This window comes from Sminthopsis crassicaudata, chromosome 3, assembly GCF_048593235.1.
Source record: "Sminthopsis crassicaudata isolate SCR6 chromosome 3, ASM4859323v1, whole genome shotgun sequence".
NCBI lineage: Eukaryota > Metazoa > Chordata > Mammalia > Dasyuromorphia > Dasyuridae > Sminthopsis > Sminthopsis crassicaudata.
This window is the reverse complement of record NC_133619.1, coordinates 512,401,344-512,655,806: the sequence shown is the minus strand read 5'-3', so window position 1 is coordinate 512,655,806 and position 254,463 is coordinate 512,401,344. Positions and strand designations below refer to the sequence as shown.

At 37.9% G+C, this 254,463-nt stretch overlaps 3 protein-coding genes and 2 long non-coding RNA genes across 6 annotated transcripts; 2 read left to right on the top strand and 3 right to left on the bottom strand.

Annotated features, from left to right (window-relative positions):
- Nucleotides 1-28,995: 28,995 nt before the first annotated feature.
- NEU3 (neuraminidase 3) lies at nucleotides 28,996-37,588 on the bottom strand. 2 transcript variants are annotated; one of them, XM_074304074.1, is made up of 3 exons: nucleotides 37,128-37,588; nucleotides 35,260-35,465; nucleotides 28,996-33,592 (listed from the first exon to the last, which is right to left on the bottom strand). In XM_074304074.1, the coding sequence occupies exons 2-3, from the start codon at nucleotides 35,458-35,460 to the stop codon at nucleotides 32,546-32,548; spliced, it is 1,248 nt and encodes a 415-aa protein (XP_074160175.1). In that variant the 5' UTR covers nucleotides 35,461-35,465; nucleotides 37,128-37,588; the 3' UTR covers nucleotides 28,996-32,545. The 2 variants fall into 2 exon arrangements, with proteins under 2 accessions (XP_074160175.1, XP_074160174.1); XM_074304073.1 differs by having other exon boundaries at nucleotides 35,260-35,481; nucleotides 37,128-37,584.
- A 2,180-nt stretch (nucleotides 37,589-39,768) lies between these two features.
- Nucleotides 39,769-63,920, bottom strand: SPCS2 (signal peptidase complex subunit 2). The gene is made up of 5 exons (XM_074304075.1): nucleotides 63,660-63,920; nucleotides 52,473-52,556; nucleotides 49,139-49,299; nucleotides 48,077-48,211; nucleotides 39,769-40,869 (listed from the first exon to the last, which is right to left on the bottom strand). Exons 1-5 carry the CDS (start codon nucleotides 63,918-63,920, stop codon nucleotides 40,683-40,685), a joined length of 828 nt encoding a protein of 275 aa, XP_074160176.1. The 3' UTR covers nucleotides 39,769-40,682.
- Nucleotide 63,921: 1 nt separating this feature from the next.
- XRRA1 (X-ray radiation resistance associated 1) lies at nucleotides 63,922-207,162 on the top strand. The gene is given in 22 exon segments (XM_074304072.1): nucleotides 63,922-64,143; nucleotides 65,711-65,801; nucleotides 80,847-81,023; nucleotides 84,342-84,397; nucleotides 97,877-97,986; nucleotides 108,746-108,936; nucleotides 141,587-141,658; nucleotides 145,238-145,310; nucleotides 158,839-158,936; nucleotides 169,831-169,964; nucleotides 178,321-178,449; nucleotides 180,224-180,248; nucleotides 180,250-180,460; nucleotides 181,986-182,026; nucleotides 186,081-186,206; nucleotides 187,230-187,323; nucleotides 193,611-193,729; nucleotides 200,243-200,494; nucleotides 201,718-201,907; nucleotides 205,283-205,398; nucleotides 205,812-205,917; nucleotides 206,626-207,162. Coding segments are annotated over 19 exon segments (2,400 nt in total). The 5' UTR covers nucleotides 63,922-64,143; nucleotides 65,711-65,801; nucleotides 80,847-81,023; the 3' UTR covers nucleotides 206,883-207,162.
- On the bottom strand, nucleotides 133,192-152,601 carry LOC141563256 (uncharacterized). The gene is made up of 3 exons (XR_012488378.1): nucleotides 152,443-152,601; nucleotides 134,856-135,040; nucleotides 133,192-133,342 (listed from the first exon to the last, which is right to left on the bottom strand). It is a non-coding gene; the product is annotated as an uncharacterized LOC141563256 (long non-coding RNA).
- A 30,022-nt stretch (nucleotides 207,163-237,184) lies between the features above and the next one.
- LOC141563252 (uncharacterized) lies at nucleotides 237,185-243,533 on the top strand. Its single transcript, XR_012488377.1, has 3 exons — nucleotides 237,185-237,670; nucleotides 241,311-241,758; nucleotides 242,237-243,533. It is a non-coding gene; the product is annotated as an uncharacterized LOC141563252 (long non-coding RNA).
- The last annotated feature ends 10,930 nt before the right edge of the window (nucleotides 243,534-254,463 follow it).

Genomic DNA, 254,463 nt, shown 5'->3' with positions numbered 1-254,463 from the left:
AGCCCATCTGTATTCCAAAGACAAATAAAGGAATTGTCAATGATTTTAGGAGGATTAACAGGACATGGATGGGTAAATAGTTTCTGTAATTTTTTTTTTCTTGACCATTAAATGGCCTCTTAGCCTCTGTAAAATCAGTCTCCTTTCTTTGAGCACTCAGGGAACAGACCCCCTGCTTCTCCTGAGATTCTAATAAAACTTCCACTCTTCACTTTGAGAGATCTCTGAGTAGTCATTTTGGTCAGAGGTCGCACTGTCCCACACAGTTTCTTACAGAACAATAATATTCCATATCATTCAAATACCATAATGTATTCAGCCATTCTCCAGCTGATGGGCTTCCACTCACTTTCCAGTTTCTGGCCACTACAAAGAGAGCTGCCACAAACATTTTTTGCACATGTGGGTCCCTTTCCCTCCTCTAAGATCTCTTTGGGATACAAGCCCCTGGATCACAGGGGTATGCACAGTCTGATGGCCCTTTGGGCATAGTTCCAGACTGACTGCTTGTTTTTTTGAACTAGTATCCTCTAATATGGCTCATTTTGAAGTTGAGTTGAACTCTTGAAAACCTTGCCAAAAGAGTTCTTCTGACAGTTTCTAAGCCTTGATGCAGTAGAAAGAACACTGGAAAGAAAAGCTTCATTATAGGTCAGTAGAAAATGGACTAGAAGTAGGGAGAAACTTGAGGTAAAGATACTAACAGTAATAATCTAAGTTTGAGGTAATGAGGGAGGATGCAATGCAAGAGAATAAGAAGTTTTCTGTCAGTCCACTCATTCATTCCACAAGCCCTGATCTATCACTTGTTATATACAAAGCACTGTCTAAAGTCCTATGAGAGAAAGAAAGTTTAAATAAGGCTTGGTCTTGGCTCATGGGGCATGGAGACTGTGGCACAGACATGAATACATTGATGTAAGAGTGTGTGTATGTGTGTGTGTATGTATGTTTATATATATGTATATGTGTATATGTGGGGGAGGGTGTAAAGAATTTAATTTCTCTTTCTCCAGCTTGGTTTATGTAATCAGAAGGGTAACTCATGCTGAAAACTGGTCATTGTCTTGGAGAGGAAAAAAAAAAAGGAATAAACATTAACATCTCGATATGCACCAGACATATTATATACTAATATGCTAATCATATTAGATACATTATCATATTTTATTGAAAGTTTAAATGACACTATGGTAGTTAAAACTGTACAATTTATAGAACTGCATTACCTAACATAGCTTCTCAAAAAAAAAAAGGAAGGCATTTGGTCTTATTGTGACACCTCAATAAATATATGCTAATTTTGTTAAATAAAATAAATAATATTTTTTAACCAGCAAAATGATGGATGCTCTTTTGAATTTATAAATAGAGTAGATAGCTGCTTAGATTGATAGCAAAATGATGACTTCAAGCTGAAGAGATGGGACATTAGAATGGAATAAGTGTACTACATCATGTTATTTTTCCAGTGGTTATAAGACATGGATATTTGGTCAGACGTAAGAAAAAAGACATCGAATTTTGAATATTTTAAATAGTATTTTATTCCCCCCAATTACATATAAAAGCAACTTTTAACATTCTTTTATTTTAAGTTTTGAATTCCAAATTCTATACTTTCCTCCCTCCCCTCATCCTTCCCTGAGAAGGTAAACAATCTGATACAGGTTGTGTATGTGCAATCACATACAACAGATTTAATTATTGAAAACAGTTCATCTGTTTGAAAACTCTTAATAATTTTCAGCATATCAATCCAAATGTGTGCTACAAAAATCAAGAATTAGTTTACTTTAGATGAATTCAAAAGAACAAAATATCCTGGTGGTAAACAGAACAATGAGTCATATCAATCCATTTGAAGCAATTAGAGAGCAAAGTACCAAAAATTCAGATGCTTTCATAAAAGATGACCAGCTCAGTATAAACAATGGAATAAAAAAGTATCTTTTGTTTAACTATATCTTGGCAAAAGAATTTTGTGTATATTAACAAATTGTAAGAAATGCAGTTTTGGCATATAAAAAAATGAACTTTAGAAAGTTACCTTTGAGAAATAAAAATAGGACACAAGAATGGAGATTATCCTATGTCCTCAATCAGTAAAAATTAACTCATTCTTGTGTCACTACCAGTTGATACAGGAACATTATTGTTAAGATAACAAAAAAACCTATCATTTGTTGTAAATATGAATTACCTGACTGTGTATATGTTATGGTCATAAGAAGGAGAGGGTAACTGATAGGCCTCAAAACCATTGGTGGGTTAGGTGGATGACTATCCTATATATGTGAAGACTTCCCCCAATGGAAGGGGAAAGTGACAACAATTTGTCTAATGGTCATTAAAGCGGTTGCAGAAGGCACTGTGTTAGAGCTTGGTCAGACATTGGATATATCAAGGTTATTCACTACATTCCAGGCCACTGCAGATTGTCTTGGCTTTTGTCTTACCACTGCTTTGTGCAACTCTGCCTCATTTAAATTTAATTCATGTTCAAATCCATGATGTCAGTGGTTCTTTTTGAAAACAAAGGACAAAGGCTTATTATTTGGGTCAGAGAAAGCTGATGTCCATGCTAGTGTTAAAAACTGAAAGAACCTGTGGTCCAGGTTTGTTCCTAAGGCATGAAATATTACAATGTTGTGATGAGGAAAAATCTAAATCCTTTGTTCATGAAATACTGGACAAATCTGAGATCAAATTAGATTGGAGAATCTTAATGGAAATTATTAATGAAGAGCCTTAAGCATTATCTGAAAAATTAATCTAAGTTGTAGAAAAAGTTATGTCCTAACTACCTTCCATCTAGGGTAGGGGCAGAGGGAAGGAGGGGCAAAGTTGGAACAGAAGGTTCTGCAAGGGTCAATGTTGAAAAATTACCCATGCATAAGTTTTGTAAATGAAAAGCTATAATAAAAAAAGAAAAGAAAATCATTTCCCAATATGATCAGGAATTCAAGTGGTGTATTAGTAGAAACTATGTGGAAGCAGAATTAACTCTCCAGATTCTCTTCCAAACAACTTTAAATAATGCTTTAAAGCAAATTCTGCGGCATGAAATCAATACAAGGACGAGATGAAACAATTTTCTAACAATATTACCAATAAAAGACATCCTCGAAATTCACCAGAAAAGGTCTGTTTTTCCTCGGGGGCGGGGACAGACAGATCAGGGACAGATTGAAGACAGGCAGCAGCAGCAGCACAGCAGGCAGAGTAAGGCAGGCAGCTCACACTGAGTGGATCAGAGTGGGGTGGGGTGTGATCTCAGCCATTTCTGTGGAGAGAGCTTTACCACAGTGTGGCTACTGTGCCCTGGCAGCAAGCCAGTAGATCAGCAGAGAAACTGTAAACATGGGGGAAAGACCATAACCCCAAAAAGCTAGCATCTCTTGGGACCTGGCCATCCCCACCCGGAGTGTCTCAACATGCTCTCAGAGTCTCAGAATGCAGAGGCAGCGCAGCCATTGCTGTCCTGCCTTGCTGCTGCTCCCTGCAGTCTGTAGAGGGAAGCTTGGTAATACCATCCAGCCCCACCCCCCAAAAAAAGCAGACCATTTGTTTTTTTTTGTTAGTTTGTTTTCTTTGATTATTCTTTGACAAAATGAGCAAAAAATTAAAATGTATTCTAACCATTGATAGCTTCTATATGGATAGAAAGCAGACTTTAAACCCTGAGGAGACTAAAAACAGACTCTCCCCAGAAGAATCCCCAAAAGGAGGATATGGTCTGCTCCTCAATAGACAAAACAGTCATAGAAGAAATCAAAAAGGCTCTCACAAGAGAGGTGGAAGAGAAATGGGAAAAGGAAAGGGAAGCTTGGCAAGAGAGTCTGGATAAGTCATCCCACGCATTTAAAGACAGAGTAGATAAAGAAATCAAATCCTTGAAAAACAAAATTAGTGAGTTGGAAAAAGAAAATAACTCCCTAAAAAATAAAATTGGTGAAATGAAAAAAAATTCCATAGAACAAAACAACTCACTTAAAAACTCAATTAGACGATTAGAAAAGGATATAAGAAAAGTGAATGAAGAAAATACTTCATTGAAAATCAGAATCAAACAAATAGAATTGAATGACTCGAGGAGACACCAAGAATCAGTCAAGGAAAACCAAAAAAGTGAAACAATGGGGAAAAAAGTCAAATAAATTCTTGGGAAAACAACAGACCTGCAAAATAGATCCAGGAGAGACAATCTGAAAATAATTTCACTCCCTGAAAAATATGATGAAAAAAAAGAGCCTGGACACTATTTTCCAGGAAATTATCAAAGAGAACTAACTGCCCAGAAGATATAGAAATAGAGGGTAAAATAGATATTGAAAGAATTCATCAATCACCTACTGAAAGGGACCCTAAAATCAAAACTCCAAGAAATATTGTGGCTAAATTCCAGAACTATCAGACCAAGGAAAAAATACTACAAGCAGCTAGAAAAAATTCAAATACAGAGGAGCCACAATAAGGATTACCCAGGATCTAGCAGAGTCCACATTAAAGGATCGAAGGACCTGGAATTTGATATTCTGAAAGATTAAGGAACTTAGTATGCAGCCAAAAATAACTTACCCAGCCAAAATGAGCATTTTTTTCAGGGAAGAAGATGGACATTCAATGAAATAGGTGAATTTCATACATTTCTGATGAAAAACCGGAACTAAACAAAAAGTTTGATCTCCAAATATAGGACTCAAGAAAAACCTAAAAAGATTAAAAGAAATATTGGGAACTATATTTCTGTTATAAAGATATATAAAGAACACATGTATAATTTGTTCTAGAAAGTAGAGGTGGAAAGGAAATTGTACCAGAAAAAGGGTAAAGTGGGGATACTACATCTCAAGAAGAGGTAAAGGAAACCTATTATATTTGAGAAAAAGATTGGAGGGGGATGAACATAGTATATCTTATTCTCATCAGAATTGGCTTAGAGAGAAAAATATTTAACATATTAGATATATGGTGAAACTTCTCCCACCTCACTGAAAAGTGGGAGGGGAAAAGTGAAAAAAAAATAATTACCAACAAATTACCAAAAATTGCCAGGAAAGGTCTGTTTTTGCTCATGGGCAGGGACAGTCAAATTGGGTGCAGACTGAGGGCAGGCAGTAAGAGGATGGAAGGGAATACAGAAATTGTGAGAAAAAGGAGTAAGATAGGGGGAGGAATTTTAAGGTGGGGAGAGGTAAGAAGCAAATGGTGCTCACAAAATTAATACTGGGGAGGGAAGGAAGGAGGAAGGAAAGAAGAAAAGCATAAGCAGGGGTTAACAAGATGGCAAGTAATACAGAATTAGTAATTTTAACCATAAATGTGATTGGAGTAAACTCCTCCATAAAGAGGAAGCAGTTAGCAGACTGGATTAAAAGCCAGAATCCTATAATATGTTGTTTACAAGAAACACACTTGAAGCAGGGCAACACATACAGAGTAAAAATAAAAGGTTGGAGCAGAATCTACTATGCTTCAGGTGAAATAAAAAAAAGTAGGGGTAGACATCCTGATCTCAGATTAAACAAAAAAATTGATCTAATTAACAGAGATAAGGAAGGGCACTATATCTTGATAAAGGATAGCATAGATAATGAAGCAATATCAATATTAAACATATGCATCGAGTGGTATAGCAACTAAATTCTTAAAATAGAGAGCTGCAAAAAGAAATAGACAGCAAAAATATAATAGTGGGAGATCTCAACCCATCTTAGAAAAAGAAATAGAACAAGCTATTAATCAACTCCCTAAGAAAAAATCCCCAGGACTAGATGGATTTACATGTGAATTCTACCAAACATTTAAAGAACAATTAACTCCAATGCTATATAAACTATTTGAAAAAAGAGGGATTGAAGGAGTCCTACCAAATTCCATTTATGATACAGACATGGTATTAATACTTAAACCAGGTAGGTTGAAAACAGAGAAAGAAAATTATAGACCAATCTCCCTCATGAATCTTAAATAAAATATTAGCAATAAGATTAAAGAAAAGCATCCCTAGGATAATACACTATGACTAAGTAGGATTTATACCAGGAATGCAGTCTTGAGCGCTAACTGCAGGGCTGGTTCAATATTAGAAAAACTATTAGCATAATTGTCTATCAATAACCAAATTAACAGAAACCATGAGATCACCTCAATAGATGCAAAAAAAGCATTTGATAAAATCCAAGATCCATTCCTATTAAAAACACTAAAGAGTATAGGAATAAATGGACTTTTCCTTAAAATAGACAGTAGCATCTATTTAAAACCATCAGCAAGCATCATATGTAATGGGGATAAACTGGAATCTTTCCCAGTAAGATCAGGAGTGAAACAAAGTTGCCCACTATCACCGTTATTATTCAATATTGTATTAGAAAAGCTAACCTCGGCAATAAAAGTTGAGAAAGAGATTAAAGGAATTAGAGCAGTTAATGAGGAAACCAAATTATCAATCACTCTTTGCAGATGATATGATGGTATACTTAGAGAACCCAGAGATTCTACTAAAAAGCTATTAGAAATAATTCACAACTTTAGCAAAGTTGCAAGATACAAAATAAATCCACATAAATATTCAGCATTTTTATACATCAACAACAAAATCCAACAGCAAAAAATACAAAGAGAAATTCCATTCAGAATAACTGTCAATAGCATAAAATATTTGGGAATCTATCTACAAAAGTCAGGAATTATATGAGCAAAATTACAAAACACTTTCCACACAAATAAAGTCAGATTTAAATAATTGGAAAAATATTAAGTGCTCTTGGAGAGGGCGAGCAAATATAATAAAGATGACAATACTCCCTAAACTAATCTATTTGTTTAGTGCTATACCAATCAGACTCCCAAGAAACTATTTTAATGACCTAGAAAAAAATAACAACAAAATTCATCTGGAAGAACAAAAGGTTGAGAATTTCCAGGGAATTAATGAAAAAAAAAAATCAAATGAAGGTGGCTTAGCTGTGCCTGATCTAAAACTATATTATAAAGCAGCAGTCACCAAAACCTTTTGGTATTGGCTAAGAAACAGATTAGTTGATTAGTGGAATAGATTAAGTTCACAGGACAAAATAGTCAATAACTATAGCACTCTAGTGTTTGACAAACCCAAATATCCCAACTTTTGTGATAAGAATTAATTATTTGACAAAAATTGCTGGGAAAATTTGAAATTAGTATGGCAGAAATTAGGCATGGACCCACACTTAACACTGTACATCAAGATAAGATCAAAATGGATCCATAATTTAGGCATAAAGAATGAGATTATAAATAAATAAAAGGAACAGAGGATAGTTTACCTCTCAGACTTGTGGAGGAGGAAGGAATTTGTGACCATAGAAGAACTAGAGATCATTATTGATCACAAAATAGAAAATTTTGATTACATAAAATTAAAAAGCCTTTTTACAAACAAAACTAAAGCAAACAAGATTAGAAGGGAAGCAACAAACTGGGAAAACATTTTTACAGTCAAAGGTTCTTATAAAGGCCTCATTTCTAAAATATATAAAGAATTGACTCTAATTTATAAGAAATCAAGCCATTCTCCAATTGATAAATGGTCAAAGGCTATGAATAATTTTCAAATGATAAAATTGAAACTATTTCCACTCATATGAGTGTTCCAAATCACTATTGATCAGAGAAATGCAAATTACACTAAGATACCACTACACACCTGTCAGATTGGCTAAGATGACAGGAAAAAATAATGATGAATGTTGGAGGGGATGCGAGAAAACTGGGACACTAATGCCTTGTTGGTGGAATTGTGAATGAATCCAACCATTCTGGAGAACAATCTGGAATTATGCCAAAAAGTTATCAAACTGTGCGCATCCTTTGAAACAGCAGTGTTACTGCTGGGCTTATATGTCAAAGAGATATTAAAGAAGGGAAAGGGACCTGTATGTGCCAAAATGTTAGTGGCAGCTTTTTTGTAGTGGCTAGAAACTGGAAATTGAAGGGATGCCCATCAATTGGAGAATGGTTGGGTAAATTGTGGTATATGAATGTTATGGAATATTATTGTTGTATAAGTAATGACCAGCAGGATGAATACAGAGAGGCTTGGAGAGACTTACATGAATTAATGCTGAGTGAAATGAGCAGAACCAGGAGATCATTATACACTTCAACAGCAATTCTGTATGAGGATGTATTCTGACGGAAGTGGATATCTTTGACAAAGAGAAGATCTAATTTAGTTCCAATTGATCAATGATGGTCAGAATCAGCTACACCCAAAGTAGGAACACTGGGAAATGAGTGTGAACTGTTTGCATTTTTGTTTTTCTTCCCAGGTTATTTTTACCTTCTGAATCCAATTCTTCTTGTACAACAAGAAAACTGTATGGTTCTGCACACATATATTGTATCTATAACATATTTAACATGTATAAGACTGCCTGCCGTCTAGGGAAGGGGGTGGAAGGAGGGAAGAGAAAAGTCAGAACAGAAGTGAGTGCAAGGGATAGTGTTGTAAAAAATTACTCAAGCATATGTTATGTCAATAAAAAATTATAATAATAAAAAACAGAATAGGCCAATGTTAAAAAAGGAAATAAGCTGAAGAGAATGTCCTAAAAATTAAATTGGCCAAATGGGAAAAAGAAGTACAAAAATTCACTGAAGAAAACAAAAACTACCTAAAAATTAGAATTAGACAAGTGGAATCCAATGAGTCCATGAGACATCAAGAAACAATGAAATCATAACAAAAGAATGAAAAAAATAAAAGAAAATGTGAGATATCTTATTGGAAGAACAATTGACCTGCAGAATAGATGAGAGAAAATAATTTAAGAATTATTGGACTACCTGAAAGTCATGATGGGGGGAAAAGCCTGGACAAAAAATTTCAAGATATTATCAAGAACCAAAGGATATTCTAGAACCAGAGGATAAAATAGAAATTGAAAGAACCTACCTCTTTCGATTTCAATTTCAACCTGACCTCCTGAAGGAGAACCCAAAATTAAAACTAGAAAGTAACAATTCAAATATCATGGGACCAGCTAGAATTAGGCAGGATCTAAAAACTTCTACTTTAAATGATTGTAGAGCTTGTAATATGATATTCCAGAAGGCAAAGGAGCTAGGATTACAACCAAGAATCACCTACTCAACAAAACTGAATATAATCCTTCCTGGGGGAAAAATGGATACTTAATGAAATTGAAGGCTTTAAAGCATTTCTGATAAACAGACCAGAACTAAATAGAAAATTTGACATTTAAACATGAGACTCAAGAGAAGCAGAAAAAGTCATTATGAGTAATGCAGTAAAGTTTAACTGTTTATATACTACTTGGGAAGGGAATATTTGTAACTACTAAAAAAATTTTCTTCATTGGGGATATTGAGAAGCAGTATGTATAGACAGAGGACAAGGATATGAATTGACTATAATGGAATGATATTTAAAAGATAAGTGAAAGGATAAAAAAGATGAATAAACTGGGAGAAGAGAAAAGAGAGGATGAAAAGTAAATTCTCTCACATAAAAGAATCAAAAGAGCTTTTACAATGGATGGGAAGATGGGAGATATGAATAACACTTGAATTTTACTTTCATCAGAATTAGCTCAAAGAAGTAATAACATACTTACTCACTTGCATATAGAAATTTATGTAACCTGTAGGGAAAATAAGATAAGAGGATTAGAAATGTAATGAAACTGTTAGGAGGGTAGTTTGAAAAAAGTAGTAGTCAAAAGCAAACCACTTTTGAGGATAGATAGGGTAAAAGGAGAGAGAGAGAATAAGATAAACAGAATGGATAATAGGATGGAGGGAAATACATAGTAATCACATCAACTGTGAAAAAAATTTTTATAGAAAGTTTGTCCAATAAAGGTCTCATTTTTCAATATATAGAGGGCTGAGTCAAATTTATAAAAAATAAGAGTCATTTCCCAAATGATAAATGGTTAAAGTATATGAACAGGCAGTTTTCAGCTAAAATAATCAAAGCTACCTTTAGTCATATGAAAACATGTTCTAAATCACTATTTTTTTTAAAATTAAAGCTTTTTAATTTTCAAAAGAGTTGACAATTCTTCAGCATTAGACCTTGTAAAACACTGTGTTCCAATCCCCCCCTTCCTCCACACCCTCCCCTAGATGGCAAGTAGTTCAATATATGTTAAATATGGTAAAAATGTTAAATTCAATATATGTATGCTTATTTATACAATTATCATACTGCACAAGGAAAAAAAAGAGAAGCAAAGTAAAATAAAAGCAAACAACAATAAAAAGACTGAAAATGCTATGTTGTGAACCACATTCAGTTCCCACAGTCCTTTCTTTAAGTGTAGATGACTCTCTTCATCACTGAACAATTAGAATTGGTTCGAATCATCTCATTGTTGAAGAGAGCCACGTCCATCAGACTTGGTCATCGTATAATTTTGTTGTTGTCATGTATAATGATCTCCTGATTCTGTTCATTTCATTTAGCATCAGTTCATAGAAGTCTCTCCAGGCCAGTCTGAAATCATCCTGCTGGCCATTTCTTACACAACAATAATATTCCATAACAATCATATACCACAATTTATTCAGCCATTCTTCAACTGATGGGCATCCACTCAGTTTCCAGTTTCAATACAAAAAGGGCTGCAACAAACATTTTTACACATGTGGGTCTCTTTCCCTCTTTTAAGATTTCTTTGGGATATAAGCACAGTAGAAACACTGCTGCATCAAAAGGTATGCACAGTTTGATAACTTTTTGAGCACAGTTACAAATTGCTCTCCAGCATGGTTGGATCCATTCACAGTTCCACCAACAATGTATTAGTATCCCACTTTTGCCATATCCCTTCCAAAATCATATGTAGTGGTATCTTAAGAGTTGTCTTAATTTGCATTTCTTTGATCAATAGTGACTGAGAGCATCTTTTCATATGACTAGAAATAGTTTCAATTTCTTCATCAGAAAATTGTTCATATACTTTGATCATTTATCAATTGGAGAATGGCTTGAATTGTTATAAATTTGAGTCAATTCTCTATATATTTTAGAAATAAGGTCTTTATCAGAACTTTTGAATGTAAAAATGTTTTCCCAATTTATTGCTTCCCTTGTCTGCATTAGTTTTGTTTGTACAAAACTTTTTAACTTAATATAATCAAAATTACCTATTTTGTAATCAATAATGATCTCCAGTTCTTCTTTGGTCACAAATTCCTTCCTCCTCCACAGATCTGAAAGGTAACTTATTCTATGTTCTTCTAATTTGTCTATAATATCATTCTTTATGTCTAGATCATGAATCCATTTAGATCTTATCTTGATATATGGTGTTAGATGTGAGTCAATGCCTAGTTTCTGCCATAATAATTTCCAATTTTCCCAGCAGTTTTTGTCAAATAGTGAGTTCTTATGCCAAAAGCTGGGGTCTTTGGGTTTATCAAACACTAGGTTGCTATAGTCATTGACTATTTTTTTTATTTAGAATTTTTTTCCCTCAGTATATATGCATGAGTAATTTTTTTTATAATATTATCCCTTGTATTCATTTTTCCAAATTATCCCCCCCTCCCTCTACTCCCTCCCGATGACAGGCAATCCCATACATTTTACATGTGTTACAATATAACCTAGATACAATATATGTGTGCAAATACCATTTCTTGTTGCACATTAAGTATTAGATTCCAAAGGTATAAGTAACCTGGGTAGATAGACAGTAGTGCTAACAATTTACATTCACTTCCCAGTGTTCCTTCTCTGGGTGTAGTTGTTTCTGTCCATCATTGATCAACTGGAAGTGAGTTGGATCTTCTTTATGTTGAAGATATCCACTTCCATCAGAATACCTCTTCATACAGCATTGAAGTGTACAGAGATCTTCTGGTTCTGTTCATTTCACTCAGCATCAGTTGATGTAAGTCTCTCCAAGCCTCTCTGTATTCCTCCTGCTGGTCATTTCTTACAGAGCAATAATATTCCATAACCTTCATATACCATAATTTACCCAACCATTCTCCAATTGATGGACATCCATTCAACTTCCAGTTTCTAGCTATAACAAAAAGAGCTGCCACAAACATTTTGGCACATACAGGTCCCTTTCCGCTTTTTAGTATTTCTTTGGGATATAAGCCCAGTAGCAGCAATGCTGGGTCAAAGGGTATGCACAGTTTGATAACTTTTTGGGCATAGTTCCAAATTGCTCTCCAGAATGGCTGGATTTTTTCACAACTCCACTAACAAAGTCATTGACTATTTTGTTGTGTGAACCTAACCTATTCCACTTATCAACTATTCTATTTCTTAGCCAGTACCAAATGATGTTGATGACTACTGCTTTAAAATATAGTTTTAGATCAGGTACAGGAAGGCCATCATTTATTTTCATTAATTCCCTTGAAATTCTTGATCTTTTATTCTTCCAGATGAATTGTTATTTTTCTGGGTTAGTATAATAGCTTCTTGGGAGTTTGATTGATATAGCACTAAATAAATAATTAGTTTAGGTAGCATTGTCATCTTTATTATATTTGCTTGACTTATCCAAGAGCACTTGATATTTTTTCAGTTTCTTAGATCTGATTTTATTTGTGTGAAAAGTAGTTTTACTTATATAGTCCCTGACTTTCCCTTGGCAGATAGATTCCCAAATATTTTATACTATCAACTTATTTTAAATGGAATTTCTCTTTTTATCTCTTGCTGTTGGATTTTGTTAGTGAAGTATAAAAATGCTGAGGATTTGCCTGGATTTATTTTGTATCCTGAAACTTTGCTAAAGTTGTGAATTATTTCTAATAGCTTTTTAGTTGATTATCTAGGGTTCTCGAAGTATACATCATATCATCTGCAAAGAGTGATAATTTGGTTTCTTCATTACCTACTCTAATTCCTTTAATCTATTTTTCTTATTGCTGAAGTTAGCGTTTCTAATACAATTTTGAATAGTAATGGTGATAATGGACAAATTATTTCACCCTGATCTTATTAGGAATGGTTCCAGTTTATCCGCATTACATATGATGCTTGCTGATGGTTTTAAATAGATGCTACTGTCTATTTTAAGGAAAAGTCCATTTATTCCTATACTCTTTAGTGTTTGTAATAGGAATGGATGTTGGATTTTATCAAATGCTTTTTTTCTGCATCTATTGAGATAATCATATGGTTTTTGTTAGTTTGGTTATTGATATAGTCAATTATGCTAATAGTTTTTCTAATATTGAACCAGCCCTGCATTCCTGGTATAAATTTTAGTTGGTCATGGTGTATTATCCTATAATCTCTTTGCTAATATTTTCTTTAAGATTTTAGCATCAATATTCAGTAGGGAAATTAGCCTATAATTTTCTTTCTGTATTTTTGTCCTACCTGGTTTAGTTGTCAGTACCATGTCTGTGTCATAAAAGGAGTTTGGTAGGAGTCCTTCTTTCCCTACTTTTTCAAACAGTTTAAATAGTATCAAAGTTAATTGTTCTTTAAATGTTTGGTCCTGAAGATTTTTTTTTAAGGAGTTGATTAATAGCTTGTTCTATTTCTTTTTCTAAAATGGGACTATTTAAGTAATTTATTTCCTCATCTGTTAATCTGGGCAATCTTATTCCATATTTTTGTAAATATTTCTTCAATTGGCATAAAGTTGGGCAAAATAACTCCTAATTATTGTTCTAATTATCTCTTCATTGGTGGAAAGTTCTCCCTTTTCATTTTTGAGACTAATAATTTGATTTTCTTCTTTCATTTTTCTAATCAAATTAACTGAAGATTTATCTATTTTGTTGGTTTTTCCATAAAACCAACTCTTATTTTTATTTATTAATTCAAAAGGTTTATTTTTACTTTCAATTTTATTAATCTCTCCTTTTATTTTTAGAATTTCAAGTTTGGTATTTGATTGGGGGTTTTAAATGTGTTCTTTTTCTAGCTTTTTTAGTTGCAAGCTCAATTCATTGATTTTCTCTTTCTCTATTTTATGCAAAGTGGGAAGAGCTGCACCAGGAGAACATTGAACACAGTAACAGCAATATTTTATAATATTGAACTCAGAATGACTTGGCTTTTCTCAGCAATACAATGATATAAAATAATTCTTAAAGACTTGTGAGGAAAAATACTTTCAAAATACATAAAATATTTAAAAGTACATCTTCAGAGAAAGAACTAACATAATGTGAATGCAGATCAAAACATACTTTTTAAACTTTATTCATTATTATTAATTATGGGAGGAAGGGATGCTTTCTTCCACAATATGACTAATGCAGAAATCTGAACAGGTATAACCTATATCAAAAAGTTTGATTTCTCAATGAGAGGGGGAGAGAAAAGAGAATTAGGAACTCAAAATTTATTTATTTATTTATTTGTTGAAAATACTAATCTTTGATCTATATGTAGTCTCCATGATTCTCTCTTTGGATACAGATGACATTTTCTATACAAAGTCCATTGGAATTGCCTTGAATCACCACACTGTTGAGAAGAAACAAGTCCATCACAGTTGATTATCACATAATCTTGTGGTTACTATATACAGTGTTCTCTTGATTCTGCTTATTTCACTTAGCATCAGTTCATGTACATCTCTGAAATCAGCCCATTAATCATTTCTTATAGAATTATGATATTCCATTACATGCATATACCATAACTTATTCAGCCATTTCCCAATTGATGGGCTCAATGCACGATTTTTTAAAAAAGAAAACTTTTGTAACTAATATTCATAATTATGCAGAACAAACTCCCACATTGGTTGTGTCCAATCATTTTTGCATGTGTCCTTCTGCATCTTGAATCTATCTCCTCTCTATCAGGATGTAGCTGCCATATTTCAACAGCAGTTCTATGGAATCAAAGATGATCATTACACTCTTGAAATTTCCTAGGAGGGGCAGCTAGGTGGCGCAGTGGATAGAGCACCAGCCCTGAATTCAGGAGTTCAAATCTGATCTGAGACACTTAACACTTCCTGGCTGTGTGACCTTGGGCAAGTCACTTAACCCCAGCCTCAGGGGGGGGGGGGAAGAAAAATATTAATTTAAAAATTCAATGTACTTCACAATCAAGAAAAAGAACTAATAACAAAGACAACTGTTATGATAAAACCAAAAGCTGCTTTTTAGAACAGAGGAAAACTCTAGGTCATTTAATTGTATATCAGTACTCCTCAATTATGGGTCATTCTGCCATTTTTATTTCAGTCAAAAGCAAAGAGGAAGTCATGAAGTAATAAGTGGGAGGATTGAATTAAAAAGCAATTCCATTTTCTTTGATTTATTAATCAAATAGAGATAGTAGATTACATCAAAAAACAACTATCATAAGCAGCTTAAGCTAACCAAAAGTTGAATTATTGTCACATAATATTGATAATAAACATCTAGAAACTTAGGAATTGATGGGAAGAATACAAGAAATATTAAACTTAAATTGCCTGACTTAAATGTAATATTCCAGGTAGATATGAAGAGCCAAACATAATTCAATAATGGCAAATATATGAAATATGTGATGTGCTTGTGTGCAGTTCCTTTTTTATGTAGTGTTTTATCCATATATGAAATTATTTACTCATTGCTAAATGTGTCTACATACATGTATTATTGCTGCATTCATGGACATAGAATTTTACGGATTAATTATATATTTGATGGGGCAGCTATAGGTTCAGTGGATAGAGCACTGGCTGTGAAGTGAGGAGGACCTAAATTCAAATCTGACCTCAGATACTTAACATTTCCTAGCCCTAAACTCACCTAAACTCAACTATCTTACCAAAAACAACAACAAAATATATATTTAGCTGTCTATTTGCTGATAATTGTATGTATATATGTGTATACATTGCCATCATATAGATAGATATATTTGTGAATGAAAATGGTTTCTTTTGCCTATATTTTTCTGAAGTGAGAAAAATGTATGCTATAGTGATCTAATATAAAATGTTTTATGGTAGTAAATGGTAGTAATATGTTTTACTCTTGTTTTGTCTTCAAATTTTCAGAGGGCTACAAATACTCACTGAGTATGCTATCTCTTTAAAGCCATTTTCATGAGGAGCAATTGACGGTAAAAGGGCAGAAAACACATTTTTTTCCTCCTATGGCTAAAAGATAATCGTTTACTGTGTATAATTTATCTATCAACATGTGAAACACATTTTTAAAAATTATTTGCTCCTTTCTTGAACTTTGAATCCTGTAAATCATTAAATTTCCTTACTACTACTTTTCTTCTTATATTGTAGCTTCTACTCTCTAATCTCTTCTTAGAAAATATTTTTCTCTCTTGCCCTTCTCATTGCAATATGTATTTATATATATATGTATATTGTGTATTTTTATGTATGTATATGTATATATATTATTCTGTACTTATACTTAATAAAAAGGAGTGTTTCCACTTACAAAATAGAAAATAACAGGATTGTGACACAAAACCATAAATTCTAGATAATTTGCTTTTTCTTCTAAGTATATAATAAATTCAACATGTAGCTTTTAAAGTTGTTCTGCTTGTCTTTCCTTCTATCTCTTCTGTACAATAAAAACTTCAACAACTCTCCTTTTTAGGGGGCAAACTATTTCTGGTTTTCTTACTTGTGTCCTCAATCCTCCCCAAAGCTAGAGGGGGAAAATAAAAGCAAAATCCTTATAACAAAAAAGGAAGGGAGAAAAGGAGGAAAGAAAGAATAAAAGAAGGAAGGAAAGAAAGAAGAAAGGGAGGAAGGAAGGAAAAAAGGAAGGAAGGAGGAAAGGAGGGAGAGAAGGAGAAAAGAAAAAGAGGGAAGAAAGAAAAAAGGAAGAAAGGAAGGAAGGAAAGAGGAAGGGAGAGAGGGAAAGAGGGAGGGAGAGAGGGAGGGACAGAGGGAAGAAGGAAGGAAGGAAGGAAGAGAGGAAGCTATGGAGGCTTTCAGGTAATTGACTTGCCCCTTCAACTAGGCATGGTCCTTAACAGGGGTAGAAAACATGCAAACAAATATATATAAAACAAACAATAGGAAGGTTGGTCTGCTAATTCTCCTTGGAGTTCTCCTCTTTGTAATAAAGGCCCCTTAATCAGACTAGAAAGATTTCAAACAAATAATTTTTCCCAGCCCATATCAGTTGTATTCCTTGACCAGAGTGTATCATTCTTATATTTTAAGACTTGGGCCAGAAATCTATGTCCTTGATCAAATGTTTACTTTCTAAATGTACCATTTTTCTTTTGAAGGCATTACTTTAAGTCCATATCAGTGAAGAATATACCATCTGACCATCCAAAGTCTTTACTTTCTTGCTTAGAACTTCATAACCTTTAACAAAGATTGTTAAGGTCTTCTTGGCAGTGTCATTTGTTCTTAGATGAATCACCAGGAGGAAATAACAACTATAGACTTTTGAAATTCTCACAATTCAAATTTTCTCATAGCACAGCTAGTTTCTCCACCACTCTTGTTGTGCTGGCAGACACTTTGGGATTCTTCAGCAAGGGGTCTCCAGCTACAAACATTTGATACCTCTGATACCTCTGGAAAAAACGTGGGACAGTCATGGAGCAAAAAATTCGCCTTGTGCTATTTGGCCCCGAGGAGCAGAACTAGAGGCAATGGGACAATACTACAGAGAGTCAAATTTCAGCTTACTATAAGGATGAACTTCCTAATAATTAGAGCTCCCTCAGGAGTTTTCTCCTTTGGAGGAAGTAAGTTCCTGTCCCTGTAGTTCTCCAAATGGAAAATAAATTACCCCTCCTAAAGATGTCGGTTAGGGGATTGTGCTTGGGTACAGGTTGGACTAAGATGGAAATAAGCATTTGTTAAGTAACTATTTTGTACCAGGCACTGTGCCAAGCACTTTACAAATATTATCACTTTAATCCTAATAACAACCCTGGGAGGTAAGTGTTATTATTATTTCCATTTTATAATTGAGGAAACTGAGACAAACAGTGGTTAAGTGATTTGCCCAAGTCACACAGCTAGTGTGTCACATCAGAATTCAGATGTTCCTGATTCCAAATCTAGTACTCTATCCAATGTGGCATCTAGCTGTCAACTAGATGGTTTCTTAGACCTCCTAGAACTTTGAGATTCCATGATTCTATAATATTGCTTACCTATGTGCTCATTTTCTTTTTTATTATTATAGCTTTTCATTTACAAGATATTTGCATGGGTAATTTTCCAGCATTAACAAATGCAAAACCTTTTGTTCCAACTTTTCCCCTCTTTCCTTCCACTCCCTCCCCCAGACGGCAGGTTAACCAATACATGTAAAATATGTTAAAGTATAAGTTAAATACAATATATGTATACATGTATGACAATTGTTTTGTTGTACAAAAAGAATCGGACTTTGAAATGGTGTACAATTAGGCTGTGAAGGAAATCCAAAAATGCAGGCAGAAAAAAATAGAGGGATTGGAAATTCTATGTAGTGGTTCACAGTCATCTCCCAGAGTTCTTTCGCTGGGTGTAGCTGGTTCAGTTCATTACTGCTCTACTGGAACTGATGTGGTTCATCTCATTGTTGAAGAGGGCCACTCCATCAGAATTGATCATCATATAGTATTGTTGTTGAAGTGTTTGATCTCTTGGTCCTGCTCATTTCACTTAACATCAATCAGTTCATGTAACTCTCTCCAGGACTCTCTGAAATCCTGTTGGCCATTTCTTACAGAACAATAATTTCCATACTATTCATATACCACAATTTATTCAGACATTCTCCAATTGATGGGCATCCACTCAGTTTCCAGTTTCTAGCCACTACAAAGAGGACTGCCACAAACATTCTTGCACCCTATGTGCTCATTTTCATTATTCCTTGGAATTAAAGAATCTGTTTCTTCCTGGAAGGAGTCCTGAGAAAATCTCCCACCTGTTAACAGTTAGGAGGGATCAAACTAAATCATATAGCAAAGGCTTTTTAACTCTGCAATTGATTTCCAGGAAAACTCCATGCAAAGATTTGCAACCATGTATAACGAGATGCACATAAACACAAGGACAGCATCCACAAATGTGGTTCCTATTTCTTGTCAAGCCAAGAATTCTTATCAAACAAGTTCAACTAATCTTGGCTTCTTATCTAAGTAGTAAGTTTAACAACAACTCCAAAACGCTTGGCTGGATCTCCAGGTTGAGTTACCTAATGCTCTAAACAAAAGACTCACTCCATGTCACATTTCCAGCCTCAGCTCCACTTCAGGAGGAGAGAAGAAATGGAGGAAAGGAATAGGATTCCAGAGGCAGAGAGATACTGCTCAGTTTTCCTAGCTCACAGGTCCTCATGAATTAACTTCAGCTCAGGTACAAGCACACATCTCTTCTAGCCACATCTGGTGGAGAGGAGAGCACTGGCCTGGACTGAGCTCAACTCAATGAACTACTATGGTCTACTATGTAAGAGCCAATGGGCTAAGTACTGAGCATTGTTGTTATTCAATTATGTCTGACTTTTCTAGATCCCCTGGACTATAGCCTATGCCATCTGTGGGGGGTTTTTTGGGGCAGTTTATTAAAGATTTTTATTTTTAAAACATGCATGGATAATTTTTCAACATTGACCTTTTCAGAACCTTGTGTTCTTCCCACCCCTTCCCCTAGATGGCAAGTAATCTAATATATGTTAAACATGTTAATATATGTATATATGTTAAATACAATATATGTATACATATTTATACATTTATCCTACTACACAAGAAAATTCAGATCAAAAAGGAAAAAAATGAGAAAGAAAACAAAATACAAGCAAACAACAACAAAAAGAGTGAAAACAGTATATTGTAATCCATACTCAGTCCCCATAGTCTTCTCTCCGTGTGCTCTCTCCATCACAGAACCATTGGAACTGGCCTGAATCATCTCATTGTTAAAAAGAGCCACATCCATCAGCACTGATCATTGTATAAACTTGTTGTTGCTGTATACAACAATCTCCTAGTTCTATGGAGCAATAATATTCCATAACATTCATATACTATAATTTATTTATTCAGCCATTCTCTAAGAGCATCACTCAATTTGCAGTTTCTTGTGTAGGGTTTTCTTGACAAAGATACTAGAATAATTTGCCATTTCCTTCTCCAGTGAATTAGGGAAAGAAGAAATAAGTGACTTTCTGAGAGTTATATAGCTAGTATCTGAGGATGGATTTGAAGTAAGGTCTTCCTCATCTAGGCTCAGGACTTTATTCACTGAGCCGTCTAGCTGCTTCCTGGAGTCTGAATAAGTGAAAGTTAAATGGGCAATAGATATTGCCTTTGAAAGGACTCCCCATTGGCAAGTTAACAGTCAGAATTAATGTGCTTTCTGCAAAATGCTGACCTGGTCTGAACAGAACAGAAGGCCAGCAACTCATTCCTTTTGCATGAGCTTCCAATACTGAATGAGTTCTTTGAGATAAAAGTCATGTCAACAATCAAGCACTTGAATTTTCAGGTATTAAATCAATGCCAAAAAAGAGGTCATTGGACTTGGGAAAAGTCCAAGGGGTTCAAGGTGATTCCAATATAAGTGTCTTCACCTCTGATGGGCTTGATATGTGTCATCATCATTTCAAATTCAGAGACCCAAGGCTCTGGACAATGTGTAACCCAAACTACTTCTGTATGGTGGAAATATCTTAAAAGGGTACTTCTGGTAGGAAGTGTTTTATTTTTTAAAAAATTTCTCTTTTGAAAAAATTCTCTCCTGATAGGGTAGACTATGAAAAAAGTTCTTAAACTGGTTGTAATTCAAAGATAATTTGTTAAGTTCCCAGGATTTCTAAAAACACCAGAGTTTGTCTTTATTAAATACTTGGGCATAGGGCAAAAATCTGTAATCTACCTGAATGCCATGATTGTTTTCCAGAGGGTCTATAAAGTCTTGATGGACTAGGATGCCATAAAGAATGCTTTTAACTTGTATGGATGGCCAATATGCTATTTCTTGGGTGGCCAATAAAAAGGATGTTAGGATATCTTGTCTCCCTCCCCCCAAGACCTCTTTGTATCACAAGTAACCCAAATGGTCTTCTGGTTTTCACTTCCACAGGATATGAGGTCATCAAAATGATAAGGTGTTTGAGGTGAAGACAAATTCTATATGGTAAATGGATTCATACTCATAGAAATCCCATCGTGGTCTCAGTGATCATATAGGAGGAGAAGAGAGTATCAGAACATGGCAACCATGACAAAGCAAAGCAGCCAAAGGCTCCCTATTGGGCATCTTCTACATTCTGTGCCATTGGGTGGTAAAAGGGGAAGTTGGAGTGGCAGACTCTCTGAGTGTAAAATACTTGGGATGCAAAGTCATGAAACAGTTCATGATTTCAAAGAAGAGAGAGGATGAGAAGGGAGGATGGACATACTTTGGACACAGGCAAAGAAGTAAAATATAACTTAAGATGCCGATTTTCCCTACGTATTTGTGGCATAGAAAGTTTACACTTTGCCTCCTTGTCAGTCTTTCTTTTTCTCTCTTCCTTCTTTCCAAGTCTGTAAGTCTCTAAATCAGTTTATAAATCTCCCCAATATGTATTTAGTGTCTGTTGATCTTGGCAACAAAAACAGATTGACCAAGAAACATAATTTGGACCAATTAGAATTTACTGAGTTTGACAATAGGGGAGTCTCACTGGAAGAGGCAAAATCTCTCTAAATGAATAATAAACAAAGTTTGTATAGGTTTCAGGGAGCAAGAAAGAGGTAAGGGACAGGGGAAAGTCGGTCAAGGTCCCTGTTGCTGGGGCTCAACGATGATCCGGTGCAATAACCCTTTTATCCAATTTCAGGGTTAAGGATTTGTACATAACAGATGCCAGAGGCTAGAGTATTGCTTAGAATAGGTTGCACAACAGGATATCATGTCATGCCCAACTTTGCATCGCAAGAACTAATGGGATTATACAGAATATATGTGTGAACAAAATAGAGTGATTCTCAAAAATGAAGTAACTCCGGATCTACCTGTCCCATCACTTGCAGAGGTGGGAATTATACAAGGTACTTTGATAATGACTAGCAAGAGCTGGGAGATAAAGTGATATGCTTATTCAGGTAGAAGGTAGGAGAAAGGTTACTTTGGTTAGGAACTTTAGAGTATAAAGGAGAACAATATGACATAAGTATAAAAAAGTAGATTACATACAAGCCAGGAACCTTAGTTTTGAGTCCTGACTTTGCCACTCAATGACTGTGTGACCTTAATGACAGCCTCCTTGGCCATCCTATCAAGCAAGGGCTATACCTTCGCTCATTTCCTTTGGCTCACTGGTCAAAGTGGAAGAGTTCGAATAGTCCTTGCTCTTCATTGTTATTTCTACCTCAATTATTCAGTAATCTCTACATTTTTGAGGTTCATACTATTCATTTTTGCCACCCAATCCTGGTAGCTATTGTCTACTGACTTCCAAGTCTCTTCTTCAATGAGTTTAGCATATACCTCACAATTTTTCTCTCCTCCTTGATCCCTGTCCTTAAAGTAGGGAATTTCAACATATATACTGACTCTCCCCCAAACACCACTCAATTTCCTAGCCTATTCATTTCCTGGGACCTAATTCTCCACCCCACCTAAGCTATATACAAAATGGTCTTGATCTTGATCTTGCCATCATCCACAAATCTACCTACCCATCCCTGTGGAGAAGAATTCTGAAGTTCTCTTATCTAGTCAAAATCTATTGACTTTTCACCTCTTCCTTTGCCCTCCCTTTCCAAATTCAACTCTTTGCTAACAGCATGACCTTCAATCCATCATTTCTCTCCCAGGCCATTCCCTTTGTGCTAATTACTCTCCTCTTTCCTCTTTTTCCTTTTGCCACTTGGTAAGCCAATTCAACTCTACACCATTTCATTCTCTTGAGAGGGTCAAATTCGCTTTCCATCTAATTTTGGCTCCATGGATTTATTTTTAATTTCATGTAATCAGTATTATTCATTTTACCTCCCATGATTTTCTCTATCTCTTGTTTGATCATGAATTCTTCCTCCATTCATAGATCTGATCATTTTTTAAAAATATGTTCCCTTAGTTTGCATAAAATATTACCCTTTATAACTAACTCATGTACCCATTTTGGGTATCTTGGGATATGGAGTAGGATGCTGACTTATGCCTAATTTCTTCCAAATTGCTTTCCAGGTTTTTTCAGTAGTTTTTGTTAAACACTAAGCTCTTATCCCATAAATATGAATCTTTGAGTTTATTGAATACTAGATTACTATGATCATTTACTTACATATTGTCCATTCCACTGATCAACCCTTCTATTTCAGTATCATATTGTTATACTGATTACTGGTATTTAGAGTAGTTTGAAATCTAGTACTGCCAGGATGCCTTTGTCCTATTCCTCATCTTTTTTATTGATCATCTTGTTATTTTTCACTTTTTGTTACTGCAGATGAATATTTTTTCCCTAGATCAAAAGAAAACTTTTTTAGTAGTTTAATGAATTAATGAAGTTCTTCAGTTAAGCAACAAATCTGTTCCCTAAGTGTAAAAAAAAAAAAAAAAAAAAAAAAAAGCTATAAAGAGCTTAGTTGAAACAATGCAATAAAGTTTTTGCACTCCTGTATTCCTGGCATAAATTTAACCTGGTCATAGGTTACAATCTTTGTGATCTTTGTGTCTCATTACTATAATCTACTTGGCAGATATTTCTTTTAGTTTTGCATTAATATTCATTAAGTCTTTAGTTTTCGTTCTGATTTTGCTCTGATTGATTTAGGTATCAAAAACAAATTTTGTTATAAGAATTTAATAAGATGCTTTCATTACCTATTTTTTCAAATAGTTTATATTTTATTGATTATATGTTAGTATTAGTACTATATAATAGTATATATTAGCATAAACATTATATGTTATATATTTATTAGAATTATTCTTTAAGTATTTTGGCAGAATTTGCTTATAATCCATCTGGTCAAAGGTTTATTCCTCCTCTTTCCTCTTAGGAAGCTCCTTTGTTGCTTGCTCATTTTCTTTTTCCAAGATAGGATTATTTTAGTATTCAATTTCCTCTTCTGTTAATCTGAACAATTAATATCATCCATTTAATTTAGGTTGTCAGTTTTATTGGTGTATACTTGGACAAAATAGCTCCCAATAATTGTTTTAGTTTTATCTTCTTTAGTTGTGCATTCACCTTTTTCATTTTTCATACTGGTAATTTGGTCTTCTTCTTTTTTAGCTACCTAATAGTGTTTGAATTACCTACTAGTACATGCTATTTTAAATTTTTTGGTCTCTCCTTTGATTTTCAGGATTTCGAATTTGGTCTTTAATTGGGAATTTTAATTTTTTTTCCTCTTTTAGATTTTTTTAGTTTCATGTCCAATTCATTAATCTATTCTTTCTCTCTTTTACCAATATAAGTACTTAGAAAAAAATTTTTTCCCAAGTACCACAAAATTTTGAATGTCTCATTGTTGAAATTAATGAAATTTTTGATTGTTTTTATGATTTGTTCCTTGACCCACTAAGTCTTTGAGATTGGATTATTTAATTTCAAACTAATTTTTAATCTATGTTTCAAAGACCTTTGCATTATGGTCCCAAAAGGGTGAATTTAATATTCCTGTTTTACTGCATTAGATCATAAGTTCTGATGCCCTAATACACTGTAAATTTTTGTGAAAGTGCCATATTGTTGTTTCTCCTAAATTTTCAAAGAGGACAAATGGCATCACAAAGTAATGTCTTGACTAGCACATGAATTGCATTTAAGTGAGGTAGAGTTGTAAAAAGTAATCAATCTCATTATCTCTTTCTGAGATATTGAACTCTAGTGTCAAGACAACTGGTCATGGCCTGGGATGCAGTGCATGACCATGGTATCTTTGATGACTAAGCAAGTTCTAAGCACTCCATTGCACTTTCTTCAGCTACCTTCATGGTCACTGGAACAAACTGGTTTCCTCTAGCCATTCTGCTGAGGAAAGTCTTTACCATGTTTGGAGTAAACATCTCCCTACTTCACTGAGAAATTTAAGGTCTGTCAGTTACCCTAAATTATGCTTTTTTTCATGCTTAAGTTTTTATTCTTGAGTCTTTTGTCTGAAAGTCAAATTTTCTATTCAGTTCTATTCTTTTTATAAGGAATCCTTGAAAATCCTTTGTTTAATTTTTTTTCTTCTGAAAAATTATGCTTATTTTTGCTGGATAGATTTCTCTTGGTTGTAATTCTAGCTCCATTACCTTCCAGAATATTCCAAGCCCTCCATTTCTTTATTGCAGGAGCTACTAAATTTTGTATGATTCTGGCTGCTTTCATTATTTTATCCTTTACCTGATAGCTTTGGAATTTAGCTATAATACTCCCAGGAGTTTTCACTTTTGGATTACTTTTATGAGGTGATTGGCAGATTATTTCAATTTCTATTTTTGCCCTCTTGTTCTATGATACCAGAGTAGTTGTACCTTATTATTTCTTGAAATATGAAGTGAAGGCTTTTTTTAAAATGATTTTTAGATGGTTCAATTATTCTTAAATTCTCTCTCCTTAGTTGCTTTTGTAGAAATATTTCACGTTTTCTTCTATTTCTTCCAGTCTTTTGACTGTTTTTATTGTTTCTTGATGTCTGATAGAGTCATTATCTTCTAGTTGATCAATTCTAATTTTAAGTAATTTTCTTCATTGAGGCTTTGTGCCTTTTTTATCAAGATATTCACCTCTTTTCATAATTTTCACAATTTCCCTTCTACTACTCTTAATGATTTTTAAAATCTGTGTTTTCCTCTTTTTAAAATCTTTTTTCTCTAGCTCTTCTATGAATTGTTGGATGACAGATTGGTAGTGGTGGCTAGCTTGGCTTTCTGTGGCGAGATCTGGGGCTTTCAGTGCTCCCAAGTGAAGTAATCTGGGGAGAGTTCTGGGCCATACCTACTCTGCACCCACTCTCTTATGACAGCAAACCACAAGAACTAGTCTCCACTTTGGCAGTGCAACCACAACTGGCTAAGAGGGGAAGGAGCTTCCAAATGGACCTGGTCCTGTGTCCTGTACTAGCATAGGGGACCCCTGTAATGTCTTCCTGACCCTTACTGTCCTTGGGCACTGAGCATCCCTGCACCATCACCACTGAACCCCCCCCCCCCCGAGACTGCTGCTTCTACTACATCATGCTACTACATTCTACTACATACACACTACATCATCCCCTCTTCCAGCCCTCCAGCCCGTTTCCACAGAGATAATACCAAAGGGCTGTGGAAGGAAACAAACTAAATAATGATATCATTGATGTAGTGCTTTAAGATCTACAATTCATATTCCTTAAGTTGGTGAGTACTAATATATTTTTAAATAGAGCTCGGCTAGACAAGGTAAAAAGCTGAATCTGTTCCTTTGTGGATGCTAGGAAGATTCTTAGCTAGGAACCATCGCAGTAAATTTCAGCCAAATGATTTCAATATCTGTAATAGCCAGAATCCCAATATCTCCAGCGAAAATAGCAGCAAGAAAGCCCCAGTGCCAGAATCAAGGAATGGAGCAGGTCTTTACCAGAACCACTAGCAGCCTGGATGAGATCTGGTGTGTCTTCTGTCTGCTCTGAGGGAGGCTCTGGGCTTTAATTATATTTATCTACCACTCCTGAAATATCTCCAGTCAGGGAATATACTATTCCCTAATTATTCTCATGGAGATAAATAGCCATTGGCTTACTAACCTGTTTATCCCCTTCTTACTAAATGCTGATTACACATAGCAAATAACAAACAAGCCCATTTACCCAAGCAAAACAGGAAGCAGAAACAAGATTAAATGAGTTCTTCAGCCAGGACCGTCAGAGAGAGAATGATCTCCCCCAGGAAAGGTCTAGTCTGAGCAGTCTCTCCAGCTGCAAGGCCAGCTTTCCATAAATGTGACTCCAAAGACTTCAGTCCACCATTCAGAAGTTTACATCTCATCTCTCACTCTCAGGGTCTCCTTGCAGTTTCTCTCTCCAACCAACACCCTATATTTTGCTCAGCATTTTTTTCAACCAACCTGTTGTCAGTCTTCCCTCTGAGTTCACAGTACAGAACTGCCCCTTTTCCAATTTCATCTGGTTAAGAGTGCTACAAATAAATTAACTTTTGTTTGTTTTTGCAATCATAGAAAGAAATCTACTTATTTGACTTATTACATCAATCAAATTAATAGATAACTAATTACTAATATTATTCACTCATCAGCCCTATTCCTCCAAGGTATATACATGAATTTTTCCAAAATAATGGAGCGTGATCAATATTACTCTCAGGAGCAAAAAATAAGTTGTAATGGTAATAAATACAAATCTTAACTTTAAGATCAAATGAATGCAGGGATGGACAGAATAAAATCTTCTACTTTTATTTTTCCCTTCCCCACAAGTGAAGAGATGAAATAGACAGTTCAAACGCATAACAGTTATCAAGGATCTGGGGTATGAGGCTCACCCATGGGCGGCTTCCACTGGCATCCTTCCCAGAGCCCATCAGTTCTTGGAAGGGGAGGGGGGAGTCACTCATCAGCTTTTTATCACCATCATGCACAGCAATAACAAGTGCAATCTCAGCCAAAGTAAATGACAAGGTATATCCCACTAACACTCCACCCATCTTCACACTTCCAAGTGGGTCAGCAAGAAGGATGTTCTATCTCTTTCCTCGTCTCAGCAATCTCCCACAACATCAACAATAACCTGCCTTTATATTGAGTTTTAAGGTTTGCAAGTTGTTTTACAGATATCTCATTTGATCCTCATAATAATCCTGGTAAAAATTCATAGTAAACTCCTGTTACAGGTGAGGAAATCGAGACAGAAAGAGATTAAGTAAGCTGTCCAAAGCCTCACAGTTAATAAGGGTCCAAGACTGGATATGAACTCAGGTTTTCTTGATTCCAGGGCCAGCACTCTAAGACATCATTTATCACCTCTTCTCCCACATGATCTTCACTTAAATAGTCTGACATCTCATCTCCATGGTAATGCTTACAAAACAAATACTATCTATGCGACATTTATGGAAATATATTTAAAATCTTTATCAGTTTCTCTAAAGATTTTAAGAAATTTTATTAAAAATACCAAGAAACAAGAAGTAATTTTAAAATAATGTTGTCCTTCTAAATCCATTGTCAGACTTTTCCTTTTAGGTAAATGAATAGAACAAAAGCTGAGGTCTTTCTTAGAAAATGGATTCGGAATGATAACCAGACTTAACTCTGTTCTTTTAAACTAGATAGTTCTTGGCCAGAATTCAGGAAGTTTAAATTTAACCTCAGACACACACAAAACTTCTATTTGCCTCAGTTTCCTCATCTGTAAAATGGGGATAATATCACTCATCTCCCAGGATCATTGTGAGGCTCAAATGATATTTGTAACATACTTCGCACAGTGCATGACTCATGGAAGGCATTATATAAATGGGAACTTTATTACTTCTACTATTATTATTGAGATGAGGCCTTGCCTTATGCATTTCTGAAAGTGACCTGAAGCTAGGATGCAAGGAGGGGAGGGTCCTCTTCCGTGGAAATAGAGATGACCTCCCCACTGTCTCTTCATTTAGATGCTTCCAAGAGATCTCTGGGAGAAGTCCCATTGATGGCACTTCTAGTTGACCGGTCCAGAGGGCATGGGAGGGTGAGTAGGCTGATCCACAATTCTGAATGTTAACCCAGAATGGCATTGTTACGTATTGATCACCTCTGAAATCTCACATCTAATCCTCTGGAAGGCAGTTTTGGTGAGGTGACACAAGGATTTTGGTTTGGAGTCAGAATATCTGAATCTAAATCCCAGTGAGCAGCACTGGGAATCTGAAAGGAAAGATCAATAGGAAAGTTTCTTAAAGGGGCCACGACCCACTTTAGAGCCAGACTGTAAAAGTTAAGGCATTTAGTTTCTTCTACAGGCAACAGGGAGCCATTGAGGGTGTTTGAGAAGAATGGCATGATCAGAACAGTAGACTAATAATCTCCCAACCTTTTCTTGATATATTGTGGCAAAATTTAAAAAAAAATGGGTCAGTTTAGTAATGCTTAAAGTTTAAATTTTTATTACAGCACATTTTAACTCATACAAGAGAAGGCCTAAAGCAAGGCTCCTTGGCACAGGAACACCAGTGAGGCAGGGGCAAGAAAAGGAAAGAAAAGGAGGTCGGTCAGCGTCCTTCAGTCCACGAAGCAGGAGGCCCGATCAGCCTCTCTGGAGAGGCTGTCCTTATGCAAAGCACCCCCAGCTTCTTCAATTCTGGTCTTCTTTCTAATAATATGGAGAATCGAGGCATTTATTAAGCATCTACCATGTGCCAAGCACTTTACAAATAGTCTCAGTACTTCCTCACAAACCATGCAAGCTAGGTGCTGTTATTACCCCCATTTCACAGGTGAGAAAACTGAGGCAAACAGAAGTTAAGTCACTTGCCCAGTCACAGACACTATGTCTGAGTCTAGATTTGAACTTGGGTCTTTGACTCCAGACCTAGCACTCCACTTTGTGGGCCAGCTGTCTGTCTAAATTAGGTTTGAGTTGAGACTTCTTGGTTTAAAGGAGTATCCCAAACGTCTTAGTTCTGGCTCCAGCTAGACCCAGAACACCAGCATGTGCAGAACTACTTGGAGGGCAAGCCCTGGGGGGTGGGGAAGACCAGAGCTGAAGAGGACCCAAGACACCTTGTATTCCAACCCTTTGCCAAGGCAAGTCTCTTAAGGGTGAAGGTACAGAGTAGATTGTTATCAGTGATATCAGAAAAACAAAGAAATAACGCAAACCCAGACCCCTCTGAGGGCCACCTGTATCCTTAACAAGGCCCTCTTGAAGACTTGCCTTTGGGAGCAGAAGTAACGACTGTAAGCTTCTCGAGGGGCAGAACTGCTGTGATTTTCTGTGCATTCTTAGGAGAGTGTTTGGCACGTGATATCAATAACAAATGTTTGGCTAATTTTTCATGGTGGGGTGTTAAACCAGGGACAAGATGGAAAGGAAGAAGATCCTTTGGGGCAAGGCTCTACTAAGCTAGTAAATTAAGGCCTGATCCACATCCCTCTTAAAAACTACCAATAAAGCTTACTTGGGTCACTGCACCAGGAGCCCAAGTTGTATTGTATCCATTTCTGGTCTGCATGGGTTTGTGAATGGGAAACCCCAGGGTAACATCCCAAGAAACGGCCAAATCCAAGCTGGGATCCCAGCTGTCCCCAGAACCAGGTAAAAGGACTAGATGAGGAACATCATTTAATTGTTGGGTGTAGATCCCAGGCAACAACAGGATTAGAAAGGAGCCAGGACACAGCAACATTACAAAAGAAGGTTATTTGCCAAGTCTTGTCCATAAAGCAGGGTTAGCAGGACTCGTGGCACTGAAAGACAGGCTGGCCGGATTAAGGGTCAAATCCTAGTTCTGAAACCCCTCAGCTGGATTTTCCAACGTGTGAAATGGAGGTGGCGATCCATGCCCTGCCTACCTAGATTTGGAAATGGGGGAAAACTTGAGAGAAGCATGGCAGTCAAAAGGGAGCCAGACATGGATTAAAAAGGTGGGGGTGAGAGTCCTAGACCTGCCACTTCCTCATTTGGAAACTCAAATCCCCTTGTCTGTCAAACGCAATACTTGTCCTAACTCACTGTCATCAGGGGGAGAAAATGAGCAAAAAGCACTTATCAGCACACTCTATGGACAGCAGCACAGAAATCTATTGTCATTGTTATTATCTAACAACTTTCTCAAAGATGGCATTTTCTCAGTCTTTCTTCCTCTTCTCTTCCTTTTCAGTGTCCGATGAAGAACCCGTGATAAGCTGCTGCTGTTGAGTCCTGTCCAACTCTCTGTAACCCCATTTGGAGTTTTCTTGGCAAGGATACCAAAGTGGCTTGCCATTTCCTTCTCCAGATAAATTTTCAGATGGGGAAACCTACCCAGGGTCACACAGCTTGTTAGTGTCTAACACAGCCTTGGAACTCGGGCCTCCCTGACTCCAGGCCTGGCCTTCTATTCCACTTTGCCTCGGCTGTCCTTGATCTGAATTAGTTGTAAAATGGAACTCTCTCCAGAAGTTGCCCTTCTCTCTCAAAGCAACCCTGGCCAAAGGGATGAGGCAGGACGGAGGTCACTGTGATGACATGGTTCCTGCCTTCTCCCCAATTAGGGGAAGAGTTTCTGAGGGAAAAGGAAGCTTGAAAAAAAGCTACAGAGATTAAGAAGGGAACTCAGAGGAGTAAGACAATGGTCTTGGAACATGATTTTTGAGAACAAAGGGAAGTTACAGAATAGGCTCCCTGGGTTTCCTTTACTGATCTTCACAGAAGGGACTTGACTCACTTTAGAGGAAAGGGAGGTCAGGGACTTGCCTGGCAGCTCTCAGCTACAAGTCCCTACCTGAAAAGCCATCCTGTTGTCTCTCCCTCTCTCCCTCCTCATATCCCATTTGTTGCCAAGTCCTGTCAAGCTCTGCCCTGGTCACGCTTCTGGCCCAACACTGCCACGCCCCTGACCAGGCTTCCACCACCTCTCACACACCAATGGTGCTCGAAAGTTCAGGTCTTTCCCCATCCCGGCAGATCCTGCAATCACCCGATAAAACTGACTGTGCTCAAGGGGTTCCAAGCTTTTCCTCTCCGAGGTTCTCCCAGCCTTCCCAAGCTGCTCTCCCGCCACATACTCCAGGAGACTCGCCTCCTTGCTGTTTTTCCACGAGGTGCGCTGTCCCTGACTCTGAACCCTGTCCCCGACTGCCCCAGGTCTGCAATTCTCTCCCTAATTCTGTCATCGTCTTGGTGACATTTTTCCCCCATGAAGCCCCCCAGTCCCACTTCCCACTGGCGCCTTCCTTCTGCGATATCTCCAGCTTACGGTGCCTATGGCTTGTCCAGGCCTGGGGGTGTGTTTCCTGTGAGCTATCTGCAAGCCTTTCCTGACACAGTGCCTGGCCCACAGGAGGGGTGTAAGGCCTCGGGCCCTTCTGTATCTAAACCCTGAGTATGCAGGAGCTCACGGCTGGGGTCCAGGCGCCCGCTTCTCCCTAGCACTTCAGAGTGCAGCTCGCCCGCTCCTTTTCTTCCCACACATCAGTGTTTGCTCCTGTCTATGGCTCGCTGAGGCGAAGAGAGGGCTGCAAAGGGATGGCAGCGCTGACACCCCATGCAGACGCTTCCCACAGTGCCAGAGCTAGGCAACATGCCAGCAGTCCCTTCCACTCCTCGGAGAGGGATGGTACAAGGAGTAAAAGGTGTGAAGCAGGCCGGCCAAGGGAGAAGCAGCTCAAGCTCTGTGGCACTTCTGACTCTCCTCAGAGGCAGCTGGGAAGGGTGGAGCAGAGCCATGCTCCTGGGGTCACAAGACCCTCAGAGACTTAAAACCTACGTTAATGCACTTAACCTGTGGCTTGCCTCAGTTTCCACCAGTAAAATGGGAAGGAGAATAGCAGCAGCTACTGAGTGGGGTTGCTGTGAGGGCCAACTGAGATAATGCGGACAAACATTAAGGCTCATAAAGGCTAGCTATTACTATTACACAGGCCCATCACCTGGAGGAGAGAAGGGCAACTGAGGCTTCCACATCTCTCCCCCAGGGAGCAGGGGCCCAAGCTACTGGACATTTGAGGGTCCTGAGCACTTCTCCCCAGTGTGACTCAGGAGCTCTTGGTCTGTGAACAGAGAGAAGGCGATCTGTTCATACTCATGCTTCTCCCCACACTCAAACAAGCACCCAAACCAGCCTTCCTCGAGGATGGCCAGATCGGAGTAACCGCTGGGCCCCCTGTGGAAGATCCAGGGCTGGGACCACCGAGCAGCCTCCAGAGGAGCCTGGTTGACGTAGATGCCGAGGTTGATCCTATGTCTCCTGCTTGTTGGGTGTGAGTAGACAAGCCAGGAACTTGGAGGTGTGAGGCTCTGCTCTGGTCCAAGGGTGCTGACCAGTGACTTTGGGTGGCTGGAGATGGCCGGGGCTTCTTCTTGCAGAAGGCCCCTCCTGGGCCTGAAGCTCACAACACTTCCTTGGCAACCGTGGGGGGGCTCATGTAGTTCCTGGACGAAGGAAGGTTTCTCAAAGTGCTCCCCCAGGTCTGTGCTGAACGCTTCGGCCCGACACCTGCCAGAAGTCCGGGCACTGCAGTATAACACAGACAGGCCGTTTGAATTCATCACTTCTGCTACCTCACATTCTGTGGTCACCCCCGACTGGAAGAGCTGCCCGTGTTTCCAGGTGGCCCCCAGGTCGTCACTGTAAAACATCAGCGAATGGGACCTGGGTCTGGATCTGAAGAAGGTCCCCAGGCAGTGCCAGCGGGAGAAGTGGTAGGCATAGGCAGGGATGACCAGCCTGTCAGACTGGAGCTGGACCCCGTGGCCAGGCCCCACAGCAAACGTAGCCCAGTGCTCCACCTCCTCTCCAATCACCTCATCGGTCAAGTCCTTGATCGGGCTCCAAGAACGCCCGTGGTCAGAGCTGGAGACAAAGCACAGGCGGGCGGCATTCTTCCCTGAACAAATCTGCCGCTGCTCCGTGACGTGGTTACGCACACAAATAAAAAACAGAAAGACACGCCTGCTCTTCCGCTCCCACACAGGACAGGGGTTCATGGTGCGGAATCCAGGGAGCGTGGCTGACATCAGGGGCTCCGGAGGCCCCCACTAAGAACGGGAGAGAAAACAGAGCATGGAAGAGGGCTGAGAGACAAAGCAAGTGTGCAACAACGTTTGGTGAAACAGTAAAAGTATCGTTTATTTAAGTAAAAACAGACTAACACAAAAAAGCCAAGCCTCTTCCATCTAGAAAGAACAAAGATTAAGAAGCTAGGATAATAAAAGCTTATGTTCATACTATCTCATCCTTACAACAACCCCGCACAGTAAACCGTGTGTGTAGCATTGCAATTGTTAGTTTAGTAACGCTATTATTAATAATGGCTAACTAACACTTCTATAGTGTTGTGAAGGTAAGCACTTGCCCCCAAGTGGTCTCTGAAGTAAACAATCCAAGGACTATTATCCTTACTTTAAGGATTATTATTAAAGAATTCGTATCCTTTGCTTAAGAATGAGGAGGGGTACAGAGAAGCACCCCCTCCCAGAAGGGCTAAATTCCTGATGCCCAATCTAGGGCTCTTCTTGTCAACCATACTGCCTTAAAAACAATGATAACTCACTCTTACATCCAGGGTTCCCAAGGTTGCTTTCCAGGAAGTAACAAATCAAATCAAATCCACTAGCATTTATCAGGCTCCTATTATAATGAGGCACTGAGGATACAAAGCAAGGTAAAGCAAAACAAACAAAAAATCTAGTGTCATGACCATAAAGGTCATGGTTTAATGGGGAAGACAACAAGGCGAACAGCTATGGACAAACAAGACACAGACCAGGAGGGGAAGTCTGAGAGGAAAGGGCCCACATGAAGGGCACTCGGAAAGGCTTCTTGTAGACAGTGGGACTTTTAGCTGGGCCCAGGAGGAAGGCAGAGAGGAGAATTCCAGGAATGGCAGATAGAAAGATGGACAGTTGGGGAACATCAGGCCAGTGTCGCTGGATCGGAGCCCATGGGGTGGGCTTAAATGAAGCCAAGGAAGTCAGGAGGGTGGTCCAGCCTGGGGGTCAGCCAGAGAGGGGGCCTGGAGCTGAGAGTTGGAGTGTCTTGCTTAGGGGACAACCAGGAGGCCAGTGTCACCAGATGGAAGACTGTATTTTGGGGAGTATTTGACGGTGGGGATAAGAAGACTGGAAAGGTGGAAAGGTCCTGGTTATGAGGAGCTTTGAATGCCAAGCAGAACGTTCAGGAAACCACTGAAGTGTACCGAGTACGAGGGGGACGTGGTCGCACTTGGCACTGTAAAAAAGTCACTTTGGCACCTGAATGAAGAATGGACTGAAGTGGGAAGAGACTTGGGACAGACAGACCCAGATCTATTGTGAGTTCTCTAGTGGATTCAGAGCTACAAGCACCTTACATCTAGCTTAAAACGCATCTTTCTTCCACAAAATCTCTCAGATGTGTTCTGTTTCTTGACAGGACGGTGAGAAGAGAGGAAGGGGACTAGAATTCCTTCTTCTATGTGATCTCAGTTTCCAGCATAGGACTCAGACCCAATTCTCTTTGCAAGGTTTAGCGTTTTCTTCCGGTTAGTTAAGGAACAGGGTGGAACGAATGGATGCTCTCTCTAAAGGACCCTTCCCTCCCTACTCCAATATTCTATGCAACTAGGTCCCTCCAAGATCCAACACTCTGTGATCGACAATTCTCTATTTGGGGATCCTAGAGAAAAATTTCCAAGAAGCCTTGCCAAAGCTGAGGGAGTAGTTACCTGCACAGAATGGTCCACCTTCTCCCCTCGTCGTAGCACCAGATACAGAGCATCTGTATCATCCACCGAGGAACGCTTCTCGGCAAAGGCCAGCAATACCCGGGCTGGTGGGATGTAGAGCAGGGCTGGGATCCGGTATGTGATCCCCCCCACTCCTTCCTGACGGAACAAGGTGGTAGTGGAGCAACGTGAGGGTTCCATGGTTCCTGGAAGACAAGGAAGCTGAGAGAGAGAGAGGAGACACACACACAAGAGAGACAGAGAAAGACAGTGGGAGGGAGAGAGAGGGAGGATGAATGTAGGTGGATGAGTAACCACATCAACATGAATACCTCGCTGTTTACTGTTTCTACAGCAGGGGCTGGGGTTTCCGACACCTCCCATCTAATTAGTGTTCGCAGGTGAAGTCGTTATTGCTGTTTGTCCTCATTTTATAGAGGAGGCCCCTCGGGCTCTCATGGTGCAGAAATACAAAGTGCCTTATTTACCCCTGTCCCGCAGGCAGGGAGAGCTTGGACTCAGTCCAAGGCCGCCTACAGCAAATCTAGAGGTCTTTTAACTATCCCAAACAATCACTGAGGATCTGAACTCATCAGGAACTGAGTCCACCAAGCTTTCATTGCTTCAATATCTATTCACTGGGCAATCACGCTCAATGATCGTGAAAGCTTAGACCATAAAACAAATTACTGCCAGAATCTATTGTGGCCATTTTATTTTCTCACTTTATTATTTATTTCCAGCTGGCCGTCGGCCTTACAAAATGTCATTTTAGAAAAATCAGCACGCTAGGAGAATTCTATTAGCCCTGAAGTTTGTCCTGATATTCATCGACGTTTTCTACAAAGACTTCAGCCTCCCAGCAAGAAGTTACCAGTGTGTTCGAAGACCTGGGACGACTGCGAAGTCACTAGACAGCTTGCACAGATTCCTTTCTGCAGCGACACAGCCCAGGCTTTTACCGACACAGAAGTCGGAGCGACTAGCGGCTTGCTTGATTCCTGTGCTCTGATGCTAGTAACATGATCCATCAAGTTAGGACTGTGTTGCCTTGCCCATTACTGACTCCTATGAAAGCCTGAAGTTAACCAAGCCTTCTAGCTCTACTTCACAGGACCCTTTCTCATCATCTCGCTCCCGTCCCTGAACTTGTACAGTTGATATTTTAAACTCAAGTACAGGGCTTTACACTGCCCTTGATCCGATCTTGCATTTTTAGACTATTTTGGATGCTGATTTTATGATCCAATATAGTAGCTGTGCCTCCTGGGCTTGCACCAGCTGACAACTTTAAAAGCAAATGCCCTCACCCAAGTCATAGATAAAAATAACTCTAACTCAAATTCTAGCCTCTCTTCCAACTCTCAACAGTTATGTCTCTGTGTAAGGTCACTTCCTGTTCTGGCATTTTCTCTTCTAATTCATCTCTCAGCTCATAAATTTGGAAGATTCTATTCTTTTCCAAGTGAATTCTAGAGGCTGGCAATTTTCTGAGATGTCCTAGCTCTCAATCTGTGTGTCCTCAAAAGTGAGAAAAGTGAAGGGGAGCAGGAAGAAGAAAGGGGCTGTGACGTCCCCACGTGGACCTGAAGGAAATTCTCAGAAGCTTCTTAAGGGTCCCATCCATCAGCCCAGTGTGCTCAACAGCTGGGAGCCAAGTGGAGAAACAACCTCTCCGGATGAGCGTCCTGTGACCTGTCTCAAGGCAAGAGGAAACTGCCAACGGCAGAAAGAGCACCTAACTTTCTTGAGTTAGAGGGTAGAAGAAAAAAAACCCCAAACTTAAACTCTCTGGCTTCGAATTCCCTACCAAATAAAGTCCTGATTGTTCTTCCTGACAATCAAGGCCTCCACCCGCTTTTACGCACCTCGAGCACGTTCGTCCCCTGCACCTTCACTTCACGCACTCCAGCTTTCTTCGGAACACCATTTTCCCACACCTGTGCCATGGCTCACAATGCTGAATCCAAGTCAGCGCTGCTTCCGTACCCACCGCGAGCGGAGCTAGTCTCGCCGGTGTGGGGCGGGCAGGTGGGCAGAGACGCGCACGGCTCACGGATCTGGCAGGGCATCTGGATGGCCTCGCTCACCGGAGCCCTCGGCACCGGCCTGGGCCCAGGACGGATCCGGAGCGCGCCCTGGGCGGTGGGGAATGCGGCAGACCCCGCGTCCGGACGGACCCAAAGCGGGCCCGGGAAGAGATCCGGAAAGGGGGGGGCGAAGTGGTGAGAGGGGAACCGGCAACAACCAGGAAGAAGAAGAGAGCGGCTCCGGGCTCCGGGCCCCGGGTTTCGGGCCCCGGGCTCCGGGCTCCGGGCTCCGGGCTCCGGGTTTCGGGCTCCGGGCCTCGGGCCTCGGGCTCCGGGCTCCGGGCTCCGGGCCTCGGGCCTCGGGCTCCGGGCTCCGGGCTCCGGGCCTCGGGCCTCGGGCTCCGGGCTCCGGGCTCCGGGCCTCGGGCCTCGGGCTCCGGGATCCGGGCTCCGGGCAGTTCCGGAATCCCGAGCTCCGCGGCTCGGGCAGCTCTTTAAGCCGAGGGTGGAGCATGCGCACGAGAAACAGCGTCCCACGTGATTTCTCGCGGCGGCCGCCCGGGCGGAGAGAGAAAGGCGCGGGGATTTGACTCTGAAAGCGGAATACGTTTTCTCGGCCCCGGGCCGCCTGACAGACGGGCCTGCGAGGTCGCGAGCGAGAGTGGCGGAGAGACCCGGCCGCGGGGTGGGCTCCAGGCCTCGGGACGGGGGAGCCAGGGCCGGGAGACGGTGGCCAATCCCAAGTCTGTGGGTTTTCTGGTCTGACCCGGCGGCTTGGATTAGATCCCAGTGGGCGGCCAGCCCCGAGGCCGCCGCGCTCTCACTTTCTCCGCTGGGCATCCTTCCCGGCCCCAAGCCGGGCTCCAAGGTGCGCGCCCCGACATCCTGGGGCCCAGGGGCCTCCAGCCCTGGAGTCTGCACCTAATCGTCCCCCTTTTATTGATTTGCATAAGCTGTCAGCTCAGGGGTGCGCGCATTTCGTTTTTCGGAAGGCATTTTACACCGTAAGAAACCCAGTGTCAGAGCAGAGCCTGGAACACAGGTCTGTTTGCTAACTCCAGCGTAGTGCTCTTCCTGATGGGAGGTCTGACAAGTGCCCCCACCCCCACTTTTTTTTGGGGGGGTCGAGGGAATTGGGGTGAAGTGACCTGCGCATGGTCACACACCTATTAAGTATTGTGTGTATTAAGTGTGAGGCCAGTTTTGAACTCCGGTCCTCCTGACTTCATGGCCAGTACTCCATCTCACTGCGCCCTCCTCCCCATCCCCACTTCCATAACAAAAGCCCCTGGTCTCATGACTGAACAAGCAGCGGACGCGTAAGGAGGGAGCCCTTTATTTTTTTCCACTCCTGCCCAGTTGAGGGAAGTCTGAGATGCCAGAAAGCGCAAGACTCCAAGGCAGAGATGAGAGGCAGAGGCGACCCCAGAAAGCCATGACCCTTCAAGCAGGTCCAAGGTAGACTTTGTCTTTCATCCTGCTGCAATTCAGCTGACCCCTGCCCTTTGACAGGACGAATGCCCCATCTCCCAGGCATGCCAGATATGTGGAGGCAACCCATCAAGGGTTATCGCCCTGGGCAGAACAGCTAAACCTACTTTAAAGTAAGGCTTGCTGGGTAAATCTACACCGACCAATGGTCAGTCTCTGATATTATAGTTTTGGCTTAAGTCTCTTGATGCTCACTACTCACCAGTGTCCCCCCTGCCCCCAGTCTCTACTAAAGTCTTATTGACGTCCTAGCCTACACAACCAAATTCTAAGCCTGGCAATTCAAGGCCTCCTTCATTCTCTTCCCAGACAATCAAACAGGTTTACTTGCTGCCTTCAAACAGTTCAGGACTCTCTGCCCTTTGAAATTTGTTTATTTTCTGCATCTATCCTGTCTACTGAAATACAATGGTTCCCTCAAGGGCTACTCCCAGAGGCTTTCTCTGAAAACCTCCCCCTCTGCTAGGATGTGAAGGCTCTCATGTGATGTCATCTCTTCTACGGATCATCACACTCACGTCAGTAGTCTTAGGTTTACATCTTACCTTAGACTACTTTGGGAGTCTCCTCAAAAGTAGGGACTGTAGTATGCACATCTGTATTGTACCTAGTGGCATAACTGATGTCCATGTTAAATGAATGGCTTGTCAAAAGCTGTTCCTCAAATTTTCTAGCCCAATTTGCTCATTTTAAAGAAGAAACTCCAGCTCTAAACCTGCATATGAAATATTCTAATCAAACTCCTTTTCCAGATGAGAAAACTCAAGCTCAGATTGACATAGGTCCTCATCCAGCAAAGTGGTCAAACCAGCAGCTGTATCCAGATGCTACTGCTGAAGGTCTAACACTTGTCCTCTCTCTAACCAAGGCCAAGTCTGCCTGGTCTAAATCTTAGGAGCCTCAACTCAGACCTGTTAGTGGACAATTCAAGAAAAGCTCCACACCAGTACAGGCTGACCTTTCTCTGCCATTAAGACACAACACCATGTTTGCATCTCTTCTTTCCTTTTATTGAAAAAAATTCATTTAGAAAATGGCAGTTAATAAGGAACACAGAACAGAAATTAAGAAATGGGAGAAATGGGCAGCAGAGGTAGGGGGAATTAATGAAGGACATAAAGGGAACTAAAAATGCCATTGACTGATTTGACTGGTCAAAAGCATAAAACCTGATATCCAGAAGAAGGATCTCTCTTTCCCCTGGTCTGTTTTAAACAAATTAAAATGGTGGGTATTGTGTATTATTACTTTTTAAAGTCATCCCCCCACACACCCCAATTCAGTCAAATAAATACAAAATTAAAAAGTAGGTATGTGACCTGGAAGCTGTTGTAACACAAAGGTTTTGTCCTAAATCCCTGAAGGAAGCAGGGCCTGGGATAAAATAATAATAATAATAATAATGGACAGATACAACAGTCAGCATTATGGGGAAATAGGTTAAAAAATTTTAAAGGGGCAGATGTGGCAGGAAGTCTCTGCATAGTATAAGCACTGCCAGAGACAAAAGAGGAAGTCTATTGAGCTTCAAGCAAAAATTCCTTCCAACCAAGTCCTTAATAAATCAAGAGTCTTTCAATTCAATCAATCTCAAAGGTCAGAGAGTGACCTTAATGATAGTTTAGAGCAAGGCAGCCATAGAGAATGGGTTTGGCCATGAACTCACTCGCCTGCTCGACACAAGCTTCCTAGTGCCTGGTTCCACTTTAAAAATCCTATTGATCCAGAAGGGACTAGGATTTCATGACAAAACATGAGACATTTTAAACATTTTTTATTTTACTCTATCTGTTTTAGTTTCTGGCTTGTGGGGTGTTTGTTTCAGTTTTGTTTTTGTTGTTTGTTTTGTGTATATGTGTGGTCAGCATGATCCCAGCAGAAAAAAGGCTGCTCCTGGAAAAGTTATTTTGTTTTCTTCTCTGTGGCAAGACTGTCGTGGAGCTTGGAGATCTCCGGTTCATAGGCCTCCATGACCAGCATCCCACTATTGTCGAAAAATTTAGCGATGGACTTAGTGAACTCTGCTTCCCTCTGTTGCTTGGTTTTCCCACTAATGAAGGTCAGCTTCAGGGTGTACTTGTCATCAAATCTGGGTACCAGGACACAACATACAGAATTCAGAGTTGGTAAATACTAATTAATAGGGAATGACATCTACTAAACAACACTCTCTGTTCTGCATATCAAAATGAACCACAACTAACATTTCTATAGGTTTTTTGCAGTTTACAAAGCACTACTTTATCAACAGAGGTAGTTACTGTGGAGCATCCTCACTACGTGAGAAATATTTATTTGAATTACTGAATTTAATGAAGGGGCAGCACAATTAAAAGAACTACATATAGCCATATGTAAATTAGGTAAGGAGTAACTTTTAGTCAGGACCTTGCTTCCAGATGATTTTTCTTTTTGCGATTTTTAAAAAATTAAGGTAAATATTAACATGGAAATGTCAACAAACTAAAAAGAGAAAAGTATATGACTATGAATGTTAGTGAAAAGTATTTTAAAAGAGTATATATTAAATTAACATGAATATAAAACAAAATTGCTCTGATTTGGCAAATAATTTTATATTTTTTCCTTCCTTCCCTCCCTCATTGTTCTCTCTCCTGTCTCCTCTAGAATAGAAGACTTCTCTTTTGTCTTAGTTCTTTTTAACTCGAGTCCCTATCCATTAAAGACTCTACAGTAGTTAGATGGATATAATAAATATTAAAAATCTGTGATTTTCACCAGTACAAAGGCTTTCACACTACTAACCTATCACAATACTTTCATACAAAAAGTTACTTGCATAAAATGGATAGTGGGGAAAACAGGATGGAAAAGTAAACAGAAACACAGATTGTAGAAGGTCTTGAAACTCAGCCTGGACCAAGAAGAGTAAGCATTATCTGTATAAATAGGCATAAACTCAAACCCTTCCCAACAAGATGAGAAATGAAGCAAGGATGTCTATTATCAACATCACCATTCAACATTGTACTAGAAATGTTAGTTCTAACAATAAGACACATTGATGGAGTTGTGAGAAATTGAAGGAATAAAAATAGATAATGAGGAAACAAAATTATCACTCTTTGAAAATGATATGATGGTATATACTTAAGGACTTCTAGAAACTCAACTAAACTACTAGTTAAAATAATAAATTTGAACAAAACTGTAGGAAATAAAACTCATAAATCATAAGCATTTCTATATGCTACCAACAAAAAGGAATAGAAAAATAAATTCTATTTAGAACACCAGACAACATTAAAATTACTTGGGAATTTGCCTACCAAGGGAAATTTAGAGACTATATGAATATAATTACAAGACACTTTTCACACAAATAGAGATACAAATGATTGGAAAAAATATCAGTTACTCATAGGTAGGCCAAGCCAACATCATAAAAAAGAAAATTTTATCTAAGCTAATTTATTTATTCAATGCCATACCAATAAAAGTACCAAAGAATTTATATTTAAAAAAAAACAAAATTCACCTGGACAAACTAAAGATCAAGAATATCAAGGAAATCAATTTTTAAAAAGTGAAGGGAGGAAACCTAGCAACTTGATTTCAAACTGTATTACACAACAGTAATCATCAAAACAATCTGATACTGGATAAGTAACAAAGTTAAACATACAAAAGACAATAAATGATCATAGCCATCAAGTGTTTTATAAGTTCAAAAATGCAAGCTTTTTGGAACAAGAACCTGCTAGCTGGCAGAATTTGTTGGGAAAAGTAGAAGCAGTTTGGCAGAAAATAGGCAGAGACCATCTTACACCATACAACAAGATTAGGTTGTTATGGATAAACAATTTAGACATAAAGGGTAATATCACAAGTATATTAAAAGAGCATGGAAAAATATACCTGTGAAATTTTTAGACAATGGAAGAGTTTAACTAAACAGGATCATGGGAGTTAAACTAAAGAGGATCATGGGAAATAAAAAGGATAATTTTGATTACATAAAATTTCAAAATAATTTTTGCACAAGCAAAAAGTACTGTAGCCAAAAAAAGGCAGTTTTAAAAATAATAAACCAAAACTCTCAACAACATGCAAAAAATGCTCTAAATCAAAGCTTCTTTAAACTTTTTTGACTTATGACCCCATTTCACCTGATAAATTTTTATATGATCCTCACATAAAAGGCATAGAAATCAAATATTTACTAATAATAAATTATTATTTTATGACCTCCCCCATACTCACTTTGTAAGGGTTAAAAAGCCTCTAGAAGCAAGGAATGCAGTTCAAGGCATGTGGGAGGACCTGAGGGATGAGAGGTTCTGAGGCACAGGCGAGTCCTATGTGGAGGTGGGGCACAGCCCCATGAGGCACTGTTTGACTCCAGGTACTACGCCTCCCTCCTTAGTGCTCTCAAAGCCTAGCACACCTCCCTCCTTCTTCTCGGGACAATCCCATTATGCCAGATTCCTAGAAGACCTCCCCCTTCCCCCAGATCTTCAGGAGGGTATAAATATGTGCTATCTAAGAATAAAGTTCTCTTTCGCTTCACCCTTACCTTCTGGTGATCTGTCTCTATAGGATCCGGGTTGGTGCCCGAAGACGGGTAAGTGTGGCCTAGCCATGCCGTTGATGGACGGGCATTAAGAGTAGCTCTAAGGGGAGCTACCAGGTTAGAGTAGTCCATAGGGGTGTAACACACTTATGAGACTTCAGTTTAAGAAGCTGGGCTCTAAATCACCACTGATAAGAGAATTGTAAATTAAAATAACTCTGAGGTACTACCTCACACCATCAGATTGGCTAGCATGAGATAAAAGAAAAATGACAAATGCTAAACTAGGACACGAATGTATTGTGGGTAGTGTTGTGAAATAGTTCAATCATTCTGGAGAACATTCTGAATCCAGCAATAACACTACTTTAACTACTACTACAATATCCCAATGAAATTAAAAAAAAAAAAAGGGGGGGGGGGGCCAATTTGTACAAAAATATTTATAGCAACTCCTTTTGTATTGATAAAGAATTGGAAATTAAGGGGATTCCCATCATTTAAGGAAGAACTAAACAAACTGTAGTATATAATTGTGTTGGAATATTACTATGCTATAAGGTGAGTTGGATGCTTTCAGAAAAACCTGTGAAGACTTCTATGAACTAATGGAAAGCAAAGCGAGCAGAACAGAACACTGTAACTGTAATAGTAATGATCAACTGTGCTACTCAATTAACTACTCTGATCAAGATGATGATCCAAGACAATTCCAAAAGATGCATGATGAAAAATTCTAACTCCAGAGATAGAAATGGTGAGCTAAGTATAGTGAAGCATACTTTTTTTACTTTATTTTTCTCCTTTTGTGTGTGTGTTTTCTTTTGCAACATGACCAAGTTCTGGCTTGATTTTATATATATAATCAATATCAAGTTGCTTGTCTTGTCAAGTTAGGAAGAAGAAAAGAAAAATATTTTTAAAAAATTATTTTACGTGTAATTGGAAAATGTTTAATGAAAATATATTAATGTATAAGAAAGTAAGTCTGAGGAGTTTGGACTTTACCTGTAGGCATGGAGAAGCCAATGAATTGGCTTTCTGAGACCAAGTTATATGATTAGAAAATGAATCTGGTGGTAGTATTCAGGACAGATGAGAGTAGGAAGAGACTAGGTGAGGGTAGACCCTGATTAAAAGACAAGAGGTGATCAGAACCTTGCAAAGACAATGGGAATGAAAAGGAAATTATATTTAACAGATGAAGGAAGAATTAATAAATTTGGCAACTGAGAGGCAAAGCATCAATAAACATTTACTAAGACCTTACTGTCAGGCCCTAAGAATATAAAGAAAATGGAAAATTAGTCTCTGCCCTCAAGAAGACTTCATTATTCTTCAGAGGAAGGAGAAAGGGAATGGGAAGCTGGGGACTAGGACAATATATTCCACAATGTATGTGGGCAAGTTATTTCACCTTTAAGAGCCTGTTTCTTCATTAATAAAATGAGGAAGATTAAACTAGATAGCCTCTAAAGTTTCTTCTAGTAGTTGTAACCATTTTCTATGATTCCATGGTACACACAGGAGACATAGGGAATAGAGGCCTCTCAGTAAGCCTTAGAAAATGCACTAGCAGCTGGGGATACTGGGAAAGGCCACCTGCATAGGATGACTCTTAAAGTGAGTCGAATTACTGAATTGAACTTCTGCACACCATCTTATACTGTGCTCCTACAATCCAGAATGCAGTCCTACACACCATTCAGATTTAGTTCTAAAACTACTTTTTAGGTGCTACTTTCATGGATCACTCCAGTCTGGAATGGTCCTCATATCACCCAACTCTATATTTAATGAAATAGGTAATGTGATATAATTAGAAGAAAATTAGAGTCAGAGGTGAAACCTGGGTTCAAATCCTAGGTCTTTCTACCTAATACTCAATATGACCATAAACACAGTGTTCAAGGAGGACAAGTACTTCTGGTGTGAAAGCTTGCTGAGCCCTTTTCAGGGCTGCTTACCCATCTTTGATATCCACCTTCACCCAGCTCTTACCTGTGGCTCCAAAGAGAAAAGCATACACAGCAACCACATCTTGGCAAAAAATCCAAGCAGACAAGCTAAACCAGGTTGAGGGTAAACAACAGCACTCATCAGTGAGTTAGGGGGATGTCTACCCTAAGCATGTGAAGACTTTCCCCAGAGGAATGGGTGAATGAGAACAATCTATCCTGATGTCCATGGAGGCATATGAAGAAGGCCTAGTAGAGTGCATAGAGCTTAGTCAGATACAGAAGAAGCCAAGAGCATCCACTGCATCCCGGGCCACCCAATGAACTTGCTCCTCCTAAGCATGCAAGCTCCTCCCCCAGGAGTTCACAAGTAAAACTCCCAGTAAAGGCCGGAACTAGAGAATTGTTAAGTACCGACTTAGCACTTAGTAAGAACCTAATATCTCATTATCTTATTAGCACTTAGTAAGAACCTAACAAGCTGTCTTGACTTTTGCTCTGCCACTGGACTTTGATGACTCAGGAAAAGAGAGTGAAGCTGACAGCTCTGTCGTGTTTAAATCCAATTCACACAGGAGTTATCAGACGGTCACCCCCTAATGTTTTTGGTCCTCTTCAAAGGACAAACATTTCCTCCTCCACCTTCCTCACACTCTCCAACAATGGAAATTATAATTAAGCCAACAAAGTTGGCAACTAGGTGGCACACAGTGGATGAAGTGCTAGGCCTAGAGTAAGGAAGACCAGAATTTAAACTGGGCTTCACTACTTGTGTGAAATAGTCTAACTGCCTGAATCTGAGCAACTCACTTAACCTGTGGGCCTCAATTTCCTGAACTGTAAGATGAGGTTAACAATACCACCTCCTTTCCAGGATTGTTGTGAGAATCAAATGGGATATTTGTAAAGCACAGTGCCTGATAAATGGCAGATCTTGTAAAAATACCATCAGCAATGCTTCTAGAATTCTAAGGCATTTTTGAGGGACTGTCCTATAGTTCGCCATACTATCTTTATGAATTCTCATACCAAAAAACTTCCCTGGCCATCATTGCTCTGTGTGTATGATTCTTAAGGGAAGTGACTACGTGTCTTTAATATTTTTATTCCCAGTACTTAGCACAATGCCTGGCACACTGTCTTTAATAAATGCTTTCTTGTTCATTCATCCCATTTCTTTATCTAGGCCTTGGTTTTCTCATCTACAAATTTAAGGAATTAGGATGATTTCTAAAATTCTTTCTGGTTCAAGATCCTATGATCTACCTATGTCTGGTACTTGGGGAAAGTTATCTAGTATTATAAGCTACCTTTCTGTCGATATGTCTTGGTTCCCAAACTAGCTCATCAACATCCAGTCTATATTTTATTCTTCTATGTCCCCCATACTTGTCACAGAATCCTACCTGTAGAAGATGCTCAATGAATGCCTGCTGCTGGAATTGAGTCAACAAATATTGAGCTATGCACAGAATTCTATGCTATGCTAAGTACTGGGGAGGTTAAAAAAAAAGGGGAAGGGAAGAATTTTTTTTCTCAAAGAACTTACAGTCTACTAGTGGAAGAATGATACAGGAAGACAGTATGTAATGAAAATTACACTTAAAAATAGCATGGAAGTCAAAAGATATAAACACTTTTAAAAACAGAAATTATGTACTAAAATTACTATATTACTATGCTACAATGTATTATATCATATATACATTACATAAAAATATAGAACTAGTACAATCACATTCTACATATAATTTCTCTCGCATAGTAATGGTACTATAATTATATATTATACTATAAATACTACAGGAAAGAAAATGTGCTCTAAATCACTAATGCCAAAAGTTAAAACAATTCTGGGGTTTCACCTCTTATTCAAAAAACCCTAATGATCAAAAAATTGAGAAAAATCAATATTAGAGGAAGTGTGGAAAGATATAATGGATAGTTTTTAATCCTATCAGTAAAATTATGAATTATTCTAACTATTCTGGAAAGCAATTTGGAATTATATAAGAGAAGTGGCTAAAATGGCTACTACTTTCTGACCTAAAATACCTGCATGTCATGAGCATTAATTCTAAGATTAAAGTATGAAATTCCAGTATATACCAAACATTTACAGCAGTATTCCTTGTAGTAGCAAAGTACTAGAAAGTGTGTGATGTAGTGGGATAGATGCAAATCAGTAAGGTTCAAATCTTTCCTCAGATGCTTCCTATGTGAAACAAGCTCTCAAAAAAAAACAAGCACTTATTAAATGCTATGGCACTATGCTAAGCATTTTACAAATATTATCTCATTTGATTTTAATAACATTCCAGAAAAGTTGGTGCTATTATCTCCATTTTATAGATGACAAAACAGGAAAAAAAAAAAAAAAAAAAAACAAGTTAAATGAGTTGTCCAGAATTATACAGCTAAATATCTAAGGTTAGATTTGAATTCACATCTTCCTAACTCCAGACTTCATTCCTTTTCATTGCATCACCCTGCTGCCAATGGAGAGAATGAGTCTGTCTTTCATTTACAAAATGGGGATAATACCTAACTCATTGGGTTTTTGTGAAAAAACTTTTTTTTTTTTTGTAAACTTTAAAGGACTACATAAATCTGAGTCTGAAAGAAAAGAAGGTGAGAGGGAGAGAATGAAAGATGGAGAGAAGAGAAGGGAGAAGGGAAGAGAAGGAGGGAATGAAGAGACACAGAGAGAAGGGAGGATGGAGACAGAGAGAACGGCTGGCAGTAAAAACACTTGAAGGAAAACCCATTTCTTTAACGTATAAAAAATTATGAAAGGAGCATACCGTTTAAGACTGGAAGAGAGCTGCCAAACATCATCAGGATCCATTCCTGATGGGTCTTTCCTATGTGCTACAAGGAAAATACTTTTCTCCTTATATGAAGTATAAATGGTCAGAATCCCCATCATGATGAAATAGGTTCAGGATATGTTAAGGAAACAGTAAGTTAGACAAGACAAAACAAAGACATGGAAACCAAAGATCCTCCTGAAACTTTGTCTTCAGAAATGGCTATATTACTGAAAACTAGTCAACCAACTTCTTTGGGTTTATTTCTGAATCTGTCAGACAACATAGGACTCAATAATTTCTAAGGTCTGCTCTAACATCATTTTACAATTTTATAGCAGATTTAACAATTCTTGTCTTCTTGTTCTGTTATTTCACTGGCCTCTTAGCGGAAAAACAAAACAAAACAAAAAAAAAAAAAAGATGGCATTTGAGTAACAGAGAAAGGAATCTGCAAGAGAGGAATCAGGATTAAGAATGGATTAGAAGCTAGGCCATAGAAGGACTGGCTAAGGGATCTCAGTGAAAAAGCCTTAGATTTGGAACCAAATATGAGGCAGCATTTCCAATTAATAACTAGGTGACCTTAGGGAAGCCCACATCCCTTCCAACAAAAGGGATTGAATTTGATGATCTCACAGTCCCTTCCAATTTGGAATCTCCGATCCTACAATGCTAATCTGTCAAAGAAGAACTTATGGCTTCTTCCTAAGATTCCCTACATTAGTCAAGCATGAAACCATTTGTCTGGAGACAAAGTACAAATTTCCAAGCATTTCATAAATTTTAAAAGATGTTCTTCACAACAACCCTATAAATAATCAGAACTATTGTGTCCATTTTACAAATAAGCCAAGTGGTTTGTCCAAGATCTCACTGTTTAGTGACAGAATCAGGACTGGAACCTAGACTTCAACAATCCAAAAGTAAGCTGCCTATAGTTTTCTTTCCTGTTCCTCTCCAGCTTAACTGTTATTCAGACCCCTCCATTCAGGTATGTGGATCAATCAATACATTTGGGAAGGGGGGGAAAAAAGGCAAAGATTAGAAGGATATGAAATGACACATAAGGCAAGGACTGGCTTGGATGCTGGAAAAGGGTGCAGATAGTCCCAGACTAAAGCCACAACGGCAAAGAAACAGGAGATCGTACAGATGATGAGGCGGCCATCAATCAAACCAAAATTCTCCACGTACTTGTACTTTTCTAGAAGAACCTGAAGAGGAAACAAACACGTAAAAAAAATGATCTGGTTAACAGAAATATTTCTTCTTTTCTTATGTGTAATGTAAAATGCTTTTTAACATAATCAATGTTAATGTTAAGGAAAAAGGATGTACAATGTTGAAATAACATATCTTAACCATTCTGGAGAGCAATAATATAAAATAATATAAAACTCAGCTATGCCATTACTGGGACTGTATGCCAAGGAAATCTTAAAAGGAGGAAAAAGGATCCACATGTGCAAAAAATGTTTGTAGCAGCTCTTTTTATGGTAGCAAAGAATTGGAAAATGAGTAGATGACCATCAACTGGGGAATGGCTGAATAAGTTGTAGTATATGAAGATAATGGATTACTATTATTCTATAAAAAATGAACAAGCTGATTTAGAAAAGCCTGGAAAGATATATAAATATATTTAAATTAATAGTTTTTTATTTACCAGATATATGCATGGGTAATTTTACAACACTGACAATTGCCAAACCTTTTGTTCCAATTTTTTCCCTCCTCCCCCCACCTCCAGATGGCAGGTCAACCAATACATGTTAAATATGTTAGAGTATAAGTTAAATACAATATATGTATACATGTATGACAGTTGTTTTGCTGTATAAAAAGAACCAGACTTTGAAATAGTGTACAATTAGCCTGTGAAGGAAATCCAAAATGCAGGCAGACAAAATTAGAGGGATTGGAAATTCTATGTAGTGGTTCATAATCATCTCCTAGAGTTCTTTTGCTGGGTGTAGCTGGTTCAGTTCATTACTGCTCTATTGGAACTGATTTGGTTCATCTCATTGTTGAAAATGGCCACATCCTTCAGAATTGATCATCATATAGTATTGTTGTTGAAGTATATAATGACCTCCTGGTCCTGCTCATTTCACTCAGCATTAGTTCATGCAAGTCTCTCTAGGCCTTTCTGAAATCATCCTGTTTGTCATTTCTTACAGAACAATAATATTCCATAATATTCATATACCACAATTTATTCAGCCAATCTCCAATTGATGGGCAAACACGTAGTTTCCAGTTTCTGGCCATCACAAAGAGAAGCCTGGAAAGATTTACATGAATTGATGCTAAGCAAAACAAGCAGAACCAGAAATACAGTGTACACAATAAAAGCAAGAATGTGCAATGATCAAATATGAAAGATGTGGTTCTTCTCAGTGGTTCAATGATCCAAAGCAATCCCAATGGACTTTGAACAGAAAATGCCATTTGTATCCAGAAAAAGAACTAAGGAGACTGAATGTAAAGCAATACATGTACTTCCATTTTTCTGTTTTTTTATTTTTCCCATAGTTTTTCCCTTTTGCTCTGATTTTTCTCTCCCAATATGATTCATAAAGTAATGTTTTAAAAATAAATAAATTGGGGTATCTAGGTGGCACAGTGGATAGAGCACCAACCCTGAAGTCAGGAGGACCTGAGTTCAAATCTGGTCTCAGACACTTAACACTTCCTAGCTGTGTGACCCTGGAGAAGTTACTTAACCCCAATTGCCTCAGCAAAAAGAGAGAGAGAGAGAGAGAGAGAGAGAGAGAGAGAGAGAGAGAGAGAGAGAGAGAGAGAGAGAGAGAGAGAGAGAGAGAGAGAGATTAAAAATAAATACATTTTGCAACAAGAGAACTGTATAAATATGTATACATATACTGTATTTAAGATATACTTTAACATGTTTAACATGTATGAGACTGCCTGCCATCTACAAGAGGGGGTGGAGGGAAGGAAGGGAAAAGTTGGAACAGAAGTGATTGCAAGGGACAATGATGAAAAATTACCCATGCATATGTTCTGTCAATAAAAAGTTATAACTAACTAAATACATTTATGGGGGGGGAGGGGAAACATATCTTTCGAAGTAATCAGAATCATCAAATTATGAAGACAAGAACTTCCCAAAGTCACCTAATTTAAATTGTTTTAGGATTACTCCACACCAAAGTTGGTAAACTATAAGACCATGAAGCCAAATGTATATGCTTCATGCTTTTATAAGACATAAGAGCTAAGAACCATTTTCACATTTTTAAAATGAAGTTTTTTTGTATTTTATTTTTAAAGGTAAGAACTATTCTTAGCTCGAAAGCCTTACAAAAACATACAGCGGCCTAGGACATAGTTTGCCACCCCCCTTCTCTAAATCATCTATGGCAATTTAAGTGTTACTTAAGAACTTCAGAGCAAGTTCACATATTCTGATGCCAACCTAAAGCAATGTGATTCAGCCATACATGCCGTGATGATGGGAATGAAAATATTAACAATACAATCCTTGCCCTAGATAGATCAGAATCTAAAAACAGAAGGATGGGACATGTACATAAATGTGTATGACACAAGGTATAATGTAAAGGGGCAAAACATTCTGGAAAATTTAGGGAAAAGATTATCTTAAGTTGGGGGACCTACCCAAGGAAAAATATAACACCTCAGATGGAACCATGAAAGAAAAGAATTTCAATAGATGGAAGAGGGTATCTCTTAGTTATGGGAGATAGTTTGCATGAATACACAGTGAAAGAATAGAACAAAATAAAAATTAGGAACAACTTATTTATTCCTGGCTGGAATTTAACAAGTATGAAAAGAGAACAGGGTGAAATAATGCTAGAAAGAAAGAACTGTAGCCAGAGAGTAACTAAAATGCCTATCTAAAAAGGCTTATTTGTACTCTTTTTATTATATCACAGAGTCTTCTAACAGGCTGGTGAAGCCTATGGACTCCTCAGAATCTGTTTTTAAATGCAAAAACATATGTTTATAAAGAAAACCAATTATATTGAAATAGTTACCAAATTATTGTAAAAGCAAGCTGTGTTAGAAAGATTATTTTGGCATCCCTATGTCAAGGATATACTGAAAAGGAGGAAAAGTTGGAACAAAAGGTTTTGCAGGGGTCAACGCTAAAAAATTACCCATGCATATATCTTGTAAATAAAAAGCTATTTTAAAAAATAAAAATAAAAAACCACAAAATTATAAAGGCATAAACTAGGATGACAATTATGGGAGTATAACATTCTTAGACTAATTTGGAAACTCCACTATAAGAAGACAAATCACACACACACACACTCTCTCTCTCTCTCTCTCATTGAAGATAGATTACTGGTTGTCTGTGGACAGATATTTTGAAGGCTTTTAATTTTACCTTTTTGGCAGAATCATCCAAAGAATTTTTCACTGCAGATCCATCCCACTTGTCAATTTTTACAGGTTTATCATCAATCTTCCACTGTAACACAAATTGAAAAGTTTCATATCAAAGGACTTGGTATTCAACTGAAATTAAAATATACCTCCAAGGTGTGTATAGAAGAGCTGCACACATTTAACATATATTGGATTGCTTGCTGTCTGGTGGGGAAGGGAAGAAGAAAAACAGAACATGAGGTTTTACAGGAATGAATATTGAAGGCATCTTTGCACATGTTTTGAAAATTAAAAGTCATTATTAAAAATTAAAAGTATATATATATACATACACACACACACACACACACACACACACACACATATATATATATAATGTTTATTCTTTGCTTATTGATGCTATCTAAACTCTAGGGAATACAGCAGTTTAAAATGAAGTAGAAAAATAGATAATTTTCCAACAGAAAAGTCACTATCAGCACAGCAGTTTAAAATGAAGTAGAAAAATAGACAATTTTCCAACAGAAAAGTCACTATCAGCTCTACCTTCTGATAAAGGGAATAAAAACTTTGCTTTCTAATGCTTACTTGCTATTTCCTGCAACACACAAACACTATACTGTAATATAAGACAGACCAATTTTATTTTTTAAAAATTCAATATTATTTTATTTTCAGTTGAGAATTCCCTGCTTCTCATCTCTCCCTCCCATTGAGAAAGCAAACAACAAAACCACTTCAAATATGTCTTTATATCTCTCAAGCTTAGCACAAAGTCTTGCGCATTGTACTTGCTGAAGTCTGTTTTGAAATATATAATGCCTATATCACACTACACTGATTCCTTTCAGCAATTACACTTCTCCAGTTGGTCTGCTTCAATACTAAAAATGCCATTATATGCAGTAACACTAAATGGCTGGAAAATGCAACATTAGGTTGTACAGCAGGGTAAGAATGAAGTGCTAGAACAGAATAGGAGACAAAGTCAAATAACTCATGACACTTAGAACATTAGCATTGGAAGAGACTGTAGAGATCATTTAAGAAACTCATTTCTTCTTTGACAAAGTTATGAGAACAGTAAGATAGATCAGGGGAAAGCTAAAGACACAGACTATGTAGATTCCAGCAGTCTTTCATATTCTCCTTGGGATCAAGAGAGAAAAATATGAATTGGATGATAACAGCCGAATTAAGAACCAGTTTTAACCCAGGAAGAATCATTAAGGTCAACTTTTATGACAGTCTCCAGTGAAGTGCCCAAAGGGGCTGAACTTATACTTGTATAGTTTATAGGTAAAAGTCAGATGAAGATATACAGGCATATGTATTAATTGTGCAAATGAAAGAGACAGCTAACCCATAGTAAGACAGTCAGGTTTCAAAAAAATATCCCAATAACTTAGAAAGATTAGGTGAATATAAGACAAATTAATAAATATATATAACGTCCTATACATAGACTAAGATTAAACTTTGTAAGTAGGGGGAAGAAGAGCTAGTTAAAGATTTGTGTAAAAAAGCTACGAGGATTTTAAGGGACCACAAGCTAACTACATATAAAATGTGACCTGCCAGCCAAAAAACCTGTAACCTTACTTTGAGTTCACAGAGGCACTGTGTCCATAATTAATAATAATTTAAATAGCACTTTGAGATCTGCAAAGCCCCTGACTAATACATCATTTACTTTCACAATAACCCTAGGATGCAGGTATTATTATTAGCTCTATTTTACAGATGAGGAAATTAAGGCAAACAGACAGAAGACCACCCTGTCTTGTCAAGGGTCATTTAGCTAGTATATCTGAGTCCATATTTGAACTCCGTCTCTTTGATTCCAATATTCTCCTTGCTTGGAGTACTCTATTCAGTTGCGGTTTTGCTATATATTTTAGGGAGGACACTACAGCCCAGATTGATTGAGGGAACAGATGTTTAGCCAGGAGAAGAGAAAGCCTAAGAGACAAATAAATGATAATTAACCTCAAGTATTTGAAATCACTTGTAAGAGGAATTATACTTCTTGTTCTTGTTCCCAGAAGGGAAAATTGCAAGCAATGGGTAGAAATTAGAGACAGAAGTGTTTCTACTGGGTTTATATCCCAAAGAGATCTTAAAGGAGGGAAAGGAACCCTCATATTTAAAAGTGTTTGTGGCAGCCTTTTTTGAAATGGCTAAAAACTGGAAACTGAATGGTTGCCCATCAATTGGAGAACAGCGGAATAAATTATGGTATATGAATGTTATGGAATATCATTATTCTCTAAGAAATGACCAACAGGATGATTTCAGAGAGGCCTGGAGAGACTTATATGAATTGATAAAATGAGCAGAACCAGGAGATCATTATACACGGCAACAAGATTATATGATGACCAGTTCTGATGGACATGGCTCTCTTCAACAATGAAATAATTCAAACTAGTTCCAACTGTTCAGTGATGAAGAGAACCATCTACACCCAGAGAGGGCTGTGGGAACTGAGTGTGGTTCACAACACAGCATTTTCACTCTTTGCTGCTGTTTGCTTACATTTTATTTTGCTGCTTTTTTCCCCCTTGTGCAGCACGATAATTGTATAAATATGTACGCATATATGGGATTTAACATATGTTGGACTACTTGCCATTTAGGGGAAGGCTGGAGGAAGGAGAAGAAATTGGAACACAGGGTTTTGCAAGGGCTAATGTTGAAGAATTGTCTACACATTTTGAAAAATAAAAAGCTTTAATTAAAAAAAAAAAAAGAAAAGAAAAATTAGAGACAGAGTTCAATTCAATATAAGGAAAACATTCTTAACAATTAGCTGCTCAAAAGTGAAATGGGTTGTTAATAGAGGTGATAAAAGTTCTCCCACTCCAGAAAGCTTCTCTCAGAGGTCACAAAAGCAACCACAGGAAGTTGGAGAGAAACTTCTTGACCAAGAGTAATTTAGACAAGGTGAGCAATTAGGTCATTTTCAACTCTTGAGTCTCTGCAGTTCAGTGCCTCTGACTGACAGCAACCATAGGAAGTTGGAGAGAAACTTCTTGACCAAGAGTAATTTAGACAAGGTGAGCAATTAGGTCATTTTCAACTCTTGAGTCTCTGCAGTTCAGTGCCTCTGAATGACAGCAAGAAACTGAGACTCAGAAAAACAAAGAAACTTGCTCAAAAACACAGAGAGGGGGGCAAGAGGACCTAAGTTCACATCTGGCCTTAGATACTTATTATGTGACCCTGGGCAAGTCATTTAGCCTCAATTGCCTGGCAGAATAAAAAACACACAGGGAATTAGCAATGAAATCAAACCTAGAATCCTAGGGCCTGATAATCCTCTGGAGTAATGAAATCTTGGACCTCTGAGGTTATCTAGTCCAACCTCAACCACAAATGTTAATTCTATCTACAAGTCATCCAAATTCCATTCAAAGACTTTTCTTGACAGGAAAAATAAACTTGGTCTTTCTACAATTGGTTTTCCTAAACTACCTATTTTTCTTTTTTTTAATTAATTTTATAATTATAACATTTTTTTGACAGTACATATGCATAGGTAATTTTTTACAACATTATCCCTTGTACTCCCTTCTGTTTCGAATTTTTCCCCTCCTTCCCTCCACCCCCTCCCCTAGATGGCAGGCATTCCCATATATATTAAATATGTTATAGTATATCCTAGGTAAAATATATATGTGCAGAACCGAATTTTGTTGTTGTTGTTGTTGTTGCAAAGGAAGAATTGGATTCGGAAGGTAAAAATAATCTGGGGAGAAAAACAAAAAATGCTCACAGTTTACACTTATTCCCCAGTGTTCCTTTTCTGGGTGTAGCTGATTCTGTCCATCACTGATCAATTGGAATTGGATTAGCTCTTCTCTATGTTGAATCAGAATACATCCTCATAGCATATCATTGTTAAAGTGTATAATGATCTATAATGAACTAGGGTTCTGCTCGTTTCACTCAGCATCAGTTGATGTCTCTCCAAGCCTCTCTGTATTCCTCTTGTTGGTCTTTTCTTACAGAGCAATAATATTCCATAACATTCATATACCATAATTTACCCAACCATTCTCCAATTGATGGGCATCCATTCGTTTTCCAGTTTCTAGCCATTACAAAAAGGAACTACCTATTTTTCAAATATCTCCAACCAAGAAAATATAACATGGCATATTTCCAACAAATACAGCCCCTCTTCTGCTCCATCAACTATCCTACTCTGTACCCAAGCTTCTGATGCAACCTGCTTGTGTGATCCATCACTGGACACCTGAGTGAGACTCTAACTGGCAGAAAAAATGTCCCTCTGCATTGGCAAGGGAAGAAGCTTTTACACTAATGAAATTACGGTCCCATCAAAAAACAAAATAAAGCAAAGGCTCAGCACTACAGGCGATGTTTTTTGTTGTTTGTTTTTTAAAGAGAAAATAAATGACTGATGGCTGCTGTTGAGAAGTTTACAATCTAACTGAGGAGAAAAATAACTATACTGTTAAAGTAAAAAGAGTACTGGCTCAGACTTCTCCCACTTATTCAATGAATCATCTTGGCAAGTCACCTCATCTTTCTGAGAGGAGCTTTGGTTTTCCCCTCTGTGAGTGAGGACTGATACTACTTCCATTTTCTTCCTTACAGGGCAAGTATAAAAAAAGTGTTTTTGTTAACTTTAAAGTGCTACATAATGGTATGAAATTACTAGTTAAGCTCCTATAATAACCACTCACATTTACAAAACACGTTCCTTCCAACAACCTTGCCATTATTAATAATCCTTTGACAAAGAAGAAAAAAGATTCCTGGAGTTAAAAAGTTTGCCCAGAATCATCTAGCCAATAACAATCAGATCTGAGATCCAACTTCTGCTCTGAATTACAGAATTCCTTCCCATCTGCTACACTGACATCTTCTTTGAAAATAAGTGTGCTGAACTCTATTACTTGGGGTCCTTTCAAGCCTTGACTTGTTCTACCTTAAAACTTGTATTTCCCTTTCTTACCACTACCAAGTTCAGCAACCTTAAGAGACACTTAACCTTAACAGAAAGCCACTTTAGGGCAAGATCTTCTGACTTCTCTATTCTACCACATTCTATTTATCTTACAATCTTTAAGTAGCCTGAATTGACTTAAATTCAGTTCTTCAGAACAGAAAGTGACATCTGCAAATTTGCACCCCTTGTGATAGTCTATCAACTAAAAATACTTTAAATATCTATGATAACAGAGAATCCTATCTCTTTAGACATCAAAGCCTCTTTTCACATCTTAGTTTAGGAGTTGCTGTGGTCAGAAAAATACAACTTAGCAGCCAACTCCCTGGCAATCTCTATAGTTGGGCTGGACCTCAGATACTGGACTAGTTCACTAAGAGACCAATATTCAAAGCCTTCCAAACTAGGCAAGACCTGTCAGTCACAGTCAAAGTCGCACTGGCACACTATATAATGAGCCAAAAGTTATCTCCATACTACAAGGAAGTTTCAATAGGACTAAACTAAGCTACAACAAAACTCTGTGCAAGGGGTGGCTTTACAAGATCCTCTAGTCCAGGAATTCTTATTATTATTGTCTCAGACTCTGTTAACAATGTTGTGAAACCTATGGCTCCCTTAGCATTTTTAAATGCATAAAATAAGTGGAACTACACAGAAAACCACAAACTGTAAAAAATGTAATTTGTTTTCCATTCAAGTTCATGGGACTTCTGAAATCTATCCATCAGTAGAGAAGATCAGCCCTAAGCTCTCTTATCTCCCTTGATACTACTTCACTTAATGATCTCATCAGCTGTCAGGGATTTAATTACCATCTCTAGGTTGATGATTTCTCAAATCTACCTATCCAGGTCTAAGGTCCCTGCTGACCTCCAATCTCACATCTCCAAATGCTCTCAGACTTCTGAAATCAGATGTCTAGTAGCAGACATCTTAAATTCCATATCTAAAACAAGATTCATTAATTTTTCTCTCTAAATCTTTCCCCTATCTGCAAACTTTTCTATTACTGTGAAGGGGGCACCATCCTCTGTTTTCTAGACTCACAAGACAGTATCATTCTCATCTCATTCACACCCACTTCCCATATTTTCAATCTGTCTAAGGGCTGTCAATTTTATTTTTGCACCATCTTAATATGCTTCTCTTCTGACATTGCTAGCAAGCTGGTCCAGGCCCCCTCAGCTCATGACTGGACTATTACAGTAATCTGGCTAATGGTCTGCTTACCTTGTCTCTCTGCATTCCAATACACTCTCCAGTCAGTCACTGGATTTTCCTAAAGCTCTTATCTATCTTTCCCTACCTCAATAAACTCCAATGGCTCCCAATTGTCTCCAGAATCAACAACAAAATCTTTGCTACCTTTCCAGCTACCAGTGGTGAATTGCCAGGTTGTGTGTGTGTGTGTGTGTGTGTGTGTGTGTGTGTGTGTGTGTGTATTTAATCTTGGTTATAGATTAGAATAATCACAAAATAAATGGTGAGATATTTAAGAAAATAGCATTTTTTGAAAAAAACACAAGTTCACCAAACTCTTTTGCTTATAAAATCACTCCTGATTCTAGCACTGATATTTGTCTCTATAGGATAAGCCAATCACATTTTCCATAAGTAGAAGAGAATAACAAAGTCTTCTGTGGATCCACGTAAATTGTAAATATTAACTCCCTGCTTAACTAATTTCAATGTTATAAAGTTACATGAAAATTCATTTGATAATGCTTTGCTAACTTATAGTTGGTAAAATTTGAATCCAGGTCTTCCTGACTCCCAGTCTAGCACTCTACACCATAGCTAACTCTTTAAAAATTGTAATAGCTAATATTTACATAGTATTTTAAGGCTTGGAAAGCACTTTACACAGTTTCTTTTGATCATCACAACCCTGGGAAGTAGGTGCTATCGTTCCTATTTTACAAATGAGGAAATTAAACCCCAGCCGGGTTTAAGTGACTTCCTTGTCTGCAAATGTCTGAGGCAGGCCGTAACAACCAGGCCTGCAGTCTATCTACTGCATAACCTAGTTTTCTCAGCTCTGAGGTTCCCTCAAGAGTTAGTGACATCAATTTTCTTCAACTCAGTTTACTGATTTGTAAAATAAAAGGACCCAATTGTTCCTAAGGTCCCTTTCTAGTGCTATCAGTTACCCTTAAGGTATACAGACAAAGCAATGTACCTAGAACATATCATGTGCATTTCTTGGGGAATCTCCCTCATCATCTAAGTCTTATCCTTTTCCCAATATACAGCACAAATCCCCCATACTCTGTGAAGCCTTTCTCAACCACCAGGAACTCAAAGAACCAAAGAATGTTAGAACTTGATTGGCTCTGGGAATTAATTTCTCCAGTATCTTTATTTTTTGGATGAAAAAAAATGAAACAAAAATAGCAAGTCAGTTGTCTAAGTCCAAAAAGCAAGTTAGTGTTGAGAGCTGAGTCTAGAACCTAGTGATTCTTGTGGAGTCTGGCAAAGAGTTTTTGGATTTGAAGTCTGAGGCCAAAGCTCCAATTAAAACTCTATTTATTCTTTATATAAGCTACTTACTCTTCCTGAGCCTCAGTTTCCTCATCTGTAGAAGAGACATGGACTAGAAGAGCTCTAAAAATCTAGACCGAGGCTCTTTAATCACCAAATTATAGAAATGAAAAGGAACTCAGAGGTTACTTAGCCCAATCCCATAAAGGACAAATCCAATAAATGGTTATTCCACTTGAAAATCTTTACTCAGGGCACTCACTTTGAGCTGTTCCTTAAAAGACATTCTCCCTTAAACATTCTGAAACTTTTAAAAATATCTCCATGAAAACACATACTAATATATGTGTATGTATGTGTACATGTGAAGTATTAATCCCATACTCTCCTAGCTTTCTGGGTATGTACATATATGCATGTGCGTACATATATAAGGTTTTCTATTTTAATTTCTTTTTGACAATAGGAAACTTTTATATACTTCTGAATATTCTCTTTTTGAGATTTTCATGACACTGCTCTTTCCTGGTTCTCCTCCTGCCTGACCATTTCTCAGCCTCTTAACTTCTTAACTGTGGTATACTCCAAGGTTCTATCATGGATCTTTTACTCTCTTTCTTCAGTCTATTCCTTGGTGAGCTCATCAGCTTTAACAGGTTCAATTGTTGTTTGTCCCTCGTTCTCGAGGAGGACTATGACATCAGGGAAGTGATGCCATGACATGCACTGTATTGGATTTAAGTGAGGGAGGGCTGGGCAAGGTCACATGTCTCACTTTGTCCTCCAGAGCCATTTGGGTCCAGTGGCCAGATATACAGATCAGGATGACTGGAGATGGATGGAATGGAAGATCCTGACTTTTTTTAAGCTAAGGTCTTCAACAGGTCTGAGTATGACTGAGACCACATCTATTCAATGATTAAAACTAGGTAGCATTTGAGGCGAAGAATCTCCTCTTTAGCCTAGTCCCCCAAAATCTAAATAAATAAATAAATGAAAGAATTTTAATCTGGGAGGGGAAGACTCTCAGGGTTTCTAGTCAAAGCAGAAATGACAGCTATTTACATTCAATCTGAGTCAATCAGGACCCAAACAATGACCAAGTGGGATGTGGTTTAGAATCTATTGGTGGACAATTAGAATCAGACTGCTTTGGGTTTAAGGTTTGGTCCTAAATAAAGAAATCAAGACAATAAACCCAAGATATCTTGAGAGAGTTTAGAGGTACAAAAAAAGAAAAAAATGCTTTTAAGAGCAGCTATAGAAAAGGATGTGATACCCTATATGGACAGAGGGACAAAGAGAGGTGGGGAGAGAGAGGGAGAGAAAGAGGAAGGAGGGGACAAAGGGAAAGGTGGAGAGGAAGAAAGGAAAGAAATGAATGAATTATTTCTATGTAGATGACTCAGAAATCTTTACCCTGCCTTCATTTTTCTCCTGAGCTCCACTACTATAATACCAATTGCTTTCAACAAGATATCCTGTAAAAATTTCAAAACCCACATTTTCAAAACAGTACTCACCATTATTTCTCCATTTTTGACCCTCTGGATAACATTTTCAAGTCACTCTGTTACACCTTAATCCTCTTCTCCTTTCCATCCCTCACCTCACATCAAACCAGTTTCCAATATCTCTGCAACATCTTTCGCACTTCCTCTTCCTCACAGCCAATTCTCCACTTCTGGCCCGGATCACCCCTCACGCTGCACCTGCCTTCTCTCCTAATGCATTTCCTAGCCTCTGGCTCCTCCCCGCTCCACACGTGGCTAAAGTGATTTTCCCTAGAGGACAGGTATGACCAGGGCACTCCTTTATTTAAATGTCACTAGTCCCCTATGATTTCTAGGACCAAAAATGAATTTCTTTTTGGTTTCTAAAATTCACGATCTGGCCCCGATTCACCTCTCCAAACAGGTTGCCCACTATTCCATTTACATCCTCTGGTCCTACCCCACCCGCCTTCTTCTTCACATACACACTCCCAAATTCATTTCTGGGACTTTACTCTGGTTGTCCTTTATGCCTAGAGAACATTCCTTCCTTGCCTCTTTTAAGTTCTTATTTCCTTCAAGTCTCAGGGGACTTTACTTTCTGACCTCCGAGGCCTTTAATGACTGGCTCCCACCACTCGAGTCACTAGTACATTCCCCTATGTTGTACATACTTACACATGTACCCCGTTGCTTTCCTCTGTAGAATGTTCTGGAGGACAAAGTCTTTATCTTTTGTCTTTACTAAACACTATCAAACACTTGCCTGAGCTTCACTTCACTTCACTATTGCCTATAGCATTGAATAAATAATTGATGACTAATAACGAGGGAACCAGTCTGATTGAAAGACAGGATATGTGTTGGGGAGACAGTCTCTAGGTATAGGCTGTCAGACATGTGGTAAGGAGATTCTTTAATTTAAAAAGAAAGATGAACCCCCAAATCTTAAGGGTTGGTGTGGCTTGGGTAGGACACAAGCTCCGGACCACCGCAGCCCACTGCATGCACAGGCGGCCTGCTCTCCTCCGGCCACGCTTCCCGAGACACGTTAGCGCACCTACAGAGAAGGCCGCAGTGACTGAAGTTACTGACACCTGCTTGGGGGAGCCCCTACGCCACTGGCAGGACACAGGGGTCCGCTCCAGACTTCCATGACTTCCAGACCATCCCATAAACTGCAAAAGCGGCTCCGAGGAGGAAGCCCCGCGCGGTCTGAGCTCGGAGAGCACTAGTCCCAGCGTGCGTCGCCCTGCTACCGGGGAAGGTGTCAGGGAGGCGTTCTGAGACCAGCCCACGGCGGCTCCGCAGAAGCAGGACGGGCCCTCAGAGAGGGGAACGATAATGAACGAGGAGAGGGTAAGGGTCAAGAGGAGAGTGAAGAGAAGCCCCGGGGGGTGGGGGGGAACACACGGGCTGGGGAAGGGACGGCAGCGGGGGAGGAAAGGAGAGGCCCAGAAGAGCGGAGGACTGGAGAGTCAGGAGGACAGGAGGCGGCGGCGCGGGCAGGAAGCAGAAAGAAGAGAAAGCTGGGCAGGGGACAGGGAGCAAAAGAGGAAGGAGGCGGGAGCCGGGCCTGGGGGTGAGAGAGCAGCGGAGGCGGGGAGAGCCCAGGTGTGGGGAAGAGGAGACGAAGTGGGGGTGAGGGGCAAAGACGAGGGGCGGGAGGAAGCACGGGTGGGGGAGGAGAGGCAGAAGATAGAGGAGGTGAAGTTTAGAGAGAGCTTGGGGGAGGAGACCGGGTGCAGAAAAGCAAGAGGGGAAGAAGGCAGGGTTCAGGGGTAAGGGGAGGGGGCCCAGGGCGCAGGAGAAGGAGGGAGAGCGTGGGGAGAGCGGAGGAGGAGAGCACGGGGGAGGCAGAAGAGAAGAGGACAAATAGGGAGGGGGTGAGAGAAGGGCCGCAGAGGGATGGAGAAAGGGAGAGCAGCAGATGGGCGCGGAGAGCAGGGGCAGAGGAGGGGACGGGCCGCGGGGAAGAGGACAGGAGGAGCTGGAGAGCAAGGGGAACAGCCAGAAGGAGCGGAAGGAGGGAGGCAGCGGGGGCTGGGGGCGGCGCAGAGAGAGCGGGGTCAGAAAGGGAGGCGGGTGGGAAAGGACACGGCCGCGGGCCCCCAGGAGAGGAGGAGGAGGAGGAGGAGGAGGAAGGGCAGGGGACCCGGCGGAAAAAGCGAGGTCAGAGGTCCCAGCTACTACGGCCAGGCTTAGCCTCCAGGCCCGGGCTTCTCACCTTCTCCAACAACCCGCTCTTGTTGCTGCCGCCTCGGCCTGGGGACTGAGACGGCGGGGTCGATGTCCCAGTCGCAGAAGCCACCACGGGCAGCGGAGTAGCCCCAGCCGCGGCCGCCGCAGCCATCTTGTCTCTCTCTCTCCCTCCTCTCCTACTTGTCTCCAGCCCATTGGCTGACGCCGACGCCCCGCGCGGGGGCCGACGGGATCCGTAGTTCGCTCGACCGCCGGATATCGTCAGCGGAAGCTGGCCGCGCGGCATCTTGGGATTTGTAGTCTCGTTCAGACTCGATCTCCGGTTGCTGGAGACTAGGCCCCGTGGCGTCTTGGTTGCTAAGGGGCGAGGAAGGGAATGGCGCCGCCGACAAGCAAGCCCGGTCCCGGCCGGGGCCCCGGCTCCGGCCACGGAGGAGAAAAAAGCGACTGAACCACTGTACTTCTCCTTCCCGGGAGCGTGGTAGGAGGAGGAGACGCTGCCGGGTCAGGTGCGACTTGAAAGTTTTGGGAACTCGAGGTGGGGAGGGAGTTTGGAAAGGGGAATGTGAGGGAGGGGAAGCGGACGGGGAGGCGATGGCCCGGAACCGCGTCTGTAAGCTTGACTGCTCCGGCCCGGGGCCCCTGTGTCTCACACTTCCCAGGTAGTCACAGTAGCGTTAGACCCACCTTTGCCGTAGCGTAGGCTGTGACCGGCCCCCCTCTTTTGGGCAATCCTGTCACCTGGTACTGCCTGGCATTCAAAACCCTCGCCCTCCCCCCCACCTTTCCAGTGTTCTTACACCGCAGTCCCCCCTCCCCTTACAGGGTCTCCAGTGACTTCCCGTCCCCTACTCCCTAACTTCCCCTGGCTGTCCCCGATGTTTGCGGCGCCCCTCATCTCCTCCCCCAGTTCCTTCGGGTCCCAGTTAACGGGTCACCTTCTATCCAAAATCTTTTCTCCTCCCCCTCCCCCCAGGGCCTTCACTTCTCACGGACACTATCGGTATGTACCTACAGTTACACCATTGGGAGGCGGCTCCCTGAAAGAGGGGACTCTGGTTTTCCCTCTTCTTATAGCAAGCTTAACTCAGTGCCTGGAGCGTAGTGATTTAAAAGTGTACCAAGTGCTAGCCACGCTGTGGGACGGCCAGCTGCTATCCCCAGCCATCCCGATCCAAAACTGCCCTGAGGACTTACGGGGAAAATGCTGCCCCCGTCCGAAAAAGAACTGTGTCTGAGTACGGACTGAAGCCTTCCTTTTTAAACTATTTTTCTCAAAGGTTTTTTTCGTGGGGGAGGGGGTGGGGGAAGATCTATGACTTCTTTTGCAACATAGCTTTTATAGAAATGTTTTTCATAACCTCACATGTACCTTCTCAACGGGGATAGGGTAGGGAAGGAGGAAAGGAGAGAATCTGGAACTCATAAAGTTTGGAAAACAAATGTTAAAAATTGTTTTACATGGAACTGGCAAGAACAAAATATTGAATAAGTGGGGGAAAAACAAACCTAACCTTGATCATGTAGTTTTTTAAAAAGAAAAAAGAAAATATTTCTTGACTGACTGGCAGATTGAGTGTCCTGGGTACACATCAGAATGTTAACTATCTTTTGTTAATCACCTAGAGTACACAATTAGTGCAAGATAAAGATTTTTACTGAAATAGTGAGAAAAACATCTGCCACCATCAATGCGCATACACTCCCACAAATACAGAGGTCCGGAGGAAAGATTGAAGAGGGCCACAAATAGTGGCCAAGGCCTCTTAGGACTCTCTGAGAGACGCTGTAGGAAGGAAGGGGCATGACCCCTTGTGACATTCTCCAACTACTGTTCTTGGGGTGCTACATCTCTTTTGAGCTGCTTTGCTGCAACTCTCCTACATGGAGGATAAAGCTCTGAGGCTTCGCCATAGTGTCCATAATCTCCAGCTCGGCACTCATCTGAAATCCTGGCCTAGGCTATTTCTATGTACTTTCAGAAAGAACTGGCATCCATAAGCAAGAGTCTCAGCTCTGACACCTACCATCTGCCGAGTAAGATCCCATCTCCAACCACTCAACTTTTTCCTACAGGATATTGCCACGCGTGTCTGCTATAAAAGAACAACAGTGATATAGGAAGATATCCTAGAAACTGTAGTTTCCCAGAGGCAAAAAGAAAAAGGTAAAAAAAACAAAGTCAGCTGAATCTTTCCCCCAGAAACAACTTTTTCTTTTTAGAGGACATCAGGCAAGGAATTGAAAATTCAGGGGGTGCCCATTAATTGAAGAATGGCTGAACAACTTGTGGTTGTGATTATGATGAAATACTAATGTGCTATAAGAAATGATGAGCAGAAAATTATATTATAAAGCAACGGTTACCAAAACCATTTGGTATTGGCTAAGAAATAAATTAGTTGATCAGTGGAATAGATTAGGTTCAAAGGAAAAAACAGCCAATAACTTCAATAATCTAGTGTTTGACAAACCCAAAGACCCCAGCTGACAAAAATTGCTGGGAAAATTGGAAATTAGTATTGCAGAAAATAGGCATTGATCCACACTTAACACCGTACACCAAGATAAAGTCAAAATGGGTTCATGAACTAGGCATAAAGAATGAGATTATAAATAAATTAGTTTACTTCTCAGACCTGTGGAGGAGGAAGGAATTCATAACCAAAGAAGAACTAGAGATCATTACTGATCACAAAATAGAAAAATTTAATTATATCAATTTAAAAAGTTTTTATACAAACAAAACTAATGCAGACAAGATTAGAAGGGAAATAATAAACTGGGAAAACATTGTTATAGTCAAAGGTTCAGATAAAGGCCTCATTTCCAAAATATACAGAGAATTGACTCTAATTTATAAGAAATCAAACCATTCTTCAATTGATAAATGGTCAAAGGATATGAACAGACAATTTTCAGATGAAGAAATTAAAATTATTTTTAGCCATATGAAAAGATGCTCCAAGTCATTATTAATCAGAGAAATGCAAATTAAGACAACTCTGAGATACCACTACACACCTGTCAGATTGGCTAGAATGACAGGGAAAGATAATGCACAACGTTGGAGGGGATGTGGGAAAACAGGGATACTGATACATTGTTGGTGGAGTTGTGAATACATCCAGCCATTCTGGAGAGTGATTTGGAACTATGCTCAAAAAGTTATCAGACTGTGCATACCCTTTGACCCAGCAGTGTTACTACTGGGCTTAAATCCCAAAGAGGTTTTAAAGAAGGGAAAGGGACCTGTATGTGCAAGAATGTTTGTGGCAGCCCTCTTTGTAGTGGCTAGAAACTGTAAACTGAATGGATACCCATCAATTGGAGAATGGCTGAATAAATTGTGGTCTATGAATATTATGGAATATTATTGTTTTACAAGAAATGACCAACAGGATGATTTCAGAAAGGCCTGGAAAGACTTACATGAACTGATGCTGAGTGAAATGAGCAGGACCAGGATATCATTATTTACTTCAACAACAATACTATATGATGATCAATTCTGATGGATGAGGCCCTCTCCAACAATAAGATGAGCCAAATCAGCTCCAATAGAGCAGTAATGAACTGAACCAGCTACACCCAGTGAAAGAACTCAGGGAGATGACTATGAACCACTACATAGAATTCCCAATCCCTCTATTTTTGTCTGCCTACATTTTTGACTTCCTTCACAGACTAATTGTACACTATTTCAAAGTCTGATTCTTTTTATACAGCAAAGTAACTTTTTGTATATGTATACATATATTGTATTTAACTTATACTTTAACATATTTAACATGTATTGGTCAACCTGCCCCCTCTGGGGGAAGGAGTGGCGGGAAGGAGGGGAAAAGTTGAAACAAGAAGTTTTGCATTTGTTAATGCTGGAAAATTACCTATGCATAAAATTTTTGTAAAAATAAAAAAATAAAAAGAAATGATGAGCAGGATAGTTTCCCAAAAAACCTGGGAAGACTTATATGAAGACTGTTGCAAAGTGAAGTGAGCAGAACCAGAGAAAGTGGTACATAGTAACAATAATATTGTAACAATGATATACTATGAAAGACTTAAGTATTCTGATGAATACAATGATCCAAAATAATTCCAAAGGACCCCGTGATGAAAAATTCTGTCCATCTTCAGAAAATGAGTGGATGGATTCTGAATGCAGATTGTTTGTATATTGAAGCACATTGTTTTTATTTTTCTTGTCTGTTTTTTGCAACATGGATATAGAAATGTAGAAATGTGATACATGATTTCACATGTATAACTGGCACCATATGTTTGCCTTCTCAATGGGTGGGGGAGGGACTAAAGAGAAAGAAAGAATTTGGAACTCAAATTTTTTAAAAAGTGAATGTTAAAAATAAATAAAGGAGGAAAAAAGGCTGCCAGGGCCAGCTAATCACTAAAAGTTCACTATATACCATAAGTTGTCGTCGTCTTATGATCAATGACCCATAATTCCATTGTATTAAAGAACTTCACATTTTATTGTCAGGTTTTTAAAGATAATTCCTTTATATTCTATTGTTGTATTATTTAGGAAAACTTTTTACACTTCCTTTACACTTATTCTTTGTCATTTATCATCATGTTGTTCAGTCATTTCAGTTGTGTGTGACTTTTCCTGACCCCATTTGGGATTTTCTTGGTAAAGATACTGGAGTGATTTACTATTACCTTCTCCAGTTTATTTTACAGATGAGGAAACTGAGACAAACAAGGTGAAATGACTTTCCTGTGTTCACATAACTAGTAAGTGTCTGAAGCCAGATTTGAACTAGGAAAAAGGGGTCTGTCTACTGCACCACGAAGCTATCTCTGCTTACTACTCTAATAAAGTTTTATTATATATCATTTTATTAAACATTTTTCTATGTCGCACCTTACTATGTTACATATATTATTGTATTAGACAGTGTTCTCTATCACACACTATTATAATGTAATCTTTGTTCCATGTCATATAGATAGCCCCTCTATCACCCACCATTATATTATAGTACAATTGATCAATATTCTCCAACTTTCTCGACTTCAAGACTTCCCATGATTTTATTAGTAACCTCATTTTCACTTTAAAATTGGCAACCACCCACATTCCCCGGTAAGTGTAGTAGAGAAAAATGAGAGGTGTTAGGCCAGTGGCTCACCTTCCCACTGTTGTTCAGCCTAGCACAGCAGTATGGCCAGCTTTTCACTGGGGATTAGTTCAACCACAATCCTGAAAGGAACATTAAAAGATGGCAGGTTTCCCCTTTCCCTTGGGGTTCTCTTAGGGTTCTTCTGACATTGCCACCCCACCCCTTCCTGTCCTACCCAGTGTTGCTTCTCTTCTTGATTACTGTGTTAGGAAAAGTGTATAATAACAGAATTAATGTTTTGTAATAAAGAAAACTATGCAGAAAGTGTATTTTCAGCAATTTCTAGCAAATGATTATGGTTTTTGGTTGTTATAGAAACTTAACCCCCTATTTACCATAAGTTCAATGTGTCTATGTTCATTGGCTTTGTTTTACTTCCAGACCATTTTCTAGACATTTTAGTCACATAAAAGTTGAGGATTGACTATATGTTTCCCATTGTTCCCTTATCTTTTCCCAGTAAAATAACCTTTGATCCATTCCCCCAAAAGAGGGAACCTGGAGCATCAACTCTATTCTACCTCGGGACCTACTTTCCTCTTCACAGGCTCAGGCCCCTTCAGCTTCTTATCCTGCCACTGAACCTTAGAATCCACTTAGTCTTTCCATCTGCCTTACTGCAGAACCATAAGGATCTGTGAGTCTTCCTATTAACCCTTCCATGTGTGTTACTTCCCCCAATTAGAATGTAAGCTTCTTGAAATAAGAAACTTATTTTCTATGTGTTTCTGTTGCACATATTGTATTTGTTCACTCAATAAGTACCTGTTGGGTGCCAGATATGCTGCTACATATGAAATATACAAAAATAAAATAATCTGTTCCTTAAATAGCTTACATGGAGGAATAACAATTACAAACAAACAATCACGAAGTATTAAGAAACTAAATACAGGGGGGATGGGACACTACTAACTGTGGAGGTCAGGATAGCTCCTAAGTAGGAAGCAACTGAGCTTCTGTGTAAGCTAGGGATTTAATAAAGTGAGAATGAGGAGGGAAGACAGTTCAAAGATATTGAAAATAGGAGATAGAAGGTCCTGTATAAAGAAAAACAGTAGGCCAACTTGGCTGATCTTTAGAGTACAAGAGAGGAATAACACATGATAATGCTAGAAACATAGTTTGAAGCCAGGATGTGAAGGATGTTAAATTCCCAAAAGAGAAATTTATATGTTTGCCAAGAATTAATAAGTCATTAATGCACCTGTGGTTTAGGAATATCAGTTTGGAAGCCATGTATTAGTCACTCCCATCACTACCATATGAGTCTTCATCTCAGTTACAGCTGGGCCAGGACCTCAAGGTCCATTATTCTTGCTCCTTAGACAATGATGCTGGACTAGCCACAATACTTCTTATAGATTCCTCTCCTGGACTCCTGGACCTTGGATGGTTCACTCTTTTGATCTTTAAAAATTCACAAAGTCACAACTTTCAATCCTTTCACCTAAAATGAAATAATAAATGAAGCAGTCAAAGAACCTCTTAGCCCTGGATCTCTGGGGCCACAAATCATCTTTGGATGGGAAATAAACTCAAGATTTATCTCTATAACATTGTCTTTCTCTCAGGATGCTGTCTGGCAGAAGGAAATTGGTTGAAGTGATAAAGTCAAACCAAGATAAGAGATCAAGGTCAATTAATGATGCCTTTTGAAGGCACCCAGCCACTCAAAGAGCCTGCCATTCATTGTATGACTAGCCTCCAGGAACTAGGCTCAGAATGTCTTTATATGCTCTGTCATCAAAGCATTTTTATTCTATGTCATTATGACTTTCAGAAACTTACTAGCTGCATGTCCATGTGCAAATAATTTCATGTTTTTTCAGCCTCAGTTGTTTCCCTATCTGTAAAGGGCTGAAACTCTTAAAAAGTGTGCTTGAATCAGACAACCAAGCACTTAAGGCTAATTGCCTATTGGACAATGATTATTAGCATATGTTTGGAATTTTTCTCACAGTTAATGTTGGCTCAATGCTTGGGGTTAAGAGAATTGTAGGTAAGGATTAGGGGGTGGAGTGAGAGAGGCAGAGAACTTCATTTGGCCTCAGGATGAGGAGAAGAAAAAGTGTGGAGATTCTGGACTCTAGAATCAATGAAGGATCCTTGGCAAAACTACTGACAGTTTTGTCCATCTCCTTCACTTCTCCCCCTAAAGGTCAAGGACTTTTGCTTATCCTGACTCTGGCTGATTCTGAGGCCTCCAGGGAGCTAGCCCTGACTTTACACCTATCTGTAAAATAGGGATGATAGCAATACCTACTTTATAGGACTGTTTTGAGGATTAAAACTCAAATAAAATTCTTTGAAGACAACAAAGAGCTGTATAAATCCTTTCTATTAGACTTCATAGCCTCTTTGAAGAAAACACTTGCATGATGGCACCTTGCCTATTCACAGAGATTGGGCTCAGTGGCCACTCCCATTCTAATTGGCCTTGACTTCAGATTTTGCCTCTGATATTTGTTGGCAATGTGATACTCTGGCAGCTCTCTAAGAGTCTTACGTTACAGACCTGCATCCACAGAAGGAGCTTAATTACCAATGAAATAATAGATCTAGCTTCCATTTTCCCTTTATATGTATTCTGTATATACTCATATATGTGTGCATGTACACACATAATAACACATGCATAAATGTGTTACGCTCATACATATGAGTATATATCCATATATGTATATGCATGCTTATATGTGCATGTGTATGTATGTATATGTGTGTGTTGCCCGTCTCATTTTAATGTAACTTCTTTAAGGAGTGTAGAGTTTTCACTGTTTGTTTAATTCTCTATGTTTTTATCTAAAACACCTTTCACAGTCCTTAGCACAGCGTAGATGCCTAAATAAATGCTTCTTGATTGACTGAAAGATGAAAGTAAATTCTCTACACAGAAAAATGTTCTAATAGATTGTTGTCTCTGAGATAGTCTCCAAAGTAATATCATCCCTATTTATGTGTATATGTATATAAATATGTATGTACATATATATATATATTTGTGTGTTCTCAATATGTATCATATTCTAAATATAGTTTGTACTCTTCTAAATAATGTTCTTAGAAAAATCTGATTGTTGCCTTATAATCATGCTTTAATGAGACAAAGACTTGGAAAGTGGTGGAGACAGAGAGATGATTATGAAAACAAATTTATCTTTTTTTGAATTGAAAGAAATATAAGCATGTTTCATTGCAAATATTTTTAAAAGTCATTTTGATAATGAATTTGGTGTGTGTGAATGTATGTGTATATATGCATAGCTATACGTTTATTTTCCTATTAAAAGCATCTCATTTTCAGAATGTATTCATATTCACAATATATATTCAAAACAATACAATATACACCCCTATTTTTAAAAGGAAATCTTGTATATTTGAAGGCGCAATCTGCCAAGATGCATCATTATGTGTGTTAAAAGATTCCAAGTTCATCAGACTCTCAGAATGTATATAAGAAAGGCTTTGGAATAACTAACTTTGTTAACATTTCTTTAACAAATCATTTAATTTTGAGCCTCAACTTCCTAGACTTATAAAGTATTAGGGTTGAAAAGGATCCCATTACATATACTATCAGAACTATAAGGAAATTAAAAGATTACTGAACCTCTGAATTTTATAGATGAAGAAACTGATATTGGAATATCATAAAAAATAACTTGCCTAAGGTCACATAGCAAGGACAGCAAGAACCAGAAACAGTTTTATGAGTTCCCCAGCTCAGTGCTATTGCCTCTATATCTCATTAAATATAATAATACATATGAAAACTGTAAGGAATTGTGAAAATGCCAGGAATTATTATTATCACATTTCATTCATTCAAAAGCATTGTATGGATTGGAATATAAACTATACTTTCTCTCCAAGTGCAGCTGTATAAAATCTAGCTGTGGCTTATAATTGTTATCCTTTTCTAGTGCTTGTCTATATATTTTTGTCTTCTCAAAGAAATTTCATTTTAGAGATGTTGCCAATTTTGGGATTAGTCTATATTTGACCAAACATATAATTTATGTATGTGTACAGAGATAAAATAAGAATGAACAAATTTTTAAAGGATGTAAAGGTTATAGATGATTGATTGGTTCAGTTTCACCAGAGGGAAGGAGATTAATGAGAGATACCATTGGAAGTAGATTGGGAACTGGTTCTGGTTGTTGTGGATCTGAAATGAGATAATGAATGTGAAAGATATATGAAAACTGCAATGATTTGCAGGACTTATGGCAAAACAGTAAAGGAAAATATTCTGGCCAAGTCCAATTATCTTAATCTAAAAAAGAATAAACAATGTGCCAGATATAGTGAAAGAACAGCAGTAACAAAGGCAGAAAGAAAAGAAATTCCTGCAAGGTACTGCTCACAGAAAATGTTATGGAACAACACTAAAAGGTTGTATTCTCGCATCTGTGCTTCACCTCTCCCACTTTGTGCTATTGACGTACTGTGGTAAATGGTAATACTAGATACTGAGTCAAAGTTTGAATCTAGCTAACTTGAGTAGGTAGGATGGAATGGACAGTCTTGAGAGGTCCTGACTGAGCACTTCAGAATTCAATGCATTTATCAGCTCTTCACTACCATTTTCACTCCAGGACATGTGATTAATATTCCTTGCTATGGGCTTCTCACAGAAGTATATCAGTGATTACTAAAAAAAAAAAAAAAAAAAATTGTAATAAATTGTAAGTAAAGACAATGAACCCTAGAGTTCTTCATCATTCAATCTTGGTAAAGTCTCCCGTTAACAATGATCCGACTAGACTTCTCTGCTATTTATGACAAAGTTTGGGAGTTAAGTGCCCATAGGAAGGTGACAAGGAATAGTATAGCAAAGAGATTGAAGATTAAGAAAAGAAAAATTCCCACTAAGATTAAAAAAAATACTGTGGAATATGAAAATCCCAAGATAAAACTACATAGGAAGAAAATTATGCTGCAATAAACCCAGAAAAGAATGTGGAATAGTCACAAGGATTTTGAAAGTGATTGGGAAGCCTAATAAAAGAACCAAAGGAAGAAATGTGAAATAACTATCTGAGAACAAAAGCTTGGCAGCCTTTGTAAAGCAATGAATACTGAAAAAAAAAATAGAGAACTCCAAAGTTCATTTACCATAAGATCATTCATCTAGAACTAGAAGGAACTCTAAAGGTTATTTATTCTCAACTTCACCCATGAGGTACACCAGAAAGAATAAATGACATCCAAGGTCACATACGCTAAGTAAATTTCAGGATTTGAAATCAGGATCTGTGACTCTTACCAAAAACATAAGCATAAAAAAAAATAAACAGAAAATAATGAAATATAAGAGATATCTACCATAAAAAAGATTAACAGAAGATAGGGGTTAGAAAATTAATCTAAGAAGACAAGCTGAAAATCTGTATTGTACTTTAAGAAAAAATTATGAGAGAAAATTGACCACCATTGGAACTAAAAGGCAAAGTGATTATTGATAAAATCCTGAAGTCAAAAGCAGAAGGAAATCCTAGATAAAACTAAGAAATGTATTTGTCAAGATACAAAGCTCTCAAGTCAAAAAAAATAATTGCAGACATTGAGAGAAAGATCACGGGTCAAATAATCATATAGGACTACCTAATAATTACAAAGTTAGGAAACTAAGGAAAGAAAATATTGTAATCTGATCTATTGAAAACTAAAGGAAATTAATTTATAATGAAGAATAATATTTGGCAAAAATTAAATATAATCTTACTAGGGAAAAAGAACTAGTGACTTCTTTAGAAACCTCTTTGAGAACACAGATAAATAGACTTCAAAGACTAAGTCTTTGAAGCAATCAAAAAATAATAAAAAATTTTAAAAAGCTTAATTAAGAAAGATAAACATAGTTTTACAGCTCAAAAAGGCTAAGTGATGATTGAACTGAAAGGGAAAGAAGAGTTGATTTTCTTCCTTTAGAGTACCACTATTTTGAAGAGCCAGTGAGGAAACAAAGAGAGGCATGCTATTTTGTTTATTCAAAATGGGGGAGGGAGGCAAGGGAAAGAAAAGTGAGAAGAAAAAAAGAAAAATTTGCTGTATTGGGGGGGTAATTAGAATACTCCAAGAGATTATTGGGAGGGAGAAGGATAATAGGAAAATTAAGAACCTCATGAAATACATTTTTATCTGATACAGGAAAATAAGGATCTTAGGAACTCTTTTTGGGGGGTAAGAAGATATTTCAAAAGTAGATTAATAAGCATAAAATGGTAGAAATACATTGAAATAAGTGGGGGATAAGACAGGCTAATGCAGTGAAGAATAGGAAAGTGCTACCAGAGACAGAGAATAAAATTTGAAAAGATTTTCTCACATGAAGGGATAGAAGAGAAGAAATATGACATTTGGTACAGGAAAAAAACGTTAACATCTATAACTGTGAATGTGAATGGAATGAACTTACTTATATAATGCATGGAAAAAATGACTTAATTTTTTAAATAAGAAAAACCTTTAAAATATAAAGATTTATAAGAATTAAAATAAGGGAATTGAATAAAATTTATTATGCCTCAGCGGAATCCAAAAAAGCAATATTGATCTTAGGCAAGTCAATAATAAAAATAGTTATGGTGAAGAAAATAAGAAAATTATAGTCTATTTAGAGGGATCATAGCTAATGGAATAATATCAATATTAAAAATATGTACGCCAAATACTATAGGATCTAAGTACTTAAAAGAAAAGCTAAGTGAATTCAAGAAAAACCTAAATTCCATCAATAATGACTGGGTACTTCAGCATTTTTATTTCATACTTAAGGGAATTTAGCAGAAAGGAATGTAGCTAAGAAGTTGATAGAATATTAGAAAAATAGGTATAATAAATCTTTGGTAATGAATGAGAATCTGAAGAAGTACATGATTTGTTTTTGGCTTTTTTTTTTTTTAATGGTGCAGCTTTACAATTTCAAGAATAGTTTTCCAGAAATCAAAACAATTCCTAGCTCCACCATCAGTGTATTACCAAATCTGTCTTCCCAGAGTATCTCCACCATGGAATAGTTCCATGTTTTATCATCTTTGCCATTTTAATGAGTGTGTGAAGTAAAATATTTAATTTATAATTCTCTTATTATTAGGGACTTAGGGAAGTCTTTTATATAATAGTTTATTTTTGTGAAAATATAAAATATCCTATGATAAAAAAGAAAATGCACAAAAACTAAATACTAAGTGATGGAGTGGAGAGAGCTGGCATGAATAAATGGGGAAGAAGGAAAGTTTGTTTTTAAACAAGTAATGTGTATTTTAAAGGGAGCTAAGTTTTTAAAAAGAAGAGAATTCTAGGCAAAGAGACCAAATATTGTACATGATAAACAGCAAATAGGGTAGTTTGGTTGGATAATAGAATGAACAAGGAAACCTGGAAAAATAAGCAGAAGCCAAGTGATGGGGTCTGTATCCATCTGAATGAATGATAGGTAATAAGGAACCACTGAAGGAAACTTCTTGAATAGGGGTGACATATACTCAGAATGTGGCTTTAGGTACCTATGAGGAAGATCAATTGGAAAGAACTGAGTCAAATGCAAAGAGATCAATTAGGAGGGTGCTGAAGTAGTTCTGATGAAAAGTGATGGAAGCCTGGACTAGGGGAAAGCATAATATAAATACAGGCATGGATGCAAGAGATATTGAGAGAGTAGAATCGACAAGCCTTGGCAACAAGTATGGAAAAGGAAATGTGAGAGTAAAGAGCTGAGGCTGACTCTAAAGTTGAGAAACTGGATGTCCATAAAAATGGGAATACTTTTGACAGAAATAGGGAAAAAAGGAGGAGGGGTGGTTTTTGGGAGAAAGATAATGAGTTCTGTTTTGTACATGTTAAATATGAGATTTCCAGGCAAATATATCCAGTAGGTAGTTGGATAAGAGGGAAGATAGGAAAATGTTTATGATGTTGTAAAGATCATAAAATGTAGAACCAAGAGAATAATATAGACAATGACTCAATAAGGCAAATGCAAACAAATGATAGCTGACCTTGAATTAATTGCACTGACCAATTTTAGACCTAGAGAACAGAAGAGGAAACACACATCTCTTCTCTTAGTGGAGATATGGGAGGAAAGCAATAATATAGATTGTTGCATATATCATCAGATGCAGTTGATCTGCCAGTTTTGCTTAACTTTTTGTTACAGGGAGGGTTCAATAATGGTATTATCTAGTCGACAGGCATTTGTTAGGCATTTACTATGTATTAGGCACTCTGCTGAGTCCTGAGATTACAATAAAAAACAAAAACATAATCTTTTTTCAAGTAGCTCACAGTCTAATGGAGAAAAAAATATGTGAACTTCTTTGTACAAAACAGATATTTACAGGATAAATTGAAGATAATTGACAAATTAGAATTAAGGGAGACTGGGATTTTGCAACTTGAAAGAAGTCAGGAGAGCCAGGAGACAGATTTAAGGAAAGAGAGAATTACAGGTAAAAGGAAATATCCGGGAAAAATCATATAGAGTTAGGAGATGGAATTTTTTTTTTTAATGAAGAACAATAAGGAGATCACCGTCATTGGATCATAGAGTATGTGGAAGGGGGAGTAAAGTGTAATAAGACTGGAAATGTAGAAAGGAGCTAGGTTAGGAAGGAAGGAAGGAAATAAGCATTTAATAAGTACTAACTATGTGCCACGCACTGTTATTATCAATTATGTACAATTATTATCTCATTTGATCTTCACAACAACCTTGGAAGCAGGTTCTATATTTTCCACATTTGAGTTGAAAAAAGTGAAGCAAATACAAAGGTTGACTGACTTGTCCAAGAAACACAGCTAGCAAGTGTCTAAGGCTCGATTCGAATTTAAGACTTAACTATGTATTTAGTGCTATATCCACTGCATTGAAGGGCTTTAAAACCAATACAATGATTTTATATTCTGTAGTTAATGAGGAACCACTCAAATTTATCAAGGGACATAGTCAGACCTGCAGTTTAAGATGATAACTTTCATAACTAAGTGGGGGATAGATTTGAGTGGGGAGAAACAAAGCAGGAAGACGAACATGAAGATGAAGATCACAAATCCAGTGTGAGGTGATGAGAACCAGCTTTAGAATGATAACAGTGTCTGAGGACAGAAAGAGATGTTGCAAAGAGAAAAACTGACAGGATTGGGCAATTGTTTGAATATAAGTTCTAAGAAAGAGAAAGAAAGGAAAAAGGGAGAAGAGAGTAATGAAAAGGGGAAGAAAAAGAATAGGAGAAAAGAGAAGAGACAAAAAGATAAAAGAAGAAAAGAGAAGAAAGAGAGGAGAAAGTTTTCCTTCCTGTCATCATGTGTCTGTGAGTACATGTCACTTCTGTAGATGGGAGTTTGTGATTTTGAATGAAAGAACATTCTGAAAGGGAAGTACTCAGTTATGTGTTTGTGAAATCTTGAGTTCTCATCACAGAATTTCTTACCAGTAATTAGAATCAGTAGACGAATCCAGCAGAATTGGTAGCAGTCATTAGCCACCAGAGTTGGGACGCAACCATGAAGTGATCTTATAAGCCAATTCTTGTTTCAGTCAATTCTTATATTGCATGATCTCTTTTTGGTCAAAAGCAAGCCTTGTAGCAAATTATAAAAGGCTTCAGAGTCAACTCTATTCTAGAGTTTAAAAAAAAAATTGTCTAGTCTCTCCCAAAATTGTCTTAGATGATACATTAGAAAAATCCAACTGCAATTTTCATTTTTTTTGGTTCTTTGCTTGCATTTTGTTTTCTTTATCTTTTTTTTTCTTTTTTGATCTGATTTTTTTTCTTGTGTAGCATATTTGTGGAAATATATATAGAAGAATTACACATGCTTAACGTATATTGGATTAATTGCTGTCTAGGAGAAAGGGTGGGCAGAAGGGAGGGAAAATTTTTAGAACACAAGGTTTTGTAAGGTGAATGCTGAAAATTATCCATATATATATATATATATATATATATATATATATATATATATATATATATATATATATATATATATATATATTTAAAATAAAAAGCTTTAATTTAAAAAAAAGGAAAATGTTACTGCACAGGCTTCATGAAGTCTACAAAAACAAAGATATTATTTATGTCCTGAATTTTCCATTTAACTTTTTTACCTTTCTGGACCTACATATGGAGTCTTCTGGAGAACAGGATTACAGTCACTTAAGTAGGGTCATTCTTAGTACTACAAAATCTCACATCTGTAAGAGGGGGCTCTTCAGGCATTTAATTGCCTGGAGCTATATACCTCCACTCAATCACTAATCCATAGATATAAATTTTAAAATCCCAAGATAAGATTTTTTGAATGGGCTACAACAGTTTGGCTGTACTTCTACAAATCACCAAATGTATCATTTAAATATAGAATTGACAATCCGTTAAATTTTTCAAAGCAAATTTTTGTGATTATCTTGTTATTACATTGATTAAATATTTTCCCTTTACCAAAGAGACATCTTATATAACAAATGATATTTTTAAAGAAAAAAAGGAAAACTAACAGAAATTATCTATATATTGAAAAAGTTTAAAAATGTATAGACATATACATAGTATTCCAATCTAATATATCTTCCACTTCTGCAAAGAAATCAGGAAATTTATTTTCTCACATTTTGTCTTTGAAGTGATGCTTATTCTTATAATTCTGCACCATTCACTTTCCTTTGATCAGTGGTAGAGGTTTTTTCTGTATATTGTTTTGTAGGTCTGTTTCACTCTGTATCAGTCCATGTGAGACTTATTTGAATTCATGATATTTCCCTAGGGATAGCTAGATGGCATAGTGGATAGAGCTCTAGCGCTTTGAATCAGAAAGACTCATCTTCATGAGTTCATATCTAGCCTTAGACATTTACTAACTGAGTGACCCCATGGCATGTCACTTAACCTGTTTGCTTCCATTCCTTATCATTAAATTTCTCTGTAGAGGGATATGATAAACTATTCTAGTGTCTTTGCCAAGAAAACCTCAAAATGAAGTCACAGCGGTTGGATGGGATTAAACAACCACAAAAACAGTTTGTTTAGCCATTCCTTAGTTAAAGAGTATCTACTTTTCCCAGATGTGTGCTACTTTAAAAAAAAAAAAAAAGCATTCTTATAAATATTTTGGAGTATATGAGTACTTCTTATCGTTGTCTTTTTTCGGCTTTATTCTTTCAAGAGATACTGATATTTTAGTCACTTTTTTTGTATAATTGAAAATTATTTTCCAAAATGATTGTACCATCTTATAGCTCCATCAACAAAGAATTAGTGTGTCTCTTTCTACATCTCTTCCATTGACGTTTCCTTTTTTTTTTTTTTTTTTTGCCATCTTTACCAATTTGCTGGTTGTGAGATGAAATCTCAGATTTGTTTTGATTTACATTTGTTTTATTAATGATTAGGAACATTCTTTCATGTGATTGTTAATAGTTAATAGTTTTTTGGGGGTAAAGAACTGTTTCTTCATATTTTTTGACTACTTGTCTATTAAGGAATTGCTTTTGGTGACATATGTTTATGTATGTATATATATATGTATATATATACATATATATACACAAATACATATACACAGAGATAGATAATTTGTTAGTTGTTGATATATCTTGGATATAAAATCCATATCTGAGAAATATGATAAAAAATTTTCCCATTCAACTGTTTCACTTCTTAACCCAGATGCATTAATTTTGTTTGTGTAAAGGCTTTTCAATTTCATGTAATTACTTCTGCATATACATGATCAGTAATGATTTCATGAAATTTAAAACTAAACTATTCAAAACCAAACAAGGGATAGAGGTAATTAAAAAGTAATTGCTGTTGTCTCTTGTCTAATTAAGATTGCATCTCCCTGGAGTTGAGGAGGGAGAACATTTCAGATATGGGGGACAGCCAGAAAGAATGCCCAAAACCAAGATATGGCATGTCTTGTTTGTGTAACAGCCAGAAGGCAGTGTCACTTAGATTGAAAAGTGTCAGGGAATAAGGTGTAAAAAGACTGAAAAGTTTTGATAATTATTGCATCCCCTAACACGCACCTTTACCCTTTCTTTTAAGGAGAAATACTTAGTGGAGATGAAGCCTTCTGATCAGGATACAAGTCTTTGACCCATTGCCTTCAAGAGACAGTGTAGCAGAGACTTCCAGGTCATGTTACAAATAAGATGAAGGACTAAACATTTTCTCCAGTCCTCAGGAATTCAAAACTCTCCCAAATAAGAATTATGTGCAAAGGTAAAGTAAATACAGCTGTCTCCATAGGCCAACATACCAAGAAATCTACATCAGAGAAGCATAATCCTCAATCCCAAAAGTGTTCATACTGTGCCCTTCCCTGACCAGCCTGAATGCCCCCTTCCCTAACCAGCCTGAATTTTTTTTAGCAAGCCAGAGCAACTCAACGCATAGGCTTGCACTCTGAGATCTACTCAACAATATTCTTATTGTGGCTATAGTTGATGCTCACATTGAAGAGTGTCTCTTAGTTTGGCATATTTATATCAATTGACTATATGTTTTGGATATTATACTTTTATCATAATCCACAGCACCTGAATGGACATCAGATGCCATTCTGTCTATTTCATTTCATGGACAAAGAAACTAATATCAAAAAAATAAAAAAGAAACTAATATCCAGAGAGCCAATAATTTGTCTGAGATGTGGGATACAAAGATTTTTCCCTAATAATTTTCTGTATTGATTTTGATCATACAAAAACTTTAAAATATTATGTAGTTGAAATTGCCATTTTTTTTCTTTTATGATTCTATATATCCCTTTTTGTTTAAGAATTCCTCCCTGCTATTCACAGCCATAGTGGTGAATGGTATCTCTTTTCATTTTATTATAATTTTTATATGAACTTTTATATTGAAGTCACCTATTCATTTGAAACTTTGTTGTGGCATATAGTATAACTTGCTGGTCTAAGCCTAATCTCTTCCCATCTGTTTTCCAGTTTTCTGAGCAGTTCTTTTTTAAAAAAGAAACCCTTCCCCCAGTGGGTTTTATTCTTATGTTTATCAAACACTGGCAACTGTGTTCATAGAGAAGAAGATATTTTGATTAAGTCATGGAAGATGGATTCTGATATGCAGGGATAGTGGTAGCAGAGATAGAGGTTGGGGAAGTCTCTGAGGCATGAGCAAAGTCTCAGAGGTGGGAAAGTATATAATAAATTTGAGTACTCTCTAAATTGGTTTGACTATAGCAGAAATAGTATAACCATTACTGTACCTCTAAATTTATATTTACCTTTGACCTAGATGCCACTACTAATATTACAAAGAAATTATCAATACACACAATTTTTTAATAGTAGAACTTTTTTTAACTGTGACAAAGAAATGAAAGCGGGCACCCATCAAATGAAAAGTAGTAAACTTCAACATGGTTGGAGAAGTTGTCAAGGTTTCATATATAATCTTTTTTTCTATTTTCTTTTGTCTATAGAAATGCTATTTGTCAGTCTTTGCTAAAAATATCAACAAAATGTTTTCTTAAATCTGAGGTTTTGCTTCACACCATCATTTTGCAAAGATGACAAAAGGCAGAAAAGTGACAATTATTGGAGAGATTATAGAAAGACAGGCATTTCAATGGAGTTGTAAATTGATTCAACCACTCTGGAAAATAATTTGGAATTATACCCTAAACTATACTTTTTGGCCAAGTCATGCCACTGCTAAAGCCACACAGAGATGAAAGAAAGAGGGAAATTATCCATACATACAAAATTTTTATAGTAGGACTTTTCATTGCAGCAAAAACTTGGAAGCAAAGTGGGCACCCATCAAAAAGAAAATGACTGAATAAATTTTAAATGTATGGTATAAATGTGATATAAAAATATGTTGGATGAAATGTCAAAAGGGATGGACTCAGAGGAACTTGGAAAGACTTATGAATTAAGGCAGAGTGAAATGAAAAGAAATATGTAGCAGAGGGGCAAATAGGCTCCACTCTGCTGAGATCACAGGGGCTGGTGATCTGCCCCACTACTTGTCTTCTACCTACCTTTGAGGTCTACATATTCACTGGTTCCTCTTCCCCATCTCAGCTTCCTAGATAAAGTTGCTAATAACAAAATATTGCCTTTGAACTCTAGTCTAGGATTTCCCCAAAGAAGGGAGAGAAGTCCAAAAGGTAATAATAAAAAGGTACAAATAAAATATTAATCAGATATGAAATGGATAGTTTACTCCCACACAAAAAAAGTGCAATAAAGAATCAAAAATACTAGAATCAATCAACAGTCATCTATAGCATTTATTTAAGCATCTATTATATGCCAAGAACTATGCTATTCTTGAGAAGCTTACACTCTTTACTGGGAAGAGAAAATGCAAATCATTACATACAAGATATATGCAGGATAATTTGGAAATAATCTACATAGCTTCGGAAGACATTAACATTAAGACACATGAGAAAGCTTTAGGTGAGACTTAAAGGAAGTTAGGGAAGCTAGAAGAAGGAGAAAGAAAGTTCTAGGCAATGACCATCCTTGGAGATAGTTCAGTGAGAACACAAGGAGGCTTATGTCACTGGATCCTAGAATATGTTGAGGCTAGAGGAAAAGTTGGGGAAGAATAAAATGTAAGACTGGAAAATTAGGAGAAGTTACAGAGCATTTTATAGGCTAAATAAAAGATTTTATATTTGATCTTGGAAGCAATAGAGAGTCACTGGAGTTGACTGAATGAGGGGATGAGGTGACACGATCATATTTGTACTTTAAGATCAGTTTGACAGTTGAATGGGGATACCTCTTATCAAGAGCTATCTTTAAGGAAGACTCCGTGCAGGAGCCATTTCTTCTTCTAGTAGGCTTGGCACTTCATGTCATAGACTCCATCCAGTACAGCAACCAACATGGGTGAGAAGATTTAGCGAGGTAAATGATATCTCTGCATTTTGAAGTTTCCTTATTTTCCCTGGGAGAAAGGAGAAGATAACTACACTTGGTTCAAACAGAAGAGTAGGCAAAAATGTTATATGCAATAGCTAAAACATTATAAAGAAAAAAAATTCTCATCAAGGCAGTAATAGGCTATGAGTTCAAAGAACCAGTGATAAATCCAAGGAAAATGAATATAGAAACAGATTTTTGGATGTGGCCAATGTGTAGATCATATTTGCTTGTCTGGGCTTAATAAAAGTTTTTTTGTTTTGTTTCTATAGGAACAGGAAGGGAATAGTGAAAATAATGCTACCCAGAAAAAGAATAAGAAAAGAAAGAAAAGAGGGTCATTATGGCATTCTCTAAAAAATGATTTTAAAATTAGTATAAAAATAGGAATAGATTAAGGAGACAAAGATAAGCAGGACTTCTTTGGAACTGATAAGTAGAATATAATAATTTTTAAAGAAATTCAAGCTCTAGGTAATTGAGATAGAAGGTTTTATATGTGATCCTTTCTTTTCCTTTAACTGTTCAAGTTTATCAAGGTTTGCCAAGTTAAGACTAAGAAAAAAAAAGATAATTTAAAAACAAGTCAAAAACAATGAATGCCAAGCTAAGGAATAATATTAATCTCTTTTTCTAGATGAGGAAACTAAGACACAGAGAAGTCAAGGGGTTTTATTCAAGGTCACACAAAAGGTAAGTATTACAATCTGGACTAAACTCTGATCCCTAATCAAGGGCAGTTTCTTTTTTTTTTTAATTCAATTTTATTTTCAGTTCTGAATTCTCTCCTTTTTTTCATCCCTCCCCTGCCCATTATAGCAAGAAAAACTAAACCTGTAGTTATGCAAAACAAATCCCTGCATTATCCATATATAAAAAAAGACGGAAGAAAATGCACTTTAATTTGCATCCTAAATATATACATTTTCTATCTGTAAGTAGATAGAATATTTCATTATGCATGAATTCTTTGGAATAATGATTCAATTATATAATCACAATATGATTATTATGCTAACCAGAATTTCTAAGTTTTTCATAGTTGAATATCTTCTCCATATTACTATTATTATATAGACTATTCTCTTGCTTACTTCATTTTGCTTCATCAAGTCATATAAGTCTTTCCAGGTTTTTCTGGAACCCTCTCCATTTTTATAGCATGTATTTATAGTATTCCATCCCATTTCATTCATTCATATATCCCTTTTAATCTTAATTGTCCTTTAGGGTTTTGTCCTGAGCCCTTTTCTCTTCTCCCACTTTACTAATTTACTTGATGACCACCTCTATACTGATACTTCTTTTTTTAATAATAGTTTTTAATTTTCAAAATACATGCAAAGTTAGTTTTCAGGATTCATCCTTGCAAAACTCTGTGTTCCAAGCTTTTTCCCCTCCTTTCCCCTCACCTTCCTCCCCTAGACAGCAAATAATTCAATAGATGTTAAACTTGTGCACATATTTCCACATTTATCAAGCTGCACAAGAAAATCAGATCAGAAAGGGAAAAAAATGAGAAAGGAAAAAAGCAAGTAAACAAACAAAAAAAGTGAAAATTCTATGTTGTGATCCACATTCAGTCCCTATAATCTTCTCCCTGGATGCAGATTGCTCTCTCCAACACAAGCTCATTGGAACTGACCTGAAGCACCTACCTCATGGTTGAAAAGAACTAGATCCATATAGTGATAATTCTTAAATCTGCTTAAATCTATTCTCTGCTGACTTCCAATCAATCTCATGTCTACAGATGCCTTTCAGACATCTCAATCGAGGTGTCCAATAGACATCTTAAACTCAACAAAATTCATCTTTCCCTCAAATCTTCCCTGTCCTTGTACCTTCCCTATTACCTTAGAGGGCAACACCATCTTCCCACTCCCTTGGGCTTGAAATCTAGGCAGCATCTTTAGCTCCTCATTGTTTCTCCCTCTAGCCATCCCATGTCAACATCATCTTTGCAACATCTCTCATTCAATTTGCTGCCTCCTCTCTTCTGATACTGTTGCTTCCCTGTTGCAGGTCATCCTGCCTCAACTCTCTCCCCAATTCAACCCATTCTCCATTTAGCCACTAAAGGGATTTTCCTAAAGCTCATCTAATCACAACACTCAATAAGTTCTCAAAGCCCTCCATAACCTGGTCCCCTCTAATCTTTGCAGTCTTCTAATATCTTACTCCCTACACATACTCTCCATTCAGTACACTGGCTTCCTGCCTGTTCCACAAACACTCCATTTCTCATTCTGGGCATTTTCTTTTGCTTTCTCCCCTACATGGAATGTTCTCCCTCTGTCCTCAGCTCTGACTGCTAACTTCCCTGGTTTCTTTTAAGTGCCAATAAATAACCCATCTTCTACCAGAATGCTTTTCATACCACCTCTTAGGTCCAGTTTCTAATTGTAATACCAGAGAAACTGAGGCAAGTAGAGATTGGTTTTAATCTTTAATGTGGAGAGTTTAAGCTAGCTGACTGAAAGGGAATATGCTTCCAAAGCATTGGGTACAGAGAAACTGAGGCGCAGAGTTTATATGGACTTTGCAAGCAGAATATAGAAGCCAAGAATGCAATTGGCTTTTGCAGCTGTTGTTAAAAAGAGAGAGGAATTATCTTGGCATTATCAACTTGGGGCTTGTAACTCAGGCCCTGTCAGACAGGGGAGGAAGGCTAGATAACATAACTTGGTATCTTGAGGACAGGTACTGTCTTTGCCTCTTTATTTTCCATGCTTAACAATGCCTAGCATTGTAGTAAGCACATGCAGTAAGACTCCATATGGGGTTGTGTAATTGAATGTGGGGTGTTAAGAAATTATGACTTATTTTCAGTAAATGTTTGCTTTGTATATCTATTTTATATACCTATGTAATGCTGGAGACACTGAGACAAAACAGAGATTAGGTTTTTAATATTTTAATAGTGGAGAATTTGGACTAGCCACAGTCAACTGGCCAAATGGGACTCTTGTCTCAAAGCATTTAGTACCTAACAAGTAATTCCAGAGACTTTTATAGGGCTCCAGCTATCAGGGAAACAAAGGCAAGGAGAGCAGAACACTGGGTAAGTCATAATTTCAGGAAGGACCCATGACTTAGTCAAAGTTTAGGGGTCAAGATAAGGAGGTTGAGCAGGAGACAGCAGTCTGAGACAAGAGATACCCAAGCATTTGAGATAAGCCATCTGGAATTTTATGACTCTTTGGAATATAAGAGTGGCCAGAGCTTTGAGGCCCTAATTCTCTCAGTCCCAATGGGACAAGGAGGGGGAGGGTGACTATAGCAGTTCCACTCAGAGCATAATAATTCAGGGAAATGGAGGCAAAACAATTCAGGGAAACTGAGGTATTACACCTATATACTCAGGTTTGCATAAAAATTTTTGTATGAAAAGGGTCATGAATGGAAAAAGTTTAAGAAGCCCTACAATGAATTCATAATTATTTTTTCTAGCTTATAATTCTTTGGAGATTTGATTGCTATAGCACTGAATAAGTAAAATAATTTAGGTAGTATGTTTATTTCTATTATATTAGTCTAATCTTATCTAAGAACAATTACTATTTCTCCAATTAATAAGATTTGTCTTTATTTGTATGAAGAATGTCTTGTAATTGTATTCAAATAGTGTGTGCTTGGGTTTTTTTATGTATGTCTTGGCAGGTATCTGAAGTGAAATTTCTCTTTCTTTTCCTGCTGTATTTTGATATTAATATATAGAAATGAAGATGATCTATATGTTTTTTTTATCTTGCAACTTTATTTGAAGTTAGTTGTTTTTATTATTTTTAAAATTGATTTTCCAAGGTTCTCAAAATAAATCATTGTATTACCTGCAAAAGGTGATTTCTCTTTCTCTATGATTATCCTTTCTGTTTTTTTCTTTCTTTCTCTCCTCGTCCTCTCCTCTCCTGTCCTCTTCTTGTTTCTCTTCTCTTCTCTTTTCTTCTCTTCTCTTCTCTTCTCTTTTCTTCTCTTCTCTTCTCTTCTCTTCTCTTCTCTTCTCTTCTCTTCTCTTCTCTTCTCTTCTCTTCTCTCCTCTCCTCTCCTCTCCTCTCCTCTCCTCTTTCTTCTCTTCTCTTCTCCTCTCTTCTCTTTTTTTCTTTTGTCTTAATGCTATAAATTAGAAAAGCTTCTAGTTTATCTCTGATGTCGTATACTTTCTAGGGAAAGATAACAGTGGTTTTAGGGTCTCCTAGCATTGAGGGGCTTCTGTTCTAACAATAATCTCAGTAGTCCTAAATCATCTGGCTTTGGAAACTCCCATGCCCAATCTGTCTGATTCTGACCACTCCTTAGTCAGAGGCTTCTGGCCTCAGGAAAACTCTCACAGATCAAACTCCTGAGACCATAGTCTTATTGATAATCTAGTCAATGAGAACCTAATTCTTTCCTATCTATGAGTTATAAAATTAGCATATCAATGCTAGAAAACTGGATAAATGTTTCTCCTTGCTTCTGTTTCTCTACTGAATTCTCTTAGAATTCCAGCCAGCTTTGAATTGGCATTACTTACAATAAACTTTGCCCCTTGACTAGGAGATGGTTCAAGTCTGCAAATTCTTTTGAGACACCTGCAACTCTAGTCTAGTATCCCAAACTTTTAGGATCCCCTTTCCCAATCTCAACATCTCCATTATAAATAATACTTGCTCCTGGCTTTAAATAAATACAATTTATCATTTTAAGGAATGCTCCATTTATTCCTATGGTTTCTAATATTTTGAATAGGAATGAGTATTTTATTTCATCAAAAAAAAATTCAGCATCTAAAATAATCTACGATTTTTGTTGACTTTGTTACTAATATGTTCAATTATGGTTTTCCTAATATTGAGTTAGCCCTTAAATGTCTGGTGTAAATCTAATCTGATCATATTGTATGATCTTTGTGTATATTGCTCCTTTTATTTGAATTTTTGAATCATATTCATTAGGAAAACTGGTCTACTGTTTTCTTTCTGTTTTGATTCTCCTTAATTTAAGTATCTAGACTTGTGTGGGACAGGTGCAAATCTCTTTCCTAAAGTAACTAATCAGAGACATCTTCAGATACAAAGAGAAAGTATTTATTTTGTCCCTGCAGACACACACCTGGGAGCCATCCCAGCTTCTACCATGTACTTGTGGAACCCAGCAAGCTTCCAGCATGTCAGTATTTAAAATAGCAAAAGACCCAACCAAGCTTTTTCATTGGATAGACTAAAATGATGTAAACATCCTTAACCAATGGTCATCAATGTTGTCTGCTTCCTGTGGGTCATGTCACTTCCTGTAACTTCACTAACTTCATGTGAGTTTCTGCAACACAGGGTTCAAGGCCTGATCTTCTGGTTCTGGAAATAGGGATCATGTGACTTAGGCCTAGTCTCATAAACTGAAAAAACTTCATTTAGTCAGTCCCATTCAGACTTGTGTCATAGATGCAATTTGATTGGTTTGATTTATCTATTTTCCCACAACTTATGTAATATTGGAATTAAAAGTTATTTAAATATTTGGTAGAATTCAGTTGTAAATGCACTGAATCTTGGGGGAGAGTTCATTTATAGCTAGTTCAATTTCTTTTTCTAAAAGAGGGTTATTTAAACATTTTATTTTCTGTTCAGTTCTGTTCTGTTTCATGCTGGAAAATTATGTTTTTGTAAGTATTCATACATTTCATTTAGATTTTCAATTATATTGGAATATAAGTGAACAAAAGAGCCTCAAATAATAGCTTTTATTTCTTCTTCTTTAGTTAAGAATTCTTTTTCATTTTTTATACTAATAAGTTGGTTTTCTTCTTTTTAAAATAAAATCCAATGATACCAATTTTTTTTTAAAGTAACTCGTGGTTTTTATTTATTAATTCAATGCCTTTTCTAGCTCTAAAATTCTTTTAATTTTATCTTCTTTTTTGGCATTTAATTGGGAGGATAATTTGTTGGTTTTGTAGTTTTTCTTTTTAACTATACACTTATAATGCATTGATCTGATTTTTCTGTCGAAAAATATACATTTTCTCCTGAGTTCTAGTTTGGCTGCATCCCACCAATCTTGATATATTAAATATTTTTTGTCATAATATTTAATGAAATTATTGTTTCTCTAATTTGTTCTTTGGGATTCTTTAGGATCAATTTAATTTTTTAATTTAGGATTTAATTTCCAATTAATTTTTAATCTTTGTTTCAAAGGTCCTTTATTGATTGTTATTTACATTATGGTCGGTAAAAGATATACTTAATATTTCTACTTTCCTGTATTTATAGGGATTTTATGCCCTAATACATGATCAGTTTTTGTGAAGATATCACATACAGCTGAAAAAAATAGATATACTCCTTATCACAAAGCAATATTGCCCAGAGGGCTATCATATTTCATTTTTTATTCAGGTTTTTAACTCCTTCCCTCCTTCCTTCCTTCCTTCCTTCCCTCCTTCCTTCCTTCCTTCCCTCCTTCTCCCCTTTCTTCCTTCTTTCCCTCCCTCCTTCCCTCCTCCCTCCTTGCTTCCCCCTTCCCTCTTTCCCTCCTTCTTTCCTTCCTTCCTTCCTTCTTTCCTTCCTTCCTTCCTTCCTTCCCTCCTTCCTTCCTCCCTCCCTCCCTCCCTCCCTCCCTCCTTCCCTCCCTTCCTTCCTTCCTTCCTTCCTTCCTTCCTTCCTTCCTTCCTTCCTTCCTTCCTTCCTTCCTTCCTTCCTTCCTTTTTGCCTAGGTCAATGATAGGCAAATTGAAGTTCCCCAACATTTGTAATTTTATTGTTTTCATTTGGTGCATTTATATTTAGTATTTCTTTAAATTCGTTATTTATGATAACTTTTAGCAAAATGTAGTTTCCCTGGTTTATCTGTTTTAATTAGGTCTGGTTTTGCTTTTCCTTTGTTGGAGATCACAATTGCTTCTTCTGCTTTTTAACTTTAGCTGAAGCATAATGGATTCTTCCCCGTCACATATTTTAACTCTGTGAATGTCTTTGTGTTTCAAATGTGTTTCTGGTGAACAACATATTGTTTGTTGGATTTTGGCTTCTAATCCATTCTGCTATCATCTTCAGTTTTGTGGGCAAGTTCATCCCATTTCATTCATATGCTAACTATGCATTTCCCTCTCCCTTATATTCTTATAGTTTTCCTTTTTTCCCAGTTTTTTCTGAGTGTCTGCTTCTGACTTAAGTTCCTTGTTACAGACAAGAGCTAAAAATTGTTAATGGATTGATATCATTATAGATGAAACACCCCAAGGACTTATCCTTGGCTTACATTATTAGGCATTTTTAATTAGTCACTTGGATGGAAGTATGGCTGATATGCTTTAAATTGGCAGGTGACCCCATATTAGGATTCTTACGAGATGCTAAGTCACTGGAATGGATATAATTTACCTAATGGTTCAGTATGATTGATCTTATCCTACAAGGAGATGTTATGGGCCAGAACTTGAAACAAAGTACTAAGTGGAATTGATGAGATAATGATTCTCTAATTGACATGTACTTAGTACTTAGAGTAATTCCACAAGATTCACACCTTTAAGAGAGAATATAAAGCAAGAAGTTCTCGGGGCCAGAAGGACAAGCCCACTAGAGGACAAGCCCACTTTCAGAGGAGGAGACATATTCATTCCATTTTCCTTCTTTGCTCTGGCTGGAGGCTGAAGTACAAATCTTTGGATTCTTAGACATTCAGAGGGAGCTAGAGACAGAAGCTGGCAGAGACAAAGGACTAGCAGCAAGATCCAGAAGGCTTCCAGAAAACTAGCTGAGCCCGAAGAGAAAGAGATAAGATTTTGAAGGAGACAATAAAGGATTTGTACCTGGCTGCATTTGGGATGACTACTCTGAACTGAAATGAAGGTTGCTTCCAGAAGCCCCCAAGAAACCTCCTCCCAGAGATCATTACATTTCGGCATCTGAACATGGGACAGACATGATCCTGATCCATTGGGAAAGTCTCCTTGACACAGAAATTAGGGTGAGTACAACTAGGAAACTTTGTTAAAGAGCTAAAGTAGAATTTCAGCTAAAATGGGACTAACATTTAGAAAACAGCCTTTTTTTCCAATTCAAGGAAAATATGTAGAGAGCATTGTCAGACTTATGAAAAGCCAAGGTTTCATTATACTTTGGGAGCAGATCATTGAACTTTTAGAAATGGTACAGTACACGTCTCCTTGGTTCTCTATGGAAAAATAATTGGATCCAAATGAGAGCAGGAGGGAAAAAGATCAGGGGATGGGGAATGACCTAATTTCTCCTTCTATGAAGCTTCGCACTCAAAATTGTACTTAACTCCATTCTTATCTGATTCTTCATCTTTTTCACCTACTTTATTTGGCTCCTCCCCCTCCTGCTCTTTAGGTTTTTTCCTTATTCTATAATTCCCTAAAGCCAGTTGTATTAAATTATATGTATTAAGTGTGTCTTTGGAAATTGAGTCAGGTCCATTTTCATTGTAGAATTGACAAAGTTGCTCTCCTACTAATTTCCACTCATGGTCAAAAGTGATTTATATATTAATTCCTGTTTGCCTATTGGGTTTTTCCTTATTCTATAATTTATATAATCAGTTTTGACCAACTAGCAGGTGAAGGTCAGTAGGGAGAGAATTCAGCACAGATTAATTACCCCACAATAACTTATGAACAGATTGCTGCTGCTGCCATAAAAGCTTGGGGTTCCCTCCCTGGACAAAAAGATTGAGGTAAAGCCTTCACAAAAATAGAGCAAGGTCCCAATGAACCCTTTTTGGATTTTGTGGAACGTTTGCAGACAGCTATCACAAGAATCATTAGAGAAAATGCAACTACAGAAATAATGACCAGACATCTGGCTAAGGAAAATGCTAATGAGGTTTGCAAAAGAATTATATGGAGACTACACAAAGATGCTCCTTTAGAGGAGATCATAAGACACTGTGCCATAGTGGGCACAAATACTTATTATACCCAGACTATGATGAACATGGGAAGACAGGGTCCCTCTTGGCAAGGGACTTCTAGAGAAAATTGTTGATGTTCTCAATGTGGAAAAATTGGGCATCTAAGAGCTCAGTGTAGATATGGAGATAGAGTGAGAAGACAGGCTGAGAGAAGACCTAAAACCCCATGTCCAAAATACCACAAGGGCTTCCACTAGGCCTCAGAATGTAGATTGACCCAGGGAAATAAGAGGTGGAGCCCAGATCCAAGACCTCAATCAAAAGACAGGTGGGGCATGATGGCAGCTGAGTTTACAGCCAGAGAGCCTTTAAAAGGTCAGGACTCTGATATGATCTATCAGCTGAAAAGTAATCACATGGCAGAAAAGGAGTACATGATCAACCAATAGAAAAGCAATCAGATAACAGAAAGGGATTACAATTGAGGAGAATACAGGCTTTTTTAACCCACCAGAAAGGCAGTGTCCAGTGCAAACAGCTCCAATATAATGAGCAGCTCCAATGTAATTGCCAGATTATGAGGACAGATTTAGAAAGGGGTCAATAGAAGGGACCACATAGGCTAACTGCTTGGGAGAAAGGGTTTGCTTGTATTCCTACAGATGGAGAAGGAAACAGATGGGTGGCAAAGAGCACCTGGAGAAAGACAGAAAAAGAAAAACCTGAAAACAAAGGAGAAGACCTAAGAACAAAATCTACAGGAATCATTGGATTCCCTAACACAAGATGAGACTATTGCAGGACTTCAAAACTTGCAGGAATTATTGGGTTCTTGGCACATGAACTAATGGACAGTAGATTCCTTTTGGACTATTTCTAGGACTTAAGGACATGTATAATTCCTCATGTTGATTCATGTTATTTGTTATATCACTACTAGTTTGTATTATGTTACTATGTGCTTATGTAATTATGTGTAATACCTCCCATATTGATGGATTTATGTATACCTGTTTCAAGTGAGCCCCTTCAGAAACTCGTTAATCTGATTTGATTTCCCATTTCCTTTAGTGTTTTCATTTCCCTTCCTGAGACATCAGAGAGAATGTGATCACCTCCTTTTATGGTATTTTCATTCCTTTTTTGAGCAGTCGGGGAAATCGTGATCACCTTTTTGGGGGTTCTCACTTCCTTGAGAAGTCAGGGAGGTCATGACTACTTATGTTCTAAAATCAAAAGAAATCAGGAAATGTTAGGATTCTTATAAGGTGCTAAGCCAGTTATCTAATTTAGCATGGTACTTAACAGTTCTCTAGTTCACTAATGTACTTAGTAGTTATTAGAATTCTACAAGATTCACACAAGTTTAAGAGAGCATATATAAGCTAGAAGCATCAACCAGGATTGAGTCCAGGACATTCAGAAGTCAGAGAGGACAAGCCCACTCTTGGAGGCAGAGACAGATTCATTCCAACTTCCACCTTTGTGCTGGATGGAGACATTCGGAGGGAGCTAGAGGCTGAAGCTGGCAGAGACAAAGGACTAGTGGCAAGAACTCTTGGAACCAAGGAGAGAGATAAGCGTCTAAGAAAGCTAACCATGCCCAAGAAAGGAGACAATACTTGGAAAGAAAAAATAAAGGATTTTGACTTTAACTCCTGGCTGCATTTGGGGTGATTAAACTGAAATGAAATGAAGGCTGCTTCCGGAAGCCCCCAAGAAACCTGCTCCCAGAGGACACACTTTAGAGAAGAATATTACAACCTCAAGCTGGAAAGAATAGGCAGTGTTTTGGATGAGAGAGTCAAGATCTAGAAATGTCTCTGTAGAGGATAATTAATAAGTTGGACCTAATAGAATAGCATTTAATAGGAATAAGTATAAAATCTTATTCTTGGGTTTAAAAAAAATAAACTATGGCGTCAAGATTGGGATGGCATGGTCAAACAGCAAAAAGCTGCAAAAGATTCAAATTCAATATGACTTTACAATGCACACAAAAAAGTTTAAGTGACCTTAAGGTGAGTTAATAGAAACATAGTTTCCGTAATGAAGGCAGCAATAGTCTCAATGGTCTCAATGTGCTCTGCCCTGGTCAGTCTCTACCTAATTTCTCTCTTTGAAAGCACAGTCCTGGTGCAGTGGAAAGAGTTCTGTTCTTAAAGTCAGTTGCTTTCTAGTTGTGTGATTTTAGGCAAGTTATTTAATCTGTCTTGACCCTTTTCCTCATAGGATTGTTGCAAACATTCATGATAGATAAATATCCATTATTTTTATGATTCTTAATTGCCTTAATCCTGCTAATTGTCTCCTCTGGGACCAAACAGAAGGCTAATACTCTTCTATATGCAACTTTGCAGATAAAAATAGTTGTTGTTTACCTCACAAATCATAGCATCTGAAATAGATTTTATCCTATATTTCTCCCCTTCTGAACTAAACTTTTTTAGAAATCATGCATATAAAATGCTTCTGCTTATCCTCTCATCTTCTTTTAAATCCTTTGCATTTTAACTTTTGACCTCATCAATTAAAATTTTTCTCCCCAAAATTATTTATGAACTTTTGTTAAGTCTCCATTTAAATCAGTAGTAGGGATCATCCAGCCTGCAGGCCATATAAAAACCATGAAATCATTTGTTCTAGCCCTGCCAAGGCAACCACAGGCCATGATGAGTTGAAAGTTAAGTATAACAACCATCACTACTTAAGTTTTTAAGTTGATAATTTTGTATGACCCATGAGTGATTTTTAAAATATCCACATGGCCTTTGGCAGAAAAATTGGTTCCCCTGTGATTTAGTTCTATGTTTTTTGTTTACATTCTGTGAACTAGATATTATTTAAATATGTCAAAGTCTGTGAAGGATATATTTACTATTTCTGCCTCTTTTTTTTCTTTGTGCCCTGATAGATGGTCAATTCTTATATAAAAGTTTATTGTGGAACTGAGAAATATACATATTTTAGAGTCCCATTTAAAAGATATAATTTTTTTAAGAGTTAGATTCTGCAATAATTTGTTTTCCCTTTCATTTATAATTTTTTAAAGATTCACTTAAAGCTAAGTGAGAGATATTGAAATTTCCTGCTATATTATTGTCTATAACTCATATTTCAATTAATTTTTCTTTATAAATTTAGATGCCAAGGCACTTGCAGCATAAAAGTTTAATATTGATATTGATTTCTCATCTATGGTCACTTGCAACATGGTGTACTTTTCTTGTTTATCTGTTTTTATAATGTGAAATTTGTTTTTGCTTTCTCTGGTAGCATACTTAAAAAAACTCCTGCTTGTTTGGATTCACCTGATACATGGCAAAAATTTTTTTTCCAATTCCTCATTTTTCTTTTGTGTATCTTTGTTTTTCAATGTGTTTCATATGTGCAACAGATTGTGGTGTTTTGCTTTTTTTATCCAGTCTGTCACTCTTCATTTTATTGGATTATTTAATCCATTCATATTTAAAGTTATGAGTATTAGATTTTTATTTTCTTGTCTCAAATATTCACTTTCAGGTTGGTATTTTTCTTCCTTTTCTTCTGTAAACATAACACTATGTCTCATCAGCTTATTTTAGTTTAATCTACTTTAAGGTACCCTATTTCTTTTGGTTCTCTTCCTTTCATTCTCAAGCCCCATCTCATACTTATTGATTATCCCTTTCATTTGTTTTGAAGTTTAGTTTAACTCACTAGTTCTTTTTCTGTCAAGTAATGAAACAAAAATTTCCTTTCTCTCTTTTCTTTCAATTTATTATTTTTATCAGTTTTTAAAAATTTCATCTTCATACCTTTTTCTAAAAAGTATTTCTTTCCCTCATTCTCATCATTATTTCCCTCCTCTCTCTAGAACTATTCTCTTCTGGATTTTTGTTCTTTGACTCATAAATTTATTTAGTTCTTCACTCTCCTTATACCTTAATTTAATTAATGCCACTCAAGATGGCAGTTTTGGGTTCCCTGTTCTTTCTGTGTTATGCTTTATGAACCTTGCTCCCAAACCCCCTTTTCTGTTATGTTTCATCCTCAGAAATACCAAATTCCTGCAGGTAATAGAGAAAATACTATTTCATGGTAGAAATTCTCCTGTGTTGATGATTGTGCTTATCATTAATAAGCTTTACCTTGTCCATACTTGTTTTTTCTCATTTGCTTTGAAACCTTCTTTTTTTCTACTCTTCTGAATGACAGTTGCTTTTACTATCACTTTCTCCCATGATCTCTTAATTGCCAACTCAATCTGTATTCTTCTTTTTTTTTTAAACCTCTCAGCAGCCTATGACACTGCTGATCACCTCTCCCTTTAATACTTTCTTCTCTTTAAGTTTTCCTGACACCATTCTCCTGATTCTCCTACTATCTATCTAACTTTTCTCAGTCTTCTTTGCTGTCTCTTCATCTATGTCTTGCCATTAACTGGCTGTTCTACAAGAACAGGGGCTCTCTCCTATTTTTCCTCTATACGTCACTTTGCGATTTCATCAGTTTTCATGAGTTCAACTATTGTGTTTCTGCAGATGATTCCTAGATCTATTTGGTTACACAGCCATTTTGGTTATACAGCCAAGTGACAGAACCATACCTTTTGTTTGTGTTCTTTCCACCTCTATATGCTTTTCCTAAAGGCAACATGAATAATAATGGTTATTAGTGTTACTGCTATTAAAAGTTCACATTTCTATGACTCTTCAAGGTTTACAGTGTGCTTTTTTTCCCCCACAAGAGCCCTGTGAGGAAATAATAATGTAACTGGCATTTATTTAGTATCTCCAGGTTTACAAAGTCCTTGATATATATTATTCGTTCCTCACTACAACTCTGGGAAGTTACTATTATTATCCTCATTTTATAGTTGAAGAAACTGAGGCAAACAAGTGAAGTGCCTCACCTAAGGTCATATAGCTAGTATGTCTGAGAGGCTGAATTTGAAATTAATTCTTCCCAAGTCATCTCTATTCCACTTAGCCACTTAGCTATCTCTTTAAAAAATATTAAGTGACTTGAGAGTAAAGATTGTTCCATTATTTGCTTTTATATGCCCAAGCATTTAGCACATACCTGGTAAGTGGTTGGTGCTTAATGCTTGCTGATTGATTGTAATGTAATATAATATTATATACATAATATACAAATAATATATCTGTAATATAGTTATTAGCTGTGGCAATAGGCACTCGAAATCAAGCCTTCTAACCTCAGGGCCTCATACCCTTCCACTTCACACTTCCTCACTGTCACTTCATTTTTTTGTGGTAATAATGGTTCGATGTGTTTCTTGCTTCATTTCTTCCTTGCTTTACTTCCTAGGAAACCTTTTGACAGGATGTCAGGATCAGGACTATATAAAGTAGATGATGGATGTCATTATCTCGCCAACTGCTTTCCAGCTAGAAATATATTCAGGTCAAGAAATGAAGGTAATATTAATTCCTTAGTCATAGAAAATTCTAAGTTACAAAGATTCCTTCTTCTCTCTGTTCTCTCCCCATTGCCAGTAGATCACCAATCCTTATCCATCCCTTTTAATCACAGTGTTACAAGGTTACTATAAGGGATCAATCCCATAATCTCACAGTTTGAAGGATACTCAGAGGGCATTTAGTGCACTTTATACTTTAACATTAAATCCATTCTGCAACCTTCCAGACAAGTAATCTATCTTTGTGTAAAGAGTTCCATTGGTAGGAGACAGACTATCACTTAAAGCAGACTATTTGGGGCAATTGTAGTTTTGACTTTTTCCACATATTGAGTCAGAAGTATGCTCTCTTGCAGCTTCTCCTCCCTAATATTAGTTCTACCCTCTTGAATTCAACCCTAACAAATATAATTCATCTTCCAACATAAATATAAAATGTAAAGTAAAAACACAATAAATGTAATGTAAATGTGGAAGAATTAACCAGTATCAATCCTTTTCTATAAAATTATCCTTTAGTCTTCCCTTCCTAAGGTGAGATGATTTCCATATATTCCACATCTTGTATACTTTCTTTTGGATAGGTTTTAACTTGTCAATGTCCTTCCTAAAAATGTGGCCCTACAAGTAAATAGATAACACAGATGGAATCTGACCAAGGGCAGAGATGTACAAGATTATGTATTATGGACCTTACACTCCTCTTAATGCATTCTAAGTTTGAATTTTTTTTTTTTGGCTGTCATATCACATGATTGATTCATATCAAAGTTATAGTGACTTACTAACTTTACCAGATTTTTTTCATATTATCTGCCATACTTGTATATTTGATTTTCAAATATCAAATTGGATAGTGTTTGACATTTGAATGTATATGTATATTGGCATTTAAAGCACTTCACAATTTGACCCTTTCCTGTCTTTCTAGTCTTATTATACTATCTTCTACATATGATCCATCTATACTGGTCTTACTGTTCCTCACATAGGACATTCCATTTCCTATCTCTGTGCCTTTGCCTTGACTTTCCGTCTCTTAAAATGCAATCTCTCCTCACCTTCATCTATTAGAATCCCTTTCTTCCAGACTCAACTCAAATGTTACCTTCTGCAAAAAAAGTCCTAGTACCCCTGACTGCTGGTGCCTTCCTTCTGATACTGCCTTCTGTATAGTCTGCATATATCTTATATTTTCCTTTGTAATCCAGCTCAAAGGGTTTATTTTTTTATATGAATCTCTTTGTTGGGGAATTACGTGCTTAATATCCCACATTTGTTGGGGAGGGGGGCAGCTGGAGTTGGTGAGAGCAGGAAAGAAGGGAGCTCCTAAATTCTTCTGGTTTGCAGTTTCAGGATTGAAGCTGAGTATTCAAATTCTCTTGAAGTCACTGGGAAGAGAGAGAAACCCTGGGAAGTTAACATTTAAAGTTATGTCCTATTGCCAGGTTGCAATACTAGAGACTTTGCAAAATTTTCTCTTTAGACAAGATTTGGGTTTCTCTGCCTCTGGCTCTATCTCTTTCTGTCTTTGTTTCTGTCTATGTCTCTGTCGCTATCTGGCTCTTGTCTTTTTCTCTGTTTCCTTCTCATTTCTGTCTCTCTGTCTCTGTCTCCGTCTCTCTCTATATCTGTCTTTCTCTGTCTCTGTCTTCTCCCACTCTTGTTCTCTTCACCCTATGTATGCCTCTGGCTCTCTGTCTCAATCCCCTATCCCCACTCCAAATTGTCTTCCTCTTTTTCCCCCTTCCTCCTTGAGCTGAGATACCTCCTCTGAAGGAGAGAACTCCTTTGGTCCATAATGTTTGGTATATTTTCTCATAGTATACTTTCTCAGATTTCTGTTTTGCCATCAACATGGCAAATTGTTTGATTGACCATGTATGTTCATTGAGGAACTGGCCTTTTATGGGAAAGAAATTAATCTCGGATACAAAGCTTGGTGCCTCCCTTCCCCATTGAAAATAGCTATCAGGAACTATAGTTTGAATCTAAAAATTACACTTCCTAGACTAATAATATTTATGGGAGCAGAAAGCTATTTCTAGCCCAGTATCCTGCCCTGAGTAAAGTTGTAAGGCCCCAATGTTGCATTTTCTTTCCTGGCAGGAATCGGAAAGTCTCCCTTAGAAAAGGATAAGGAGAAAAGATGCGAGAGATGACTATTTTTGCCTCTCTGAAAACCATATCTAAACAGACCATGTGGATATACATAATCCACACTGATAAAAGAAAGCACCCACCACACATGACACCCCTTGCTACACTTTTTTATTTATATGATCTCTCTCCCTCATTAAAAGGTATGCTTCTTGAAAAAGGGGAGTGTAGTTGCCTTTCTTTATATCACTAGCTTTTATTGCAATGGAGGAAAAAATGGAATTTAGACCCGTATACACATCTGCACAAGTCCCAACATCTCTCCTAACCTCGGTCAAGGGCTTTTACTTGTTGCTTCTTTGTCTCCTCTTCCTGTGAATTATCACCACCAAGTCCAAGATGAAAGTATTCAGATATTTTGAAAATGCTCAAATATTCTGAAAATATTTAATCCAATAAGAAGGCAGTGCATGGATACAGGTTGGGCTTATTTAGTACCATATTCCTACATTCATGCTAAAATCTTTTGGGGCCCACTATCTATTCAAAACCACTGCTTACAAGCCCCCATTTTTCTCTGATTCTCCATCAGACCAACCAGAAATGCACAAGAGACCTCACAGTAAGGCAAAAGAACATTTATTTAAGACTGAATAGGAGGTAAACAATAAGGCATTAAAATAGGCAGCAGGCATCACCTGTTTTTCAAAACCGGCTCCTCCAGCTCCTGCAGTGTCAGGAGGGTGAGTCCTCATTTGTCTTTATCCTTGGAGCTATCTTACTGACATGGTGTTGGCAAGCTCAGGAACAGAGAGGGCAGAATGACTTTCAAGTTGGCTAAGCATCAGAGCTTCAAGGTTTGGAGGACCAGGAAATCTTCACAGCTCACCAGCATTACACTGAAGCATGCCTATCTGGAAGCCTTCCTGCCTGCAGCTATTATTCTCCAGAACAATATAGCTAGATCCTCAATGTTGCAATATGTGGCTGCCTAAGTTTATGAAGGAACAAGAATATCCTCTGAGTTCAAAAGGCTAGCATTGGCATGACTTAACTTCTGTTAGCAATGACAGGAATTAATTGCAGCTAAAGGTTAGCATCCTGGCTCAGAATCTAATTTTCTGATTTGCCCAGGAATCTTGCAGCTATTTTGCATCAGGAGTAGGCTTCTGGGGCACTTAGATGGGGTGGTGGACAGAACACAGGCCCTGAAGTCAGGATGAAGTGAGTTCAAATTCAGCCTCAGACATGTGACACTTCCTACCTGTGTGACTCTGGATAACTCCAGTTCCCTCATAAAAAAGAAGGAAGGGAGGGAATGAGGAAAGAAAGAAAGGAAGGAAGGAAGGAAGGGTAGGATTCAAACTCAAGTCTTAGCTGGGTCAGAAAAGGGAAGAAGGTAGGAAAGAAAGAAGGAATGAAGGAGTAGGATTCAAACTCAGATTTTAGCTGAGTCAGAAAAGGAAAGAAGAAAAAAAAAAGAAGAAAGAGAAAGAAAAGGAGGGAAGGAGGGAGGGAAAGAGAGAGGAAGGAAGGAAGTCAAGTCACCTTAACTCCAGTTGCCTCATAAAAGGAAGGAAGGAAAGGAAGGAAGAAAAAAAGGAGTAGTGATGCAGTTTGAGTAGTCTAGATTCCTGGTGGTCTAGAGGTTAGTGGCAATAAGAGAGTTGTTAAGAATCCCCTTTAAATCCGCCTCAGGTTTTAGGAGTGAAAGAATTCACTCATTTCTGAATAATTAGTTGAAAATGAAAGTTTATTGTTGGATAGAAATCAGTTTACCAAGAGACTGGCTTCTATAGTGGCAGATCTATTGGAAAATGAAGTTTTGGTGCTGAGAGAATGCTTTCTCAGCAGGCAGAAGGATTCTGACAGCTGAGTGAGCTATCCAGATCTATCTGAAAGACCTTAGTTGATGGAAGTTATTATATTGGGTATCTTGTTGGGAGGCTGGGACAACTCTAGTTCCCTGGTTTAGACTCTTTCAGCCTGGGTCTCCTATTGGAATTAACAATACTTCAAAGTAGTGCTTTTTGATCAGGATTTCTAATTGAATTTCTGGCATCCTGGAAAAATAACTTATCTAGGGGGATATGCCTTCCCAGGAGGAGCTGAGAATCTGAAAGGGATCACAGATCAAAAGGAAATACAGTTTCTTAAAGGGACCACAACCTATGTCAGTAGGATTCAAACTCAGGTCTTAGCTGGGTCAGAGAAGGAAAGGAAGAAAGAAAGGAGTGGGATCAAACTCTGGTTTTAGCTAAGTCACAGAGGGAAAGAAAGAGAAAGGAAGGAAAAAAGGAAAGGAGGAAGAGAGGGAGGGAGGAAGGAAGGAAGAAAAAAAGGGGCAGGATTCAATTCGGGTCTTATTGGAGTCAAACTTCTAGCTTCTTTATCTCTTTTTCCTCTTTCATTTATTTGCTTGTCCAGATCTTTTAAAATAAAATCATAAGGCAAAGGGAGTTGTAATTTTTCAGTTGTGTCAAATTCTCTGTGATCCCCGTTTCGGATTTTCTTTGCAGAAATACTAGAATGGTTTGCCATTTCATTCTCCAACTCATTTTACAGATGAGGAAATTGAGGCAGATAGGATTACACAGCTAGTTAGTATCTGAGGACAGATTTGCACTTAGAAGTTGAAAGAAATATGTGTCAACAGGCAATAACATCTTTATGAAATTTATATGAAAACTAGGTTTGTTACCAGAGAAATGAATATGCATATAGGATAATCCATATGGAAGTTTGCATTTTTATAACAGCAGAACAAAGGAAGGAGATATTAGAAATCTCCACCAGCTGGGAGGCAGAAATATGCAGTAAAAGTGGAAAAAAGACACACACACACACACCCACACTCCCGAAGGGAAAGAGCATAGTGATGACAAATGCCATATTCTTTTTCCTTGGGAACTGCTAGACCATAAAGATAGGATGGTCTACTTCTCTACATGGATCCCAGTTGTACAAGCAGTTATTCAGCCCAGATTAACTGGTGTCTGTCTTGACTTCCAAAAACACACAGGGAGTCCAGATTGGGAGACCAACAACAAATTATACCAGCTGAAGGGACGTCATTCTTGACATGCTCCAGACTTCCTGTATACTCTGGGTCCAGTGTTTCTGAGAAATATGGTAACTCAAAAAGACAAATTCAGGAAAATCCTTAACAGTCCTTGGAAAAGCAAATAAGGAATTTATTGTGTGTTAGGATTACTAAGTGAGAACTGAGGTTGTCTGGACAGTGACAAGGTGAGAATTCAGGTTTTCTGGACAATTACAAGGTGAGAACTCAGGTTGACTTGATAGAGGGGGCAAGCTCATTGGCTGGGGTGGTTCTTCCCAGAAGCCCTTGCATTATCCCACGCCCATTCTCTGGGAGAATAAAAGAAGAGGACTCTCAGAGAAAGAGGAGACTCTGAATTGCATCAGGCTTGACGGAGCTCTCTGCAGGAAGGGAAGTCACTTCTTTGGACAAGAGTTAACAGCAACTGCCTGGAGACAACGGTTCATTACAGGAAGAAGAATCTGTCGGAGAGATTTGAGTAGAAGACACAGCAGATCTCTTCCCAGAGAGCGATCCAGCAGCTTCTGGAGACGACAGCTCGTTACATTTGGCGCCCAACGTGGGGCAAGGACATTTGCTTATCCTGACAAGAGGAGCTAGACCAGACCTTCACAATTTGGCGCCTGAACAGGGACAGACACAGTCCTGATTCCAGTGGAAAAGCTTCCAATCTAGATCTCAGTCTCTCTGACCCAGAACCGTGAGTAACGAGGAAACTTTGTTAAAGATTAAGTGAGCGTGCTAATAGATAAATAAGGAACTTAACTTGTTAAGGGCTAAACCAGGAATCTCTTATAGCTGAAATGGGGCAGATGTTAGCTATATTCAATCCCTGGACCTCAGCCGACTCAACCTCAGCCCCAGACGCAACCTCAGCTCCATTCAGGAGTGGTACTATAGAGAGTATAATCAACATAATTGAGGAGCAGAGTTTACTTGTAACCTGGGTACAGATTGCTAAACTCTTGGCTGCATTAAGACGCACATCCCCTTGGTTCTTAGAGGAAGAAAAGATAGATGTAGATAAATGGAAGCTAGTGGGATATGAAATGAAAGAATTTCAAGCAAAAAATGGGCCTCGTTCAATTTCTGCAGAAGTATTTTATATCTACAACATAGTTCAATTAGCCTTAAACTATCAAGCAAGTTGTAGGAGAAGGAAAAGTTCTAAAAATGAACAGAGGAGGAAGTGTGAGGATAAAAGGAAAGATCAAGATCTTGCCCTAGAGCAAGAAAATTTAAATGAGGAATTATGGTATGATTCTCTTGAAGAAGCTTCAACCCTGCCTAGAGAACAGATTATTGACAGGCCCACATCAACCCCAGCTTCAGAGATGGAGGAAGAAAGAGGGGAAGAGGCAGAAACACAAACAGAATTGCCTGTGAAGAAGCCTAAGCCTATGACAAGATTAGAAAAAGCATTGGTTAAAGCTAAGAGAGAAGGACAGGATATAAGTGATTTTATACATGTATATCCTGTGATTGAAAATACTGACTCTGTAGGTAAAAAAAGGAGAAGATATGCACCTTTAGATTTGAATACAATTAAGGATTTGAAAAAAGGTTGTACCCTTTATGGGGCTACATCAGCTTATGTCAAAATGTTACTAGATGGTTTGTCTTATGAAGTCCTAACCCCGAATGATTGGAAATCCATAGCAAGGACATGTCTGGAGCCTGGAGAAAATTTATTATGGCTTGCGGAATTTCATGAATTATGTAAAATTCAAGTCAGATGCAATTTGGAAATAGGAGTTAACACACAATTCACTTTTGAGCACTTAGCTGGTGAAGGTCAGTATGGAGAGAATTCGGAACAGATTAATTATACCATGACAATATATGAACAAATTGCTAAGGCTGCAATAAAAGCTTGGGGTGTCCTTCCTGGACAGAAAGATCGTGGAGAGGCTTTCACTAAAATACAGCAAGGTCCCAATGAACCTTTTGCAGATTTTGTGGGACGTTTGCAAACTGCTGTCAAAAGAACTATTGGAGAAAATTCAGCTACAGAAATAATGACCAGACATCTGGCTAAGGAAAATGCCAATGAGATTTGCAAAAGAATTATATGGGGATTAGACAAAGATGCTCCTTTAGAGGAGATCATAAGACGCTGTGCTACAGTGGGAACAAATGCTTTTTACACCCGGACAATGATGAATGTGGAAAGGCAGGGTCCCTCCTGGCAAGGGACTTCTAGAGAAACTCGGCGATGTTTTCAATGTGGAAAAATTGGACATCTAAGAGCTCAGTGTAGGTATGGAGATACAGTGAGAAGACAGGGTGAGAGAAGACCTAAAACCCCATGTCCAAAATGCAACAGAGGACTCCATTGGGCATCAGAGTGTAAACTAATTCAGGGAAATAGGATGAGGGGCCCAGATCCAGGGCCCCAGGCAAAAAAGACTTGGGGCATGATGGCAGCTGATGTTACACCCAAAGAACTTTTAGAAGGCCATGACTCTGATTTAATCAATCAGCAGAAAAGCAATCACATGGCAGAAAGGGATTACCTGATAAGTGAGTCAAAAGGCAATCAGATTGCAAAAATGGATTACACTTGGGGAGAATACAGGCCTTTTAAACCAACATGGCTGTATCCAGTGCAAACAATTCCAAATGTAATTGCCAGATGATGAGAAGAGATTTAGAAAGTGGTAAGTAGAAGGTAATTAGATAGGTTAACTGCCTGGGAGAGAGGGTTTGCTTGTATTTCTTCAGCAGGAGAAGGAATCAGATGGGTGCCAACGAGTCATATTCGCCTTGTCCACCAGAGAGAGACAGAAAAAGAGAAAGACCTCAAAATAAAGGAGAAGATCTAAGAAACATCTTACACCGAAAGAGCATGGATAATAAAAAGACTGTTAAAGAACTTTAAAATCAGCAGGAATCATTGGACTTCCTCACACAAGATGAGACTAATGGACAATGGACTTATGGACATTTATAAATTTTCAATTTATGATTATTTGATTATGTTATATACTTCTAGCATGTGTTATGTTACTATGTTACTATATGCTTATGTAATTTATGTAATTATCTGTAATACTTCCCATATTGATGGATTTATGTTTCAAGGTCATTTATGTAATTATCTGTAATACTTCCCATATTGATGGATTTATGTTTCAAGGTCATGACTGTCCTATGTTCTAAATCAAAAGAAAAGGGGAGATGTTAGGATTACTAAGTGAGAACTGAGGTTGTCTGGACAGTGACAAGGTGAGAATTCAGGTTTTCTGGACAATTACAAGGTGAGAACTCAGGTTGACTTGATAGAGGGGGCAAGCTCATTGGCTGGGGTGGTTCTTCCCAGAAGCCCTTGCATTATCCCACGCCCATTCTCTGGGAGAATAAAAGAAGAGGACTCTCAGAGAAAGAGGAGACTCTGAATTGCATCAGGCTTGACGGAGCTCTCTGCAGGAAGGGAAGTCACTTCTTTGGACAAGAGTTAACAGCAACTGCCTGGAGACAACGGTTCATTACAGGAAGAAGAATCTGTCGGAGAGATTTGAGTAGAAGACACAGCAGATCTCTTCCCAGAGAGCGATCCAGCAGCTTCTGGAGACGACAGCTCGTTACAATTGTGTATCTAAAAACAGCAAGAAATGCCATTTCTTGAAACATCTGACTATTTTCCTTGCAGTGTTCATAATGAGTTTGAACAAAATAACCACCAGAATCATCACATATATATGCCAACATCCATGCAGAAAATGAGAAGTCTAGGAAAGTGTCCAAAGAATTCATTAAGACTTTCTATATGACATTGGTGTATACTTAATACTTGATGATATGTACAAAGATGAGCATGAGGGAGGATTAAGGAGCAGGCTTATTAATTAATCTTCAATATTAAGAAGCAAAAAAGGCCACAGATTTGTGGACTTCACAAGCCTTAAAGAATACTTACTTTAAGAAGAGAGTCAGAACTTGTTCTGCACAAAGGACACTCTATCTCCCATCTCATCACTGTCCTTACACCTATAATTCACTTCTTCATCCCCACCTCTTAGAATGCCTAGTTTATTCAACCACTGTTTTCTACATCAAACCTTTCCCAATCTCTTTAGTTGGTACTGTCCTTTTTCCTCAAATTGTCTAGTATATATTATATCTTACATATGCTTACATTATGCCAATATCCACACAGAAATGTTAGGTTTCTTGGGGGTAAGGACTGTTTCACCCATGTCTTTCTATCTCTGGTATTTAACTGGTATTGATTAAGAGAGTGAAATTGAGATGATTTGGTGTACAATTAAAACAGCTGATTTGACCCTCTTAAGTAAACTATTAAGACTAAAAAATGGGAAATGGATTAAGGACTGATCATTAGCACATATGATCATTTCTTAAGTAATTTAAACTGGTATAAAACAATCACTGTTATTTATACACAGGCCAAAAAATCTAGATACCAACTCAGCTGGGTGGATATCTGGAAAAACTAGGTTATCAAGTCAACAAGTATTTATTAAAAGATCCACTATATCCCTGTCTCTATGCTAGTATAAATTCATTTGTAAAATCATATAAGAGAAGATTCTGGACATTTTCACCTCACTAACAGTGAAGAATGGTGGTTGATAATAACAAATTACAGAAATGTGGTAAGGGATCCAATTAATTTAAATCATTAATAAAATGATAAAAACTAGAAGGACTACAGATAAGTTTTCTTTCATATAGCTGTTGATAGCCACATCATCATTTCATGTGACTTTAAGAGATTATGTTGCCCAACAAGCTCATTTTACAGAGAAGAAAAGTGAGGTTCAGAGAAGACACCAATCTGCCTTTATCCTGATAATGCTGTTAATTTGCTGAATAAAAGTGACCCTTCATTTCTCTGGAAAAGAAATAGCTTGAACCATTCAGTAGAAGTTATAGGAAAGATAATATTGGCTTAATATAAAGAAAAGCTTTCTAATAGAGCTGGTTGTTTCAGTAAAATAAGCGGCCTTTAGATATAGTGAGCCACTTGTTAATTAAGATATCTCCTTTCCTGGATTTTTAGAGGGTCATGCTTCAGATAAGGATTGGACTCTATAATATGTTCTTTCCTAACTCTGAGTTTCTTGTACAGGAACATCCTGCTTTGGAATAACTTAAAATGACAGGATAGAGTTAGGTCCTTAAAAAGAAGTGGTAACCTCCATCTCCATCTCTATCAGCTCATACCCTGATTTTCCTTAGAGCTGTGCAAATGACCAGGCCACAAGTCTGAAGATTTTTGTGTCTGAGGAAGTAGTGAGGTCACCATCACTAGAAGTATATATACAGAAGAGTTTGGATGATTGTTCTCCTAATGTGCTACAGTGGAGTTCAGATGGGAGACTTGGAATCCCTTCCAACTTTCTGGATTATCTAAATAAATATATGTACCTTTGTGAGACATGTAGAAAGAAAATGAATAGCATCTTTATGCTGCATCTCTCCTAACTTCTCTTCATTCCTTTTCCCCCCCCTTTTCCTCTTCTTTCTTTTTTTCCTTCCTTCCTTCCCTCAATTTCTTTCTTCTTTTCTTTCTTTCTCTCTCTTCCTTCTCTCTCTTGTTTCCTTCTCATTTCTTTGACTTTTATAGGTAAAAGCCACTGGCTGGTGGCCCAAAAAGCTTCCTTAAAAAAGAAATTCAAGCAAGTAGTGTGCTCACAAGCAGAAATTCCGGAAGATCACAAAAAAGTTGCCCCAGCACAGATTCGAAGAAAAAGATGGACCTCAATTGAAAGCCTGTTTCATGTTCCTGAGAAGCGCATCTTAGATCGGCCATTTTTGGTGAGAAAAAAATTCAGCCTTGAGCTCTTGATAACAAGTATCCACAGAAGAGCAGGGCTTGAGGGCCCCTAAACCAAAGACCCTAGAACATTTATTAGAGGTGGAATAAGAACATAGACTATCAGAGCTACACAGGCACTTGAGAGATCATCTAGATTAACCCCCTCTTTTCACATATGGGAAACTGAGGACCAGAGAGAAGAAGTGACTTAGGATAAGATAGAACTCATAACAAATAGCTTCTGTTTATCAACTTATGTGTGAGTGTAGAACACATACTAGATTTTGCCATTCTTCACACAAAGAATGGGGAGATCAGGACTAGGTGTAGGTTGGGACACTCGTGTTGAGTAAAAAGCCGTGTTATTGAACTAATAATAACAATAAGAAAATATTTGTATGCTGCTTTGAAGCTAAAATCCATTTTACTTGCATTGACTCATTGAATCCTCTTAATAGTCACATGTGGTGCTTTAGAAGGCATGGAGTTTTGCATGGGCTGGGTATTTGAATCCCTGTTTCATTCCTTACTAGCTCTGTAACTCTGAATAAGTTTCCTACCCACTTTAGGCCTTTGATTTCTCATTCTTAAAATGGAGATAATGCTGTAATAGCCATCACCAACCCTAGAGTTGAGATGAATATCAATGAAACAGTGGATGTGAATGTAAAACCATAAATAAACTAATAAAACAGGTAGGAATTCAACAGGGTAAAGAGGAAGTCAGTGGGTAAATGCGAAACATAATTGCATCAGCAAAGACTTAGAAGAAAGGCACATTCAGGGATCAAAGAATTGCCCCCTTGGAAATAAAAGTACTAAATAAATGCAAGACATTGCTGTTATCATAATAATTGTGTCTAGGTTTTCCCCCATTAAAATAAAGGGGATTTGAGGGAGAAGATGCTCAGTGTCATCATTAGAATCTCTAGACTTCTTTGGGATTAGGAGACAACAATGGAAAACTATTGACAAATATAGAGCTTAAAGAGATTTTAACTGACTCTCAGATCAGAAAGCTTTCTTCTCATTCTAAGATGTAATGTTCTTCTCTAAAATATAATGTTCTCTGAGAACAAGTTTCTTGGGAGGTTTCTGGGGGCAGCCCTAGTTTCAGCTCATTAATCACAAGTGCAGCCAAGGATTAAAGTCTAAATCCTTTATTGTCTCCTTCAAAATCTTGTCTCCTTCCTTGGGCCCTGTTAGCTTTCTTAGAGGTCTATCTCTCTCCTTGGTTCCGAGAGCTCTTGTCACTAGTCCTTTGCCTCTGCTAGCCTCTGCCTCTAGCTTCCTCCAAATGTCTCCAAATGCAAAGGTTTGTGCTTGAATCTCCAGCCACAACAAAGGTGGATGATGGAATGAATCTGTCTCAGCCTCAGAAAGTTTCTAGTGAGCTTATCCTTTCTGGCCCTGAGAGCTCCTCCTTATATGTTCCACACTGAATATACACCAATCATTATATCACTAGGAAACCATTATTTGTTGTAGGATTAAATCAATGGTAAACTAGATTTAACCACTGTCTCCTCAATTCCACTGACTTAGCACCTTGTAAGAATTCTAACACTAAATGTTGATAATGATTTTCCTAAGGTCATACAAGTTAATGAAAAGCCTAAAAAGTCATATTAAAAGTCACACCACTAGTTCCTAATATATGACCTGCTTTTTCCTATTCTCACACTTCTCCCTATAAGCTATCTATCATGTATTGCCAAAATATATTTCTTATGCATAGAACTGATAATTATTCCCCTGCTCAGAAACTCGGTGGCTCCCTAGTACCTATCAAGTAAAGTTTTGACTTCTTAAGTCAAGGAGGCAAGGCTTTCCACAATCTATCACACTTTTTTTTTGTTGTTTAATTCAGGGCTTCTTAAACTTTTCCCCCTCATGTTCCTTTTTCTTCTGAAAAATTTTTATGTGACCTCCAGTATATAGATATATAACTTAAATATTTACTGATTATAAATCATAAAGAAATTTATTTTAAAATAATTCTTTGGTATACATATAATTTTACTATTTATTAAAAACAAAAGCAAATTTTCATACTATTGAAGATAGATGTGCTTATTTATTTTTATATAAGGAATTAAATCTTGGGTGGAATATTTGATACCTTTTACTGCTGTCAGATTTTTAGCAACCCTCACGTTCAGTTATATGTGACCCACAGTTTAAGAAGCTTTGGTTTAATTGATTAGTTTTGTCCAAGTCTTTGTGACCCTATTTGGCATTTTCTAGGAAGAGATACTGGAGTGGCTTGTCATTTCCTTCTTCAGTCATTTTACAGTTAAGGAAACTGAGGGTCACACAGCTAGTGACAGCCACTTTATTTTTGAACCATATTATACAACCCTCTGTCCATTGAACATATTTTGTATCCTCCTCCCCATGGATCTGTGTTTGTGCAGTTACATTTTTCATTCCCTTACAGGCCTGCTCTTAACCTGTCAAATTCTTACCCGTTATTTAAAGTCTGATAAATGTCTCCTCCAGGAAATCCTCCATGGTCCAGAAAAATAGCCTTGTCCTTCAGATCTTACATAGCACTTCATTTTATAACTATCTAATATATTTAATATATGATATTCTAGTGATTTTTAATTGTGTTTCTGTCTTAGGCCTTTATTTGATTGAATTCCTTGAGGGAAGGGACCATTATATTAGTTTTGCATTTCTGATAGTACTGAGCACAGAGCTTGGACTCTTGATAAATGCTGTTTTTGTTATTATTTTCCAATTTGACTCACTCACATAGCACTTGAAAGTGTGTGAACCACACAGCCAATAAGCATTTATTAAGCACCTACTATTTATCAGACATTGTGCTAAGCTCTATGAAAAAAGGCAAAAATCAGTCCTGCCCTGAAATGTTCACAGTCCAATGGAAGAAATGGTGAGTAATATACAAACTGTTATGTTTGTTGGATTGTGTGACAAGGGGCTGCTAGGTGATACAGAGTTAGAGTACAAGTCCTAGTGTCCAAAAGACTCAGTTTCCTGAGTTCATATCTGGCCTCAGTCTCTTATTAGCCATGTGACCCCGTTTACCTTAGTTTCTTCATAAAATGAGTTGGTAAAATGAGTTGGAGAAGGAAATGTCAAACCATTTCAGTATCCTTGCCAAGAAAACTCTATTGAAGTCAAGAAGAATCAGACACCACTGAAAACACTTGAACAATAACAAACTTTATGACATTGATGGAACAGGTATGGGGAAAATAATGTATTATCTTACCCTCAAGACTAACAAACATGAGACTTCCAGGAGCCAAGATGGCAGAGTAAGCAGGAAATTGCTGAATTATTCCATATTTAATTCCAAACAACTATATTGTAGAATGGCAGAATCAAGAAAAAGACATTCTTGATTCTGCCATTGTAAAATTTATTTTGGGGTGCTATTATATAGTTCCAATTTGAAAGGTTGGCAGGAAAGATCTATTTCTCTTGAATAAAGGGAGAACGTAGTCCAGGGTAGGCAGCATCCTGGCAAGCCAGCAGAAGATCCTCCCTTAGCAAGCCAATTTGGAGGACTTGAGCCACATCCTAGTGCCAGGTAAACAGGCAAAATGTATCAGGTTCCCAACATGCCTCAACACAGCACCAGGAGAGCCATCAAAGTCCCACATCAGGTCAGCATCAGAGCAACACCAGTCCTGCAGCCCTCATCACAAGAAGTTTGGGATAGTGTCCCTTCCATCCCAGGAGCAGAGCTCAACTTTAAAAGTAACAAACTAGATGGAAAAGAGTAAAAACAAACAAAAAACCTCAATTGTATAAAGTGGTGACAAAAGCAAGACACAAATTCAGAAGAGAACAACAATGTTAAAATATCTACATACAAAGCCTCAGAGAAAAATGTGAATTGTTCTCAATCTCGAAAACAAGTTTAAAAATCAAATAAGAGAGGTAGAAAAAAAATCAGGAAAAGAAATGAGAGTGATGCAAGAGAATCATGAAAAAATTCAACAGTTCAATAAAAAAAAGTACAAAAAATGGAGAAAGATGTACAAAAATTTACTGAAGAGAACATTCCTTAAAAAGTAGAATTGTTGGGGGCAGCTAGGTGGTACAGTGGATAGAGTACCAGCCCTGAAGTCAGGAGGACCTGGGTTCAAATCTTAACACTTCCTAGCTGTGTGATCCTGGGCAAGTCACTTAACCTCAATTGCCTCATTGAGAAAAAGGAAGGAAGCGGGGGAAGGAAGGAAAGAAAGGAATTTGGGGATGCTATCATATAGCCCAAGACAATTTGAAAGGTTGGCAGGAAAGGTCTATCTCTCTTGAATAAAGGGAGAACATAGTCCAGGGCAGGCAGCATCCAGGGCAGGAAAGGAAGGAAAGGAAGGAGTGGCCAAATGGAATAGAAAATAAGCTAACTAAAGAAAATAACTCCTTAAAAATTAGAATTAGGTAAGTAGACTTTAATGACTCTATGAGATAGAGACTTAAAGAAAAAGGAAAAAAATAAGAGAAAATATAAAGTACCTACCACATCAGAATAAAACAAGTAACTGGGAAACTAGATCCAGGAGAGATAACTTTAAAATTATTGGGCTACATGAAAGCCATGATCAAAAAGAAAAAAGGACCTGGACATCTCAAAGAAATTAGCAAAGAAAACTGTTCTGATATCTTAGAGGCAAAGGGTAAACAGACATTGAAAGAATTTGGAGATCACCTCCTGAAAGAGATCCCAAAATGAAAACTTCTAGTAATATTACAGCCAAATTCCAGAACTCCCAGATCAAGGAAAAATATTCCAAACAGCCAGAAAGAAAGAATTCAAATATCAAAGAGCCAGAGTCAGGGTTATATAAGATTTAGAAGCTTCAACATTAAAGGATTGGAGAGGTTGGGATATATCATTCCAGAAGGCAAAGGAATTAGGACTACCATGAAATATCACCTACCCAGCAAAATTAAGGATAATCCTAAGGGGGACGGGAAATGACCATTCGATGAAACTAAAGATTTTCAAGTTTTCCTAATGAAAAGACAAGAGCTGAACAAAAAAAAATTATTTTCAATTTTAATTATGCTCAAGAGAAGCATAAAAAGGTAAAGAGAAAATAAGGGATTCAATAAGGTTAAATTGTTTACATACCTATGTGGAAAAATTATACTTAGAATTTTTAAGAAGCACATCATTATTGGTGCAATTAGAAGGAATATACATAGATATAGAGTGTGGGTATAATGTGACTTTAAGGAGATGACATGAAAAAAATAAGAGTTGAGAAAGGAATACACTGGGAATAGAAGGAAGGGAGAGGTAGAAGGAGGTGAATTATCTCACATGAAGAGTTGTGAAAGACCTATTATAGTTAAGTGGAAGATGAAAGAGTGGGCATTGCTTGAATCATCAGAACTGGCTCAAAGAGGGAATAATACATACAATTAGTTGGGTATAGAGGGGAAGGAGGAAAGTAGAGGGAAGGATAGGAGTTAAGTAAAGGTGGAGGACTGACAGAGGGGAGGGAAGATTGGAGGAGATAGTGGTCAGAAGCAAAATGTTGGTGAGGAAGGAAAATGTGAAAGGAGAAAAAGAAGAATAGACAGGAGGAATAATGAGGAGGGAAATATACATGGGCAATCATAACTATGAATGTGAATGGGATGAACTTTCCCATAAAATGGAAATGGATGGCAGAATGGATCAAAACCCAGAATTCTACAATATGTTGTTTACAAGGAACACATTTGAAACAGAGATACACACACAGAGTAAAGATAAAAGGCTGAAGCAGATTGTATTATGTTTCAGCTAAAATTAAAAAAAAAAATCAGGAGTAGCAGTAGCAATCATTATCTTAGATAAATCAAAAGTAAAAAGAGATCTAATTAAAAAAAACAGAAGGAAAATACATTGTTTTGTACACAGTGAAGTATTAGCAATACTAAACATATGGCATAATGTAATATTCTCTCTAAAATATAATCTCCTCTTGTTGAGATTTTCTTGGGGTCTCTGGAGGCAGCCTTCGTTTCAGTTCAGCCAGGGGTTAAAGCCCAATCCTTGATTTTCCCTTTCCAAGTCTGGTCTCCTTTCCTGCTGCCCAGTTAGCTTTCTTATAGTCCAGATCCTTTATTATCTCCTTCCTGGGGCTGGGCAGCTTTCTGGAGAGCCTTTCAGTCTGGCGTTGGTTTCAATAACTTGAGCTCCCACTTGCCTTCTCTGGCTTCTGAATCTCCCTGACTGAATCCAGGCTGAGGCTCCTAGTTTATATGCCCCACACTGAGTATAAACCAATCATTTAATCACTAGGAAACCATTATTTGTTTCAGGATTAAATCAGTGCTAAACTAGATTTAACCCTTGTCTCCTCAATTCCACTTAGTACCTTGTTTCAAGTTCAAGTTGTAGGATTAAATCAATCATACTGAACCATGCTAAATTAGATAACTATTGTCTCTGTCAATTCCACTGACTTAGTACCTTGTAAGAATCCTTTGTTTCAAGTTCAGAGTTCTGGCCCATAACAATATAGTATCCAAATTCCTAAAGGAGAAATTAAATGAGTTACAGGAGTAAATAGAGAGCAAAACAATACTAAAGAGGGACATCAAATTTCCTCTCTCAGAACTAGATGGATCTAACTACAAAATAAGAAAAAAATTAAGGATGTGAATAGATTTTTTTTTAAAAGTTAAATATGACAGACCTCTGAAGAAAATTGAATGGGGATAAAAAAGAATATTGCTTTTTTTCAGCATATGGCATCCACACAAAAATTTTCCACGTATTACAGTATAAAAACCTCAAAATAAAACGTAGAAAAGTAGAAACATTAAATGCATCTTTTCAGATTATAATGCAATAAACATTATGTTAAATAAATGGCAGTGTTAAGATAAAATTAAAACTAACTGGAAACTAGGTAGTAGTTTAAAAATAAACAGGTCAAAGAACAAAATAATTTCATTAAAGAGAATGATTACAATAAGACAACATACCAAAATTTATGTGATACAACTAGATCTGTACTTAAAAGAAGTTATTTCTCTAAATTTTTACATCAATGAAACAAAGAGCAGATCAATGAATAGGTGCACAATTAAAAAAAAGAAAAAAACTTGAAAAAGAACAAATTTAAAAATAGTCAATTGAGCACCAAATTGTAAATCCTGAAAAGCAAAGATGAGATTAATAAAATTGAAAGTTAGGAAATTATTAAGCTGATAAATAAAAAGTAGGAATTGATTTTAAAGGGGAAAGGGGACCAATAAGATAAACCACTGATTAATTTGATTTTTAAAAAAGAAAACTAAACTTCAAGTATTAAAATAAAAAATATTAGTTCGCTACCAGTGAAGAAGAAATTAAATAATCATTAGGAAACAATTTGCCCATTCATATGCCAGTAAATCTGACAAGCTAAGTGAAATGGATAATATTTATAAAAATATAAATTGGCCAGATTAACAAAAGAGATGAAATTGAACACTTAAATAACTCTTATCTTAGAAAAATAAAATTGAACAAGCCATTAATAAACTCCCTAAGAAAAAATCCCCAGAGTCAGACAGTGAATTCTACAAAACATTTAAAGAACAATTCTAATACTATATAACTTATTTGGGAAAAGAGTCCTATAAAATTATGATTCAACATTGATGCTGATACCTAAACTGGGAAAAAATAAAAAACAGAGAAAGAAAACTATAGACCCTTCCCTGACTTCCCTAACATTAATACAAGCATTTTAAATAAAATACTAGCAAGGAGATCACAGCAATATATCACTATGATCATACACTATGACCTAGTGGGATTTATACCAGAAATGCAAGGCTAGTTCAGTACTAGGAAAGTACTCAAATAATTGACCATATCATTAATAAAAGCAACAGAAATCACATATATCTATATATGCAGAAAAAACTTTTGACAAAATACAAATTTAGAAATTTAATAGAAGTGACTTAATAGAAATATTTAATAGAAATAATTTCTATTAAAATAAAACCAGAAAGTATAGGAATCAATGGAGTTTTCATTAAACTGATTAGTATTTAATCTAAAACCATCAGCAAACATATGTAGCATAAATAAGTTAAAAGCATTCCCAAGAAGATCGGGGTGAAGCAAGGATGTCCATTATCACCACTATACTGTACTAGAAGATTTAGTTATAGCAGTTAGAGAAGAAAAAGAAATTAAGGGAATTAGAATAGGCAATGAGGAAACAAAACTATTACTCTTTGCAAATGTTACAATGGTATACTTGGAGAGTAGAGAATCAACTAAAAAACTACTTAAAATAATTTTAGCAAAGTTGCAGAATATGAAATAAAACACATAAATTACCAACAAAGTCCAGCAACAAATGATAGAAAGTGAAATACTATTTAAAATAGTCAATTTAAAATATTTGGGAATCTACCTGCTAAGACAAGCTCAGAAACTACATGAACACAATTACAAAACATTTTTCATACAGATAAAGATCTAAATAACTGGCAAAATATCAAGGCAGAGCCATACTTTGGCTGAGTAAATGTTGAGACTCACCTATGCCATCTTCCAAATCCCACCAAATACCCTTAATAATGACTCTATAAACAAATTCTAGAGTGGCAGAACCCACGAAAAGATAGAGTGAAACTTTTTCTAGGCCAAGACCATTTAAAAGTTCAGCAGGAAAGATCTGTTGCATCAGGGTGAAAAAGAAGTCTGTGCCAGTGCAGACCAGGGCACAGCAAATCCGGAGCAGGCCATAGCATGGCTGAATCAGTAGCAGCAGTGGTGATTTCCAGATCTCTCAGCCCACAGATGGCAGGGGCATCAGATAGTGGGACAGAAGAAGAATTACATGGGTTGCTTTGTTGGCACCAGTGGCAGAACTCTATTGCATTGCCTGTACTTGAATAAGTGGCAGTTCTGGGTCTTAGGAGGAGAACACAGAAAAGAGACCCTGGTCACAATTCCAAGGTTGAAAAGAGTGCGTGTGGTCATTCACAAATCTCTGCACAGGTCAGGAGAGTAGTAAACGCACCTCTCCCTAGATCACACTACTTTGGAAAAGCCAAAAACTTACAGGAACCCAGAAGTACCTCTGAAAACAGCTGGACAAAAAAATTTGTAGCTTGGAACAGTGCTTCCCCCACTTCTGAAGCAGAGTCTCACTTTAGCATAGAATTAAAAGTCAAGAAATGGACTGATTAATGAGCAAGCAACAGGAAAAATTCTAACTACAGTAGAAAGTTATTTTGATGACAAGGAAAATTAAGATGCAAATTCAAGAAAAAAATAGTCAAAATTCCTACATTCAAAGACTTAAAAAAAAAGTATAAATTGGTCTCAGGTGAATGAATTCAAAAGGATTTTTTAAATCAAGTAAAATAGGTAGAGGAAAAGTTGGGAAGAGAAATAAAAGTGATGTAAAGAAATCATTAAAAAAAAGAGCCAATAGCTTGATAAGGGAGGCAAAAAAGTAGCACCTTAACAGAATAGGCCCAATCCAATGAAGGTAAAAATTTCTTGAAACGCAGAATTGGCTAAATGGAAAAGGAAATAATTCTTTATAAGTTAAAACTGGATAAATGGAAACTAAAGTCTTTATGAAACATCAAGAAATAATCAAAATTAAAAGAATGAAAAAATAGAAGAAAATGTGAAATATCTTATTGGAAAAAAATGACCAGAAAAATAGATCTAGGAGAGATAATTTAAATATTACTGGACTACCTAAAAGTCAAGATCCACAAAAGAGCCTTGATTTTATCTTTTAGGGAATTGTCTGTCAAAAGAAAATATTAATTGTTCATGAGTAAGTTAAAACAGTATAATAAAAATGAAAATTCTACCTAAGTTATTTACTTATTCAGTGCCATACCAATCAAATTACCAAAAATGATTTTATACACCTAGAAAAAATAACACCAAAAATCATCTGGAAGAATAAAAAGTCAAGAATGTCAAGGAAATTAATGGGAAAAAATGCAAAGGAAGGTAAACCAACACATATTAGATCTCAAACTATATTATAAAGCTATAACCATCAAAACTATCTGGTACTGTCTAAGAAATAGAGTGGTGACTCAGTAGACAATATTAAGGATACTAAACAGTTGTAAGTGACCATAGTAATCTAGTATTTGATAAACCCAAAGACCCCAGCTTCTGGGATAAAAACTCACCATAAGACAAAAATGGCTGGGAAAACTGGAAAACAATATGGCAGAAACTAGGGATAGATCAACATCTTATACTATATATTAAGATGAGGTCATAATGAGGTACATGATTTAGCCATAAAGGATTATACTAAGCGAGGGATAGTTTACCTGCCAGATCTATGAAGAAGAGAAGTATTTATAACCAAACAAGAGACAGAGAATTATGAAATTTAAAATGGATAATTTTGATTATATTAAAGAGGTTTTTGCACAAACCAAAGCAATGAAACCAAGATTAGAAGGAAAACAGAAATCTTGGAAGCAGTTTTATAGCAAATATCTCTAAACAAGGCTTAATTTCTCCTATATAGAAAATGAAGCCAAAACTTTAAGTATACAAGTCATTCTTCAATTGATAATTGGTCAAAGGATATGAGCATATGAATAGACATGAATAGTTTTCAAATGAAGAAATCGAAGCTATCTATAGTCATATGAAATGCTCTGAATCACTTTTGATTAGAGAAATACAAATTAAAACAACTCCTAGAGATTATCTCATGCTTCTCAATTTGATCTACGTGACAAAAAATGATAAATTTGAAGAGGATGTGGGAAAATTTAAGACATGTATTGTTGGAGAGCAATTTGGAACTATGCCTAAAGGGCTATAAAACTGCAAACTTTTGGGTCCAGCAATATTACTATTAGATCTGTATCCCAAAGACATCACAAAAAGGGGTAAAGACCAACATGTAGAAAAAGCAGCTCTGTGGTGAAAAGAAATTGGAAATTGGGGAGATGCCTATCGTTTGGGGAATAGCTGAACAAGATGTGGTATATGAATGTAATATAATACCATTGTGCTAAGAGATGAACAGGTGGATATCAGAAAAAAAAACATGGAAAGTTTTATATGAATTGATGCCAAGTGAAGTGAGCAGAAGTAGTAAAGCAGTATATACAAGCAGTATACACAGGATCAACAATATTATATGATGATCACCTATGAATGATTTAGCTCTTCCCAGCAATAAAACGATCCCAGACAATTCTAAAGGACTCATGATGGAAAATACTATCCACATTAAGAAAAAGAACTGATAAGAGTCCAAGTGCAGATCAAAGCATACTATTTTCACTTTGTTTTTCTTGAGACTTATCTTTTTACACATTCTTTCACAACTTGACTATTATAGAAATATGTTTTGCATGATAGATCATATATAACCCATGTTAAATTATTAATCATCTTATGGAGGGGATATTGAAGAAGGGAGGGTGATAGTACCAAACTCAAAACATTTTAAAATGAAGGTTAAAAATTGTTTTTATGTGTAATTGGAAAAAGTAAAATACCACTAAAAATAAAGAGATAAATTAGGGGAAGAAAGACTAACAAATGTTAGGCAATTAGCAGACCAGTTGCCATCTAAGTAAGTGTTGAACATTATCTTGAATATTTTCAATTTTATTACTTGCTACTGTTCTAAATGAACTTGAACTAGACTTTCTACTGTGTCTCTCACATGCCCCAGAGTCATTCCCATCTCCAAATCATGACTTTTACTCTTTCCCTATTCAGAATGCTCTACCCCTTTCTCTCCACTTATGCTTTCTATTCATTTCCATCCTTTAAGGTTCACCGCTGGTCCCACTTTCTCCATGAAGCCTTTGGTGATGGTTTTGCCCCTCTGAAATCATATGTCATTTTCTGTATCACTTCTTTGATCCAATAACTAATAACTTACAGTTATTTATAATCAGAGATTATTAGTGAGAAAGTTCTTTACAAACATGATGTCATTTGATCCTAACTACAACATGATGACCATTTTGCAGATAAGGAAAAAGAAGCTCAGAAGGGGAGTAGTAACAATGTCACTCAGCTATTCCCAAAGCTGGGACTCAGACACAGATTTTCTGAATCCAAGTCCCAGTCTCATTCCATTAGGACATTTTGTGTTTTGTTATTATTCAGTTATGTCTGATTTCTTGGGGAAAATATTTGCCTTTTCCTTCTCCAGCTCATTTTATACATAAAGAAACTGAGGCAATTAAGGTTAAGTGACTTACCCAGTAGCTAGCAAGTATCTGAGATGAGTTTTGAACTCAGGAAACTACGTCTTCTTGCCAGGGCCAGCACTCTCTGTACCACTTAGCTATCCATGACACATTTTTATTTCCACAATAGAAGTCGTCATTCATGAGCAATGATTGTTTACATTATAGGCAGGTAAGTGGCCAGATCAGTAGTCAGGAAGGCCTAAATTCAAATTTGATCTCAGACTTTTTGTAACTCTGTGATCCTGGGCAAGTCACTTAGGCTCTTTTTGCCTCAGTTTTCCTCAACTATAAAGGGATAATAATAATAACACTACCCCCCCCCAAAGGATTTGTGCAGAGCAAATGTAATTGGTCTCAGCACAGTTTGGGATACATAGAATGTTCTATGAAAATGCTTATTTACTCTTCTTCCCCCTAACTTCTATCATATGTTGTATCATGATCAATAATGTCTTCCATTTATATAGTGTAGCATGTGAAAATCCATAATGCATTTGAGCTTTACAGCAACACTGGGATTGGAAGTGGGTATATTATTATTATTCCTAGATTTGGGGGATCAGGAATTGTTATTCCTCCAATGTGAGGAATATCCATGGTGGGGACACTCCACACTGGCATATGTAGATCTGGAATTCGTCTATAATTTAGTCTTAAGAAAACTTTATGAAACTCTAGGAGGTTGGTAATTTGGCTGATGGCACATAGAAAGACTCTATCTTCCTGATTCTGAAGCTTGTTGTCTGTTCAATACTATAACTAATGAGAAAACTGAATCTGATGAAGGTTATAGGATCAGGCAGGGTCTTATTGCTAGTTAGCAGCAAAGGTGGGACTTGTACCTAAATTTTCTGATTTTAAGTCCAACAATGTATTATCCCATAAACCTTCTTATATTCGTTGTCTTGTTATTTAGTTCTTACGTGATTATTCATTTCTTGTTGGAGGTTTCTCCTTTTTTTGTATCAGACTATAAATTCTCTGGAGAGAATGATTGTTATATTTTTTGTTAACCCTTACTGTTCCCATCACAATTTCTTAAACATAAGTGATTAAAAATAAATTATTGAATGAAATTCTCTTATTGTTTGCTGCATGTAATGTTCTTTTCTCTAAATTGTAATAATTCTCTGGACACAGATCTCTTGGGGAACTTCTGGAAGCAGTCTTAGTTTCAGTTCAGTTCAGTAATCCCAAATGCAGCCAGGAGTCCAAATCCTTTGCTGTCTCTTTCCAAGTCTTCTCTTTCACTTGGGGTTCAGGTTTTCTGGAGACTTTCTGGATCTTGGTTTCAGTGTTTTCCACAGAACAGCCTGCCACCACTTCTTTGTCTTCCTTTATTCTGCCCAACTTGTGAATCTCCTTGACTGAATCCTGACTCTGAATCTCTCAAAGTCACCCTTGGCCCTAAGAGCTTCTTGCTTATATGCTGCACACTGAGTACACACCAATCATTGCATCACTAGGAAACCATTATTTGTTGTAGGATTAAATCAGTGCTAAATTAGATTTAACCATTGTCTCCTCAATTCCACTCAGTACCTTGTTTCAAGTTCTGGCCCGTAGCATCTCCTTCTAGGATCAGATCAATCATACTGAACCACGCTAAATTAGATAATTATTGTCTCTATCCATTCCAGTGACTTAGCACCTTGTAAGAATCCTAACATCTCCCCCTTTCTTTTGATTTAGAACATAGGGTGATCATAACCTCCCTGACTTCTCAAGGAGGTGAGAACCCCAAAAAAGAAGGTGATCACACTTTCCCTGACTGCTCAAAAAAGAAGTGAAAACATCATCAAAAGGAGGTGGTGACACCCTCCCAGACTTCTCAGGGAAATGAAAACACCAAAGGAAATGGGAAATCAAATCAGATTAGCAGGCTTCTGAAGGGGCTCACTTGAAACAGGTATACATAAATCCATCAATATGGGAGATACTACACATAGTTACACAAATTATATAAGCACATAGTAACATAACACATGAGGAATTATACATATCCATAAGTCCTAGAAATAGTCCAAAAGGAATCCATTGTCCATTAGTTCATGTGCCAGGAATCCAATAATTCCTGCAAGTTTTGAAGTCCTACAATAGTCTCATCAACAATTTTTCATCCTAAGGAATCCAATGATCTTTTCTGATTTTCAAGTCCTGTAACAGTCTCATCTTGTGTTAGGGAATCCAATAATTCCTGCTGGTTTTCAAGTCCTACAATAGTCTTTATCATCAGCCATGCTCTTTCAGTGTCAGATGTTTTTTAGATCTTCTCCTTTGTTTTGAGGTTTTTCTCCTTTTCTGTCTCTCTCCAGGTGCTCATTGCCATCCATGTGTTTCCTTCCCCATCTGTTTCCTTCTCTTTCTATAAAAATACAAGCAAACTCTCTCTCCCAGGCAGTTAACCTATCTAATTCCTTTCTATTTACCACTGTCTATATCTCTTCCCTTCATCTGGCAATTACATTGGAGCTGTTTGCCCTGGACACTGCCCTATTGGTTTAAAAGGCCTATATTCCCCCTAGGTATAATCCCTTTCTGTTATCTGATTGCTTTTATGTTGGTTGATCATGTAATCCTTTTCTGCCATGTGATTACTTTTCAGCTGATAGATCATATCAGAGTCCTGACCTAAAGACTCTCTGACTGTAAACTCAGCTGCCATCATGCTCCACCTGTCTTTTGATTGAGGTCTTGGATCTGGGCTCCACCTCTTATTTCCCTGGGTCAATCTACATTCTGAGGCCCAGTGGAAGCCCTTGTGGCATTTTGGACATAGGGTTTTAGGTCTTCTTTCAGCCTGTCTTCTCACTGTATCTCCATATCTACACTGAGCTCTTAGATGTCCAATTTTTTCACATTTAACACATCAGTGAGTTTCTTTAGAAGTCCCTTGCCAACCCTGTCTTCCCATGTTCATCATAGTCTGGGTATAATAAGTATTTGTGCCCACTATGGCACAGCGTGTTATGATCTCCTCTAAAGAAGCATATTTATGTAGTCCCCATATAATTCTTCTGCAAACCTCATTAGCATTTTCCTTAGCCAGATGTCTGGTCATTATTTCTGTAGTTGTATTTTCTCCAGTGATTCTTGTGACAGCTCTCTGCAAACGTTCCACAAAATCCAAAAAGGGGGGGGGAGAGTGACAGCTTTAGAACTGGACCTTTAGCAATTCATGGCTTAAAGAGAAAAAGGCTTTCAGAACAATTCTGCTCATAACCCAAGGCAGCCCTCCTTCATTTCAAGGCCTAGGAAACTGCAGGAGGGAAATGCTTCTTTTTCTCCACTAGTAGGTGAGCCTGTGGAAAGTGGGTCTTAAATGATTATAGGGGCTAGGAATAATTTCTGCTTCATGGCTTGTTTGGATATTTTTCCTCTGTTGTTTACTTCTCTAGTACATTTCAAATAAATGCTTTACTATTTGATTAGTGATTTCTGCCTAGTGTTTGAAAGCAGAATTTATTCATTTAATGGAAGTCAAGCTCTATATTTTCCCTACATGCAATTCAAACTAATGGATACCAAAAGTTAATTAGGAAACTAGATATGTATGTATGTATATCTGTGCTATATGTGTGTGTATATATATACATATATCTTTACATATGTATACATACACATACAAATATGGTTTGTTTATTTTGGTTTTTTTCTTTTATTTGTGTCTAACTCTTTGTGACCTTATTAAGAGTTTTCTTAGTAAAGATACTGGAAGGGTTTCCTTTTCCACTTCCTTCTTTAGTTCTTTATGTATCATATATTCCTCTCTTTCTTCTTCCACTTCTCCTCTTTTTTATGCATCCTCCTATTATGTTATTTAGTAATTGATTCACCTATGGGTGAAACATTGTAAGGTTTAGTTTATCATATTTCAGGCCTATTTCTCTACCATCTCTTTGATTTTGCTTCTACTTTCACCTTTTTCTCCTCTGCATATTTAGAAAGCAGTCTTTTTCTGGTTTCTCTGTTCTTATTTTGCTGTTGTTGTCATCCTAGATTAATGTAATTGTTTACCTTTTTTGTATTTCCATTGTCTAGGGAGCTTGAAAAGCAAATAATCTCTTCAAATCTGGTTTTCTCTATAGGAATGTTTTAAGTCTCTTTTATTATTCAATATCCATTTTCATTTATAGTTAGATTCATATTTTCAGGATAGTTCCTCTTGGGCTACATCTTGAACTCTATTTTTCTTTGGAACATAATCATTATTCCATTCCCTTCTGCATTTTATGATGACTATAGAGTAATATTGTATTTCTTTATATTTCAAGGGCTTTCTCCTAGTCACTTGCAGAATTTGTTGTTTCTCAAAGGAATCTTCAAATTTAAGCACTATGAGTCTTGAAGTTTGCACCCATGTTTTTTTGTTTGTTTGTTTGTTTTTGGTTTAATTAAAGCTTTTTATTTACAAAGCATATGCATGGATAATTTTTCTAACATTGACCCTTGCAAAACCTTTTGTTCCAAATTTTCCCCTCTTTCTCCCCACCTCCTCCCCTAGCTGGCAGATAGTCCAATACATGTTAAATATGTTAAAATACACGTTAAATCCAATATATGTATGTATGTGTATATATATATATTCATATACATATGAAAATATATATACACACACATATATATATGCACATATATATATATATGTATAGTTATCTTGGTGCACAAGAAAAATCAGATCAAGAAGGAAGAAAAAGAAAAACTAAGAAATAAAATCCAAGCAAATAACAGAGAGAGTGAGAATGCTATGTTGTGTTCCACACACTGTTCCCATGGTTCTCTGGTGCACCCTTGATTTTTGTGGATTTGTTTTTTGTTTTTTTTGAATGTGCTCTCTGGATCCTTTCAATTGGTCCTTTGTTTTCTGTTTCAGAAATCCTAGCCAATTTTCTTGTATTATTTCTGGCATGACTTTTCATGTTTTTCTGGGAGACCTATAATTTTTAAGTTTTCTCATGAATCCTGCTTTTTATACAATATATTTTTTTGTTGTTGCTTGGAAAGCGTGCTTTGGAGTTGGGGAGTGGGTGCTTCATGTAAAGCTTTTATTATTTTTTTAATTATTTTTTTTTTTTTATATTTTAAGGTCCAAATAGTCTCTCTCTCTCCCCTCTTCCCTCTCCATTCTTCATGAGAGAAGACCACCATTTCATATACATACACATATATGTGTATATATTTGTGTATATGTAAAACCATACTATGCATACTTCTGTTTATCAGTTCTTTTTCTAGAGATAGATAGCATCTTCCTTCTTAGATCCTTTGTAGTTGATTTGAATATTTATAATACTCAAATTAAATTAATTGTTCACAGTTATTCATCAATCAATACTGCAATTACTGTATCCAATGTTCTCTTGTTTCTCCTCATTTCACTCTTCATTATTTCATGCAAGCCTTATCATATTTTTTCAAAATCAACCTGTTCATCATTTTTTAAAACACAATATTCCATCATAATCATATGCCACAAATTTTAAGCCATTCCCCTATTGAGGGAGATATCCTCAATTTCCAGTTCTTTGCTATCATCACAGAGGGCTGCTATAAATATTTTAGAACACATAGGTTCTCTTCCCCTTTCCTTGATCACCTTGGGAAAGACATAATAGTCATTTGCTAGTCAAAAAGCAGATTGCTGGTCAACCAAAATTGTAGTCTACACAGTTTTAGAACTCTTTGGGCACAATTCCATGTGGCTCTCCAAATGGTTGGATTAGTACAGTATTCCATCAAAAAAATTTCCCAATTGATACTAATGCATTGTTGGTGAAGTTGTGAAATGATCCAACTATTCTGGAGAGCAATCTAGAACTAAGCCCAAAGGGCTATCAAACTATGCATACCTTTTGACCTAGCAGTGCCATTACTGGGTCTGTATCCCAAAGAAATCATAAAGGAGGGAAAAGGACCCATATGTGCAAAAATGTTGAAGCAGCTCTTTTTGTGATGCAAAGGATTGGGAAAGGAGTGGATGCCCATCAATTGGGGAATGGCTGAACAAGTTATGGTACATGAAGGTAATGGAGTATTATTTTTTCTATAAAAAATTAACAAGCTGATTATAGAAAGGCCTGAAAAAGATTTACATGAACTGATGCTGAGCGAAACAAGCAGAACCAGGAATACATTGTACATAATAACAGCAAGAATGTGCTATGATTAGTGATGAAAGGCTTGGTTCTTCTCAGTGGTTCATGGATCCAAAGCAATCCCAGTAGACTTGGAACAGAAAATGCTAGCTGCAAACAGAAAAAGAACTAAGGAGACTGAATATAAATTAATACATGCTATGTTCACTTCTTTTTTCTGTTTTTTTTTAATCTCTCCCATGATTTTTCTCTTTTGTTCTGATTTTTTCTCCCAATATAATTTATAAAACAATATGTATTAAAAATAAGATTTAAAAATTTTCCCCAATTGCTTTCAAATATTTATCATTTCCCCATTCTAATTTTAGCCAATCTGACACAAGTAAAATATCTTAAAGTTGTTTTAATTTGCATTTCTTTAATCAATAATGATTTAGACCATTTTTCATAGATATTTTTCATCAAAAACTGCCTGTTCATATCCTTTGACCATTTATCAATTGGAGAATGATTCATGTTCTTAGAAATTATATATTTGAGATGAGTATTATATATTTGAGAGGTGAGATCTTTATCTCAGAAACTCTATAATTTTTTTTTTCCATTTTCAAATCTTGGCTATATTTGTTTTATTTGTGAAAGAACTTTTAAATTAGTAATTTCTTTTAATGTTATCACTATTTGTTTCTCTTTTTTTCAGATTGTCCTTTGCTTCCATGTATTTGTATTCCTAATCAGGTATCCTTTGCTTTTTGTTTGTTTCTTTGGTATGACATTGGTGTGGTTCAAGTTTTTTTTTGTTCTGTCAATTCTCTTCTGTCAATTATTTCTGTGCAAATCAAAAAATTTAGTTTTAAAATTTTTCATTTCTCTTTTAAACCATTCAGGAATAGCATGTTATGATGATTCCCCTGTTGTTTTCAAAATCCACATAATCTTCTACTTTATCAAGTTTTAAATCAGTTCCTTTCTTTTGCAGTATTTATCCATCGATGCTTACAAGATAAGTTTCTTTTACAAGATAGAAGTCATATTTTGTTGTTGTTGTTGTTAATGTCTTCCCTGTTGGTTTTCCCCTGCCTGTTTTCAAGATTTTTAAACTATGTATATATATATATATATATATATATATATATATATATATATATATATATATATATATATATATATATATATACATATATACACACACACACATATATATATATTTTAAAAAAAAATATTTTGCCCTATTGCTCACTTAGTGACTCCTTTCTCTCTCTGTTGGTAGTTTTCTTGGGGCTAGAACTCAATGTGTCTCAGCCTTCTCCCAAACTAGGCAATTCAATTTACTAGTCCCAATTTACTAATTAATTCAATTTACTAAGTCCCAAATGACTTGGAAGTAGAACAGAATTGACTCAAGTTGATGCTGAGCACTTTCTCTCAGGCTCAGAGAAATGTCACAGTTCTCCACTGTTAGGTTCTTACTAAGTGCTAATGAGATAATGAGATATTAGGTTCTTACTAAGTGCTAAGTCGGTACTCAACAATTCTCTAGTTCCGGCCTTTAGGTGTCTTTTAGTCCTATGAACTCTTGGGGAGGAGCTTGCATGGTTAGGAGGAGCAAGTTCATTGGTTAAAGTAATTTTTCCCAGAAGCCCTTGAGTTATCCCACGCCCATTCTCTGGGAGGATAAAAGAGGGCAGCACTCGAAAGATTGAGAGTCTTGTCTGGGCCAGACCTGGGGTGGCTCTCTGGAGGGAGAGAAAGAGTCTCTACACGAGGTCAGAATTAGCGGCAGTTAATGACAGCAGATCTCCTCCCAGAGAGCTATCGGCAGTTTCTGGAGACAACAGCACATGATACTCCACACGTGATACTCTTCTGTGGCTTAATTCTCTGACCCAGCAGCACAGAACACTGGCATGCTGCTGTTAAAATCTGAGCAAATTTTTGCTGTTTTGGACTCTGGAACTCTGCAGCTTTGGGAAGATGGTCTTTCTGTTCTTACTTTGTTGTTGTTCTAGATTAATGTATTTTTTTATATTTCTGTTGTCAGAATGCTTGAGAAGCAAATAATCTTTTCAGATCTGGTTTTCTTTCCAAGAATTTTTTGAGTGCTTTTAATTATTGAACATTGATTTGTATTCATTTATGATTAGACTCATATTTACAGGGAAGTTCACCATGAAATGTATCTTGAACTTCATTGCTCTTTGGAAAACATCATTCCATTCCCGCTTATATTTTCTGGTGACTGCAATATAGCCTCGTATTATGATAATTTCCCTTCCTTTATATTTGAAAGTCTTCCTCATGGTCACTTGCAGGATTTTTTGTCTCTTAATGGAATTCTTAAATTTAACTGTCTTAATTTTAAATGTCTTGAAGTTTGCACTAGGAGGAGGAGGAGATTAGCATGTAGAATTGAGCTTTGTTACATATGTGGACACATGCCCTGCTATATCCTTTTGTTCCTCCACTCTCCTGCAAAGTTTTATTAAGGCAAAGAACACTGCCACGCAGCTAGTGCAACCTAAGAAAATGTTTGTGGCTTGGAATACTCATCTCTGGGGCACTGAGAAGAGGAAAGAATTATTAAAGTAGAAAATTGACCTGTGTTGCAAGCACATGGGTTGGTTTGTGTAGCTCTGTTGCCAGAAGCTGATGGTCAGTTGACCGGTAGAAGAGACAGTGCTGAGTGAATGCTTGTTGGGGGTTAGAGACTATTGCCATTCTTAGAGGCTAGTTAAGTTTTTACCTTATTAGGGTTCTTGGTGTCCTAAAACATGGAAATAGCTGGAACTGATTTATCTCTGGAATACGATTCATGTTTTGGAGAATTTTGAGTGGCTTTGAGAATTGAAGAAAGTTCTACATCTCTTGGTAGTAGCCACATGACCCAGAAGTCTAGAACATAAAATGTTAAACTTAGAATGCTAATAAAATATAGAATATTAATTTCAGAATGCAACATTAGATCTGTAAGGATCTTGAACATCATCTGGTCCTTTCTTATCTATAAGGAAATGGAGAACCACAAATAAAAAATGACTAGCCCAAGTTCCTAGAGCATGAGAACATCATGTAGGCTAGAACAAAACAGGACAGAACAGCCTGACTTTTGGGCTTCATTTGCAGAGGAAATTTAGTAATAAATTGTAAGCTTCGAGGGTAGGAGCTATCCAATCACTGTGCATGGTACATAATAGGTTTATGTTGAATGATTATTAATTTGCTTTTGTATTTTTCTAGCATTTATTTACAAAAATCTTTTACATCTATTGTTTTACTGTTCCTTACTACAACTTTACATGGTAGGTAGGGAAAATTTCAATTTTAGGAAACCAAAGCTAAGGGAAGTTAAAAAAAAAAAAAAGGTTTTGCCCCAAAGTTACAGAGCTAGCAAAAGGACAAGGTATAACTCAGACTTAGATCTTCTGAGTCCTTTTTAAGCTTGTAGTCCAAACTCTCCAAAGTGATACTTGGAGAAGACAGATGACCTAGTTAACCCACATGACTAAGATTGGAATTTCAGAAGTTCAGAGGAACAAGATACTTTTACTCTCTTGACCCTTCAATCTGTCCTACACATTCCACACAATGCATGCAGAAGCTTAGCTTACTACTTTTCTCAAAACCCTTAAGTGGTTCTTTTGCTGACTGAGTAAAATCAGTCTGAATCTGGCTTCTACAACCTAGTGCCTTATCCATACCATTCTTATCCATGAATATTTTTTGTTGTTGAATCAGTTCAATAACCCCATTTGGGGTTTTCTTGGCAATAATGGAGTGATTTTCCATCTCCAGCTCATTTGACAGATGAGGAAACTGAGGCAAAGTGAAGTGACTTTCCAAGGGTCGCATAGCTATTAAGTGTCTGAGTCAGATTTGAACTGAGGAAGATGAATCTTCCAGACTTCAGGCCCAGCACTGTGCTACTATAGGTGGCTTAGGGCTGTAGATTTAGAAATGGAGGGTTCCTTAGTATTCTTGAGCATCTAGTCTCACCCACTCATTTTACAGACAAGGAAACTAAAGTCCAAAGCATTTTCCTCAGATAATAGCACAACTAGAAGGAAGGCCATCTATTCAAACTCTCTCATGTTATTGATCTGGAAATCAAAGGCCAAATTTATTAAAGAACTTAGCCAACAATCACGTAAGCAAGAAGTGTGACATTCTGTCCTCTGCATATTTGCAGAAGCAAAGTGGCAAAATTTTACTAATACATTGCCTGAAGTCAAGTAGACACACAGAGAATTGACCTGATAAGTTTTTGTCACAGGACTATGGAAAACCCTATATTTAACAGTACTGCATGCATCCCTTTTCCCCAGGGAATATGTAGTTTAAAGATAGAGGGTATCTCCTTAATGATTTTTACATGTTATTCTTGCATTAGAGTAAATGCTAGCTTTCTCTGTATGTATAGTATTTTTTATGTATGTATATACTTTTTAGTATGTAAACCGAGAAAGTAAGCATTCTAGCTTTGTTTTATTGGCCATTTGGTGATTGGCATTCAATTTAGGACCTAGGAATTGAGCTGCCATTTCATTTCAGTGACATTTACTTCACTGAATATTTTGTTTTTATTCTAGTATCTATCTTCATAGTTTAACTTGAGCAGAAATCCCAGTTGTGAACCAAAGTTTTAAGAAACAGTCAAGTAACACAGACTTTACTTTTTGGTTTTAGCCTCTGGCTCAAAGCCTGGGACTTTAGTCCTACATAGTTCTTCATTTACCTGATTAATGGGAGAGGATCAGCAGGATGAGAAATGGAGAAAAGCTCTGGATATCAACTAACCTGTATAAGTGTTATGACTATTTTTTAAGAAGCTTTACAAAAGCCTCATCATGTAAATCAGTATTAACATGGGATTCTGTTAAGGAAACTATTTAGAGAAGGACTGAGTAAATTGGGCTTTGTCCCCTTATTGTTTCAAGAGAATTTGTATCTTAGAAATTAAATTGCCAAATTACTATCCATAAGCTTTGGATCTCAAGGTTCCTCAGTTTTGAAATTCTAATCTCTCCTGTTTTCCTAGTTAGATGAGTGGCCAAAACAACTCATGGTTCAGAGCTCTGAAGTCCTTCTGATGTTTCTTTCCCAAGCTATTCCCTTAGGGCATCATTGCTAAAAGAGCTCCTTCTCACTCTTGAACTTGTCTTTTTTTGTAATTATAGTACTTACTGCCAGAGATAACTCTTTCTCTTCTTGCAAAGTGTTTTAGTCTCATATCTTGCTTGACTGACTGGGCCTGCTCTGTCATGAATATGATATCTTCTACTGGACAAATAGTTTTGGTATAAGACATTATGACCAAAGAAAGGTGAAATGGAGAGAAATATTTCCTCCACACACCTGAAAAGACAATTTCTCTTTTAAGATTCACATCTTCCTCCATAGCTAATTCTCTTCCCTACTATTAGAACTCACATTCCTTAGAGATTGATTGATCTCAACTACTCCCTAGAAAGTATATCTTGCTTTTTTAAAAAAATACTAGATGTATAGTTGATGCTTCAGCCCTAAAGTGGCAACAAAGTGCAGATATTTCTTATTATTTGGTGTAATAATTTAAGAACTCATTGTCTCTGTTTCCTATACTTTATATCTCATAATTTCATCAACTTTGTTAAAGCAAATCAGTTGTTCAGAAGTCTTCTTTATTGTTTTTTCTCCTTTTGGAATATGTAAGTCTTTCAGCTTTTAAACTCCTTAGCATATGCTTACTAGTGGAATTCCTGTAAACTAACTTATTTAAATAAGCTATAGTTACCAAAAAACAGGAAATGAACAGAAATAGATGTAGGTTATCACCACTTCTTCAGGAAATTTAACCAATGTAAATCAGTTGCAAAAATGAAAAGCCCAGAAGAACTTTAACCTTTTATGAAATTCTTGACCTTCTTGCCATGTGGAAGAAATATGGCAGCCAAAGGGAACGCTGGCTTAGAATATTAACTCACATGTAAAATTTTATTCAGGAGCAAGATAGAATATATTAAGAAGTATTGCATCATAAAACAATAAGAAGTAGTAGTAGGAAAAATAAATTTGCAGGATGCTTGGTAAAAGAGCCAATGAAGCCAAGTCACATCTAGAATATTTAAAGATGCACCTAAAAGGAGAAAGTAGACAGATTAAAAAATGAAAAAAATTGTTATGACCTTTTTTTAAAATCAAAATTAGGTCTAGGGTCTGGTCTTATGATTTCACAAGTATGGGGAGGTTGTAGTAAAGAAACTCCCCTTTCTAAACAACCATTGTGTAACTTATTCTTAAAGAAATGGTCTGGAAGGCATTGAGAGATTAAGTGATTTGAATAGACCAGTATGTGTCAGAGGGCCTTTTTTTTGATACCGAGACTCACTATCCAAAATGCCAAGATGCTTCCTCTGCCAAAACCTTCATTAAAAAAAGCTTTTTTCTCAATAAAAAAACAGTGATTTTGTGTAATGTTCTTGAATTGTGAGGGTCTGTCTGCTCAATCATAATCCTTCTCTGGGAGATCTGTAAAATCTTTTCCTCTGTGCGCAGGTTTCTTGGGAGCTCTGAATCTCCTCCAGCTCTTGTCCTTTCTAAAATCAGACTGGTCTCCTTTCAGCCTGCCTGGCATCAAAACTCTATCCCAGAGTCGATTCTCTCAGACCCAATGCTGCCCTTCTTTTATCCTCCCAGAGAATAGGCAGGTGAGAACTCAGTGGGGCGTGGGGAAATACTTCCACCAATGAACTTGCTGCTCTTAGAATTCCTAAGGTGTAAACTCCCTTTAAAGGCTTGAACCAAAGGTCTGAGCCAGAGAACTGTCAAGTCAACCTGAGTTCTCACCTTGTAATTGTCCAGACAACCTGAATTTTCACCTTGTCACTGTCCAGACAACCTGAGTTCTCACCTTGTCACTGTCCAGACAATCTGAGTTCTCATCTGGTAATCCCAACAATTTTGATTTTGACACCATAGTCTACTATGTTCTTAAATCTTTAGAAATTATGCTAAAAATTAACAACAGAAAGAATAGTTGACATAACTTAGTACACAATAATACAGTTTTAAGCTCTTGAAAGGTGATTCTCAAGATATGTGAAAGAAGGGTTTCAAATTCTTGTAGTAAAAAAAAATTATAGACATTATTGCTGTTTTAAAATTCAGATAGGATCTGATCTTATGATTCCTTGATAAAGGTAATTCCTTGAGGAAATCTCTTCCATCAATTAATTTTGAACCCTTTTCTCCAATTTATAATCTTAGAGAATGGTCCCTGTGAAACATGAAACACTATCCACTTGGTGAATGGTCCTATTCTTTGTCCAAAGACATTGGGAAATAACCTTCTCTTTCTAGGAGAGGGGTTCTTAATTTTTTTTGTTTGTTTGTTTGCTATGGATGCTGTAGATAGACTGCTGAGGCCTATCAATTTCTTCTCAAAATCATGTTTAAAATTCATAGAATAAAAGAATTAAAGTTGATGGGTCACACAAATGAAAAAGACCATAGTGTGAGTAAATAGGCTGTGTGTCACAATAAATAATTGTGAACCAACAGTCACACGAGACTTCAGCAAAGAAATGTGTATCTAGTAGTCAGCCATTATGTAGCAGGAGTGAGGGATAATAGGCGAGGTCTCTTATTACCCATATGTCAAGCAGATTTCCAGCAATCGTTGTGAATGATCCTGGGATGGATTAGAATGGTTTATTGATATAGCCAAGTGCAGCATAGGAAGGTAAAGCAATTCTGTCCTGAGCAGTGTTGCATAGGGCCTCCTTTGCTTCTGCTGTCCCATGGGGCAATATGCTGGTGGTGGTCTGGACTGAATCTGTCAAATAGGGATACAAATATTTATATCTCTACCTCAAGAAGTTGTTACAAGGATAATGAGATTATAAATATAAAATAAATTGCTTTCTGAGTGAAGGCCCAGAGCCACTGGAGACTCTAATCTAAGGTTTTCAGGCAAAAAAAAAATCTAACATGGAAGTTGTCACATCACTGGTGAGGTGATAGGGTTAAGGAGCAACCCCTCTTATTCTAATGCTTTCCTTCTGTTGATTATTTCCTATTCTTCATACATAGCTTGTTCGTACATATTTGTTTGCTAGTTATCTCCTCCATTAGATTATGAGCTACTTGAGGGGAGGTATTATCTTTGGCTCTTTTTTGTTTGTTTTGTATCTTCAGTACTTAGCAGTGCCTGTCATGTAATAAATACTTAATTAATGTTTATTGATTCACTGTCTGGATCAATAGCAAATGTAGAGTTTCTAATAGTTAAACAGAAAGACTTAGGATGAAGAAGATAAAATTACAGCTATTCCACATTAGCAAGCTTGCTGAAAAGTTTCAGGATTCAGGTCTAACTAGATATAGTTTAAAACTTAAACATAACAGAATTGTGCATCAAGAGACAGCTAGAAAGGAAATGGGACCATAAATTCAATATAAAACATCCTGGAACTTATGAGAGTATGACTCCAGTACTCTGGTGAGAATTTATATGAATACATGGACAAGAATCTTATAGGATGAGAAAACATGGATGGATGCGATCCACAGCACTGAAGAAGGATTACATGGGTGAGACTACAGATCCATCAAAGTATTGAAGGAAAATAGATGGAATTTTCATAGTATTTTAGTTTATTAAAAATAACTTTACATTTATAATCTTATTCTTGTAACAATCTCCAAGGGATAACAAATATTAATGTCCCCATTTATCAGATAACGAAAATGAGCATTTAGCAATCAGTCAGTAAACCTTTATTAAGCACCTACTATGTGCCTGACACTGTGCCATCCCAGTGCTTAGCACTATGCCTAGCACACAGTAGACTCTTAATAAATATTTATTGACTGACCGACAATGGTCAGGATTTCCGTGTGCCTGCCTCTTGAGAGCCATTTTCTTTTTTTCCTTTCATATTTTAAAGGAATACTTCATTCTCCCTGAAAGAAAAAGTTTCTTGAGCTTCTTTAATTTCTCTCTAAGAGCCAGAGCATCATAACATAATAGTCACTTAGCTGAAAAAAAAAAAAAAATTACCTGCCTTAACCAGATATTACAAAAATCTTCTTTTTCTCTATATTTATTAAAAATGAGATTTCTGCCTTCATTTCTAATACCTTTCTTCTTTCAGATTTTCAAATTTCACATTTCCAAAGAAGACATGAATACCTCTGATTACCTCTGTATCCATATTCTCCAGTCTCTTATCTAATGATGATTCAACCGGACATTACATTGAAAGTTCTTTCCCATATGGGGTCATTGATGGGTGTCTAGCGCCCCCTTATGGTGTACACTCCTCCTGCAAAATATTCCTATTCTAGAGACTACTTAATCAAGCAATTTCCTTCCTTCTGGGTTTGCTTCTCAAGAAGGAAACTGTGCAGAAACTAGGTAGATAAATCTCTTTGTCCCACTGTCATGATGCATTGGGAAAGCCCCTTCTTTCTTTAAAAATTCCGAACATGTATGTAATGGACCCCGTAGGCAGTCCCAATCCTACTTCAAAATAATGTTTTTAAATGTATAAAATAAAATATATAGAATTAAAAGGAATTCAGTTATGTTGAAATACAGTTACCAAGATATTTGAAGAAATAATTTTTCAGATAACAGATTTAAGAACCCTAGATTCTAGAATCTAGGTCTTTTCCCCAAACTCAAAAACCTCCAAAATGGATTCCTGAAGAATTCCAGGAAATGGGAAAATTATGTGCTTTTGCAAAAACTCATCAATGTCCAGTTACTGCCATTTTGTTGACTGGGAAATTCCATTCTTAGGTCTCCAAACTGTGGTCGGGAAAACAAACAGAAAGACAGAAAATGACCAGGAATTTGAGGTCCAGAAACTTTTGCTGTGGGCCATTAAAACAAACATATGCAGATCACCACAAGCTTTTGATATAACTCACTATTAATTTCTCTCAGGATTTAGAAATTATTTCATCATAGTTTTCTCTCAACCTGAATGTGAGCACATGTCTACCTGTCATGTGCTTCTGCTGTAGATTATGATCACTTAGTCCTGGGGTGGGGGGGGGATAAGAAATTGTGCACAGGCATAATCCACTCCTTCAGCAAGTATACATTACTACATATTGGTTTGCCACCTTCAAGTCCAAAAGTGGGAATAAGCAAAAAAGATTGAAGGCTATGCCACAGAGAGGGAGTCTTATAATGAGAGGTCATCCCCCTAAGTCTATCAGTGAATCAACTTGAATTCCCTGTATCCTCTCAGAATGATCCCAGTGGAAGTGTCTTTATTTCATGGGAAGATGTCCCTTAGATACCACCAAACAAAAGGGTACACTGCTATTTTAATCACTTGATTGGAGAACTCATCAAATTGATCAGTAAATCCATTGATCACCTTTCCCTTACATAGAATAGGAAACAAAAATAACAGAAAAGAATATAAGATAAACAGATTTTTGAGTCCTAGGTTTTGTTCTGTTTTGTTTTTGCTTTTTCTTAAAATATTAAGTTCTCCATATTAATCACTTATATATAATTTTATTCCTTTGTCATGTTTATGGCTATCAATGTTATAGTAAAGGCTTTCTAAAAAGATAATTAATTTGGCTTTGGATATGTTGAGTTTGAGATACCAGTAGACAAATGGAAATTTTCCATAATTTGTCACAAATATGGACCTGGAAGCTCAAAAGAGAGGTCAGGGAGAGCTGAGCCCAAAGCCCTGTACTTAATACATGTTTATTGAGTTGAATTATTAGTTACAGAGAATCAGAATTTAGCTGAATATAAGGAGGAACTTCCTAACATTTGGCTCTACTTTGTGATATAGTCTCTTATAGCTGCAGGTGTGCAAGTAGAGACACAATAATCATTTCTTAGATTTTGATGAATCACACTTTAGTTAGGGATTATACTATCCTTAACCAGACCTGTAATACCCTTTCCAATTCTACAATTCTGTGATTTTTATGCCTTGTTCCTAGTGGCTAGATATCTATGGCAGTTGTATTCAATAAATGTTGAGTAAATGTACAATGTTTAGATCCAAATAAATTTCTTTTACATGGCTATATGCCTGCTATTTTGAGTCATGCTAATAACTAGATATAGAGAGGTCGTCAATTAGTATTGGACTATAGAGAAAACAGCATGATAAGGTGGGAAAAGACTTAATTTACTTGCTATCAAATAGCAAGTATCAGAGTTTCAGCACCTTGCTGCTGTGATATTGAACAAGTTCTTGTCTCAACTATCTCCCTTTTCAAACACTGTCTTTTTTTTTTCCTGTCTGCCTGACTGCATCCTTTTACTATATGATACTCCATCTGCCACCCAATAAATATAGTGGTCCCCCAAGACTATGCTTAATGCGTTTTTTGTGTCATTGTGTTCCTTTATTAACTCCCAAGGTTTAATTATCATCTCCTAAAAGTATGTATCCTGCTCTAATCTTTTTATAATCCAAGGTTCTTAACCTTAGATTGTGTGTATATTTTTAATATTTTGTCAACTGCATTTCAGTATAATTGGTTTGTATTCATATGTATTTTGTAATCATATGTATTTTATTTTATGTGTTAAAAGATATTTTTTTTCTGAGAAGGGATCCTTTTACCAGACTGCCAGAGAAGTCCAAAACACAATAAAAGGTTGAAAATCCCTGTTCTAATCTAATAAAATGAGCCATTTACATGTTCAAGGTACTATATTAGGTGCTGAGTGTACAAAAACATAAAAAAATTCCTCAGGAAGTTTAATGAAGAGAGATTTGAGAATATAATATGTAACCAAATAAGTATATAAATGATTATTTGTGGATGGAGAGAGCACAAAGAAGTAGGGGAATCAGGACCTAAGTCTTGAAAAAAGCTGGGGATTCTAAGAGGTAAAAATGGAGTGGATTCCAAGTATATGGGACAGTTTTTGCAAAAACAAAGAGGCCAGATATGGCTTCTGAGTTCAGAATAAACCAAGTTGTCTGAATGTAAAATCCATGAAGAAATAAGATGAAATAAGCCTAGAAAGGTAGGCTAACGTCAAATTGTGAAGGTTTTTTAGGTGACACAATGAGAGATTGCCATTTATAGTGAATTCTTAAACTCTTTTTATTTAAGAAATAAAATTCTTTCACAACATACATAACATTTTCGCTTTTTGTTGTTGCATTTTGTTTTCTTACTCATTTTCTTTTCTTTTTGATCTGATTTTTCTTTTTATTTTTTATTAAAGCTTTTTATTTACAAAACATATACATGGGTAACTTTTCAAAATTGACCCTTGCAAAGCCTTTCTCCAACCTCTCCCCAAGATATCAGTTAGTCCAATACATGTTAAATATGTTAAAATATATGTTATATCCAATATATATATATATATATATATATATATATATATATATATATATATATATATATATATATATATATATATATATATATATACAATTATCCTGCTGCACAAGAAAAATCTTATCAAGAAGGAAAAAAAAAACTGGGAAAGAAAACAAAATGCAAGCAAATACCAACAGAAAGAGTAAGAATGCTATGTTGTGGTCCACACTCAGTTCCCACAGTCCTCTCTCTGGGTGTAGATGGCTCTCTTCATTGCTGAACAAGTGGAACTGGTTTGAATCATCTCATTGTTGAGGAGAGCCACATCCATCAGAATTGATCATCATATAGTCTTCTTGTTGCCGTGTATAATTGAACTGATTTTTCTTGTGCAGCAAGACAATTGTATAAATATATTTACACTTATTGGATTTAATATATATTTTAACATGTATAACAAAAAAAAAAGAAATAAAATCCTTTTGATAATCAGTCTTGTGATTGCCCTTCTCGAATAATGCTTTGAAATATGTAGGATGAAAAGGAAACCAATTAAAATAGATATTCAGTTATCAAGGTATCAAAAAAGCAAATTCAAAAACCTCAAATCTATCCATGAACTTCTTAGGGGGGTCTATGATTTTTTAATAAAAAAGTGACATGGTCTGACTTTTGGTTAAGAAATATTTTTTTTAAATTTTTTTTTATTCACATTTAATATATATGGGATTGCCTGTCATCTAGGGGAAGGAGTAGAGGGGAGGGAGGGAGGGGAAAATTTGGAAAAGTGAATACAAGGGATAATGTTGTAAAAAAAAATTACCCATGCATATGTACTGTCGAAAATTATAATTATAAAATTAATAAATTAAAAAAAAAAAGAAATATTATTTTGGCAGCTGTATCAAGGATGAATTAGAGTTGGGAGGAGCGGAGACCCTAACCTAAGAGACTAATTAGAAGACTCTGGCAATAGGTGCGAGACAATGAGAAGTTATGAAGGCTCAAATTTTCAATGAGAGAAGATCAGAGATGTGAGATTTGTCCTCTATCCCCAGTTCTTCCCTTTTCCTTATGCCCTAAATCAGTTATCAGTTCTCCTTCCATGACATTCCTCATCATGGCAACCTTTCTCTTCCCTCATGCTGTCACTGTCCCAGCTCAGGTCCTCATTACCTATTACATTGATAATTACAGTAGTTTACTTAAAACTTGCCTGCAAGGCTCTAGTCTCTCTCCTCTACAATCCATTCTCTAAATGGCCACCAGATTCCTGAGGCAAGAAGTCTGAACATATCATTCCTCTCTTCAGAAAATTTCTGTGGCTATCTGTTGTATCTAGGATAAAAAATAAAGTTCTGCGCTAGATATTTTAAGGCCCTTTGCAACGTGGTTCCCAAATACTTTTCCATATTTATTTCATACTACTTCCTTCCACACATTTTATGTCACAGCCAAATTGATCTACTATTTGTTCCTCAGACTGGCACATGCCACTCCATATCTTTTGTCTGCCATACCCTCCCTTTAGAAAGCCTAGCTTCCTAGAAAGTTCTGCTGAGTCAGTATTTCCCATGTGAGGTCTTTCCTCATCCACCCCATTGTTAGTACTCTCCTTCTTGAAATTAGAAATTAGTTTGTATTTACTTTTCTGTGTGCAAATTCTTACTTCTCCAAGAGAATGTGAGCTTCTTGAGGGCAGGGAATATTCCATTTTTGTCTGGCTGCCCCAGTATTTCTTAAAGTAAATGGAGTTGAACTGTATTGAAAAGGTGGGATTAAATGATCTCTGTGGTACCTTTCAGTTTTAACATTCTGTGGGCTGTGGTTTAAGATCCCTGCTATGTCCGCCCGAGAGGATTTGGCATCCCTTCCTTTGCACCACCCCAGAAGACTTTTCTGTACACTGCTGTGGGCTGGATGACATTGCCTATGGACATTTGGCATTTTGGAAAAGCCTCCAGGGGCACAGTTGGAATAAAGAGCTCTCTTGTTGTTCTGAACAGAAATGAAAAGAGCTGTTGTTTGTTTTGTTTTGTTTTGTTTTCAGCTAAAGCACCACTCTGTAAAGAGACCTACAGATTTGTGTACTGTGAATATCAGTGGCCAGAAGATTGCAAAAGTAAGTAGAATCTGTTTTGTGCAGGCTCTGCCAAGGCAACACTATGATTCCAAGAGAAATATATTGTAGTTTATCTCCTTTGGCAACTTCCTTTGGCTGGACCTATTTGTGTTCCCCAGAATGAGTAGTGGGCTAAGATTTGAAAAGTCTGAGTTCTATTCTGGGCCTACTGCTTACTCCTTGAGCACACCAGATACCCTCTCCAGTCTTCAGTTTCCTTTTCTGCAAAATGTTGTTTTTCAGTTATGTCTGACTCTCCACCATCCTGGTTGGGTTTTTCTTGGCAGAGATACTGGAGCAGATTGCCATTTCTCTCTCCAGTTCATTTTGTAGATGAGGAAACTGAGGAAATAGAATGAAGTGACTTACCCAGAGTCAAACTGCTAGTGTGTCTGAGATTGCATTTAAGATTCACAAAGATGAGTCTTCCTGATTCCAGGCTTGACATTCTATTCATTATATCATCTAGCTACCCCTTCTGTAAAATGAAGCTAAGGATTGATTTTTTTTCCAGAGCTCTCTACTGTGAGGAGCCAATGAGACAACATGAAAACATTTCACAGAATAAAAGAATTCTTAGTTAGAAGAAACCACCTGCCCCAGTCCATAACCCAAAGAAATGCTATAATAGTAACAATTATAAAAATAAAAACAATAGAAATATTTGTAGAGGTTTTAGTAATAATAATAACTTAAGTAACAATAATAAAATCTGCAGCTCTTTCATGAATACCTTCATGGAGAAGGGGCCTGATGCCTCCTAAGCAGCCCATTTCATTTTTAGATAACTCTAAATTGTTAGGAAGTTTTTCCTGATTCCAAGTCCAAATTTTCCTTTTTGCAGATTTTTACCAACTACTCCTGGTTCTGCCTTCTGGGCATAAAGCAAGTATAATTCCCTTCCACACAAAGAACTTGAAATACTTAAAGAAAACTCTCATGTTCCCCCAGTTTTATCTTCCCTTGACTAAACATTCTCAGCTGATTTTCATGAAACATGGAGTTTAAACTCTTCACCACCTGACCTGGTACCTCTGTTCCAGTGCTCCTTGAGTTTATCAGTGTCTTTAAATTGAACCAACCTTCCAGACGAGCTCTTTCAGGGTAAGCTACAATTAGGCTTTCATTACCTCCTGATTTTTGGAAGGTAAGTTTCCCAAAATGCAGCCCAAGATGACATTAGCTTTTTGATCTGCCACATTCTGCCATACTGCTAGCTGTCTTTGAGTTTGCAGCCCCCTAGAACTCTACTCCAGATTTTTTACAAATTGCTAAACATCTTGTTCCCATCCTGTACTTACGAAATTTGTTTATTGTTATTCTTAATCCACACATTTTTAGCTAGGAGAGAAATGTCTAAATTGACAAGAGATCTTATACTGTGATCAGTGCCCTCTTAATTACTTCAAGGAAAAAGCTGGAGAAAAGAGAACAAGCCATTATTTAGAAATAGGTGTTTAAAGACTGAAGAAATGTTTCTTCCAGATTGATTCAGATTGTTTTTTTTCAAACTGGGCTAATTGTTAAGTGCTCTCATTTATTTCTAAAGGTGGGAGCAGGAAACTTCATCTACTTTTATCTGCTTTACAACAAGAAGTCTTAATCTTTTTCCATCCCTATGATCCTTGAGCTTTTTATAAATTTTCTCATTCCTTTTATTCAATAGGAATTTTTATTCACTAGGAAAGGGAACAAATTCTAGAGTTTTTCATGCAAATGCATGTAAGAAATAATTAAGTTCAATAGGCTAATATACTTATTTGCTAAATAATTCCTCCTATCCCCTTGATAAACTTGTCATTTCCCCTAGGAGTAAGTATACCTCAGATTGATAACCCCTACTCTGGAACAATGGAGTGTTATTGGAACAAATTGGTATGATGCTGAATTGCATTTGAAAAAGGGAGGAGCAAGGACAACCAGATGCTGAACATTAGACAAATATGTAATAATCTTTCATAGCTACGTATCACATTATAGAGCTTTCTCATATATCTCATCTGATCCTCACAATATCTTACCCAGACTAAATATGGAAGGAATTATTATGAGCATTTTTTATTGATAAAGAGCTTGAAACTTAGAAAGTTTAATTGACTTGTCTGAGATCTTAAAAACAATCCGGTGAGATAGGTAGTGAAAATGTTATTCCCAATTTCAGATAAAGAAATTGAGACTCAGAGAAGATCAGTAGATCACATTGCTCAAATTTCTATAGTGCTTTAAAAGATTTAAAAAATAATTTCCTCAAAATAATTCAGTCATGCAAGGATTAACAGTCCCATTTTACAGATTAAAAAAACTTAATACTCAGGGGGCCTTAAAGGATTTGGTTAAGGACATCCAGCTAATAAGCAGTAGAATGGAGAAAAAAAGACCAAATGTTAAGATTTGGAGACAAAAAGAACTCTTCAGATTATTTAGTCCAATCCCCACATTTTGATAGCTGAGTATACTGATATCCAAAGATGATTGTTGGTTTTTAGCCAAAAAGAATCTATTAAGTATCTGATGTGTGCCAGGTACTGTGCTAAACTCTGAGGTGTACAAGGAAAGGAAAAACCAGCCCCTACTCTCAAGGTGCTCATAGTCTAATGGAACAATGTATAAATAACTATGTACATAATAGAAGATATCTAAATGTAAGGTGATTTCAAAGTTAAGGCATTAGCATTTGGATAGGAGGGAGAGGACCAGGAAAAGTCTCCAGAAGGCAGGATTTGAGTTCAGTCTTGAAGGAAGCCAGGGAAGCAAAATGAGGAGGGGGAACATTCTGAGTATGGAAATGACCAGTACCAAGATCCAGAGGTAAGAGGGTTGCAGACAAGGAACATGGAAGTCCCACCTTCTGCACTTTCCTCCAATCCCCCATCACTTTAGTGCCTTTCCTCAGCTGATTTTCTCCAATTTATTTAATTTTCACACTGTATTTGTATGATGTCTCCCTTATTAGACTTTGAGCTCCTATGAGAGTAAGGACTGTCTTTTGTCATTCATTGCACTCCCAAAATTTAGCACAATGTTTGGCAAATAGTAAGCATTTAAATGCTTGTTGACTTGTCTGATGAATAGCAAGCATACTAGCATCACTAAATTGAAGAGTATTATGGGGAGAGAAGGGGATGTTAGAAATAAGAAGATTGGAAAGGTAGGAAAGGCTGTGATGTGAAGGACTTTAAAGTGTTTGCCTAGCCAGAGAACAGGCTCATTTGCTCAGTCCCACAGGTAGTGAATGACAGAGTCAAGATTTAAAACCAGCAGTCTAGCATTTTTTTTCTTTTATATGCTGCCCCTCTAAAATTTCAGTCAGTAGGAAGCTGCCTCCTTCCTACCTTTTCAGGCTTTCTGGTTTATATTGAGTGCAATGATCTCTATAGAATTATATACACAGGGAACCTGATGTGACTAGGAGAGTAATTAGATTTGTGATAAAGTAAATTGCTTTATAATAGAGTTCTGCTATACTTAATAAGACAGTTTTCCACAGAACATTGCCATAAAGCCCACTGAGTTTTTCTGAAATAGAAATAATACTGTGCTTCATTTTGCTTTATTTTGTCTCATCACCTCTCCCTCTAGGCTAAGGAAAAGGACTTCAGGCACTTTGACGCTGTCATTTTTATTAATGCATCAGAAAACTTGCTACCTCTAGGTAAGTCGTCCCCTGGTAGAAATGCCTCTGTCCCACACCAGCTGGCATCTGTCCTGATCAAATTATTGCTTACTAATGGCCTTTGCTTGCCCTGTTCTCTGAGCCAGGACAGCCTGCCCCATTGCCACCAATACCTTGCTTATTGACACCTTACCTTTCCTCCAAAGCCCACTTCAGATGTCATCTTCTCAGTGAATCCTTCCCCGGGGTCCCATTCCCTTCTTCCCCTCTACCACATGGCAGAGACCTTTGCTTGCATCTTACCTGCTTACTGTGAGCTAGTGTGCAATATGGGTATATGTGTCCCTGCCCTGCATCATCCTCAGATGTCCTATCATGGTGTAGAGGTGACCCTGGATTCTTGAAGATTGTGCCAAAGGTACACAAACAAGTTCTTGCAGGCTTTGAGTATGGGCCTGGAAATGGATGGCCGTCCATCATCTGAGAACCAGCCTCTAACTAAGTGCAGAGAGCTCCTGGACATAAATTTTTCTCAGTTCCTCAATTCATAGGGTTGTGATTGGAATCACTGGATGGAAGATCTTGTGCCAATTTTAATTAGTGGGCCTTTTATACATTGAAATAAGTGCATCTATTGCCTTCCATAACTGTATCAGGAGCTCCATGAGGGAATGGAATGTGTCTTCATACGTGATTCAGTGCCTAATATGGGGCACTCTTGGCAGAAACAAATATATATATATATATATATATATATAGATAGATATATATATATATATATCACAGGGTATTATCACAGGTATTGTCCTGAAAGATATTATAGTCTACTTGGGGAGAAAAGATCACAAATTTAATAATCCTGTGCCTTGGTCTTAATATCTCTGACTTTTAGCTTCCTCTTCTATAAAATGAGGATAATAATACTTTTACTGGTACCTCATAGGATTGTTGTGAGGATATAATGAAATCATGAGTACAAAGAACTTTGGTGCTTTAGATTCTGTGAAAAGTCAATACAAATATAAGTAACAGTTTGAAATACTAATAAAGATATCATAAAGCAGTACAAAATTATGGTTGAAGTAAATGATACAGATGGCAAATATTAGAGAAATATATGAGGAAAAAGAGGTAAAGGTGTACCAGAATAGTGTTGGAAGGCTTTATGGAAGACTTATTTGGATTTTAAAGGTTAGTAAAGATTTGTATAGCTAAAAAAGAGAGAAATATACTCCTACAGGGGGAAGTGATATGTTCAGAATCATAGAGAAAGGAAAATTGAATACCTATATAAGAACAACTTTTAAACTATAGAATGTCAGAACAGGAACCTTAATGTATGTGTGTGTGTCTGTATCTATAGTATCTATATACACAGATATAGGGACTTAGTGTATGTATCTATGTACATATATGTGTGTGTGTATGTATGTCAGTAGAGTTCACAGAGTACTGAGTTGGGCTGGGGTGAGACCTTAGGAAGCAGAATTTCAGAGCTGGAAGAGATCTTGGAACATATACTATCAGAGCTTAAAGGAACCTTAAAGCAGAGAATATCAAAGCTGGAAGGGGCCTTAGAATACAAAATGTCTAGAGTTGGAAAGAACATAGAATGTCAGAGTAAGAAGGCCCCTTGGAACACAGAAAGTCAGAGCAAGCCTTGAAACCCAGCATGTCAGCCCTGAAAGGGTCCTTGGAACACAGAATGTCAAAGCTGGAAAGAACTTAAAAATATAGAATGTTAGCAATGATCTTAGAACATAGGGGTATAGACATTGGAAGGGATATTGGAACATAGACTGTTAAATCTGAAAAAAAAACTTTGGAACATAGAATTTCAGGGCTGGGAAGTATTTTTGCCCATTAGAAGGGATGGTCCAACTGCCACTTGTGATTAAGATGACATTTTGTAAATTCTGATTGAGGAATGTAAGTTGGAGGTCACACAGAGTCAAAGCAGAGATTATAGAGTAACCAAATCTAAAGATCCAAATACATATTAGGAGTTTATAATAGCACCTGAAAAATAAAAACATCTACCGAAAAATATTGGGGATCATTAAAATAATGGTTTCTCTCAGGAAACTTCTCTAACCTAATGTTTTAACCAAGTCATTGATAAAAATAGCATAGACAAGCAGGGCTCCCTGAGCACCCCTGCTAAACATCTCCACCAAAAAGCAATGAACATTTTTATCAATAACTTTGATAAGTCCCAGATTGAGTTTCAGGCTTTGCCTTCAGGTTGAATGGATGGCATACTCATCAAAATGGCAGATGACACAAGGCTGGAAATGATAATACTGAATGACAAATTCTGAATCTGAAAGAGCATTGAGCCACCCTACTAAAAAGAAACCATGGAATTATGACATGATATATTAGGAATAAAGATGATGTATATTTCAATTCAAAAGACCAGTTTTTACATGTTCAAAATGGGGGAGGTAAGACGAGGTAAAAGTGCATTTGAAAAAAAGATATGGCAGTGTTTATGAATTGCACTCAAGTATGAGTCAACAATGAAATATAGCTTATATCTAATATGACAGAATAAAGATAGCATCTAGCTAATATGATCTTGGACCAAATTAATAGAAACAGTGTAAAGTATAAAGGAATTGATTATCCCATTGTATTCTGCACTGATTCAATCCATATGGGATTAGTATATTGAGTTATGGACATGATATTTTAGAAGGTCACTGACAATCCAGAGAACATTGGAGATAGGGAACCAGAATGGTTTTAAAAAATGGATCCTCAATATCATGCCATACAAGGATCAGTTGAGGGTACTGGAAATGTTTATCTTGGGGAAAAGAAGAGGTCAAGAGACATAATAATAATCTTTGAGTATTTGAAAGGTTTGTCATATGGAAGACCAGTGGCTAGATATATTCAGCTTGGCTCCAGGGTACAGAAGTGTAAAGATTAGACAAAGATGAGAGTAGAGATGATTGGTGACCACCAGTAATAGCACTTAGGAAGCCTGATATGTTCCTGGGATATTTTCCAAGAGATAACAGAGAACTTTTCAAAACAGATCTTCCCACTTCTCCCCACTTCTAGTGATTCATATGGGTACAAATAGTACTGCCAGAAAGAATTTAGGATTAATTGCCAAAAATCATGTAGTCTTGGGCAAGAACTGAAGTCCTTAGGGGCACAAGTTGTGTTTTCATTACTGGTATTCACTGAAGGCAAAAGAAAAACTAATCTGGAAGGCAAATAACTGTTAAGAAGACAATAGATGTGGGTTACTGAAACTTAGGCTTAATATATAGGAATGCAGATTCATAGTCAGGATGGAGTCTTACAGGAAAAAAATGTGTTTGTCTTCTGTCTTTCAAATCTAATCAAAGGTACTTTAAATGTTAAAAACGATTGAAGAGAAAGGACACTACATATACATATATCTATATATAATACGCATATGTGTATCTTTGTGTGTGTATCTCTATCAAGTTACATACCATAGAAGGAATCTATAATGAAAAAAAGTAGCCATTGAGACATAAGAAGCTCATAAGAAGCACAATCCTAACAAAATAATCACTAGTAAAACTCATTGCCTCAAAAATTTATGTTTAAAAGTTTAGATATTAAGGCTATAGAGAGAACTATAGGTCCTACCATAAAGGGATACATTTGATATCATATATTTTATTAAGGTTTGATAGAATGAAACTCATACCTGGTATGTGTCTCATAGGTACATACTTTATTTAAGAATTATTGAATAAGTAAAAGTGGAGATATGGTGGGACTAGCATTATATAATTAAGAGGAAATCCAGAACTATAGTCAGAAGAAGTATAGTTAAGATCATTTGAATAAAGATCATTAGCGGAAGAAACAAATGTTTTTACATGGGAATATGCTATAGACCATCTGGAGAGAAGAGAGAATACATAAGGAGTTCAAGAAAAAAAAGCACAAGTGTGGCATAGAGGCAAGAAAGAGTAGTAATGGGGATTTCAATAGTCCATACATTTATTGAGCTCTCCTTTCCTCCCTTCCTCCTTCCCCTCTCTCTCCTTTCCCCCCCCCTTCTCCCAAAGGAGTTAATAAGTTCTTGACTTGTTTTAATAGTAATTTCATTATTTAAACTGTGGAGGAACCAACAATTCTAGACATGATTATCACTAGCAAAAAAGAATTGCTTGAAGGGGTAGAAATAATAGAAATTCTGTGAAATTACTATTCTCCCTTAGAGTCTATAATTTCAAAGAGTTCAATGGAAGGATAGGATACCATGAGTTAAAATTGTACATTCATGAATTAAATGATAAGGACTCAAAGCAAAATAACGTGGATGAGAAATTAATCAATAAGCACTTATTAAATGCCTGTTGTTTTGCCAGGCACTGTGCTAAGTGTCAGGGGTGCAAAAATGGAGCAATCCTTGCCTTCAGTAAGCTTACTTTCTTCTAGAGGACTACAATCTATTCAGGAATAAATAAATATATATGCACATAACTGTCCAATTAATTCATAAAGGAAGAGTGCCACCAATTATTGGACCCAGGAAAGATTTAAAAAAAAATAATAGCTTGTTATGTTCCAAATACATGCAAAGATAGTTTTCAACATTCATCGAGGAAAGAGCTTTTGAAGAAGGTGGTAGTTGAGCTAGTTGAGACAAATGTTGTTCTAATGGGGGAGGTTAAAAAAAAAAGGGACAAAGATTGGAATCTGCAAACTACAGTCCAGAAAATTTGACTCTGATTTCTGGGAAAATTCTAGAACATATTAATGAGATGGTTGGTAAACATTTAGAAAAGGGAGCTTCAATCACAAAGATCCAGCATTGTTTCAGCAAGAGCACGCAATGCCAGAATAATTTTATTTCTGTTTTTTTTTTGACAGTATTACCAAATGGGTAGATTAGAAGAATTTTGTAAATTTAGTTTGTCCATGTATTTAGCAAAGCATTAAGGTGTCTCATGCTATTTTTGTGGGAAAGATTGAGAGAGAGAGATTTGGCAGTAGTGCAATTAAATGGATTTAGAATTGGTTGATTTCATCTTAAGTGCCTTAGAGAGGGAATCTATTATTGACTCTATGCTGGTTAACTTTTTACCCATGACTTGGTAAAAGGATATATAGAAAATTAATAAACTATGCAAATCATACAAATTTAGGACAGATAAACTAAAAATTATGCTGACTTAAAATATGACATTTAATTGGAATAAATTTAAAGACATATAGGTTCAAGATAATTTCTTAAAGTACAAGATTGACTTTAAATGATATAATTATACAATAATTAAAAGACCTTCTGACAAGAAAAAGATCTGGGAGTTTTAGTGGATTACAAACTCACTGTGAGTCCACAATATGATATGGCATGATCTCACATGATCTTGGGCTCTATTAAGAGAGTACATCTTCTGCATATAAAAAGGTAATCCTGCTGTAGTTTTCTCTGGTCAGACACATCTGGTATATTATGTTCAACTCTGAGCACTTCCCTTGAGGAAAAATATTGATAAGGTGAAGAAAATCCAGAGGAGGTCAACCAAAAATGGTAAATAATCTCAAGACCATGTGAAAATCAGTTGGAAGAATCAGGGATGTTTACCCTGGAAAAGAGAAGTCTTAGGAAGACAAGATAAGTGCCTTTAAGGACTTAAAAGGCTGTCACATAGACTCCAGGAGCAATGGGCAAAAGGTTGCAAAGAAGCAGATTTAAATTTGGTGGAAAGAAAAACTTCCTAATTAAAGCTATGGAAAAGTGGGATAAGTTGCCCCAGGAAAACCTCCCTCTTATTGGAAATCTTCAAGCCAAAGCTAAATGACATTTTTTCCTTTGATTGTTGCAGAAGGAATTCTCATTCAGGTATGAGTTGAACTAGATGGAGTAATTTATGCAATCTGATGGTCTTTTGCTGTATCTGGAACTACTGACTTTCCATGATATCTCATCTAGGAAACTTGATTTCAGTTTTTGACATGAACCACCACCAGAAACAAACAGAAAAAACATTGCATTTAGAATGAGTGGACCTGGGATTAAACCCTCTATTTGCTTTCTGTGCTATTTTTAGCAAGTCACTTCCCTTCTCCAGACTTTCCCTATTTGTGAAATGGGAGTGTTGACTGACTACCACTCTAATTCCATGACACATGACCATCTACATTAAGTGAAGAAATAAGTCTCAGCATTGTAGCCAAGTAAGCTGTGTAGTGTCCCCACTGGTCTTTGCCTTACATTGATCCAAGGCCCTCTGTTCACCATTATCTATGGGATGGTTTAGTACAGTATTCTACAACTCCTCTCATTGTCTTTTCCCTGTGGTGGAAATGCCAGGGCAGTGAGCCACTACTAGCTTCAGTTGTTCACAGGACACTCAGAGTGTCCTTGCAGAATTGAACATGCACCATTAGGTGTCCCTGAATCCTGGTCTACCCCTGGGCCTTGCAGCTTTCCCTACCTTCTCAGTACTAACAGTAACAAAAAAGTAAATCAAAATAACCAGTATCAGAACGGATGGGCTTTACAAAGGCTTTTTCCTCATCATGAAGTGGTCAGTGAGTTCAATTCAACTCAATTCAATTCCACAATCCCTTTCCAAGCACTTGTTCTGAAGAGGGTTGAGATGTATGGTGCAGGAGGTTAAAAGTTTGTGAGACATGGCCTTGGAGTCAGAAAAATGTGGGTTCAAGTCTCGCCTCTGACTTCTGACCAGGACTAGAGGCCTGACCATGGATGGGCAAGTCATTTCACAGTGCTGTCACTGTCACAAGCTCTAAGATAAGGGGTTCTCCATAAGAATGAAGTAACATATTGGACTGAGTAAAGCCTTGTATCTAAGAAAAACAACAATAATACTAATAGCTAATATTTATATAGTGCTTACTATGGGCCAGATACTGGTCTAAGCTTATTTCATTTGATCCTCATGACAATCCTAGGATGTGGATGCTGTTATTATATCCATTTTACAGATAAGTAAAATAAGGCACAGAGGTTAATTAACTTGTTCAGGGTGACACAGCTAGAACAAGGAAAAATGATGTAGTAGAATAGAATTGAAGAGTTTTTGTTACTAACTTGTGTGGACCTTAGATAAATCACTTTCTTCTCTGGACCTCAGTTTCCTCATCTGTGAGATGATGACCTTGGATGAGATTTGAGTTCAAAATAGAATGATCTACTTACAGGGCCAAAGATCATCACATCTTCTCTTGATATCATCTGCATGGTCCTGACTGTTCATTGCCATTTTCCTTAAAGCCACAAAATCTGAAAAAAAAAAAAAAAGTGGTTTATATCACTATAAAGTGAGTTGATCTCTCAGTGTAGGACCTTATGTTTACATATACCCCACCATCACTCACCTCCCTCAGAGTTCTTGTTTATGGTCTAAGGGAAACCTCAAGTCTTGGTTCATTGATTGAATGGAATTAATGGGCAGGTCTGAACCAAGAGAATGTTGACATTGGTTCTGGTTCAGGCAACATTACTGCCCAAGTCCTCAGGTCAGCATCATAATCATTCATACTCCTCACCCTTCCCCTTGAAGGGTACTTTGTACAAGTCCATTTCAAGATTTCACAATATTGAAAATATTTCAAATAACTCCTACCAACAATAAGGAAAGGATAGTTTGGGAACACCATGTGCCAGTTATTTTTGGACTTGGAGGAAAATATGTTTGTGTAGTTAGATAGATTAGATAAAGAGATTAGATATACATACATACATACATACATACATATACACAGATATACCCATTTGAGTTATGCTTTTAGAGCCCATTCATAAGGAAAAACTAAATTTGATTCCTTTAGGAAAACCTAGCCCTGATTTACTCCAAGACTGAAAGCATGACTATTCTTTCCATATTTGGAGTTCTGCAAGACTTTCCTGGGGAGAAGAACTAAATACAAACATGGTATAATGAGAAGAACACTAAGCTAAAAATCAGGAGACTTGGATTTAATCCTAGCTATGCCGGCTTTTTACTTTGGACATGTCCTAACTTTTTTGATTCTCAATTTGTTATCTGTAAAACTAGAAACCCAAACTGTCATTCTTTTAAAATAAGTTGTCATCATTCAACAATCTCTCCTCTATTGAGGTTCATGCTATCTAAATATCATACAGTCCAGATACTGTATCTGTTATCTACCAATCCTCAAAACATTCATTCTCCTTTCTCAGTGAGACTAGTGACTCGTTCACAAACACTCTCTCCATCCCAACTTTTGTGTTCATATTAATGGACTTCAATTTATGTATTAAGTTTCCCTCTAATACCCTAATCTCCAAATTCCTCAGTCTACTCAATTCCCAATTCTACTCAATCACTCCTTGATCTTGCATCACCCACATATTCCACTTCCATGATGAAGAATTCTGAAATCTGGCTCTTTCAAATCTCCTTTCAAATCCCCTGAAACATTGCCTTCTTGGTAGCTAGGTAAGACAATGGATATAGCAATGGACTCAGAATCAAGAAGACAAGCTGAAATTACTTACTAGTTATGTGATCCTAAGCAAATCACTTCACCTCAATCTTCCTTATATAATTTTCTCAACTGTAAAATGAGGATAATAACAGCACTTAACTATCCAAGATTGTTGTGAGGATCAAATGAAGATAATATTTGCAAAGTGCCTGACACATTTGTTGCTTAATAAATGCTTATTCCCTTTCCCCTCTTCCTTTTCTATTCTCTCAGGCCAGGTCCTCACTTTATACTTACTGAAAAAAAAAAAAAAAAAAGATCGAGATCATTCTCCAAGAGTTCTTCTCTTATCCCCATCTCACAGCCTCTTAATATCAACTCCCAGAATTTCATCCTTTGTTCTGGTCTCTGGTAAACCCCTCTTTGTGTATCTTTGATCCCATCCCCTCCCAGTTTCTCCAGCATTTTGCCCACTCAATCATCTCTCTGTCTCATTAATCTTTCACCTCTCTCTATCGAGGTCTTTGTATTGGCTGTCCCCTATGCCTGGAATATATTTTCTTCTATCATCCAAAGTGGCCTCTATGTTCACCTCAAGGCTTTTTCCATTCTCCAGAGGCTTTTCTTGGAGCAGATCTGCCAAACCTACCTCCTTTCTTGACTCTCCCAAGCCATACCGTCACTTGTTGCTGGTTGCTCTGAGGTGAAAAGCTTGGGCTTCAAAGGATGCAGTATCACTGCCTGGTTGCATGCACTTCAAGGGAGTGCAGTTTAACAGTTTAATCACCTACTTCACTCAACATATCTTTTTTTTTTTAGCCATTGCTACTCTGTATGGATTCATTCTTCAGTGGTATACATACTCCAACCCCATCATAATCCACCACTACACATACACACACACACACACACACATACACACATACACACACACACACACACACACACACACACACACACACTCTAGTGATTCGGAACCCCTGGATATTACTATAAAAATCCCATTTCCAACCTCCCCACTGCCTTCTCTTTTACTTTCACCCTCTTCAAGGGCCATAGCCAATTGTTTTACTCATAGACTTCAGTACTCTGAGGAAAGAGTGAGGCTGATGACTTTGTGCTGCCCTGCCTCATTTAAATCCAATCCACTTGCAAGTCAGGATGTCATTCTCCTAATGTCATTGCTTCTCTTGGAAAACTAAGAATAAACAACAACACTCTCCTTAACTCAGCCCCATGAGATATTCCACTGCATATCTCTCTGCCTCTTTGACCTTGCTCTCTGGATTGTCTGTCCCTTAAGTAATAAACTTCCTTTCACCTTAAACCTTTCCCCTTTCTTCTGCTTCTGACACCTGAGTTCTTCCTGATGACCCTGACTCTCTGGCCACAATTTCCAGTATTTTTTAATTTTCACCCATAACACCCTCTCTCCCAACTCATTGGTTAAGGGGGCAGAGCAACAATACTTTCTAATTCCATACTCTCTCACTGTCAACATTACTTAGTTATCTCTCCTTCTTCAAGGTTCAGTCAATAGAATTTTATCACCCAATTACAAATTTGGTACATACTATCCAGAATGCTGTCTTTCTTTTCTTAATGAATTCAATGCTGGACAAGTCTTTATCTCTACCCCAACTATTTCCAATATACTAAGGGACTTCAACATATCTATAAGTACTCTTTTTCAAACATTGTCACTTCCCAGTTCTTCAGTTTACTCATTTCCCATGATCTGTCCCTCCACTTTAGCTACAAATAGAAATAATCTTACTCTTAATTTTGCCATCATTCATCAATGTTCTACTTATGTGTTGATTAATTCTACAATTCCTTTATCTGGTCATAATCATTATTTTATCTTCTAACTTATAACATTCTCATCCTGTTTTTGTCCTCACTGTGACTTCCAATTCCCTCATCCCTCAAATCTTTACCAGATACTTCTAGTCCCTTACACTGCTCCTTCCCCTTTATTATCTCAGACCTTTGGTGAAGTAGGTTAACTCTATACTATACTCTCTACTGGAGCCTTTTGCCCCCTTATTCTATTGCTAATCATGCGCTAGCAAACGCCTACATTGGATTACTCACACCTTCCACAACCCTTACTATTATTCACCACAGTGACATTTCTAAACCTTTTCCTCATTTCTCAGATCTCCTATGTAACACTTTCCCCCAATTCTCTTAGCTGAGAATATCACCTTATCCTTTCCTAAAAAAATCTCTGAGAGTCCCTCTCTTCCACTACTTGTCAAATCACATCACTCAGATGTCTTCACTCACTATATCTTCCTTTTCCTCAGACTTTAAGGAAGAAGTGACCCTTCTCCTTGCCAAGGCAAGCAAGTGACCCATTCTATCCTATCTTCATCAATGGATTGCTCTCTGGCTACCATCATATATCTTCCTAACTCTTTCATGACTAAACTTCTTGAAAAATCTTATCTTCATTCATTGCCCTCACTTCCTATCTTTTTATTCTCTTTTAAATTCTCTGTAGTTTGTTTTCTGACTTCATTATTCAACTCAAACTGCTCTCTCTAAAAGTCACCAATGATTTCTTAATTGCTAAATCCTTAATGCTAAATGCTTAATTGCTAAGATTCTCATGACATTGTTTTTTCCTTGTTCTCCTAGCTGTCTGTCCAATCCTTCTCAATCTCCTTTGCTACCTCTTTATATAGGTCATATCTGTTAACCATAGGTATTCCTCAAGACTTTGTCCTGGGCTTCCCTCTCTTCCCCCTTTATACTGTGTCTCATTTCATCTTTTCATCAATGTCCATAAATTCAATTATAATTTCAATGATTATCTAGCCCTAACTTTTCTGCTGGATAGATGGGTATTGCAGTAGATAGAGCACTAGGGACATATATAGTATTGAGAACCACAACTAGCAATATGCTTGTTAACAATTCTTCTGATTTTACAGATAGAAACTGAAGCCTACAGGAAGGTGACTTGACCTAAGTCACACATTAAATCTTTAACAAAACTAGATCTAAAGTTCAGGTGTCCTGAGTCCCAATTGAGAATTTTTTTTATCAACCTTGCCTTTTCTTAGTACAGTGCTTTGTCACAATCTAAGAGGTGAGGTTGTTCACTTCCAGTTGATCAATGATGGACAGAAACAACTACACCCAGAGAAGGAACACTGGGAAGTGAATGTAAATTGTTAGCACTACTGTCTATCTACCCAGGTTACTTATACCTTCGGAATCTAATACTTAACGTGCAACAAGAAAATTGGATTTACACACATATATTATATCTAGGTTATACTGTAACACATGTAAAATGTATGGGATTGCCTGTCATCTAGGGGAGGGAGTAGAGGGAGGGAGGGGATAATTTGGAAAAATGAATACAAGGGATAATGTTATTTTAAAAATTACTCATGCATATATACTGCCAAAAAAATTTTATAATTATAAAATAAAAAAAAGAGGTGAGGTTGTATATTGCTAGCATCTGTTCAGGAATAAGATTAACATATCCTAGCTCCTAAGTTAGCTTTCTTACTGAGTATAAAGGAAGCAATTTTAGGACAAATCAAAAAGTGTCATTAAACTTCAATTAATTTAATGTTCTGTTCATATTCCGATGATTTTGAATATTCCTTTACTATTTTTCTTATTACTGAAAATCTTAAAGTGTTCAATTCTACTTTCCTGATTTAAAAGATAAAAATCTAGGGGGCAGCTAGGTAGTGCAGTGAATAGAGAACCATCCCTAAAGTCAAGAGGACCTGAGTTCAAATATGGCCTCAGACATTTAGCACTGTGGGCAAGTCACTTAACCCCAATTGCCTCAGCAAAAATAATAATAAGAATAAGATAAAGATAAAGATGAGAATAGATAAAATCTAATAAATTTAAATTTTTGACAGTTAAAGATTTTGTAAGGTCATCTAAACAACATCTTGAGATAGGAGAAACTACTGTAAAAAAGAGCTTCAAGATATGGGTTCCAACTTTCGCCTCTGCCTATAATTCTCATCAATTTAGGCAAATCACTTTGCCTGGGTTTCCTACTCTGACAGACTAATAATCTCTGAGGTCCCTTGAAGCTCTAACATTCTATGGCCTATATTTTATGGTCCTTCTAATTCTGACATTATAAAGTCCTGTGAATCATACCCCAGTTAAACCTAGGCAAAGTTTTTTTGTTTGTTTTGTTGCTTTTACTAAATTCTAAATACAAACTTGCTTTCTTGTCATTTGTCTCTCTCTGATAAAAGTATAATGCCAAAAACGTCTGAGAACAATTGCTTATATTTGCATACTATTCTATACTTTCCAAAGGATTCTATTACATGTAGAATCATAGATTCTAATATGCTTTGATTTTTAAGATTGTAATATTCTAAAATTCTGTGATCTTACCAGATTCTATGAGACCAACCATGAATAATTCCAAGAGTTCTTTCTTATTTAAATATTTTTATTCCAATACTTCAGAGGTCTGTGATTTCTGTACAATTTAGGAGATTAGGAAAATTTCTGGATTTGAAAAAACTCATCACCTCTGGCCAATATGGCAGTTAAGTCTCTAAAGATTTATTGTGTCACCAGGCCTATTCTCAAAGCCTTTCCAGCTTGATAGGGAGTGCCAGCGTTTGTATTGCACTGCTTTGTCTCTTTGAGCCCCTTGGATCATCCTGCTGCTGGGAGAAGGCATCAGATAAGAACATTAGATACTCAATGACTAAGCATCTATTATTCTAAACTCTATATAATGCTGTATAATTCTGAGACTTTATGATTCTAAATAACATTAGAAAAGTAACTGATTCTAAGATTTTATTATTTTAGCATTCTGTGATTCTAAGCTCTTTGATTATATCAAGAACAGTTTGGATTATGGAGTATGAGCTTCTTGATGTCAGAGACCATCTCTTATTTATCTTTTTTATTCCCAATACAAAGTAAATCACATGCAAAGCACATAATAAATGTTAAAACGTCATTAAAAACACTTAGTGAATTTGGATGTTCTTGTGTAAAACAAAAGAAAACCCCCAAACCCAAAACCTGCATCTTGGGTTTCCCATTCAATGTGTGTGTGTTTTTAATTTGTAAGTCTCTCTGAGATGAAAGATACAGATGTTATATTTCTCATTTCCCCTTTTAGAGGTGTTTCACACATTCCCTGCTCTAAAGGAACTGGAACTTTGTTTCAACGGAATTAAAACTCTCACCATCAAGACGGGAGAATTTCGGTTGTTGGAGGTAAGTCTGAAGACAAAGTATCCTTAAAAAGGACACCAACTTGTCATCTCTTGGTGGAGTTAGAGCTCCCTCCTCACAGGAGGTGTTAAAACTATGCTGCTTTGGTAACTTTTTGTTATTGGGTTAGTACCTTGAATTCTGTGAGCACTGCTCCATCTCTCAACTACTCTTAGAGCCTGGAGCCATGCCTCATCTTCCTATTGCCCGTGTTCATCGGATCTCTCATTTTACTCCTGAAAGGTTCATTTTTCTTCTCTGAAAAATGGATGTAATAATAGTCAAATTGTTTCCCTCACAAGTTTGAGTGTGAGGATTTATGAAAGAACATATGTGAAGTATATTGCCACAAAATACTATATAAATCGTGAACTTTGATAATGATGACAAAAATAATGAATACATTTTCCAGATGGTGAAAGATTAAGTGTGTGGGACAATAACTACCAGAATCAAAAGTTCAGAGTCTGAAATAGAGATCAGAAAAGGTCTTTATTCTTTCTCGTGAGAAAGGACTCAATCCTTTTAGAACCTCCGAGACTTCCTTTATCCTAATCCTAATCCCACCTCTCATTATATAGCCAATCCCTGCTCCCAAGGAGCTCCATACTTCCATTCTTTTGGGGGAGATAACCTCCATCTTTGATAATTGTGAGTTTCATTTCATTTAAGTTTCTCCAATTTATTTTTCATAACTGTGGAAACAAAATAAATGCCCATCCATTTCTCATGTGTTTATGCACAAAACCTTTAGTTCTTTTCATCATTTTCAATGTGAACCCTTCCAAAATATTTTCAATATGTCACACATGACCTAACACCCCATGTTCTGGGATTACCTGTACTATTGGTGTCTTGAAGTGGAAGTTTCATCACCACTGGGAGCCTCATCTACTCTTAGTTCTAGTGTCCTTCAGAACGCTCTTGGAAAAAATGAAACAATCACAAGGGTCAAGTCTACAATTGAGGCTTCTGTTCCTCCCACACAAGCCCCTGCCAACCAAATCACCTCCACAAGGGATTAATAATAGTCAAAATAGACAAGTTCTCACCCTTCACAGAGAGGTTCAATCTAAATTCCAGACAAAAGTTTATTTCTCTGTGAGTTCACTGAGTTGATTAGGAAGCAGCCTCCCAATTTTTACTTTCTTAAACAGAGGATACAGAACTTTTATTGATGATTGTAAGCATCTGTGATTTATTTGGAATATTAGAATTTATTTGGATACCTTCAAGCATGTGAGATGTGGGAAAACTATTCTCTCCCCCCCCATAACAAATGGCACCAGGCTGCTGGGATATATAAGTTTTTAAGAGGCATATGGAGCAGCTGGGTGGTGAGGGTCTAGAGCAAGGGTTCTCAAACTACAGCCCATGGGCCAGATGTGGCCTGATGAGGACGTTTATGTGGCCCGCCGGGTTATAGCAAATGGGCTGAGGGATGGAGACAGAGTGTGAGCTTTTGTTTTTACTATAGTCTCCAATAGTCTGAGGGACAGTGAACTGGCCCCCTATTTAAAAAGTTTGAGGACCACTGGCTAGAGCTTTGAGTCTAAAGACAGAAAGGGCTCCTTGAGTTCAAATGTGACCTCAGATACTTACTAGATATATGACCCTGGGCAAGTTGCTTAACCCTGTTTGCCTTAGTTTCCTCATCTATAAAATGGTGAACCACTCCAGTGTCTGCCAAGAAAACCACAAAGGGGGTCATAAAAAAGTTGGCCATGACTGAAATGACTGAACAAGAATTAGCTAATAGTGATAAGAATCAAGATACCTGGTTTCAAGTCTATATCCTACCACTCTTACTAGTTATTAAATCTTGAGCCAATCACTTTCTGAGCCTCACCTCTAAAATGGGAATCATCATACCAGACCTACTTCCCTCACAGAGTTGTTGTGAAGAAAGCTTTTTGCAAACCTCCAAGTGCTGTAGAAATCAAAAGCTATTTATTACTGAGACTGCTTTGTATATGTCTCATTTCCATCTTGTCCCTTGCTCTTCAGAACAGCTAAAAGCTGGAACCAGGAGCTAGGAACTTAGATCAACAGCTTCATTAGAATTTTGTGAGAAAACAATAGGCTTTGAGTGAAAGCCATTAACAAAGTCCGAGAGCATTCTTTCATTCAATACATTATTCAATTTATGTATTATTTAATTTCATTTATTTTGTTTCCATCTAGTTTCTCAAAATCATAACAATAATTTGCATATTACTTTTCTGTAAAGTGGGAATAATAGTATCTATACTATCTACCTTGTGGGATAGTGCTTTGTAAACAATGAAGCCCTATATAAATGTGACCACATATTATTACTTAGGAAGATCCTTTTACTTCACAAAGTTCACTTTGTTTACATCATTCCCTTGAGGTACTTAGAGCTGGAAGGGATTTTATAGATGATTGTGTCTACCATACTCATCTTCTTCAGAAAGGCAAATAGAGTTGTTGAACCATTTGACCAAGATTTATCCAGCAATTCTTTGGCAGAATTCAAGCTAACTACCAGAAATATTTTTTTCTTTTCTTTTTTCTTTTCTTTTTTATTATAGCTTTTTATTGACAAAACATATGCTTGGGTAATTTTTCAACATTGACGGTTGCAAAACCTTCTGTTCCAACTTTTCCCCTTCTTCCTTCCACTCCCTCCTCTAGATGGCAAGTAGTCCCATACATGTTAAATATGTTAAAGTATATGTTAAATACAATATATGAACACATATTTATACAGTTGTCTTGCTACACAAGAAAAATCGGATTTAGAAAGAAGGTAAAAATAACCTGGGAAGAAAAACAAAAATGCAAGCAAACAATAACAGAAAAAGTGTAAATGCTATGTTGTGGCTCACACTCATTTCCCAGAGTTCTTTCACTGGGTGTAGCTGGTTCGATTCATTACTGCTCTATTGGAGCTTATTTGGCTTATCTCATTGTTGGAGATGGTCACATCCATCAGAATTGATCATCATACAGTATTGTTGTTGAAGTGTATAATGATCTCCTGGTTCTGTTCATTTCACTCAGCATCAGTGCGTGTAAGTCTCTCCAGGCCTTTCTGAAATCATCCTGCTGGTCATTTCCTACAGAACAATAATATTCCATATTCATATTCCAATATTCCGATATTCATATACCACAATTTATTCAATCATTCTCCGTTTCCACTCAGTTTCCAGTTTCTGGTCATTACAAAGACTGCCACAAACATTTTTGCACAAATAGGTCCCTTTCCCTCTTTAGTATTTCTTTGGGATATAAGCCCAGTAGTAACACTGCTGGGTCAAAGGATATGAACAGTTTGACAACTTTTTGAGCATAGTTCCAAATTGCTCTCCAGAATGGTTGGATCGTTCACAACTCCACCAACAATGTATCAGTGTCCCAGTTTTTGAACATCCCCTCCAACATTCATCACTATCTTTTTCTGTCATCTTAGCCAATCTGAGAGGTGTAAGTAACTACCAGAAGTCTTGACCCCAAGTGGAAGATTGCATTAGATTGCAAGCTATGACTGAGACCACTTTTTTCTACCGTACTGTCTCTTTTAACAATATTCCAGATTGGCGAGACTGCCCAATTATAGGATCATAAGATTCAGAGCTGGAAGAGATCTTGAGATCTTTTAATTCATAATCTTTATTATACAAATGGGAAAACTTAAATCCAGAAAAATTAAGTCACTTTTCCAAAGTCATGTAAGTAATAAGAAACAGAGCTAGGGCAAATAGTAAAGAAAAATGAAAGGAAAGAAGGAAACAAGCATTCCTTACCTGTGTATGCCAGGTGATGTGGTGTAAGAGACCAACTGATGTAATTTAGGAAAGTAACAAATGTTGAGATTGATGCAGGCACCAAATGTTGGGTGGGGTTGGTCATGTGAAGAGTTCCTAATGGCCATTCATTCTCTTTAACTAAAGGTAATTTTATTTAGGAGAAGAGGTTACAGACAAAATTAAGAAATACAATAGATATCATGAAGGGTAAACATGAAATGGAGTTCAGAGAGCATGTAGTTAGTAAGGAAAGGGGTTTTAATAATTAACAATGAAATAAAAGTTTCCTAGTGGAACTCACAATTAACCAGTAGAAAAGGGAATATACCATGAGGTAGGAATATGCCATTAACTGGCAGGCTAAATACATAAAGGGGTTTAGCAGTCTAAAAGAGTTAGTTAGCTATAAAGAGAAAGACACCATGAGCCATGGTGGAGAATGAGAGGAGAGACTCAATGAAGCATGGTGGGGGAAATCAGAGGAGAGACATCACATGGCTTGGGTGGGAGGGGGAAGACACACAAGGCAGAGTGTCATGATGGGCTGTACCCCAAGAGGGATTCAGCAAATATGGTGTGAGCCATAGCCAAATTTATAGGGGGAATTTAATCTCAAGGATTTGACATAACTTGGATTTCTTGGTTGGACACAGAAGGATGGGGCTATAAAGTTAAACTGATTCCCATCAGTGCCCTTCCTTCCTGCTTGCCTCAGGGAGCAATTCCATCAATATTTCATTCTTTCTCTGCCAACTACACCCAGTTACTTAGGACCTCATCACCAGGCACTGTACTAAATGAGCACTTTACAAGTATCATCTCATTTGATCCTCACAGCAATCCTACTATTATTATCTCCATTCTATAGCTGAGGAAACTTGAGACAAACAGGAGATTATATAATTGGGTCTAAGGCTGTATTTGAACTCAGGTCTTCCTAATCTCAGACCTACTGCTCTATGTACTATACCATCCAGTTGCCTGATATAAGTGAGTTATTACTATGTACAAGTAAGATATTGCTGTACTGCCTACATCCCTCAACCTGTTTGAATGGAGCATTGCAATTAATGGAATTTCTACCCTCCCCCTCTCACTCTTTGCCTCCTCAAATTTTCCCTCACTTTGTGTGGCTATTTCCTCTGCCTCCATCATTTTCCTTCATATAATGCCTTTTGAATACATGTCTTTCCTTTTAATAAATTATAAGCACCTTGAGGGCTGGTATTGAGTCATTTTAAATTTGTGTATCCCCAGCTTAGCACAATAGTAGATATTTAATAAATGTTTGTTGGGTTAAATTGAAGAAATTCATGGGAAAGTATGATATGGGTAAGGGGGAGGACTGATGACAATTCCTATCAGTATTCCTTCTTGGTCCACACTCAACGGTGGCAAGATGGGGAAACTAAGGCCCAAAGGGATGGAATAACTTGTTTTGAGATAACATAGCTTATAAGACCAACATTAAGCTCAAGTACCCTACTTTATGTTCAAGGTTCTATTCACTGTTCTACGGTGGCATTGGCATTAGAAAGATAGAAGCAAACTTGTGAGAGCCATTGGAGAAAGTCCATTGCTGACATGGAGGTCAATGGGAGTTTTTCAGATGGAAATGGCCCTTAAATTGGCTAGGAATTTAGAAAGCAATGAAGATGCTCTTGTCAAAGCTGGATTTTGAAGGATAGGTACTATTTCTACAGGCTGAGATAGGTTAGTTGGTATAGAAGGGTAGGGATGAGGATGGGTGGTGAGGAGGACATCCCAAATTCTCAGAAGATTCAAGGATTAGGGAGTTATGATGACAGCTTCCATTTCTCTAGTATTTTAGTATTTATAAAATATTTTCCTCAGAAGGACCTTGTTACAAGCAATATGATTATCTCCATTTTCCAGATGAGATAAGGGGACATACTTAACGTCACATAAACAGAAAGTGATAAAACATTTAAGCTGTTGTATATTAAATTTTTAGGAAAGCAGTTCAATAGTCTCATTCAGATATTCACTATGCATACGATCAAGTCTGAAATCCCACTTAGTTCAAGAGAAGGCCAAGATTCCAAGGTAAACTGACAAAAGATATTCCCCTTTTAGCCAATTGTTAACTTGCTTTGACTTAGAACAGAGAGCGGGCTTTCTGAACTGGAATCCTGAGCTGGAAAATGTTCTGAAAATAAAGGCTTAGGGTGACCAGCTCAGGAAGAATTCTGGGCTGCTACTCATGGCTGCTAGCAGCTACTGCCTTCTGGTTACTGACTGGTTACTGGAAGTCTCTCCTTTCCTAAATTCATGGATTGTCTGATGAGACCTTGGAGATCATTTAGTCTTGTCTCTTCCTTTTATAAAGTAGGAAATTGAGGCTCAGAGAAGGAAAGGAATCTTTCAGTGGCAAATCCAGAATTCAAACCCCACAGCTGCCAATTCTGGAGTCAGTATTCTTTCTGCTGCAGCTGGCTGCTTCTCCTAGGCCTGTTTTGCTCTAGCCTCCACTCCTCTTGTAAAATGGGGCAGGGGAGGCTTACTGACTGGGATAGTCATTAAGAGTCTGTGGTCCTAGGAGTGAATGGGGAAGGGGTCTGGAATGCACTTTATAATAATAATACGTGAAATAAAGAGGGTGTGGGACTGGACAAGTTGGAATTTTCTCCTCAAGTGACAAGAAAAGACTATGGTGGTAAGATGTCAAGGGTGGGATTTCTAGTGATATAACTCATAAAAATGACTTCTCCATGGTCTAGTTCTCTCTGAGTGTAGCTGTGGAACAAATCCAATGGGACCATTGTCTTCTGTGAACATACTGTTAACACAGTGTTAAAAAACATCCTGGAGTCCAGCATGACTTATAAAGCTCCATAAAAACTGCCACTAGTGCTCTCCTCATCCCTACTACCTTCCCACCCGACTTCAGCTTCCATGCACATCTCAGATACCGCCTTCCTCTTTGTTCCCTACTCTGTCACCCCCTCTTCCAACCCACCTTTTGTTCCCCAGCTAAAAATGATCTGTCCTTTGAATCTCACCCTCCCCTTTTTTCAACCTCTCCTAAGCACTAACCATTTTTTAGTTTGTATTATACTTGTCTGTAAATCAATATAAAACCATTCCTCTAAGCCTGGATGTTATGACATCCCATCTCATAGAGCTCCCCTAATGCAATCTATGCTCCAGCCAAGTCATACAACTACAAGGTCATGAACTTGCCTTCCCTTTTCCCACTTCTGTACTTTCCTCACAAAATTGCTATGGCCTGGGATGTCCCCTTAACCACCCATCCTTATCCCAACCCTTGCCCTCCTATATCAACTATCCTATCTCTGGCACTAGAAATAGTTCCTATCCCTCAAGGTCCAGCTTAGGATCCCTGGCTCTTTCTGGAAGCGTTATGTGACCTCTTCAATCAGAAATGACATCTTCCCCCTTCTGCAGTTTCATAGTTCTTTATATTCATGTTATATATTCTTCCTAGTTTTTTGTTTGCATATGTATTTCATTTTCCTTACTAGACTCTAGAGAAGTCTAGTAAGTAAAAAAAAATATTTTGACAGGAATGGTCTTATTCTTTATATTTCTTCTAGGAATAAGTATAAGGTGTATACATAATTGGTTCTCAGTATATATTTGTTGAATTGAATTGATAGTAATGGGAGAACGAGGGGCCTGAATTTTAGACCTCCCATTGTGTTCGATCCATATCCCTTCCTTTTAGCACAATTGTGTTTCTACTTTGCCTCAAATACCCTTCAAATCCAGAATAAGCAAGTTACTTTCTGAGCCTTAGTTTCCTTCATCTATAAAATGAGAAGAGTTGGTCTCAATGTCTCATACGGTCCTTTCTAGACCTAAATCTATGCCGCTACATCCCAGTCCTTCTACCCTTCTTATAAGTTATCCTGGTCACAAAAATGAATCCCATGTTGCCCATGTTCCCATACTACACTGGGCTGGCCCTGGAATGGTAAACACTGTTTATTGCTGAACCTGTATATAAAAGATCTTCCAATTTGTTAGAGCCAATCAGAGCTGACATGACACAGGCATAGTTTTTGCAAGGTCAGCATATCCTCCAAATTAAAAAAAAATTAAATAAAAGAGGAGGACTTGAATGGAGATGTTTTAACCACTGTAAGAAATAATTGTTCCTTTCCTAAACCCATTCTAGAGAGCCAGAATTCCCACTATTTCATGACCTATATGTATAAGATATTTTCCTTTATATTTATTTAACATTTTGACATCTGACCAAGGGATTACTGATTTTCATTTTATAAAATTTTACTAAATAAAAACTGTTTTCAGAGCCCTATGTTCCATCCTAGGAGAGATATAGAATTTAGAAAAGACACAGGCTAGACCCAGTGTGTTGTGGACCTTACAGTTTAGAAGGGAAATAAGATGCAAATACACATCTTGATCATCAGGACTATAAGAATATTTTCTGTTTTCATGGCACTACAAGATTGACAAAGCACTTTCTTTCTAATGATCTTGTGAGAAGAATATTTTTATTTCAAAGTGGGGAAATCGAGGCCCAAAGAGATGGAATAACCTGTTTTGAAATAACATAGCTTATAATACCAGCATTAAGCTCAAGAACCCTACTCTATGTTCAAGTTTCTATCCACTATTCTATACTGTCTCACATAGTATGAAATGGCATTGGCATTAGAAAGGTAGAAGCAAACTTCTGAGAGCCATGGAAGGAAAGTCCATAACTAGAATGGAGGTTAAGAGGAGGTTTTTAGATGGTGATAGCCCTTAAGTTGGCTAGGGATTTAGAAAGCAGTGAGGAATGAAGAAGATGTTCTTGTCAAAGCTGGGTCTTGAAGGATAGGTATTATTTCTAGGGGCAGAGATAGGATAGCTGGTATAGAAGGGTAGGGATAGATTCTTTACTGTATGGACATATATACATATATTGTATTTAACATATACTTTAACATATATAACATGTATTGGTCAATCTGCCATCTGGGGGAGGAGGTGGGGGAAAGGAGAGGAAAAATTGGAACAAAAGGTTTTGCAATTGTCAATGCTGGAAAATTAACCATGCATATATCTGGTAAAGAAAAAGCTGTAATAATAATTTTTTAAAAGAAGGGTAGGCATAAGGATGGGTAGTGAGGAGGACATCCCAGGCCATAGGGATTTTGTGAGCAAAAATGCAGAAGTGGGAATAGGGAGGGCAAAGTTCATGGCCATGTAGTCATTTTTAAAAGCTTGGCCAGTGTTTTACAGTGGTTTTGCTGAGTATGGGCAACAAACTGTGTGTGGATTCTAAAATCAGATACCAGATACCTGGCCTAAGGAAATTGTTCAGTCTAGTCAAAAGAAAAGAGATGGGCACAGATAATTCCATATAAATTATCATGTAAGTTGTGCAATGAAAAGTAGTATAAAAGAATGAATGAATGAATAAGTGAAAAAGCATTTCATTAAATACTACCTGCCAAGCATTGCTAAGCCTTGGAGATCAATCATTCAACAAGTATTTATTAAATTCCTATTGTGTTCCAGGAATGGTACTGGGAGTATTTGACACAGATATATTGAACCTACTCACAAGTTTACATTTTAACTAAAAGAGAGGAGGAAATAGATAAATATATCAGAATAAATTTAAAGAAAATATCTACAAATAAATGAAAAATAAAATAATTGAATACAAGGTAATTTGGGAGGGAGAGTATAAACAGCTGTGGGGAGGACCAAAAAAGCCTTCATGCTAAAGGTCATTTTTGAGCTTCATTTTTAAAGAAGGGAAGGACTTGTGGATGTGGAAATGAAGCAGGGAGTACATTCCAGGATGGGGGGATGACCAAAAGCAGAGAGAAGGCAAATGGAATGTTGTATGTCAGGTACAGAAGACCAGTTTAGCCAAATTACAGAATATGAGAAGAGAAGAAATCATGTCATAAATGATACTGGAAAGACAGTATAGGGTAAGGTTGTATATGACTTTAAAAACTAAACACAGTTTGTATTTGAATCTACAGGCTATAGAGAAAGCCTCTAGAGTTTATTTAATATGGATGTGATGGATTCCAATTTGGATTTAAGGAAACTCACTTTTTAAAGGGTAAACTGAAGTAGGGAGAGACTTGAGAAAGAAAAACCAATTGGAAAATTTGGGTACCATGTGAGTAAAGGGAAGGGCTTGGAGGTAAGGGATATGAAGCTAGAAAGCAATAGTTGGCAATTGAATAAATATATGGTGTGGAGAATGAGGAATTAATCATACCAAGGTTACAAACCTGGATGAAAGTGGAAAAATAGTGGCTCCATTAACAAAATATAGAAGTTCAGAAGAGGGTTGAATTTTTTGATAAAGAGAATACATTTAGTTTTGGACATGTTAAGTTTGAGGTATTTTTAGGACATCCCTTCTGAAATGTTCAAGAGGCAATTTGTGGTAAAGTGAAAGCTCAACTATTAAAATCTGAGATTAGCTCCATAGATCTAAGAGTCATTAGTAGGAAAATGATTATTAAATCCATGGCAGTTAATGAGATCATCAAGAGAAAGAGTGCAGAGGAGAAGAGTAAGGGGGGAGTAAGACGGAGCCTTGGCATATACTCATAGTCCAGGGACATGATCTGGAAGATCAATCAGTGAAGAAAGCTGAAAAAGACTACATGTGATACAACAAGTATGGGGGAGTGGTGGCCAGGGAGTCATATTTTAGTTGGGAAAATCACAGGGATGGTAAATGGAGTCATAGGGAACCTTTCCAGGAGTAATGACAGAGTTTGATTATGAGAAGTCTCAGCAGTTGAAGAAAATCATATTGGGAAATCAGACTTAGATGTAGTGACCAACTGAGATAGCCATCAGTTTGGACAGTCAGACCCCAATTAGTGGGCTTGAAAGGGTTATTGTGGCTACTGGGCTAGGTTTCTTTGAGATTCAAGATTCAAAAAAGGGGAGACCTCTTCTATCAGGGGGCCTGTGAAAGATTTGCTAGAGAAATAGCACCTGAGTTGAGCCTTAAAGGATGGGAAGGAAGGAAAATATACAATTGTAAGATATAGCAGGATTTCTTCCCATAGGCAAGTTTCATTATACCATACAATATATTATAACATTTGGATGCTTTTTTCCCCTGTCTTTTTGAAACTTAGCACCTGGATCTTTCATTCAATAACTTGTCTCAAGAGGCCATCCGTGAATTGGGAATTCTGCCTCGCCTTAAGACATTGCTCCTAACAGGCAATGGACTTACTTCACTTCCTCCCAACATGGCTGTCACAGAGCCGTAAGTGTATTTCTGACCTAGCTTCAACAAAACCCTTCATAGAACCCAAGGATCTCCTTTCAATGTGCTTTTCAAATTGACCCTCACAGACTTGTAAAAGTCTCCTTAAGTATGACATCTGATCTAGCCTTACCATGCTTCCCCAGCCCCACAATGTAAGGCTTTACGTCCTTTCAATATGCCTTCCGGCCCACCTTCAGTATGGTCCATGTCCAGATACAAGTGTCACCTAATTTACTTTTCAACTTATCTTCCAACCTATTCATTGAAAAAAAAAAACAAAAAACCCAAAATAGTCAACTGTATGTTATGTTAGGCACTGGGGAAGCACAATGTTTAGATAAGAGATGATCCCTGCTTTCATGAAGATTGTGGTTTAATAAAAAGATAAAACATGTATACAGATGACTATATTTGAGAGCTTAGAGTCCAGGGGAATAGAGGAAATTATCTGGAAGCAGCAGCAAGGTGAAATGAGATGAGTGGAGTTCATTAAATCACTGAATTTAATCTCATGTGCTTGGGTTACTATGTCTTTGTGTCTCATGTCATTGGGTCTTGCTTGCTTCTATTAAATTAAGCTTCAGTAGAAAAATTTACCAGTTAGCAAGCACTTATTAAGTACCTACTATGTGCCAGACCAACACTGTGCTAAGCACTGGGGATATAAAGGGGAAAGGCTATTCTCTGACCTAAAAGAGTTCACAGTCTAATGAGAGAAAACAAATATACACAAACAATCTCTGTGCAGGTTAAGTAGGAAATAATGAAGAGAAGTCACTAGAATTGAGAAGTCAGGAAGCAGAGCCAAGATGGCAAGGCAAAGGCAGGATCTCACCTAGCTCTCCCCTAAACCACTCCAAATTCTTTTAAATAATAACTCTAAACAAACTTTAGAGCATCAGAACACAAAAAGGAGACAGAGTGGACCATTTTCCAGTCAAAAACAATTTAGAAAGTCATCAGGAAACGCATGTGGCACCAGCTGGGAGCCTAGCACCCAGTCCCAGTGCAGGGTATGCAGGCCCAGTCCCAGTGCCAGCAAAGCAGGAACAGGTCTGAGGCCTTTGAATCAGCAGCAATACTGGTGGATTCCAGACTTCTTAACCTAGAGACATCAAAGACAATTTGGAAGATCAGCAGGAAAGGTCTATCAATACAGTGGAGGAATCTTGGGAAATCAGGAAGCCAGGAGTAGGCATTGGTGGTGGTATTTAGACTCTGTTGTTTTAACACGTTAGAACTTACAGCCAAGTGCAGCAGGGACCTTCCTCACATTTCCAGGGCAGAAAAAAAGTGCTTATGGTCAGGTTCCCTAGGAGGAGCTCTGAAAACAGCTTGGTACAGTACTTCTACTCTGGAAATGGAGTCCTACAAAGAGTTAAAAGCCAAGTAATAGGCAGGGAAAATGAACAGACAGCAGAAAAAAATACTGACCATAGAAAGTTACTACAGGACAAGGAAGATCAAAACACACACTCAGAAGAAAATAACAAAGCCAAAGCTTCTATATTCAAAGCCTCCAAGAAAAATAATGTTCTCATGCCGTGAAAGAGCTCAAAAGGGATTTTGAAAATCAAGAGGAAAAATGGGAAAAGAATTGAGAGTGGTAAAAAAGGAAATATAAAAAACTAAGGAGGAGAAGAATTCCTTAAAAACAAAACTAACCAAATGGGAAAGAAGGTACAAAAACTCACTGAGAAAAATAATTCCTTGAAAATTAGAATTGAATAAACGGAACCTAATAACTTTATGAGAAATCAAGAAACAAAAACCAAAAAAATGAAATAAATAGAAAACAAAGTAAACTACCTCAATGGAAAAACAAGTGGCTTAAAAATGGATCTGGAAGAAATAATTTAAACATATTGTCACATATAAGCCATGATCAAAAAAAAAAGTTTGAATATCATATTTCAAGAAATCATGAATGAAAACCATATTGGTATTCTAGAACCAGAGGGTAAAATAGAAATGGAAAGAATCCTTCAATTATCTCCTAAAAGATATAAAAAAATAAAAATTCCCAGGAATATTATAGCCAAGTTCTAAGCCTCACAAATCAAGGAGAAAATACTGCAAGCATTCAGGAAAAACAATTCAAGGATAATGGAAACACAATCAGGATGACATAAGATTTAGCAGCTTCTACATTAAAGGATAGGAGGGCTTGGAATATGATATTCCAAAGAAGAGTGGAACTAGAATTACAACCAAAAATCTCCCAGAAAATTTTGAGAATAATCCTTCAGGGGAAAAGGTTTCATTGAAATAGAGGATTTTTAAACCATGAAAAAAAGATCAGAGGTGAGTAGAAAATTTGATTTTCAAATACAGGACTCAGGAAAAACCATAAGGAGGTAATCAGAAAAAGGATATCATAAGGAACTTAAAAAGGTTTATCTGTTTACATTTCTACATGGGAGGATGATACTTGTAACTCAGAACTTTCTCATTATTATGGCAGTTTGAAACAGTACATGTAGAAAGAGGGCACAGGTGTGTGTTGGATATTATGAAAAAATATTTTAAAAATCAAGGGACAAGAAAAGATTGTATTGGGAGAATGGGAAAGAAAGAGATGGAATGACAAATTATTTGCCACAAAAGAGGCACGGAAAAGATTTTATAGTGTAGGGGATAAAGGGAAGGAGAGGGGAAATCAGGGAACCTACTCTTATCAGAATTGGCTCAGAGAGGAAAGAACACATAGAATTAGTATGGATATAGAAATATATTTTACCTGGAGGAAAGTAGGACAGAAAGTTCATATGGGAAGGGAGGAGGATGATAGAAGAGAGGATATAATGAGGGAAATAGTGGTCTGTAGCAAAACACTTTTGAGGAGGGTGAGGTTGAAAAGAGAGAATAGAATGCATAGGGAAATACAGTTAACAATAGTAATTGGAAAGATAATCTTCAAGCAAATTTCTCTAATAAAGAACTCATTTCTTAAATACATAGGAAACTGAGTTAAATTTATTTTTTAAAAAATGAGCCATTCCCCAGTTGGTAAATGATCAAAAGATATGAACAAGACCCAAAGAGCTAAAAAATAATGCATATCTTTTGACCTAACAATACCACTATTAAGCATGAATCCCAAAAGAAATTTTTTTTATAATTTTTTATTATATATATATATTTTATAATATTATCCCTTGTATTCATTTTTCCAAATTATCCCCCCCTCCCTCTATTCCCTCCCCCCGATGACAGGCAATCCCATACATTTTACATGTGTTACAATATAGTCTAGGCACAATACATGTGTGTGAATATCATTTTCTTGTTGCACAATAAACATTAGAATCTGAAGGTACATGCAACCTGGGCAGACAGATATTAGTGCTAACAATTTACATTCACTTCCCAGTGTTTCTTCTCTGGGTGTAGCTACCTCTGTCCATCATTGATCAACTGGAAGTGAGTTGGCTCTTCTTTATGTTGAAGATTTCCACTTCCATCAGAATACATCCTCATACAGTATTGTTGTTGAAGTGTACAGTGATCTTCTGGTTCTGCTCATTTCACTCAGCATCAGTTGATTTAAGTCTCTCCAGGCCTCTCTGTATTCCTCCTGCTGGTCATTTCTTACAGAGCAATAATATTCCATAACCTTCATATACCACAATTTACCCAACCATTCTCCAACTGATGGACATTCATTCATCTTCCAGTTTCTAGCTACAACAAAAAGAGCTGCCACAAACATTTTGGCACATATATGTCTCTTTCCGCTCTTTAGTATTTCTTTGGGATATAATCCCAGTAGTAGCGCTGCTGGGTCAAAGGGTATGCACAGTTTGATAACTTTTTGGGCATAATTCCAGATTGCTCTCCAGAATGGCTGGATTCTTTCGCAACTCCACCAGCAATGTATTAGTGTCCCAGTTTCCCCACATCCCCTCCAACATTCATCATTATTTGTTCCTGTCATCTTAGCCAATCTGACAGGTGTGTAGTGGTATCTCAGAGTGGTCTTAATTTGCATTTCTCTGATCAGTAGTGATTTGGAACACTCTTTCATGTGAGTGGATATCAAAAGAAATTTTTTTAAAGAAAAGGGACCTATATATACAAAAATATTTATAGCAGCTCTCTGATCAGGACAAAAAATTTAGGGTATGCCCATCAATTGGAATGGCTGAACAAATTGTGGTATATGATTATGATAGAATATTATTATTATATGGGAAATGATAAGTAGGATGTACTCAGAAAAACCTAAAAAGTCCTCCATGAACTCAAGCAAATGAAATATACTTTGTACAAAGTAATAGCAATATTGTGTGATGGTCAGCTGTAAATTACTGTGCTATTCTCAGCAGTACAATGATCCACAACTACTCTGTAGGACTTATGATGAAAAATGCTATCCATACCCAGAGAAAGAACTAATTATGACTAAACACAGATTGAAGCATACTTTTTTTAAAAAACTTTTTTGAGGTTTTTTACAACATTTTTTTGTGTTTTATGAAATGTTTTGCATAACTTTATGTGTGCCTTCTTAAAGTGGCATGAGGATGGAGAAGAAGAAAATCTGAAAGTTTTAAAAACAAATGAAAAAATCATTTTACATATAACTTGGGGGAAATAAAAATATCAAAATTAAAACTTAAAGTTTAAAAAATGAATATAAGAAAGGGGAGAGGGATTGGGAAAGGTTTGCTATAGAAACAAGGGATTTTATCTGAGATTCTAAGGAAGCCAGAGAAGCAGAGATGAAGAGGGAGAGTGTTCTAGACATGAATGACAGCCAGGAAAAATGCCTGGAAGGAGAAATGATGATTATTCAATGGATAGCAAAGATTCCACTGTCACTAGCTCAAAAGAGTGTGTTGTGAGGTGGAGGTACAGAGTTAAAGTGTTAAAGACTGAAGTTGGGAGGGAATTGGGGGCTAAGTTATGAAGGACTTTGAATGTCAAATAGAGAATTTTGTATTTCATCCTAGAAATGATACGGAGCCATTGGAGCTTAGCAAATGAAGAGATGACTTGATTAGGCCTGTGTTTTAGTAAAAAAAATGATTTTGTCAGCTAAATGGAGGATGTCCTGGAAAGGAAAGAGACTTGAGGCAGGCAGACATACACCTTGTCCCCACCTTCCTCAAGCAGGCTTTTGCAATAATGTTAGCTTGAAGCACCAACACCAGAGTGATGGTAATGTCAGAGGAGAAAAGAAGGATATATTCTAAAGAGATTCCAAAGAAAAAATTGATAGATCTTGGCAACAATTTGGATATGGATAGATCAGGCCAATAAAATAAAAAATGGCAATGCTATCTATATTAATTTATTGAATTCCATATCAATTAAACTACCAGAGGATCATTAGAAAAACAACAATGAAATTCATCTGGAAGCACAAAAGGTCAAGAATTTTGAAAGAAATAATGAAACAAAAAAGGAGTAAGGAAAGTAGTTTAGCAATATTAGATCTCAAACTTTACTACAGGCAATAATCAGCAAAATGATTAGGTATTTTTTTAAAGAAAGGTAAATCAGTGGAACAGATTTGGTTCACAACAGAGAAGCAAATATAATAGTCTGGTATTTGATAAAACTCAAAACTAGACATTAGAGTAACGACTCACAGGTCAGCAAAAATTTCTGAGAAAATTAGAAAATAGGCAGAAGTCAGGTTTAGACCAACACCTCACAATATATACCAAAATTAGTTCCAAATCAATTTATGATTTAGATATAAAATATTATATCATTAACAAATTATAGAAACAAAAAGCTCTTTGGGTAAGGAAAGAGTCATACAGAGGAGTAACAGGATTAAGAAGATAATACAGCCAATTTTGATAACAAAAATTTGATAACAAAACTAAAGAAGTTAAAATTAAAAGGGAAATAGTAAAGGAGGGTTCTTCATAGAAATTTTATCTAATAGAGCTCTAATTTCCAAGATTTATGAGGAATTGATTCTAAATGATAAAATGAAAGACATTCACCATTTGATAAATGGTCAAAGGGTATAACTTTGTGCTCAAAGATATTCAAATTATCAGCAGACATATAAAAATGTTTCAAATCACTTAATAGAGAAATGCATATTAAAGCTAATCATCAGATTGGTAAAGATGACAAAAATGACAAATGTTGGAAGATCTATGTGGGGGGAGGTAGGCATTTTAATACACTGTTGGTGAAGCTGTGAATGGTTCTAACTTCTCTGGGAAGCACTATGAAACAATCAATGCCTTAAAAAGTTATACATATTATTTGAGCCTATGATAATACTACTAGGCCTATTCTACCCCAAAGACATCCAAAAAAAAAAAAGGGAAAAAGGACCTATATGTACAAAAATTATTATAAGCAGCTCTTTTGGTAATGGTAAAGAACCAAAAATTAAAGGAGTGCTCATTGATTTGAAATTGACTGAACAAATTATGGTGTCTGAATGGCAGTGTACCATATTTATTTCTTTGGCTCAAAGAAATAGTTTAAGAGAAACTAAGGAAGATTTGTATAGACCTGTGCAGAATAAAGTGAGAAGACCAGAAAAACCAGAACAGAATTGTAAAGACAACTTTTAAAAAGACTTAAAATTTCTCTTCAATGCAATGATCCACCATGATTACAGAAAATGGAGAAGAAAGCATGATGTCTACTTATTAGCAGAGAGCTATTGACCTCAAGATTCAGATTGAGATATACATTATTTTAACCTGCTCAGTGCATAAATCTATGTGGTTTGCCTATATATTGCCTGCATTATGTTTCAAGGCTTTTTTTACCCTTTTTTTCCCAATGGGTGGGCAAGAGGAAGAATAAAAGCATGCTTATTAATTGAAAATTAAATTAAATTTTTAAAAAAAATTATGAGAGTCTTCTTGCAAATATGGAAGTGTCTTTATGTGCTCCAACCAATGAAATAGAATTACAGGTACATCTAGATAATAATGGGCAGAAAAAGAAGAGTGGCTGTTGAAGTGACCTGAGCCAGATATTTGAGAACCTGACATATTCAACAAAAAAGATCAGCTGTTTTCTAGGGCATGTATCTAAGCTTCCTAAGACTTATCAAACCTGATAAACACCATTTGCTGCCATGATTTAAGTGAAAGGAAGTTAAGAATCATTTACAAGGATTATGAAGTCTTCAGCAAGAAATGAAAGACCCTAGGGGCATGGGCGGCTTCTTCACTACTTCCACAAAAGAAAGCCATAGTGGGGATGTGAACAGCTGGTTGGAAAGAGAGTATCTGTGAATGGGGTATAGATTTCTGGAAATTGATGAACTCTTGGCCAGTTGTGATGTTTACCTAACAAAAGGTAGCAAAATTATATTTAATGGGAGCCTTTCAAATGTAATGAGAAATTTATAATTAAAAAAGAAGAGGAAAAGGAAAAAAAAACTGCCCACAAAAGTTTAATCAAGTCTTCTACAGCAGAGAATAGCAAGTATCAAAAAGAAAGAGAAGAAAGGAGTCATTAATTCATAGAAAATACCTAGGAAGAAAAACAGCAATGAAATTTGTGACCTCCAATGTCTATGTAAATAGATGCAAAGCACACACACACACACACACACACACACACACACACACACACACACACACACATATATAGTAAGCTAGTGAACCTAACATAAGCAGATAAATTTGGCTTCATAGGGATTGAGTTTTGGTGGAATGGGATTCAAGATTGGGTATTGACTTTGGTATGGGTAGCTAAGATAATGATGGTGAAGATAATGACAGCAGAACAACTCAACACTTATTCTGTATCTCTGTTCCCTTCCATTTAGAGTCACCTTTGAATAGGAATAGCTATAACAAAAATGGCTAGTGGGATACAGAAGCCCAATATAATTGAAGAGATGGTGATGTGATATTCACTTGCCCTCAACAGGCCTGAGAGTGCATTGAATTGTGTAGCATCACATGGGATCTCAGTATATGGATACTATGTACCAGCACATCCATATCCCATCCATGATATAGTTCTCCTTTGTTGTTCTTGTTCATGTTTTTGCATTATTCCTCCTTAGAAGAATCATCTGACACATTTCCTTTGGATCTTTTTTTAGTATCTTATAGATGATGATGTAATCAAATTATCACAGAATTGGTGTCAAATTTCTGAACTCATTCATAAAATTATAGGAATTAGGGCTGAGAGGTCCTTGCAGATTATTCAGTCCAACCCTATCATTTTACAGGTAAGGAAACTGAGGCCAGAAAAGGGAACAGATTTGTCCAAGGTCACGCAATGTCAGGACAAAGATCCAAATCTGACACCTCAGCAGGGCTGGTTCAAAGGTCCATGAACATCACCCCCCCCTCATGCATTTCCTGCTTGAATCAATGATCCTTCCTAATCTTTTCCTTCACAGGAACCTTTCTGTCATCCGCCTGACCACCAAGCGTTATATGTTAAGGTTCCAAGCTCTGGAGACACTAATCTTAGATGACAACAAACTTTCTCACCCCAGCTGCTTTGCCAGCCTGGCTGGACTCAGAAGGTAATGCTGACTGCCATAAGTCAGCTGCTGAAACAGCTTCCCCTCTTTCTGTCTTCCTTGGCTTTCACCAAGGGAAGGTCTTAGCCACAGTTTAAGTCTGAGATCACTCTGTTGGAATTTTGTTTGAACTTAGAACTGGAAGAATCTTAACATTCCAAATCTAGTCCCAAATATTCATCGTATAGAGACCCTGAAAAGACAAAGTGTGTCGCCCAAGCTCACATAGCTAAGTTAGAGTTAGGACATAATATAGAGATATAGTCTCCTCTAAACACCTCATCTTATAAATGGGGAAACTGAGACTCAAATAAGCTGTATTACTACAAGTAAGTAGAATTGTGGAGCAGAGCCAAGATTTGAATCTCAGTCTTCTGACTCCAATTATGACCTTTTCCTACTACATGACACACTTATGAGCCAGCAGGGTATAATAACAGCAAAAAACATTAAATCTCAAGCAACAAGAATAAAAATCTCAAGTCCAGAAGAAGGCAAGAAATGGTCTTAATTTCATGACTAAAGAAACCAAGACCTACAGATATAAAATGTTTTGTTAAAAAGTAACAGTAAGAAGCAGAACTGGGATCCCAAGTCCTGTGCTCCTTATGTATTCCTGAAAAGGCTTAATATTCCATAATAATGATGCATATTTGTAGAGTGTTTTTAAGTTCCCTCCTCACAACAGCCCTGCATTCTGTAAAGCAGCTATTGAAGTATTATTCCCTTCTTACAAATGAGGACACTGCAGATCAGGACAGTTAAATAAGTTGTTGGGACAGATAATACGTATCAGAGCTACATTTTGTACCCAGATATTCTGGGTGGTTAATTTTTTCTAGTGTACCATACTATTTCTTTTTTTTTTTTAATAGATTTTATCGATATCTTCAATTTTTTAGTCAGCTAAATTTCCCCTTTGTATTTTACCTCGTGCTTCCAGAATGCCATCCCTTAGAATATCTTCATTTATTTATTTATTTATTTATTCATTCATTCATTCATTCATTTATTAGTTATAGCTTTTTATTTAGAAGATATATGCATGGATAATTTTTCAGTATTGACCCTTGTAAAACCTTCTGTTCCAACTTTTCCCCTCCTTCTCCCCAGCCCCTCCCCCAGATGGCAGGTAGACCAATACATGTCAAATATGTTGAAGTATATGTTAAACATAATACATGTATGCATATCCATGCAGTTATTTTGCTGCACAAGAAAAATTGGACTTAGAAATAAGGTTAAAAATAACCCGAGAAGGAAAACAAAAATGCAGGTGGACAAAAACAGGAGTGGAAATGCTATGTTGTGGTCCACACCCATTTCCCATAGTTCTTTCGCTGGTTATAGCTGGTTCTCTTCATTATTGAACAATTGGAACTAATTTGGTTCATCTCATTGTTGAAGAGAGCCACGTCCATCAGAATTGATCATCATATAGTAGTATTGTTGAAGTGAATTGAAGTTGAATTATTCTGAAGTTGAAGTGAAATGAAAAGAATAATGATCCCCTGGTCCTGCTCATTTCACTCAGCAACAGTTCATGTGAGTCTCTCCAGGCCTTTCTGAAATCATCCTGCTGATCATTTCTTACAGAACAATAATATTCCATAACATTCATATAGCACAACTTATTCCCTCATTCACCAATTGATGGGCATCCATTGAATTTCCATTTTCTAGCCACCACAAAAAGGGCTGCCACAAACATTTTTTGCCCATGAACCACACTATTTCTATTATTATTATGTTTCCTTTTTTCCCCTCTCGTCTCAAGACTAAAGAAATTAAGCATGGAACAAAAACAAGATTTTCCGGATTCCATACCTGCAGCAAGTTCAGTTGCCCAAGTACTGTGATGAATCAACCAAGGGGAAAAATGGTTCCCAGAAAGAAACTAACCCCAAACAAAAACTATCACAAGGTATGAATGGGGCCTTCTTGGAAAGCAAGTCGGGAAAAGGACAACCAGATTATGCCATATTATCGATGAAAAGGGATGTAGACCGGACAGGTGGGTACATTATATTCTCAGAGATTTTATTCCACCTCTAGTTTTATTCAAGCAGAGCTTTCAACAATGCTGAACTTAAACCTGAAACAAAAGTCCATCTTGCCAATATCCAGGTGGATTTCAACAAAGGGATTGCCACAAATGGATTGCCAATCCAAATGGATTGCCACAGTGGAACAGCGCTATATCCAAATACTCAAGATGTGGGTCACCCAAAGGGCCTGGGAGAGATTCGTGGTGGGGTGTAAATTGGCTGCAGCCATTTCTGACAATAAGTCACACACAAAGCAACACAAGAGGTACCATCAAAGAGATGTATACTGGGAAAGGAGGTGGGCACTCATTACATAAAAGGGAAAGGAAGCTGATGGATGATCCAATCAGTCAATCAAACATTTATTAAGGACTTTTGTGCTAGTTGATGAACTAAGCACTAGGAAGCTTGAAATCTAATTGAGAAGACAACATGTAAACAACTATACAAAGCAACCACAAATAGAGGATTTAAGTAAAAGAGGGAATTCACTACAATTAAGAGGGGATTAGGTAAGGATTCCAGAAGAAGGTAAGGTTGTTAGTTGGGACTTGAAGCCAAGGAGGTCATTAGTCAGAGTGGAGGAGAGCATTCCAGGTATGGAAGGTAGATAGAGCAAATGCCTAGAGCTGAAAGATAAGTTTCTTATTTGTAGAGCAGCCAGGAGGCTAGTGTCATTGGATTGAAGAATATATGTTGGGGAATAACATATAAGAAGACTGGAAAGGTAGTAGGGGGCAAGGTTTTGAGGAGTTTTCAATGCCAAACAGAGCCCACATACATTGGCACTCATGTGATATCATGAGATTCACAGAAAGATTCCCATCAGAGCTGGGATGAAAAAGCTTGGAGAAGCTGTGATCTGCATTATTAGAAGGGGTGTCTATAGTGATGAAATCACAGATCTATCCAAAAATTCAGGTATCAGTGTAATAAAAAGAATCAATCTGGACCTTGGAATTATAAGATCTTGCTTTTAGTCTGACCCATCACTGTGTGACCTGAGACAAATCACTTTTCAAATGAGGATAATGACTCTTGCCCTGCCCTCCCCTGTCTCCTTCTCAAAAGGAGGAAAAGCATAAGAGAATGACTTGAGAAAGGATTTTGTCAACTTAAAGTCCAACACAGATAATACTAGGCCCCATTCCTCCAGCATTTTGCAGTTTACAAAGCACTCTAAAAATGTGTTCCCATGTGGTAATCACTTATTTAAAAATTTTAAATTAAAAAATATATCTTTGTTGAATTTCTCAAAAAAGTCTTAATTTAATTATTATCTCCATTGTACAGATGAGGTTCAGAGAAAGTAACTTGCCCAATATCATACAGCTAGTAAATGTCAGAGATAAAACTCAAACTGAGGACTTCTGAATCCAAGTCCCGAGTATATGCCATTAAAAATATTATACTACTCTGCTTCTTCACATGAATGTCTCCTTTTTTCATTATCATTAATCAACTTAGACTTTGTTTCTTATCCGGTTACAGAGGTGATATTTCCATCTTTCCCTGGATATTCATCCAACCAGGTAAGACCACTTATTTAATCCTGAACCTTTTAACTTAGTTTGGTAAAAAATAGTAGATGTGAAGTGGAATCACTAGACAGCCAACTTTGGATTCAGAAGCACTTTGGTATAAACTTTGCTTCACACCCATATTTCCTATGTGACCCTAAGAAAGTCAACTAAGGGCTGAAACTCTGAGTATATGCACTTGGACAACTTGGCCAATTACTTATTGAACAATATAAGAACATGCTTGGAAAATGGCCCTTCCCACTATTCTGTGCTGGCTCAATTGTTTGGTGTATACAGAGAATTGTAGAAGGGACTAGGGTGGAGTAAGACTAGCCAGGGGCACTTTGAATGGAAGAGAAAGAGAAGGAAAGTTGTGGAAATCCTGCATCCATCCAATTCCCTTCTACCCTTAAAGACCAAGAATAAAGACCAAGGACTTTTGTTTATCCTGACTCCGGCTGATTCTAAGGTATCCAGGGTGCTAACTTGGTCTTCACATTTGGCGCCCAACATGGGGCTGGGGACGGGGAAGAATCTTTTTCTAATATCTGTCCCATTTCAGCTAGAAAAGGTTACTAGTTTAGCCCTTAACAAAGTTAGTTCCCTGTTTGTCTAATAAAAATAACCCTATTTCCTGGTCACTGGGGGACTTCTTCAGTGAAATTAGGGTCCTTGGTCCACATGTTTGTTTCAGCCCTTTACAAGTCACTTAATTTTTCATGGTCCTAGACAATTCCTCAAGCCTATAGACTACAGAACTATTGTGGATAACTAATATATTACATTCTTTAATGTTTGCAAAGCAATTTATATGGGTATATCTGTGTATACATAATATGCAATCTATATGTGTGTATACCCACATACATACACAGAGAGAGAGAGAGAGAGAGAGAGAGAGAGAGAGAGAGTGGGGGGGGGGAGATTTGATTCTCACAGTAAGGGAGGTACTTTTATTGTTTCCATTTTATAAATCAAGAAACTCAAAATTAGAGACTTGGAAGAAGTAGCCTCACTGGACGTTTCGTATCTCAATAAATTAGACATGGAATAATGATAATAATAATAATTTCATTGCAGGGATGAAGTGGAGGGTGGGTTCAGACCTGTGGATCATTTTGGGTAATGTCCCTGCACTGATATTTATACTTAGGGTTACCTTACCTAGGACACTGAGAGGCTAAATAACTTGTTTATGGTCACATAGCTAGTACTTAAGAGCAGCTAGGTGGTGCCATAGTGGATAGGGTGCTGGGCCTGGAATGAGGAAGACTCATCTCCCTGAATTCAAATTTGACTTCAAACACTTACAAGCTCTGTGACTCTGGGTATGTCACTTCACCCTGTTTGTCTCAGTTTCCTTCTCTGTGACAATTCATCGCAGTATCTTTGCCAAGAAAAAAACCAAATGAGATCATGAAGAGTCAGACACATCTGAACCACAACAAAGTTCATTCCTAATAGAGGCAGGAATGAACCAAGCTGTTTTCCCCATTGCAGGATGCTACCATTACTCACTATGTCATATTGTCTCTAATGATAATGGCAATGATATGAATTAATGGTGCAGCATAGGAATACTAAACAGTTAGAGAGAAGTTTAGAAAACTTTTGATTATTTGTAGGTATTTTTGTTCTGTCCTGTTTTGTTTTCCCAATGTATATTCAGAAAAAGATGCTGGTAGCAGTTAACCAAAAAGCCCTCGAGAGGAGCAGCATGGTAGCACAGGGGATAAAGCACTGGACCTGAGACAGGAAGATCTGAGTTCAAATGGGGATGACTGTATTCAAAGAGACCTTTTAGCTAAAGCTACATTTTAACTGCATGGCCTAGGCAGATCATTCAGTCTTGGTCTCCTCTTTTGTAAAGGGATAATGAGTACCTACCTCCCAAGGTCGTCTGGAGAGTAAAATGAGATAATCTTTACACTTTGCAAACTTTAAAGCACCATATAAATTCTCAGCAATATTTGTTGTGGATGGTGGTCAGTCGTTTTCAGTCATGTTCAACTTTTTGTGACCCTGTTTAGGGGTCCAAAAAAAGATACTGGGTGGCTTGCCATTTCCTTCTCCAGCTCATTTGACAGATAAGGAAACTGAGGCAAACAGGGTGAAATGGCTTTCCCAAGCTCACATAGCTAATAAATATCTTGGACCAGATTTGAACTTGGGAAGAGGAGTCTTGCTGACTCCAGGCCCAGCATTCTATGCACTGTGACACCCCTGGCTGCCTGTTAGGTAATATTAAATATTATTGTTATTGTAAGGCATTGGATTTAAAGAAAGGGAAATTTAGGCAGGATTGTATTAAGAGGTAGTACAATGCAATGCAATGGACAGAGCTGTGGATTTAGAGTCTTGAAGGCCTAGGTTCCAGCTGTGGCTTTGCCCAATTCCCTCTTATGACCTGAGGCAAAAATCATTTCTCCTCACAGGGTTTTTCTACTATATAAAATGGAGATAATAATCCCTGCTGAAACCATCTGACAGAACTATTTGGAAAGAATGTGGTACAGTAGATAAAGGAAGCTAAGTTTAAATTCTACCTTAGATACTTAGTTATGTGATCATGGGCAAATCTCTTAGACCTTGTTTCTTCATTTAAAAAATGGGGATGATAATAATACTTTCCAGGATTGTTGTGAAGATTAAATGAGATGAAGTGGGTACAAACTTTTAAAGTGCTATGTAAATAAATGCTAGCAATAATAATAACTATGAAATACTAATAAGTATAAATTGCTATTAGTCTTTGTATCTTATAATAACTCACATTGTATAGTGATTATAGTTAACAAAGTTCTTTCCTCAGAATCACCCTGTAAGGTAGGTGATGCAATTATAATTACTCTCATTTTTACAAATGTTTATAGTAAAGTTCTGAGAAGTTAGGTGACTTTGCTCTCACTGTCTGCAAATGTTGGAGACAGGATGCGAATGCAAGTGTTATAACTCTAAAATCCAGTGCTCTGCACTTTATACTAGGTTGCCTATATGAAAGGTACTTTGTTTAAAAGGGAGACTAATTATCATTTTCCATGGTTGCGAATGAAATTACCCTAAGTGAAAATGAGATCATGCTCAAATCTAGGAATAACTTGACCTTGAAGTTAAGCCTAACAACTAAAACTATAGAACTAGTATCTGAAAGAGGCTGTACATGAAGGCTCTTCCTCTTCACAAGCTGACAGATTTCCCCATCTATACATAAGGAATGGAGATGTCTCCATTGGGTCTCTAGCACATTTAATTCTGCCTATTCGGGATTTTCAATTATTTGGACCTTTCAGAACCAACCTAGAATTCGAGGTTGCTTAATTTTTCTCTTAGGTACATAGGATCATAATACTCAGAGCTAGAAGTAACTTTAGAAATCATCTAATCTACATTTTTCATTTACAGAGGATACATATCCTCAAAGAGGCAGAATAATTTGTTAGAAGTTATATAGCCAATAAATATCAAAGCCAAGATTCAGTCTGAGTCCCTCCAAATCTAGTACTCTTCCTACAATGCCTGAGCAAGGCAGAGCTCATAAAAGGTGATCAATTTTTCTTTTGGTTTCTTCATTTCTATAATTATGCCTCTGTTTCTTGAATACTAGAATGTGTCCAATTTGACTCAGACTTTCCAAGTCCATGCATAAGTTTCACCATGGACAGCTCCCATGTCACTGTTAGGGGTAGAACAAGGTATCTTGGTTCATTTTATTTAGATATAATTTAACAAATGTCTATTGGGCAAAGATCTCTGTAATTATTAGTATTTCCTCTTTCCGGAAATTACTTTGTATTTACTTATCTGTGTATGTGTATACATAGAATAATGTAAGTCTCTTGAGAACAGGGCTAATAAATTGCACCAGACCCATTGCCTTGTATGATATGTATACAGAAGTCATTTAATTAATGCTGGTTGACTTGCATTTAATATGTTGCTTGGTCTCATCTCTTAGGATATTGCTATCCTGGGTCCCAGATTTCTTGGGAGGCATCTATCTGCCCTGTGCCCCTACAGATCCTTCTGCCATGAGATGCCACTTTGACTTTCTTTTCCTTTTAAGGCAAACAAAGTCTATCCACTTCCTCCCATATTTGAAATTCTTCCTGTGAAGTCGTTGAAGGCCCTGAACCAGACATGGGCTCCACCTTTCCCAGAGCTGAGATATCTTAGCCTGGCCTATAACAAGGTGACTCTCTTTTGTCTAGAAATACAAACTAGGGCTCTCCCATTTAACTGCTTTCCCTCAGATGGTGGGCTTCTCAGATGGTGAAAACTGAACCTCTATCTTCCTCTTTAGACCAAGGGTTTCCTAAGGACAGGGGCTATATCCCACTTCCTTAGTCCGGGGATATTTCAGAGGGCAAAGGCCAGGTCTGACCCCTCTGGCTAGGGGCTTCCTAAGGGAAGACAATATGTTCAGCCTCCCCTGCTCAGATAAAGGCTCTTTAAGAGCCTCAAACCAAAAGCTCCTTGTAAGTAGGGGCCTTGTGGTAGGGGCCTTTTCTCCTTCCTTAACCGTGGGGGTCTTGCCTCAGACTGTAAACTCCATAACATCAGGAGTTATTTATATCCCTTTGACGAGGCTTCCTGTGGGTAAGAACTATTATCCTCTGTCTTCTGGTGTTGTATATTTCATAATATTAGTGTCTAGGGAACATTGGGAGCTCAGGACATGATATTGCTTAACAGTCCCACATTGGGAGTTTTAGATCATGTGCAGAACCATCTTTTAAAGGAAGGTATGTTCAGGACAAAACTCACACTTTTGGGGCTCCCCTGTGTTCCTGAGATGAATGCCAGAAAGAGCTTAGCCTCAAAGTTCATCAGCCCAGGATTCAACCTCCCTGACATCCCCGGTACCCAATCCAAGTTTCTGTTACCTGATAATTTTCTAATAGCAAGCAGTGGCCATTGTTTGGTGGGGAATGACATTCAACTATTGAATCATAGATTCTTAGAATCATAAAATAATAGAATTTTAAAATAACAGAATCCAGAATCATAGAATGGCAAGATCTCAGAATTGAGAGTGTCCATGAAGTCATGTAGTTCAATCCATAGCTGGAAGAATGCCCTTCAGAATACCCTAGACATTGATAGAAAGTGAATACTAGGGACTTCCCACCCTAAGCCCATCCCCTGGGATTCCCCAGATCCCTGGGGCCTGGTCTTTAATAAGTGATTGATAGAGGCATTCTTGTCATTCCAGATCTCAAATGAGGATGCCCTTCTCCCTGTGGCTCTTTTCCCCTCTCTAAATGAACTTATCTTCCACAACAATCCACTGGTGATGCATACAAAGGGTAAAGTATTTGTGATGTAGTTCAGCCCACATGCTGAATATCTGCTGGGTTATCTTCAGTCTGAGTCCAGTTCTACGCACCTCCTTTTAGGAGAGATAATGGCAAGAAGCCAATTTTCATCCAGAGGGGAGTTACCAGGATGGAGAATGGGCATGCAACCATATCATATGAAGAGTACCTGAAGAAACAGGGGGGGGGAGGAGGGGGGGAGGGATATTTAGCCTAGAGAAGAGATTTTAGAATTGGGGACAAGTGGGAAATGATAGTTGACCACTATTTTCTAATACTCCAGTGGGCAGTTTTATGTGTACTCTTTTTTTAAAAAAAAAATTAATACAATGTTATAGAAATACTTGCTTTATTCCATAAATAAATAAAAGTTTAAAATCTCTAAAGGGTTGCTCCAGGGCATAGATAACAGCTTTGTTCTGCAAGGAAGGAAGGGATAGAGTAAAGAAAGCAAGAAGAAGAATTGTGAGAGACGTGGAAGGTATCAGAATTGTGAAGACCAGTGCTTGGTACATTTAGAAGATCTTAAGGAGAAAGAGGACTTGAGATGAAGGAAAAAATGCATTAAGGAAAAGAACAAGAATTTAAACAAAAGGATTCATAGAAAAAGTAAAAGGAAATGAGTTAGAAGTGAAAAGAAAAAAAAGGAAGACTTTGAAAGGAGGAAGAAGAGAAAAAAAATTAACAGGCAAAGGAAAAGAAAAAAAGTTAACTGAAATGAGAAGGAACTAACAAGCAAAGAATTTTCACCAAGGGAACTGACCACAAGAGCTACTAACAAGAAGAAAGAGGACTAAGAATCTTGCATCCTGAAAGTACAAAAACCAGATTTTTCCCCCACTGACACACAAAGAATATTCAATGTTTGTCTTTCTGCCTTGGAAAATTATTAATCATGTAGGCTTAAACATTCCTGCTACTCAGTCATTTTAGATTGAGAAAGAAGAGGCATGTTTTCATGGAAACATTCAGAAAGAGGGCCCACTGCCTACCTAGAGACCCACAGCACCTCTGACTTCACTCTCCTTCCAGGAAGAGAGACTATTTAATTGTGTGAGTCTTTTGCATGTTCACTCAATTCTAGAACAACAGCTAGTTTTTGTCACCATGTAATAAACCAACCAGAAATATAGAATATTTGTGATTGCTCTGAAGCAAGAGCCTTCATCAATCATTTATAGAAGCAAACTCACTGATGAATTAGTTAATTCAAAACACTTATTAAACACTACTATAAGCGAACATTAAGCTAAGTGCTGGGAACACAGATAGAAAAATGAGAACTTATATTCTAATGGGGAAGACAACATTCATCAGAGATTTCAAAGATAACAAGTCTAATAGAAACGATCAAAGATCCTTAAGACATATAGGCAAAGCAGAAAGTAATACCTGTTCTGTAATGTTATTTCCATTGAGAAAATCACACCCATTTTAAAAGCTGAACCACTGGACAATAGCAAGGATTTTGGTGGCAAGAACTCCCGTTCTGGGTCTGTTCTAACTGTATCCCCCTGCTGGCTGCATCTCCATGTACATTGCTTCCCAAGAGTATAGCAAAGGGCACTGGGCTGGAAGATTTGCTATTCACAGTGCTCATGGGCTCAGGGTCCTGGCTCTGTCCTAGGAAAGTTATGATGATTGTAGTTTTGTCTTGACTGGCATATGTGCCTCCTCAGGCTGCCCCATTGCCTCAGCCAGACTAGCTTGCCTGTTTTATGTGTGGCAAGTGGTGGGGATGTCTGGCCCCTTCTCCACAGGAGCCTCCACATAAGTTGATAAGTAGAATATATTACACATACTTAAGAACTCCTCTTATTATACAAAGACATATATTTTAATGCATGAAACAAAACAACAGCTCTGAAGTTTATCCTGAAGACAAAGTTGGGCTCAGAGGAGGAAATAAATGCTTGTTTTCTCCAAAGAATGCTAGTGTGGATCTAGTGAGAAATCCTTCAGGAGTCAGACCACAGCTGTAGTTGGTGACTGCATACTAAAGGATACTGAAGCAGCTGTTTGAGTTGTTGGTTTCCTGAGGCACAATTCTAGGATATGACAGAGATTCACCCAAAACTCATGAACTATATGAATATGAAAAATTTTTTGGCAATTCACATGAATTGAATGATGACATCAGAAAGAATCTAGAAAATATTACTAAGGATTATGCTAAGAACCTTTTTGTGTCATAGTCTATTTTGAAGTCAGTCTTATAAAGCTTGTAGACTATTCTCTGGGTAATGTCTTTAATGCATAAAATAAAATAGAATTGTAAAGGGAAAAAAAATTAAAAGATCTTAAGACCACAGAGGATATTTTTATCTCTGCTGTAGGCTGACTACAAAGGCATCAGAAAAGGCAGATTTAGCAAGTGAGCATACTTCTTAAAAATGTGTGAAAACAGGCCTTAGATTTCTAATCCATAGCTTTATTAAAATATGAATTCCTGGCCAAGGATGAAATTTCCAGCAAAGATATAGTTACCTAGAACAAATTAAATCAGAAATGCTTTAGACTAAAAGGGAAGGGGAGCAAGAAAACTATATACATATTGCCACCAAGCTAGATATTAAGGGCAGTAGCTTCAAGGTATGAAGAAGAATAGTATTAGAGAAACTCACAGGAAACAAAATCCAAGAACCACAATAAAATCTTTTAGCCTCAGCTATTAATGTTGTGTGTCATAAGCAAGGCAGAACTAGAAATCCAATTCAAGAAAGTAAATCTGACCTAATAGATATCACTTAAACTTGGTGAGCTAGGATTCATGTCTGGACTATTGGCTTCGAAGGTCACATTTTATTCAAAAAGAATAGGACTGGGGCAAAGAGGTAGGGGTAAGGGTGGGGAGAGAAGCATGTCCAAGATTAACAAATTGCTCTCATATGAGGAAATAAAGAAACCAGAGGTAAGAGCAAAATTGAGATAATTTGAGAGAAGATCAGTGGACACAAATGAAAATTATATTGCCTCAACACTAGCTCATCATCATCATCCCTTGGAAGATAAGAAGCTACTCCCCTCAATGATAATTTAATCCTTCAAAAGTTAGAGAAATAACCAATATTATTAATATTATTAATTTAAATTAATTTAATTTTAGAGTCAACTGTTTAAATAAAATCCTCACAAAAAGATTATTGCAATTGATTTTTTAAACTATTCACTATGAACATGGTGAATCAGGACATAAGAGGATGCTTCAGTAAGAGGAAACAACAATTTCCTCTCATCCATCTTCTTGTCTTTGGCCCTACTTCCTGAACTTGCTGGAGAAGACTATACCCTGGGAGACTTAATCCCTTCTTACCCAAACCACATTATCCTTACTGATGAATACCCCAGTCACAAAATACATTATAGGAATATAACTATATTTTTGCTTCACTTTATACCTGACCATCATCATTACTATACATAATCACCCCCCCTTCTTTTCTTTCCACTCTGAAATCAGAATCAGAATCAATACTCCATGGCTAACCATGACATTTTGATTTGTCCTCTAAGCCTATAATGCTCCCCTAATCTCTTGCCTCTTGGCTTCCCTCAAGGCCCAGCTAAAATCTCACCACCTATAAGAACTCTTCATCCTACCTAGAAAAATTTCCATTTTACCCTGTATGTGGCATGGCTTGTCCATAATTGTTTGCATCATCCTGTCTCCCTATTAGATAGTAAGCTCCTTGAGGCAATTGTATCCCCAACACTTAGTAGTACAGTACCTAGAAAATAGCAGACACTTAGTAAGTACTTTTTGACTGACGTCACAAAGAGCAGAGAAGCACCTTTATGTAATTAGGTTCAACACCTTATTTATACTTCAAAATTATATTCTGCACCTCCTGTGGCTGTCAAATAAGTAACAAGGAGTCAAGTGGAGTCATTCCCTTATAATAGCTTTTAAAAAATAAAAAATCAAACCCTTTTTGTTACCCTTCCTAAGTCTCAGTCCATTTTGAGCTTTAGCACACTTGAATTTTTTCCAAGACCACACCACACTTTTATACTCATCCTCTGGAAACAGATGGCTCAATGAACAGAGCACTGAGTTTGGGATCAAAAGAGCCAAGTTCAAATCTGCCTCAGATACTTTGTAGTTGGGCGATCTTGGGCTAGTTATTTGCATCAGTTTTCTCCGCTTTAAAATAATACCTACATCCCAGAGTGTGTTTGAGGATCAAGTGAATGGTACTGAATGCAGTACCTGGCACATAGGGAATGCTTAATAAATGCCTGTTTCCTTCCTTGCCGTATTACCCAATCTTTATTTGCCTTGATTCTTTATACATTTATTATTAATATCTAAGTTGATTAGTGAATTCCCTCTATGCCTACAATAGTCTCTTTTGTTCAAATCCCATATGTTTTTCCTCACTGGAATTATTTATCTTTTCGTTTTCAGAATTTCAATCATAACATCTCCCATACCTCCTTTCCTTTGAAGTATTTTAATATATGAATTCCTTGGAACCCTTTTAAATCTGTTTTTCCAAAACCTAGGATGTATGCCAGTCTATAACCTGGATTATTTTTTCTTTCTATTACAAAGACTAGGAAGATATGATTATTCCTCACCTTCCTTCCCACCACCCCAACCATGAAGACTCTCATGATTTTGACCACAGTACTTGGAAAGGCCTGGCCCCTCTTAATGAAAATCAGATAGAGATTTCCCTTTGTTGTTTTCTCCATCTATTGAAAGATGAAATTATCATTAAGGCAAGTGAAACCTATCAAGTTATTACCCTAGGGTTCCCACATGGAAGATTGAATGATGAGCAGGTTTAAAGGGGATGATAATCTTGTTTTTGTGCATGTAGAATTTATGAAGCCAGTGAGAACGCTGAGTGAAAATGTCCTATCATTAGGACAGGGGGATGTCTGGAGCAAAGAAAGGGAGGTCAGGATTATATCTATATATTTGGGAATTTATCCATATGAAAAGAGGTAGTTGAAACTATGGGAGTGAATGAGTTTGTCAAAGGAGAGAATATGGATATAGAAGATACCTGGAGAGAATACATAGGGATCAGAAAATGAATGAGAAGCCAGTGAAAGAGACAAAGGAAGATCCATGACAGAAGTCAATTTGGGAAGTAAAGGAGTAGAGAGAAATGGCAAGAAAGCTGGGTTTCAAATCAGAAGGATCTAAGTTCAGCTCCTGCCTCTGATCCTTACTGGCTGTGTAATTCTAAGTACGTCAACAAATCTCTCTGAAACTGTTTCCTCATCTATAAATGGCATCTAGTTCACAAGGTTGTTGTGGTGCTCAAATGGGAGTAATGTGTATAAAGTCAAGTTGTGAGTTAAGACAATAAGCATTAAGCACTTAATATGTGCCAGGTACTATGTTAAGCACTGGGCATAAAAAGAAAGGCATAGTTTCTGTCCTCAAGAAGCTTGTAATCTAATGGAGGAGGCAAAATATAACTTACTAGGTGCAGACATAAAGTGATTGGAAGGAAAATACATATAAGCCATGTTATTTTACAGAATTGGCTTGAGTAAAATGTGAACATACTCTAAAATAAGTCCTTTTTTCAGGGATTTTTTCCAGAAATTGGAATATGATACTTTTTTTTTCCTTTTCAAGGCGTGGACACAGGCTATACTTGGACCAGTATGATGCCAGCTAACCGATAAAAACCAGCAGGAGAAGCAATTCTTCACTGATGGTCTATTTATCACTTAAAGCTTGTACCCAAAACATCCAAGACAATTATTTGTAATATGGTTACTGTGTGTTTGGCAGGTGTGAGAATAGTGTTGAGTCATGGCTAAGAATTCAACAAGGAGAGAGCAGAGCAGAGGAGAGAGACAAGAAAAAGGAAAGAAAGGAGAGAGATAGACAGAGGGGGGAGAGAGAGAGAGAGAGAGAGAGAGAGAGAGAGAGAGAGAGAGAGAGAGAGAGAGAGAGAGAGAGAGAGAGAGAGAGAGAGAGAAGAGGAGGAAAAGGAGGAAGAAAAGAAGAAAAGGAGAAAGGAAGAGGAGGAGGAGAGAGAAAGGGAGGGTTTAGAGTATCCCTTCTGCCTATTTGTGGAAACTGTGCATGTCCTTGAAGAGATAAGGGCCTCTGCCATAATAAGGCCCAATCTCACATCTCACAGATTGACATAAATTTGTGTGCTGGTAGAGGGGGGCAGATTCTCCTGGTCAGAGTCCTATGTATGATGGCCAGTCCAGAGCAGTGACTTGAGTCACAAAAAAGTGGTATGGATGGGTAACATCCTCCATTGGATGTGGAGTGACAAAATGCTTCTCCTCTTCAACAGGTGATCCACCTTTGCTGTACAGCTTCCTCCAGAAAAGACTGGGGATCTCCTTAATTCGAAAACCTACTGAGAAGCTCAAACGTCCACATATTTTAATTCCTCAGAAGTCCAACCGGAAGGTATAGATGGGTCCAAGGGGTTCCTGTTGGTTTATCGGAGGAAGGCCCAGGATGGGGAGGCCACAGTACATTGCTCTTTGTAAAGGCTAGCCCAGGAATGGGCCCACCACTAGTAATAACCTGCATGAACAGGAGGGCCTTAACACTTTCATCATGTATCTGAAGGGTTCTACTTTAAGAGAACCTCAGGAAATTCTTAGTCCTTCCACTAGACATTCCTTTTTTTTGGATTAAACATTAGCCATCCCCTTGCCCCATAAAAATGTAGATATCTCTGAGAAGAGTATTCTGTGTAATTAAGGAACTGGAAGGAACCTTATTAGAACTGGACAGAACCATATGACTGCTCATTTTGCTGATAAGGACAGGAAAAACAAGGTTACACAACTTATTAGGGGCAGAGCTGATACTAAATCCAGGTTCTTGATTTCTAATCTGAGATCATTTCTCCTATCGGATATACTACCTCTCTTAGCTAGCTATCCTAATAGTACATGTAGGCTGTAAGGAAGGGAGACTTCCAACACTGAAAAGATCAGAGACCTAGTAAAATTAAATATCAAATTCATATTTATTTAACACTTTGATTTGACAAAAGTATTTTCAAAGCTAACCTTAAAGTAAAACAAAGATGTAGGCTCAGGTCTTATGGCAGACACAGAGTATGTGTTTAAGTCTTCTAGCTTGTTCATCTTTTATTCTTGAAGAGGATCCATTGGGCAATTCTCTTAAGTCTCTGAATGCAGACTAGCTGTGGATTTGTATCAACAGAAAAGCTTCCTGTTAGGATTCTTACAAGGTGCTGAGTCACTGGAATGGATAGGGACAATAATTATTTAATTTAGCATGGTTCAGATCTGATCCTACAAGGAGATGTTATGGGCCAGAACTTGAAATAAGGTACTGAGTGGAATTGAGGAGACAATGGTTAAATCTAATTTAGCATTGATTTAATCCTACAACAAATAATGGTTTCCTAGTGATGCAATGATTGGTGTGAACTCAGTGTGCAGCATATAAGCAAGAACTCTCAGGGCCAAGGGGGACTTTGGGAGATTGAGTCAGGATTCAGTCAAGGAGATTCAGAAGTCAGGCAGAACAAAGGAAGACAAAGAAATAGTGGCAGGCTGTCCTGTGGAGAACACTGAAACCAAGATCCTGGAAAGCCTCCAGAAAACTAGCTGAGCCCCAAGTAAAGGAGATAAGATTTGGAAAGAGACAGTAAAGGATTTGGACTCCTGGCTGCATTTGGGATTATTGAACTGAACTGAAACTAAGGCTGCCTCCAGAAGCTCCCCAAGAAACTTGCTCCCAGAGAACGACTATGCTTTAGAGAAGAGAATATTACATTTTGGCACCTGAACATGGGACAGACACAATCCTGATTTCAGTGGAAAAGTCTCTCTGACCCAAAAATTAGGGTGAGTACAACAAGGAAATTTTATTAAAGAGCTAAAGGAGAATTTCAGCTGAAATGGGGCAGATGTTTAGAAAACAGCCTTCTGTTTCTCTTCAAGGAAAATGTGTAGAGAGCATTGTCAGGATTATGAAAAGCCAAGGTTTGATTATAATTTTGGAGCAGATCATTGAACTTTTAGGAACTGTGCTTTACATATCTCCTTGGTTCTCTATGGAAAAAGAATTGGATCTAGAAGAATGGAAATTAGTAGGAGAGCAACTTTGTCAATTCTACAACAAAAATAGACCTGCTTCAATTTCCAAAGACACACTTAATACGTACAATTTAGTACAACTGGCTTTAGGAAATTATATAAGTTATAGAATAAGAAAGAGTCAGGAAGGGAGGTGCCAAATAAACTATGTGAAAACGACGAAGAATCAGATAAGAATTCACAGCAGGAGAAATTAGATAATTTCCAATCCCTTGATCTATCTCCCTCAATTAACCCTTCATGGGTGGAGGGAGAAGGAGAAGGGAGAAGAGGCAGTGACACAAACAGAACCACCTATGAAGCTGCCTATGACAAGATTAGAAAAACCATTGGTTAAGGCAAAAAATGAAGGAGAGGATATATCTGATTTTATAGATGGATACCCTGTGATTGAAGAGCTTGGCTCTTCAGGTCAAAAAGAAGATATACTCCTTTTGATTTGGATAAAATTAAGCATTTGAAAAAAGGTTGTACTCTTTATGGGGCTACATCATCTTATGTTAAGATATTACTAGATAGTTTGGCTTATGAAATCTTAACTCCTAATGACTGGAAATCCATAGCAAGGACATGTTTAGAACCTGCACAAAACTTGTTGTGGCTTTCAGAGTATCATGAATTATGTAGGATTCAGGCCAGACACAATAGGCAAACAGGAGTTAATGTACAAGTCATAAGTGACCAACTAGCCAGTGAAGGTCAGTATGAAGAGAACAGATTAATTATCCCATAACAGTGTATGAGCAAATTTCTAAGGCTGCAATAAAAGCTTGGGATTCCCTCCCTAGGCAGAAAGATGGAGGTGAAGCCTTCACAAAAATAGAGCAAGGTCCCAATGAACTTTTTCCAGATTTTGTGGGACATTTACAAACACCTGTAACAAGAACCATTGGAGAAAATGCAGCTACAGAAATAATGACTAGACATCTAGCTGAGGAAAATGCCAATGAGGTTTGCAAAAGAATTATATGGGAAATACACAAAGATCCTTCTTCAGAGGAGATCATAACACACTGTGCTACAGTGGGCACAAATGCTTATTATACCAAGACCATGCTAAACATGGGAAGACAGGGTCCCTCTTGGCAAGGGACTGCTAGAGAAACTCGTCAATGCTTCCATTGTGGAAAAGTTGGGCATCTAAGAGGTCAGTGTAGATATGGAGATAGAGTGAGAAGACAGGCTGAGAGAAGACTTAAAACCCTATGTCAAAAATGCCACAAGGGCTTCCACTGGGCCTCAGAATGTAGATTGACCCCGGGAAATGAGAGGTGGGGCCCAGCTCCAAGACCTCAATCAAAAGACAGGTCAGGCGTTATGGCAGCTGAGTTTATACCCAGAGAATCTTTAGCTGATCAATCAGCCGAAAAGCAATCACATGGCAGAAAGGGATTACATGATCAGTCTTCCAAAAAGTAATCAGATGGCAGAAATGGATTGCAATTGTGGAGAATATAGGTTTTTTAAACAAACAGGGCAGTGTCCAGTGCAAGCAGCTCCAGTGTAATTGCCAGATGATGAGGAGAGATTTAAAAAGTGGTAAATAGAAAGGAATTAGATAGATTAACCTCTTGGGAAATAGGGTTTGCTTGTATTTTTATAGACAGAGAAGGAAACAGATGGGTGGCAATGAGCACCTGGAGAGAGACAGGAAAGGAAAAAACCTCAAAACAAAGGAGATCTAAGAAATATCTGACACTGAAAGAGCATGACTGATGATAAAAATTGTTGCAGGACTTGGAAACCAGCAATAATCATTGGATTCCCTAACACAAGATGAGACTGTTGCAGGACTTGAAAAACAGCAGGGATCATTGAATTCCTTGAGATGAAAAATTGTTGATGAAATTATTGCAGGACTTCAAAATTTGCAGGAATTATTAGATTCCTGGCATATGAACTAATGGACAATGGATTCCTTTTGGACTATTTCTAGGACTTATGGACATGTATAATTCCTCATGTGTTATGTTACTATGTGCTTATGTAATTTATGTAATTATGTGTAATACCTCCCATGTTGATGGATTTATGTATACCTGTTTTAAGAGTGAGCCCCTTCACAAACCTGCTAATCTGATTTGATTTCCCATTTCCTTTGGTGTTTTCATTTCCCTGAGAAGTCAGGGAGGGTGTCACCACCTCCTTTTGATGATGTTTTCACTTCTTTTTTGAGCAGTCAGGGAAAGTGTGATCACCTTCTTTTTGGGGGTTCTCACCTCCTTGAGAAGTCAGGAAAGTCATGATCACCCTATGTTCTAAATCAAAAGAAAGGGGGAGATGTTAGGATTCTTACAAAGTGCTAAGTCACTGGAATGGATAGAGACAATAATTATCTAATTTAGCATGGTTCAGTATGATTGATCTGATCCTACAAGGAGATGTTATGGGCCAGAACTTGAAACAAGCTATTGAGTGGAATTGAGGAGACAATGGTTAAATCTAATTTAGCACTGATTTAATTCTACAACAAATAATGGTTTCCTAGTGATGAAATGATTGGTATATACTCAGTGTGCAGCATATAAGCAAGAAGCTTTCAGGGCCAAGTGGAACTTCGGGAGATTCAGAGTCAGGATTCAGTCAAGGAGATTCACAAGTTGAGCAGAACGAAGGAAGACAGAGAAGTGGTGGCAGGCTGTCCTGTGGAGAACACTGAAACCAATATCTGGAAGCCTCCAGAAAACTAGCTGAGCCCTAAGTGAAGGAGATAAGATTGGAAAGAGACAGTAAGTGACTTGGACCTGGATGCATTTGGGATTACTGAACTGAACTGAAACTAAGGCTGCCTCCAGAAGCTCCCGAAGAAACCTGCTTATGATTATACTTTAGAAAAGAGAGCATTACAGCTTCCTTTTTCTTATTTTCATGAAAAACAAATGCTCCAATCAGATGGGAAAACAAAATATTATTTTTCCTATTTTACAGAGAAATTAAATAGATTCTGTAGGTCAATGTAGCTAATAAGTATCAGTGCCAAGATCTGACTCTACATCTTCAAAATCTTACACCCAGTGTTCTTCCCATTATATTGTGCCCAAAACACATCACATATGAGGAATACAGGATTCCCATGATGTTGGATGATTAAATCTCTTCACTTTACTCTGTTGGTTGCCTTCTGAGGCCAAACTATCAGAATTACTGATCTCTATTGCAAACCTATTTGCTCTTTAGAGAAACACTCCCCTACTTTCATCATAATTCCCCCTCCCCCCCCCCAACTCTCTCTTCTCCTGCCCTGGTCTCTGAAAGGTTAAAAACAAATTTGAACCTATCTCTTTCTCCCTGAGCCAACATGGCAGACATGATAGGGAATGGCTGATTTGCCCTGTGCTTGTGAGCGTGTGCTGAGTTCAGCTGGCTTTCTAACATACATAGTCCTTCTGAAATTGGCTCTGGTCTGTTAAACCCATGGTGAAGAGAAGAGCTTCTTTGATTATCTGTGGGTGCATGGCTGGAACAGGGAGATACATTAGTTGTCCAGAGTTTGGGTCCTATTTCTGCTGATTGTGTCCCTGCTTAGCAGTCTTTCAGACAGAGGAGACCATTCTGTGCGGGGAAAGGCCTAGGTCCAAGTATAGCCTAGGGATGTGAGCCTTGGCCCTTTGTCCTTTCATTTGGGGCAAAGGAGATTAGAAGTGGTGAGTTTGAAAAGTCTGGGAGAGCAAGCCACTGAGAGATTGAGGAGCTAGTCAGTCCAGCTTATAAGTCCTGAGGAAGTATAAGGTCTAGAGGATTAGTTACCTTATGAATGAATCCCTGGTTTTGGCCAAACAATCAATGAAAGAGGCTTCTCTTCACCATGTGGTTAGCAGATTGGAACCAAGTATATGTCTTATCAGGGACACGTGGAGATTGCATCAGCTGAGCCCTCTGTATTTATTCTTTAGGGCTGCCCTGGCTAGTCTCCCATTATACTGTTTTAAAACAAGAAAATTAAACATGTTGTGAAAGGAGTAAACAGAAGGTTATGACCGTGACCACAAAGAAAGCCTCTCCCTACTTGGAGATTCTAACCATGTTTTTATAACATGCTTAAAACACAGACTAGAAAGCAAGGAAACTCTTGGGTAGAAAAGGGGTTTGAGGGACATGGTTCTAACCTAAAGAAGAACCCCAAACACTAGAAATCATCAAACAGCTAGACACCAAGATTTAAATGGCTAATGGAGCCAGTGAAAGAATATGAGATTTCAAACGCCAGAGAATCTGCCGGAGATTAGGCGGTCCAGAGAGTTCCTACTCTGTCCTACCCATACTGTTTCCCAGAAGCTAGGTAAAGCTTTTTGTTACAGAAACTTGCATGTCCCGTGTCCAGCTTGTACCACTATGTTGCATTGGCCTGGATAGGGCTCGCCACCTGTCTCTGAGCAGCTGCCAAATCACTGTCTCTCACACACATGCTTACAGACAACTCAGGAGCCCTTGTTCCAAACTCTCCAACAGGATCCAGTCAGATTTTTTTTCCATTTTTATTTTATAATTTAATAAGTAAGTCTTTTATTCACCTTATAGTAAAAGTAAGGGCTTTTGAAAATTCTTTCTGGGGTTGATTTACTTCAATTAAGGGAATGCTTAGAGGGGCCATAAAGAGTCCTAGAATTGGTGTTGGAAGGTTTAGTTTCAAAAGTACAGCTCAGCCACCTTCATCCTATGTGACTTTTCTCTGAATCTTTCTCTGGATCTCAGTTTGTTTATCATTAAAATGGGTACAATAGTTTTGATATCACATTCATCCCAGAGTGGGTCAAATGAGATCATAGAAGTGCTTTGTAACCATAAAGTGACTGTGTTATTATGGGGATGGGGGCTCTTGTTGGGGTTCTTCTTGTGACAGGTGAGAAGTCAAATTCCAAAGGTCCTGAAGGCCCCCATCATCCTAGAGCTGCCAACTCAGGAAGTGCCGGACACACCAGCCCCAACTATGTCCAGGCGGGCCTTCACTCCTCTCCCACCTATCCATTCTTCTACCTCCACCGTCTTCACCAAGGAGGACTCTATGAAGACAGAGACATCCAGTGAGATGACTGGTTCTGACATATGCTCGGATGATGATGTGAAGAGTGTGGAATCCTTCTTTATGACACAGGTGCTTCCAGCTCGAGTCCTGACAGCCTCTGTGGCGATGGACCCTATGCCCAACCAGAACCCACCTCTGGGAGAGCTAGCCTGCAACGTGGTAGGAGAAAGATCACCAATCACATTTGGAGTCAAATGCCCTGGCCTTGTTTCTGTGCCCTGGGCCTCAGTTTCCTCCTCTTTGTAATGAATGGATTGGACTTTCAGGATCAGCAGATTCTGGCCAGAGGGCATTTTTATACAAGCCAAGAATTTTTAAAAAAACATTTTGAAACATTATAAAACTATTTTTAAATGTAAAAAACAAATTCCTAGCTACCCAGAGGCATAAAAAAGCAGGCAGATGCATTTTGACCAGCTGTGATTTTTCAAATGCTGGGCTAAATGACCTTTAGGGCCCTTCAGCTCAAAATCCTATTAACCTAATATAATTTTTCTCAACCTTCCTAGTGCAGACACAGAAACCTTCTATTGTGCCGGTCTTTATTTCTTAAGTCCATGAGCAAAACAAGCCAATCTCACTTTCCTCCTTCCTGTGTCTTGCAACTGCCACCCCTTCCCTGTTCCCCAGTTCTGGGCAGCCTCCTCCCAAGCCACTTGAGAACAACTAACTGTGCTGAGGCTGTAGAGAATTCAGAGACCACAGCCAGTGCCCTGTGGAGGATTTAGGGGTTTTATTGACTGGGAGGATAGTCTGGATTTCAGGATGCTGTTTCAGAAGGCTGGAGAATCAGGGAATGTTGAGGACAATGTCACTGAGGCTTAAAAGGACAGGCCACATCTGGGGACATCAGTTCTTCCAGTTTGCCTGAAACTAGAATGTGAGGGGGCCCAGGAAGATGTAAGGCTTGAGAGAAATGGATTAGGGAGGGCCTTAAGGCAAAATTGAAGAGTAAGAAGTGAACATCTACTGGACAGTAGACCTACAAAGAGGTTTAGAATATTTTATTTTTATACTCATTCCTTCTCTTTCCTCATCTTTACCTTTCTAGAATTCTTAGAATGAGAAGCAAAAAAGCTGGAAAATCCTTTAGAGGCAATTTAGTCCAAGTCTTTCATTTCACAAATGGGGAAGCAGTGGCCAGGAGGGAGGGGAGGTCAGACAGCAAAAACCAAGACCTGAACCCATGTCCTTTGGCTCCAAATGCAGAACTCTTTCCTTCCAGTGCCCGGGTGGGGAGAACAGAGCCCCAAGGGCTTCTGGAGCTAATGGATGATTCATCGGCCCCCCAGGTGACCAAGGTGCAGAAAACTCCCAGGAGACACAAGGAAGCCAAGCCTCCTGAGGAGGAAAAAAGAGTGAAGATCGAGGAGAGAGAAGCAAAGAAGCCACGGAAAGTGAGTGCAGCCATCTCAGAGCGGTACAGAGGCTACGAGGAGCTGCTCCAGACAAGTCCTGACCCCAGCTTCGTGGAGCCCATGGGTGAGTGGGACCACCAGAGCCCGCCCGCCAGGCCATTTCCCACAGATATACAAAGCCAAACCAGTCCTCAATCATATCCCCTAATGGAGGTGGGGGAAGAGATGGAAATGGAGAAGCCCAGCTCCTCTCCACTATCTTGTATCTTTCTGTGACCCCATTTGGGGTTTTCTTGGCAAAGATCCTGAAGGGGCTTGCCATTTCCTTCTCCAGCCTGTTTTACAGATGAGGAAACTGAGACATGGTTAAATGAGTCGCCAGTCACACAGCTAGGAAGTGCCTGAGATTGGATTTGAACTCATGAAGAGGAATCTTTCTAGCCTAGAACTTTCTCCACTGTGCCCCCCACTGACCTTCCTCTCCCACAATAGACTCACAATATTTAGAGGTAGAATAGGATTTCAGGAATGAGAGCCCTAACCCATCCCCATTCCCTAGATGAGAAACTTGTAGGCTCAGAAGTAGGAAATTACTTAAGAGGATCCTAGGATCCTTCATCCTAGAAAAACCCTCTCATTGTTGAAAATAAAGAAATGGAGACCAAGAGGGAGAGGGACCTGCCAAGACCACGACAGGAGATCAGCAGCTAGATTCTCCTGAGCCTCTGGGAAGCCATCTTGTGTTTGTCAGACCAAAGGGAGGAGTCATTATTTAGCAAGCACCTATTATGTGCAGGGATGGTGTGGGGAGGTGGGAAGAGTTGTCAAAGCAACACTCCCTCAGCCCCCCACATCCCTACTGATTAGTATGGGCTAAGGGAAAGGCTCTTAGCTCTGATATTAACTTGCTGGGTGCCTGTGGGTAAATCACTTGGCCTTAATCAGCCTGGGATCCTTTATCCATAAAAGCAGGTTGCTGATATCAGCATCATTCACTTTATGGGGTGGTTGTAAGAAGAAGTTCTTTGTTTACCTTACAAGGTTTAGATATGTGCGTTCACAATAAGGACAAATAGGCTGGCGTTTATGTAACACTAAGATTTGCCAAGTGCTTTCCAAATATCTCATTTGGACCTTCAAAATCAGGGAGATAGAAGCTCGTGTCAACTCCATTTTACCAATGAGGAACCTGAGGTAGGTCACACAGCTAAGTAAATGTCAGGCTAGATGATGGGGATTTCTACTCCCAAGCCCAGGGCTTTACTTACTGTTCTACTAGCTGTGTAATTACTATTGGGACTCTTACGTATATGAGCCTGGAATGGGGGGGGGGGGCGTTATATTGCTATGCTCTTCAATTAAATGTCTGCTTTGAATTAGTGTATTCTCTCTTTGGTCTGGCCAAAGAAAAATTGGCAGGAGCTTCTGAGCTGTGGTCACCCACTGGTCGGACAATGAGCTATCCTTCCCTCCATTCTCCTACTCTAACCTGTATACTTGTACTCTTTAATATTAGAGTTATCTTTTCTTTTTCCTTTCAAAGAGATGAAAGCTTTCCTGGAGGTGGAAGGTAGTGACATGTCTTTGAAGACATATAGCTACATATAGCTAAGAATTTGTTTAATGTTCATCTGCTGGGGGAGAGGGGGGCAGCTAGTGGGTAGAAGAACACCAGCCTGAAATCAGGAGGACCTGAGTTCAAATGTGACTCAGACATTTAACACCTCCTGACTGTGTGGCCTGGGCAAGTCACCTAACTCCAATTGCCTCAGGGGAAAAAAAATTGTTTAATGTTACTCTACTCTGGTGAACTCCAGATTCCCTGCTCTCATGGAGAGGCACTTCACCAGATAATCTTGAATATAGCTTGGACCATCCCCAATTGTGAACCACTGAAAGTTACCCCAAGTTCAAAGGGCACTTAAAACCATTCAGTCAAGTCATCAGTAAGCATTCATTTAGTACCTACCATGTGCCAAGGATTGTACTAAGCACTGAACATAACAACAGCAAAAGGCAATCCCTGTTCTCAGAGTTTACAATCTAATGGGAAGAAGGGAGACAACATATAAACTATGTGCAAATAAGCTCTATACAGGGTAAATTGGAAACCTAGAGAAGGCATAAGCAGTTAAAGGTATCAGGAAAGGCTTCCTGTTAAAGGTAGGGTTTTAGCTTTAAGAAAAAGGTTTTAAACTTTAGGGTTTTAGACTTTAAGAAAGCCAGAAAAGCCAGAGGTGGAGATGAGGAGGGGGAGAATTTGAAGCAGAGGGGACAGTCAGACAAAATGAACAGTTAGGGCATGAGTGCAAAGAACAGTTGGAAGACCCTTGTCACTGGATCGAACAGTACCTGAGGGTACGTGAAGCATAAGATGGCATAGGAAAGTACATTGGTAGCCAGATCATGAAGGACTCTGAACACCAACCAGAAGATTTGATATTTGGTCCTGAAGGTAAGTCAGTGGAGTTTATCAAACAGGGAGGTGAGTGGAGGATGGATTGGAGTGGGCAGAAACTTGAATCTGGCAGAACCACATCAGCAGGCTCCATCCAGGTGGGGATGATGAGACTGCCCCTGGAGAATGGCAGTATCAGAGGAGAGAAGGGGACATGGGAGATTGCAAAAGTGTGATGGGCAGACCTTGGTAACAGAGTGGATGTGAAATGGGGAGAGGGAGAGGGAGAAGTTGAGGACAGTGTCTGGGTTTCGAGCCTGGTGTTGCCCTGGATAGTAACAGGGAAGTGTTGAAAGGGTGAAAAAATTTAGGAGGAAAGAGAATGAGTTCAGTTTGGGACATACTGAGCTGAAGATATCTACAAGACATCAGTTTGTGATATTCAATAAGCAGTTGGTGGCTGGACAGGTAGATCTGGGAATCATCAGCACAGAGATGATCATTGAAAATGGGAGCTGATGAAATCACTAGTGGAGTAGCAGAGAGGGAAAAGAGAAGAGGGCTCAGGATAAAACACTGGGGGACACTCACCATTAGAAGACTTCCCGGATAAAGATCCAGGAAAAGAAAGAAGCAGCAATCAGGGACATTCACCCATGATGAATATGGGATAGGACTGGGGGCAAGGAGTATCTACCACTCAGACCAGCCTGATGAATGCTGGGTCTTCAAGGCCTTTGGATTTTTACAATTCTCCATTAAAGTACAGTATCTCATTCAAGGGTAACGTGGAGTTAGGGAACATTTAAGACCCAGCTGGACCACTTAACAGTTGACCCACGGGTATAATTATTCCTTCTTTCTAGGTGTAACAAGACTTGCACTTCTTCCTTAATCAGGATATTACAAGGAAAATATTTTTAAATCATAGATGTAAACTGTAATTACTATCATTACCAGTTCTGACTGGGACAGGGAAGAAAGAAGTGTTACCTGGACGGATCCACCAGGGTCAGTCAATTAGGTAAAGCTTCCAGGGAGAGGTATCAGCCCTCTCTGAACAGGTCCTGGAGCTGAGTAAGTCCATCCTTTTGGCCCTAGGAATCCAGCAGAATGTCAAGGCCCTATACAATATACTTAAGCATCCTCTGATCTATCGCTCCTCCAAGGCTAAGCTTGATGCTTTCCAGAATCCCTACTGCCCCAAGGAAAAGCAGGTAAATGGGCCACAGGTTCCTTTACAAGAAGAACCAGGCTTCTTCTTCTGCTCTTCCGCTCCAACTCCCCTGTATGTCCCTCTCTCTGCAGACTTCCTTCCCCCTTCCCTCACAGTTCCAGGGGTCTGCCCTTTCTTCCTCATTTCCCTTACAATCCTAATTCTCCATCTTTCTTCCCTCCACTTTGCATGTCTCTGTACTCCAGTCCTCAGGGACTTTCTCTCATTCTCCCCCAAGGGAAACCAGGGACATCATCTTGTTTCCTGTAAGGGTGCTACATGATGTTTGTGAGCCCACAGCCTCCTTTCAGTGGGACTGAGTTGTTTTACCTCTAGCACTTAAGTCTGGGGATGTCTGGGACAACAATAGGTGGGGATATGTCTCAGCTAACATATCACTCCCTTGATATACAGATCCCTCGGAGTAAAGTTCCTACCCCTCGGAAGACTCGAGCACAGTTACTGGAGGAAATCTTGTATCAAATGAGGAACCCCCAGCAAATAGTGGATAGTCCACTAAGTATGTCCTTCCCAGCCCCTCTACTAATGGCCACAACCCCACTCCAACCCCAACTGTAGAGGTGCCTGAGCAGTGTCCATAGGAATGGGAGTTGGGAGGATGGAGGACCATAGAACTCCAAAGAGTGAATCAGAAACCCCCCAGATGGCCCCTGAAATTTAGAACTGCTACTGATCCACTATGGGATGGAAGGGGACGACTCCATAGCATACAAATGCTGCCTAAATTCTCACTTTTCAAGAGGTCATAGTGGCCGAAGCCCCTTAAGAAAGCAGATTATATCCCCCCAGCGCTCCCAACATACACACATTCTAGAATAGATTTATTTTCTCCCTGATCTTGATAAAAGGGAAGTGTGGAGCCTTGGGGGTGGAGAGAAAAAGCATGAAATGATGTGAGATGAGGGGAGGGGAGCTAGGTCCCTGAAAAATGTTTACTGGAGACCATCTAGTGATGAGATAAAAAAAGCTAGGGATGGATGGGGCTTTAGAAATCACCTAGTCCAACCAATTTATTTGACAGATGAGGAAACTGAGACCCAAAGAGAGAAAGACTGTAATCACAGAGCAAGCTAGTGGGAGAGTCAGGACTACGTCTTCCCTTCCTTTTACCATATGGAAACCTTTCAGGCTAGGGGCGTTCCCACCAGGTCCGTCCAGGGCCAGGTAGGTACAGAACCTGTAGAGAAGTGTCCCTTTCTGCTCCCAGGCTCTGTTCTGCGGAAGCGAGCCGAGCGCAGGCTGGAGGATCAGAAGCAGTATCGGGAGGCCCAGCGCCTCCTGAAGGAATTCAAGGCCAGATACAAGAGAGTGGTGAGGAGCTCCCTGAAAGAGGTCTTTGATAAACCCCCTAACTTTGATGAAATGGAAAAGATGGAAAGCCGGCAGAAGCTATTGGAACTCCAGGGTTTTCTGCAAGAGTGTGAGGACGAAGATGAGGAAGTACAGAACAAGGACTTTGTTTAGACCTTCTCAGGGGCCGTCCACCTGCTCACCAAACTCTGGGGTCTTGCCCCTCCCAGGTCAGTTCTCCCAGGACTGTGATCTGAGAGATAACCTGCAGGTCCCTGGCAAGCTATTAGGTGGGGGTGGGGGGTGGGAAGAGAGGGATCAAATTTACCAGCTGAGATTTGGTTTTAGAGAAAACCAAGTGACCCACTCACCCATGACTCACCTTCAGGGCCAGGGTCACTCATCAGGGTATTGCTCACACCTACCAGCTGCAATAAACAGCACACACTGCTCATATTTGGCCTCCTTTGTTTTCTAGGTTCAGAGAAACCCCCATTCATCATCCTCTGATATCTCCTTAGGACACAGAGGTGACTCCAGACTCTTGAAAGCTATGGTCAGACCTTTTTCCGATGAATTTCTGCCCAACCTTGTCTCCTCCATCTCCTAATTTGAAGATGCTTTGTCTATCCCTGTTAAATTCCTTCTTGTTAAATGAGGCACAGTGTTCCAGTCTATGAAGATATTTTTTTATTCCCTCTCTTCCATCCAACACATTAGTGATCCCTTCTAGTTTGATGTCATATTCTCTGATAAACAGCGTAATGTCCAAGGTCAATGTCTCTGGACAAAGTTGATATTGAACCACTCATAAGTCTTGAAAGCATGAGCTCTGAAAGATCCAACCAGATTTCAAATGGGATCTTAGATTTTAGAAATAGAAGGGATCTTGTAAATCATCTAGGTTAATTCTTTACAAAGGAAGAGAGTGATGTTTCTAAGGACACATAGATAGGAAGAGACCCAGTCTTCAGACTGCAAATCTGCTGGTGTTTCTCCTGGGTCCCAAGGACAGGGCCACTACTGTCAGTGCCCAGTGTAGGGCAGCTCACCCCCAGAGACCTGGCAGCCAGGGAATTCAAGAAGGCACTAAAGTGTGGGAAGAGCCGTGGTCTGTCAGACCTTCCAGAGCACCAGTATAGAGAATTCTGGGGCTCAAAGAAACCTCAGAGCGGAAGTCACCCACTTCCAGACCTTGGCATCCCAGCTCTGTCAGGGGCCCGCTCCCTGGGCTTCAGTCTCTCATGTTAAAAAAGGGGGATTTGCTGGGTCACTCTTAAGATCCCACCGGCTTTGGCCTTCTAGTCTTAGGATGAGTGTATTTTTGCAGAATATGTGCCTACAAACAGCCTAGCCACATGCCATTGGGTAAGAGAAATGCTTAGTGCAGTGCAGGAACAGGCTAAGGATAGGTGAAGAAATTCCTTCTTGATGTTTCCTGTAGAACGAATGTTACAAATGATGATTAGGTTCCCAATGATGATAACATTATTTATCAGCCAACAGTTATATAACACTTACTTTGGGCCTGGTGCTATTGGGTGTTTTGCAATTATTGTCACATTTAATCCTCACAACCACACTGGGCGGTGGTAGATATTATTTTAATCCACCCCAAAAAAAATCCCACAATGAAGGTGAAAAATGGTGACATTAGGGATGAAATAAACTTTTATAGGCTAGCCTGAGAACCTAAACAACCTTTAGTTTACTCTGAATCCCAAAGAATGAGTGAATTTTTGGAACACAACAGAAACACCCATCTTCATAGATACAGAATGTCAGACCTAAAACAGACCCTACTGAAATCATCTTGTAGAGAAGACAGGAAAACCAGACTTCCTATGTCAATCAGAACTCGGGTCTTCAGACCCCAGGGCTGCTTTCTGCTGCACCAAGATGATTCATGGTCTGCACACCGGGGCCAGGCAGGTTAGTCTGTGGGTGAGTGCCAGTGGCTGAATGTAGATCTTCCCTGCCTGGCTGGAAATGCCAGGTAGGACTCCTGCCTCAGAGAAGGCCCTTTGAGGGGGGTCTAGTAGAGAAGCCAAAGGAGAGCCTGTTAATGGGGGTTCCTGGAGGCTGGAAGGGGTGGTGGGCCTCCGGGGATGCCCAGCTGGGTCTGGAGAGGTCATGGTGGGAGAAGAAGGACCAAACCTGATTCATTCAACAGGTCAGCCTCTGCTCAGACCTTCAGCGCTCAGCACAGACATCTAAGAGGCCCTGCACAAGTAACACACAAGGGCCCCAGCCCATCAGATCCAGAGTGACCCAGATATTTTCTTCCCACACCCAATTCCAGAGAATAGGAAATGGGGAGGGCCCTCAAACCGCAGGCTGTCATCCTCACCTGGGCCTGGGAGCTGGGGGAGGAGGGGGCAGAAGCTGCAGGCCATCTATTGACTCATCCGTAATTAATTTGTTTTCTTTCAAAGTCCTGCCCAAGACAAGTCCTAATTCTTCTCTGACAGGATAGACATTCAGATTGACTACACCTATCATCTTCCTTCAAACTAAACATTCAGTTCCTTCACCTGACCTTCCTGATTACCTTTCTATAGATACCCTCCAGTTTACCCCCAAAGAGTTTAACATTTTTCTAAAATGTGGTGCCCAAAATGGAACAGAACCTTTCAGGAGTATTCCAACTATTGCAGAACATAATAGTGGTCTTCACCATCATAGTCCCAGGGCCTCCATCTCTCTTAATGTAACCTAGAAGTATTTTTGAGCCTTTGGCAACTCCTGTTGAACTTGCAGGCCATTAAAATAGATCTTTCTCAGATGAACTGCTACCTAACCCTGTCTCCCCATCTTCTATTCTGAAGATGGTTTATCCCTGTTAAATTTCATCCCTGTTAAATTTCTTCTTGTTAAATTAGGCATTTCCAGGCTATTAAGATTTTTTTAATGCTCTTTCTTCAATCCACACATTAGTAATCCCTCCTTGTTTGGTAAGTACGTGTTATATGGCTTTATCCTTTGATAAACAGTGTATTGGCCAAGGCTAATGTCTCTGGACAAAGCTGATGTCGAACCAATCATTATTGCTCTTTGTGTACAGCCATTTAATTGTTATAACTCCCTTAGCTGTGCTCCTCTTTAGCATCTTTCCATCTTGTCCCTAAAAATAGCATGAGGGACATTGTTAAATACTTTCCTAAAATCTAGATAATCTACAGAATCCCTTTAATCTACTACTCTACCAACTTTATCAAGAAAGGAGATCAGATTAGTATTGGATTTCGAAGGTATAAGTAACCTGGGTAGATAGACAGTAGTGCTAATAGTGGGAGGCAAGGAGAGCAAATGATTAATTCTCTTCACTAGCCCAGCCTAGCACTACTAGCTACATTAAGCAGCTAAGTAGCATAGTATATAAAGCTAATGATAATATTAATAATGACAAAATAAGCAATTAGCACTTTTTGAGGTTTGCAAAGTACATTTACTTGATAAACATTGAACTTGGAGTCAGTAGACATGGATTCATTATCTTGTTTCAAATATCAGCTGTGTGGCCATAGGCAAATAATTTTTCCCAGCCTCAGTTTTACCTCATCTGTAAATCAGGGAGAAAAATAGTGGCTTATTCTCAGCAATACAATGATCTAAGATTTTAATATATTCTAGAATTTTGTCAGAAATCAAAGTCAGATTTATTGACTAGAGGTAAGTTAGATACTTTTCTTGTTTAAAAATGAGAGCACTTGTCTGTCTTCCATTACTTCTCAAGTTCTGCATGATCTTTCAAAAATCACTGACTATTCATGGGTCGGCAATCTCATCAGTCAGTTCTTCAGCATTCTAGCATTTAGTGTGGCAGGAATAGTTGGGGGCATAGGTAGTCACCCTAGGGACTAAGAGGGAGACTCTGAGAAGTCATGCTAACCTATAGCGTCACTGAGCAGGCACTGGATTGGCTGAAACCACTGGTGATTCTTCATGCTGTTGTTCCTCCTCGCTTCTTCCTGGAGAGATACATGCTTCTTAATGAAACTCCCTTTTTCTTTCATTTTTTAAAAATTAATTTTATAATTATAAAATTTTTTTGACAATACATATGCATGAGTAATTTTTTTATAACATCCATTGTATTCAATTTCCCCTCCCTCCCTCTACTCCTCCCCTAGATGACAGGCAATCCCATACATTTTACATGTGTTATAGTATAACCTAGATACAATATATGTGTGTAAATCCAATTTTCTTGTTGCACATTAAGAATTGGGTTCTGAAGGTATAAGTAACCTGGGTAGATAGACAGTAGTGCTAATATTTTACATTCACTTCCCAGTGTTCCTTCTCTTGGTGTAGTTGTTTCTGTCCAACATTGATCAGCTGGAAGTGAGTTGGATCTTCTTTATGTTGAAGATATCCACTTCCATCAGAATACATCCTCATACAGCATTGTTGTTGAAGTGTACAGCGATCTTCTGCTTCTGCTCATTTCACTCAGCATCACTTCATGCAAGTCTCTCCAAACTTTTCTGTATTCTTCCTGCTGGTCATTTTTAAAAAAAATTTTTTTTAATTTTATTTATAAATTTTTTTGACATTATATGTGCATGAGTAAATTTTTAATAACATTATCCCTTGTATTCATTTTTCCAAATTATCCCCTCCCTCCCTCCACTCCCTCCCCCCGATGACAGGTAATCCCATACATTTTACATGTGTTACAATAAAACCTAGATACAATATATATGTGTAAATCCAATTTTCTTGTTGCACATTAATTATTAGCTTCCGAAGGTATAAGTAACCTGGGTACATAGACAGTAGTGCTAACAATTTACATTCGCTTCCCAGTGTTCCTTCTCTGGGCTTAGTTATTTCTGTCCATCATTGATCAACTGGAAGTGAGTTGGATCTTCTCTATGTTGAAGATTTCCACTTCAGTCAGAATACATCTTCATATAGTATTGTTGTTGAAGTGTATAGTGATCTTCTGGTTCTGTTCATTTCACTCAGCAACAGTTGATGTAAGTCTCTCCAAGCCTCTCTGTATTTCTCCTGTTGGTCATTTCTTACAGAGCAATAATATTCCATAACCTTCATATACCATAATTTACCCAACCATTCTCCAACTGATGGACATCCATTCATCTTCCAGTTTCTAGCTACAACAAAAAGGGCTGCCACAAACATTTTGGCACATACAGGTCCCTTTCCCTTCTTTGGTATCTCTTTGGGATATAATCCCAATAGCAGCAATTCTGGATCAAAGGGTGTGCACAGTTTGATAACTTTTTGGGCATAGATCCAAATTGCTTTCCAGAATGGCTGGATTCTTTCGCAACTCCACCAACAATGTATCAGTGTCCCAGTTTTCCCACATCCTCTCCAACATTCATCATTATTTGTTCCTGTCATCTTAGCCAATCTGACAGGTGTGTAGTGGTATCTCAGAGTTGTCTTAATTTGCATTTCTCTGATCAGTAGTGATTTGGAACACTCTTTCATATGAGTGGATATAATGAAACTCCCTTTTTCTTTCTTAAAGCCAGTTTTCTAATATCAATGCAGTTAACCACACTGTATTAGTAATCTATATATTTTATTATGGGGATAGAGAAAACATCTGATATATGAAAATAAAATGAGATAGAAAGACAAGAGACAGAAAGGGAGAGAAGGAAAAAGGGAGATAGAAAGACAAGAGACCGAAAGACAGGGAGAGAAGGAAAAAGGGAAAAGGTGAGAGGGATTATGGAAAAAGAAAGAGGGAATGCAAAGGGAGAGAGAGTGAATAAGATGTAAAAAGGTAATACCCACATGCAGGTGGGAGGCAAGGAGAGCAAATGATTAATTCTCTTCACTAGCCCAGCCTAGCACTACTAGCTACATTAGGCAGCTAAGTAGCATAGTATATAAAGCTAATGATAATATTAATAATGACAAAATAAGCAATTAGCACTTTTTGAGGTTTGCAAAGTACATTTACTTGATAAACATTGAACTTGGAGTCAGTAGACATGGATTCAGTATCTTGTTTCAAATATCAGCTGTGTGGCCATAGGCAAATAATTTTTCCCAGCCTCAGTTTTACCTCATCTATAAATCAGGGAGAAAAATAGTGGCTTATTCTCAGCAATACAATGATCTAAGATAATCCCAAAGGATAAAGCATTTAGTATCCATGGCCAGAGGAAAAAACTGATAATTTTTTGAATACAGACAAAAGCATATTATTTTTCTTTTTTTAATATTAATCAATACATATATTTAAAATGGTGATTCTTATGCTTCATTCTGATCAACTCCAAAGTACTGATCTCTATACTTTTTTAAAATTAATTTTATAATTATAACATTTTTTTGACAGTACATATGCATAGGTAATTTTTTTTACATTATCCCTTGTACTCCCTTCTGTTCTGAATTTTTCCCCTCCTTCCCTCCACACCTCCCCTAGATGGCAGGCATTCCCATATATATTAAATATGTTATATAGTATATCTTAGGTACAACATATATGTGCAGAACCGAATTTTGTTGTTGTTGTTGCAAAGGAAGAATTGTATTTGGAAGGTAAAAATAATCTGGGGAGAAAAACAAAAAAATGCTCACAGTTTACACTCATTTCCCAGTGTTCCTTTTCTGAGTGTAGCTGATTCTGTCCATCATTGATCAATTGGAATTGGATTAGCTCTTCTCTATGTTGAAGATATCCACTTCCATCAGAATTCATTCTCATGCAGTATCATTGTTGAAGTGTATAATGATCCCCTAGTTCTGCTCGTTTCACTCAGCATCAGTTGATTTAAGTCTCTCCAAGCCTCTCTGTATTTCTCCTGTTGGTCATTTCTTACAGAGCAATAATATTCCATAACATTCATATGCCATAATTTACCCAACCATTCTCCAACTGATGGACATCCATTCATCTTCCAGTTTCTAGCCACTACGAAAAGAGCTGCCACAAACATTTTGGCACATACAGGTCCCTTTCCCTTCTGTAGTATCCCTTTGGGATATAAGCCCAGTAGTAGCACTGCTGGATCAAAGGGCATGCACAGTTTGATAACTTTTTGGGCATAGTTACAGATAAGCATATTATTTTTCACTTTTTCTTTTATTCAGCTCTAATTGTACAAAATGACTAATATGGAAATGATTGTACATATATAACATATGGTCCTTAATACTTAGGGATCTTTTTCTCACTTTTATAATCACCTTCTATTAACTGCCATTCTTTCCAACTGCTTTGTGTTTTTCTTAAAAGTTCTCCTTTTGTTTCCAATGTCTTTATTTTTGAGTTTTATATCCCTTCTGGTCATTTTAGGCCAAGGAATCCTATTCATCCTTTCTTTGCACTCTGAAAATTTGCTTACTTTAAAGCGAGGGTGCCAGACCACTGCTGCATTTTCTCTTCTATAACAAACTCTAAGATGGAATGGAAGTTTCATCTTCAAACTTTCCTCCCCCACTCCAGATCATTGGATTTCTTCACATAAGTTTATTTTAATAGAGAACACCTCCTTGTCATATATCTCTATACACACGCATGCACACACACAGACACACACACACACACACACACATATTTATGCCTATCTAGTTCCTTCTGAATTCTGAATTCTTTCAGAATCCTGTATTTTCAATTGCAGGTGACCTTAACAGTCCTGCTGTCCAACTTCTTTGAATCTTTCTACAACACCCAATGAGGGCTCATCTGATTTTCCTGGAATCCTTCTAGGAGGTGCCCATTACCTCCCAACCCAAATCCTTCTATTTTTGGACAGTTCATTTGGGAAGTTCTTCCTGGCATCAAGCCCAAATTCACCTCTGCAATTTCTGTCTTCTTGAGACCCAAGAGAACCAGTCATCCATGTCTTCTCCATGATAAACATTCCCAGTTCCTCCACTGATCTTCACAGATACCAAAGGCCCTTGACCACCCTGGTTGCCCTTCTCTGGATACTTTGCAGCTCATCAATTTCCTAAAATATGGCTCCTAGAACTGAACACAGTATGCCAGGTTCCAGTCCAGTCAGGGATCCCATTTTATCAAGTCTCAGTGATTATTACTGTGAAGTTTAATTTGACATATTTTGTGCATTTACACACATATATGTTTGTATGTATATATATATATAATTACTGCAATAAAACCCTCTGAGTTTCAAGCTCCATAAATCTTGTCTGATAGGCTGAGTTTATTCTAAACATAACCCCTCCTCTAGCTTTTGATGGAACCTTCATCCTCCATTGACTAACGATGATAGGGAAAGAGAAGGGAGGAGGATGGACATCATTTAGCCATGTCCCTATGACATCAGAGTGAGCAAGATGACTATATAAGAGCCCTCCTTATAAACCTATTGGCCTTCATCTGCATCTTTGAGCATCCCTTATGGACAGAAGACTCTCACATACACCAAACAGGAGAAATGCATGACATGGATGTGCCAGATACGAACAGCAGTCTCTCAGACCATCATGACACATTTCTTCCTTCTGACACCTAAAGAATTTCATATCCAAGTTGTTGCATTTTCCCTTGATGTCTCCTCGATAGTGCCCTGCACAAATCTGGGTGTGACATGACCTTGTGCTTCCCCTCAGGTGAGTTAAAATCTACCTGTAATAAAAGCTTGTTACTTTGACTAGTTGGTCGTCTTTTATCTCTAAATCTCAAATCAGCCATAACATACTAGGATATAATTCAGCACTAGTAGCTACTTTTATTTTACAAACAAAAGGTCAGCTGTACCTACTTTCCCAAATATTTTCTCTGTCATTGCCTTTATCTAGTGTCCCCTAGCATAGATGCTGTTCTTTTATTTTTCCTCTCTGTTCAATTCCTTTCCATTTTTTCTCTCTCCCTCTATTTTCTCATTTATGTGCCCTTTCTTTCCATTTCATGAATTTCATGAAAAAAAAAAAAAGGCCCAAGGTAAAGCTCTTTCAGGTCTTCTGGTAAACCCTCATATAAAGAACCCAGAGAAAGACCAGGAGGAAACAAGTTTCTAGGCCTTCATCAAAACTCATTATTAAATCCTGAACTTCTAACTTTGGTCTTCTCTGGAGGATACAAAATTTGATCCAAATATTGATTTTATAGGTTGGTAACTAACAATTGTTATTGGACAAGAGACCCTACCAGGTTTCTGTGGTCAAGATACTCTGGGTGCAGGGCCTTCTCGGCTTTCCCTATATTGGACACCCTGATTCTAGTTTCAGTCCCTTACACTCCTTTCATTCCCCTCTTCCCTACTCGGCTGTCTCCAAATAACTTAGCTTGGAAAAATGTGGTACCTGCCAAGAATAGAAGGCCCAGACCCACTGGCAGAAACAGGAAAACATCATAGAGGATTGGTTCCTCTCTTTTTGTGATCAGAGAACAGAGCCTATGGAAGCTACTCTGAAAATGTCCGTTTCCTTCAGCTTCCTTCAGCGGGAAAGGTAGGTGGGAATAGGGAAAGGATTCAACGCTGGGATGACAATGGCTAGAAGTAATGCATTTTTGTTTTTTCTTCTGGACAGATAGATAGAAGGAAGCCACCACAGTAAGAGAAAGAGTTGTTTGTGATTTACATTTTATTCGTCTCCCCTCCCCTGATCCTGGTCTGTTGCAAAACTCAGTTGATGAGGTGACTGGGGAGAATCTTTGGGGAAGTTAACTCACAGGTAAATCTCCAATCACTATTCAGTCTCCAAAGGCTTTCCTCATAAAAATTGTTGAGCTTTGCCAGGAGATTTGTATGTAAGTAGGGGAAATCTTTTTGAAATGTGAAAAGCAACTGAATAGTTCTGAAGGTAAGTGGAAGACTTTTAACAGCCTGAGGGTACCTGCAGCAAATGCGGAGAAGAAGCTCCACCCACATTTTTAAAAGTTGTTTTTGCAAATTCAAAATCCTAGCAAAAACTTAGCCTTGATGCTCTGTTCCTTATAAACTTGACATTCTCGTGCTACCTGATTTAAGAAATAATCTAAGGTAGTATTGACTCCAGATGTTTTTCCCTTCCTGTTTGGAGAACAATATGTAGAAGCTAGAATTCTGTAGAATTTATTATGCCTTTTTAACTTGGTTTTCTATGGGACTGAACACTCCTGTAGAGTGCGCGATAGAGGGGGTCCTTCCGTACCCTCCACTTCAGAGCAGCAACAGATAGCCTCTTGATAGCATCTTCTTGGACATAATTCAGCTCCTCAGCTAAAGGCTTGGTCTGCTGAGCCTGAAATAATATGGATCTTTGCTCCTTAGACCTTTTCTTTAGGTTGGACTTGAGGTTTAGGATTTGGAAGCTCTCTGAGCTCCAAAGCAGGAGGAGAGTGGGCAGACCTTTCCTCTCATTGGACTGTAGCGCATGGCTTCTCAGGCAAGCCTATGTCTGGGATGGGGCCCCCTCCTGTTTGTTTCTTCTTTGGTACTGGGTCTCATGAGCACTCAAAAGTTAACAATTCCCTCCCCTGGCATCTCAGTTACTGGAGTAATTGCTGCAAAAATATAGGCAGTGGCAGACATGGTAGAGAGGGAAGGACTTGCCAGCTAGCAGAGAAAAAGCCTACAGAAAGAAGCCCACTTGATGTCAATCTATCTTAGAAATGAAATGCAAATTGGCTAATAATCAGCCTTCATAAAGAAACATTTTGCAACTATCCCAGGGAGGCTTGAACATTATCAGTCTCTTACATGATTGTAATTCTTCTGTGATTCTTTATTGTGTGCAGAAACAAAGCAAGCCCTTTTCATGGCTGATCTATGTTCTCTGCATACTTTTTTTTTTTTTTTCCTGCCTGGCCTTGGAGAACCAGAGTCAATAATAGAATCTAAAAGATGGGAATGCTGGAGAATCTTCTCTTATTGATGAGACACCTCTAAGTCAAAGACCCCAAGCAAGGCAAAGCATTTGGACAAGGAAAGAATAGAGTTGGCAAAAGTCATCTGCCTTTGCAGTGTCAGTCTAGGGGGTGCCTAGTGAGCCATTGTACTAAACTTCCACTGTGGTCCCCTTTCTAAAGCAGGAAAGGATAGCACGACTATCATCCAATATTGTACTAGAAATGTTGGCTTTAGCAATAAAAAAATAAGTAAAAGGAATTAGAATAGGCAATTAGATTTTTTAGCTTTAGCAAAGTTGCAGGATTTAAAAAATAAACTCACACAAACTATCAGCATTTCTATATATTACTAACAAGCCTAGCAACAAGAGATAAAAAGAGGAATTCCATTTAAAATAACTGTAGGCAAAATAAAATATTTCTATCTACCTGCCAAGACAAACCCAGGAACTATATAAACTCAATTATAATAACTTCTCACAAAAATAAAGTCAGATTTAAACAATTGGAAAAATGTCAATAGCTCATGGGTAGGCTGAGCTAATGTAATAAAAATTACAATTCTACCTAAATTGGTGGTCTAGTTCAGTGCCATACCAATCAAACTGCTAAGTTATAGAGCTAGAAAAAAAATTCTTCTGGAAGAACAAAAGGGCAAGAATATCAAAGGAATGAATAGGAAAAAAATACAAAGGTCAGTGGCCCAGTAGTAACAGATCTAAAATTATATTCTAAAGCAGCAGTCATCAAAACAGTTTGTGACTGGCTAAGAAACAGAGTGGTAGATCAGTGGAATAGGTTAGATACACATGAATTAATGACTATAATCTAAAATTTGATAAACCTCCAATTCTCTTCATTTAAGAACTATTTCACAAAAATTGCTGGGAAAACTGGAAAATAATGTCAGAAACTCAGCAGAGACCTACATCTCATATCCCATATCAAAATAAAGTCAAATTGGGTACATGAATTGGATATAAAGGGTGATACCATAAGCAAATTAGAACAAGGGATAGTTTACCTATTAGATCTTTGGAGAAGGGAGAAATTTATGACCAAAGAAGATCTAGAGAAGATATGAAATGTAAAATGGACAACTTAGGTTACATTAAAAAGGTTTTGCACACACAAGAGAAACAAGAATAAAAGGGAAGTACAAAGCTGGGGTGGGGGGCATTTACAGTTAGTGTTTCTGATAAAGGCCTCCTTTCTAAAATTATACAAAGAACTATTTCAAATTTATGAGAATATGTCATTCCCCAATTGATAAATGGTCAAGGATATGAAAAATTTTTCAGATGATGAAATTAAAGCCATCAACAATCATATGAAAAATATGCTCTAAATCACTATTGATTAGAGAAATGCAAATTAAAACAACTCTAAGGTGTATCTTAGAGATACTTTGTATCTCTCTGATTGGCTAAGATGACAAGAAAAGGTAATGATAAATGTTGGAGAGAATGTGGAAAAAGCCAGGTTCAAGGGCTGCCTCTGATGCATGCTGCGTGTGTGACCTTGTGTGACAAGTCTACTTAATGGTGGAGCAAGTCTAAGTAATTCTCAAAAAGACTCAAGTGCAAATAAGGGGCTAACTTAGATTGGTCAGAAAGGGAGTTTCCTCATCCTGGAGTTCTTATGCCAGTGAAATCACAGACTCATTGCCCATCACTGCTAAAGTTAGTAGGGATAATCACTGGTGGAGACGTGCTCCTGAATCAGCAGCAACCCTCCTGAACCCTCACAAGGGGAAGCTTAGCAGGCCATTGATTTGGTGGTTGCTGAAGGAACTCTGAAGGACAGAACACTGGGACTGGAGTCAGAAAGCCCTGACTGACACTGGGCACATCCTTTAACCCCTGTGTGCCTCAGTTTCTTTACCTGCAAAATGGGGATCGTAAAAGCACCAACCTAAGGGTTGTGGTAAATAACATTTATAAAGCACTCAGCACAAGGCCTGACACATTGTAAATGTTTGCTCTCACCCAATCTTTCTCAGCAATCAAAAAAAGGATTAAGAGACATTGTAACTACATAATGCAAATGTAGTCTTCCAGCTATCTCAACAAACATAACAAGCGGTCCTGAATCCCAAGTGGCAAAGAACTTGATAATGAGGAGGATGTTGGTCAAAGCTAAGGTCATAGCATATAATGGCTATGTCTCCATGATAACGGGGAGGAGGCTCAGGGAGGGAGGGAGGAACAGTTAAGAAGGATATTAATAACTACAGATTCCTCCTAAATATTAGTTCTTTTTCCCTTTCATGGCATATTTCTATGGCCAATTAAGAAAAAAGAGCGGTTAACCCTTGAACCCACTACACCAAGAATCAACCGCCATTGAGCTCAGTCAGAACAAGACTAATCGCTTTCCCACATGACCCAGAGGTGTAATTAATGCCAGGCCAGTGCCCAAGTGCCAACGCCATGGGGCATGCTTCCTCCCTACCTTAGGACATTCTGCTGGTCCTTCTAGACCTCCTCCTTCACTTGCCATTTCCCAATCTAATTGCTACCATACCCCTCAGGGTCCCCCTTTTTGCTGGCACAATTGGAGCAGACTGCCTGCATTGGGTCACACAGCCTGGAGAGGCCATTGAAGATCATGGAAAGTGTTGTCTGGGGTACCCAGACTTCCCCACCACTTCTTGTCTATGTCTCATCATAGCCTTATTCTACCGACATACCCATCATAAATATAAGTTCTATCCTGGGGTTCCCTGGCACTGATAAGTGAATTTTTGCTTTTCCTTGCCATGATCTTTCTGGTCATCTTTGGCCCTTATTTGGTATCCTCCTTCTCTAATCCTTTTATTAGCATCCCTTCTTTAATATATTGCCTCACACCATTTAAATGTAAGCTTCTGGAGGACAAGAACTGTCTTTCCTGTTTGTATTTTTATCCTTGGTGTTTAGAAAAGCTCCTGCTAAGACAGTAAAAAATGTAATAGATTATTTTCTATGAAATCCAGGCTGGACCGGGAGTCTTCTCTTTGTTCTTCTCCAGCCCAAATTTCCCAGAACTTATCTGGGGTGGCTGAGCAAGAAGAGAGTCACTACCTGGGATGTAGCACCCCCATCATTTTCCCTTTACCTGGGCTTCTTAATTGCTTGCAGGACTTGAAGGAGATGGAAGCTAGTGATTTCTTTCTGATGAGAAGGCTTCCCTTAAACACTAGGCTGAGAGGAGACTTTGGCAGGCGTATGGCTGTTAGGCTTCTGGAATTGCAAGCTCCCTTAAGCAATTCTTACTATGGTAAGAGATATTTGCCATGTAGCCTAGCCTATTTTTCCTTCTAAGACACAGAGAAACTGTCCCCAAAGCTTGATTGATTAATCAAAGGGATAATGTTTTGTGTTACTGATATGGCCTTTGAGGCACTTAGGGTTTCAAAGATCAGCCTGTGAAAAGTGGCAATCAGACTCAAAGGATGCCTTTGTGCAGTGGGAGTCACACACCATCACGTCTTATGGACCAGAAGCAATGTGGAGATGAGTGCTTCAGCTGTCTGAACCAATGCTGCACTTTGCTGAATTGTCTCTCCATTCTAGGGCTAAATAAAACTTTCTTCAACATTTTATTCTAATCCTAAGCCTGAAAAACAAACCCCACCTCAGCAAGACTTGGCCCACATTGCTATATTATCTCCCTCCTTCCTGTAGCTTCCTGAGGGAAGTCACTGTGTGGGTTGGCTACCTCCTAGGTTAACCTGTACATAAAGCTTTAGGTGTCAAGAGATGAGAAAATGTGTCACTGAGTTGTACTGTTTCTCACTAAGTGCAGATCATAGCTGTTAGGGGACCTGACAGAGGAGTAAGGGAGAGTGTACAGAGATTGAGGTGATCTATGATTGGATCCTTCATTTCTACATCTGACAGTGATTCCCGGAGACTCCTTTGCCAAATCCCTTTCCCCTACCTCTCTCATTTTCCTTTTTGCTTAGGGTGACTGCCTCCCCTCATGACATTATTTGTCAGAGATCTCAAAAGTCACCTAATCTAATGCATATTTGCATAGGAATTGCAGCTAGTTGATTAAAACACTGGGCCTAGAATCAGGAAGACTACTTGGAATGTAGCTCAGTTATAGCTAGTTATATGACTGATCCTGAACAAGACACTTTATTTGTTTGCTTATTTCCTAATCTGTAAAATGTGAGGTGGGATGAGGAGAAATAATAGCATCTGAGGATTGCTGTGAGAATCAAATGACATGGTATTTGTAAAGCATTTGGTATAGAACCCAGCACACAATAGTGATGTGAAGGCGAAACTAGCTTATTCTCAGGAATTGCTAAAATCATCCTGTTCCTTTATTACTCATAGTCAGATCAGTTCTCCCAGACCATTACATTTGTATGGAATGATGAGAAGCCAGAATCTACTGTTCATCCATCCATCCTGTCTCCAACCTTTGAGAATAATTGGGAACTCACTATTCCCAGACTGTCTACTTGGCATCTTTAAAGACATCACACCTTCTCTTTTTTTTGAAGTGAAAATGCCATGTTGTGCTCTACACTTAGTTCCCACCGTCCTCTCTCTGGGTGTAGATAGCTCTCATCATCACATGATCATTGGAACTGGCCTGAATCATCTCATTGTTGAAGAGAGCCACGTCCATCAGAATTAATCATTGTATAATCTTCTTGTTGCTGCATACAATGATCGCCTGGTTCTGCTCATTTCACTCAGCATCAGTTCATGTAAGTCTCTCCCGGCCTCTCTGAAATCATCCTGCTGGTCATTTCTTACAGAACAATAATATTCCATAACATTCATATACTATAATTTATTCAGCCATTCTCCAATTGATGGGCATCCATTCAATTCCCAGTTTCTGGCCACCACAAAAAGGGCCACTACAAATTTTTGCACATGTGGGTTCTTTTCCTTCTTTTATGATCTCTTTGGGATACAGACCCAGTAGTGAAATGGCTGGAACAAAGGATATGCACAGTTTGATAACTCTTTGAACATAGTTCCAAATTGCTCTCCAGAATGGTTGGATCCATTCACAACTCCACCAACAATGTATCAGTGTCCCAGTTTTCCCATATTCCCTCCAAAATTCATCTTTTCCCATCATTTTAGCTAATCTGAGAGGTGTGTAGCAGTATTTCAGAGTTGTCTTAATTTGCATTTATCTGGTCACTAAAGTCATACCTTCTCTATTTGTCATTCCCTAGATCCCACTTTTATTTCTCTCTCCTCCCTCTGAGGTACCAAACTCTTTCCTGGTTCCTCTCCTTATTCCCTAGATCCTGTGCCCATCCCCATTTCACTTGACTTATGAAATGTCCCCTCCAAAAGCAAATTACTCAATCATCTATGACTCTCAATTGTGGTTTTGAGCCCACATGGGTTTGAGCCCATGTCATAAAATAGAAAATTTCTGTTACCTGCAGATGGCTCTTGAAGAGGGGGCCTCGCAACTCTGAAGATCCTTAGAGAAAATCTTCAATTCTGCCTCAATAAAAGACTCTGCCCCAAGTCTTTTTCCTTTAAATGAATTTAAGTTTTAACTGCTTAAAGGGGGAATGAAAAGGAAACCTCAAAACTCTGAAAAATCCTTAAAGGAGAAAACCTCTTTGGACTCTGCCTCAGGGAGGGGACTCCACTCTAATCACAAACAATTTCATCTTTGTTATCTGGCCCAGTCCCGAAACCCATTGAATTCAATTCAAATTCTAACCCTGGCTGAAACTCATCCTGGAGCCAACCTGTGAACCACTCACAAGCCCCCTTCAGCTTGTTGCCAAAGCCCCCTGTTATAAAAGAGCCAAGCTGGAGTCCTCTCTTTGCAGAGGCTCCAAACATGGCAGCCTTACAGCTGGCATGCCAAGGATCTCTGCCCACTGGAATCCTGGTCCCAATGCCCTCCTCTCTTTATCTAACACCTTTTAACCTTACTTCCAAACCCCATAATAAACCTCTTTTATCAATCTAGGTTTTCGGTCTGTAAATTCCTTTACAGGGGACTCCTGCTCCACTATTAGACCTCATTTAACTCTGTATCCTTGTGCTGAATCCGAAGGGGTTGCATGGGAGCTCTATTTGACTCCCTGTACCCCGAACCTGCCACTAGACCTCAATTAAACCTAATTTCATTTAGGTATTCCAATTCTAAACCTCATCACTCTAATTTCTTCATGCCATGAACTGAATCTCTATTAAACTTTTAAAATAATATTGTTGTACAATTATGCTCTCCCAAATTTATTTCATATATCTACTTCGTATTACCACTTCTACTTCCTTTATTACTATTTCAGTAAGTGCTTAGTAAATTTTTATTCCCTTCCTTCCCAGTCACACCCCTTTATTTCCAATAAGTCATCCCATTTGTACCTAAAGGTCTCCAGTGGTAGGTAACTCATACAAGGCTCCCTAGATAGCCCATTTCATTGATGTACAACTCTGATTGTTAGCAGTTTTCTTTTCTATTGGAGCTAATTGCTTTTCTACAATGTCTTCCTTGCTCCTAGTTCTTTCTTTTGGAGCCATGAAGAGCAGCTTCAGTGTATTTAACCCACCTATTGATTGGGCATCTGTGCTGTGACAGTAAAGCCAGAGCTGGGGCAGAAAAAAGTGTTGAAGCAAACTATATCAGGGGTCTCTCTCTCCTCGTGTGGTCCTACCTACCTTTTTGGGATGGAGAGATTTTGGCAAAACAATTTGTCTTATTTTTTCATGCTTTAAAAGTTCCCACTGTTAGGCTGTTCAGCCTGTTAAGACCCATGTCTTAAGCTATAGGCAAAGCCCCACTTCTGCATAAATGGACTGCCAGATGGGTTACTGTGGGACTCTTTGGTATTTTGAAACAAAACAGAGAGGCTGGAGAAAATATGGCAGCATATAAAGCAGCATTAGAATCTAGCTCCCCCTCCTCCCCCACCCCCAAATTTCCTTGACAAACAACTGAAAATTCAATACAATTGGGAATGTCAAGAACAGTTACAGCGAGTTATTTTTATAGCCCAGTGAAACTTAGAGAGGTCTGTAGGTAGACAAGAGGTACAGAGAGAGGCTATGAGACACTTGCAGAAGCATCAGTGGCAGAAAACGCCCTGGTGTCCCGGGACAGAAAGGGGCCCAAGCCAGGATGCTACAGCAAGATGCATCAAGGAAGTCTGAGGTCAGGAGATCCTTGAAGAAGCTCTGCATATAGGAACAGGTGACATCCAGCAGTTGACCAATATCCAGTTCCGGTTCACAGATCCAGGTTGGAGAGGTGATTATGTTAGCCTTTAGCTGTGTACCAAGCAAGGAACAAGATCCAGAAATCAAACAGTACTTTGTGGCAAAGATCCCAGGAGCAAAGGGGAACATTCCAGATCAAAGGAAAAACAGCAATTCAAGTTCTCTGAAACTGCAGATCCTCCAAGTAGGTTAATGGTGTCTGACTCCAACAACAATCTACTGAAACTTCCAACCAGCTGATGGATACAGACCTGCATCAGAAATTTGCATAACTAAGACCAGGAAAACAGTCAACTGACTTTCCCCCCAATCACAGAACTTAGAAGCACTGAAAGCTTGCACTCTCCCCTTTTGGGAGCCATGAAAGCAGCAGAAAAACAAAAGAAGTTAGGCAAGACACCCCCCAGAAGTATGTAGTCCAGTGCTAACAAAATCCAAAGTCAAGAACTCAGCTGGAAGAATAAGCAAACAAACAAAAAAAGAATCTGATCAAAAAGAGCTACCACAGTGACAAGCTCAAGACAGAACCATACAAAAAAAATCTACAAGCAAAGTCTCAAAGGGAAAAAAATGTATTTTGAACATAACTCCAACAAGGATTTCTATAAGTATTGAAAGAATTTTTTTAAAACAGCTAAAATAGGGGGCCGCTAGGTGGCGCAGTGGATAGAGCACCAGCCATGAATTCAGGAAGACCTGAGTTCAAATCTGGTCTCAGACACTTAACACTTCCTAGCTGTGTGACCCTGGGCAAGTCACTTAACCCCAGCCTCAGGGAAATAAAATAAAATAAAATAAAAAATAAAACAGCTAAAGAAGTAATTTTTAAAAAGCAAGAAGAAGTTACCAAGTTGGCAGTGATAGAAAACAATGTTTCTATCCTTTTCACAAACTCCACATCTGGAAAATATGCCAGCTTGCCTCTGATTGGGAAATCCATAAAAACTCAAAATGAGACCCATGTTCAGCTCAGCTCAGCACAGGGAGCCAGAAAAGAAGGTCTGCAGATACTGGAGAAGGGTTGGGCCAGGGGTACATTGAGAACAGAGCACTCCAAAAACCAGGGAGCAGATGTATAAGAAGGCAAGGGGAATCATATCTGAGAACTCTTAGACTCACATTAAGGCACTGTGAGGGGGGCAGGTGGCAACTGGCAGCTTTTCACCCACCACTCAGATCTAGGTTACAGATTCGGCACAGAGTGAGAGGAAGAACTGTGCATGGTGTTCTGCATAGAGAGATCCTGGACAGTGTGTGGAGAAAGGAAGACCACCAGCCATTTTGGAGAGTAATTTAGAATTATGTCCAAAGGGATATTAAACTGTGCATACCCTTTGATCCTGCAGTGTCACTACCAAGTCTGTATCCTAAAGAGATATTAAAGGAGGGAAAGAGACCCTCGTGCACGAAAATATTTGTAGCAGCCCTTTTTGTAGTGGTAAGGAATTGGAAATTGAGTGGATGCCCATCAGTTGAGGAATGGCTAAATAAGTTATTGTATAGGAATGTTATAGAATATTAAAATGATCAGCAGTATTTTTTATTATTTTTAAACTTGTAAAACTTTGTGTTCCAAAATTTCTCTTCTTTTCCCCAACTCCCTCCCCTAGATAGCAATTCAATATATGTAAACATATTTATTCAGTTATCTTGCTGCACAAGAAAAATCAGATCAAAAAGTAAAGAAAATGAGTAAGAAAACAAAATGCAAGCAAACAACAACAAAAAGAGTGAGAATATTATATTGTGATTCACATTTAGTTCCCACAGTCCTCTCTCTGGGTGCAGATGGCTCTCTTCATCACAAGATCATTGGAATTGGCCTGAATCATCTTTGTTGAAAAGAGCCATGTCCATCAAAATTGATCATCATATAATCTTGCTGTTGCCGTATACAATGATCTTCTGGTTCTGCTCATTTCACTCAGCATCAGTTCATGTAAGTCTCTCCAGGACTCTCTGAAATCATCCTGCTGGTCGTTTCTTACAGAACAATAATATTCCATAACATTCGTATACCACAATTTATTCAGCCATTCTCCAACTGATGAGCATCTACTCAATTTCCAGTTTCTGGCCACTACAAAAAGGGCTGCCACAAGCATTTTTGCACACATGGGTCCCTTTCCCTTCTTTAAGATCTCTCTCTTTGGGATATAGACTGGTAGTGACACTGCAGGATCCAAGGGTATGCACAGTTTGATAACTTTTTGAGCATAATTCCAAATTACTCTCCAGAATGGTTGGATCAAAGTTCACAACTCCACCAACAATGTATTAGTGTCCCACTTTTCCTACATCCCCTCCAACATTTTTCATTATCTTTTCATGTCATCTCAGCCAATATGCAGGTGTGTATTATTAGTACCTCATAGTTGTCTTAATTTGCATTTCTCTGATCAATAATGATTTATAGCATCTTTTCATATGGCTAGAAATAGTTTTAATTTCTTCATCTGAAAATTGGCTGTTCATACCCTTTGACAATTTATCAATTGGAGAATGGCTTGAAGTCTTATAAATTTGAATCAATTCTCTATATATTTTAGAAATGAGGCCTTTATCAGATAATTTGCATGTAAAAATGTTTTCCCAGTTTATTGCTTCCCCTCTAATCTTGTCTGCATTAGTTTTGTTTGTACAAAACCTTTTTAACTTAACATAATCAAAATTATCTATTTTGTGATCAATAATGAGTTTCAGTTCTTCTTTGGTTGCAAATTCTTTCCTTCTCCACAGATCTAAGAGGCAAACTATCTTATGTTCTTGTACTTTGCTTATAATATCACTCTTTATGTATAAATAATGAAACCCATTTTGACCTTATCTTGATATATGGTGTTAGGTATGGATCAATGCCTAGCTTCTGCCATATTAGTTTCCAATTTTCCCAGCAGTTTTTGTCAAATACTGAATTCTTATCCCAAAAGTGGGGGCCTTTGGGTTTGTTAAATATTAGATTGTTATAGTTATTGACTATTTTGTCCTGTGATCCTAACCTATTCCACTGATCAATTTGTCTATTTCTTAGCCAGTACCAAATGGTTTTGGTGACTGCTGCTTTATAATATAGTTTTAGGTCTGGCACAGCTATGTCTGTCTTCATTGGCATTTTTAAAATTAATTCCTTTTATATTTTGATTCTTCCAGGTGAATTTTGTTATTATTTTTTCTAGATCTGTAAAATAATATCTTGGGAGTTTGATTGGTATGGCACTAAATAAGTAGATTAATTTAGGTAGTATTGCCATTTTTATTATATTCATTCAGCCTACCCATGAGCACTTGATATTTTTTCCAACTTAGATCTGATTTTATTTGTGTGGAAAGTGCTTTATAGTTGTGTTCACATAGTTCCTGACTTTCCCTTGGCAGATAGATTCCCAAATATTTTATACTATTGACAGTTATTTTGAATGGAATTTCTCTTTGTTTTGCTTGCTATCGGACTTTGTTGGTAATATATAAAAATGCTGATGATTTATGTAGATATATTTTGTATCCTGCAACTATGCTAAAGTTGTGAATTTTTTCTAGTAGTTTTTTAATTGTTGTAGTAGTTGATTCTCTAGGGTTCTCTAAATATACCATCATATCATTTGCAAAGAGTGATAATTTAGTTTCCTCATTACCTACTCTAATTCCTTTAATCTCTTTTTCTTCTCTTATTGCCAAGGCTAGCATTTCTAATACAATATTGAAGAGTAATGGTGATAGTTGACAACTTGTTCCCGGCTCTTCTTGGGAATGGTTCCAGTTTATCCCCATTACATATGATGCTTGCTGATGGTTTTAAATAGATGCTACTGATCATTTTAATAAAAAGTCCACTTATTCCTATACACTCTCTCTAGTGTTTTTAATAAGAATTGGTGTTGGAGTTTATCAAATGCTTTTTTTGCATCTATTGAGATGATCATATGATTTTTGTTAGTTTGGTTACTGATATAGTAAATTATGCTAACAGTTTATTGAACCAGCCCTGCATCCCTGGTATAACTCCTACTTGGTCATAGTCTATTATCCTGGGGATGACTTTCTATAATCTCTTTGCTAATATTTTATTAAGATTTTTTAGCAGTAGAGAGTTACAAGAACTGATGCTAAGTGAAATGAACAGATACAGGATATCATTGTACATGGCAAGAAGATTGTACTAAAATCAATTCTGATGGACATGGCTCTTTTCAACAATGAGATAATTGAGACTGGTTCCAATGATCTTATGATGAAGAAAGCCATCTACAGCCAGAGAGAGACTATAGGAACTGAATATGGATCACAACATAGCATTTCACTTTTTTTGTAATGAAAGCAATGGAGCAATGAAATTGCTTCCATTTTGTTTTCTTTCTCATATTTTTCTTCTTGATTTGATTTTTCTTTTGCAATTGTATAAAATGCACATATATATTGGATTTAATTATATTTTTAACATGTTTAACATATATTTCATTACTTGCCTTCTAAGGCAAGTGGGGGGAACAGAGAGAAAAATTTGAAACACAACATTTTGCAAGGATCAGTGTTGCAAAATATCTATGCATATGTTTTCAAAATAAAAAGCTATAATAAAAAACAAAATTATTGTACATGTATAACCTATATCAGATTGCTTACTGTCTTTGGGAGGGAGGAGGTAAAGGAAGGAGGGAAAAGAAAAATTTGGAACTCATAATCTTACACAAATGAATATTGAAAACTATCTTTACATGTAATTGGAAAAATAAAATACTACTGAATTAAAAAAAAAAAAAGAGGATCAAGGATCAGAATCCATCAGCAGCAACAATGGTATAGTTCAGACTACAGGCACAAAACTGGGTCTCATTTCCAATGTCTAATCCAGGATATACAAGAATAACCAGAATGTGATTCCCAGATGGAAAAAGAAGAATCTACATATCTTCTGCTCTGAGCCAACAAAGCTTTTCAGTTGGCTGATAGGGATAGATTCCAATGACAGTCTACTTTTACTCAGAAACCTGGATCAGGAGCTTGCAGAGCTCAGATCTGGGGAGCATTAATAAGATTTTGCCTTCAAGAAGACTGTTTTAGGAACCCTAACTTTGGGAGCATTGAAAGTTTGCAGGCCCACAGTCTGTTCCTGAGATACTAGATATATATTGATAGTAGATATATCCTAAGATACTAGAATAATACAACATTCAATATTTTAAGATATTCTTAGATATTCTTAGAAAGAAGCAACAAGACTCATCCAGACTTTCCTCTTCAGAAGTACTACAAAGTCTAGCCCTAATAATAAGTCTGAAGTCAGGAAGTAGGTTGAAATAATAAGCAAATAAAAAAGAATCTATCATAAGAGGCTGTTATTGTGACAAGGATGCTAGAAACATAAATGCAAAGTAGAATGGCACCACAACATCTAAAAGCATTGCCTTAAAGGAAAACAAAACTTTGGCAAAACTCAACAGGAATTTATAGAAGAAGATGAAGCAAGAATTAACAGGGAGAATATTTGAAATAATCGGGAAAATTAAGAATTATGGATTAGAGAATTAACAGCTTAGCACAAGAGGTACAAAACTTAATGCGAACAATAAACTTCCTGAGAGTTCATATGGACCAAAGGAAAGCCCATAACTACTTCTTTTTTAAAAAAATTATTTTTTTAAATTCTATAATTATAAAATTTTTTGACAGTATATATGTATGAATAATTTTTTATAACATTATCCCTTATATTCATTTTCCAAATTTTCCCCTCCCTCCCTCTACTTCCTCCCCTAGATGGCAGGCAATCCCATACATTTTACATGTGTTACAATATAACCCAGATACAATATATGTGTGTCCAATTTTCTTGTTGCATATTAAGTATTAGCTTCCGAAGGTATAAGTAACCTGGGTAGATAGACAGTAATGCTAACAATTTACATTCATTTCCCAGTGTTCCTTCTCTGGGTGTAGTTGTTTCTGTCCATCATTGATCAACTGGAAGTGAGTTGGATCTTCTTTATGTTGAAGATTTCCACTTCCATCAGAATACGTCCTCATACAGTGTTGTTGTTGAAGTGTATAGTGATCTCCTGGTTCTGCTCATTTCACTCAGCATCAGTTGATGTAAGTCTCTCCAAGCCTCTCTGTATTCCTCCTGCTGGTCATTTCTTACAGAGCAATAATATTCCATAACCTTCATATACCATAATTTACCCAACCATTCTCCAATTGATGGACATCCATTCAACTTCCAGTTTCTAGCTACAACAAAAAGAGCTGCCACAAACATTTTGGCACATACAGGTCCCTTTCCCTCTTTAGTATTTCTTTGGGATATAAGCCCATTAACAGCAATGCTGGGTCAAAGGGTATGCACAGTTTGACAACTTTTTGGGCATAATTCCAAATTGCTCTCCAGAATGGTTGGATTCTTTCACAGCTCTACCAACAATGTATCAGTGTCCCAGTTTTCCCACATCCCCTCCAACATTCATCATTATTTGTTCCTGTCATCTTAGCCAATCTGACAGGTGTGTAGTGGTATCTCAGAGTTGTCTTAATTTGCATTTCTCTGATCAGTAGTGATTTGGAACACTTTTTCATATGAGTGGAAATAGTTTCAATTTCATCATCTGAGAATTGTCTGTTCATATCCTTTGACCATTTATCAAGTGGAGAATGGTTTGATTTCTTATAAATTAGGGTCAGTTCTCTATATATTTTGGAAATGAGACCTTTATGGGAACCTTTAACTGTAAAAATATTTTCCCAATTTGTTACTTCCCTTCTAATCTTGTTTGCATTAGTATTGTTTGTACAGAAACTTTTTAGTTTGATGTAATCAAAATCTTCTATTTTGTGATCGATAATGATCTCTAGTTCTCCTCTGGTCATAAATTCCTTCCTCCTCCACAGGTCTGAGAGGTAGACTATTTTCTGTTTCTCTAATCTATTTATGATCTCATTCTTTATGCCTAAATCATGGACCCATTTTGATCTTATCTTGGTATATGGTGTTAAGTGTGATTAGGCACAGGAGCTATTAAAGTCAAAAGGCTGGAAAAAAAAATATGACATAATCCATAGCAAAAACAATTGACTTAAAAAATGAGATAAAAAGATGTAAGAATCATTGAACTGACTGCCACAATATCCTGGGTCACCTACTCCCACCTCCAGGAAAAGAACCTAGATATCATATTTCAAGACAAGCTATAGAAAGATTTAGATGAAGCAGGAGAAGCAGCTAAGGACAGGAGAAATCCCAGAGAGCTGGGAACAGAGCTAAGAAGGCTTCCCAAAGAGCCCACGGACTCCAGCAGCTTGTTGGGAGTTTGCTGACTGGGGGAGAAACACTGCTTTACTGCCCCGCTGCAGCCAAGAGTTTATTGCTCTCCAGCATCCTCTACAGGATGGCACAGGCATGTCACTGCCCTCCCTGGAGTGAGAGGGAGAGACATTAGGAGAAAATGAGTTTTCTGTCTGTTTTGCAGTGAGTTGTCTGGAAGGTGACTGGACAGAACGGGCTCCCCAACTCCCTGCAAAGGTGAGGTGCTTGAAAGTTTTCTGACGAGGGAATTGCTTTTCACTACAAGAGGGTAACACTTCCCCAGGCGCCCCACAAAGTGTTGCTATGAGCAAAAAGCTTGTCAGTGCTTCCTCAGAGTGATAGAGGAAGAGTTGGCAGGAAGGGGCGGTGGATGGCAGCAGATTGTTCCTGAAGGGACAAGTACATCACTCCAGAGTGGTGACTTGCCTCCGGCCTGTGGATTTCCTCCCAATTAGGTTTATCAGTGTGTGACCACCAATCACCAAGGATGTTCCATGTGTTGGTTGGAGAGTGTGACCTTTGTTTATGAGTGAATTACTCTCATTTCTGCTTTCTGTGGAGTAAGTGTTTTATTATCCCTGATTGCCTTGTGTTGATTAAAAGGTAGGATTATTTCCACATTAATCTCTTAAGTAAATGTTAAGATTTATTGCTTTATTGTTAAGCAAATATTGTATATTAAAAGGATAACGGTGTCATTTTCCTCTGAGAAGAAGTGTTTGGGACATTGCATTTAGATGTTTTTTTCCCAGTGTAGTATTATTATATTTCAGTGTAATGTTATTGTTGTTTTATTCTTTTTTGAAAAATATTAATACAAGGAATGGCTTTTTTTGGAGGAGAAAGGGAAAGAGATATGAGAAGAAATCAAATCATTTAAAAATAAAAGATATCCATAAAATCTAATTTTTTTAAGATACTGGTGTCATGGTGACTGATTTTTTTATTGGTAACTAGAAAGTTAGAAACTACTGGTGAATGAGAATAATAACAGGAATATATCCCCTCCACATTACCATTGCCCCTAGATCCTGAATGTAGTATATTGCATCAACGTGTCATATCCACCACTGGGAATCTTACACTTGATATCAAGCAAGAGTGAGCTGGCTCCAAGACTGAGGGCCCTCACCACACCAGGACTATATACAAAATCACAGTGAAACAAGTGAGAGAGAGGAGGAAATGCAAGGAAGAAATCCAGACAAAGGAGAAATCATCTTTCATTTAGAGAGCCAAGGAGACTTCTTAGTGATGTGATAAGAACTAAGCATGGCGCTTTCTTGTTGGTTACAGGAATCTGTGGCTTTTTCTACACATTTTCCCAAGAAAACAGACTTGAAAAATATCTCCATTGGCCCCTTATTGCTGTTGAAATAATGCCCAAACTCTTCTGCCAGTCACAATCTGGTGCTACTCTGCCTTCTAAGCCTTTTCTGCCTTAAAGTGGATCACTCTTTGCTGTTAGAAATCACCTACATTCTCCCACGTGGAAGCCTCACTCATATTTACTGTGCATGAAATGTTTTTCTTCCATTTGCTGAAGGAACAATTATTTCAGGAAATGAATATTTTGTTGAACTCTTACCCATCCTTCTCCAGGAAACCTATACTGATCTCTCCTTCCCTCTTTTTTTAATCTCTTCCCCTCTGATTCCATCTATTATGCACATGCCCTGTATGTACCTATTTATAAACATGTTGTTTCCTCCATTAGAATGTAAATTCCTGCAGACATGCAACTGAGATGGTTAAAGTGAGGCAGACCAGTTCCCACATTCTTAGTCTATCAAAAAAACCCTAAAAATCAGATTGAATAATGATAAAGAAATGGTAAAAGAAATATATTTATGGACTACAGAAGAAAGGAGTGGAACTTTGCTATTTCAAATAATTACAGCATATGAAATGAATAAACAAACATGAAAAAGGAAGTGTGAATTAAAGAAAAACTGAATCTTCAATTAAAGAAAAACTAAAACTGGAGTTCATCAACTGAAGAACAACTGAACACTTTTTGCTAAATGGAATACATATGCATTAGAATATTATTGCCCTATGAGAAATGATAAAAAGAGGTATTTTCAGAGAATCCAGAGAAGTATAAACTGAAGAAGAGTAAACAAGGAGAACATTTTATCCAAGTTACAAAAACACTAAAGACAGCTTGAAAGACTTAAGAACTTAGATCAAAACAGTGACCAAACTGTGTCTCCAAAGGACTGAGAATGAAACATATTAAAACAGAGGCAATTTATTCAAAATGCAAAGAAACAGATATCTGGGGAAATAGTTGCCGTGTAGATATTTTGCTTGATTATGTTAATTGTTAAGATTTTTCTTTCTATATCTAATGGGAAGTCTGGGAGAGAGGAGCATTTGTAATAATGATGTCAAAAGAAAGGGTTTAGTGCATAAAAGAAATCCGGAAATATCAAACAGGAAAAGGATTGATATGATGAGGGAAACTGAGGCTGGAGACCCTAAAGAATCACTTTCTGAGTTATCATGACCTAGAAGTCAGCCCAACCCCACCTCTGTTAAGTTTCACTAATTTACCTTTCTATGGAGTTCAGCTGACACTACCCAAGTTTTCTATAGAGCTGAACTAAAGCTAAGTATCCCTACTTAACTTTCAATAGAAGTGAATTAATGTTAAGCTCTATATAATTTGAACTATGACTAATCAAACTTTCTATAACTTTCTAAATCCAAAAGCTCTGTATTGTGTCAAATCATATATATGAGGGTGGGAAGAATGGGTGGATGGGCAGAACAGACAGAACTCTAATTCCATCCAAGAGTTCTGCTCCATTGAGATCTCTCGATGATTTATAATAAACTTTTACTTCTAATTTTACTTTTAATTTAGTAAATTCTTTTACTTCATCTGCGCCTTGTCTCATCAAAAGCCTGCACATCCCCAACAGATAGGTACAAAAATATTTACAGAAGCTCTATGTCTGATAGCCAAAAATTAAAAGTATGGGGCTAACAATCAAATGGGGAATGGCCATATGAATTTATTTAATATGTGAACGTAATGGAATAGTCTTGTGCCATATGAAATGATAAAATGGACAATTTCAGAGAAACCTGGGAAGACCTTTACATAAGAGGGTAGAATGAAGAGTATGGAATTAGGAGAACAATTTACAGAATAATAAACCATGAATGAATTCAAAGAATGAGGATGAAACATGTCACTCACCTTCGTACATCTTCTCAGAAAGTGTAATGTTCTAGGCTGGTTTTCTGGAGGGCTCTGAGCAACCTTCCTTTCAGCCAAATAATCACCACAAGAATAGCCAGGTGTTAAAGTCCAAATCCTTTATTATCTCCTTCACAATCTAGTTTCCTTGCCTGAGGCAAGCTTTCTTAGAGGCCTTCTGGAGTCTTGATTTAAGTGGAGAAGCTAAGTAGGACAGGCCTGCCACCATGGTGGTATGAGATGGAGTGAATGAATCTGGCTCTGAGTCTGAGTCCCAGCTTATATGCTCTACACTGAGTATAAACCAATCATTACATTACTTATTTGTTGTAAAATTAAATCAATCATATTGAACTAGAGAACTATTAAGCACCCTGCTAAACTAGATAACCATTGTCTTTTCAATTCTACTGACTTAATACCTTATAAGAATCCTTGTTTCAGAGTTCCAGCCCATAACAAGAAAGAGGTAAGAGTTAAATTTCAGAAAGAGATACTTATTCAGACATGGCTAAATGTAAGAGGATTATTTGACTATATATTAAAGGATTTGTTTTTAAGAGAGGTTTTTTCCCCCAAATTTACTAAATGAAGGGGAGGATAGAGGGAAAGGCGTGTATAAAGAAGATATTGCTACCTAAAAAATAAAAATAATAAATTACTTTTTTAAGTGTATAGAAGAGTAGCAAAGAAGTTTGAAGAGAAACATAAACAGGAGCTTTGAAAGTAATATGCTAAATTATATACTTTTTGAAAAGGAAAAAGGTATGAAGCAGAGAATCATGATTTTTTTTGTTTTGTTTTGTTTTCTTTTGTTTCTTGCTGTGTATATGGAAATGTTTGTTCTGAATAATAAGAAAATTTAAGGAATTTAAGCTCTATGAGGGAGGATTTTTGGTTTTTATTAGAATCTCTAGGACTGTTACAGTCCTATATACACACACACACATACAGCATATATAAATATATGCTAGGTTTAATTAATGTCTGATGTTTCATTTGCATGTCTCAACACTGTGAAGCAGATATTACTGGTATTATCCCCAATTTACAGATGAAGAGAGAGATTTCTAAAAGTTGACTTGCTATATACTTAAATAATTGTGGAACCAGGAATTGAACCCAAATTGCCTGACTCCAAGCCAACCTTCACTTTTTTTAATTTTGCAAATTTCCTATTTTCATCTAGAGTTTCTGGTACAAAGCATAAATGGAAGAGTAGAAGGAAGTGTATCACAGCTCCCCCAACAGAATTCCTCCAAAAATCAATATATAGAAAATATATGTGGTGTGTGTATATGTGTGTATGTGTATATTTATATACATAGACAGATAAATGATAGATAGACTAAATGATTGATAGATAGACAGATAAATAGATTGATAGACACAGACATAAATGATTGATAGACAGACAGATAAATGATTGATAGATAAATGACAGATAAATGATTGATAGATAGAAAGACAGGTTAGGTCTTTCAAAACTCAAGGCCTAATCAGAAAATCCAAGGAAAAAAAATCAAAATTAGTCATCTTTCCAGCACAGGAAAACAGAAAAGTATGTGAATACTGGGAATACTAATCTAGCCAAGGGCCTGCCGAGAGGAGTATTCCAGCATAAAGGAACTAAAAGAAGTCTAAGGCAATGCACCAAGAAGTCTCTGGCCCCTGCAGGAGGACCTTGAAATTATGGAGGGTATGAGAATAGATGCCAGCTTGTAGCTCTGTCACTCACTACCTATGTCTAATTCACAGATCCAAATGAATGAGATGAGGTGAGATCTTTCAAGACAGTTGTGAAAATCAAGTAAGGCTTCATCTACTTCAGTGTTTGAGTAGGCCTGAAGGATTCTGAACATCTAGTCAAGAGCATAATTGTGTTCCCCTCTCATGATATCTCCTCCCTACTTCAGCCAAATATGGGCAACTATGTACTTATTGGTCAAGTTCAATTTCGTGGGTAGATCTCATGTTTAGAATGTAAGACTCTCAGCCAATGAGGATGAGGGTCAGTGGTGGGAGGGGGTGTTTTGCGTTAGGGATTAAAGGGGCTGTCCTGCCCACAGGAGGCGCTTCCTCTCTTCCATTGTCTGCTCAAGGAGTGGGACACCCTTCTCTGGAGAATGTACAATAAACTTTGCTTTTCTCTAGAGCTCTCTCCAGCTTTTTTTATTAAATGGTGACCCTTCACCATTTCTGTACCACACAGTTTTGGGGGCTCATCCGGGATCCTTTACTCCATGAGTAAGTGAACTCCTGGGTGCTAGCGGGGAGGCGACCTGCCCTGGTTTAGGCAGCCCGCCAGTGTCCAGGAACTTCTCCTTGCTCCCCAATGTAAAATGGGCCCGAAGTGGAGAAACTCAGAGAAAATCAAAGTGAGAAACTCTGCAGTGAAAATCTCAACCGCTTGGTGGAGGACAGATCAGTAATTTGCTGCACAGCAACCCAGAGGTAAGCATCCTGTGAACCCTTGAGTCTAGTTATAGGTTCTGGAGGGGTGCTCTGGACAGGAAGATAGCTAGGCCTTCTGGGTGACTGGAGTTAACCGGTGACGGTTATCGTGTTTGGGCGTTTAGTAGTCTATTAAACTCCTTCCAAATTCAATGGGTGTGGCCCGGTCCCAGCCAGCCCTCTCGGAGAGAAATGAGAAAAATATCAGAAAATACTGGTAAATAGTCCCTTGGGAGATAAATTAAGTAACTGGAACAAACTGCCAAAATATGAGAGAAAAAAAAAAAAAATAAAAGCAAGAAAAAGATGATAAGGTATTGTTGTTTTGTTGTAGACTGCGTGTGCCAAAAGGGTTAAATGGTGTACCTGAAGGGAAAGACCTGAGAGGATTTAATTCCATTAGCCCTTCTAGGGGCCTTCGGGCGGGGAGGAGAAATATGTCTTTTGAAGCAGGGGCCGTTCCAGCTGACCAGAAATACCTGTTAGTAGATCCCATTTGGGATCAGAAACCCTGTACATGGGGAAGTATGTGGGATTGAGCAAGTGAAGATGGTGGCTTCCTTCCTTTTCCTCCCACGTGTCCTGACTGCAGCAGGGCCACATGGGTCAGGGGAAAGAAACCGCTATTTAGCGAAGTTCATTGTTTTAAATGTGATGGCAAAGTAGTTTTATATTATTGGGAATTTAAAGCTGTGTTTGGGATTTTAAGTTAAAATATAGGTTATTAAAACAAAATGCCGGTAGCTTACTTAGGGGAGGTTGTGGTTGTATCTCCCTACTTAGATGTTATGTTTTCTAGAGATATTGGGTAATTTGTAACTGAGCTATGCCTTAAGTATTTGTCAGCTCTGTTGGGCATGTATTAAGTTTTATGAAATTTGGGTCAGTTACTTGGGAACATTGAAGTGTAAAGTTTAAAAATATATACATATATATTTACTTAAAGATGGGACAAGAAAGATTGATTTGCAAAAGTAATTAATAGTTTAAATGGAGCTATGATATATTGGGTCGGGAAGCATGGTGGTGTGGGGGAAGGGTGACCACATGGAGAGGGACCTGGTCTGGTGTTTTAATCCCTCCCATTAAGTATAGTGGTTTTTTTTTGTTTTTTTTTAATAACTGCACCTTCTTGCCGATTTAGATATTAACTATTTCTACTGTTTAAAGGAACATTTATATGGTGTTAATAACTGAATGTTTTATTTGTATTTTTCAAGTCTATAACTGTTCTAAGGAGTTGGAACTGAAGTTTTCTGAAAGCATTTCATTTCTACTAAGATCTCATCTGACTAAAGCAAATTATTTAATGTTTATTTACATGCGTGATAGTCTCCTTGTTTAAAGATTATTTTAATCTGATCTGATAATTTGATAGGGTTATTTGCAAAAATTTTAATCCTTTTCAGAATGAAGAGAGTATTAATGTTAACTCTGAAAGATCTGAAAGTTTCTTTTCTGTGGAAACGGGATGGACAACATGAGATTTAGAATTTTTCTTTGTATTGAGTATTTTGAAGGCAAAATAATTTGTAATGTTAAACCTAGAAAGAAACTGTATAATCTGTGAACTTCCTAGGATGAATCTTTACTGTGATTCTTGAGAACTAGATTCATCTGAAGCCTTGATTAATGATAATTGCTGTAGGAGATAAAATCTTTTGGGACTGTAGCTAATATTTACTTGGAGTTTTGAATTCAGGTATGACTGTTTGCATAGGTCGTTAAACTCCACCATCTGGAGGTGGGATGGTTAAAAATTAGGACAGCTACCTGAAGTAAAACTGCCTTAAATAAATCAGGCCCCTGGTTTTTTCCTCTTACGTTTGTAATTACGTTTGTAATCAGAGCCAAGTGGTCAGTGAGATATACAGTACTAGGACCGCTCCCACTTTGCCTTTCTTTTTGAGACAAAGCTGGCAATCTCTGGAACCCCAATCCTAGACTCCTGACTATAGATCTATATTCAGATGCGTTTTTCATGTTTTGCATGATCATGGTGGGGAAAGAACTTATATGGAAAGAACTTTTGACACTCAATCCCCTACTAAATATGCACAGAAAATGAAATGAAGGGGTATTCTAGTTAGAACAATATTAAATCAAGAGGGCTAGGAGATGGCTCACAGATTCCAGAATGTTGAAACATGAGGCAATACTATTAGAAAAGAATGATCTATAATCCAAGATCATAATCTTAATCCTGCTTCCTTTTTGTCCCCTGGAGAACAGAACTATTGCTGTATAAAACTGTCTGACAATTGCTATTTTGGGAAATTTACTTGTCTGTTATGTATAATCTGATAATTTCTGTAAACAGGGGAGGAAGGAAACTGAGATTTCAACTGGTCAGAAAATTGGGAAAAACTGACGTCTTATTTCAGTTCAGGCCGAATTGGAAACTATTTACTCTTTGCTTACCTCATCATTTTGGTTCCCTGATGAAGGACCTTGAAAACTAGACATAATTTGGGTACTGAATGGAACTCTGGAAAAGGCAGTGGACATCCAGGCTGCTTCAGGCCTGGATTGTTGTTAGAGCTCTATGCTCAGGCACAATTCTTTAAGAATTGCTGCGATTGACGAAAGGTCTCCTTTTGTCTTGCTCTCTTGTCTCTACAGATAAGGGAGAGGCTGCAAAAAGTTGAAAAAGCTTTTTACCTGTCCACTATCTAGACACACCTGATTTTAGCAGATGTTGGGTTTGGAGAAGGCTGCAGAGACAAAAGGCCTTTTGCATCGCAAGGCTTTCTAACCAGACCTTAACCTTGCTTTCAAACCTTGCAATAAACATCTTTTTACTCATCTAGGTTTTCGGCCTGTAAATTCATTTACAGGAGACTCTAGCCGAAAATTTGCTAGACTGTGATTGGCTGGCTTATGTTTTAACTTTGAATTATTGTCCTGACTCAGTCCTGCCTCAATTTCCCTGCCTCTTAGTTCTGCAACTCCCCCCCACCACCACTGCCTCTTTATCAGAATACTTGATAAGATCTTATGTTTCAGAATAGCAAAATGTCTCTCCCATTACAAGTTAATGGGAATCTCTTATCAAAACTTCTTGTGTGGAATTAGACATTCTGTATATGATTGTATTTGCATTGGGTGTTTTTAAAAACAAACTGATTTGTATGAATAATGTTCAGTTATGAAAGATCTACTTGGATATAAACTCATTGGGACAAATTCCTTATTGTTATCAACACAAGGTTATGATAAATATTTGTTTAGAATTTATGTATGGTTCTTCTAGTATGGTAAATGGGAAAAAGAGAAATGGGTTTGCTAGAACTTCCACTGTTACCAAGGGCTATCAATCTGTCAATCTTTCCCATGTTGTTTGTCGGCTCAAACTTGTGAATTGTATGCTTTAAATCAAGGGTTGAAATTATTGTGGGACCAGGATGGGACTATACTGATTTGAGATATGCCTGGAGTGTGATGCATGGATTTGGAGGGATTTGGGAGAAAAGAGGGACTGGAAAACATTCTGGAATGTAGCAGTAATACATGTAAAGGGACATGAGATGGGAAGTTGTTTTGAGGTAAGGGGAAATAGATTAGCAGATGAGGAGACCAAGGGAGCTGGAGACCAGGATATTTCTCATATAATGACCTTGATACCTGTACTTCCCCCTAGTCTATCCTCTCCCAGTTTTACTCAGAAGGAAGAGAGAAGGCCTCAACTCTCGGAGCAGTTGAGAACTCAGAAGGACGATGGCTCTTGCCTGATGGCAGAGAGGTACTGACCAAAGCAAGTATGAGGCAGGTCCTTCAGCAACTGTACCAGGACAATCAATGGGATGTCCAAAACCTGTGTGATGCTGTGTTGACAAGGTATGTTTCCCCCAGCCCATATACTATGGCCCGACACCTGGTGGACGGCTGTCTCGTTTGTCGAAGGACCGACAAGGCTGCTCAATGCCAGATCCCAAAAGGGGGACGACCTCTAGGAATCAGACCATTCCAAAGCATCCAGGTGGATTCTGAGCTGTCACCACAGTCGCCTCAAATACTTGCTGGTCATAGTGGACCATCTGACCTCATGGGTGGAGGCATTCCCCTCAGGCTGAGCAACTGCCTCGACAGTAAGTAAGGTCTTATTAGAACAAATTATTCCCAGATATGGAATGGTGGAGAGGATAGACTCGGATCAGGGAACACATTTTTTGCTCAAGTATTGCAGAATCTGATTGGGGCCTTAGAAATCACTTGGGATCTCCATAGCCCTTGGCATCCTCCCTCTTCTGGGAAAGTAGAAAGGATGAACCAAGAAATAAAACAGCAGCTGACTAAATTATCTTTAGAGATCCAACTACCTGGGACTAAATGCCTTCCTCTCGCTCTGGTTAGAATCTGAACCAAGCCATGTAAGATAGTGGGCTTTCACCTTATGAATTATTGTATGGTCATCCTTTCCAGGCTTATCATGAGGGAGATTGGGAGCCCATTTTAGAGACAAAAGATTTATTTGTTAAGAGATAATGTTAAATCATTGCTTAAAACATTTGCAAGAACTTCAACAAAGGGTTAATAGCTCGGACTCCTAGGTTTCCCTGTTCATAGAATTCAGGTTGGAGATTGGGTGTTGATCCCTTCCTGGAAGGACAGAAGCTGGGACGGACCCTACCAGGTGGCACTGACCTCGGACATTGCGATTCGCACCCAGGAACGAGGCTGGATACCACACCAGGACAAAAGGACCTGTGGCGCCACCTTTATCGGAGTGGACAGTTGAAGACAGGGGAGACCTCCAATTACATAAGAGGAGGGGACCTCCACTGAAAGAACACTGATTCTGAATCCAGTGCATTGTAACTGTATGACTTTTCTTACTTTGGGTCTTTTTGCCTGTTTGGAAGCTGATATATTTTCTCTTGGGAATTTCACCTTACCTTCACAGTATTATAAGTTGAACCTCATGGGGCTTTCCCTGAGCTTTGGGTTTACCTATTTCCTCATGATAGCCATAGAAACCAGACTTTTACTTTCCAGAGATGAGAACTAGTTCCTCCTGCTCATGCAGAATTTATCAAATTGTTGGATCTGTGTTGGATCCCAACAATCAAACCAATGGCCATGGTTACCTATCCCCTTAAGCCCAGCCTGGGTCCTTAGTAACCGATCCCAAAGGGAACATATACATTGGGTACAGTTATCAATGGGGTTGGTACAATGTCACCCCAGGGACACCTGGGAAACATGGGACTCTGTATCCCACATTTTGGAGTACCTTTAACCTAATAGATCAGTGGCCAGTTGCCAATTGTAGTTGGAGGAAGGAGCAAGGTTTATGGAAATGTCATTATGTCATCTTTATGGGTGGGAGGCCCCCTAGGGATGGGAGACCCTTTTACATATTTTCAAGGGAACAACCTGCTCTAAAGGGTCATTATTGGATCTGTGGTTTAACTGCCTATACTCACCTACCTCTTAATTGGACAGGGATTTGTTATATTGGACCAAGGCCAAATGACATGGAAATCTAGTAAGAGAAATCACTAAGAACGTTAGGAAACTTGCTCATGTTTCCTGTACAGATGCGGACCTCACTGTTCAATACTACTTGGTGGTCCCGGTTTGGGTAGCTGGTGGAAGCAGCTCCTTTGGCTTGGCCTTATAGCCCTTAGTGGTGTTATATTATTCCCTATCTGCATCCCTTGTTTGATCAGATTAATAACCAGAATTGTCCAAAATCATTATCTGGAATGATCAGGTTGGAAGAGAAAGCTGAAGGGTCTGTTAGATGGATACTGTTAAAAGGGTAAGGGTGGAGCCGGTGGCCCAAGGCCAACAGGAACCAGAAGGAAGTGAGGAATTCATAGGGAATGTGAAATTATGTTACAAAAATTTGAAGAGATCTCAGTGTACAAAATAAGAGGAGGGACTAAATGAGATGAGGTGAGATCTTTCAAGACAGTTGTGAAAATCGAGTAAGGCTTCATCTACTTCAGAGTTCGAGTAGGCCTGAAGGACTCTGAACATTGAGTCAAGGGCATAATTGCATTCCCCTCTCATGATATCATCTCCCTATTTCAGTCAAATATGGGCAACTATGTACTTATTGGTCAAGTTCAAGTTCATGGGCAGATCTCGCATTTAGAATGTAAAGACTCTCAGCCAATGAGGATGAGGGTCAGTGGTGGGAGGGGGCGTTTTGCGTTAGGGATTAAAGGGGCTGTCCTGCCCACAGGAGGCACTTCCTCTCTTCCATTGTCTGCTCGAAGGGTGGGACGCCCTTCTCTGGAGAATGTACAATAAACTTTGCTTTTCTCTAGAGCTCTCTCCAGCTTTTTTATTAAATAGTGACCCCTCACCATTTCAGTTCCACACACAAAGAAGACTGAGAAGGAGACCTGCATAGGCCTGGCATTCCCATAAGTGGTCAAGGAACTCGGTCTGTGTACTAAGAAAGAATGAATTCAAAAGCAAACTCTGTGGCTCCGACTTTAGGAGCTGAGGAGGATCTCACTTCTCGTCTCCAATCCAATGTGAAGCTTGCAGTGGAATAACCAAGAGAGAACTTTCCATCTGGCTGAAAGCTACTGAGTGTAGTAGTAGTATTGGAAGTTCCAACCAGGGGCAAGCCAACAAGAATGTTGGGCAGACCCAAACTTGGGTCAGGAGCTTAGAGAGCTCAGATCAGGAAGGCAGAGATCAGATTTTGTCCTAGATCATGACACTTCTGGGAACACTAAAAGCTTGCAGGTCACCAGCCTGAGTTGTCTCTAAGATTCTGGATTAATACAATTTTCAGTATCTCCTAAAAACAGAATGACTCAAGAAGACAAAAATTCAGCACAGATATTCTACCTGGATGATGAAGAAATATAACCCACTAGCAATTTCTTAAAAATCTCAAAATGAAATCTCCTTGAAAATGAAAACCCAGAGTTTCCAATCTAACTGCCTACAGCTAGCCAGAAAGAAAGAATTCAAGTACTGAAGACTCACTATCAATATCATACATGATATAGAAACCATCATTATAAAGGAGCAGAAAACTTGGAATATGAAAGTCTAGAAAGGTAAAAGATATCGGCTTACAATCAAAAATAACTTACTTAGAAAAATTGATTATATCTACAGAGGTGGAAAAAGACTGAATGAGACAAGTATTCCTGATGAAAAGACCAGAACTAAATAGAAACTTTGAAATGCAAAGGAGCCAAAACTATTTTCACCTAGTTATGTAACCTAAAATTTGACAGTTGTAAAAAAAGAACTATTATAGGATGGAATTACAAGTCCAGAGTTGAAACAGGCCTCAAGGCCATATATTTCATCTTGGAAATGAGGAAATTAAGATGCCCAGGTTGGCTACATGATTTAGTTAAGCTAATAAGCATCAGAAACAAGATTTGAATCCAGAACTAATAATGTTCTTTCTTTGTCTGCTTAAATGTACTCCTGTCCCTAATCCTTCTATTAATTTTGCCACTAATCTCTCTCTCTCATAATTACAAACTCAAAAATTTATTACCTTCAATTCCTTCCTTTAAGTTGACAAGTTCTTTAGTTTCTACTTTCACAACACCTCCCTCATATCTAACCTTTTTATACTCCCACTGCAACCACCTTACTTCAGACCCTCATCTCTTCTTGCCAGGATTTAATTTTAGTACCTTCTTACTAAAACAACCTTTCTGCCTCTGTTTCTTCCCTGATGTAAACCTCACACTGTTACCTGAGTAGTCCTTTTAACTCAATATTCTTAACATTCTAGTCACAAGGTCATGAGAATTACAGGTGAAAGAGACCTTAGAGGTCACCAAGTCCAACTCCCTCTACTTAAATTTCTTGTTAAGCATCTCCCCATTGTCTCTAAAGTGTAAACTCCTACCTAGAGCTCAACTTTCAGTCTGACTCCAGCTGAACACAAGATGTGTCCATTCTCTATATAAGTTTCCTTCAAGGTCTACAGCTCATTGATCTCTTCACATTCCTACATCCCTTAGTCTACTTTGTATCTCATTTTTATCCTGCCTTCTCCAGTCTGTCTTTGCTCAGTCTCCAACACCTGAAATGGGCTCCTATTATCATAGCCCTATCCCATCTTCCACTTCAAAAGTGTTCCAACTCTTTCCCTTCCTGAGAACTGGATGAGGATTTAGTTTCCACGGAATTATGGAATGCAGAAAAATGAAATAAAAATGAGAAAAAAAAATGAAACTGAAACCTAAGAAATGGAATCTAAAGGTTAGGAACAAGGAGAAACCAAAACTTATAGAAACCATAAATTAGAATAAGAAACACAAATGTAATCTGAAGTGGGGACTCAGATTTACAAATGGAAGTGATGAGGTCCTGAATGATATATCGGACAGAGAGAAACTAAAGAATTGATCCCTGAGACTTCCCTCTGGGAAGGTTGACTAGTCTGAAAATTCAAGTTATGTCAAATCCTGAGACCCACCCTCTATAGGGATTTCAAGCAGTCTCACCTTGCCATGTCCTGTCAAAAATTCCAGTCATGTCCCTGAGGTTAAATTCTCTCTAAAAAATATACTTTTGGGTCATCCCATGGCTGCTGCCTTCTTTTGGGTCAGCCGGCCATCTCTGCCTCAGGGTGCCTGTCTCCTTACCCTCCCACATGCCTTGTGGAATCTCCCCTAATTCCACTATGCTTCTCAATCCCACTTCTCCTTACAGCGAACTCCTTTAGGGTGCTAAGTCCCTTTCAGGTAATTTAGTCTGTCAACTAACCTCAAGCTCATGGGGTGCTCCCTTTCTCCTGGGTAGTTGTGATTCCACTGAGGAACTTCTCTTTAATATGCTCTCCCACTCTATTTCATATTTACTATTCCTGGCATCTATTGTATTCCTTCGTTTTGTCTGTAAGCAAAGAGAATGGCCATTGTGAATTCACATGAGTGAACCCCGACATTTTGGTGCCTTCCATCATCTGTTAAGTAGATCTGGTATCACCCACATCAGAAGGATGATGTAATTAGGGGTAGAGAATCATGTGGGAGAATTAGGCTCTCCAAGTAGACTGTAACCTTTGTAATAGTCAATGGGGGAAATAAGGGAGGAACTTGCTTTTCCGGTGACAGGGTATAGACATGTCTTTAATTCCAAGTCTTATTCTATAGGACATCTGCTACTGTATAATAAAATGGATTTTAATTTCACCCTTACCAAGAGTTATTTCTCACACCTTCCACCAAGCCCTCTCAGGGGCTTCCTTCTTCTTGAAATCTTCTTTGCTCAAGAAATCTTTAGTGGTCGCCCACTGCTTCTAGGATGATACAATTTCCATAAAACGTGATTTCTACCTACTTTTCAGTTAATTCATAACTTTCATGAATTTTACTTTCTGGCCAAATCAATTAATTATCTATTCCCTAAACTTGACACTGTCTTTGTGTCTGTTCTTCTGTAGCCAGAATGCATTTTCTTAATTACTGCTACTCAGAATTCTCAGTGTTCCTCAGCTCAAATAAGCTCAGTTCAATGGAGTCTTCCTTAGTCCTTTCTCCCTCCTTACTTTTCCACGAAGTTTTTTGGCATGTGTTGTAATTCACCAGCAGCCATAGGCTGAGAACTGGAATTTTGCCTCTTCATGTACAATGTCTATAGTACCTTATACAAAGCTGGCACTTAATATTTTGATTCTTTCCTTCCCCCCACTTCACCCCCAAAGTTCTTTTGCAATTCTCCCTTCCATGTAGCATGGTTATTTATGTACATGTCCTTCCTTTCTCAAATTATAAACTCCAGTGAGTCTGTCTCATACTCATCTTTATATCCCTTCACCCTAACCCAGTATTTTGCATGTAGTAGATGCTTAATGGCTGAAAGTAACCCCCTGGGACAGGCAGTGAACAGACAGCCATCCCCCAAAGCCAGGAAAAATTGAGATTCCGATTTCTGTCTCTCTGACACAGACTGACTGTGTGAACCCAGGGAAATCATTTTATCTCTCAATGAATAAAGGCTGGGCTGAAAGACCAGACTTCCACTGTCCCTACCCACAGTGCCAGCACTTCTCGTGGCTGTCCTTGGCTTGTCTGTGGCTTCTCGGTATTTTGACCAGTTTGCTTTCGGGAGCTTGTTTTTCTAGAGTTTCTCCAAGCCCATCCTCCATCAGGAAAACAAATATTGAAGAATGTACTTGGTACAGTTTGTATAAACAAACATCTTTGTACACCTGGCATGCTTGGACAAGGTCAACCAACTCTGTTTCATAACCAGATTTCCCCTTCTGAGCTGAAAATAGTAGTGCCTGATGAATGGTAGTAGAGAAAATCAATCCCATCAAGAAGATGCTTAGTGACTTATTGATAGAGTGGGAAACTATTTGAACTGGGAGTTAGGAGATATCCCAACTCAAGCCAATTGTGTCTGTGAACAAATGATCAGATCCTCACACATCCCCTTTGTCCTCTGTGAAGGTAAGGTGGGAGAGAAGTCTTCTAAGAGCATTTCTAGATCTAACATTTGATGTGAATTCTGTTTTAATTCTAAAATTCTATTTTCCTCTAATTGGAAATATTAAAATTCCCTTTCAAAATACTTTTGACGGCTTACAAATTAAGGGAGTAGCATCAACAAGGGGAAAAGGAATCAAAAGTTCCTCTCTCCCCCAAATTCAGGAAATCTGATAAAAAACCAAAACATATTTTTTCAAATTAGCAGTTTGGAAATGGGGGAGGTGATCGGGAGAAAAAAGTATGACATTACATTTGTTTAAAAATTTGAGAATGAAAAAAATCAAATAAGCAAAATTCCTTGTCATTAACTTCTTGCCATTGTCATGACTGACTCTTTGTAACCTCATTTGGGGTTTTCTTGACAAAGATACTGGAGTGATTTGCCCTTCTCTTCATTTTGCAGAACTTACAAGAGTCAAGTGACTTATCCAGGGTCATCTACCTAGTGTCGGAAGCCACATTTGAACTCACTTGTTTTTAGGCCCAGTGCTCTCTCCACTGTCCCACCTAACTCCCTAAATAGCTTGATTCTTTCCTTCCCCCCACTTCACCCCCAAAGTTCTTTTGCAATTCTCCCTTCCATGTAGCATGGTTATTTATGTACATGTCCTTCCTTTCTCAAATTATAAACTCCAGTGAGTCTGTCTCATACTCATCTTTATATCCCTTCACCCTAACCCAGTATTTTGCATGTAGTAGATGCTTAATGGCTGAAAGTAACCCCCTGGGACAGGCAGTGAACAGACAGCCATCCCCCAAAGCCAGGAAAAATTGAGATTCCGATTTCTGTCTCTCTGACACAGACTGACTGTGTGAACCCAGGGAAATCATTTTATCTCTCAATGAATAAAGGCTGGGCTGAAAGACCAGACTTCCACTGTCCCTACCCACAGTGCCAGCACTGGGTAGAAACCTTAAATTTAAGCTCAAAGGGACCTCGAGTTACTTACTCCAACCTATGACTGAGCAGGGATCCTTCTTTCCCTTAAGAATTAAAATCCTCTAATCTCAGTATAAGTCAAGACTGGTAAGAAACCTAACAAGGCATTTTTTTAAGCTAAATTAGATAGAACTTCAAGAACTATTACCTCTAACATCAAATAAAGAGTCCTCTGTTGGGGATTTACAGCTCTTTCCATGCCGATCCTCTCACACTTTACTCTTCTCCCCATATTCTATGATCCAGCCACAAAGGTTTACTTGCTGTTGGTGTCACAAATACTCCATTTCCCATTTCCAGGTCTTTGCTCTAGCTACCCTGATGCTTGGAATGCCCTCCTATTTTATTCCTTAAAAAATGGCAGTTCCTTCAACATTCAATTCAAATGTTACCTTCTATAGGACTTTGAGTCTCCCCAGCTGATGTAGCCTGTGTGCATCTTATATACTTATCTTTGTCTCTCCATTAGAAAGTGAGCTTCTTAAGAGCAAAGGCTATTTTGTTCTTTTTATCTATAGCATTTAGCTTGTTGATTGCATAATCAAAGAAGGGATAGACCTGCTCTTAAGGTTAGAGGGAAAACTGATGATTAGAAATAATCAATGCACTTGGCTTTTGCTTCTTTCTGAAGGAGAACAACCTTTTTTTTTGGGGGGGGGAAGGGAGGCACAGGGAGGAGGATAAAGAGAAAACCTGGCTGCTCTCAATGACTTCAAGTCATTAGAAATGGAGGTACTAAAAGAAGGTTCGGATTTAATTATATTTGAAATATTGTAAAAAACCCAACTGATGTGCTTACAGATCTGATGTTAGGGAAATGTTGCCTACTTGCAAAACGGGAAGAGTTAGATTTGTAAACCATATGCAGGTCAGCCAGTCTGACCTTCATTCCTGGGAAAAATCTGGAACATATTAAGAATAGGACTAACTTCATTTGTTTGAGTTTTTTTTTCTTTTTGTTTTTAACAGGATCTTAACTACATTAAGAGGCATAGTGTCTAGAACACAGGAAGTGATGTTTGGCTGTACTTGGGACTGGTTAGATCATGTCTCAATACTGTGTTTAGTTCTCAACACAATTTATTAAGGACATGGATCTTAATCCCTGGATGGATTATGGTGGATATCACATCCAGGTAAGGGCAACCATGATGGTGTAGAGCACTGCCAATTATCAGCAATCAATTTTGGATCACAAGCTGGTTTTCTATCTTGCAACCTGGAATGCTTTTTGTAATAACTAGCATTTATAAGATGCTCAACAAATATTCTCACAACCACCCTGGGATGTAGGTGCTATTATTCTCCCCTTTTCATAAATGAAGTGAGGCAAAGGTTAAGTGATTTGTCCAGAGTCATGCAGCTAGTACCTGAGACCAAATTTTAACTCGGGTCTTCCATGCTCCAAGTCCAAGGTTTTATTCACATGATGCCTATCTAGCTTTCTGGGGTATGTGTTCTAAGCCTGCAGGTTCATTTTTAATAATTAGAAGTTAAATTGAGGGCTTAAAAGTCACGAGGGCATGCTCACACAAGGATTCACCAAAGGTAAAATGATTTGGGGGAATAACCCAACTCAATCTAGCTTCAGATCTCATTCAACTGAAACTTTCTCCATATTTACCAATGATGTGACAAACCCAAAGGCTTTTTCTCAGAATTCTTCCTTCTTGACCTGTTGCCTAACCTAGTCCACGCTACTCCTCTTGATTCTAAATCCTCATTCTTGGTCCTCCGTCTCCCTGCTTCTTCCCAAATCTTCATCTAGGAGACGGTGGGCATCCCCCAAGACTGTCTTGGGCCCTCTTGTTTTTACAGCTCTCACGGATTCAACCATCATTTCTGTGCTCTAACTTCGCTTTCAAATCCTCACTTCGTTTTGCTAGGGCTGTTGATTTTACCTTCATAACATCTTTCACATGATGCTCCCTTCTCTCTTTTGACAGTCTGTTGCAGGTGCACATAACATGATGCTTGGACTACTGTAATAGTTTGCAGTGGTCCCACAATCCAGTTTAATGTAATCTGACCCCGGCACTCTCCTAGTCAGCTCCAGTGACTCCCCATCACCTCCAAGAGCCAATAGAAAATCTGTTTGACCTTCAAAGCCCTTTGAATCTCCTCTCCCACCCCACAATTTCTATCTTCTTATACCTTACTCCCACATACTGTGATTCTTGAACACTGCCATCCTTGCTGTTTGTTCCTTTCCTAAGGCAGCTCCTCCAGGCATTTTCACTGGCTATGCCCAATCCTAGGATTCTCCTTCCTCATCTCTTAGCTGCAGTTAAAATTTTACTTTCTGCAAATCTTTCCCAATCTCCTTAATGCTAGTGGCCTTCTAAATTCCCCTCAATTCCTCTTGCATATATCTTATTTGTACATAGTTGTTTACATGCTGTCTCCAACATGTAAACAGTAGACTACTCTCTAAGAGCAGGGGCTTTTCTTTTGTCTTCTCTTGTATCCCCAGTATTTAGAAACCAGCACTTATGTAATTAATGTTTATTTGATTAATCAATTTGTTTCACTCTTGTCTAAATGGTACGTGGTAGGTGCTTAATCAAACTTTTTTTGAATGAATGGCTATTAGCACAAAGTATTAAAGAGAAGATCTGAACCTACCAATGAGGTAGAATAGAAAAACCACAAAAAAAAAAAAAAATCTACATTTGAGAATGAAGATTTGATTGGTATCCTGAATACTATGTGGCTGAGTAAATCATTTCCCTTCTCTAGAGGCTTCAGTTTCCTCATCTGTAAAAACAAAGTGTCTCTAAGGTCTCCTTCCAGCTCTAACATTCCATGAGAAGCAGCAAGTCCAAGTGGAGAGTATTGGACTTGAAGACCTAGACTTCAGGGCTCAAACCCTGCCTCTATGACTATGGCCAAGTCACTGAATGTCTCTGAGCCTCAGTTTCCTTCCCTATAAAATAGTGTAATAGTATCTATAATAATAGTATCTATAATACCTATACTCATATGGTAATCGTGATGCTCAAATTAATATCCAGAAACCTCTTTGTTAATAAAAAAAAGTTGTTCTCGCTATATAAATGACTGGTGCTATTATGTTTTGAATTCCTGTCCAGTGTCAAGATAAGATCTGCTTTCTGGAATAAGGTTATCCCAAAGCTACTGCTTCTTTAAAAAGTTACATCAGAAGATATTCTGGATCCTGGGCAACTAAGTCTGCTTAGAACCTGATCTTCATGTCATCTATGATGACCCATAAAAACCAATGATGACTCCTTTGGATATTTTCACTTTCTATGAATGACATGCAATAAGTCTAATTTCTTGCAGTTGAATGTCACAGGAAGAAATGAGAGTTACACAAATTCAAATGACAATGAAAAAAATAGGATGTCACTGTTGCTATGGAAGTTATTTTAAGGCCTTGCCTTTGATCCAGTATGTGATAACAGAGTACAAACCAATGACGTTACAACATGCTCTGTTCTCCCTCCCTTGCCATCTCAGTCCATATGGCAATCTGAACATGTAAAACTCTGAAAAATGCATCCTAACTCTGGGGTTACCACAAGTAGCTAGCCATGTTACTCTGTAGACTCGCAATAACTGTATCATGATAGCTCCCACATGGGTCAGTGTGCTTAAGTAATTCAATGTAACTGAGTTTACTGGCAGCTGCTATCTTATTGCTCCATTTCTGGAAGTCAATCAACCTGTAAATGGAGTAATTCTCAGCAGCTGGGTAATACCTTTAATCATCTGAAGAAAAATTCCATTTTTTTAAAACTGAGAAAAACACTTATAACACCAAGAGAAGTTTCCAAATAAAATCAAAGCAAATATTTATTGTGCACCCACTATGTGCAAAGCGCCATATAATGTCCTTACTGACCCATTCAGGATCACTCCTATGAAAGAATGGGCTTTCCCGTAAGATGATCCAAAAACCTCTCTGGTCACAAATACATTCAAAAGCTGAAGAGTATAACCTTCAGTCATCACTTGGTCACCCAGGCTTTCTGTCTTAGTCATTGGGATTTAATTAGACAACAATTAAGCAGCTATAATCAAAGAAGGGCATTTTTCCTTTGGATCCAATTAATATACATCTGGAGATGGCATATATCAGGAATGTTTCCTCTCAGGGTATGAAGAAAATCAAGCTGCTTCTTAAAAGGTCTGCCTGCCTGGCTTAGGGAAAGAAAAAGTGGAGAGACCAAAGAATGGACCAGTGACAGAACACATAAATGCCTGATTCAATCACAGCCCAACAGGGCCCTAAATGACTTCTTCCAACATATACAATCAACAGGTCATGGGCACTCTCCCCAAGTATCTTCCCAGTTTGGGCCAGTGAGGCACCTTCTGCAAGTCTCAGGTTTTCTGGACTTCTAATGAAAATCATTCCCTACTCCCAATCAGGAGCAGAGTTAACGGCTGAGGAAAACTTGCATGATGAGTTGAGCCTTGCTGACTTGTGAAAAACAGATTCCTGTTGAAGTGTATTTTTTTCATTTCTGGTTCACAAAGTTCCCCATCTTCTATCTGATTTTTCATTTTCTTAAGAGAGTTCGGGCCAGCAACTCAATTACGATGCAAAAATACACAATAAACCAGTCAAGTGAATGAGGGGCAAGTTTGAGAAAGGAAATAGTTCAAGCTTCAGCTTCCAAGGAAATTTTTTTTAAGGTGGAGAACAATGTAAGATACAGACAATACTGAGACAGGGTCTCTGATTATTTTGTTCTGCCCATATTCCCACTCCCTCCCCCCCCAAAGCTAAGCAAATATAGGGAATATAATGGGTCCCTCAAGTGATACCACTCTACTTACATGTGGTAAACTTTCCTCAGCAGTTTTATTTTCCCAAACCGTTGATGGCTGATGCCATTCTAAGTACCAGACTGGGAGACCACACCAGGGCCTGAGGCATTAACAGGAAATAGCTTTGCTAACTATAGCCAAAACTATCATCTGTTGTCATTTCTTTGAGATTTCTAAAAATGAGTGTCGATTTAGGGAAATATTGAAAATATATAGCTTTATCTATTAAAAATATTTTCTGTTTATCTTTTTAGTTTTTTCTCCTTTTTTTTTTTAAACAAAAATGAGTCCCAACTGAAAAGTGTTTTCAGATTTTTGGACATATAGAAAGAAGTGATAAAACGGAAAAATAAGTGTGTCTTTGCTGCTACCAACAGAGTTAACCTTCCATTAATACTTACAAATGGCAGACTGGAAGTATACTAATGGCAGTAACTGATGGCTTTTTTTAAGTATATGTGTGTATTGGGAGTGGGGATTGTGAGGGAAGATAGAAGGGCCAACTTTTCTGTCCTTTTTAGACCACTTCTAACCATTTCAATATAGACACTTGCTCAGGTAGTCTTTAAAAAGGCAATCATGTCACTAGTAACTAGTTGGACTTAGATCATACAAAG

Bases quoted from the DNA above. Each gene is read 5' to 3' on its own strand.
- NEU3 (XM_074304073.1), bottom strand. From the start codon at position 37,208: ATGGCACAGGTGTGGGAAAATGGTGTTCCGAAGAAAGCTGGAGTGCGT. The intron at 35,482-37,127 runs GTGCGTAAAAGC...TCTCTCTCTCAG, and splicing joins AGGGGACGAACGTGCTCGAG to CTTCCTTGTCTTCCAGGAAC. The intron at 33,593-35,259 runs GTAACTACTCCC...TCCCGTTCTTAG, and splicing joins AGGTGGACCATTCTGTGCAG to TGGGGGCCTCCGGAGCCCCT.
- SPCS2 (XM_074304075.1), bottom strand. From the start codon at position 63,920: ATGCCGCGCGGCCAGCTTCCGCTGACGATATCCGGCGGTCGAGCGAAC. The intron at 52,557-63,659 runs GTGAGAAGCCCG...TTTGTGTTACAG, and splicing joins AGAGCGGGTTGTTGGAGAAG to TGGAAGATTGATGATAAACC. The intron at 48,212-49,138 runs ATATCCTTCTAA...CATATCCTGAAC, and splicing joins CTTGCCTTATGTGTCATTTC to CTATTTCATCATGATGGGGA.